The following is a 288,358-nucleotide window of genomic DNA, read 5'->3' as shown; positions in this document are numbered from 1 at the left end:
GCCGCCGCCACTATTCGGATGGTTCCGACACCGTCCGGCCCTCCCTCTCCCAAATCTCTTCACCACTAGCCTTCTTGAGCACCCACTGATCCGTCCTGATACGTCTCTGACATATCTATAATTTTTTATTGTTCCATGATGTTATATTATCGTTCTTGGATGTTTTACGATCATTTTATAGCAACTTTATATCATTTTTTGGGACTAACCTATTGACATAATGCCCAATGCCAGTTGCTGATTTTTGCTTGTTTTTTACTTCGCGTAAAATCAATACCGAACGGAGTCCAACCGCAACAAAACTTTTTGGAGAATTTTTTTGGACCAGAAGACATCCAATGGGACAAAGAAGTACTACAGGGGAGCTCCGAGGTGGGTACAACCCACCAGGGCGTGCCTAGAGGCCCAGGCGCACCCAGGTGGGTTGTGCCCACCTCGGTGACCTCTCGCACTGCCTCTTCACCCTATAAATTCCCAAATATTCCCAAACCCTAGGGAGTCGATATGTGACGCCCCCGATTCAATCGTACACTAATCATACACGCAAACATGTACGATCAAGATCAGGGACTCACGGGAAGATATCACAACACAACTCTAACAATAAAATAAGTCATACAAGCATCATATTACAAGCTAGTGGCCTCGAGGGCTCGAATACAAGAGCTCGATCATAGACGAGTCAGCGGAAGCAACAATATCTGAGTACAGACATAAGTTAATTAAGTCTGCCTTAAGAAGGCTAGCACAAACTAGGATACAGATCGAAAGAGGCGCAGGCCTCCTGCCTGGGATCCTCCTAAACTACTCCTGGTCGTCGTCAGCGGCCTGCACGTAGTAGTAGGCACCTCCCGAGTAGTAGCAGTCATCATCGACAGTGGTGTCTGGCTCCTGGACTCCAACGTCTGGTCGCAGCAATCGGGTATAGGAAAGGGGAAAAAGGGGGAGCAAAGCAACCATGAGTACTCATCCAAAGTACTCGCAAGCAATGAGCTACACTACATATGTATGCATTGGTATCAAATGGAATGAGGGTATCATATGTGGACTGAACTGTAGAATGCCGGAATAAGAAGGGGATAGCTAGTCCTTATCGAAGACTACGCTTCTGGCCACCTCCATCTTGCAGCATGTAGAAGAGAGCAGAAGGTAAGTCCACCAAGCAGCATCGTGTAGCATAATCCTACCCGGCGATCGTCTCCTCGTCGCCCTGTTAGAGAGCGACCACCGGGTTGTATCTGGCACTTGGAAGGGTGTGTTTTATTAAGTATCCGGTTCTAGTTGTCATAAGGTCAAGGTACAACTCCAAGTCATCCTGTTACCGAAGATCACGGCTATTCGAATAGATTAACTTCCCTGCAAGGGTGCACCACATTTCCCAACACGCTTGATCCCCTTTCTCCAGACACACTTTTCTGGGTCATGCCCGGCCTCGAAAGATCAACACGTCGTAGCCCTACCTAGGCACAACAGAGAGGTCAGGATACCGGTCTAAATCCTATGGTGCAGGGGTCTGGGCCCATCACCCATTGCACACCCGCACGTTGCGAGGGCAGCCGGAAGCAGACCTAGCCTAGCAGGCGTTCCAGTCCAATCCGGCGCGCGCCGCTCAGTCGCTGACGTCACGAAGGCTTCGGCTGTACCACGATGTCGAGTGCCCATAACTGTCCCCGCATAGATGGTTAGTGCGTATAGGCCAGTGGCCAGACTCAGATCAAATACCAAGATCTCGTTAAACGTGTTATCTTAAAATAATTGTGAACGCCGACCAGGGCCAGGCCCACCTCTCTCCTAGGTGGTATCAACCTGCCCTGTCACTTCGCCACAAAGATCCACACAGAGGGCCGTCGGGAAAGTATGTCCTTCCAGCCCCCAATTCGTGAATCAACCGTGGGTACTCCTCGAGCCAACCTGACTTTAGTCATCACATGTATCATGTATAAAGTATATAGCATATACCCGTGATCACCTCCCGAGTGATCACGGCCCGATAGTATAGCATGGCAGACGGACAAGAATGTAGGGCCACTAATGATAAACTAGCATCCTATACTAAGCATTAGGATTGCAGGTAAAGGTAACAACAGTAGTAGCAAGGATAGGCTATGCATCAGGATAGGATTAACGAAAAGTAGTAACATGCTACACTACTCTAATGCAAGCAGTAGAGAGAAGAATAGGCGATATCTGGTGATCAAAGGGGGGGCTTGCCTGGTTGCTCTGGCAAGAGAGAGGGTTCGTCAACACCGTAGTCGTACTGGGTAGCAGCGGCGTCGGTCTCGGTGTCTAGCGAGAGAAGAGGGGGATGAAACAATAAATATTAAGCAAATAGATGCATAGTGATGCATGACATGACCAGTAGCGTGCTAGGGGTGCCCTAACGCGGTATGAGGTGGTACCAGTGAAGGGGGGAAACATCCGGGGAAAGATCCCCGGCGTTTCGCGTTTTTAGACAAATTAATTGGAGGGGGAAAGTTACGTGTTTGCTATGCTAGGGATGCGTGGCGGACGAACGGGCTGCGTATCCAGATTCGTCTCGTCGTTCTGAGTAACTTTCATGTACAAAGTGTTTTCATCCGAGCTACGGTTTATTTTATATTGATTTTAAAAGATTTAAAACATTTTTAGCATTTATTTAACTATTTTAATTGAACATTATCTAGAACAATGCATGCTGACGTCAGCATGATGTCAGCAGTCAACGGGGGCATTGACTGGTCAAACTGACAGGTGGGTCCCGGTTGTCATTGAATTAGGTTAACTAAACAGGATTAGTTAATTGAATTAAGTGATTAGGTTAATTAATTAAGCTTAATTAAGTTAATTTATTAATTATTAATTATTATTATTTTAAATGTGATTTATTTTATTTTCAATTATCTTTTTTTAAACATGCCAGGGCGGGGCCCCACTTGTCATTGGCCCTGGGGGCCTATCGGGTCTGGGCGACGGGCGCGCTGGTTAGCGGGCGCGGGCGAGCGTGGGCGCCCGTCGGGGCCGAAGCCCGGCGCGGAGGGGCGAGGCCGTGGCCTCAGCGAGGCTCGCCGGCCGGTCGTAGCAGGCGAAGGCGGGCGTAGGGCGACGGCGTGCGGGCGCTAGGGGGCGGCGGCAGGCGGGGCATCAGCTGGGTGGCAGGAGCAGGAGGCCGGGGCGAGCGGCGGAGTGCGCGTGCCGGCAAGGTGAGCTGGGCACGCGGGCGGCGGGGCGCCCGCAGCCAGCAGGGTGGCCAGAGGCGGTAGCGGTAGCGTGCAGCACGCAGGGGGGAGCAGGCGCGACGGGCGCGGGCAGCCGTGGGTCGCACGGGGAGCAGCGGGACGGACGGGCACGCGCACTGGCGTGCGTGAGGCGCGTCCGTGGCACGGCCAGAGGCAGCCTATGCGTGAGGCAGGGCGCGGTGAGCGCGGTCGACGCGCGTACGGGGCGACGGCCAGGGGTGCCGGGGCACGCGATGACGGCGGCGTGTGCGCACAGAGGAGGAAGGGAGGAAGAGGGAGGTAGGTGCGGTGCTCACAGGAGAGAGGGAGGGACATGGCAGTGGGCTCAGGGGCGACCCATGGGGAGGAGGACGGCGGCGACGGCACGACGCTGGCGGCGTTTAGGGGGGTCGGTGCAGAGGCGGGGAAGGGTGTCGCGGTGAGGGGGGCTCCGGGTAGGAGGGCGAGGCGTTCGGTGAGGGGCGGCGCCGAAGTGGGCGCCGACGTCTGAGCGCGGAGCGGCGCGGTCAGTGGAGGCGGGTTCGTGCCCCGATCCAGAACGAGCGGAGAGGGGGGGATCGGGGGAAGGGGATCGTGGGGGAGGGGATTAGGGTTTCTGGTAGTGGGGGAGGTTATAGGCGCGGTGGGGCGGCCTGGTTGGCCCGATGGCCAACTGGGCCGAGGCCTAGTGGGGGGGGTCCTTCTTTTGTTTGTATATTCTGTTCTATTTTTATTTTATTTTACTTTTCTGTTTTCTATTATAGTTTTTAATAGTTTTTAGTTTTGTAAAATAATAAGACCAGTACCTAAATGGAGGTTGTAAATTAGCCCACTTCCATAATATATTTTGGTATTTTTAAAATATTTAGTTCGTATTTTTATAAATTTCAAAAGGGCATTTATAATAGGTTTAGCTGCTGTTTTATTTATTTTAGTGCATTTGAATAATTTACAGAAGTGTGGTTTCTTCACCATAATTACCTACGCATTATTTGGCACAACCCGAACATTTTAGTTTTAATATTTGAAAAGTTTTATTGTTTGCTTGATTTTGAATTTGAATTTGAATCGGTTTCGAACCATCGCGAGATCGACAATAGTAACCGTGGTGACGTGGCATCATTAGCAGGGAATTACTGTAGCTTAATTATCCGGGCGTCACAATTCTCCTCCACTACAGGAAATCTTGTCCCGAGATTTAAGAGGGGAGTAAGGGGGAAAGTTCCGGTTACGATATTCCAACGGATCTTCTTGAAGAAGTTAATCCCTTTCGTTGATGTCTTCAATTCTTTATTCCAATGCATCATGATAAACTTGTCATCATTTCTTCGGGAACTCCATCGTACTTACGAAAGGATAAGGGGCAGCTCAGCTACGACAGAATGCCTTTGAGGGAAACAATCTGGGGTTAACCCATGAATGAGTATAAGATTATCTCTCGAGTTGAACATATGAAATACATCGAGAGTAAGGTACGAAGGTACAATAAGAGGTTCCAAGCGGATAGATAGTTGCTCAAAGTCTGAACCAGAGTGAGAAAGGGGTTCAGAGTAGCAAGAGTAAGTATTGCGTCTGATACCAGAATAGAGCACTAGGAAGGTGGTCCGTGAATTATATACGAGGCCACGCACGAGGCACAACCTTGCGAACAAGGGGTGTACAGGAGAGTTAGGTTTCGATCCTGTGAAACTGTGGGTTATGGGCCCACCATGTGGGTTAAAAGTAGAAAGGGGGCTGACATCTTGCACGGTCACGATAGCAAGGCATGTCAGAGGGTAGTCTGCCAGTTATGTTGGCAACAACATTGGTACCAAGGGCGAGGGACGAATAGAACCATTTTCCTGCTCGTTGAACGAGGCGGACCTATAGGCAAAGTTCTCGTCCATCGGTGGCAACCGAAATGTCATCAACAATAGTAACAGGGTCTTGCTGACATAGTTGTACACCAAGGTGCTTACAAAAGCAGTGACTTATTACTTCTTAGATCATATAAACCTCAAGAAGGTTAAACAAAACAATGGAAAGGAAAATGTGTTTAAACACATATTCAAGGGTATATCCTTTCCAAGGACAAGCAAAGCATGATATCCATGACAGGATATAAGGTAGAAAACTCTTTAGGTAGGGGAGAGAAATTTCATGACATTACCCATACAACGGTGTTTGGATAATTGAGCAAGAATCATTTAGCATTGGGCTTCAAATGTTCTTGTTAAAAAAAATCGGAGTACCGCAGGCATGCTTCGAGATATCGTTGACATGGTCTTCAAGCAAAGGTTGGACTTGGATATACAAAGGATTCATCAGGAACAACTTATAGAATAAGTCTTACAATTTCCTCATGGAAGAATGGTTAACCTTGCTAAAATGGAAACTATAACAATAGGTCCTCCGGCCAAGTGTACTAGGATGACATCACCTTACCGGGCCATGTAAGGACCAATGTTATGACTCTCGGAAAAATGTTCTAACCATCATATTTGACCGAGATTCAGATCTGATTGGTGTCACGGTACCTCAGACTTAGGATGCCTGAGAAGAAAAGGTGCGACACAATTTGACGAGATGACATTGTAAGATTCTCGGGAAAACGAACTATGGAAGCGAGTTCCAAAACAAGGGTTCATCATTAAAACAAGGAGAGGGTGAGGAGGTAGCTGATGAATTTAGCGACAATTCATCGAGATTTCCAAAAGATGGATTTCCACAATTATGTGAACAGGGAGATAACATTTGTCAGATCAAATGATATAATGAGCTATGCTCGAGGAAAACATACCCAATTAAACATTGGTTGAAAGGTGCACCCGAAATATGGGCCTAGGTAGCATGACCGATGTAAGAATGGTGATTCTATAACCAATGTTCTAAGAATGAAATGTCGACCATTAACTTCAAAGCAATATGGTTGCTAGAAGTGCAGAATCCAAGCAGCACCATTCATCTGTTGGTATCCCGGCTAGAATCAACACGGGAACCAAGAAGAATGGTGATGGCGAGAAGTATCACTATACCAATAATTCTAAAGAGGTGGATCAATTCTCACGACCTTCTTGACATATAAGATAGTAATACTACAAGGTAAAGAAGAATAATTGCTAGATAGCAAGGATCTCAAAGTATAACACAAAACACGAATAAGTTTGTGTTGGAGGGAAGTCAATAAAGTGGTCGATGATAACACAGATCATCGAGGGCAAGGATGGTATTTCTCATAATGAACTCAATTGACATCCTGGAAGAGCTCAGAATGCCGATGATGATCATGACACAATTGTTGAGAGATTTCATGAAGATGTAATCGGTCGGCGATGACATCAAGCCACAGGAATGATGAAGCAAAAGGTTATTGAACCCAAGGGTATGACACAAACTCAAAACCAAGCTCGTTGTTTAAGGCAAAGTGGTATGATGAGGAAGATCGACGTAAGCTTAGCTCATCGTCGAAAATTGTGCTCCGGGAATAAGGACCAGGTAGCACAGTTAAAATCATCACAGTAATGATATAGCCAAATAGTGTAGGAAGGATGTGATCGGGTACAAACTCGTAAGAAAAGAAGATTTATAATAGTTGTTGAACCGTAGTGTGGACTCGGTTCAGTTATCGGTTTTTGAGTGTTTAATAACTCAGAGCCCGTGAAAAATTGTAATCAGTGAGAATGTAGTACTTGATGAGGAACTCATAAGAGGTTATGTAGTACTTGATATTATCGAGGTACCATGGTGTAATACTCGACGGAAGATCAAAGTAAAGGTTGGACTGGTGTATTGATCCACAGAAGACAAGTGCTTAAACTTGCCCGTGAAATGGCGTCAAAGAAGAACATATGGTCGAAACCACGATTGCAAAAGGCCGGATCCCAGATATAAGAACTTATACCAAGGGAAAAAATAATTTAAGAGAAGCTTTAATGATAAGATCTACATCGTGTCCATGGGCATGAACACAAAGTTCAAGGTCGACTCCCACTTATTCAATGCATAACCTTTCATTCACTGCTCTAGATAAAAATGATTTCAGTGTCAAAACCTACCTGGTGAATTACCAGAGGAGTATGACCCGTGAAAACTTTCGGGTTCACACAGATTAAGAAAGGCATAGGTTCAACCCGTCAGGGTATCGTGGAAACATATACCACAAGCTTCAATCGTAAATACCACCAGCTCGAAAACAAAGCATGGTTGAGAAAACAAAGGATACAATTTACCAAAAGCATTATGTATCAGAGGAAAGGCTCATGAGGTTATTGAATAAGGAGGACATTGTCGAATAATAATCCAATAAAGGATCTGACGGTCCATAGCGGAGCTGATTTGAGCATCGGCACACAATCAGTTGAAGAAAGGATGCAAGGGCATCAGATTATAGAACACCTGAAGATTCGATGCTTAGATATCAAAGGAATTATGATTTCCAAATAGAAGGATTAGAAGCAGACGCTCTGATCAAGGCTGGATAAGTTCAATAGACCTAAGGGTACAATTGACGGAAAACAGATTGGTTGAGAACAAGCTCATGTTCAAAAATGATGTCTGAGCCAGAAAGATAATTTGAAAGGATCAACTGATGATTGCGTGCATTCGCACTCATGTTGAATCAATAGGAATAAAATGACGATGTCTAAGGATACTGACGAATATTGCCAGACATATGGAAAGCATCCATAATGCAAGCAGACAAGTATTGCAGAGCAATAAGCTACTAAGGATTTTTGGAGGATCGAATAGTATTTCGAAGACCATTGTGAAAGACATGAACAACTGGGGGATGAGCAGATACTCGATAAGTGCGAGAATTATCCATAGGGGTATTCAGTGACAAAGAATAGCAAGGCAGTAAGCTTAAAGGATTATCGAAACAACGACGAGTATTTCGGGGTATCTTGTAATAACAAGACCAACTGGGGATGAATGTAAGAATAACAACTGCAAGTAGTTATCCATAAGGGTTGACAGTGGAAGGGGAATTGCAAACGCGATGAACACAAGTTCTCGGGTTAACAGCGGAGAGTATCTTCAGGGTCTTCACGTGCAGGAGACGATCATCAATAATAAGGGGCTCTCCGGGTGAAAGTGACAACAAGATCCTAATGTTAGATTTAGAAAAATTCATTTAGCCCGAATAGAAGAGAGATCAGAGTCCCAGAGTATAGACAAGGAGTAAAAGATCCTAATACCACCCAATGGCGACGTGGGCCCGTAAGCCACACAGCCATGTTAGTAAAAGTTTTTCAATGACTAGACTCGACTTCGTCCAAGGAGCGTGGAAGGGGGATTCCTACAGGCAGTCGGCTCTGATACCAACCTGTGACGCCCCCGATTCAGTCATACACTAATCATACACGCAAATGTGTACGATCAAGATCAGGGACTCACGGGAAGATATCACAACACAACTCTAACAATAAAATAAGTCATACAAGCATCATATTACAAGCCAGTGGCCTCGAGGGCTCGAATACAAGAGCTTGATCATAGACGAGTCAGCGGAAGCAACAATATCTGAGTACAGACATAAGTTAAACAAGTCTGCCTTAAGAAGGCTAGCACAAATTGGGATACAGATCAAAAGAGGCGCAGGCCTCCTGCCTGGGATCCTCCTAAACTACTCCTGGTCGTCGTCAGCGGCCTGCACGTAGTAGTAGGCACCTCCCGAGTAGTAGCAGTTGTCATCGACAGTGGCATCTGGCTCCTGGACTCCAACGTCTGGTCGCAGCAATCGGGTATAGGAAGGGGGAAAAGGGGGGAGCAAAGCAACCGTGAGTACTCATCCAAAGTACTCACATGCAAGGAGCTACACTACATATGTATGCATTGGTATCAAATGGAATGAGGGTATGATATGTGGACTGAACTGCAGAATGCCGGAATAAGAGGGGGATAGCTAGTCCTTATCGAAGACTATGCTTCTGGCCACCTCCATCTTGCAGAATGTAGAAGAGAGCAGAAGGTAAGTCCACCAAGCAGCATCGTGTAGCATAATCCTACCCGGCGATCCTCTCCTCGTCGCCCTATTAGAGAGCGACCACCGGGTTGTATCTGGCACTTGGAAGGGTGTGTTTTATTAAGTATCCGGTTCTAGTTGTCATAAGGTCAAGGTACAACTCCAAGTCATCCTGTTACCGAAGATCACGGCTATTCGAATAGATTAACTTCCCTGCAAGGGTGCACCACATTTCCCAACACGCTTGATCCCATTTGTCCGGACAGACTTTTCTGGGTCATGCCCGGCCTCGGAAGATCAACACGTCGCAGCCCTACCTAGGCACAACAGAGAGGTCAGGATACCGGTCTAAATCCTATGGCGCAGGGGTCTGGGCCCATCGCCCATTGCACACCTGCACGTTGCGAGGGCGGCCGGAAGCAGACCTAGCCTAGCAGGCGTTCCAGTCCAATCCGGTGCGCGCCGCTCAGTCGCTGACATCATGAAGGCTTCGGCTGATACCACGACGTCGAGTGCCCATAACTGTCCCCGCGTAGATGGTTAGTGTGTATAGGCCAGTGGCCAAACTCAGATCAAATACCAAGATCTCGTTAAACGTGTTATCTTAAAATAACTGTGAACGCTGACCAGGGCTAGGCCCACCTCTCTCCTAGGTGGTATCAACCTGCCCTGTCGCTTCGCCACAAAGATCCACACAGAGGGCCGTCGGGAAAGTATGTCCTTCCAGCCCCCAATTCGTGAATCAACCGCGGGTACTCCTCGAGCCAACCCGACTTTAGTCATCACATGTATCATGTATAAAGTATATAGCATATACCCGTGATCACCTCCCGAGTGATCACGGCCCGATAGTATAGCATGGCAGACGGAAAAGAATGTAGGGCCACTGATGATAAACTAGCATCCTATACTAAGCATTAGGATTGCAGGTAAAGGTAACAACAGTAGTAGCAAGGACAGGCTATGCATCAGGATAGGATTAACGAAAAGCAGTAACATGCTAGCTCCGGCAAGAGAAAGGGTTCGTCAACATCGTAGTCGTACTAGGTAGCAGCGGCATCGGTCTCGGTGTCTAGCGAGAGAAGAGGAGGAAGAAACAATAAATATTAATCAAACATATGCACAGCGATGCATGACATGACCAGTAGCGTGCTAGGGGTGCCCTAACGCGGTATGAGGTGGTACCGGTGAAGGGGGGAAACATCCGGGGAAAGATCACCGGCGTTTTGCGTTTTCAGACAAATGAATTGGAGGGGGAAATTTGCGTGTTTGCTATGCTAGGGATGCGTGGCGGACGAACGGGTTGTGTATCCGAATTCGTCTCGTCGTTCTGAGTAACTTTCATGTACAAAGTTTTTTCATCCGAGCTATGGTTTATTTTATATTGATTTTAAAAGATTTAAAACATTTTTAGCATTTATTTAATTGTTTTAATTGAACGTTATCCAGAACAGTGCATGGTGACGTCGGCATGACGTCAGCAGTCAACAGGGGTGTTGACTAGTCAAACTGACAGGTGGGTCCCGGCTGTCATTGAATTAGGTTAACTAAACAGGATTAGTTAATTTAATTAAGTGATTAGGTTAATTAATTAAGCTTAATTAAGTTAATTAATTAATTATTAATTATTATTATTTTAAATGTTATTTATTTTATTTTCAATTATCTTTTTTAAAACATGCCAGGGCGGGGCCCCACTTGTCGGGTCTGGGCGACGGGCGCGCTGGTTAGCGGGCGCGAGCGAGCGTGGGCGCCCGTCGGGGCCGAAGCCCAACGTGGCGGGGCAAGGCCGTGGCCTCAGCGAGGCTCGCCGGTCAGCCGTAGCAGGTGAAGGCGGGCATAGGGCGACGACGCGCGGGCGCTAGGGGGCGGCGGCAGGCGGGGCATCAGCTGGGCGGCAGGAGCAGGAGGCCGGGGCGAGTGGCGGAGTGCGTGCCTCGGCAAGGTGAGCTGGGCGCGCGGGCGGCGGGGCGCCCGCAGCCAGCAGGATGGCCAAAGGCGGTAGCGGCAGCGTGCAGCACGCGAGGGGGGAGCAGGCGCGACGGGCGCGGGCAGCCGTGGGTCGCACGGGGAGCAGCGAGACGGACGGGCACGCGCACTGGCATGCGCGAGGCGCATCCGGGGCACGGCCAGAGGCAGCCTATGCGTGAGGCAGGGCGCGGTGAGCGTGGTCGGTGCGCGTACGGGGCGACGGCCAGGGGTGCCGGGGCGCGCGGTGACGGCGGCGTGTGCGCACAGAGGAGGAAGGGAGGAAGAGGGAGGTAGGTGCGGTGCTCACATGAGAGAGGGAGGGACATGGCAGCGGGCTCAGGGGCGACCCGTGCGGAGGAGGACGGCGGCGACGGCACGACGCTGGCGGCGTTCACGGGGGTCGGCGCAGAGGCGGGGAAGGGCGCCGCGGTGAGGGGGGCTCCGGGTAGGAGGGCGAGGCGTCCGATGAGGGGCAGCGCCGGAGTGGGCGCCGACGTCTGAGCGTGGAGCGGCGCGGTCGGTGGAGGCGGGTTCGTGCCCCGATCCAGAACGAGCGGAGAGGGAGGGATCGGGGGAATGGGATCATGGGGGAGGGGGTTTGGGTTTCTGGTAGTGGGGGAGGTTATAGGCGCGGTGGGCCGGCCTGGTTGGCCCGATGGCCAACTGGGCCGAGGCCTAGTGGGGGGTCCTTCCTTTGTTTTCTTTTTTTTGTATATTCTTTTCTGTTTTTTATTTTATTTTACTTTTCTGTTTTCTATTATAGTTTTTAATAGTTTTTAGTTTTGTAAAATTATAAGACCAATACCTAAATGGAGGTTGTAAATTAGCCCACTTCCATAATATATTTTGGTATTTTTAAAATATTTAGTTCGCATTTTTATAAATTTCAAAAGGGCATTTATAATAGGTTTAACTGTTGTTTTATTTATTTTAGTGCATTTTAATAATTTACAGAAGTGTGGTTTCTTCACCATAATTACCTACGCATTATTTGGCACAACCCAAACATTTTAGTTTGAATATTTGAAAAGTTTTATTGTTTGCTTGATTTTGAATTTGAATTTGAATCGGTTTCGAACCATCGCGAGATCGACAATAGTAACCGTGGTGACGTGGCATCATTAGCAGGGAATTACTGTAGCTTAATTAACCGGGCGTCACGATAGATTAGAAGTTCTACCGCCGCAAGCCTTTGTAGCCACGAAAAACCAATCTAGACCCCTTTCTGGCACCTTGCTGGAGGGGGAAATCATCACCGGTGGTCATCTTCATCATGCCGGCCGCCACCATGATGAGGAGGGAGTAGTCCACCCTCGGGGCTGAGGGTTTGTACTAGTAGCTATGTGTTTAATCTCTCTGTCTCGTGTTCTTGAGATGTCACGATCTTGATGTATCACGGGCTTTGTTAATATAGTTGGATCATATGGTGTTCCCCCTCTCTATGTTGTTGTGAATTGAGTTTTCCCATTGAGATTTTGGTTTATCGGATTGAATACTTTTATGGATTTGAGAACACTTGATGTATGCCTTGCTATGAATACCCGTGGTGACAATGGGGTATCATATTGATTCACTTGATATGTGTTTTGGCACTCAACTCGCGGATTCCCGAGGTGACATTGGGGTAATCTATGCATAGGGGTTGATGCACGTTCTCGTCCTCATTTCTCCGGTAGAAATCTTGGGGCACTTTTGAGGTTCTTTGTGTGAATCTGAAATTGTTTGATGCGTATCATATAACTAACTCATGGATACTTGTGGTGACATTGGAGTATCTAGGTGACATTAGAGTTGGTTTATGCGTATCATATGGTGTTATTTTAGTACGAACTCTTGGATAGATCAAACAGAAAGAATACATTTGTGTTATTTTAGTACGAAGTATTGAATAGATCGAACAAAAAGAATAACGTTAAGGTGGTTTCGTACCCTACAAACGATTTCTTCTTATGTTCTCCGCTAGATAAGAACTTTGGAGTGATTCTTCATCACACGTTGAGGGATGGTTATATGATCCAATTAGATTAGCATGGTTGAGAGATTGCACACGTGAAAGTACGGACCCTAGGCCTCATTTTCAAGCATTGCAATATCGTTTGTGCTCACTTTTGTTACTTGTTACCTTGTTGTTTTTCATTGTTACTATTACAGAAATCAATATCTACTATCATTACTACACTTGTATCACCATCTCTTCGCCGGACTAGTGCACCTACACAATTTACCATTGTATTTGGTGTGTTGGGGACACGAGAGACTTTTTATTATTTGGTTGCAGGGTTGTTTGAGAGAGACTATCTTCACCCTGCGCCTCCCACAGATTGATAAACCTTAGGTCATCCACTTGGGGGAAAATTGCTACTGTCCTACAAAACTCTGCGCTTGGAGGCTCAACACGAGTCAACAAGAATAAAGTTGCGTAGTAGACATCAAGCTCTTTTCTGGCGCCATTGCCGGGGAGGTGAGTGCTTGAAGGTATATCTTTAGATCTTGCAATTGAATCTTTCAGTTTCTCATTTCATCACTAGTTTGGTTTATAAAAGAAAACTACAAAAAATGGAATTGAGGTTGCATCATATTATTCATATTTATAATGTCTTCCGTGAAAATGATAGAAAGGAAAATTGAGCTCAATTGATAGAAGAAGAATTCTATAAAATGTTTGACAAAAAAAATTTGAATGACGAGCATGATTGCTTAAGCCCAGAGATGACTTAAGCCTCAGGGCGACTTAAGCCCAGAGATGACTTAGCATGGCTGCTTAAGTCTAGAAAGGACTTGACATGGCTGCTTAAGTTCAGAAAGGACTTAACATGGATGCTTATGCCCAGAGATGACTTAGCTTCAGGGCGACTTAAGCCAAGAGACGACTTAACGTCAGGGCGACTTAAGCCCAGAGATGACTTAAGCCTCAGGGCGACTTACCCTTACACTACAAAAAAACCACTTCCGTGATGATACGTGTTTGTCACAGTAGGTCACGTTTTCTATCATGATGATACATGATTTTATGACAGCATCAAGATAGTCATACCTGTGATGTCATAGAAGTGTTTTGTGATAATACCAAAATTATCATCACGGAAGTGTCCACTTCCATGACAATAAATGGCACGTCATGGAAGTGCCTTCGTCAAGGGTAACCGACATGTGGCATCCACCATAACGGGTCGTCGTTAAGCTATCAGGTTTCGGTTTGGATCCGATAACCCGTTGATAGCCCGGACCAACGGGGATTTTCCACATGCAAAATCATCATTGGCTAGAGGAAACACGTGTCGGCTCCTCGGCGGGCCAGATGTCGTCCGTCCAATGGAGGAGACATGCCTATGATACATCAACACATGGCAGGGCCCAACAGAGGCCCATATAGGTTAAAAAGGTCGGCCCAGTCAAAGGCCTGTAGTATTTACTCACGTACTAGTGGGCCTGCCCACTAACGCCCTATTTAAACATGGCCCAATTACGGCCTGAAGCCAGATCTGGCTCGTTAATTGTTCGCCGAATATTTGGGCCCAATTACGGCCCAGTGACTTTTCGGCCTGTTAGAGGCCCGATGTAGACATGGGCTCATTTCAGCTCGGTGTGTCTTTCGGCTTGGGAATAGCTCGTGCTGCCCATGGGCCATATATGGTCCGACGCAACATCTGGCCCACTAACGGCCCGTGATCAAGGTGGCAACAATTCAGCCCAACATGACTTTGGGCCTGTTAAAGGCCTTCGTATAATTCAGCCAGTTGATGCTTCTAGTAAGCTTTCGTCCTCTTAAAGGCCCATGATATCAGTGGGCCAACTAAGGCCCGAGATATGTTTCGGCCTAGTAATGGCCCGTCATACAGTTGGACCAATAATGGCCCGGTCTACATTTCAGCTTGCTGAAGGCCCGTCAACGACTAGTGACAATTGAGGCCCAACATGCATTTCGGCCTGCTAAAGGCCCATGGTTTCTTCTGGGTTGTAACAGGCTAGTAGAATATTCAGCCTGTTAATGGTCTGAAGCTACATGGGCCCAACTAAGTGTTGGGTCCACTAAAGGCACAACTAAACTTTGGGCCAAATATAGGTCTGTGTAAGTTGTGTGCCTGGCATAAAGTGTGAAGGCCCCAATGGCCTTTCATGCATAAGAAAGTTACATGCCAGCCCAATTGTGGCCTGCTAAAATGCAGGCCCGTTAGAGGGGAATGTTTCAGCCCGGTCGACTACATCAGATTTTCGCCTTTTTTCCAGATAGTGGATGATGGCATATACGGTAACTAGTACGAATTAAGAACAAACCTACTCTATACAATAAAGAAATTATGGCATAGTAACTTAGAATAAACCTACACTATACAATAAAGGATTTATGGTATGTTACATCCACTAGGCATCGAAGTTCGCCACCAGTGATCATTAAGCGCAACGAAGAAGCAGATTACAAAAACTGAGCACCATTGCAACGTAACAAAATAATACTGAACCAAGACCACTTCCAAGACAGTTTAAGAAAGGTTAGCCTTGCATGGTAACTGCTGCGCAAGATGCTGAGCAAGGCTGTGAGACCGGCCTAGAATGTCGATCATAGCTTCCAGGTGTAGATGTTTAGCAATGAGGTTCTCATTTGTGTTCTCCGCGATCTTTCTTAGAGATAGGACTTCAAGTCGAAGTTGAGTTGTAGAATGCCTTTCTGCTAGAACTTGGGACTGAAGAAGTCGAATTGATTTAGATAGCAAATTAGGTGAGCTTGTCTGACTGCTAGTCTCAAGTAACTTGAACACTGCATCAAGACATGACTTTGGGGTTGTCTCGCTATCTTCAAGATGTTTTGCCTTCTTTGCTGCAATATATGTTGGGTTTGTCTCACAGCCTTCAGCAGACTTGTGCATGCCATCAGGCATATCACCCTGAAACAAGCAGAGAAATGATAGGTTTTGCACGTGTATAAACAAAGATGGTAACTGTGCTATCAATTCCATCCAATTTCAAATTAGAAACTAAAGAGTAAGTTCAAAATATCAATAGCATAATTTGGCATTGTTCATAATGCGGGGAGCTTCACCACACTAATGTATTACCATGTCAACAAAACAAGCATAGATGAAGGGCAAAGACAATCCTTGTATCTCTTTTGGTTAATGTGCATGGCATCTTGTTCATATCATCAGCCACATCAGTAAGTTTCCTCAGTCATGCTGGTTTTTATAGGAGGTTCATTAAAGACTTCTCTAAAATTTCTAGGCCTCTGACTAATCTCTTACAAAAGATGTTCCTTTTGTCTTTGATGATTATTGTGTAGAAGCATTTTAAATACTTAAGAAAACCTTGATTTCTGCACCTATTGTTCAGCCACTTGATTGGAATTTACCCTTTGAAATTATGTGTGATGCTAGTGATTATGTTATAGGTGCTGTTCTAGGACAAAGAGTTGATAAGAAATTAAATGTTATCCAATATGCTAGTAAAACTCTAGACAGTTCCCAGAGAAGTTATGCTACTACTGAAAAAGAATTTTTAGCAGTTGTATTTGCTTGTGCTAAGTTCAGACCTTATATTGTTGATTCTAAAGTAACTATTCACACTGATCATGCTGCTATTAAGTATCTTATAGAAAAGAAAGATGCTAAACCTAGACTTATTAGATGGGTTCTCTTGCTACAAGAATTTGATTTGCATATTATTGATAGAAAGGGAGCTGAGAACCCCGTTGCAGACAATTTTTCTAGGTTAAAGAATGTTCTTGATGACCCACTACCTATTGATGATAGCTTTCCTGATGAACAATTAGTTGTCATAAATGCTTCTCGTACTGCTCCATGGTATGCTGATTATGCTAATTATATTGTTGCTAAATTTATACCATCTAGTTTCACATACCAGCAAAAGAAAAAGGTTTTCTATGATTTAAGACATTACTTCTGGGATGACCCACACCTTTATAAAGAAGGAGTAGATGGTGTTATTAGACGTTGTGTACCTGAGAATAAACAGGAACAGATCCTGCGTAAGTGTCACTCCGAGGCTTATGGAGGACACCATGCTGGAGATAGAACTACGCATAAGGTATTGCAATCCGGTTTTTATTGGCCTACTCTTTCTAAAGATGCCCGTAAGTTTGTCTTGTCTTGTGATGGATGTCAGAGATTTGGTAATATTAGTAGACGTCAAGAAATGCCTATGAATTATTCACTTGTTATCGGACCATTTGATGATTGGGGCTTTGATTATATGGGACCGTTTCCTTCCTCTAATGGGTATACACATATTTTAGTTGCTGTTGATTACATTACTATGTGGGTAGAAGCTATTCCAACTAGTAGTGCTGATCACAACACCTCTATTAAGATTCTTAAAGAAGTTATTTTTCCGAGGTTTGGAGTCCCTAGATACTTAATGACTGATGGTGGTTCACATTTTATTCATGGTGCTTTTCGTAAAATGCTTGCTAAGTATGATGTTAATCATAGAATTGCATCTCCATACCACCCACAGTCTAGTGGTCAAGTAGAACTGAGTAATAGAGAGCTCGAATTAATTTTGCAAAAGACCATTACCATATCTAGAAAGAATTGGTCCAAGAAACTTGATGATGCATTATGGGCTTATAGAACTGCATATAAAAATCCTATGGGTATGTCTTAGTATAAAATGGTTTATGGAAAAGCATGTCACTTACCCCTCGAACTAGAACATAAGGCATATTGGGCCATTAAAGAGCTCAATTATGATTTCAAACTTTCCGGTGAGAAGAGGCTTTTTGACATTATCTCACTTGATGAATGGAGAACCCAGGTTTATGAAAATGCTAAACTGTTTAAAGAAAAAGTTAAAAGATGGCATGACAAAAGGATACAAAAGCATGAGTTTAATGTAGGTGATTATGTTTTGCTATGCAACTCTCGTTTAAGAATTTTTGCAGGAAAACTCCTCTCTAAATGGGAAGGGCCTTACGATATCGAGGAGGTCTATCGTTCCGATGCCATAAAAATCAACAACTTCGAAGGCACAAATTCGAAGGTGGTGAACGGTCAAAGAATCAAACATTATATCTCAGGTAATCCAATAAATATTGAAACTAATGTTATTGAAACCATAACCCCGGAGGAATATATAAGGGACACTTTCCAGAATGTTTCAGACTCCGAAAAGGAATAGGTATGTGGTACGGTAAGTAAACCGACTCCAAAACAGTTCTAATAGAAATTTTTCTCCATTTTGGAATATTTAAGAAAATAGGAAAATAAGTAGTCCGAGAAGGACACGAGGCGTCCACGAGGGTGGAGGGCACGCCCTACCCCACTAGGCACACCCCCTGCCTCATGGGCACCTCGTGTGCTCTCCGGACTCCATTTTCTTGCATGATACTTCTTTTGGTCGGTAAAAAATTCATTATATAATCTCCCAAAGGTTTTGATCACCGTACCATGCAAATATCCTCTGTTTTTGTTTCGAGCTGTTTTCTGCCAGAGTTGTCAAGGCCAGGCATCATGTCGTCCCCCTCCTCCAACAATGAGGGAAACGATGCTTGGCTAATGAAGATAGAGCTTCAGGGAGAAGAACCCGGGGAGATCAACAAGGATGATGGGATCAAGAAGGCCATGGAGGATCAAGTTCCGGTAGTAGAATACGAAGACATCTTCAACCTCATCATGATCTTCTTACCCCAGCGGAGATTGAAGCTTTCAAGATGATTGAGTTAGCTCGCATACAAAACAAGTATCTCACACGTGAAAATATTTTGTTGAAGGAGCATATCACCGCACTCAAGGGCATTGTCCGCAAATTGGAGGATCTCCTACGCTCGATATGTGACTATCCATCATCACCACCATCTTCTTCACCAGCAAAAGAGAACTGAGTATCTAGTATGGGCACTCCCCTTGGCAACTGCCAAGCTTGGGGGAGGTGCCCCGGTATCGTATCACCATCACACTCCTATCTTTACCATTTTTCTTAGTTCAATCCTTTTAGTAATACTTTGGTCTAGTAGAATAAAGTTTTGGTATGATTTAGTTTTGAGTTTTACTTTATGATCCTTCTATGTAATCGAGTTCGTGAGTTATATATAATAAAGATTAGTTTCGAGTCAAGGGCTTTGATTATCTTACTATGATCTTGAGGGAATAAAAGAAAGAATAAAAATAATTAAAGAGATCATATTGATCTTATGGAGAGTAATGACTTCACATATAAAGAGTATGATGAATAAAAGTTGTTGAGATTTGACAAACATAGTTTTGGTCATCGTTGCAATTAATAAGAAGTAAATAAAGAGAGGTTTTCACATATAAATATACTATCTTGGACATCTTTTATGATTGTGAGCACTCATTAAAATATGACATGCTAAAGAGTTGATGTTGACAAGGAAGACAACATAATGGGTTATGCTTTCTTATATCTGAAATAAAGTATATTGTCATGGATCATCCAACATGTTGAGCTTGCCTTTCCCCCTCATGCTAGCCAAATTCTTTGCACCAAGTAGGGATACTACTTGTGCTTCCGAACATCCTTAAACCCAGTTTTGCCGTGAGAGTCCACCATATCTACCTATGGATTGAGTAAGATCCTTCAAGTAAGTTGTCATTGTTGCATGCAATAAAAATTGCTCTCTAAATATGTATGATTTATTAGTGTGGAGAAAATAAGCTTTATATGATCTTATGATGTGGAAGAAATAAAAGCGGCGGAGTGCATAATAAAGGTCCATATCACAAGTGGTAATATAAAGTGACATTCTTTTGCATTAAGATCGTGTGCATCTAACCGCAAAAACACATGACAACCTCTGCTTCCTTCTACGAAGGGCCTATCTTTTACTTTTTTCTTACACCTTATACAAGAGTCATGGTGATCTTCACCTTTCCTTTTTACATTTTATCCTTTGGCAAGAACATTGTGTTGGAAAGATCCTGATACGTATATCCAATTGGATGTAAGTTAGCATGAACTATTATTGTTGACATTACCCTTGAGGTAAAAGGTTGGGAGGCAACACTATAAGCCCCTATCTTTCTCTATGTCCGGTTAAACTCCATACCCACAAGTATTGCGTGAGTTTTAGCAATTGTGAAAGACTAATGATAGTTGAGTATGTGGACTTGCTGAAAAGCTCTTATATTGACTCTTTCCGATGTTATGATAAATTGCAATTGCTTCAATGACCAAGATTATAGTTTGTTGGTTTTCAATGAAGTTTCTGATTCATATTTTACATTGTGAACAGATTATTACTTGAGCATAAGAAATCATATGACAATATTTATATATGTTGATGTTATAAGAATGATCATGATGCCCTCATGTCCGTATTTTATTTTATCGACACCTCTATCTCTAAACATGTGGACATATTTTTCGTTATCGGCTTCCGCTTGAGGACAAGCGAGGTCTAAGCTTGGGGGAGTTGATACGTCCATTTTGCATCATGCTTTTATATCGATATTTATTGCATTATGGGTTGTTACTACACATTATGTCACAATACTTATGCATTTTCTCTCTTATTTTACAAGGTTTACATGAAGAGGGAGAATGTCGGCAGCTGGAATTCTGGGCTGGAAAAGGAGCAAATATTAGAGACCTATTCTGCACAACTCCAAAAGTCTTGAAACTTCACAGGAGCATGTTTTGGAATATATAAAAAATACTGGCGAAAGAATTAACCAGAGGGGGCCCACACCCTGGCCACGAGGGTGGGGCGCGCGCCCCCTGTCTCATGGGCCCCCTGGCAGGCCTCCAGTGCCCATCTTCTGCTATATGAAGTCGTTCATCCGAGAAAAAATCATAAGCAAGCTTTCGGGACGAAACACCGCCGCCACGAGGCGGAACCTTGGCGGAACCAATCTAGGGCTCCGGCGGAGCTGTTCTGCCGGGGAAACATCCCTCCGGGAGGGGGAAATCATCACCATCGTCATCATCATCGATCCTCTCATCGGGCGGGGGTCAATCTCCATCAACATCTTCACCAGCACCATCTCCTCTCAAACCCTAGTTCATCTCTTGTATCCAATCTTTGTCTCAAAGCTTCAGATTGGTACCTGTGGGTTACTAGTAGTGTTGATTACTCCTTGTAGTTGATGCTAGTTGGTTTATTCTGTGGAAGATCATATGTTCAAATCCTTTATGCATATTAATACCCCTCTGATTATGAACATGAATATGATTTGTGAGTAGTTATGTTTGTTCCTGAGGACATGGGAAAGGTCTTGCTATAAGTAGTCATGTGAATTTGGTATTTGTTCGATATTTTGATGAGATGTATGTTGTCTCTCCTCTAGTGGTGTCATGTGAACGTCGACTACATGACACTTCACCATTGATTCGGCCTAGAGGAAGGCATTGGGAAGTAATAAGTAGATGATGGGTTGCTAGAGTGATAGAAGCTTAAACCCTAGTTTATGCGTTGCTTCGTAAGGGGCTGGTTTGGATCCATATGTTTCATGTGAAGGAAATATGCCCTAGAGGAAATAATAAAGTTATTATTTATTTCCTTATATCATGATAAATGTTTATTATTCATGCTAGAATTGTATTAACCGGAAACATAATACATGTGTGAATACATAGACAAACAGAGTGTCACTAGTATGCCTCTACTTAACTAGCTCGTTGATCAAAGATGGTTAAGTTTCCTAGCCATTGACATGGGTTGTCATTTTATTAACGGGATCACATCATTAGGAGAATGATGTGATTGACATGACCCATTCCGTTAGCTTAGCACATGATCGTTTAAGTATGTTGCTATTGCTTTCTTCATGACTTATACATGTTCCTATGACTATGAGATTATGCAACTCCCGTTTACCGGAGGAACACTTTGTGTGCTACCAAACGTCACAATGTAACTGTGTGATTATAAAGGTGCTCTACAGGTCTCTCCAAAGGTACTTGTTGGGTTGGCGTATTTCGAGATTAGGATTTGTCACTCCGATTGTCGGAGAGGTATCTCTGGGCCCTCTCGGTAATGCACATCACTTAAGCCTTGCAAGCATTGCAACTAATGAGTTAGTTGCGGGATAATGTATTACAGAACGAGTAAAGAGACTTGTTGGTAACGAGATTGAACTAGGTATTGAGATACCGACGATCGAATCTCGGGCAAGTAACATACCGATGACAAAGGGAACAACGTATGTTGTTATGCGGTATGACCGATAAAGATCTTCATAGAATATGTAGGAGACAATATGAGCATCCAGGTTCCGCTATTGGTTATTGACCGGAGACGTGTCTCGGTCATGTCTACATAGTTCTCGAACCCGTAGGGTCCGCACGCTTAACGCTATGATGACAGTTATATTATGAGTTTTATGTTTTGATGTACCAAAGGTTGTTCGGAGTCCCGGATGTGATCACGGACATGACGAGGAGTCTCGAAATGGTCAAGACATGAAGATTGATATATTGGAAGCCTATGCTTGGATATCGGAAGTGTTTCGGGTGAAATCGGGATTTTACCGGAGTACCGGGGGGTTACCGGAACCCCCCGGGGGCTTAATGGGCCTACATGGGCCTTAGTGGAAAAAGGAGGGAAACAAGGGAAGTGTGGGGCGCGCGCCCCCAAGGCCCAAACCGAATTGGTTTAGGGCAAAGCCCCCCCCCCCCTCTTTCCTTCTTCCCCCCTCCCTAGTCCTAATCCAACTAGGAAAAGGGGGGAGTCCTACTCCCGGTGGGAGTAGGACTCCTCCGGCGCGCCTCTCCCCTTGGTCGGCCGCACCCTCCCTTGCTCCTTTATATACAGGGGCAGGGGGGCACCTCTTGACACACAAGTTGATCGTCTCTTAGCCGTGTGCGGTGCCCCCCTCCACCATAGTCCACCTCGATAATACTGTAGCGGTGCTTAGGCAAAGCCCTGCGTCGGTAGAACATCAACATCGTCACAACGCCGTCGTGCTAACAAAACTCTCCCTCAACACTCGGCTAGATCAGAGTTAGAGGGACGTCATCGGGCTGAACATGTGCTGAACTCGGAGGTGCCGTGCGTTCGGTACTTGATCGGTTGGATTGTGAAGACGTACGACTACATCAACCGTGTTGTGCTAACGCTTCCGCTTTCGGTCTACGAGGGTACGTGGACAACACTCTCCCCTCTCGTTGCTATGCATCACCATGATCTTGCGTGTGCGTAGGAAATTTTTTGAAATTACTATGTTTCCCAACATCATGTTGTGGTTAGGTTTACCTTAATACTTCTTTTGTAGTTGTGGATGCTTGCAAGAGGGGTTAATCATAAGTGGGATGCTTGTCCAAGGAAGGGCAGTACCCAAGCACCGGTCCACCCACATATCAAATTATCAAAGTACCGAATGCGAATCATATGAGCGTGATGAAAACTAGCTTCACGATAATTCCCAAGTGTCTTCGGGAGCGCTTTCCTTTATATAAGAGTTTGCCAGGCTTGTCCTTTGCTACAAAAAGGATTGGGCCATCTTGCTGCACCTTATTTACTTCATTACTTGTTACCCATTACAAATTACCTTATCACAAAACTATCTGTTACCGATAATTTCAGTGCTTGCAGAGAATACCTTACTGAAATCTGCTTATCATTTCCTTCTTCTCCTCGTTGGGTTCGACACTCTTACTTATCGAAAGGACTACGATAGATCCCCTATACTTGTGGGTCATCACCCGCGCTCACCATCTTCATCATCCAGTCACACCATTTATCCCCAAAACCTTTAGCCTACAATATTTGATATAGAAAACTCCACTTCACCTTATCATATGCTTTCTCAAAGTCTATTTTCAGCAACACCCTAGGTTGCTTCCTACTCTGCAACTCATGGATTGTCTCGTGCAACAACAACACTCCTCACATGATGTGTCTATCTTTAATAAATGTAGTCTGAGTCTTAGCAATCAGCCCATCAACCACAAGCCCAATATTACTTCTAAAACTTTTTTTAGTATTTTATAACTAACATTTAGCAGGCATATTAGTCTGAATTGATGAATAGTTTTTGCATTGGAAGCTTTAGGTATCAAGGCAATAATGCATTCCACATCTAAAGTTACTCTATGGAAAACATCAAATAATTCCTTCAAATCCTCTTTCACAACGTCCCAAATTCCTAGTAGAACTCTATGGGAAGTCCATGCAGACCAGTAGCCTTATTGTGCTTCATGCCAAAGACCACACTCTTGATCTCCTCCATACTAAACTCCCTAATCATAAAATGTCTATCTTCCACACACAATTTCTCGCACTCTATCCCTTCCAAGCTGATGGAAGAAACTTCAGGTGGACCAAAGAGATCCTTGTAGAAATCAGTTATGTGTCTGACCAGGTCTTCATCCCCTCTGATCTCCTCACCATCTCTTAGCGAAATAGCAATATGATTTTTTCTACCACTGGCTTTCAACTGGAAGTACTTGGTGTTTCCATCTCCTTCCAATAAGTCTCTCTCACTGGATGTATGTCTCCATTTGAGCTACTCATCCCTCAAGTCTCTTCAAATCAGCCTCCAGTATACACTTGGCCTCTCTATCTCCATGGGACAAAATACTTGCCTCCCTTTTCTTATATAATTCATCCAATCTAGATAAAATATTCTTGTTTTCATTTTTATACATTCCTTACATGTTGATATGCCACCCTTTCACATGTCTTCTGAATCTCATAGCTTTTTCCTGCCATTTGTCCAAATCATATTTGCAAAATCTTTGAGCATGCCAACTTATTTTTACTACATCTTCAAAGCCCTCCCTCTCAAACCAACATAATTCAAACCTGAAAATGTTGCTATGAGGGGGAGAAATACCAAGATGCAACTGAAGTGAGACATGATCAGACAACTTTCTGTTTAATCCTGTCACTGTTGCTAATGGGTAAGCAACATCCCATTCTGAAGAAATCAATGTTGGGGAACGTAGTAATTTCAAAAAAAATCCTACGCACACGCAAGATCATGGTGATGCATAGCAACGAGAGGGAAGAGTATCGTCCATGTACCCTCATAGACCGTAAGCGGAAGTGTTATGAGAACGCGGTTGATGTAGTTGAACGTCTTCACGATCTGACCGATCCAAGTACCGAACGCACGGCACCTCCGAGTTCAGCACACGTTCAGCTCGATGACGTCCCACGAACTCCGATCCAGCAGAGCTTCACGGGAGAGTTCCGTCAGCACGACGGCGTGTTGATGGTGATGATGTTGCTACCGACGCAGGGCTTCGCCTAAGCACCGCTACGATATGATCGAGGTGGATTATGGTGGAGGGGGGCACCGCACACGGCTAAGGGGTCGATGATCAACTTGTGTGTCTAGAGGTGCCCCCTGCCCCCGTATATAAAGGAGCAAGGCGGGGAGGCCGGCCGGCCCTCTATGGCGCGCCAGGAGGAGGATTCCTCCTAGTAGGAGTTGGACTCCCCTCTTTCCTACTCCTACTAGGAGGGGGAAAGGAAGGGGGAGAGGGAGAAGGAAAGGGGGGGGCGGCCAGCCCTCTCTCTCTCTCCACTAAGGCCCATAAGGCCCATTATTTCTCCCGGCGGGGTTCCGGTAACCCTCCGGCACTCCGGTTTTCTCTGAAATCACCCAGAACACTTCCGGTGTCCGAATATAGTTATCCAATATATCGATCTTCACGTCTCGATCATTTTGAGACTCCTCGTCATGTCCGTGATCATATCCGGGACTCCGAACTACCTTCGTTACATCAAAACACAAAAACTCATAATATCGATCGTCATCGAACTTGAAGCGTGCGGACCCTACGGGTTCGAGAACTATGTAGACATGACCGAGACACATCTCCGGTCAATAACCAATACTGGAACCTGGATGTTCATATTGGCTCCCACATATTCTACGAAGATCTTTATCGGTCAAACCGCATAACAGCATACGTTGTTCCTTTTGTCATCGGTATGTTACTTGCCCGAGATCGATCGTAGGTATCTCAATACCTAGTTCAATCTCGTTACCGCCAAGTCTCTTTACTCATTTTGTAATGCATCATACCACAACTAACTCATTAGTTAAAATGCTTGCAAGGCTTACAGTGATGTGCATTACCGAGTGGGCCCAGAGATACCTCTCTGACAATCGGAGTGACAAATCCTAATCTTGATCTATGTCAACTCAACAAGTACCATCGGAGACACCTGTAGAGCACCTTTATAATCACCCAGTTACGTTGTGACGTTTGGTAGCACACAAAGTGTTCCTCCGGTAATCGGGAGTTACATAATCTCATAGTCATAGGAACATGTATAAGTCATGAAGAAAGCAATAGCAGTAAACTCAAAATGATCAAGTGCTAAGCTGACGAAATGGGTCAGGTCAATCACATCATTCTCCTAATTATGTGATCCCGTTTATCAAATGACAACTCATGTCTATGGTTACGAAACATAACCATCTTTGATCAGCGAGCTAGTCAAGTAGAGGCATACTAGTGACACTCTGTTTGTCTATGTATTCACACATGTATTATGTTTCGAGTTAATACAATTCTAGCATGAATAATAAACATTTATCATGATATAAGGAAATAAATAATAACTTTATTATTGCCTCTAGGGAATATTTTCTTCAGTCTCCCACTTGCACTAGAGTCAATAATCTAGATTACATAGTAATGATTCTAACACCCATGGAGTCTTGGTGTTGATCATGTTTTGCTCGTGAGAGAGGCTTAGTCAACAGGTCTGCAACATTCAGATCCGTATGTATCTTGCAAATCTCTATCTCTCCCACCTGGACTTGATCGCGGATGGAATTGAAGCGTCTCTTGATGTGCTTGGTTCTCTTGTGGAAACTGGATTCCTTTGCCAAGGCAATTGCACCAGTATTGTCACAAAAGATTTTCATTGGACCCGATGCACTAGGTATCACACCTAGATCAGATATGAACTCCTTCATCCAGACTCCTTCATTTGTTGCTTCCGAAGCAGCAATGTACTCCGCTTCACACGTAGATCCCGCCATGATGCTTTATTTAGAACTGCTCCAACTGATAGATCCACCATTCAATATAAACACGTATCCGGTTTGTGATTTAGAATCGTTCATATTAGTGTCAATGCTTGCATCAACGTAACCATTTACGATGAGCTCTTTGTCACCTCCATAAATGAGAAACATATCATTAGTCATTTTCAGGTATTTCAGGATGTTCTTGGCCGTTGTCCAGTGATCCACTCCTGGATTACTTTGGTACCTCCCTGCTAAACTAATAGCAAGGCACACATCAGGTCTGGTACACAGCATTGCATACATGATAGAGCCTATGGCTGAAGCATAGGGAACATATTTCATTTTCTCTCTATCTTCTGCAGTGGTCGGGCATTGAGTCTTACTCAACTTCACACCTTGTAACACAGGCAAGAATCCTTTCTTTGCCTGATCCATTTTGAACTTCTTCAAAACTTTGTCAAGGTATGTGCTTTGTGAAAGTCCAATTAAGCGTCTTGATCTATCTCTATAGATCTTGATGCCCAATATGTAAGCAGCTTCACCGAGGTCTTTCATTGAAAAACTCTTATTCAAGTATCCTTTTATGCTATCCATAAATTATATATCATTTCCAATCAACAATATGTCATCCACATATAATATTAGAAATGCTACAGAGCTCCCACTCACTTTCTTGTAAATACAGACTTCTCCAAAAGTCTGTATTAAACCATATGCTTTGATCACACTATCAAAACGTCTATTCCAACTCTGAGAGGCTTGCACCAGTCCATAAATGGATCGCTGGAGCTTGCACACTTTGTTAGCACCCTTTGGGTCGATGAAACCTTCGGGTTGCATCATATACAACTCTTCTTCCAGAAATCCATTCAGGAATGTAGTCTTTACATCCATTTGCCAAATTTCATAATCATAAAATGCGGCAATAGCTAACATGATTCGGACGGACTTAAGCATCGCTACGGGTGAGAAGGTCTCATCGTAGTCAACTCCTTGAACTTGTCGAAAACCTTTCGCAACAAGTCGAGCTTTGTAGACAGTAACATTACCATCAGCGTTTGTCTTCTTCTTGAAGATCCATTTATTCTCGATGGCTTGCCGATCATCGGGCAAGTCAACCAAAGTCCACACTTTGTTCTCATACATGGATCCCATCTCAGATTTCATGGCCTCAAGCCATTTTGCAGAATCTGGGCTCATCATCGCTTTCTCATAGTTCGTAGGTTCGTCATGGTATAGTAACATGACTTCCAGAACAAGATCACCGTACCACTCTGGTGCAGATCTTGCTCTGGTTGACCTACGAGGTTCGGTAGTAACTTGATCTGAAGTTTCATGATCATCATCATTAGCTTCCTCACTAATAGGTGTAGGTGTCATATAAATCGGTTTTTGTGATGAACTACTTTCCAATAAGGGAGTAGGTACAGTTACCTCATCAAGTTCTACTTTCCTCCCACTCACTTCTTTTGAGAGAAACTCCTTCTCTAGAAAGGATCCATTCTTAGCAACAAAAGTCTTGCCTTCGGATCTGTGATAGAAGGTGTACCCAACTGTCTCTTTTGGGTATCCTATGAAGACACATTTCTCCAATTTGGGTTTGAGCTTATCAGGTTGAAGCTTTTTCACATAAGCATCGCAGCCCCAAACTTTAAGAAACAGCAACTTTGGTTTCTTGCCAAACCACAGTTCATAAGGAGTCGTCTCAACGGATTTAGATGGTGCCCTATTTAACATGAATGCAGCCGTCTCTAAAGCATAACCCCAAAATGATAGCGGTAAATCAGTAAGAGACATCATAGATCGCACCATATCTAGTAAAGTACGATTACGACGTTCGGACACACCATTACGCTGTGGTGTTCTGGGTGGCGTGAGTTGCGAAACTATTCCGCATTGTTTCAAATGAAGACCAAACTCGCAACTCAAATATTCTCCTCCACGATCAGATCGTAGAAACTTTATTTTCTTGTTACAATGATTTTCCACTTCACTCTGAAATTCTTTGAACTTTTCAAATGTTTCAGACTTATGTTTCATCAAGTAGATATACCCATATCTGTTCAAATCATCTGTGAAGGTGAGAAAATAACGATACCCACCGCAAGCCTCAATATTCATCGGACCACATACATCAGTATGTATGATTTCCAACAAATATGTTGCTCGCTCCATAGTTCCGGAGAACGGCGTTTTAGTCATCTTGCCCATGAGGCACGGTTCGCAAGTACCAAGTGATTCATAATCAAGTGATTCCAAAAGTCCATCAGAATGGAGTTTCTTCATGCGCTTTATACCAATATGACCTAAACGGCAGTGCCACAAATAAGTTGCACAATCATTATCAACTCTGCATCTTTTAGCTTCAATACTATGAATAAGTGTATCTCCACTATCGAGATTCAAAAAAAATAGACCACTCTTTAAGGGTGCATGACCATAAAAGATATTACTCATATAAATAGAACAACCATTATTCTATGATTTAAATGAATAACCGTCTCGCGTCAAACAAGATCCGGATATAATGTTCATGCTTAACGCTGGCACCAAATAACAATTATTTAGGTCTAATACTAACCCCGAAGGTAGATGTAGAGGTAGCGTGCCGACTGCGGTCACATCGACTTTGGAACCATTTCCCACGCGCATCGTCACCTCGTCCTTTGCCAATCTTAGCTTAATTCGTAGTCCCTGTTTCAAGTTGCAAATATTAGCAACAGAACCAGTATCAAATACCCAGGCACTACTGCGAGAATTAGTAAGGTACACATCAATAACATGTATATCACATATACCTTTGTTCACCTTGCCATCCTTCTTATCCGCCAAATACTTGGGGCAGTTCCGCTTCCAGTGACCAGTCTGTTTGCAGTAGAAGCACTCAGTCTCAGGCTTAGGTCCAGACTTGGGTTTCTTCTCTTGAGCAGCAACTTGTTTGTCGTTCTTCTTGAAGTTCCCTTTCTTCTTCCCTTTACCCTTTTTCTTGAAACTGGTGGTCTTGTTAACCATCAACACTTGATGCTCCTTCTTGATTTCTACCTCCGCAGCCTTTAGCATTGCGAAGAGCTCGGGAATTGTTTTATTCATCCCTTGCATGTTATAGTTCATCACGAAGCTCTTGTAGCTTGGTGGCAGTGATTGAAGAACTCTATCAATGACACTATCAACAGGAAGATTAACTCCCAGTTGAGTCAAGTGGTTATGGTACCCAGACATTCTGAGTATATGTTCGCTGACAGAACTATTCTCCACCATCTTGCAGTTGTAGAACTTATTGGAGACTTCATATCTCTCAATTCGGGCATTTGCTTGAAATATTAACTTCAACTCCTGGAACATCTCATATGCTCCATGACGTTCGAAACGTCGTTGAAGTCCCGGTTCTAAGTTGTAAAGCATGGCACACTGAACTATTGAGTAGTCATCAGCTTTGCTCTGCCAGACGTTCATAACATCTGGTGTTGCTCCTGCAGCAGGTTTGGCACTTAGCGGTGCTTCCAGGACGTAATTCTTCTGTGCGGCAATGAGGATAATCCTCAAGTTATGGACCCAGTCCGTGTAATTGCTACCATCATCTTTCAACTTTGCTTTCTCAAGGAACACATTAAAATTCAACAGAACAACAGCACGGTCTATCTATCTACAACAACATAGACATGCAAAATACTATCAGGTACTAAGTTCATGATAAATTAAGGTTCAGTTAATCAAATTATTAAAGAACTCCCACTTAGATAGACATCCCTCTAATCATCTAAGTGATCACGTGATCCATATCAACTAAACCATGTCCGGTCATCACGTGAGATGGAGTAGTTTTCAATGGTGAACATCAATATGTTGATCATATCTTGTATATGATTCACGCTCGACCTTTCGGTCTCCAGTGTTCCGAGGCCATATCTGCATATGCTAGGCTCGTCAAGTTTAACCCGAGTATTCTGCATGTGCAAAACTGGCTTACACCCGTTGTACGTGAACGTAGAGCTTATCACACCCGATCATCACGTGGTGTCTCAGCACGACAAACTTTCACAACGGTGCATACTCAGGGAGAACACTTGTACCTTGAAATTTAGTGAGAGATTATCTTATAATGCTACCGTCGATCTAAGCAAAATAAGATGCATAAAAAATAAGCATCACATGTAATCAATATAAGTGATATGATATGGCCATCATCATCTTGTGCTTGTGATCTCCATCTCCGAAGCACCGTCATGATCACCATTGTCACCGGCGTGACACCTTGATCTCCATCATAGCATCATTGTCGTCTCGCCAACTATTGCTTCTATGACTATCGCTGCCGCTTAGTGACAAAGTAAAGCAATTACAGGCCGATTGCATTGCATACAATAAAGCGACAACCATATGGCTCCTGCCAGTTGCCGATAACTCGGTTACAAAACATGATCATCTCATACAAAAAAATATAGCATCATGTCTTGACCATATCACATCACAACATGCCCTGCAAAAACAAGTTAGATGTCCTCTACTTTGTTGTTGCAAGTTTTACGTGGCTGCTATGGGCTGAGCAAGAACCGTTCTTACCTACGCATCAAAACCACAACGATAGTTTGTCAAGTTAGTGATGTTTTAACCTTCTGAAGGACCGGGCGTAGCCACACTCAGTTCAACTAAAGTTGGAGAAACTGACACACGCTAGCCACCTGTGTGCAAAGCACGTCGGTAGAACCAGTCTCACGTAAGCGTACGCGTAATGTCGGTCCGGGCCGCTTCATCCAACAATACCACCAAACCAAAGTATGACATGTTGGTAAGCAGTATGACTTGTATCACCCACAACTCACTTGTGTTCTACTCATGCATATAACATCTACGCATAAACCTAGCTCGGATGCCACTGTTAGGGAACGTGGTAATTTCAAAAAAATTCCTACGCACACGCAAGATCATGGTGATGCATAGCAATGAGAGGGAAGAGTATCGTCCACGTACCCTTGTAGACCGTAAGCGGAAGTGTCGTGGAATTGTCATGGCAGATGTCCTAGCACAAGGACTTAGTCGTAGGGCCATCGCAACTAGGAAGCTTAAAGGGGTTAATCGGGACAAAGGACACGAGAGGTTTATACTAGTTCGGCCCCTTACGACGAAGGTAAAAGCCTACGTCTAGTTGTGTTGGAATTGCTGAGGTTTCCATGACCAGGGAGTGAATCCGCTTTGCCTGGCTTCGAGTTGTTGTTTCTTGTCCTAAGCCGCCGCCGGGTCGTCCCCTTATATACATGGGTTGACGCCTGGCGGCCTACAGAGTCCCGGCCGGCTCATAAACGTGTCTGGCTCAGTGACTTATTTTATATGTCTTTCTTTACAAGTCTTTCCTTACATACGGTGGTTTATAATATTGGGCCTTAAGCCGCCTCTGGGCTTAGGCCTTCTATAAGTCTCAACAAACTATCACCTTGAATATTTACTAGGCTTCTTTTGTAACACGCCATTAGGGTTGACCCGGACCCTCCGGGGCGGGTCATACCTAGTAGCTATATCCCCAACATTAGGCCCTAGGTTGACTTGAACTTTGTTCTTTGTCTATCTTCAATACTTAGACGAAATCCATCTTCCTCTCTTTGTAGAAAATCTGTAACCCGCCATGATGTCATCTTCTGAAAACACGAAAAACTGCTATGACGTCATCCTCAACGGATCTTTATCTTTTAATGTATTCTGAAAATCGAGGCATCCATTTAGTTGGATAATCATTATTTGGGCCTTCCTCAATTTTCGTGCCTGCCTGCTTGCTTATCCCCTTATAAATAGGCACACCCCGGTCTTTCTCATTCTTCTCCTTCTTCGTCTTCTTCCTCTCGCAACCCTACCGCTGCTCGAGCTCCGCCGTCGTCACAGAAGCACCTCATCTTCGTCGACCTTGGCCGCTGCATCAACCTGAATCGGTCCAGAGAAACGGCGGCAACCTCCGCAGAAGATCCGTGGTTGTAAGTGTTCACCTTCCTGTTCCTCAGATCCGTATTAGGATTTCTAGGTTTTTTGCGTGTTCTTCATAGTTCATCTCGGTTTCTTCATAGTTCTTCCACTACAGCTTCTTCTTGATCCAAAAAGAACATATACTCCTGCAGTAGTTGTTTTGTGCCCATCCTTGATACTAGTAGATTCCTTCTTCTGGTACAAAAGGCCTCATTAGAACTCACAAACTCATCTGTGCTAGACTTTTAGGTCTAGAATATTTTCCATTTTGAACGACCATTTGATCCAGAAAAATATCAAGAAATTAGGAATCTTGTTTGCCTCAACACTTAGTCAATTCTGTTTCTGGTTTCCTTCAAATGTCTTTAGTCATGGCGGCTTATGACACCGGCTTACTTTTCCCTTATATGACATTAGCCCTTACTTAAGCCGCCATTACTTATTTGCACCACCATCATTTAACTTTGAATTTCACCATTGAATTGAACCGGCACGTTTCTATCCTTTCAGTTAGTCCTCTGATCATCATGCCGTCAAAGGCACCGACTGTTTACAACTGGGTCCCTTCCACAGTCACCGAAGATAACTTGAAAGAATTCTTCACCATAGGATTTTTGCCAGGGAAAAATGTTATGTCTTACCGTGCACCTGATCTGGACGAGGAACGGCCCAATCCCAAAGACGGTGAAGTCATTGTCTTCTCTGACCACATGAATCGGGGTTTTTCACCACCCGGCTCAAAGTTCTTCAGAGATGTTCTTCATTTTTTCAAACTTCACCCTCAAGATCATGGACCCAATTCCATATCCAATATCTGTAATTTCCAAATTCTCTGTGAGGTGTATCTTCAAGAAGAGCCGACTGTAGAACTCTTCAGAGAGTACTTTTATCTGAACCGCCAGAATGAATGTACCAATGGCCCTAGCCTAGAACTTGGTGGAATCTCAATTCAGCGCCGACAGGGCGCCGTCTTTCCCCTAATAGTCTTGCCGAGTCATCCCAAAGACTGGAATCAGACCTGGTTCTATTGCCAAGGCACTTCACCAGCCAATGAAAAACCACTGCCGGGTTATCGCGCGGAGCGTCTAGGTTCCAAGTTTGCGCTCCATGACAAGCTCACTGCCGCCGAACGCAAGAAGCTTATTCCATTAATTAAAACGATTAATGCCTAATTGGGGAATGGCTTAATCGGAGTTGACTTGACTCGTCGTTGGATCTCGTGGTGGGTCATCCCTCTAAGCCGCCGATCCAAATTGATGTATGAATATGGTGGAGGCCCAAATGACTCTCTTCGTCACAGCTCCGTTCAACTAACTGAAGAAGATATTGTTTCAATGTCAACTCTCCTGGTGAACGGCAAATATGAAGACTGCAGTAAAGTCGGGTTAAACCCCTTCTGCAAACTTAACCCGGCGCCAGAGGTGAAAAACCCTGACCTCTTTCTCTTTGTGTTTTCCTCAGCAGTTTTAAATACTTGCATGACCTTTTATCTTGTTTATTTGTTTACAGGCCAAATCTGACTTTTGGAAAGCCAAGTACGACCATGAAGCTGCCAAGAAGGCTAGAGCCGCCGCCATAGCCGCCAGGAAGACGACCCGGAGGTCCAAGAAGAAAAGGAGCACCGCTGAGGACCTATTAAAGCTTGATGATGATTCTGAGTCGGAGGTAGCCCTTGACTCCCTTGGCCAGTTTTTTAATAACCTTATTGACACTGACTATTGCCAGGACGACACGAGGGCCAGTCAGGCCGTAGAAGAAGAGGTAACTATTTCCTCTAACTCAGTCCATTTGCCAAGACAGAAACTTCGAATGGTAACCCGGAAAGTAAGGTTTTCGCACCCTTTAGCTTATTTGTACCCTCATTTTATTTTGAAAAGGCAGCAACATGAGAGCCGCCGCGAGGCCCGGAACGACGATGAACCGCCTTCCATTGTACAACAAACTCCTCAAAAACGCCAGAATGAGGTATCTTTTATCTTCGTCTTTTTCTTTCATTAATGAGTCTATTCTCTTATATTACTGACATTATTTTACCTTTTGCAGGAGGTTTCTCGCTCTTCTGGCGACTCATCGCAGACTCAATTTCTGGCTTTCAAGACTGCCCCTGGGTAAGGAAAAAATCATCTTTCCTCTGCATCTTTAAAATTCCATCATTGTAATAACTGTCTCATAAAATCTTTCTTAGTGGTCAAGCCAAGTCCAAGAAGGCCAAGGTGATTAAACCGGCGGAAGACCCGTCAGTTCTTGCACCTGAACCGGCCATGCCAACTTCTCCCCCTCGAACTGAAGCGCCAGAAGACCCGGGTGTTGATACTCAATTGGATCCTCCTGAGCTGTCAGCTGATGATACCATTGTTAATCCCTCTACCGCCAGACCATCCAGTTCAGCTAACCTGTGATCATCTTCTGATCATGATGTTCTGATCACTGGTAGTTGTTTTGTTGAACCGGGGACTCCCACTATGTTAGCTTGGCACACTGCTAAACAAGAAGCCTTGGAGAGGCAGAAAGTGCATTTTGATATCTCTCACTACACTCATCTGAATGCTAGTGATATACTTTCCGGCTATCTCAGTCATGTTCATTCCAGCCGTGAGTCAGAAATTGAGATGGTCAAGCAATTGCAGCTAAAGTATGAGGTATGTTCTCTGGTTCACTTATACTCTGCCAGCCCCCAAATCTTCAGATGATGAACCTAAATGATCTGTAGATTTTATGATATAAGTTAATAATTTGTCTCTAATTCCCACAAAGTAGCATAAACTTCACCTATAGTCCCTAAGGACTGGCTCAATTTATCATAAAATGAACCGGTACTTAACTTCATAACTGTCCTTTACTAGTCTATTGCAACCCAGTTCAATCTTGATAAACTTTCTGAATGTCATGCATTAGCCCCCAAGTGCCAAGTGTTATTACTTTGTAAAACACTTGGGACTGGAAACATATAAGAGTCATAAAAGATTGTTTTGGCAAACATTAGCCCCCAAGTGTCAAGTGGTATTGCAGTGCAAAGTACTTGAGACTTGAATCTTTATAACTTTTAGTTTAAGCCTTGACACACCTATGTATGTTTTGTAGAACACCCTATCTGAATTAAGCTCCCAATTGACTGAGGCAAAGACCCCGCTGGCTGATCAGGAGGCCGAAATCAAGGTTGCTGACTCTAAACTCCAATTGAGTCTTTCTGAGACGAAAAAATTGAAAACCAGCCTGATTGCCAAAAAGAAATCCTGGGCCGAAGAAAAGACGCTGCTGATACAACATGCTGAAAAGGCTGAAGCGGCTCTTGAGGAGGTTACCACGGAACTCACCAGCTTAAAGAAACGGGTGTCTCAAATGGTCTCCACCATCTTTGGTAAGTCATCTGTGTTAATCACTTATGCCTTCTTGTGACCCGGGATATAAACCGCCTACTAACCCCTTGTTTAGAAAATATTCGCAGGTCCGCGAAGCAAAAATCTAAGCCAAGATAGTGTGACCAAACTGAAGGCGGTTTACACCTTAGTGGAGCAGTTGTATACTGGCGCTCAACGAGCACTTGCGGCTATCTCTCCTGCCAACCAAGGACCCAATCGGCTGAGCGATGTCTTGAAGAAATTGTCAATCTTACCCGCCAGGTTTCAGGAGGTCAAACGATCATGTGCCAGAGCTGGAGCCCTAACTGCCCTGAGCCGCTCCAGAGCCTGGGTGCCAGATCTAGACCCGGCGGATGTGGCTAAGGGGTACCCCACTATGAAGGAAGACGGGACTCTATTTGAGCAGGATGACTTCATTGCCTGCGTGAGGGGAGTTCGACTTCAAGCCACCGTTCTTGGAGATGAGACCAACGTTGATAAATATCAGCTGGGTTTTGATTTAGAGATAAGATGGCGTCCCTCTTATAAAGTGACGGATCTTATCCCGCTGGTTCGCCAACATACATTTGCCCCAGAGATTGACCTGGACGGCTTAATTGATGATGAGGCTGAGTTCATTGCTCTGAACGACTTTGACTGGTCTAATTCCGGCTTTCAACCAGTGGAGGGAGATGAACCGGCCAGGGGGGAGTCGTAACCATCTGAACAATCCTGCTTTTAGCTTAGGACCTGTCTTAAGAGAGAGAAACAGTAACCTTTTGGGCTCTTAATGCCTTGTAATAGGTTAGTTTAAAAATTGCATATTTTGCCTATGCCATCGTGCATAAGATGTCGTGTGTGACTCTTTGCTTCCTGATGTCAATATATGCGTCACATCTATGGTTATATCTATAATATTTCAGCTATGTTCCTGTAGAAAAGGAAAAACACTGGCTTGGCGGTTTAGCACCGAACGGGTCAGAACACCCGGTACCTGACCAATGGTTTTATCATAGTAGAAAAAACAGAAACAGACGTGAAAATAAACAAGGTTGAAACAACCTTGGAGTAACGAAAAGATACAGAAATAATTGTTTATAAATAACAGTCATACATGCATCCTTTGTATCTGGACCACCGGTTTATATGACCCGGGTGATGAGGTTGATGACCCAGTCCTTTTTTGAGAAGTCGACGCTTCTATATGCCTGATGGCTATCATTCATTGGCGGCTTATTGTCAAATAGTCAAGCCGGTAAAAAACTGATGATCGTTTAAATTTGAGACAACAAGGACCAGTAAGACAAAATAGCAGATTTCAAACAATATAAATTAACTATTTAACTGGAAATTGGGGGTTTCTGATTCGAATACAATCAGTAAACCATACCAAAGGGGTTAAGCTAAGATTCGAATACGATCATATAGCCCCCAGTGGCTTTGGCGTTGTGCCGATCAAGAGGGTACCGACAGCTATGTTCTCTTTGGTTCGAATACGACCTATGTTTGAACAGGAAGCCCCCAAATGACCTTGAGAGGTTTTTAACGACCCTGATTCGAATACGATCCAAGTCAGACCCAAAAGGGGTTAAGCTATGATTTGGATATGATCAAGAAGCCCCCTAGTGAGTTTGGCTTTGAGCCGATCAAGAGGGTTACGACAGATATGTTCTCTTTGGTTCGAATACGACCTATGTTTGAACAGGAAGCCCCCAAGTGATCATGAGGTTTACAGCTAGATTCGAATACGATCATAAGCCGAACCAAAAAGGTTAAACTAGATTCAGATATGATCATCTCCTTAATAGTCATTTAAATAATGAAAATAGTAAGGATATATGATCTTTGGAGAGGAAAAAGGCATAGGTCCTGCTTTATTACTTATCATAATATATATAACGTCAAAGTATGTACATGACGAGAGCCGGTAGCTCAGGTGTAGTATGGCCGAAGTTGAGCAATGTTCCACGGCCGGCGGGTCTCCTCCTCCGACTTACGTGAGTCTTTGTGCTCTCGAACGTCAATGAGGTAATATGACCCATTGTTTAAATTCTTACTGACCACAAAAGGTCCTTCCCAAGGCGGGGATAGTTTGTGTGCATCTGACAGATCCTGAATGAGCCGGAGCACCAGGTCACCTTCTTGAGAAGTCCTGGACTTAACCCGGCGGCTGTGATAACGGCACAGGTCCTGTTGATAAATTGTTGACCGAGACGCCGCCAAATCTCTCTCCTCATCTAACAAGTCAAGTGCATCCTGTCGGGCTTGTTCATTGTTAGCTTCAACGTAAGCCGCCACTCAGGGCGAATCATGACAGATGTCACTAGGCAGCACCGCTTCCGCTCCATAAACCATGAAGAAAGGTGTATAACCTGTAGACCTGTTAGGAGTGGTGTTGATACTCCACAGCACCGAGGGTAATTCCTCTACCCAACAACCCAGCGTCCGTTGTAAAGGAACCATAAGCCGGGGCTTGAGACCTTCTAAGATTTCCTGATTTGCTCTCTCAGCTTGACCATTGGATTGAGGGTGAGCTACTGAAGAAACATCAAGCCGGATATGCTCTCGTTGACAAAACTCCTCCATAGCACCTTGGAACAAATTAGTGCCATTGTCAGTGATAATGTTGTGTGGAAAACCAAAGCGAAAAATCACCTTTTTCATGAACTGAACCGCCGTGGCTGCATCACACTTACTCACTGGCTCTGCCTCAACCCATTTTGTGAATTTGTCAACTGCCACTAAAAGATGTGAAAGGTCCAACCATGTCAAGCCCCCAGACTGCAAACGGCCAAGTGATTGGAATCATCTGCAACTCTTGAGCCAGCACATGCGCTCGTCGTGCAAATTTTTGACATCCATCACACCTACTGACCAGATCCTCTGCATCAGCGTGATCCGTTAACCAATAAAAACCATGACGAAAAGCTTTAGCCACAAGAGACTTTGACCCAGCGTGATGACCACAATCCCCTTCATGGATCTCGCGAAGTATTTCCTGGCCTTCTTCAGGAGAAACACAACGCTGAAACGCTCCAGTGACGCTGCGATGGTACAACTCTCCGTCAGAAATCGTCATTGACTTGGACCGCCGGGTTATCTGCCGGTCCAGGGTCTCGTCCTCTGGCAACTCACCCCGGGTCATGTAAGCCAAAAATGGTACTGTCGACGTGAGGAGCCGCCACCAAATGTGCCTCCGGGTCAGGAATAGTCAAATCTTCCTCTGTAGGTAACTTAACAGACGGGTTATGCAAAACATCTAAAAAGGTGTTAGGTGGCACCGGCTTACGCTGAGATCCCAACCGGCTTAAGGCATCAGCCGCTTCGTTCTTCCTATGGTCGATGTGTTCCACTTGATAACCCTTAAAATGTCCTGCAACAGCGTCAACTTCACGGCGATAAGCCGCCATGAGAGGATCTTTAGAATCCCACTTGCCTGACACCTGTTAGGCCACCAAATCTGAATCTCCAAGGCACCGGACCCGGCTCAGACTCATTTCTTTAGCCATCCGAAGACCATGGAGCAAGGCTTCGTATTCAGTTGCATTATTAGTGCACGAAAACATCAATCGCAACACATAACAAAATTTGTTACCTCGAGGAGAGGTTAAAACAACTTCAGCCCCCGAGCCTTCCAATTGTTTGGACCCGTCAAAATGAATTATCCAATATGTGCTGTCTGGCTTCTCCTTCAATATCTGCAATTCTGTCCAGTCATTAATGAAATCAACTAGTGCTTGAGACTTGATCGCGGTGCATGGCACATATTTTAAACCATGAGATCCAAGTTTAATGGCCCACTTGGCGACTCGTCCGGTGGCTTCTCTATTCTGTATGATGTCTCCTAGAGGGGCAGAGCTAACCACAGTAATTGGGTGACCCTGAAAGTAATGCTTGAGCTTCCGGCTTGCCATGAACACCCTGTAAACCAGTTTTTGCCAATGTGGATATCTCTGTTTGGACTCAATGAGCACCTCACTGACGTAGTAAACCGGCCGTTGAACCGGATGTTCCTTGCCAGCCTCCTTGCACTCTACAACAATGGTCGCGCTGACAGCACGTGAGTTAGCAACCACGTACAACAACAACGGCTCCTTCTCAACTGGAGCGGCAAGAACCGGCGGCTCGGTGAGCTGTTTCTTCAGATCCTCAAGAGCAGAGTTAGAAGCATCACTCCAGACAAAGTCATCCGCCTTTTTCATCATTTGATACAAAGGCATCGTCTTCTCCCCTAACCGGCTTATGAACCGGCTTAAGGCAGCGACGCGACCTGCCAGCCGTTGAATGTCATTGATGCACACCGGTTTGGCCAGAGATGTGATTGCTTTAATTTTCTCCGGGTTGGCTTCAATACCTCTATTAGACACCAAAAAACCCAAAAGTTTACCAGTTGGGACTCCAAAAACACACTTGGCCGGGTTAAGCATCATCTTATAGACCCGGAGGTTATCAAAGGTCTCCTTCAGATCTGTTACCAAGGTTTCCTCTTTTCTGGACTTCACCACTATATCATCCACATAAGCATGAACATTACGCCCAATCTGATTGTGAAGGCAATTCTGCACACACCGTTGATAAGTCACCTGGGCACTCTTAAGTCCAAAAGGCATAGACACATAGTAGAAGGCTCCAACCGGAGTGATGAAAGCTGTCTTCTCCTGGTCCTTAACTGCCATCTTGATCTGATCAATACGAGGGAAAGCAAAAGGGTCAGCCGGACAAGCTTTGTTCAAATCGGTGTAATCCACACACATACGCTAGGTGTCGTTCTTCTTGAGTACAAGCACCGGGTTAGCCAACCATTCTGGGTGAAAAACTTCAATAATGAACCTGGCCGCTAAGAGCCGGGCCACCTCTTCTCCAATGGCCTTGCGTCTTTCCTCGTTAAACCGCTGAAGGAACTGCCTAACCGGCTTAAACTTCGGATCAATGTTCAGAGTGTGCTCAGCGAGTTCTCTCGGGACACCCGGCATGTCACAAGGCTTCCATGCAAAGATGTCCCGGTTCTCACGGATGAACTCAATGAGCGTGCTTACCTATTTTTGGGTCCAAGTTGGCACTGATGATGAACTGTTTGGATGAATCGCCAGGCACAAAATCAACTATCTTGGTGTCATCAGCTGACTTGAATTTCAACACCGGCTCATGCTCCATAGTTGGCTTCTTCGAAGACGTCATGTCCGCCGGGTCAACATTATCTTTATAAAACTTTAACTCCTCTGTCGCACAGACAGACTCAGCGTAAGCAGCATCCCCTTCTTCACATTCCAGGGCTATTTTCTGGCTTCCATGTACTGTGATGGTGCCTTTATAACCCGGCATCTTGAGCTGCAGATATACATAACACGGTCGAGCCATAAACTTGGCATAAGCCAGCCGTCCAAACAGAGCATGATATGGGCTTTTGATCTTAACCACCTCAAAAGTTAACTTCTCAGCCCTGGAATCATATTCATCCCCAAAGGCTACTTCCAGTTTAATCTTACCAACTGGGTATGCCAACTTACCAAGCACAACACCATGAAAAACAGTGTTGGATTGTTTAAGACTCTTATCAGTCAACCCCATTTGACGAAACGTCTCGTAATAGAGGATGTTGATGCTACTGCCTCCATCCATGAGCACCTTAGTGAACTTATATCCACCAACCTGAGGTGCCACCACCAAGGCCAAGTGACCCGGATTATCAACCCGGGGAGGGTGATCTTCCCTGCTCCACACAATAGGCTGTTCTGACCACCTCAAATAACGTGGAATCGCCGGCTCAACGGCATTGACAGCCCTCTTATGAAGCTTTTGGTCCCTCTTGCATAAACTAGTGGTAAATACATGGTACTGCCCACTATTCAACTATTTTGGGTTGCTCTGATACTCGGACTGTTGCTGTTGTTGTTGCTGATTACCTTGGCCAGGTTGCTGATTATAGCCACCCTAGTTACCCAGATGGCCCTGGCCGTGAAAACCGCCGCCAGGCCCGTGACTACCATCAAACATGTTGGAATTTTAAATGCCTTCATGATCATACAGTCCTTCCACAGATGGGTAGCTGGCTTCTCCCGGGTGCCGTGTCTTGGACAAGGTTCATTCAATAGTTGTTCGAGGGTGGGACCTGACCCGCCTGACCAAGGAGGTGGCCTATCCTTGCGCCGTTGGTTGTTGCCCTGCGTATTGGCGTTAGCCACAAACTAGTCGGCCTTACATTTATTACCTCCTTGATTTTCCGGGTTATGCTGGTGACCCTTGTCGTTGCCGTTCTTCTTTCCCTTCCCTGTTTTCTCTTCATCAGAAACGGGATCATTGGTACTGTCAGAATCAGCATATTTGACCAGGGCCGCCATCAACTGGCCCATGTCATTACAGTCATGCTTGAGCCGCCCCAGCTTCTGTTTCAGAGGTTCAAAACGGTAATTTTTCTCCAACATTAAGACCGCTGAGCCGGCATCTATCTTATCAGATGAATGTATTATCTCCTTGACCCGGCGCACCCAATGGGTCGTGGACTCACCTTCCTCTTGCTTACAATTAGTCAGGTCCACGATTCACATAGGTTGTTTACATGTGTCCTTGAAGTTCTGAATGAACCGGGCCTTCAACTCCGCCCATGAGCCGATGGAATTGGGTGGCAACCCTTTCAACCAAGTGCGAGCCGTTCCATCCAACATCATAGTGAAATACTTAGCCATCGCTGCATCGCTGACCTCCAACAGCTCCATCGCCATCTCATAACTTTCAATCCATGCCCCAGACTGCAAGTCGGCCGTGTAATTAGGCACTTTACAAGGCCCTTTAAAGTCTTTTGGCAAGTGCTCATTACGTATAGCCAGCACCAGACAAGGGACACCTCCTGTTCTTGTGGCTACTCCTGCCTCAATAGAGGTTGCCGGATAAGCCGGAAAAGCCTGATGAGCCGCCTGCTCAGCTGCCAGTTGAACCGCCCGCTCAGCCTCTTGACGGATCCTCTCCTGATCCGCCAAGTTAAGGGCTCCACCCTGCGTCGGCTCATGCATGCGCGGTTGGTTACAACGTTGAGCGTTGCTCGACATAGCGGCTGAGTCCATATGCCTGCTATAGCTCGGGCTCTGGCTTGGGCAAGGGGTTGAATGGATTCTATCTCGACTGTAAGAGTACGCATCCTGCTGCGCCAGAGCCGTCTGAAGAAGTTCTCTCACCCTTCGTGTTTCGATTGTTGTCGAAGAGTCGCTTCCATCGGGAGAGCCGCCAAACGAGCCGACGCAGCAATGAGATTCTCCGGAGGATTGGAAAAGTGACTCGGTGGTACTGATGTATAATGAGGCGGAGCGGTATTCATACGAGGTGGTTCCATGGCCCGCGGCTGAACCGGCGCCCCGGCCCCGGGTGTCGTGATCTGGTTTGCCTCCGTCGGGTTACTTGGACCAGCCCCGGGTGTGTGGAAAAGGTTCCTAGGATCGTACGTCAGAGGCGGACCTGACTGAGTTTTCTGGTGCCTTCTCCTCATGACCTCGTTTGACACGTTTAGATCCATCGAGAGCCAGAAAGTCTCCGCTTGAAGCTGCTGAGCACGAGCATCCAAAGCCGCACGCTCCGCGGCCATCCTGACCTCCTATGCTGCTAAATTTTCCTTGGCTTGTGCCATCTCTTCGCGTACCCGCGCCACCTCCGCGTCATGCTGAGCCTTATCCGCCAGCTCCACCACAGCAGTCAACAGAGTCGTCAACTTATCCATGAGGTCCATTAGTATCTGAGCCGGGGGCGGGGTCTCCTGACCCGGCTGCTGTCGACCCGGTGGTTACTGTTGCCGCAGTCGTAGAGTTCTACCCGGGTTGAGTGCCAGCCATGAAAACTCTGGCTCGATTCGGTGGCCCAGAGAGGTCCGGAATACTGCTGCCATCGGAACAGCCCCCAAGCACGCCATCTTGTAGCTGATACAAAGAATCTGTCTCGCCTGAGGACGATTCACCATCGGAACAGACGGCCATCTCACCGCCATCCACTAATCCTTCAGAGAACTCACCTCCATGGATGCAACCCACGAAGGCATGCTTCACAGCAGGCTGGGCCCGAGCAGATCTCGTGCGCTGAGCCGTCTCGATGAGGTTGGTGTAGACGTCCGGCTCAGGGCCTGACACGCCGATCCAGCCAATGAAGACATGGATTCCGCCAAAGGGGACCCAGTACCCGTACTCAATTGAGCCGGCCTTGGGGCCCCAGCCTTCATCGTCGATGTAGAGCTTGTCGCGACGACTCTTGGTCATCTGACCCACAGCATATCCCTTGAGCCTTTCGAAGTTGCCCTTCAAGAACTCAAATCCACCGTGCGCTGGCCCCACGGTGGACGCCAACTATCATGGAATTGTCACGGCAGATTTCCTAGCAAAAGGACTTAGTCGTAGGGCCATCGCAACTAGGAAGCTTAAAGGGGTTAATCGGGACAAAGGACACGAGAGGTTTATACTAGTTCGGCCCCTTACGATGAAGGTAAAAGCCTACGTCTAGTTGTGTTGGAATTGCTGAGGTTTCGATGACCAAGGAGCGAATCCACTTTGCCTGGCTTCGAGTTGTTGTTTCTTGTCCTAAGCCGCCGCCACGTCGTCCCCTTATATACATGGGTTGAAGCCTGTCGGCCTACAGAGTCCCGGCCGGCTCATAAACGTGTCCGGCTCGGTGACTTCTTTTATATGTCTTTCTTTACAAGTCTTTCCTTACATACGGCAGTTTACAATATTGGGCCTTAAGCCGCCTCTGGGCTTAGGCCTTCTATAAGTCAACAAACTATCACCTTGAATATTTATTGGGCTTCTTTTGTAATACGCCATTAGGGTTGACCCAGCCCCTCCTGGGCGGGTCATACCTAGTAGCTATAACCCCAACAGGAAGCGTTATGAGAACGCGGTTGATGTAGTCGAACGTCTTCACGATCCGACCGATCCAAGTATTGAACGCACGGCACCTCCAAGTTCAGCACACGTTCAGCTTGATGACGTCCCACGAACTCCGATCCAGCAGAGCTTCACGGGAGAGTTCCGTCAGCACGACGGCATGTTGACGGTGATGATGTTGCTACTGACGCAGGGCTTCGCCTAAGAACCGCTATGATATGATCGAGGTGGATTATGGTGGAGGGGGGCACCGCACACGGTTAAGGGATCAATGATCAACTTGTGTGTCTAGAGGTGCCCCCCTGCCCCCGTATATAAAGGAGCAAGGGGGAGGTCGGTTGGCCCTCTATAGCGCGCCAGGAGGACAAGTCCTCCTCCTAGTAGGAGTAGGACTCCCCTCTTTCCTACTCCTACTAGGAGGGGAAAGGAAGGGAGAGGGAAAGCCCCCCCCCCCCTCCCCTCTCCTGGCATTTCCTATTTGGCACTGCAGGCGCCCGTTAGTAGTGTTTTCGCAAACGGGCGCCTGCAGCGCTCCCCCAATGGGCCGGCCCATCTAGGGGTTTCTTCTCTCTGTCTTAATTTTGCAAAAACAAAGAGCGTTGGTGCTGAATCGAACCCGCGACCCCGAGACCAAGTTCTGGTAGAACAACCACTACGCCACCGCGGTGGGATCTGTTTAAAGGGAACTTTCTCTTTATTTTAATATATCTTCTCCCATTTCTCGTTTCTCGTTTCTCGTTTCCCTTTTCTTTTTTCCTTTTTCATTTTTCGTTTTCCTTTTTTTCCTTTTTTGTTTTCTGTTTTTTCATCCTAGTTCGTCCAATTGTTTGCAAATACCTGAAACTTTTCTTTTAAATTTATGATTTCTTTTGAAATTCGTGAACTTTTTTGAAATTTATGAACTTTTTCCTAAATCGATGAACTATTTTTAAAATTCGGTGAACTTTTTTGAAAATTTATGAACTTTTTTCAAATCTGATGAACTTTTTTTCAATTCTAATGAACTTTTTTCAAAATCATTGACTTTTCCCAAATTGGATGAACTTTTTTTCAAATTCGACGAACTTTTTCTCAAAATCGATGAACTTTTTTCTCAAATCGATGAACTTTTTTCAAATCGAATGGACTTTTTTCCAAAATCGATGAACTTTTTTCAAATCGAGTGAACTTTTTTCAAAATCGATGAACTTTTTTCAAATCGAATGAACTTTTTTCCAAAGTCGATGAACTTTTTTCAAATCGAGTGAACTTTTTTCAAAATCGATGAACTTTTTTCAAATCGAATGAACTTTTTTCCAAAGTCGATGAACTTTTTTCAAATCGAGTGAACTTTTTTCAAAATCGATGAACTAGTTTTGAAGATTGATGAACTTTTTCTATTTTTATGAGTTTTTTGTTCTCAATTCGTTCAGCTTTTTTTTAACCTGTGAACATTTTCTTAATTCCTGATTTTTCAGAAAAGATACACATATTTTTGAACATTCAATCGTCAACTGGTCAGCCCGGTCAATTGGTGAAGTTTTTTCCTCAAATTAGTGAACTTGTTCTAATTCAAATAGCGCAGCTAGAGTAGTTCTTAAAGGGTGCGCGCTGCATTCAATCACTAGTAGCTTGGTGGTTTAGTGGTAGCTAGTCTGTTGGAGTATAGTCGCGGCCGAGCGCGGTTGGCTTCGCGGGTGCTTAAGGCGCCGACTAGGACCTTCCCCCTCTCCTAGTCCAATTCGGACCAGAGGGGGAGGGGCGCGTGGCCTGCCCTAGGCCAGCCCTCTCTCTCCACTAAGGCCCATTATTTCTCTCGGCGGTATATCGATCTTCACGTCTCGATCATTTTGAGACTCCTCGTCATGTCTGTGATCATATTCGGGACTCCGAACTACCTTCGGTACATCAAAACACAAAAACTCATAATACCGATCGTCACCGAACTTTAAGTGTGCGGACCCTACGGGTTCGAGAACTATGTAGACATGACCGAGACACGTCTCCGGTCAATAACCAATAACGGAACCTGGATGTTCATATTGGCTCCCACATATTCTACGAAGATCTTTATCGGTCAAACCGCATAACAGCATACGTTGTTCCCTTTGTCATCGGTATGTTACTTGCCCGAGATTCGATCGTCGATATCTCAATATCTAGTTCAATCTCGTTACCGGAAAGTCTCTTTGCTCGTTCTGTAATGCATCATACCGCAACTAACTCATTAGATACAATGCTTGCAAGGCTTATAGTGGTGTGCATTACCGAGTGGGCCCAGAGATACCTCTCCGACAATTGGAGTGACAAATCCTAATCTTGATCTATGTCAACTCAACAAGTACCATCGGAGACACCTATAGAGCACCTTTATAATCACCCAGTTATGTTGTGACGTTTGGTAGCACACAAAGTGTTCCTCCGGTAATCGGGAGTTACATAATCTCATAGTCATAGGAACATGTATAAGTCATGAAGAAAGCAATAGCAGTAAACTAAAAATGATCAAGTGCTAAGCTGACGAAATGGGTCAAGTCAATCACATCATTCTCCTAATGATGTGGTCCTGTTTATCAAATGACAACTCATGTCTATGGTTAGGAAACATAACCATCTTTGATCAACGAGCTAGTCAAGTAGAGGCATACTAGTGACACTCTGTTTGTCTATGTATTCACACATGTATTATGTTTCCAGTTAATACAATTCTAGCATGAATAATAAAAATTTATCATGATATAAGGAAATAAATAATAACTTTATTATTGCCTCTAGGGCATATTTCCTGCAATCAACACCCTGTCTAATTTCTCATATGTGGGAGGATCCAGATTATTAACCCATGTATATAATCTCCCTTAATCTGCACTTCCTGAAGACCATACATATCTATGATGGAAATGAAAGTGTGGATCCATCTGGGTAAGATACATGGTTTGTTCTTCTCACTAGTTTTCTAATGATATTAAAATCACCACCCATAACCACTGCACCTTTACTTCTAGTACATTCATCAGCAAACTCATCAAGGAATTCGTCCTTATCATCCTTCTGAGCTAGCCCATAAAACACTGTCAGCTACCATTCCATCAAGGTTTTTTTCCTTGACCTGCATACTCACATATTGCTTTCCAACCTCAGAACTAACCAATTCATGCAAGTCACCATCCACCCCAAGCAAGATACCTCCAGATCTGCCTATAGGGTCAAGATGTGCCCAACTAAAATCCCCCCTCCCCGGAAATTTTTCTTATCCAGGATAAATTCAAACCATGCAACATTGTCTTTGTCAGACCAATGAATTGAACTCCAAAGTAAAAAAGAATCTCTTATGAACCTTTGTTTATCAAGGTCAGGGAGGCAGACCACTGCAATTGCAAAAAATTCCTTCCATCAGGAAACCTTATTTATTGGAGGTCTACCCCTCTTCTTACCTAGCTCAACCCTTAAAATAGGGAAGCACAACTTCACAATTTTACCACCTGAGTGTAATAGCTTAGCTTTTCTCACGCTAATATATACCCCAGGGGTTCTCTCATCATCGCTCTTAGACAAAAGATAATCATTGTCTTCATCCTCGTCAATTTGAATGGGAGGAACCAAGTTCTTATCTTGCTTTCAAGCCTCAAAAACATTTTTCCTAGACAACTCTAAAGTTTTATGGTTTTTATCAAATTCAAACTATTCTTCTCATCACACACCACACCCAATTTATTAGTGATGTCAACTAACACTCCATCATTAGTATTTAAGGTTGTTTGCAAGGTTTTACTGGCTTTGCCTGATATATCATTCTTTGCAGTTGCCCTCTTCATGGACAGCTCAGTCATGTCCATGTCTTCCTGCCCTGCAAGTCTCCCACACCTTCTTCTATCAACTAAAGTTGTTTTATCTTTCCCTTTCTTTCCAACCTTGAGTTTCCCTTTTTTTGCTTTCTCCATTTTTGAGCCAAAGGATTCTTGAGATTCCAGCACCTCCCCCTCCTGTGAGAAGTGCACTCTCTCCCGAGACCCATAATCAAATAACTCCTCTTCCTCTTCATCATCTTCCCCCAATATCTCGACATCATTGTTCTTATCCTTCTTCTCTTCCTCGGTAATCACACCCCCTTTATCTTTTTGTTCCGCCATCTTCTCATTTTGCAGGTGGTTTTCAAGAGCACCCACTTGTCTTATCTTCCTTTGTGCAGTACATATAACATTCACAGCTATTTGATTGCCCTGTTCCACACTCCTAACCTCACTGTCCTGTACTGCAAAGGTAGCTGAAGAATCTTGCACTTTTTTATCCCTAAGCTCTTTGAGTACTTTGTCCCCTTGTTGGAAATATGCCCTAGAGGCAATAATATTGTATTATTATATTTCCATATTCATAGCTAAGAGTTTATATTTCATGCTAGAACTGCTATGATCCTGGAATATGCAATTCAGTGGAAAATTCATATGCACGTGTGAAATGATAAACGAAACAATAGGTTCCCGGTCTCGCCTCTAAGACCAGCTCATGTGTTGTTGGTGATCATGTTTTCTGGATCTTAGGATGTCGTTAAGTGTAACAATAGTCCTAAAACAACATTGAGGGTATGACGTTAGAAGAACGATCATATTGAATCGACCCAATACTTGTCTGTTATACTATGTGATCACATCGTCTGAAATCATCTGATATAACACGGAGTGTTAGCATGTGTTTTAGTTCCTTGGACCATGAGAGTTTCTCGGTCACTTCCTACCAGACGGTGGGCTTTGGGGTTGCTCAAACGTCATATGTAACAAGGTGATCATAGCGACAACTTTCAAGCTCACCGAAAAGTTTGACAAGTGACCGGACAACTCGAGAGTGGGATTTGCTCCTCCGACGATGGAGAGATATTCTTAGGGCCCTCTCGGTGAGAAGGCATCCATCATCGTCTGGCCAGACACAGATGACTACGTCACGGGGATGCCAGAACACGTCAACGAGAAAGAAGAACAAAACCGATAACGGGAGCAACGATATAGTGAGCATGGTGATGACTCAAGAGGATACCGATGCACACCGGGTTTTGTAAAGTATTGCGAAGAAAAAGGAACATCACATGATAATCAAAGGCTCAAACGAATATTATTCGTGTAATCATAGGGACCAATATGGATGTCCACGGTTCCGCTATCAGTCATTGCGAAGGGGTTTCGTTCACATCTATGGTTACCGAACCTATGGGGTCACAAGCTTAAGATAATCGCGATATGCTGAGTGTTAGTAGGACGAGAGTGATGAGAATATATTTGTGGAACTGTTTCATTAATATCTGGAATAGTTCCGAGAGGTTCCAGAAGCATTTCGGGGTCATCAGAAGGGTTTCGGTGAATATCGGGTAATACCGGGTATTACCAATTAATATATATAAATGAAAAATGTTTCCGAGGATGTTAAATTATATATATAATGCTTTGAAAATGTTTAGGACAAATATATATTTAATTTAATATCAATGGGCCTAATAAGGCCAAGTGGTGGAATGAAACTTGGGCCACAAGGGCCCAAGGGGGAAGGCGCCCCCCTTTCCTTGTGGGGGGCGAATAGGAATAGGAGAGGAGTCCTACTCCTCCTCCCCTTAGTTGGGAGCTGATACGTCTCCAACGTATCTATAATTTTTTATTGTTCCATGCTATTATATTATCTGTTTTGGATGTTTTATATGCATTAATATGCTATTTTATATTATTTTTGGGACTAACCTATTAACCTAGAGCCTAATGTCGGTTTCTGTTTTTTCCTTGTTTTTGAGCTTCGCAGAAAAGGAATACTAAAGGAGTCCAAACGGAATAAAACTTCACGATGATTTTTCTTGGACCAGAAGACACCCAGGGGACTTGGAGTGAAAGTCGGAAGAGCCACGAGGCGACGGCAAGGGTGGAGGGCACGCCCGCCTACCTTGTGGGCCCCTCGGTGACTCCCTGACCTAGATCTTCGTCCTATATATTCACATACATTCCAAAACCCTCAGAAGCATCCACAAAGACACTTTTCCACCGTCGCAACCTTCTATTCCCGTGAGACCTATCTTGGGGCCTTTTCCGACATCCTAGCGGAAGGGGATTCGATCACAGAGGGCATCTGCATCAACTCTATTGCCCTTCCGATGTAGCGTGAGTAGTTTACCACAGACCTACGGGTCCATAGCTAGTAGCTAGATGGCTTCTTCTCTCTCTTTGATTCTCAATACCATGTTCTCCTCGATGTTCTTGGAGATCTATCCAATGTAATCTTCTTTTGCGGTGTGTTTGTCGAGATCCGATGAATTGTGGATTTATGGTCAACTTATCTATGAATATTATTTGAATCTTCTCTGAATTCTTATATGCATGATTTGATATCTTTGTATTTCTCTTCAAATTATCGGTTTGGTTTGGCCAACTAGATTGGTTTTTCTTGCAATGGAAGAGGTGCTTAGCTTTGGGTTCAATCTTGCGTGATTTCACCCAATGACAAAGTAGGGGTAGCGAGACACGTATTGAATTGTTGCCATCGAGGATAAAAAAGATGGGGTTTTCATCATATTGCTTGAGTTTATTCCTCTACATCATGTCATCTTACCTAAGGCGTTACTCCGTTCTTTATGAACTTAATACTCTAGATGCATGCTGGATAGCGATCGATGTGTGGAGTAATAGTAGTAGATGCAGGGAGGACATCATCATAACTCTTGTGGAGTAATAGTAGTAGATGCATGCTGGACTGTTACCCCAAAGGTCTACTTGACACGGGTGTGATGCCTATATTGCATAATCATTGTCTTGGATATCATCATAACTTTGCGTTTTTCTATCAATTGCTCGACAGTAATTTGTTCACCCACCGTATTATTTGCCTTCAAGAGAGAAGCCTCTAGTGAAACATATGGCCCCCGGGTCTATTTTCCATCATATTAGTTTCCAATCTACTATTTTGCAATCTTTTATTTTCAGATCTATAAACCAAAAAACCAAAAAAAAATTGTTTAGTTTTATATATCTCTATCAGATCTCACCTTTGCAAGTGACCGTGAAGGGATTGACAACCCCTTTATCGCGTTGGGTGCAAGTGTTTGATTGTTTGTGCAGGTGCATCTATTGGGGACTTGCGCGTTTATCCTACTGGATTGATACCTTGGTTCTTAACTGAGGGAAATACTTATCTCTACTGTGCTGCATCACCCTTTCCTCTTCAAGGGAAAAATCAACGCAGGCTCAAAGAAGTAGCAGGCGCCCCAAGGAGGGTTTCCCTCCCTCCCCCCTCTAACCTATATATAGTGGAGGTTTGGTGCCCAATTGAACAAGACAAGTTTTGGAGCCTCCTCTAATTGATCTAGTACTAGTTCTTGTTGGTCCTAGTTGACTAATTAGAGCTAGCCCTAGACACCTCTAATCCTCATAATTAGAAGCCATGTGTGGTTCTAATCTCCTCTCTCTAATTCTCCGGGGACGATTAGCTCTGGACGGCAAAGCGCTGTCGGATAGTGAAGACTGTATGCTTGCAACCAAGTAGAGAGGCCGTGCTTTCGGTCTTCAATTTGAGGGATCGTTCGAGGGCGATTCGTGGGATCATCATCAACATTCGAGGGACTTCAAGTACGATCTACACTAACTCGTCTACTTCCGCTGCACTTCGGAGTCGGTAACGATCATTGATCACAACCCGTTATGCATCTTCATATTGTTCTTGGGTGATCGTATGTGCGAAAATTTTGTTTTCTACTACGTTTCCCAACACCCATGTCCATCAGCCTTCTTTTTTTTCATTCCCTTCCCTCTCATCTCTTCCTTTCTGAGAGAAATCCTCAAGTCCACTTTTAGCATTGCCTCCTTCTCCAGGCTCACGTAGATTCCCTGCCTCCACCACACTTTGAATAGATATCACTACTCCGTACAGATGGGGTTTAATGTAGTACTCCAGAGCCAGAGGGAATGGTCTAAGAGTTCTAACATCCACCAAGAACCTAACAATCCCCTTGTCATTCAATAACTACATATTAGCATTATCCACAACACCTATCATGGCCCCAATCTCACAAATCCCTTTGAAGTGTCTCATCTCTTTTGGGATTCCTCTTGCAATTGCCCAAACAGACCACATTCTACCCACGGGTATCTCATCTGACACAACTCTGGTAACTTTAATGTAAGAATTGGTCCCTTTTAGTTTGAACTCATCCACTCCTATCGGCATCTCCAACTTCTCATTATTGGGAAATTGCATCAAGAACTCGTTGTCCTTTGGGGTAACAGTCCACTCTCTCCCACAAGGAAACTGAAATGTCAAACCCATTTGAAGATTTTCAGCAGACTGCCCAGTGATCAGTTGAATCCTAAGTGTCGAGACTTCTCCCTCTTCCTTGGTATTGCTCGCATTCTGAGCTATAAAGAATACCAAGTCCCCACACAATGCATTGGCAGATGTGGTTGATACAGCCACACGCAAGAGAGACATGAGACAGGATCAAGGCGAGGAAAGAGAGAAAAACGGAGGCAAGATATTTTTAGCGATCTGTTTTGCTCATCGCATCACGTCTCACGTGCAGCCGATCGGGGAGCCAGAGAGCTTTGTACTAGCATTTAGGTAAAGGAGAGCCAAAATCAGGCACGTGCGCTTTGTACCATTTTTAGGTAAACATAAACGTTAACAAGGTTTGGCATACAGAAGGTAGCTTTACTGAAGTCAGTACCAATTTAATGCACATTATGCAAGTTCATGATTCGACCACACAAACATTACCACTCAAAAGAAAGCCCAGAGTTCTCTCCACAGGACTCACTAGTTCGCTAGAACAAAATCCTAGAGGAAATGAGGGAACCTAGACGAAACGATATACACATCAATCGTATCCAAAAGGAAATTTGTTTACTAGCGATCTTCCCAACTGCAAGAACATTCTAGACATGCTGCACCATTTGTACAGGTGTGTAGCCGACGGAGTTCCTGACCTTTGTTAGGCTACTAAAATGGTCTTTAGTTCAGGTCGGCTTCAGACCCCCAGCTTACGAGTAAGCGAGGACGAAGCGTCTCATTAGTGTTGGCTTCAACCTCCCGAGTATTTAGTCAGGTAAAAGCTAGCTAGCGTAGTTAGAAGAAATCAGCATTCAAATTTATCCAAGCATCTATATGCACCAGAACTGGAATTTTGGCAGCTGATGATTTCTGCCACTTGGGAGAGACGTTCAGTGTCACACCGGTGGAGGAGCTGCTCCTTCGTCACCTGTACATTGAGACACCGAGATGATATTGAGAAGGGGAAAAATGGATGTTTCAACAAAACGGCCAGAAAGGAAACAAAATGTAGCTTCTACATAGTTACTAGATCACAGGTTCAGACAGGATAATGGTTGCGGATACAACAAGTATTTTCACACACAAAAAAATACAGCAGCTATTTTTCAAAACTGAGACACCATGGGTACCTTGCTTCTTCTTTTTTGGCCAACACTTCAGGATCAAATTCTTCAATGGGGTCTGGGGAACTGGAATGAACTTTCCAACAAGAGCCAACGGCCAGCTACATGAACACAGAAATAGTATACAAGCAAGCAAGCCACAGTCAAAATTCTGATATGTTCATTCAAACTGCTACATTAGCAAATTAATAACTGAAACGCAATTTTGATAAATAAAATATTTTCAAAAGCATTACTCATCTGTACAACACAAGTAGGTTCATAACGGGGACAGGGATCTCACCTGATAAAAGCAATAGCAAGAGAAACAAGCCAGAGCTGCCAACTGAGTCTCACTGTTGATGTAAATTTCCCAAGGAACTCAATAATTATCACCTGAGAATAAATTATGGACAAAAGTGAAATTCTAGATAGTCAAAGGTTGTCTGTTTCCGCTCATATATTTGTGTTTTCTCTCATTTTACCTGCAGCACGACGGTTACGCTCACAACGGCCAAAAAGAGGTGGTTTCTTGAAACTCCTTCAAATATGTTCAGCTCTTCTGGTTTACGTGCATTGAACTCGTTAAACACCTATTGGGAAAAATGAAAAAGTAGAGCTTTGTCAAGCAGCAAGATGGTATATGCATATGCTGAATGGAAGGGATTAGGAGAAAGATGAGACCATAGACAGGGATTACACATTTCAGAAAGACTTGCTTATAGAGTTTGAACAGTAACAAACTTGAACAAATAGGGAGAAGGCAATCTGAATAAAATGAACTTATCCCTATATTACTTGATGCTAATCAAAATCCAATCTTACTAAACTCTTTCTAAGCCAGCTGTGGGAGCTACTGAGGCGTGTGTAACTGTACCGTATAATAAAGAAACATGCTACTGTAAAGCTGTGGGTGATGCGCATAGTGGCCCAGAGAGAAAAGTAGTATATTCAGACTCAACCATAAGGCTGGAAACATGCTTCCGAATAAAGTAAAAGTGCTTAAACAAGGCAGGAAGTTACCTGACACAGGACAAATGTGTTGAATATAAATGAATTTTTCACTTTACTGGAGTGTTCGAGGGTATCTTGAGTCAAATGCAGAAGATCTCGGCCCCTAAAGTTAAGCGTCAAAAGAACAGCCACTTGATAGACAGCCTGTGCTTGCACAAGAGTTAAGACCTTAGTAACTGACTCAAAAATATGCCGGTAAAATAATTAGTTGACAGTTAACATCTGAAAAGACCAATACCTGAATGAACAAGTTTCTCCACATAATATTAGTCACAAGAGGTTCTCTGCATGATATGCAGACTAATGTTAGAATTGTTTTAAGTGTACACACAACACTAATGCCAATCAAGAATTATATGAAATATTGTTACAGGATGTTTTGCATGTTTAAAGTCGATTTGGAATCATTGAGTATAAGTAACACTTTTTCTTGGTTCTCACCAGCAAACATATTTCGAATGACACAGTATCAAGAAGGTTTACACAGTATAAATAACAGATTAGGATAAGGCTTAATTAATCAACTAAGATTAAATAGCAATAAACTATGAAGAAGCCCTTGCGGCAATAAACATAAGCATACCCCAAAAAAAAACACAATCACCAAATTATTTCTCTTTGTCGAAGTCCCTGGACTCATGTCTCTTTTGCGGTATATTATTAGCAACCACAAAATTCCAGATACACTTATATGATGGTACCATTTTTACCTATATATTATTGGAGTAATTGTTGGCCAAACTTTCCAGTTTTTCAAATCTGTGGGCCCTCATAAATACATTGTTGGAGTAATTCTTAGGAACCACAAAATTCTATAAATACTACTAGATACGCTTATATGATGATACCATTTTTGCATCACTAATCCTATATATTATGGGAGTAATTGTTGGCCAAACTTCCCTGTTCTTCAAATCTGTGGGACCCTAATAAAAAGATAAAGGGTGTACTCAAAAACCTTGATTTGAGGAAGAGAACTATGACTATGAGATTCAAAGTTGCGCTTAGGATAGGTTGATGATTTAAATATTTATAAAAGACTGAAAGTTAGCACAGCAAGAAATACAGATAGAAGCTTAATGCACATACATTAGATAACAGTTTCAAAAGGAAAAGGACTAACCTCCGTCCAACAGGTGTCCTTTTCATAAGCTGGTCCGTTGGTGGTTCAGTAGCCAATGCAAGTGCGCCGAGTGTGTCCATTATGAGATTAACCCAGAGAAGCTGTCTCAACAGTAGAACAAGTAAACATCTGGCTGTAGCAAATCTATACAAGTTTAATACGTACTTAAGTTGATAATTCATGTCTATTCATTCAGAGTTTCCTTACGGAACATGACAAGATTATTTTCATAGTTGATCTTCAACAATTTATGACACAAATATGATGATTTTCGCAAGATGTTACTCTCAGCAGAAAATACTCATCCTGACAGATATCCCATCACTGGTGCATACTCTTTCGATAAACTACTATGGAATTTTCCCATCAGATGTAAATTTTGATTTCCATGTGAAACTGTCGCTTAGTTGCTATGGTTAATTTTGTGCATTCAACAAGCAGGATTTAGTCCAGAATAGTAGCAAAAAGGAGTAATTAGACTAACACTGCTCTAATGCGGTCTCTAATTAACCATATTAGCTGGCACAATGATTCAATAGACTCTTAAGTGGTGGAAGAAGCGCATGGCATATAGATCCAATTAACTATGAATATTCAGACACGGCTAGCATTGAAACTATCAATATGGAAAATGATTTTAATCTGGCAACAATTCTAAGAAACGTAAATAAGAATGTTGTGACAAACCTGAACAGCATTTAGAGGAACATTGCCCGAGGAAATAGCAGCAACCACATTGATTATAAGAGCCGCAACATTTACAGTAAGCTGGAATTGAATGAACTTTTGGATATTTGCATAAACAGAACGACCCCAGCGGACCACCTAGAACATTAAATGTGAACAGACTTAATGACACTAATCAACTGTGGATGAGAAGATCATTAAGTTACAAACAGGCCTAACCTTCACGACTGAAGCAAAATTATCATCCAGAATAATTATGTCTGAGCTCTCTTTAGCTACTTCTGTTCCTTGAATGCCCATAGAAAGACCAATATCTGCCTGAAAATAGGAGGGATGAGAGACTGAAATTAGAAACACTAGCATCAACTATTCAACTCAATACATTTATAATCCTTCTTTGTATACATTCAAAAATAAACAGCCAATGTCCTTTTACCCATTCAAAATACAAACTCATGCACGTACCTCATGCAATGCAGGGGCATCGTTTGTCCCATCTCCAGTAACAGCCACAACATGGCCATTCTTCTTCAGTGCCTTTACAAGAAGAAGCTTATCATTCGGAGAGGATCTTCCCATCACCTGCAATGCGATTTTGAGAATCAGGCTAACCAGCAATGATGATGTTAACAGCAGGAGCAAGTATTGCACAAGATAACATATGGACTCAAACGGGAGGAGGAATATCTACCCTATCACATGAAATAGAGCACCAGAAATGCCGTGACAAAATTAGCTACCAAGCTCAAAGTGTAATCATGATATTTCCCGTATCTATAGGTTAGTGGAAGACAAATTCAGCTGTTCATTATTTTTCGTATTTGTACAAAGGTAAAAGTTAAGCATGCGACTATCACTGAACATAGATATAATGATATATATACTACACAAAGTGGCATAAGAGACCTTTTTTGTGCCTTGATAACTGAGAAAGGGAAATTATATGTCAAACCAGACAAGTAATCATCACCAATTACAAGAACCGAATAAGGCAGACAACAGTACAATACTGTGCTCCCTATATCTTGCATGGAATTTCCATGTTTAGAAGGTTCTATCTATATATATATATATATATATATATATATATATATTCCCAGCTTATTTCCCTATATTCCTAAAGCAAAGAGTTATTTGACTAGAATTTGCAAGCCAGCCATTTTAGCTGCATTCAAAATTTCAAATACTTGTAAAGCAAGTATCAGATGGGAAGGTAGAAGCATTATACAGAACAGCAGATAACATAAAGAGCGATTGATCCTCATAAAATGTACATGATTTCAAATATATCAGCCTGGGTTTATGGTCAATCTTGCCAAACCAAATACGTTACAAGACAAGATGCATGACAATAACCTTCTAGAGCATAAGTCAACCCAAAATACTCTCATTAGGTTAGCTCGGTAAACTTAGGACACATTTAATATTTTGGCAAGCACAAACAAGTTATGGTCTTACAGATATCTTGTCGGCAACCGCCTCTCTTTCGGCGTCACTGTATGCACGGAAAACTTTTCCCTCTATTATAACTGGTGCAGAAGCCTGGGGGTCAGTGAGTATTCCACACTCAAGTGCTATTGCTCTAGCTGTCTGCAGATTATCTCCAGTTACCATCCGTACCTATCCATTCAAAAACTGCAGAAGTTAGCTTATAGTGATGACAAGAACTCCAATAATGCACTCCTACTATGCCAACATTTAACGGTGTCAATATAGTTGACAAATTTAAAGGTAGCAATGATAATTACATGCAGCGGTAATATATAAATTACACAGGACATACAAATACAGTCATCGGAGGCAAATATAACTTGTACTGTTTCTAACAGTTCTTAGTGTCCCTCGGCAACACATGAATTAGAAACACAAACCTTAACACCAGAATTGGTGCACAGCTCAACAGCATCTCTCACTCCAGGACGGCAAGGATCCTGCAAAAGAACATGGATGACTCAGCTACAAACCAAAAGGCTATCAAAAGTTATGACAAAAATAGAGGTAAGGAAGCGCATCCTTATATGCAATATTGTAATTCAGGATTTGCATGTCTTGTCCATGTACCTTCATCCCCACAATTCCAATAAGAGTCAGGTCATTATCAGGCAACTCCCAATTAATTCTTTGTTCCTCATATGGAATGTCCTTCGGATCAAGATTTCTATAAGCAAAAGCAACACAACGAAGACTTTGCTCCGCCATATCTTCTATGTATTTCCTGAAGTGATTAGCCTGAAAGATCAGATTGAGACAGGGAATTATGAAATTAAATCCGAAAAAGGTGTGTAAGTCATTTACCTTATCAGGTGTCATTTCATGAGTTGAGCCGTCTACATCAAGCCAATTTGTACATAACGCGAGAACTATTTCCGCAGCTCCTTTCCAATGCACATGAACATTTGAATCTCTCTGAATAAACACATGACTGAGTTCAGTATATGGTTGAGGTATGTAGAGGTATGTACTGCACAACAGTAAACAACACTTGGCAATCATGCAAAAGAATGGCACTCTAGCTAAACCAAATTAACAACACAATCATAACAAATTCAACACAATGATGAACACGTGACAGACTGTTATTAATTGAAGTCTCCCAAGCATCAGATGAAGTATATGTATGTCACAAACCAAGTTAAATTAGACCATGAAGACCGCAGGAGCCACTTTCGTGACTTGCAAGGCATAGCAGAATATTAGCACATAACAGAACTTCTAAATTATTCTTGGATATATATTAGAATTAAAGATATGTGTTGAGCAAAGAATTTTGCGAGTCTGGTGGTCATTATTTTGTTCTGCTGTCCCAAAATCATAGCAATAGGTTACGGACCGACAGAGAATAGGCAAGGAGGATGGCTTAGAAAAGGCAAATGATCTGAAGATATGAATGACACCATGCATCCTAGATTGACATGGTGAACTACTGAACTCAACTGATATATCAGATATGTATAGAAAAAAAAAAGGAAATTTGGACGTCAAGCACTCCTAAATAAAACATTTAAGCCCATAATCATCTTTAAGCCCCATGGAGCAATATAAGGGTCAAGCCCCAAGACCAGTTCCTCTTTATCAAAGTACTCCCTCCGTCCCATAATATAGTACATCTTTGCAAACCAGGCGCTAGACACATCTAGTGAAAACTCGTTTTTGGGCAAATATGATCATTCAATGAAAAATGTGCTATAACAAAGTAGTAATAAACTACTCCCTCCGTCCCAAAATAAGTGTCTCAACTCTAGTACAACTTTGTACTGAAGTTAGTACAAAGTTGAGACACTTATTTTGGGATGGAGTAGTATTTTAGAATATTATAGATACAGCTGAAAGTGAAATAAGAAATTACCCCAATCACTGCAACGCCTCCGCGTTTTTTTTCTGAGTTGAATGGAGAGACATGAATGATAGCGGATTTTGATCTCTCCAAGGCAAATTTCATATGAAGCTAAAAAGGCAGCAACTGGATAAGCAAGAATATAGCCACCCAAAGCAGAAGAAAGTTTTAATGCTCAGGAAATCTTACCTCAAGACCCCAAGAAAGAATTGCCTTTTCAGTTGGTGAGCCTGTTACCTCGACAGTGCTACCATCCTGATGAGTCAAGAATCAGGGCGATGTAGGACAGGATACCAATTACATCAAATGAAAAATGGACAACTGTAACTAGCAGTATTGATAGAAGGGGGCCTTTTTTGGCCAAAGAATAGCAGGGACCCTAAAGAAACGGCATTGTAATGATGACAGTATTGACTGTTAACGGCTAATACTCATTGCCAAAAGCAGAAGATACCCCGTATTTTATGAAATACTCCCTCTGTTCCTAAACATAAGTCTTTCTAGAGATTCCAATGCGGACTACATACGGAACAAAATGAGTGAAGCTACACTCTAAAATATGTCTATATACATCCGTGTGGAGTCCTTATTGAAACCTATAAAAAGACTTATATTTAGGAACGGAGGGAGTATGTGTCATTTTGGCATAGGCACAGCCTCCACTGCAACATCTATGAAAATGCATTTAGTGTTCGATTAAGGCTGTTCTCTTTTGGGAATAACATAGAAGAACGTCTCAGAGAATAATCCCAACCTGAAATTCTAACACTACTTCAACAGCCAAATTCAGAGCGCCAAAATGTGTTTAAGAAAAATATTACAAAGATGATAGTGACCAGCATTCATTTTATCATGTATGTTGTTTAAGTGCAGCAGTAAAAGGTGTCAAGTGGTTGATACTCATTGCCAAAAGCAGAAAATGCCCCGTATTTTATGAAATAGATGACATTTCAGCATAGACACAGACTCCTCTACACATATAAAAAAAGTGCATTTAATGTGCAATTAAGGTTGATCTCTTTTGAGAATAGCAGAGAGGAACGTCTCGGAAAATAATCCCAACCTCGAAATCCTAGTACTACTTCAATAGACAAACTTATAGCAGGAAAATAGGTTTTCAGAAAAATACAAAGATGATTGCGACCAGCGTCCGTGTTATCAGTATGCGGTTTAAATGCCGCAGTAAAAGGCATTGAGTAGTGGATACATGTGGCATCACCTCTGGCTCAAACACACTGCCTGAAGTATTCTGTGCAATTGCTTCAAGTACAAGAGAGGTCACTGTAGGTGACAACTTCTCAATAGTAGCCTGAGGTTGCAGCTCTATCGCCCCAACTATTGATCGCACCACAGTCATCTTAAGCAACAAAAAGTCACACATAGTTAAATGGTCATATAAAGGATAGTATAGAATGAAGTGAAGATCCATTATGATGCTAAAAATAACTAACCTGATTGAGCGTTAATGTACCAGTCTTGTCACTACAAATTGTTGTAGCAGAACCCATCGTTTCACAAGCTGAAAGCCTCCTCACCTGAAATTGACATGTAGATTTATGTGATGACAGACAGAATACAAAATAAACAGATAGCAAAAATATGTACCAGAGCTTTATCTGCCATCATTTTCCGCATTGAATAAGCCAGGCTGAAAAAAATATAGGTCAGAAAACTAAAATTCAAAATGATGAAGGAAAATTTTCGCTTATATTGACTCACGTTAGTGTCACAGCCAGCGGTAGTCCCTCAGGTACAGCAACGACGACAATAGTCACCTAAATTGCATTTAGCAATGTAAGAATTAGAAAAGAAAAAGATGCTTCAGGTACACCAAATATTAAATCATTACATACCGCGACAGTTAGTATCTTTATTACTCCAAATATTGTAGATTTCACACCTGTGTGCCCCTTAACAAACTGAACAGTACCATCTGGGTTTGTAGTATGTCCTGTAAAATATCTGTGAGTAAGGGAAAAAACTATTAGTATGTTCTGTAAGATACACGGAAACAAAAAAAAAGTTCCTAAGCATGTCCTAAAAGCTGAAAATATCTGGGAGCAAAGGAAAAGTTCAAGTATGTACATATATTATGGATACAAAAGCAACAGATCACTGCCCTTATGAACATAGGATAGGCATAAGAGTTACAGGTTTATACGTTTGTGACTTTATTTCCCTTGTACGAACCATACATCATGCTGAAGGTACAATGTTCAAATAATGGGGTAGTTACATGAACGAGTCTTACCTTGCAAAGAGAACTACAAGGACCATTGCTGCAACAACAAGCCCCACAATGCCTATGAATGTTGCTACTCCATTCAACCGCACCTTAAACAGAAAAGAGAAGGCCGTGAATAAACCATATCAGAACTCACATTGCACACAGATTGTTCAAAAAAATTCCATTCAGACCATCAGCAAAAGGATAAACAGAAAAAAAAACCTGCAACGGAGTCTCTTCATTATTATCTTCTGAAATGCTGGCCATTAATAGACCCCATTCAGTGTTTAGACCAACCGCAGTTACCTGCATTTGAGTAGCACAATTGCAAGTGGAATCATATCAAATCATTAATATTAACATTAAAAGGTCAATTCCACTCCCCTCTTTGATTAATCTAGCTGGCAGGTAAGGAATACTCAAGTCCAAGGGACGAATAAGTAAATGAGCCCCAATTGCCTCTTTTTGTTCGTAGACATGTGATTCTGAAAACAGAAAGCAAAAAAGAACGAGGAGATAACAAGATATGATCACTCACCAACATGGTACCATAACCATCAGCTACTATGCATCCTCCCATTAGAAAAGGTGACTTCTGATCCTTCAAAACCTAATCAAGGACCCCATTTACTACTCATTAGCAAATTGATTCTACGTAGGAGTCTAAAAACAAGGGATAACTTACAATTTTGCTTTCGCCGGTCATACTGGATTCATCAATGGCAAGAGAATGGCCACTGATTAAAATGCCATCTGCTGGAACCTAAAAGGTGGTTTTGGTTTTGTTATGATATATTAGAAATGTAAACAACGCAAACATAAGCCACGCAGACCATATTTTGTTTGCTGCATCTTACCTGATCACCAATTTTTAAAGCTACTACATCACCGACCACAATATCAAAGATTGACACTTGAATCCTTCTACCACCCCTAATAACCTGGTCACCACACCACAATTACAATGCCATCAGAGGACCAAAAGTAGCAAGTAAATGGTCAAATCTTATGTTAGGTTTAGCTCACAACCTCGACTTGAATGTTTTGTTTCTCCTCATTGAGGTGTTGGAACTGAAGGGACTGTTTGTAATCACTGACAGCTAAGACAATAAGACAAAAAAAGGAGTCTTTAGAAAGGTACAACTGGATTGTTCAAACTGGACACCCTTTCATGGGCGTAGTGAGCAGAAGGAGAGAAAGTGAAGTTAAAACAAATGAAGTGCATGAGAAAACGATGGAAACATATACTTAAAGCGCATATTTGATATTAGTTGAGGCACAAAACCAAAATAACATTGCTCTATCTTCCAGGTACAATGTATTATGGACCCAAGCATACTACTGAAGAATAAACCCAAGAAAATAAGGTCTAGTGTTTGTCTTCCAAATTTACAGCAGAATCCCAAGTTAAGAAAAGTTCAAGTTCAAAAACCATTATGTCCATCTTGCTAAAGTACAATAATGATACTATTGTATCCATCTTTAATATCAGAAAATATTGAATTACTTAGGTGTTGGATGTGTGAAAGAAAACAGCATACCAGTAACAAGTATCACAAGAAAGACAGCAAATGCTATACTTGCACCATCATACCATCCTTCCTTGATGCCCTAACGAAATTGTTAAAGTTAGAACCAAAATAAAAACATAATGTTCAAAGGGTTGATCCATAAGGAAATGCTCCAGAACTATAACTCACAAGGGAGAAAATGTACACAACCATTAAGACACTTAGACAAAATATAAAACAAAAGAAATAGGAAAAGGTTAGGTGGACAAGGAGTCCACCTCTGTTGCGATGCCCAATACAAGAGAAATGGCTGCAGCTACAATAAGGATAACCAATGTCAAGTCCTGGCAGGCCTCCCAGAGAAAAACCTGTTGTCACAACACAGAACACAGTAAGAAGGATTAATCACTGGTACTGCAATACCTTTAAAAATTGAAGAAACTTACCCAGAAGCCTTTTCCTTTCTTGCGAGGATATCTGTTAGCCCCAAAAGCATTCGCCCTACATGACAAATCTGCTTCATCACCATGGATCCCCTTCTCTGGGTTTGTTTTCAGTAAATTTGTGAGCCCTTTAACCTAATGGCCAAAGAAGGATACCACATTAACTAATGATCCGGAAGCTGAAAATTCCAGCTAATTTGCATGTAGGAATGGTGCATACCCCTCCATATTCTTGCAGAGCAGAATAGTTATGATCCCTTGTCATCGATGTAAGTTGATCCTCTCCAATTCCAAACCCCCGTGGGACAATTTCTGCATGCAAGAAACGTCAAAGTAATTAAAAAAGAATTAACAGTTTGAACTACTATTAACAAGGTGCAGGATCGTCCTCCACTGAGTACACGATTATTTCTTGACACAATCCTCACAGGGCAAAATAACAGAGAACATAACCAAGACGCTGACAGCATCTTATGTGTACAACAACAAAATGAGCCCATGGCAGTTACCTGGTAATTCCGTATCACCATTCTGCTTTTCTCCTGCTTCCTTGAACAGTAGTGCAGCCTGATTGAATTCAAAACTAAAGCATCAAAGAGGAAAAGTGTGATAATAAAACATATATACTGCAGAAACAAAAGCTTGAATGCATACCCTTATGACTTGAGCATGAGCCCTAATCTTCCTCCTTATTTGTTCTTTTTCTTCCTCCTTTTTCAAGTCGAGTGTATATCTGAATCGCCGAGATGCATTGAGCACAAGTGCAGCTTGCTGCAAATAAAACAAACCATAATAGTAATGTGTAGAGTTAATAAACTGATTACAAAAAAGTTATGATTGAATGTGCCGTAGCGCTAGTAAAAGTAATAGTGCAAATTTGGTGTGAGCATACAGCTCCAACATGCCCTAAGAAATATTTAAATGATGCATGAACATATAAAGAATTTTACTTCCAATGCGAGTGCATGTGCATGCAAACATGCATGAACAAAAAAATACGCAATACAACAACAAAGTAGAATTGGAGGAGTAGAATTCAGAGCAATCCATCTTTTCTAATACTATGTCAACCATATGCTTCATCCACAACAAAAGCTCTACACAGGAAAGAACAAATAATGTTAACTTACTGAGCCCTGCTATAGGAGTGGAACTAAATGTAAATCATGGAAGATAACTGCAGCCCACAAAAGAAAACAACTATTACTTTTGGGCTGTTTCAATGCAACTTTTAGTATGCAGTCCAGCCATAATATGTTTCTAGCAATGCTGTAGAATTGCATGACAAGAGTAGGACGTGTGAGGGTTTGGAAGGAGACGGGGAGAATGTGTTTCAGACTCAATAAGGCTTGCGGACATCAGAGGAAAGGAGTCCACACTCCTGCTACAGCACAAGATTAGAATATTCGGCGAGGCAGGAAATAACTTGTTTAGTTTGAGTACGTTCCAGTTAAGAGGCTCGGATACAGATGAAATCGAGTGTTAGGTTTGAGTTTGGATAAGGATACATATCAGAAAGTGGAATCACCATGTTGTGAATTAAGTCTTGCAACTACTTGGAGAAATATATCCTAGACAAAACAGCTCGCCTTAGACGACCAAAATGTGTATATCTTGCTGCTAGCGACGTGACTTAGACGGCCAAGTAGTAAAAGGTTCACTAAGGAGAATTTTCTCTGCCAACTACTCTATCTTCTCTGTCCCAGCATGTATCCAATCTAAACACTCATCTTTGATGTCAACACCCAAGTATGAAGTGTCTACTCCACTTGTTAAATCCATCCAACAGAGTAAACCAATCAACTAAATAAAAAGATTTCCTGCAATAATGATCCCAAATTATTTCTGCTTTCAAGGGCAAGCCAAGAACTAAGCAAGTCCACCATCACTCTCCGCTAAACCTGATCCCTTCATTCTGTCCAACTATCCATGCTTTAATAAATTGTAATGTTACCTCATATTATGTGTACCGCTCAGCACACTCAAATGCATGGCCAAGTAACATAAAATCCTGAGCTCTTATTGCCCCTATGAGATTATTCCAACTCATCAACCAAGAGATGATGGCATGATAACAGACGTACATGTCCATGGCTAGGTTCAGTGCAATTCATTGTCTCGCTCAAAACTCAGTTGCAGCCAGTGATCATATATGAGCCCATATCTACCCAAAGAACACCAGACATTTTAAGCTTAAAATAACTAATTCATCTAATCATCTCACAAACCTCTAGGTTGTGGATGCAGCAACCCATTGTGATAGAAAAACATCAAAGCCTCATCAACTTTGGGGGATATGACCATGTCTCTCGCATTTTTCCTAAAGTGAGGTCCACGATTCTTCCTCCAACCATTCTGGAGCTTTTCACACCGCAGTTTTGGGGACTACTCAAGTTGTCTACAAGTGCATAAATAAAATGGAACTAGTTGGTTGCAACGAATAAGTTCGACAACACATGCTCCACCAGACCAGGCACCAACACATTTGGGTGGCAATACCAACCAAAAACAAAGGAGACACTCTAAACCCGTCTAAAAAGGGACAATCTACACGAAACGAAACCGCATTGCGGTGCCAAGCATGGCCGCCAACCAAAGCACACTGCCTGAAACCCCCAGCAAGTCGAGCCCAATGCAGCAAGTTGAGTAGGGAATGGCGACTCACCCTCCACCGGCGTAGCCGCTCGACGGGCGCGCGCTTGGCGGGGATGTCGAAGGGGTCGCCGTCCCCGGGGCCCCGCACGTCGACCCCGAAGACGCCGTCGCAGCCGTCGTCGTCGGGCGGCACCTCGTCGACCCGCCGCACGTAGCGCCCCGGCGACGCCTCGGGCGCCTGCACGCCGACGACCCCGGCTGGCATCGCGCCGCTTCCTCAGGAGAGATGACACCGCACGAACGCGGCCGCCGCGCCCCCGATCTGCGCGCACATTCAGCAGCAGCACCGCGTCAGTAGAGACCAAAAAACCCGAAAACGGAGCGCAAATCCAATTCCAAGCCCTAAGCCCCCCAAAAAAACCAAGCGAACGTATCCGGCAGTGCGGCCACCACCTCGAGGCGGGCGCCGCCGCACGCCGGAGAGACCCAGACGGCGGCGGAGGCGGAGCGGGCCGTCGTCGCGGCGGCGAGGCGAGGGGTGGGGGTGGGGATGGGGGCTAGCGGAGGAGGCGTGCGGCGGAGGAAACGAAGCGAGCGAGTGTGCGGCGGCCGAATTCGGGGGCTTGGCCTGGTTTCGTTTGTCTGCTGCTTCCGCGTTGCTTCCTTCCTCCGTGCCTTTTTCCCGCTTCACGCACTTGGATTTCTTCCGCCTTCCTTCCTTCCTTCCTTCCTTCCTTTTCGCTTTCTGTTGCGTGGGCTGAGGGCAACGGATTGATGGGCGGATCCGAACTTCAACAGAAAACGCGTCGTCTATAGCTAAAGTTGAGCGAACAGGACTGTCTCTTGTGATAGGAAAGCCAGCTCTCTGCCTCTATCCGGTGTATATGTGCAACACAAAAGGCACATCGTGATACAGTATATTATTGTCTCTTTTTCCATAGCACGGTGTCCATTTTCGACAAGTATTTTCAGACGAAGAAATTATTTAAGAGTTTTTTCATTAAGAAAATACAACTGGTTTGTGCAAGCCCGTAGATCTAATACATCAAGGGAAGTTAAGTCCACGGGCCTCCAACTCCCAATCCCCACCTCCAACTTCCCCCAAACAAACGCGCTGTAACTTATCTTCTTTCTCCGGATATTTCTCTCGAGCCGCCACCACATCTCGGTCAAATTGGCATCATCGTCGAAGCAGACCTTCCCTCTAAACCTCGCAACGCATTGTAAGTCGCTTCACATCACGACCCAAACAATACCCAAGTCCGAAGAGGTCCGGTTCCAATGTTGTCACCGCAAATGGCACATCGTTGGTGGCTTCACTCCGCAACTTTGATACGCCTGGCATCGAACGGTGCTCTCCCAACTCCGTCTTTTAACATCGGTATGCACCGTCAGGCGGGAACAAACCATCTCACTACTAGACTTGGTGTTGATTGTGCTTTTAGAAAATGAGGCTAATTCCTAACAAATATGTTACTAAGGAATTAGGGCTATCAATATTGAATTTTTTTTCCGATTATGGAAGCAATTAATAAACATATTAAAGTAGGATCATGGATTCAGGGTCGATCGGGCTAAGAGCAAGTATAATAAGTCCTTTGTGTCAGCAAAATTGTTCACGAGAGAGCGACACGACGTTTCAACACTGGGGACGGTGGCCGATTTGCCTGATCGTGCATTCAGGGCCGGTACGCACGTACCTCGGGCAGCTTCTCCGGCGGAGATCGACGGCGACGGGGCAGGGCGGAGGGAGGGAGACGGCGCCGGCCGGGCTCCGAGGGAAGAAAGGTGGCGCGCGGAATGAGTACCTTGGGTGAATGCAGGCTGGCTGGCTGGCTATTGCTTCCGATGGAGCCTAGCTAGCTAGCTTGTAGGTAGCCAGTTGGTGCAGGGAGCAAGCGCGTCTGACACACAGACACGGGGCAGCATATGTACTCCGTACGTGCGGGCTTGGCCGGGAAGCTGGCCGCACCTTTGCGTCCGGCAGTGAGCAAGGAAGCGAGGCGTTCAGTGTGCTTTTTGGCTTTAGACTTGTGCGGCGCTGGCCGGCTGGGCTCGTCTCCTTTTTATAGACCGTGAGATGTGCATCCGAGGTGCTTCCTCTCTTCTTTTTTTATTCAGGATAATCGGAGGCGCTTATTGGCACGGTAAATCACACTGACACGCCAATCACACGCGCCGTGTGGCGTATGTGCAACAGCAAGTCAAGCAACTAGCTAGGGCTAGCAAGGAGTTCATATCATCAGTCGCGCGTGCGTGCCAATCTGCGTCGGCGGCGACCGGTTTTCCCTGTTTTGCCCGGCATGGATCGAAGCGTCGGCAGGATGACGCGCGCCGATAAGATCATCGTGAGAGAGCGACACGACGTTTCAACACTGGGGACGGTGGCCGATTTGCCTGATCGTGCTTTATTTTTATTTTTGATGAAAACTGAGGCAAACACGATCGCTTTACGGTTGGTTTACGCTACTGGCAATATAGTTTACCTCTGAAACACTGGTGCCGGGGCACAGCCTGAATTGAAGGTACTACTGACACGCAGCCTGAGTTGGAGTCGTTTTGGGCAGAAAATTTCCGCGTTTCTTCGCGCTTGTGGGCGCGGATAAATGCTTGTGGGCGCGGATAAATGCTCATGCCTGCATCACGACTTGGCGACGACGACGAATCAAGCATCACTCATGGGTTGTGTCCGTGTGACGCTGATGCACTACCAGACGGTATGGCATTGAGGAATTGCCATGCAACTGCATGAATCGTCGTCACGGAACCCAAGGAGCGAAAGTAATGTGGTGTTTGATTCTCTAGTTCTAGGACTTTTTCTAGTACCAACTAAAAAATCTATAGTCCCTAAAAAGTCCCTCCATATTTGTTTTCAGAGACTAAAAAGTCTCTAGCCCCTTCATAAAGGTTATTAAATAACTATGTTGTCCCTAGTATATAGAAAAATAACAATCAAACAACACCATGGGGTGGCGGGCCAATGGGTGTATGAAGGGGCATTGTTGGAAAAGTCCCAAAAAGACTCTCCTTAAGAGTCTTTTTCATTTAGTCCCAAATGCCTAGTTTAGTACCTAAAAAGTCCCTCTCGTTTGATAAAAAAGTCTCTAAGAGGGACTTTTTCTAGTCCCTACACAAAAAAGTCCCTGAAAACAAACACCCTCTAAATCCCGCGTAAACCATTGTGAGGCAAGCAGAGACAGAGATTATCATGTATTCAGAGCATTTACAGCCACGTCCGGGCGTGTCCACGAACAGCGCCCGCTGAGAGCAATTCCAACGGGTCGACCCAAACGGACGGCGATTTTGTCCGCTTTTTATCTGTTTGGGTCGGCCAGGCGAAAACGGACGTCCGCTTCCGCATTTGGATCGGCGCGTGCGCCCAACGCTGACCCGATCCATTTTGACGGCGCTAGAAAAAAACACATGCATATTTAAAAAAAAAACATTAATTAAACATTACAACCGGCCATGAAGGCCGGCGAGAGTCCACGCGTCCACATTAACATTTAAGAAAAATAAAAACAACCTAAACTACGAGGGTACAGCAGAGGCACGCAGTGGTGCCAGTGCCACTCCGCTTGGTGCACTGGCACGTTCACGCGATGCCTCTGCCGGCGAGCCGGTGCTGGTGGAGGCGGGAGGAGCTTCGATGGGAAAGGGACGGCGGGGCCTTGGCCTTGGCCTTGCTGCTACCGGCGCCAGAGAAGAGCGCCATCTCGCTGTGGTGGTGGTGGCTAGGGTTTGCCGACGACTGGGGAATAGAGCTGGCTAGATGTGGACGGCGAGTTTGGATGAGAACGGCCACGCCGCACGGTCGGCTTAAAAAAGGACGACCGCCGTCGCTGACGCGTGGGCCCGTGGTCATAAATTAAGCTGATCGCGTGGGCAGCGGGTCGTTGGACGGCCGCCAGGTGAGGACGCGGCGGACGCCGAGAAGGCGCACGTGGCGTCCGCGCCGACGCATTTGGGGCGCAAATTTGGACCGCAAATGCGTCGGCACAGACGCGAAGCGGACGTGATTTGGGTTTGGGTTGGCGCATTGGGCCGCCACTTTTGTCCGCGCCGACCCAAACGGACGCAGGCGAACGAAATGGGTCGCCCCTTTGGAGTTGCTCTGACCCCTTATTTCTAGTGCCGCATAGTCACAAACCTCAAATACGGATTCTCAAATTCATACAATCCATGCATGTCGATCATATAATACAAATTGTTCGAATTCAACAGTTCAAAACAAAGCAAAGGAAATTATAGTTCAACAGAACCAGACATGCCAAAATGAAATCCATGTCCGAGCGTACGGATGCCTCTCGCTTGCTTGTCGGATCACTAGCCGCCCGCCATCCATGCCACCTGCTCCGAGGCCATGAGGCCATGTTTGCATCCTGCTCCGTCGTAGCTGTCCTCACCGCCTCGTACTCACTACGCTCGTTGATCCCCTTCTTTTTATTCACAAGCCACTTCTTTGCATGCTCATTCAAGAGGGTTTCGTCGGCCAACATGATCTTTGGATCCTCTGCAACCCGTGCGAGTTGTAACCGCTCCTTCTCAAGTTCATTCTCCAAATGTCTTGGCCTTCTCGAGTTCCCATTTGATAGCCGCCCCTTGCTTCTCCAACTCGATCTTCTCCCTCTCAATTTCCAGTTTCTCCTCCGCCCTCTTCCAGTCTCATCCATCATGTTCTTTTGCACATCCAGCATGAGTTTGTACCTCTCCACTTTCTTGTTCTCCCTTGCCGAAAAAATGCCCGTCCATGTGGAAGACAATTTTGCGGCGTCATGGGAGGCCCTTGCCTTCTCCTACTTGTTTTTCCATGACTTATTGGTTATCCTTTGACACGGCGGCTCTTCCATTCTCGACACAATATCGTTCTCTTCATCGTCCAACCCAGTTGATTGGTGGGAGCTCGAGCCACCATTCCTCTTCTTGTCGGCCTTGAGATGGGCCACATGTTGTGTCCACTTTGGCACTCCATTTAATATGATACAACAGTGTCTAAAAGCATACAACTTCTTCCCCGTCTCGTGATACAAAGTGGCCGCCATCGCCATCTAGCAAACAACATATGTATGAGCACGAGAATGCAAACACAAGAAGCATATGCAAATGATGACAAGATGAAGCAATTGAGCTTACGTGAGTTGCCACTCCCATTCCACTTTGAGGGTGTTTGGTCACTTGTGAGTAGTAGATGACGTACTTGTTCACTTCCCCTTGAATAATCCCCCATCAATGTCGGAGAGATGCCACATTGTGGTTGGTCATGATATGATGCGGCTCCACATATCCCTTTTGTCTGTGATACTTCTTTCAAATCGCCTCCAATACTTGTTCCCCTTTTCGATGCCGCAAATTGGATCAATTGTTGTGGCCAACCAATTTTTGACCAACAAGATGTCCTCAAAAGTTGAGAATGCGGACCTTTTGCCTTCATCGTATTCCGCTGTCTTCTTCTTCTTGCTCGGATTGGGAATTTTGAGGACATATGTTGATCCAATTTGCCTTCATCGTATTCCCCTGTCTTCTAGATGATCATGATCATGTTCAAATTTTGAGGACATACGATGAAGACATGGGAATACTTCAAATGCGTGCCCCCAAATTTGTACTCCATTTGGGTCAAACCTTCATTGTCATTGATCATGCTCGACATGAACGCCTCCTAGATGATCATGGTTTGCAAGAATTCATCATGTCTGAAATGAACTAGCGGTCTATGCAAAACACTGAACATGCCATATGAAACTTTGATCGGACAGGAGCAACAAAAGCATACCTATTCTTATTATGCCATTCTGTCGAACAGGTCGTGGGCAGCCCTGGTGCCGTCGATGCCCGTGCTCATCCGCGCCCCGAACGAGTTGCGGTGAGTGACATATGTCCACCACCGACATTTGCATGGGCGGAAGGCTCTCCAAAATGGCCCAACCAGCCGCCGGATCCTCGGAAGGGACGCCGATGGATGAGGTAGACGCAGTCTCCATCGTGGCGGTCGGGGATGGGTTGAACGACATCTAGGACGGCAGATCGGGACCGGTGGTGAGGATGGGAAGCAAGGGTGGCGGACGGCGAGGGCTCAGGCGTGGGAAATGTAGGAGGGCGGCGGCAGGAGGAGGAAGAATTTAGTGGATTTTGTGCAATTTTTGGTGAGGTAGGGTTGTCGGGTCCGACGTGGCGGGCGCCCCCATACCCGTCCCATATTTGGGTTGGATATGAGGGGTGCTGGTCAGGCCGAGCGTTTGAGGCCCGTTTAAGCAGCCCATCTAGGTGGGATTTTTGTGACCGGGCCATTCGCCCGGGCGTTTGAGGCGGGGGAGGGCGCCCGGCTGTAGATGCTCTCGGAAGGGGAATTTTAAGCTAGATTGAACATTGGGCCCATGATCTAAATTAACATGAGTGAACCTACATTTTTTAAAAAGTCTATATATGTGTGTGTATATAGTCAATATTGGAATCTCTACGAAGACTTAGGAGCTGTTTGGTTCGGCGAATTGTAACGCAACCTGATAATGACGGTAACAGATTGCGTTAATAGTTGTTTGTTTAGGTAGCTCTGTTATTGGTTACGGTGTAAACAGATCCCACCCAAGTCTCGGTCCGATTACGCCTGAACCTAACCGCAAACAGATCCCTTCCTCGAGTCTGCGAGCCTCCAACCCTTCCCCTCCACCGCCTCCAACCCTCTACTGGCCTTCGCTGATCTCCTTCTCTGGCCACCCCCGTCGGCGTCGGAGGCGTCGAGGCCGACTACCCCGGTGTCGGTGTCAAAACCAGCGGATCTCGGGTAGGGGGTCCCGAACTGTGCGTCTAGGCCAGATGGTAACAGGAGGCAAGGGGCACGAAGTTTTACCCAGGTTCGGGCCCTCTCGATGGAGGTAAAACCCTACGTCTTGCTTGATTAATATTGATGATATGGGTAGTACAAGAGTAGATCTACCACGAGATCAGAGAGGCTAAACCCTAGAAGCTAGCCTATGGTATGATTGTTGTTGTGTGTTGTCCTGCGAACTAAAACCCTCCGGTTTATATAGACACCGGAGAGGGTTAGGGTTACACAAAGTCGGTTACAATGGTAGGAGATCTGCATATCCGTATCGCCAAGCTTGCCTTCCACGCCAAGGAAAGTCCCTTCCGGACACGGGACAAAGTCTTCAATCTTGTATCTTCATAGTCCAGGAGTCCCGCTGATGGTATAGTCCGGCTATCCGAACACCCCCTAATCCAGGACTCCCTCAGTAGCCCCTGAACCAGGCTTCAATGACGACGAGTCCGGCGCGCAGATTGTCTTCGGCATTGCAAGGCGGGTTCCTCCTCCAAGTACTTCGTACAAGATTTTGAACACAAAGATAGTGTCCGGCTCTGCAAAATAAGTTTCCACATATTGCCATAGAGAGAATAATATTTACACAAATCTAATCTGCTGACGTATTCCGTAGTGTGACACACCACGGCCAAGCCTTTATCCAAGTCGTTTCATTATCCCACCTCAGCGCGTCATGCGAGGCGGTTTCCTTGGCACATCTTGTTAAAGCAGAGATCGTGTCCCCTTATTCCGGGATTCTCATCAATACGGGCATGGGTAACCCAACCGCTTCTAGGACTCCTAGATTATAGGCAAGTCCAAACGGACACGGAGAGGATGCTTGATATTCACCCTCTTTATAAAGGGACAAGGCTTTTATTTCTCCCTCCCGTGCTCAATCAAATCCTTCCCCCACCTCAAGCTCAAACGCCCAAAGTTCAGGTCAGGTGCTCCGAACCTTCAGTCATGTCCGGATCTAGCCTTTAAGGCCGATGGGTGCCTTCCTCCGTCACGGAGGAAGACATCAAAATGTTGAGGGAGGCCAGATATCTGACCGCCGAGATCTTGCATCGGCTGCCTCCCCGAGGGCAGGCCGTCCCCACCCCCGAACCCAACAAAAACGTCGTGTTCGTTTCCCACTTCCTCCGAGGTCTAGGCCTTGCTCTGGATCCTTTCGTCAGGGGTTTGATGTTTTATTACGGGCTAGACTTCCATGATATAGCTCCGGACTCCTTTCTTCATATCACGACATTCATTGTCGTGTGCGAGGCCTTCCTCCGGGTTACCCCTCACTTTGGCCTATGGCTCAAGACCTTTGAAGTAAAGCCGAAGATGATCGAGGGGCAACATGCAGCGTGTGGAGGTGCCTCAATACGCAAGATGACAGGAGCTCCGTGGCCCAAAGGTTCCATCCCAGAGGTGTCTGAATTGTGGCAACAGGAGTGGTTCTACATCACGGCTCCTAGAAGTGCCAAGTGGGCGGCCGCCCCTGTTTTCCGCTCGGGCCCTCCACCACAACTGATGTCATGGATCAGCAGAGGTCTGAGCTGGGGTCCAGCCAAGGACGTGCCTATACTGCAAAGCCGCATTCGAGATCTCTTCAATGGAGATTTCAGTTTGGTTGCGGTAATACAAGTTATGCTGGTTCGTCAAGTCCAGCCTTGCAAACGCCGGCCTCTTCGCCTGTGGGAGTTCAATCCCGAGGGACCGCGTGTCATTCAAAATTTTCTCGGCCTGACGTACGAGGAGATGTACAAGTCATTCTTTGGACCTCAGGTGGAGTGTCCGGAAATCACCGAGGAAGTGGACCTGAGTAGTAACTGCGCCACCGAATAGGTAAGGCATCTTTCGGCCGAACATACTATCTCTCCTTTGTTACGAAGTTATTTCTAAGGGTTTGCTTTTTGACAAGGACTGGCTAACAAAGGTGAAGTTGATTCGGTGTTCGACCCCCCTTCCGGAGGGTTTGGAAAATCCGGTATTGGAAAAGATGCTCCAGACCGCACCTTGCCTGGAGCCCTTGGAGGAAGATACTGTGGAGGATAATACGGGCGGACACGGGCCCCCAACGCTGCCCATTCTAACCGAGGGAGCGAGCGTCTCCATGAAGGAAGACGACCAGAAGAGGAAAAGGACTGTGCCCGGGGATTCGGAAGCTAAAGCTTCCAAATGGGAGAAGAAGTCTCCCACAGAGGGTCCTACCTTGGGGGGCGCTGTTGCCGCACAAAGTCCGCGGGGGGATCAATTCTCCCGCGAGTCGTAAGTGACCCGAAATACTTTAATAGTACAGATAACCACCGCATATGTCTTTGCAGTTCGGGCCTTAGCCCCTCTCAAATGAGCTCGTCTTTGGGGGATCTTCTTCTAGAGATGATGGAGAGCGAAACGCCTCCTTCGGACTCCTCCGCTCCGGAAGCGGGCGACCCTGAAGTGTCGTTGCGGAGGGCCTCTCCGAGTCCGGTGAGTCCATAAGATAATCCCATTGACCCCCGAAGCTCCCAGTGTCCGGCTCCCGAAGAGAGCAGACAAAAGAGTCCGGCACTGTCTAGTGTGCAATTGGATGTTCTGAGGGAGTTGGTGGGGCGAGCGGCCATCTCAGATGAACACCGTGTGCTGATGAATACGGTGATGGAGAGAATATCGTCCGCCGAAAGCGGATTGCATGAAGCTTTTATGAGTCTACTGACAGGCTTTGAGGTACGTAAAAGAATGTATGATAGTCCTGCACATGCTAGGGGTGCCCTGTGTAGATAGTAGCCCCTGAGACTCTGGTTGTTTTCGGAAACGACGATGAACAGAGGATCATATTCCCAGGTAATAACCATACTGCCTCTATGTGCAGGTGATGGAAGCTCCGGTGGCTAGCCGGACTAGCGAGTTTGCCCATTTAGAACAGCAGTTGGATGCGGCAGACGCCGACATCGAGCTTGTTAACAAAAGGCTTGACGAGGCACAGGGTAAGTGTCATTATCTGGTAAATGCCACATAGTAAGAGCAGCATGATGCCAGTATCTTTAATATGTTGTGACTGCAGATGGAGCTGCCACTGTTGAAGCCTTGTGGGCAGAACTTGCCCAAGCCAAGGAACAAGCGAGGTTGGGTAATGCGGCTGCTTTGAAGGCGGCCGAAGAGTTGCAAGCCGAGAAGGCTGCACATGGCGAGAGCCGAGACAAGATGGCCAAGATGGCCATAGAATTAAAAGCCGCCACCGACCATTGCCGGGTTCTTGAAAATGAAAACCAAGCGAAGGCATCGGACCTTGAGAAGGCTGCTGCGACGAAAAAGGACCTCTGCTCTGCTATGAGGGCAAAGAAGGAGGAGCTGCGGGAAGCCGGGGATATTGTAGCTGGGAAATCCTTTATGTTGCGAAGGAACTTCGGAGATCCACGGTATGCCCCTCTGGATCGACTGTGGAGTTCGGAGGATGTATATATGGATTTGGCGGCGAGCGCTGCCGATGCGGCCAAGTATTTCCAGGGTCAGACGGATCGTGAAGTAGACCAGCTGTTTTGGAGACAATTCCATTCTCCCGAGCGTCCGCTTTCATTGACTGACCAATTAGCCGAATGGGCCGAACTAAATAGGTTGTCTGGACTCTTCATGAGGTATGTTGTAGATCATCTATGGCCGAAAAGGTCAAAACCGAACAACTATTTTAGCTTGGTGCAGCAGTTCCTTGACATGGTGCCGCGCATTAATGCGATGAAGAGGTCGGCGTGCATAGAGGGCGCACAGATGGCCTTTGCCCGTGTTAAAGCATACTGGGCGGAGATGGATGCTACCACTGTTGCAGCGCGAGATTCGGCCATAGGTCGAAGGGCTGTTGAGCACTACTTTGAAGAAGTTCTTGAGGGTGCTCGTTTGATAGAGAACCAGTGCTCAAAAAATATTATGTTTGAGTGATATGTAATCTCATTGTAAGCGAAATGCTTTTATAAATTTTTATAAGGCTATTTTTATACTTTTGCCTGAAAGTAATATGATGCCTCCTGGGCGGCCGTTTATGTATACATGTGTATAACCTGAAAGATTGCAGCCGTCGGCTTCAACCCTCCCACATATAATGCGAAGGTGCTCGCAAAAACACGCGTTCACACTTAAACCAATGTCTTGGTCCTATTAAGGAGGTGATAGCGGAGCGAGCGAGGCAACCAGACTATAATGCTTTAGCACTTTCACTTAGTCATAGGAGTTTGACAGTGGGGCTACTAAATAGCCCCTGGTGGCTCCACACTTTCCCGATCCCGGGGTGCGTACATGCCTGGCCGGAAAACGGCCCTTCGTTAAGGCGGAGGAATTCTGACATTCCAATAGGTCATCGAGTGGCCCACTGTTGGGGAACGTAGCAGAAATTCAAAATTTTCCTACGTGTCACCAAGATCTATCTATGGAGAGACTAGCAACGAGGGGAAGGAGAGTGCATCTACATACCCTTGTAGATCGCTAAGCGGAAGCGTTCAAGTGAACGGGGTTGATGGAGTCGTACTCGTCGTGATTCAGATCACCGATGATCCCAGTGCCGAACGGATGGCACCTCCGCGTTCAACACACGTACAGCTCGACGATGTCTCCCACGCCTTGATCCAGCAAGGAGAGAGGGAGAGGTTGAGGAAGACTCCATCCAGCAGCAGCACAACGGCGTGGTGGTGATGGAGGAGCGTGGCAATCCTGCAGGGCTTCGCCAAGCACCTACGGGAGAGGAGGAGGTGTCACGGGAGGGAGGGAGGCGCCAAGGGCTCAGGTGTGGATGCCCTCCCTCCCCTCCACTATATATAGGGGCAGGAGAGAGGGGGGGAGGCGCAGCCTTGCCCCTTCCTCCAAGGAAGGGGTGCGGCTAAGAGGGGGGGAGGAGTCCATCCTCCCCAAGGCACCTCGGAGGTGCCTTCCCCCTTTAGGACTCTCCCCTTTTTCCTATATCTTGGCGCATGGGCCTCTAGGGGCTGGTGCCCTTGGCCCATGTAGGCCAAGGCGCACCCCCTACAGCCCATGTGGCCCCCTGGGGCAGGTGGCCCCACCCGGTGGGCTCCCGGGACCCTTCCGGTGGTCCCGGTACAATACCGATGACCCCGAAACTTGTCCCGATGGCCGAAACAAGACTTCCTATATATAAATCTTTACCTCCGGACCATTCTGGAACTCCTCGTGACGTCCGGGATCTCATCCGGGACTCCGAACAACATTCGGTAACCACATACAAACTTCCTTTATAACCCTAGCGTCATCGAACCTTAAGTGTGTAGACCCTACGGGTTCGGGAGACATGTAGTCATGACCGAGATGTTCTCCGGTCAATAACCAACAGCTGGATCTGGATACCCATGTTGGCTCCCACATGTTCCACGATGATCTCATCGGATGAACCACGATGTCAAGGACTCAATCAATCCCGTATACAATTCCCTTTGTCTAGCGGTATGGTACTTGCCCGAGATTCGATCGTCGGTATACCGATACCTTGTTCAATCTCGTTACCGGCAAGTCTCTTTACTCGTTCCGTAACACATCATCCCGTGATCAACCCCTTGGTCACATTGTGCACATTATGATGATGTCCTACCGAGTGGGCCCAGAGATACCTCTCCGTTTACACGGAGTGACAAAATCCCAATCTCGATTCGTGCCAACCCAACAGACACTTTCAGAGATACCCGTAGTGTTCCTTTATAGCCACCCAGTTACGTTGTGACGTTTGGCACACCCAAAGCACTCCTACGGTATCCGGGAGTTGCACAATCTCATGGTCTAAGGAAATGATACTTGACATTAGAAAAGCTTTAGCATACGAACTACATGATCTTGTGCTAGGCTTAGGATTGGGTCTTGTCCATCACATCATTCTCCTAATGATGTGATCCCGTTATCAACGACATCCAATGTCCATGGTCAGGAAACCGTAACCATCTATTGATTAACGAGCTAGTCAACTAGAGGCTTACTAGGGACATGGTGTTGTCTATGTATCCACACATGTATCTGAGTTTCCTATCAATACAATTCTAGCATGGATAATAAACGATTATCATGAACAAGGAAATATAATAATAATCAATTTATTATTGCCTCTAGGGCATATTTCCAACAGTCTCCCACTTGCACTAGAGTCAATAATCTAGTTCACATCGATATGTGATTAACACTCAAGGTTACATCCCCATGTGACTAACACCCAAGAGTTTACTAGAGTCAATAATCTAGTTCACATTTACCATGTGATTAACACTCGATGAGTTCTGGGTTTGATCATGTTATGCTTGTGAGAGAGGTTATAGTCAACGGGTCTGAACCTTTCAGATCCGTGTGTGCTTTACAAATCTCTATGTCATCTCCTAGATGCAGCTACCACGTTCTATTTGGAGCTATTCCAAATAACTGTTCTACTTGGAGCTATTCTAAATTGTTGCTCCATTATACGTATCCGGTATCTCTACTCAGAGCTATCCGGATAGGTGTTAAGCTTGCATCGACGTAACCCTTTACGACGAACTCTTTTACCACCTCCATAATTGAGAAAATTCCTTAGTCCACTAGTTACTAAGGATAACTTTGACCGCTGTCCTGTGATCCATTCTTGGATCACTCTTGTACCCCTTGACTGACTCATGGTAAAGCACACTTCAGGTGCGGTACACAACATAGCATACTGTAGAGCCTATGTCTTAAGCATAGGGGACGACCTTCGTTCCTTTCTCTCTATTCTGCCATGGTCGAGCTTTAAGTCTTAACTTCATACCTTACAACTCAGGCAAGAACTCCTTCTTTGACTGATCCATCTTGAACACCTCCAAGATCGCGTCAAGGCATGTGCTCATTTGAAAGTACTATTAAGCGTTTTGATCTATCCTTATAGATCTTGATGCTCAATGTTCAAGTAGCTTAATCCAGGTTTTCCATTGAAAACACTTTCCAAATAACCCTATATGCTTTCCAGAAATTCTACGTCATTTCTGATCATTAATATGTCAACAACATATACTCATCAGAAATTCTATAGTGCTCCCACTCACTTCTTTGGAAATACAAGTTTCTCATAAACTTTGTACAAACCCAAAATCTTTGATCATCATCAAAGCATACATTCCAACTCCGAGATGCTCACTCCAGTCCTCAGAAGGATTGCTGGAGCTTTGCATACTTATTAGCATATTTCAAGATAGACAAAACCTTCCGGTTGTATCACATACAACCTTTCCTCAAGAATCGTCGAGGAAACAATGTTTTGACATCCTATCTGCAAGATTTCATAAATAATGCAGTAATTGCTAATATAATTCCAACAGACTCTTAGCATCGCTACGAGTGAGAAAGTCTCATCGTAGTCAACTCCTTGAACTTGTCGAAAAACATCTTAACGACAAGTCGAGCTTTCTCAATGGTGACACTTACCATCATTGTCTGCCTTCCTTTCAAAATCCATATGTACCTAACAGCCTTACGACCATCAAGTAGTTCTTCCAAAGTCTACACTTTGTTTTCATACATGGATCCTCTCTCGGGTTTTATGGCCTTGAGCCATTTATCGGAATCCGGGCCCACCATCGCTTCTCCATAGCTCGTAGGTTCATTGTTGTCTAGCAACATGAATTCCAAGACAGGATTACGTACCACTCTGAAGTAGTACGCATCCTTGTCATCCCACGAGGTTTGGTAGTGACTTGATCCGAAGTTTCATGATCACTATCATAAGCTTCCACTTCTGTTGGTGTACGTGCCACAGGAACAACTTCCTGTGCCCTGCTACACACTTGTTGAAGTGACGGTTCAATAACCTCATCAAGTCTCCACCATCCTCCCACTCAACTTTTCGAGAGAAACCTTTCCTCGAAAAAGGACCCGATTCAAGAAACAATCCCTATTGCTTTCAGATCTGAATTAGGAGGTATACCCAACTGTTTTTGGGTGTCCTATGAAGATGCATTTTATCTGCTTTGGGTTCGAGCTTATCAACCTGAAACCTTTTCACATAAGCGTCGCAGCCCCAAACTTTCAAGAAACGGCAACTTAGGTTTCTCCAAACCATAGTTCATACGGTGTCGTCTCAACGAAATTATGTGGTGCCCTATTTAAAGTGAATGTGGTTGTCTCTAATGCCTAACCCATGAACGATAGTGGTAACTCGATAAGAGACATCATGGTATGCACCATATCCAATAGGGTGCAACTATGACGTTTGGACACACCATCACACTATGGTGTTCCAGGCTGTATCAGTTGTGAAACAATTTCCACAATGTCTTAATTCTGTGCCAAACTCGTGATTCAGATATTCATCTCTATGATCATATCATAGATCTTTTATCCTCTCGTCACGACGATCTTTCAACTTCACACTGAAATTACTTGAACCTTTCAATAATTCAGACTCGTGATTCATCAAGTAAATATACTCAACATCTACTCGAATCATCTGCGAAGTAAGAACATAACGATATTCACTGCATGCCTCAGCACTCATTGGACTGCACACATCAAAATGTGTTACTTCCAACAAGTTGCTATCTTGTTCCATCTTACTGAAAACGAGGCTTTTCAGTCATCTTGCCCATGTGGTATGATTTGCATGTCCCAAGTGATTCAAAATCAAGTGAGTCAAAACGGTCCATTTGCATGGAGTTTCTTCATGCATATACACCAATAGACATGGTTCGCATGTCTCAAACTTTTCAAAAACGAGTGAGCCCAAAGATCCATCAATATGGAGCTTCTTCATGCGTTTTATACCGATATGACTTACGTGGCAGTGCCACAAGTAGGTGGTACTATCATTACTATCTTTTGGCATGAACATGTGTATCACTACGATTGAGATTTAATAAACCATTCATTTTAGGTGTAAGACCATTGAAGGTATTATTCAAATAAACAGAGTAACCATTATTCTCCTTAAATGAATAACCGTATTGCGATAGACGTAATCCAATCATGTCTATGCTCAACGCAAACACCAAATAACAATTATTTAGGTTTAACACCAATCTCTTTGGTAGAGGGAGCGTGCGATGCTTGATCATATCAAGCTTGGAAAAACTTCCAACACATATCGTCAGCTCACCTTTAGCTAGTCTCCGTTTATTCCGTAGCCTTTTGTTTCGAGTTACTAACACTTAGCAACCGAACCGGTATCTAATACCCTGGTGCTACTAGGAGTACTAGCAAAGTACACATTAACACAATGTATATCCAATATACTTCTATCGACCTTGCCAGCCTTCTTATCTACCAAGTATCTAGGGTAATTCTGCTCTAGTGGTTGTTCCCCTTATTACAGAAGCACTTAGTCTCGGGTTTGGGTTTTACCTTGGGTTTCTTCACTAGAGCAGCAACTGATTTGCCGTTTCATGAAGTATCCCTTCTTGCCCTTGCCCTTCTTGAAACTAGTGGTTTAACCAACCATCAACAATTGATGCTCCTTCTTGATTTCTACTTTCGCGGTGTCAAACATCGCGAATACCTCAAGGATCATCATATCTATCCCTGATATGTTATAGTTCATCACGAAGCTCTAACAGCTTGGTGGCAATGACTTTGGAGAACCATCACTATCTCATCTGGAAGATCAACTCCCACTCGATTCAAGCGATTGTTGTACTCAGACAATCTGAGCACAAGCTCAACGATTGAGCTTTTCTCCCTTAGTTTGCAGGCTAAGAAAATCGTCGGAGGTCTTATACCTCTTGACATGGGCACGAGCCTGAAATCCCAATTTCAGCCCTCGAAGCATCTCATATGTTTCGCGATGTTTCGAAAACGTCTTTGGTGCCTCAATTCTAAACCATTTAACTGAACTATCACGTAGTTATCAAAACGTGTATGTCAGATGTTCGCAACATTCACAGACGATGTTTGGGGTTCAACACACTGAGCGGTGCATTATGGACATAAGCCTTCTATGAAGCAATGAGGACAATCCTCAGTTTACGGACCTAGTCCGCATAATTGCTACTATCAACTTTCAACTAATTTTTCTCTAGGAACATATCTAAACAGTAGAACTATAGCGTGAGCTACGACATAATTTGCAAAAACCTTTTGACTATGTTCAAGATAATTAAGTTCATCTTATGAACTCCCACTCAGATAGACATCCCTCTAGTCATCTAAGTGATTACATGATCCGAGTCAAACTAGGCCGTGTCCGATCATCACGTGAGATGGACTAGTCATCATCGGTGAACATCTTCATGTTGATCGTATCTTCTATACGACTCATGTTTGACCTTTCGGTCTCCGTGTTCCGAGGCCATGTCTGTACATGCTAGGCTCGTCAAGTTAACCCTAAGTGTTTCGCGTGTGTAAATCTGTCTTACACCCGTTGTATGTGAACGTTAGAATCTAACACCCGATCATCACGTGGTGCTTCGAAACACGAACTGTCGCAACGGTGCACAGTTAGGGGAGAACACTTCTTGAAATTGTTGTAAGGGATCATCTTATTTACTACCGTCGTTCTAAGCAAATAAGATGTATAAACATGATAAACATCACATGCAATCAAATAGTAACATGATATGGCCATCATCACTTTGCTCCTTTTGATCTCCATCTTCGGGGCTCCATGATCATCATCGTCACCGGCATGACACCATGATCTCCATCATCATGATCTCCATCATCGTGTCTTCATGAAGTTGCCTCGCCAACTATTACTTCTACTACTATGGCTAACGGTTAGCAATAAAGTAAAGTAATTACATGACGTTTAAGTTGACACGCAGGTCACAAATAAATAAAGACAACTCCTATGGCTCCTGCCGGTTGTCATACTCATCGACATGCAAGTCGTGATTCCTATTACAAGAACATGATCAATCTCATACATCACATATATCATTCATCACATCCTTTTTGGCCATATCACATCACATAGCATACCCTGCAAAAACAAGTTAGACGTCCTCTAATTGTTGTTTGCATGTTTTACGTGGCTGCTATGGGTTTCTAGCAAGAACGTTTCTTACCTACGCATGAACCACAACGTGATATGCCAATTGCTATTTACCCTTCATAAGGACCCTTTTCATCGAATCCGATCCGACTAAAGTGGGAGAGACAGACACCCGCCAGCCACCTTATGCAACTAGTGCATGTTTGTCGGTGGAACCGGTCTCACGTAAGCGTACGTGTAAGGTTGGTCCAGGCCGCTTCATCCCATGATGCCGCCGAATCAAGATAAGACTAGTAACGGCAAGCATATTGAACAATATCGACGCCCACAACTACTTTGTGTTCTACTCGTGCAAAGAATCTACGCAATAGACCTAGCTCATGATGCCACTGTTGGGGAACGTAGCAGAAATTCAAAATTTTCCTACGTGTCACCAAGATCTATCTATGGAGAGACTAGCAACGAGGGGAAGGAGAGTGCATCTACATACCCTTGTAGATCGCTAAGCGGAAGCGTTCAAGTGAACGGGGTTGATGGAGTCGTACTCGTCGTGATTCAGATCACCGATGATCCTAGTGCCGAACGGACGGCACCTCCGCGTTCAACACACGTACAGCTCGACGATGTCTCCCACGCCTTGATCCAGCAAGGAGAGAGGGAGAGGTTGAGGAAGACTCCATCCAGCAGCAGCACAACGGCGTGGTGGTGATGGAGGAGCGTGGCAATCCTGCAGGGCTTCGCCAAGCACCTACGGGAGAGGAGGAGGTGTCACGGGAGGGAGGGAGGCGCCAAGGGCTCAGGTGTGGATGCCCTCCCTCCCCTCCACTATATATAGGGGCAGGGGAGAGGGGGGAGGCGCAGCCTTGCCCCTTCCTCCAAGGAAGGGGTGCGGCTAAGAGGGGGGGAGGAGTCCATCCTCCCCAAGGCACCTCGGAGGTGCCTTCCCCCTATAGGACTCTCCCCTTTTTCCTATATCTTGGCGCATGGGCCTCTAGGGGCTGGTGCCCTTGGCCCATGTAGGCCAAGGCGCACCCCCTACAGCCCATGTGGCCCCCCGGGGCAGGTGGCCCCACCCGGTGGGCTCCCGGGACCCTTCCGGTGGTCCCGGTAGAATATCGATGACCCCGAAACTTGTCCCGATGGCCGAAACAGGACTTCCTATATATAAATCTTTACCTCCGGACCATTCCGGAACTCCTCGTGACGTCCGGGATCTCATCCGGGACTCCGAACAACATTCGGTAACCACATACAAACTTCCTTTATAACCCTAGCGTCATCGAACCTTAAGTGTGTAGACCCTACGGGTTCGGGAGACATGTAGTCATGACCGAGATGTTCTCCGGTCAATAACCAACAACGGGATCTGGATACCCATGTTGGCTCCCACATGTTCCACGATGATCTCATCGGATGAACCACGATGTCAAGGACTCAATCAATCCCGTATACAATTCCCTTTGTCTAGCGGTATGGTACTTGCCCGAGATTCGATCGTCGGTATACCGATACCTTGTTCAATCTCGTTACCGGCAAGTCTCTTTACTCGTTCCGTAACACATCATCCCGTGATCAACCCCTTGGTCACATTGTGCACATTATGATGATGTCCTACCGAGTGGGCCCAGAGATACCTCTCCGTTTACACGGAGTGACAAAATCTCAATCTCGATTCGTGCCAACCCAACAGACACTTTCAGAGATACCCGTAGTGTACCTTTATAGCCACCCAGTTACGTTGTGACGTTTGGCACACCCAAAGCACTCCTACGGTATCCGGGAGTTGCACAATCTCATGGTCTAAGGAAATGATACTTGACATTAGAAAAGCTTTAGCATACGAACTACATGATCTTGTGCTAGGCTTAGGATTGGGTCTTGTCCATCACATCATTCTCCTAATGATGTGATCCCGTTATCAACGACATCCAATGTCCATGGTCAGGAAACCGTAACCATCTATTGATTAACGAGCTAGTCAACTAGAGGCTTACTAGGGACATGGTGTTGTCTATGTATCCACACATGTATCTGAGTTTCCTATCAATACAATTCTAGCATGGATAATAAACGATTATCATGAACAAGGAAATATAATAATAATCAATTTATTATTGCCTCTAGGGCATATTTCCAACATTTAGGTGAAAAAGTTGTCATGCAAAAAGATAGTTTGTTAAAGAAACCATGTATAATTCAAGATGAGAAGAAATTGCCACTCGTCTGCGCGTGTTGAGCCCCTTGTATTGACAAATAGGGGTGTGACCATTTATTCGGTATAAGTAGCGGTGCCGGACTTGATTAGTTCTATCTGAGGTCTTGACGACCTATTGGATGCTTTCGCTTGTCCGGGCGCCTTTAGTGTGCGGCTGCCAAGGCAGCCTCACTCTCTTCGGCGTGCAGAGATCGCTTGATATTTCCGTGCACTGTAATGATGCCACGTGGATCGGGCATCTTGAGTGTGAGGGAGGCGTAGTGTGGTATTGCATTAAAGCGAGCGAAAGCTTCGCGTCCGAGCAGTGCTTGATAGCCACTTTGAAACGGAGCGATGTGGAAAGTTAAATGCTCGCGACGGAAGTTATCGGGGGAGCCAAATATAACTTGTAGTAGGAGGGAGCCCGTACAACGAGCCCCTGGGCCTGGCGTTACTCCTTTAAAGGTAGTATTGCTATGGCGAATTTGTGTTGGGTCTAACCCCATCCCGCGGATTGTATCCTGATATATTAGGTTTAGGCTACTGCCGCCGTCCATCAAGACTCTTGTGAAGTGATATCCACCAATTACTGGGTCTAATACCAGGGCAGTCCATCCTGCATGTCGGATACTTGTTGAGTAATCGCGATGGTCGAAAGTGATTGGTTGAGATGACCAGTGGCAGGACTTCGTGGTGACAGGCACTTGGGTATATTTTCCTGGGAGTGCCGCATTGTTTTTTCCCTTGATTACGTGTAACACGTTTACTATTTTGACTTCTAGTGGAAACTTCTTTTGTTCCCCCGTGTCTTGCTTGGGGGGCTCGTCCTCATCTTCACTTGGTGTATCCTCCTCCTTGTGTACGGCGTTGAGCTTGCCGGACTGCTTGAAGACCCAACATTCTCTGTGGGTATGATTAGCAGGTTTACCAGGGGTACTATGAATCTGACATACTTGGTCCAGAATTTTGTTGAGGCTGGACAATTCATCCCTGGTGCCTTTAGGGGGCGGCTTTTGACCTGGCCGAGAGCTTTTGAATCCGGCATTTACTGTCGTGCCCTTCGTGATGTCTTCTTTATTCCGGCGTTTGTTATTGTTGTTGCGCCGTGATTTCCCATTTCCATCTCTAACTTCAGATGTACTGGGGTCGCTAGTGCTGCATCTGGCTAGCCAGCTGTCCTCACCCGTGCAAAAGCGAGTCATGAGGTTTTTTAATGCGGCCATCGTTCTCGGCTTATTTTGGCCGAGGTGTCTGGCGAGCCATTCGTCATGGACGCTATGCTTGAAAGCTGTCAAGGCTTCAGCGTCCGGACAGTTGACAATCTGGTTCTTTTTAGTAAGAAACCTATTCCAAAGCTTTCGGGCTGACTCTCCGGGCTTTTGAGTTATATGACTCAAATCGTCCGCATCCGGAGGTCGGACATAAGTCCCTTGAAAATTTGCCCGAAAGGCGTCTTCGAGCTCTTCCCAACTTCCAATGGAGCTTTCGGGGAGGCCTTTGAGCCAGTGACGAGCTGGCCCTTTGAGCTTGAGGGGTAGGTACTTGATGGCGTGGAGATCATCTCCTCGAGCCGTATGGATATGAAGGATGTAGTCCTCAATCCAGACCCCAGGGTCTGTTGTTCCGTGGTATGCCTCTATGTTTACGGGATTGAATCCCTCTGGAAATTCGTGGTCCAGCACCTCATCGGTGAAACATAGGGGGTGTGCGGCACCCCTGTAGCTGGGTGTACCGCGTTGTTCGGATGTTTGTTGTGTTGCATTGTATGCTGGGGCGCGCTTGCGTGGTCCATAGATGGATCTTGTTGCATCATCCTTTGGGTGCGAGCCCTCGCATGGGTCGCGTATTGTATCGTGAGCGGCGTTGTATGCCGCTCTGTGTTGGTAGAGGGGTCGTCTATCCGACCAGGTGGCTGCTTTGATATTTGGTTGTGGGGGTTCTGAGGCCTCCTCATCGAATTCGGGTAGCAGCTTCCGCTTTGGGTAGCTCTTGGAGGGGCGATTGTCGCCGTACCTTGCTGCAGTGTTGAGTATTTTACTCCATCTGATTTGGAGTGTGTCTTGCACGGCCTTGAGCCTTTGCTTCTGCTTTTTCAGACCCCTCGCGGTGGCAACAAGCCTTTTACGGGCAGTCTGCTGCTCCGGGTGTCTGTCCGGCGTTATGTCGTCCGGACCATTATCCTTGATAGGATTTGCTTGTTCGGTTTGATCATCCGGATTGCCGTTGTCCGGCAGCGGTTTGCCCTGCTCCAACGCTGGGTCTGTGTGATCGCTATTTCTGTTGAGGCGGGATTTGGGGCGGCGCTTGCGTCGCCGCTTTGACTGCTTTTCGAGGGAACAAGCCTTCAGTGCGTCCTTCCGCTCCTCGTCGTCATCTTTTGGTGCGTCCACCATGTATACGTCATATGACGAGGTGGCGTTCCAGGGCCCAATAGGCGCTGGTTCTTCATCGTCTCCTTCATTAGCGTCCATACCGTCGATGTCTTCAGAGTCGAAGTCGAGCATGTCGGTTAAATCATCGACAGTGGCTACAAAGTGGGTGGTGGGTGGGCTTTGAGTTTCTTCATCGTCCGCATCCTAATCTCGCTGACCGTAGTCCGGCCAGGGCTCTCCTGATAAAGAGAGAGACTTTAGTAATTTTATAATATCGCTAAAGGGCGAGTGCTGAAAGATGTCCGCAGCAGTAAACTCCATGATCGGCGCCCAATCGGATTCGATCGGCAGAGGCACGAATGGTTCGGAGTCCGGAGAGGAGTCCGGCTCCTTGGAATCATGAGTCTCGCGGAGTGCAGGGCTGGTGTTCGGCTCGATCCCCGTTAGGATCGCAGCCCCCGAGGCGGCGTCCAACCACCCATCCTCGGTCGGCGCGGTTGGCTCCGAATTAAGGGTCGAAGCCGATGCGGGTGCGGCCTTCAGGGCACTGTTAGGTGGCAGAGCTAGATCATGCTCGTCGTGGCAGTGCGGCGTGCTCGGCAGTGGCTCGAATCCGTCGAAGATCAAGTCCCCGCGGATGTCAGCCGTGTAGTTTAAACTTCCAAATCTGACCTGACGGCCAGGGGCATAGCCTTCAATCTGCTCCAGATGGCCAAGTGAATTGGCCCGCAGTGCAAAGCCGCTGAAGACAGAGATCTGTCCAGGGAGACAAGTTTCACCCTGGACCGCATCACTATCGATGATCATAGGAGCCATCAAGCCTGACGGCGACGACACAGAGGAACTCTCAGTGAGAGCACCAATGTCGGTGTCAAAACCGGCGGATCTCGGGTAGGGGGTCCCGAACTGTGCGTCTTGGTCGGATGGTAACAGGAGGCAAGGGACACGAAGTTTTACCCAGGTTCGGGCCCTCTCGATGGAGGTAAAACCCTACGTCCTGCTTGATTAATATTGATGATATGGGTAGTACAAGAGTAGATCTACCACGAGATCGGAGAGGCTAAACCCTAGAAGCTAGCCTATGGTATGATTGTTGTTGTGTTTTGTCCTACGGACTAAAACCCTCCGGTTTATATAGACACCGGAGAGGGTTAGGGTTACACAAAGTCGGTTACAATGGTAGGAGATCTGCATATCCGTATCGCCAAGATTGCCTTCCACGCCAAGGAAAGTCCCTTCCGGACACGGGACGAAGTCTTCAATCTTGTATCTTCATAGTCCAGGAGTCCGGCTGATGGTATAGTCTGGCTATCCGAACACCCCCTAATCCAGGACTCCCTCACCGGGCGTCAAGAAGAAGCCCTCCTGCTCCTTCCCTGACACCTCAAGCTTCAGGGTTGTAGGTAGGTCACTTGATCGTCCGCTCCTTCTTCCCCATGCGTACGCCGGCGAATCGACCAGATCTTGTGGTTTTTCACCAGACACCTCTCCTCCTTTCAGTTTCCCAGGTCCTTGCGCAAGATCTCGAGCCTGGACGTCCACATCATGTTGGCATGCGTGATGGTTCAAAGAGGACGTGTGTGTGTCAGATCCAGCGCCTCACTGTTTAGTGCTAGAGCCATCTAGTCGTCCTCGTTCTTGCCGTCGAGAAGCAGCACCGGCCATGCTACCGGATTAGGTTAGGGGTAAACATCATTTACATTTTTTTCTTGATTTCTTCTTGATTCGATGAGACACTAGAAAAATATTGATCTGTTCTTGATCATCTTTTCCTGTACTATTTGGTTCAAGCACTTGTGGATTGTAGATAGAAGTAAACTACATGTGATTAATCATGACCTGAAAATGGGAGCTATAAAGATAGCCATGGTGAGAAACAAATTCTATGGAGATTAAGTCCGAGCGTCACTCAAGATGACGGTCATCCTACAATTGCAAGGATGACTTAACTGAACATATTGCTGCGAACCAGATTGAGTTAACTGAACATTTTGATGTGTTCTTATTTATAGTAGTATCTAGATTTTCTTTGTGTCATGTTTATATATGTTGTTGCCTTGAGATTTCAACCTGAGAATTTTGTTTCTAATTTAGTCTTATGATCTCTAGACGCTAATAATATGTGACCGTGTGCACACTATGATGATGACGGTGCCACTTATTTACACTCTTTGATCTGTTCTCTTTAGGAAAACTATTATTTTGTTTGTATACTATTTTGCTGGCTTGTAAATGATAGCAATTTCTAATATTTTTGTTTTGTTTCCGTGTGCAGGATCTAAAGTGTATTGTATTTTCACTTTAACATTCTTTTTCCCAACAGCGGTTCATCGGTTGTCCTGCTAATTCCTCTCCCCCCATCGGTTGGTGAGTTCTTCCCCTAATGTTGATATGTTCTTAACAATATTTTCTTCTTATAGTGGTATGAATCTTTCCAATGCAACAACAAGCAATGATAAGAACGCATGCTATCATATATTTACTTCACCCATACACTTGAGTAGACATTAATTTCTTTTAGCAAGCAACCACACATCTCCTGGAATTACCCTATATTTTGTATATCTTTTCAGTTATGGCCCGTCTTCCCTTAAGCGTGAGACGTCGAAGAAGAAATGTAGCATTTATTAATCTGATGAGTGCCATTATGCTCGTATACTATTATGTGTGGTTAATCTTTGGATTAGTTTATAGAAGAATGTGTTGGCAAATAGAAAGGAGGCTTAGAATTAGAGAGCTAAGAGGAGAGAGTTTGCATAAACTAATTGGTGAGAGTGACACAGCGTCTATAAGTCAACTTCGTATGGATAGGAGAACATTTCATATATTATGTGAGATGGTGAGAGATGTTGGTGGCCTAATACATGGAATACATCATTGGAGGAGATAGTGGCATCATTCCTTTATGTATTAGCTCACCATTTCAAAAATAGGACAATAGGGAAATTCTTTTACCGAAGCCCGGAGCCAGTTAGTAGGAACTTCAATGCTTGTCTTCTAGCTGTTTTGAAGCTTCATCCATTGCTACTTAAGAAGCCAGAACCTATACCCGAGGACTGCACAGATGCTAAATGGAAATATTTCAAGGTAAATAGCTACTAAGAAAGAAAAATTACTAGATGAACTCAATAGTGGTAAAGATGCTAATGTTTGCACCTTGTTGTTTATGTTGTAGAATTGTCTTGGAGCGTTAGATGGCACACACATAGGGGTAACCGTCCCGGCTACTATTAAAGGAAGATACCAATCAAGGTTGGGTGATATAGATACAAATGTGTTAGGTGTGTGTGCACCTGACATGCAGTTCATTTAAATACTACCTGGTTGGGAGGGTTCTGCACATGATGGTCGTGTTCTTAGAGATGCCATCTCGAGGCCAAATGGGCTCCGTGTCCCTGAAGATCAATATTATCTTGTTGATGTTGGTTACACAAATGCGAGAGGATTTTTAGCTCCATACCGTGGTCAAAGGTATCACTTGGGTGGTTGGACACCACATAACCCACCTCGTAGTGTAGAGGAGTATTAAAACATGCGGCACGCTAGAGCCCAAAATATTGTAGAAAGGTCTTTCGGAAGACTCAAGGGTCAGTGGGCGATTTTGAGGTCCCCGTCCTTTTTTTCCTATGAAGACCCAATGTTGAATCATCATGGCATGTGCACTCTTGCACAATTTGATCTTGCAAAATATGCCACTTGACCCACTTGATAATGATGAGCCAATAATGCAAGAAACATTGGAAGGCATGGAGGGAGAATTAGGCCAACCATAATTCATTACTTCTATCTCAACTTGGAACGAGTGGACAAATTTCTGGAATGTTCTTGCGTAGGACATGTATAATAGACATAGGGCTGCTAGGGGTCATTGAGGTATAAACCATTTCTATTTGTTCACTTTGTTGCTAGCTTTCTTTTTGTTTAAATAAGCTTCAATTGCATCTCATTTGCATTTGTCCCATTTCATATATATTTGTTGTTGCTTTGTACAAATATGGATGTGGACACCTCAAGTACGTCTCGTGGAAGAGGCAAGAATAAAAGGAACTGGACTTCAGATGAGGATGATGAACTTATTAAAGCCTTGTATGAGCTGTCTTTGGACCCAAGGTGGAAGGCAGATGGTAGCTTCAAAAATGGATAGCTGGTGATATTGGAGAAGCACCTTGCTGAAAAGTGCCCTGGTTGTGGTATCTCTGCAATTCCGCACATTGAGTCAAGAGTGAGGCACTTTAGGACAAAATTTGGTGCTCTTGAAGTAATGTTATCCAAAAGTGATTTCACATGAGATGGAAACCGGAAGATGATTCAATGTGAGAAGGCACAGTATGAAGCACATTGTAAGGTAGACACTACCAAAAAAGACACATCCGTGACATTTTGGGCCGAACGAATTTTTTTGTCATACTTATGACACTTCTATGACGATAATTGTGACAAAACCCGGTATCATCATAGATGTGGTGGGCTCCTACTTCTATGACAAAAAATCATGATAGAAAATGGGCTTTTCGTCCTGGGAAGGCCGGAGACGCAGCTGCATGACATTCTTTGGGCCGTCCATGACGGAAAAAACCATGGTAGAAGCGAGGGCAAGGAAAATATCGGGGTGTTCCCGGTTACGGTGGGTGGTCGGGACCGAGCGATGCATGGAGGTTTGCGTGTTTCTCTCGTACACGCACGCACATGGGTGCGATGCGTTGGGGTTCTAACTGAACCCAAGCGATTGCATTGCAGGCTACGCGTTACTGAACCCGAGCGATTGCATTGCAGGCTACGCGTTACTGAACCCGAGCGGTCGACCGATGGTTGTTAACTGAACCCGGTCGAGCGATTCTTTCGCTACTGCTTCTAACTGAAGCCGATCGATGCTGCTTCTGGATGAACAGTGAGCATTGCTAGGGGGTTGGATGAACAGTTCCCGGTGGGGGTGGATGAACAGGACCCTGTGGTGTTGCCTCTGGAAGAACAGGACCCCGATCGATCGAGCCGGTTGGGGTTGGATGAACAGGACCCCGATCGATCGAGCCGGTTGGGGTTGGATGAACAGGACCCAGTGGAGGGCTGGATGAACAGTAGACGGTGGAGGGCTGGATGAACAGTAGCCCGTGGAGAGGGTTGGTTGAACAGTAGCCGATGGAGTAGCGCACGGTGGAGGCTAGATGAACAGGAGCCCGTGCATGAACAGTCGCAGGTGGAGGATGGAGGAGGTCGACGGTGGATGAACAGTAGCCCATGGAGGCTGGAGGGGGTCGACGGTGGAGATGAACAGTATCCCGTGGAGTACCGTTTTGCGGTACGCTGATACGTCTCCAACGTATCTATAATTTTTGATTGCTCCATGCTATATTATCTACTGTTTTGGGCAATATTGGGCTTTATTTTCCAATTTTATATTACTTTTGGGACTAACCTATTAACCGTAGGCCCAACCCAGATTTGCTGTTTTATGCCTATTTCAGTGTTTTGAAGAAAAGGAATATCAGACAGAGTCGAAACGGAACGAAATCAACTGGAGAAGTTATTTTTGGAAGGAAACACACCTGATGGACTTGGACCCCACGTCAAGGAAGGAACGAGGTGCTCATGAGGGTGGGGGGCGCGCCCCCCCTAGGGCACGCCCCCCTGTCTCGTGGGGCCCTCGTGGCTCCCCTGACGTACTTCTTCCGCCTATATAACTCCACGTACCATAAAACTTCCAGAACGCAGAATAGATCGGGAGTTCCGCCGCCAGAAGCGTCCGTAGCCACCAAAAGTCAATCGGAACCCTGTTCCGGCACCCTGCCGGAGGGGGGAACCCTCACCGGTGGCCATCTTCATCATCCCGGCGCTCTCCATGATGAGGAGGGAGTAGTTCTCCCTCGGGGCTGAGGGTATGTACCAATAGCTATGTGTTTGATCTCTCTCTCTCGTGTTCTTGATTTGGCACGATCTTGATGTATCGTGAGCTTTGCTATTATAGTTGGATCTTATGTTTCTCCTCCCCCTCTTCTCTCTTGTAATGAATTGAGTTTCCCCTTTTGAAGTAATCTTATCGGATTGAGTCTTTAAAGATTTGAGAACACTTGATGTATGTCTTGCCGTGGATATTTGTGGTGACAATGGGATACCACGTGCCACTTGATGTATGTTTTGGTGACCAACTTGCGGGTTCCGCCCATGAACCTATGCATAGGGGTTGACACACGTTTTCATCGTGATTCTCCGGTAAGAACTTTGGGGCACTCTTTAAGGACCTTTGTGTTGGTTGAATAGATGAATCTGAGATTGTGTGATGCATATCGTATAATCATACCCACGGATACTTGAGGTGACAATGGAGTATCTAGGTGACATTAGGGTTTTGGTTGATTTGTGTCTTAAGATGTTATTCTAGTACGAACTCTAGGGCTGTTTGTGACACTTATAGGAATAGCCCAACGGATTGATTGGAAAGAATAACTTTGAGGTGGTTTCGTACCCTACCATAATCTCTCCGTTCGTTCTCCGCTATTAGCGACTTTGGAGTGACTCTTTGTTGCATGTTGAGGGATAGTTATGTGATCCAATTGTGTTATCATTGTTGAGGGAACTTACACTAGCGAAAGTATGAACCCTAGGCCTTATTTCCACGCATTGCAATACCGTTTACGCTCACTTTTATCATTAGTTACCTTGCTATTTTTATAATTTCAGATTACAAATACTATTATCTACTATCCATATTGCACTTGTATCACCATCTCTTCGCCGAACTAGTGCACCTATACAATTTACCATTGTATTGGGTGTGTTGGGGACACAAGAGACTCTTTGTTATTTGGTTACTGGGTTGCTTGAGAGAGACCATCTTCATCCTACGCCTCCTACGGATTGATAAACCTTAGGTCATCCACTTGAGGGAAATTTGCTACTGTCCTACAAACCTCTGCACTTGGAGGCCCAACAACGTCTACAAGAAGAAGGTTGTGTAGTAGACATCAAGCTCTTTTCTGGCGCCGTTGCCGGGGAGGTGAGTGCTTGAAGGTATATCTTTAGATCTTGCAATCGTGTCTTCTAGTTTCTTGTTTTATCACTAGTTTAGTTTATAAAAGAAAACTATAAAAAATGGAATTGAGTTTGTCTCATACGCTTCATCTTTTTAATATCTTTCGTGAGTATGATGGAAAGGAAAAGTGTGCCGAAGTGTTAGAAGAAGAATGCATTAAATTGTTTGGCACTAAATATGTGAATGATGAGCATGATTGCAATGTTGTTAGTACGCATTCTTTGAATATCCATGATGCTAATGATGATTGCACTAGTTATGGTGAAAATGCCTCCTATAAACATGTCAATTTTTGTGGAGTGCATTGGGTTTTCAAGTACGCACCAAATAGGGAAGATAGATATTGCGAGAGGCATAAGTATTTAGAAACTAAACTGTTGCAAGAAAGTCTTGATGTGAGTGCTGAAAATTTAAAATATCTTTACCGTACTTGTGAACTTTGCAATGAACATGGTCATTTAAATATCAAATGCAAATTGTTTCATGATCGAATAGTGTCCAAAAATTGTGATGACTTGATTTCCCTTGCACATTATAATGAACTAAGTTTGCTTTTGGGTTATGAAGAATTGAAGTGTCAAACTAAGCATATTCCAGAATATAACCTCAAGAAATTCCTCGATATTGATCTGGAAGAGATTTATATGTATTGTGCAGTGAATTGCATTGAAATCCTTATATTGCCAATTACATAAAGAAAAGAAAACAAATAGAAGATGAAGAGAATACTAATGAAAGGGAAGAGACTTCCCAATATCCTCCTATTATTTCTTATGATGAATCAGGTAACAAGGAGGAGCCTTCTACTCAACCAATCTCATTAATAAGGAGCTCCAAAAAGAGGATTGAACCCCCACATGATGTGGTGAAGAGGAAGAAAAGAAAAAGGAAGAGAGGTAAAACGGTATCTCTCCCAAATAAAATTGCTCCTATTATTGCTCTGCCTCATGAAAATGAAGATGATACACTTTATGATGATCTTGTTATGCCTATTGCTTGTTGTGATGATTATGATTGGGAAGATAATGATACTTCTTATGATCTTGAAAATCTTTTTGGCAGTTGCTTGGAAGAATATGATAACTGATATACTATTGGTGCTATCTATACTATTAATGATGAGAGTGATTATACTTATGATATGAAAAGGCCCAAGCTTGGGGATGCTATGTTTGATGAAGATGATGTTTTTGAGAATATATTTGCTGCAATTAATGTTTGTCCCAAGCTTGGGGATGCTACGTTTAATGAAGATGATATTTTTAGTCTACCAAGTTTTGATATGCAAAGTTATAATGATGATAACATGCCTCCTACTTATGATGATTATTGTGATGATACATATGCTATAAAAAGTAGTGAGGATTATATTTATAAAACTTGTCATGATTATGGTTACCCCTTTTCTGAACATTACTCTTTTAATGTGGAAACAATTTATAGTATCCAAGTCTCTTATGATACTCCCACTATCCCGAATGAGAAGAATTTTGCTTATGTGGAGAGTAATAAAATTTCTATGCAAGTAGATCATGAAAAGAATGCTTTAGGTGCTGGTTATATTGTTGAATTCATTCATGATGCTACTGAAAATTATTATGAGGGAGGAATATATGCTTGTAGGAATTGCAATAATATCAAGTTTCCTCTCTATGTGCTTAAAGTTTTGAAGTTATGCATGTTTTCCTTTCCTATGCAAGTTGATTCTTGTTCCCATAAGTTGTTTTCTCACAAAATCCCCATGCATAGGAAGTATGTTAAACTTAAATGTGCTAGTCATATTCTTCATGATGCTCTCTTTATGTTACAATTCTTATCCTTTATGTGAGCATCATTGAAATCATCATGCCTAGCTAGGGGCGTTAAACGATAGCGCTTGTTGGGAGGCAACCCAACTTTATTTTTGTTCCTTGCTTTTTGTTCCTGTTTAGTAATAAATAATTCATCTAGCCTCTGTTTATATGTCGTTATATGCTTTTAATTAGTGTTTGTGCCAAGTAGAACCTTTGGGAAGACTTTGGGAAAGTCTTGTTGATCATGCTGTAAAAAACAGAAACTTTAGCGCTCACGAGAATTGCTGCCATTTTTATTTGGAGAGTGATATTTAGTTAATTAATTTCGCATATGGTTAATAGATAAATTCCTCAGGTCCAGCAATTTATTTTAGAATTTTATGAGTTCCATAAATATACGTTTGATTCAGATTACTACAGACTGTTCTGTTTTTGACAGATTCTGTTTTCGATGTGTTGTTTGCTTATTTTGATGAATCTATGGCTAGTAAAATAGTTTATAAACCATATAGAAGTTGGAATACAGTAGGTTTAACACCAATATAAATAAAGAATAAGTTCATTACAGTACCTTGAAGTGGTCTTTTGTTTTCTTATACTAACGAAGCTTACGAGTTTTCTGTTAAGTTTTGTGTTGTGAAGTTTTCAAATTTTGGGTAAGGATTCGATGGACTATGGAATAAGGAGTGGCAATAGCCTAAGATTGAGGATGACCAAGGAACCCCAAGGTAATATTCAAGGACAACCAAGAGCCTAAGCTTGGGGATGCCCCGGAAGGCATCCCCTCCTTCGTCTTCGTTCATCGGTAACTTTACTTGGAGCTATATTTTTATTCGCCACATGATATGTGTTTTGCTTGGAGCGTCAATTTATTTTGTTAGGATTTTCTTGATGTTATTTAGAACAATGTTTTGCATCTTTTATTTCAATAAAAGTGGCATTGATAGCCTTTACTATGCCTATGTTACAAGTATACATGTTGCTGTTTGAAAATAGAAAGTTTACCGCTGTTGCAATAATTCCCTAGAAAAGTCAGAATGTGATAAATGTTGAAACCTTTTGCATATTAAGCTCTGATAAATTTACTACAGTGGGAATTTTCTTTCATAATTTTTGGAGCTAGGGAAGTATGGATGTTTCAGCATTCTTTACAGACTATCCTGTTTAGGCAGATTGCTGTTATGTTTGCATTGTTTGCATATGTTTGCTTCTTTAATGATTCTATTTGAGGATAGGACTATTAAATATGCAGAGGCATTTAGTATGCAATGTTGAATAATAATTTTAGTGATTTTCTACAGTAGAGTATGATAAGGTTTTGGCAATGGTTTATACTAACTTATCTCACGAGTCTTTGTTGAGTTTTGTGTGGATGAAGCTTTTGAGATTTAGGGAGACCTTGATATGAGAGGAATTAAGGAGACACAAAAGCTCAAGCTTGGGGATGCCCAAGGCACCCCAAGATAATATTTCAAGAAGTCTCAAGCATCTAAGCTTGGGGATGCCCCGGTTGGCATCCCACCTTTCTTCTTCAACAACTATCGGTTAGTATCGGTTGATCCTAAGTTTTTGCTTGTTCACATGATGTTTGCCATTCTTAGAATGTCATTTTTATTTTTCTTTGCTTGCTGTTTGAATAGAATACCAAGATCTGAAATTATTAAATGTTAGAGAGTCTTCACATAGTTGCATAATTATTCGACTACTCATTGATCTTCACTTATATCTTTCGGAGTAGTTTGTCATTTGCTCTAGTGCTTCACTTATATCCTTTTAGAGCATGGTGGTAGTTTTATTTTGAAGAAATAGATGAACTCTCATGCTTCACTTATATTATTTTGAGAGTCTTAAATATCATGGTAATGGTTTAAAATCCTAATATGCTAGGTATTCAAGAATAATAAAATTCTCTTATGAGTGTGTTGAATACTATGAGAAGTTTGATACTTGATAATTGTTTTGAGATATGGAGATGGTGATATTAGAGTCATGCTAGTTGAGTAGTTGTGAATTTGAGAAATACTTGTGTTGAAGTTTGTGATTCCCGTAGCATGCACGTATGGTGAACCGTTATGTGACGAAGTCAGAGCATGATTTATTTATTGATTGTCTTCCTTATGAGTGGCGGTCGGGGACAAGCGATGGTCTTTTCCTACCAATCTATCCCCCTAGGAGCATGCACGTAGTACTTTGTTTTGATAACTAATAGATTTTTGCAATAAGTATGTGAGTTCTTTATGACTAATGTTGAGTCCATGGATTATACGCACTCTCACCCTTCCACCATTGCTAGCCTCTCTAGTACCGCGCAACTTTCGCCGGTACCATAAACCCACCATTTACCTTCCTCAAAACAGCCACCATACCTACCTATTATGGCATTTCCATAGCCATTCCGAGATATATTGCCATGCAACTTTCCACCATTCCGCTTATTATGACACACTCCATCATTGTCATATTGCTTAGCATGATCATGTAGTTGACATAGTATTTGTGGCAAAGCCACCGTTCATAATTCTTTCATACATGTCACTCATGCATCATTGCACATCCCGGTACACCGCCGGAGGCATTCATATAGAGTCATATTTTGTTCTAAGAATCGAGTTGTAATTCTTGAGTTGTAAGTAAATAAAAGTGTGATGATCATCATTAATAAAATAAAAAAAATATAGGCCAAAAAGGCCAAAAAAAGAAAATAAATAAAAAGGGACAATGCTACTATCCTTTTACCACACTTGTGCTTCAAAGTAGCACCATGATCTTCATAGTAGAGAGTCTCTCATGTTATCACTTTCATATACTAGTGGGAATCTTTCATTATAGAACTTGGCTTGTATATTCCAATGATGGGCTTCCTCAAAATGCCCTAGGTCTTCATGAGCAAGCAAGTTGGATGCACACCCACTAGTTTCTTTTGTTGAGCTTTCATATATTTATAGCTCTAGTGCATCCGTTGCATGGCAATCCCTACTCACTCACATTGATATCTATTGATGTGCATCTCCATAGCCCGTTGATACGCCTAGTTGATGTGAGACTATTCCACCTATAGTGCTATGTCCATGGCTCACGCTCATGTATTGCGTGAAGATTGAAAAAGTTTGAGAACATCAAAAGTATGAAACAATTGCTTGGCTTGTCATCGGGGTTGTGCATGATTTAAATATTTTGTGTGGTGAAGATGGAGCATAGCCAGACTATATGATTTTGTAGGGATAGCTTTCTTTGGCCATGTTATTTTGAGAAGACATGATTGCTTTGTTAGTATGCTTGAAGTATTATTATTTTTATGTCAATATTAAACTTTTGTCTTGAATCTTATGGATCTGAATATTCATACCACAATTAAGAAGAATTACATTGAAATTATGCCAACTAGAATTCCACATCAAAAATTATCTTTTTATCATTTACCTACTCGAGGACGATCAGGAATTAAGCTTGGGGATGCTTGATACATCTCCAACGTATCTATAATTTTTGATTGCTCCATGCTATATTATCTACTGTTTTGGGTAATATTGGGCTTTATTTTCCACTTTTATCCTACTTTTGGGACTAACCTATTAACTGGAGGCCCAGCCCAGATTTGCTGTTTTATGCCTATTTCAGTGTTTTGAAGAAAAGGAATATCAGACGGAGTCGAAATGGAACGAAATCAACTGGAGAAGTTATTTTTGGAAGGAAACACACCTGATGGACTTGGACCCCACGTCAAGGAAGGAACGAGGTGCTCACGAGGGTGGGGGGCGCCCCCCCTAGGGCGCGCCCCCTGTCTCGTGGGGCCCTCGTGGCTCCCCTGACGTACTTCTTCCGCCTATATAACTCCACGTACGCTAAAACTTCCAGAATGCAGAATAGATCGGGAGTTCCGCCGCCAGAAGCCTCCTTAGCCACCAAAAGTCAATCGGGACCCTGTTCCGGCACCCTGCCGGAGGGGGGAACCCTCACCGGTGTCCTTCTTTATCATCCCGGCGCTCTCCATGACGAGGAGGGAGTAGTTCTCCCTCGGGGCTAAGGGTATGTACCAGTAGCTATGTGTTTGATCTCTCTCTCTCTCGTGTTCTTGATTTGGCACGATCTTGATGTATCGCGAGCTTTGCTATTATAGTTGGATCTTGTGTTTCTCATCCCCCTCTTCTCTCTTGTAATGAATTGAGTTTCCCTTTTTGAAGTAATCTTATCGGATTGAGTCTTTAAAGATTTGAGAACACTTGATGTATGTCTTGCCGTGGATATCTGTGGTGACAATGGGATACCACGTGCCACTTGATGTATGTTTTGGTGACCAACTTGCGGGTTCCGCCCATGAACCTATGCATAGGGGTTGGCACACGTTTTCGTCGTGATTCTCTGGTAGGAACTTTGGGGCACTGTTTAAGGACCTTTGTGTTGGTTGAATAGATGAATCTGAGATTGTGTGATGCATATCGTATAATCATACCCACGGATACTTGAGGTGACAATGGAGTATCTAGGTGACATTAGGGTTTTGGTTGATTTGTTTCTTAAGGTGTTATTCTAGTATGAACTCTAGGGCTGTTTGTGACACTTATATGAATAGCCCAACGGATTGATTGGAAAGAATAACTTTGAGGTGGTTTCGTACCCTACCATAATCTCTTCGTTCGTTCTCCGCTATTAGCGACTTTGGAGTGACTCTTTGTTGCATGTTGAGGGATAGTTATGTGATCCAATTATGTTGTCATTGTAGAGGGAACTTACACTAGCGAAAGTATGAACCCTAGGCCTTATTTCCACGCATTGCAATACCGTTTATGCTCACTTTTATCATTAGTTACCTTGCTGTTTTTATAATTTCAGATTACAAATACTATTATCTACTATCCATATTGCACTTGTATCACCATCTCTTCGCCGAACTAGTGCACCTATACAATTTACCATTGTATTGGGTGTGTTGGGGACACAAGAGACTCTTTGTTATTTGGTTGCAGGGTTGCTTGAGAGAGACCATCTTCATCCTACGCCTCCTACGGATTGATAAACCTTAGGTCATCCACTTGAGGGAAATTTGCTACTGTCCTACAAACCTCTGCACTTGGAGGCCCAACAACGTCTACAAGAAGAAGGTTGTGTAGTAGACATCATATGCCACACCCCTCCCGATGAACATGACCCTCTTTTCGACCGTAGCGCTCCAACACAAGTCCGTTTCCTTCGTTTTGCGGTACGCCACACCCCTCCCGATGAACAGGACCCCCATTTCGACCGTAGGAGGTCCGCTTCCTCCATTTTGCGGTACGCCAGACCCCTCCCAATGAACAGGATCCCGTTTCGACCGTGGCCGGTCGAACACAAGGCCATTTCCTCCGTTCTGCGGTATGCTAGGCCTCATTTCCATCGGTTGTTCCGTCCAAGCCCTCCCGATGAACACGACGACGCATTCCGTTCCAACCCGGCCGGTTGGCTCCCCATGAACACGACGACGAAGCAGTTTCTCCGTTCCGACCCAGCCATGTACACGAGCCCTGGCCGTACGTATGCGTGAGTAGGAGTTCGAGACCCCGCCCGTATGTATGTACGTGTCCGTATTTTCTTTCTTGCACACTGGCCGATGTACATACGTGTACATGCTACATGCGTGCCTCTACTACGACACATGCGTGCTCTACATCGACCAGTATGCACGTACACGTTCGCGACTAGAATGACAACGCTACGTACACTTCGACCAGGTGGGTCCCGACTGTCAAGCACTTCCTTGCATGCGAAGATATAGCTGGTGGGTCCCAGCAGTCAAGGGGGTGAATCGTTTTTTTGCCCGGACGCAGTTCCTTGCTTGCGAAGATGTAGGTGGTGGGTCCCAGCAGTCAGGGGGGAAACGTTTTTTTCGTGAAATATGGTGGCCCGTCCGGTGGGTCGCATTGTCAAGTGCAGGAATAATTATTTTGCGCGTAATAAGGAGGCACTTACTTGCGGCTGCCGTGGACCCAGGTGTCAGTCTCTCCACGTACAGTACTCTTCCGATGTAAGTTGGTCGTTGACCACATTTCCCACGCCACGCAGAGAGCACCAAGGCGGTGGACGACGGCAAGGCCTAGGAAGGGGCGACGCGGAGCCAGGGAAGACGCGGCAGTGGATGCCCACGCGGAGAGGAGTACGAGGGTTCACTGGTTCGGTTGCGGTGTGAGGCTGTCGTCGCCGCAGAATAACAGGGGGTGTGGGTGGGTAGAGGGATGGCCTGGCCAGCGGTGGGAGTAGTAGGGGGCGGTGAGGCCTCTGCGGCATCACAGCCGGCCACGGGAGGCAGGAGCACGTGACACGACCGGCGCTGGTTTGGGTGGCTGGAGCAAGAAGACCAAAGGTTGAAGAAGCACTACGGCCGTTGGATGGACATCATACGGTCACTGGAGCTAGAATCCTTCATATATGACTAAGTTCACAAAGCCCTCCGTCCCCGTCAACTTAGTAGGCCCACAAATCAGCCTCCCACTGTGATGGGTCCCATCTGGCAGGGGGTATTCATTTTTTGTGCGCAATAAGGAGGCACTTTCTTGCGTGCGAAGATATAGTTGGTGGGTCCGACCTATCAGCGGAGGGAACGTTTTTTCACGAAGTACAGAGGCCCTTCCGGCGAGTCCCAGATGTTAGGTGGAGGAATCATTATTTTGCGCGTAATAAGGAGGCATTTCCTTGTGTGCAGCCGTGGACCCAGTTGTCAGCCTCTCCACGTACACTCCACTTCCGATGGATGTCATTCATTGACCACGCCGCGCCGAGAGCACCAGGGCGGTGGACGATGGCGAGGCCTACGAAGGGAACGACACAGAGCCGGGGAAGACACGAAAGTGGCTGCCCACACGGTGGAGAGTACGAGGGTTGACTGGTTCGACTGCCATCGCCAGAAAATAACAGAAGGTGTGGGTGAGTAGAGGGATAAACAAGCCAGGGATGCGAGTATATGACAGGGCCGTGAGGCCTGCCTGGCAGCACAGCCGGCCACGGGAGGCGGGAGCAGGCAGTTTTGACTGTGCTGGTTTGGGCGGCTGGGGCAGGAAAATCAGAGACTGAAGAAGCACGATTGCCGTTAAATTGACATCTAACGGTCTGACGCTGGTAGAGTCGATTGTTGACTAAGTTTCTTTTTTGAGAAACCTTGTGTACGCATGAACTTAGTAGGCCCACAAGTCAGCCTCCAAATCCGTGGCAGACAACATAGAGCCCATTTGCTATTTTTTTTAATAATTTGCAGCCCATTTGCTAATTCTTAAGTAATTTATTATATCCCGTTTTCTGCCCAGGACCACGGTCAAAAAGTTCAACCTTATTTTGCATATTTCGGTGGAGTCCGAACTTTTGTGATCCCGAAATGATAAACATTTTTAAGAACTTATTGATTTGCCAAAAAAATCATTTTGTTTTTGTAAGAAAATAAGACGTGGGGCAATTGAGTTGGTTTAAGGGAAAACCAGTGGTAAAAAAATCAGCGCTGGGAGGGAAAACAAAAAAAATAAGGATGTAAATATGAAAAGGGAATTTTATGTATTTTCAATATAATGATACGTGTATATGAACTAGTAAAACTATAGGTAGAAATTAGAAAACGGATGTAGACATGCGTTTCAAGAGGAAAATAGAACTGAGCGGTGTGTTTAATTCAGTAAAAAAAACTGCCTGCGGATGTTGTAAGACAAAATATAACTAACGCTGGCGGGCCAGAGGCCAGTAGATACCTGCTGGGTTTTTGTGCCCCGTTGTCGTCATGGGCTGGGCCTGTTAAAAACAAAACCAAGCCTGGGCAGTCTACAACCCAGTTGAAACTTGCTCGATCTGAAAAAACAATATACGTGCTCAATAAACGAGAGAATTCTACAAGTACAGACTGATAACTCAGATGCAGCAGGGATATTGTTTTTTCATCGTGATAATAAGTGCATGCACTTGTTTCGAAAAATTTGGAGAACCGGGAATTCGAACGGCAGGTGCTTATGCTACCCATCAAATAAAAATCAGGTGTCTGAAAATTCATTTCGAAACAAATGATTCAGCTTTATGTCCACGTCGACCCTCGGCATGATGGTTGGAAGCAAATGCCAAGTTCATACCAAAAGATCGTTAACAACAATACCAACTTGTGGACTGATATGTCTCCAACGTATCTATAAATTTTGATTGCTCCATGCTATATTATCTACTGTTTTGGACATTATTGGGCTTTATTATCCACTTTTATATTATTTTTGGGACTAACCTATTAACCGGAGGCCCAGCCCAGAATTGCTGTTTTTTGGCCTATTTTAGAGTTTCGAAGAAAAAAATATCAAACGAAGTCCAAATGGAATGAAACCTTCGGGACGTGATTTTCTCACCGAACATGATCCAGGAGACTTGGACCATACGTCAAGAAATAAAGGAGGAGGCCACGAGGTAGGGGGGCGTGCCTACCCCACCTCAGGTGCGCCCTCCACCCTCGTGGGCCCACTGTTGCTCCACTGACATACTCCTTCCTCCTATATATACCTACGTACCCCCAAACGATCAGATACGGAGCCAAAACCCTAATTCCACCGCCGTAACTTTCTGTATCCACGAGATCCCATCTTGGGGCCTGTTCCGGAGTTCCGCCGGAGGGGGCATCCATCACGGAGGGCTTCTACATCAACACCATAGCCCCTCCGATGAAGTGTGAGTAGTTTACCTCAGACCTTCGGGTCCATAGTTATTAGCTAGATGACTTCTTCTCTCTTTTTGGATCTCACTACAATGTTCTCCCATCTCTTGTGGAGATCTATTCGATGTAATCTTCTTTTTGCGGTGTGTTTGTTGAGACCGATGAATTGTGGGTTTATGATCAAGATTATCTATGAACAATATTTGAATCTTCTCTGAATTATTTTATGTATGATTGGTTATCTTTGCAAGTCTCTTCGAATTATTAGTTTGGTTTGGCCTACTAGATTAGTCTTGCTTGCAATGGGAGAAGTGCCTAGGTTTGGGTTCAATCTTGCAGTGTCATTTCCCAGTGACAGTAGGGGAAGCAAGGCACGTATTGTATTGTTGCCATCGAGGATAACAAGATGTTTTTTTATCATATTGCATAAATTTATCCCTCTACATCATGTCATCTTGCTTAAGGCGTTACTCTGTTTTCATGAACTTAATACTCTAGATGCATGCTGGATAGAGGTCGATGAGTGGAGTAATAGTAGTAGATGCAGGCAGGAGTTGGTCTACTTGTCTCGGACGTGATGCCTATATACGTGATCATACCTAGATATTCTCATAACTATGCTCAATTCTGCCAATTGCTCAATAGCAATTCGTTCACCCACCGTAAAATACTTATGCTCTTGAGAGAAGCCACTAGTGAAACATATGGCCCCGGGGTCTATCTTCATCATATTAATCTTCCAATACTTAGTTATTTCCTTTGCTTTTATTTTACTTTGCATCTTTATCATAAAAATACCAAAAATATTATCTTATCATATCTATCAGATCTCACTCTCGTAAGTGACCGTGAAGGGATTGACAACCCCTTATCGCATTGGTTGCGAGGAGTTATTTGCTTTGTGCAGGTACAAGGGACTCACGCGTAGCCTCCTACTGGATTGATACCTTGGTTCTCAAAAACTGAGGGAAATAGTTACGCTACTTTGCTGCATCATCCTTTCCTCTTCAAGAAAATCCAACGCAGTGCTCAAGAGGTAGCAAGAAGATTTCTGGCGCCGTTGCCGGGGAGTCTACGCAAAAGTCAAACATACCAAGTACCCATCACAACCCTTATATCCCGCATTACATTATTTGCCATTCGCCTCTCGTTTTCCTCTCCCCCACTTCACCCTTGCCATTTTATTCACCCTCTCTCTCTCTATCCTCACTCTCTTTCTCTATTTGCCTCTTTTTGCCCACTTGCTTTTTGTTTGCTTGTGTCTTGGATTGCTTGCTTGTCACGACGGATCAAGATAACACTAAATTGTGTGAATTTACCAATACCGACAACAATGATTTTATTAGCACTCCGATTGCTCCTCTTACCGATGCTGAATCTTGTGAAATTAATGTCGCTTTGCTAAATCTTGTCATGAAAGATCCGTTTTCCGGCCTTCCTAGTGAAGATGCCACTACCCATCTAAATAGCTTCGTTGATTTGTGTGATATGCAAAAGAAGAAAGATGTGGACAACGATATTGTTAAGTTGAAACTATTTCTTTTTTTGCTTAGAGATCGTGCTAAAGCTTGGTTTTCGTCTTTGCCTAAAAATAGTATTGATTCTTGGAACAAGTGCAAAGATGCTTTTATCTCTAAGTATTTTCCTCCCGCTAAGATCATCTCCCTTAGAAACGATATTATGAATTTTAAGCAACTTGATCATGAACATGTTGCACAAGCTTGGGAGAGGATGAAATTAATGATACGTAATTGCCCTACTCATGGTTTGAATTTGTGGACGATTATACAAAAGTTTATGCCAGATTGAATTTTGCTTCTAGAAATCTTTTAGATTCGTTCGCGGGAGGCACTTTTATGGAAATCACTTTAGGAGAAGCTACTAAACTCCTAGATAATATTATGGTTAATTATTCTCAATGGCATACTGAAAGATCTACTAATAAAAAGGTGCATGTGATAGAAGAAATTAATGTTTTGAGTGGAAAGATGGATGAACTTATGAAATTATTTGCTAGTAAGAGTGTTTCTTCTGATCCTAATGATATGCCCTTGTCTACTTTGATTGAGAATAATAATGAATCTATGGATGTGAATTTTGTTGGTAGGAACAATTTTGGTAACAACGCGTATAGAGGAAATTTTAATCCTAGGCCTTATCCTAGTAATCCCTCTAATAATTATGGCAATTTCTACAAAAATTCTTATGGAAATTATAATAAGATGCCCTCTGATTTTGAATCTAATATTAAAGAATTATTACTTCACAAAAAAAATTCAATGCTTTGATTGAAGAAAAATTGCTTAAGATTGATGAGTTGGCTAGGAACGTTGATAGAATTTCTCTTGATGTTGATTCTTTGAAACTTAGATCTATTCCTTCTAAGCATGATATCAATGAGTCTCTCAAAGCCATGAGAATTTCCATTGATGAGTGCAAAGAAAGAACCGCTAGGATGCGTGCTAAGAAAGATGCCTTTATAAGAGCGTGTTTTTCTAGTTCCTATGAAAATAAAGATGATGATCTAAAAGTTATTGATGTGTCCCCTATTAAATCTTTGTTTTGCAATATGAATCTTGATAATGATGGGACTGAATATGATCCACCTTTACCTAGAAGGTGTTCCAAAAATTCAGAGTTTTTAGATCTTGATGCTAAATTTGATGAAAGTGGGACTGAAGAAATTAAAACCCTAGATGTTGCTAAACCCACTATTTTGGATTTCAAGGAATTTAATTATGAAAATTGCTCTTTGATTGATTGTATTTCCTTGTTGCAACCTGTGCTATATTCTCCTCATGCTTATAGTCAAAATAAAGCGTTTACTAAACATATCGTTGATGCCTTGATGCAATCTTATGAAGAAAAACTTGAGTTGGAAGTTTCTATCCCTAGAAAACTTTATGATGAGTGGGAACCAACTATTAAAATTAATATTAAAGATCATGAGTTCTATGCTTTATGTCATTTGGGTGCTAGTGTTTCCATGATTCCAAAGACTTTGTGTGATTTGTTAGGTTCCCGTGATTTTGATGATAGCGCTTTAAACTTGCACCTTGCAGATTCCACTATTAAGAAACCAATGGGAAGAATCAATTATGTTCTTATTGTCGCAAATAGGAATTATGTGCCCGTAGATTTTATTGTTCTTGACATATATTGCAATCCTTCATGACCTATTATCCTTGTTAGACCTTTCCTTAGAACGATTGGTGCAATTATTGATATGAAGGAAGGAAATATTAGATTCCAATTTCCATTAAGTAAAGGCATGGAACAATTTCCTAGAAAGAAGATTAAATTACCTTATGAATCTATTATGAGAGCCACTTATTGATTGCCTACCAAAGATGGCAATACCTAGATCTATCCTTGCTTTTTATGCCTAGCTAGGGGCGTTAAACTATAGCAGTTGTTGGGAGGCAACCCAATTTTATTTTTATTCCTTGCCTTTTGCTCCTATTTAGTAATAAATAATTTACCTACCACTGTTTTGGTTGAGTTTTTTGTGTTTAATTAGTGTTTGTGCCAAGTAGAACCGTTGGGAAGACTTGGGGAAAGTCTTGATATCTTGCTGTAAAAAATGGAAACTTCAACGCTCACGAGAATTGCTGCCATTTTTATTTGGAAAGTGATATTTAGTTAATTATTTTTACATAGGATTAGTAGATAAATTCCTCACGTCCAGAAATTTATTTTAGAATTTTTGGGGCACCAGATCTTGCGCTAGCTACAGATTACTACAGCCTGTTCTGTCTTTGACAGATTCTGTTTTTTCATGTGTTGTTTGCTTATTTTGATGAATCTATGGCTAGTAAAATAGTTTATAAACCATAGAGAAGTTGGAATACAGTAGTTTTAACACAAATATAAATAAATAATGAGTTCATTACAGTACCTTGAAGTGGTCTTTTGTTTTCTTTCACTAACGGAGCTCACGAGATTTTCTACTTTAAGTTTTGTGTTGTGAAGTTTTCAAGTTTTGGGTAAAGATTTGATGGATTATGGAACAAGGAGTGGCAAGAGCCAAAGCTTGGGGATTCCCATGGCACCCCAAGATAATCTAAGGACACCTAAAATCCAAAGCTTGGGGATGCCCCGGAAGGCATCCCTCTTTCATCTACTTCTATCGGTAACTTTACTTGGAGCTATATTTTTATTCACCACATGATATGTGTTTTGCTTGGAGCGTCTTGTATGATTTGAGTCTTTGCTTTTTCGTTTACCACAATCATCCTTGCTATAGACACCTTTTGAGAGAGCCATACATGATTTGGAATTTGTTAGAATACTCTATGTGCTTCACTTATATCTTTTGAGTTATATAGTTTTGCTCTAGTACTTCACTTATATCTTTTAGAGCACGGTGGTGGATTTGTTTAATAGAAACTATTGATCTCTCATGCTTCACTTAGATTATTTTGAGAGTCTTAAATAGCATGGTAATTTGCTTAAATAATCCTAATATGCTAGGTATTCAAGATTAGTAAAAAAATTCTTATGAGTGTTTTGAATACTAAGAGAAGTTTGATGCTTGATGATTGTTTTGAGATATGGAGGTAATAATATCAAAGTCGTGCAAGTTGAGTAGTTGTGAATTTGAGAAATGCTTGTGTTGAAGTTTGCAAGGCCCGTAGCATGCACGTATGGTAAATGTTATGTAACAAATTTGAAACATGAGGTGTTCTGTAACGCCCTCGATGCGGATATATCTCCCACGTGTCGAAGCACGACTTAGAGGCATAACCGCATTGAAAGCAATGTCGCAAGTGAGGTAATCTTCACACAACCCATGTAATACATAAGGGAAAGAGATACATAGTTGGCTTACAATCGCCACTTCACACAATTACATGAATAAAGCATTACATCATCCATATACAATCAAGGTCCGACTACGGAACCAAAATAAAAGAAGACTACCCCAAATGCTACACAGATCCCCGATCGTCCCGACTGGGCTCCACTACTGATCAACTAGATCGAAACAAGACAAAGGACAAGATCTTCATTGAACTCCTCCTTGAGCTTGGTTGCGTCATCTGCACGGTATCCTCGGCACCTGCAAGCTGGTTTTGGAAGTAACTGTGAGTCACGGGGACTCAGCAATCTCACACCCTCGCGATCAAGACTATTTAAGCTTATAGGAAGGGTAAAAGGTATAAGGTGGAGCTGCAGCAAGCGACTAGCATATATGGTGGCTAACATAGGCAAATGAGAGCGAGAAGAGAAGGCAAAAGCGTGGTCGAACAACTATGATCAAGAAGTGATCCTAGAACAACCTACGTCAAGCATTACTCCAACACCGTGTTCACTTCCCGGACCCCGCCGAGAAGAGACCATCACGGTAACACACACGGTTGATGTATTTTAATTAAGGTCAACTTCAGGTTTTCTACAACCGGACATTAACAAATTCCCATCTGCCCATAACCGCGGGCACGACTTTCGAAAGTTCAAATCCCCGCAAGGGTGTCCCAACTTAGCCCATCACAAGCTCTCACGGTCAACGAAGGATATTCCTTCTCCCAAGACAATCCGATCAGGCTCGGCATCCAGGTTACAAGACATCCTCGACAATGGTAAAACAAGTCCAACAACACCGCCCGAATGTGCCGACAAATCCCGAAAGGAGCTGCACATATCTCGTTCTCAGGGCACACTCAGATGAGACATCCTACGAGTACAACCAACCCTCAAGTTGCCCCGAGGTGGCCCCACAGTCTACTCGGTCGGACCAACACTCGGAGGAGCACTGGCCTGGGGGGGGGTTAAAATAGAAAAATCCAGGAACATAACACCGATATGACGGAAACTAGGGCGGCAAGAGTGGAACAAAACACCAGGCATAAGGCCGAGCCTTCCACCCTTTACCAAGTATATAGATGCATTAATTCAATAAGAGATATTGTGATATCCCAACAAGTAAACATGTTCCAACAAGGAACAACATCTCCATGTTCCAACAAGGAACAAACTTCAATCTTCACCTGCAACTAACAATGCTATAAGAGGGGCTGAGCAAAGCGGTAACATAGCCAAACAACGGTTTGCTAGGACAAGGTGGGTTAGAGGCTTGGTTCAACAATATGGGAGGCATGATAAGCAAGTGGTAGGTATCATAGCATAGGCATAGCAAAAGAGCGAGCATCTAGCAAGCAAATATAGAAGTGATTTCGAGGGTATGGTCATCTTGCCTGAGATCCCGCAAGGAAGAAGAACGAGTCCATGAAGAAGACAAACGGACGTAGTCGAACGGATCCTCACAAACGCGATGTTACCGGAACCAACCCGAAGAAGAAACACCGGAAAAGAGCAAACAACATAGTAAACAACCATCACATAAACATGGCATGATGCACAATCAAGTATGATGCATGTCCGGTTTAAATATGCATGGCATGGCATGGCAAGAGCACGAACAAAACTACAAGTTAAGTGGAGCTCAATATGCATCGGGATGCATATTGACAAAACACCACATCAATTATTTAGTTCTCTCCCGTTTAAGTACTCAACAATATTAAATGTTGGTTAAAATGGCAAGAGGTGAAGCATAACAAAACTATACCATTTAAACAGTTTAAATGGTGCCGGATATAACAATCAACAAATCCGGTAAATCCCCATATGCATTAGTAATTTATTGCAACAACAATTTAAACATTTTAATTGTTGTTATCATGATGCGGATGACATGAACAAGTTTATGCAATTTTTTATTAAAAGTTGACAAGAGCATTATGAAGCATTTTGTCATCGTGGCGGAAATGAAAAAGGGTGCCACAGCCACGATAACGGTAACGGTGCCACGGCAACGTTCCGGTTCTGGTACTTGATTGAGATACCGATGCAAAGGGGAAAAGTGTGGATGCGTGCATAAGATGGTGGGGCGCTCCCGGATACCGGGTTCCCACGGGTTAGTGGCATGGAAACGAGTGACAACCCGGACATGGTGCAAACAAAGGGGGCATCTCATCCAACATGCATTCATTCGTTCATGGGCGTCGTCTCGGGGTTATACCTTCGAGGCTGGATTTTTCGGAACGGATCAAGTTCGTAGCAGAAGTAAACGTTCTCTCCACGTTCGTAGATGCTCGGGGTCACGACGAGGAACTTGACATCCACGGGGTCTTCGAGGGTCGACGGTAGTTGTTCTATGCATCGGGCGTCAAGGTACTTGTCATTTTTAGCGAATCCGAAGGCGACGGTAGTTGTACACACGTTGTCGGGGAACTTGTCAGTCTGGTCTTGGTGACGGTAGTTGTGCACGGATCATAGACGTTCTCGGGTCATCGTTAGAGGAGCTTGGCGGATTTGAATCCCTTCGAGGTTGTCGTGGTACTTGGGGTCTTCGGACTCGCCGATCTCGTACACTCGAAGGGGTACTTGCGTTTTGCAATTCCATATCCAGGGTCGTCACGTGTTCGAACTTGACGGGGCATGGGTGTTGTGGTACTTGTCGCGTTCCGGAACCGGAGTGGTACTTGGCGATATCCGGGACGGTCTTGGCGATTTCGGAGACACGGTATAAGTACTTGACGCATCACCGCGTAGTCATACTCATGGTCCTTGGGGCATCGGTGCTAGTTGGACTTGCCGGTCTTGAAGGCGGCAGTGGTTCCAGGGTACTTGACAAATGCATGTGGTCGCACCCGAGTTGTCGTACACTTGACGGGTCTGGAAGAGGAACTTGGCGACCAAGGGTGTTTCAGTTGCAGTCTTCATGTCAACGAGAACAGGCAGTGAAGGAGGAAGCTCGAGCAGGGAAGTGGAGCATAGCAGGCGGCCGGAGATGGCAGATCGTCAGCAGGCAGAGGGCCGACGGGAGGAGGCAGGCAAGGTGGATGTCCATCGCAGCGGAAGGAGAGGCAAAATGCTGGACCGTGCAGCAGCGGGCGAGGGGCTCCGGGACGGCATGGAGGTCGAGGAAGAAGAGCTCGAGGTGGCGCTGGAGCATGGTGGCGCGGCAGCCGGATGAAGCAGGGAGGCTCGATGGAGGTCGCCGTCGCGGAGAGGTCGCAGGCGAGGTGCGGGCGTAGCAGAGGAGACAAGGCGGCGCTGGGCCGAGGCTTGGGCGGAGCTCCTCGGGCTGGACGCTGGCAAGGAGTAAGAACCGCGGAGCGGGGTCGCGAGGAACGCATGGGTGCGCGGGCGTTGGGGCTCCTCCCTTATGCTATGCCTGCGAGAGCTCGCGCCTCCTACGAGCTGCAGCACAAGGAAGCAGGGAGAGGACCCTATGTGCGGGTGAGGGGACGGACGACGACCGGTGCAGCGCTACAACGACCGCAAGGGGCGGCACTGGTCGAGGGGAAAAGAGAGGCCGACGCAGGGTTCTTGCGTTTGGGGTCGAACGAGAGGAGAGAGGAGATCGATGGGGATGAGGTCGAGGGGAGAGGGAGTCGGGCTGCGGGTCTCCCTCTGGTGGCGCGAGGGGAGAGATGGAGCGAAAGGGAAACGGGCTAGGGTTAGCGCTAGGGTTGGTGGGTGCGGCTGGGCCTTGGGCCAGCACAGGAGGTAGGGAGGCCTAGGCTGCTGGGCTAGGCTGAACTCCTTTCTCTCATTTCTAAAACAGAAAAAAACAAAGAAGAGAAGAAAAAGGAAGGAGGTGATAGGGGAAGAAGTTGGACATGCGGATAATTTCCTTGGACTCACAAAAATGTGAGGAATTTAAATAAAATGGCAAGAGGGTTTTTGGAGAACAATAGATTCGCACATGTTGAATTTAATTCAACATGTTTGGATTTTGAAACCCATTCGAAAGGACTCTAAAAGGGCTGAGATTTCTAGAGGAGCCTCGATAAAAGAGATGAGAAATATTGGCAAGGTTTGAAGGTCAAACTCGAAGAGGAATAGACATGGAAAATATTTTGCACGTGTGTTATGGCTGATTCCGAAAATGAAATATTTAATATAGCTCCCTAATATCGGGAGGATATGTTATAAAGAGAACTCACCATGTGAATTCCCTCGGTTTAAATGGACCGAAGATCCATACAGTTCATTTATTTGAGTTGCAAAGATTAAAGACATGATGGCATGATGACATGATGCAATGCACAAATGCAAAGATGAATGCAATAAACCAACAACTCACACGACGAAACCCGGAAACCCTGGAAGGCATCTGAAGCTCCGGTCTTGGGGCGTTACAACACTCCACCACTACGAGAGGATCTCGTCCCGAGATCTAGAATGGCACCGGAGGGAAAAGGACGAGAAAGAGAAGAGGTAAAACTAAGTTGCTTCTTTGACAAACGAATGAGACCAAAGAACCTTGAAAAGATTAAGCAAATTGAAAGAAAGAAAGCAACGGAGAAGAACAAAGTTGCAAACACTCCGTCAGAAAAGAGGAACAAGGATCATTATGGAAAACTTGTAGGTTGACGGACATAAGAAAAGGGTTTCAATGGACAAGAAGTACATGCAAGCACTCCGGTTGAAACAAGATGTACAAGGAATGATAAAGATCAATTACGGCAACACTCCGGTTGGAAATGGAAGGAATTGAAGATGATCTTTGACAAAACGAGATGATGGGTTGAAAAGAGCAACATCACAATGCCTCCGGAAGAAAAAGAAAGAATGGAATGGCATGAACGGAGGTAAAAACAAGGTCTTGAGAGAGCACAGTTACAACAAATGCTAGAACGAATTCGTTGAATTAACAACAACGAAAGGATAAGCTTTAAGTGGGCTTATGGGGAACATCTCAAAACCGAGGTGAAATTTTGCCACTAGCGGAAACAACAGATTGAATTGACATAAACAAGGAGACGAGAAACTTATTTCACCGGGAGGATAGATGAAGAACTTGGATAATATATTATCACCATTAATAGCAACAATCCTTAGGGAAAGCTTTAGGTGAAATATCACCCCAGATAACTCCAATGACGAGATTGATGGATTTAAAATATCTCATACTTGATAACTTGTGAATCACGAAGCACGAAGGGGAATTATCAAGAAAGACATAACACCACCTCAAAAGATATGCGTGAAAGAATAGCACTCTGGATTGCAAGATGAAGAATGCTTGAGCTCCTTTGAAAAGAAATCTCAATGGACACTTCGAGATTGAATTAACTCCTTGATGAGCCACCATGAAGAAACTCTCGAAGAACTCTGGTAATAAAAGACTGATCAAACAAAAAGAAAGAGAAGTTGAAAACACAAGGTGAAGCCTTGCAATGATTTAGAAGGAGCTTCGCGACGAGATAATGGGGAAAAGCTTGGAACTCCGGAAAAGAAAGATGAAACAAATGAAACCGAGAATTTTATGAGCTTCCAGAATAAGGAATTAATCACTTGGATGAAACAAGAATAAGAATTACATTATGCTTATCCTTCATCAATTTAAATTGATGACGAGCAAACGGATTTGGCATATTACTTATTCCCGAAGAAAGGATTAGAATAGATATAGCGCAACTTGAGAATGTCTTCGATGATCCACCGGTAGGATGACATAACGGATGAATTGATACAAAAATAAAGGAAGCGAAATCTTGAACGAACCACCGTAAGAATTGAAAATGAACAAATAAAAGATACTGAAACACTGGGAAGAATTTGCAAATGAACGAAGATGCTTGAGTGAATCTAGATACATGAGAACGAAGGGCTCACGAACTGATTAGAGATCACTTGAACGATGCACTGGTAAAAATTTGGAGAATGATAGCTGAAAGCTAAGAAAGAATAAATCTGAGATGATGGGCTCCGGATGATCAAACTAAAAATACTCCTGAATATGTTCCGGATAGGTGAAAAGAATTCTGATAATCGAAAACAATAAAGAGAGGATGGCGTCAAAGCTAGAACCATGAATCTTTGAGAGAACAAAGCAAGATTTAGGAGAAAACTCTTCTTCGGTCTTCAAATGTTGAGAATGTCGACGAGAAACACCACCATGAATTTTTGAGATACTCCGGGATGACGAATAGAAAGGTTGAACCAACGATGAAAAGAAATGAAAGATCTTGGAGAAAGACATTTGACTGATGACAATTCATTCTTACGTCAAACTTCGAAAAGAATTTGATGGTAGCTCCGGGAAAATAGAAGAGTCAGGTAAGATCCTGGAAAAAGACCTGTGGGTTAGGGCCCACTCAAAAGAAAAACCATTGATGATTTAAAATATAGATTGCGCCGATTGATTTAAATGGCTTGAATGAGATAACATGCTCGAAAGATCTTGAATGAAAGCAGAGTAGAAACATGAATCTTCGAAATATCTTGAGCACTCCAGAACAAAAGAATAGAAAGAAGTGGATGATTAAGAGGTGCACCGGCATGAGAAGGTATTTAAAACGAGGAAAAAGGGTATGATCAACAAAGCTTGACTTGGTTCCACCAGAGAAGAAAAAGAATGGATAATGGTGAACTAGAAGCTCCGTTAAAAATCTTCATGAGAATCACCGGATAAGGATATTGATTGAAAAAAATGGAGAGACTTCACATCAATAAGATGGATACCCGATAAAGAAATCCGAGTCCTAGAAGAAACAAGGGTGGGAGGGTGGGAAAACCAAAGGCAACTTGGAGACGGATGAAACAAACACCGTTGCAAAGACTTGAGTTGATCTTGCGGATGTTGAAATGATCGGGTCCACTTGAAGAGAAAACACGCCGGTTGAAAAGGATTGGCAAGACAAACTCGATGATCGAGAAGGATTAGTATTCACATCGGAGTATAAGAACACCATTTAGGAAGGTATGGAATCAACACTTGACTTCGAAGCAACTCGAATACCACAATTCAGAACAAAACAAAGGATTGGCTTGCGGAATAAGCCAGAACAAACATATGATAGAGATTTCGTCCGAAGTTTTCATGGTGGGGCCTACATGGGCTCGATCATATAGCACCATCATGTACAAGGCAGTGCACATGACATACGAAGCGTCCCCGAGTCGGCATAGCCAAGGACTCTTTAAGACACAACGAGACCATTGTAAAACCAACCGTGAATAGGCCGACCACTAGACGTCGAACCCCAATTTTGTATCATACATCTGTCGGAAAGATATCCTAAGAGCTACTTGAATTCCCACTTATAAACTCCCGAAATTTTCCGGTTATGCAATCAGGTGTTGGGGATACAGGGGAAGCATAATATCTCACCCAAAACTAGCAAATCCTACATCCAGCTGTATCCATCCTTCAACACATAACCAAGAAACCTTCGGAAATTGCTTACCTCAACCTTCGAAAAGCATCCGTTATACGAGTTATGGCAATACTCCCGAACTCCCGCCCCAGTACTGGGTGGCGTCGAGGTTATCTCACCAACAACTGCATAAAAGAGATTTTCGATGTCGGCGAAACTAATCTCAGGTATTCCAGAACTGCAACGATAAACTTGTGACGACAACACCTCGGAGCTCAACTCCCCGGGACACTGCCACAACCCCTAAATGACAGGAGGCACCAAGAACAATGTTCTCGTCACAAAACCATCGGAATGATTCCAAGATACCCGCGTGATCCCAAATTTTTTTAGTGAAATTTGAGAAGATAATAGTCAAAACTCTACGCCAGGATGCCTCACCAGAGCGACGAAGGGACTAAGGAGTAAAAAGAAGTCATAACTCTCCGATATATATAATTCCTAAATGACTCAAAACATTTATAGACTCAATAACGCCAGCGATTCGATCAAGCAGCGGGCTCCTAAGGTCGGGGAAGGCTCTGATTACCAACTTGTAACACCCTTGATGCGGATATATCTCCCACGTGTCGAAGCACGACTTAGAGGCATAACCGCATTGAAAGCAATGTCGCAAGTGAGGTAATCTTCACACAACCCATGTAATACATAAGGGAAAGAGATACATAGTTGGCTTACAATCGCCACTTCACACAATTACATGAATAAAGCATTACATCATCCAGATACAATCAAGGTCCGACTACGGAACCAAAATAAAAGAAGACTACCCCAAATGCTACACAAATCCCCGATTGTCCTGACTGGGCTCCACTACTGATCAACTAGATCGAAACAAGAAAAATGACAAGATCTTCATCGAACTCCTCCTTGAGCTTGGTTGCGTCATCTGCACGGTATCCTCGGCACCTGCAAGCTGGTTTTGGAAGTAACTGTGAGTCACGGGGACTCAGCAATCTCACACCCTATTCACTAATGATGAGAGAACTCGCTACTTTTATATCCTTAAAATATTTCCATTCTCATTAAAGGGTGATGCTAAGATATGGTTTAATTCTCTTGATCCTGGTTGTGTGCGTAGTCCCCAAGATATGATTAATTACTTCTTTGCTAAATATTTCCCTGCTCATAAGAAACAAGCTGCTTTGAGGGATATATATAGTTTTGTTCAAATTGAAGAAGAGAGTCTCCCACAAGCTTGGGGGAGGCTTCTCCAATTACTTAATGCTTTGCCTGATCATTCTCTCAAGAAAAATGAAATACTTGATATCTTTTATAATGGACTAACCGATGCCTCCAGAGATTACCTGGATAGTTGTGCTGGTTCTGTTTTCAGGGAAAGAACACCAGATGAAGCTGAAATTCTATTGAATAATATGTTGACAAATGAAAATAATTGGACACTTCCTGAGCCAGCTCCTGAGCCTATTCCTAAACCAACTCCGAAGAAAAGGGGTATTCTATTTCTCAGTCCTGAAGATATGCAAGAGGCAAAGAAATCCATGAAAGAAAAGGGTATTAAAGCTGAAGATGTTAAGAATTTACCTCCTATTGAAGAAATACATGGTCTTAATTTACCGCCTGTTGAAGAAACATATAATCTTAATCCATCTCCTATTGAAGAAATACATGGTCTTGATAACCCGACACAGGTAGTAAAGGTAAATTCTCTCTATAGATATGATAAAGCTGAAATCCCATTTACTAAGTTTGCTAGCCCATGCTTAGATGAGTTCAATAAATTTATGGTTAAGCAAGAAGACTTCAATGCTTATTTTGGTAGAGAATTAAAACGTAGTGCTAGTATGCTTGAACACTTGGGTGATTATATGGCTAATGTCAAAGGTGAACTTAAACTTATTAGTAAACATGCGTCTATGATTACTACTCAAGTAGAACAAGTACTTAAAGCTCAAAATGATTTGCTCAATGAATTGAATAGTAAGAATAATGATAATGTTGTTAGAGTTATGACTAGAGGTGGTAGAATGACTCAGGAACCTTTGTATCCTGAAGGCCACCCTAAGAGAATTGAGCAAGACTCTCAGAGAAATAATATAGATACACCTAGTCCTTCTAAAAGGAAGAAAAAGAAAAATGATAGGACTTTGCATGCTTCTAGTGAACCTATTACTGAAACACCTAAGAATCCAAATGAGATTTCTATTTCTGATGCTGAAACACAATCTGGTAATGAACCTAAAACTAGTGATAATGTTAATGATAATGTTCATGTTGATGCTCAACCTAGCAATGATAATGATATAGAAATTGAACCTGCTGTTGATCTTGATAACCCACAATCAAAGAATCAACATTATGATAAGAAAGACTTTGTTGCTAGGAAACATGATAAGGAAAGAGAGCCTTGGGTTCAGAAACCCATGCCTTTTCCTCCCAAACCATCCAAGAAAAAGGATGATGAGGATTTTGAGCGCTTTGCTGAAATGATTAGACCTATCTTTTTGCGTATGCGATTAACTGATATGCTCAAAATGAATCCTTATGCTAAGTACATGAAAGAAATTGTTACTAATAAAAGAAAGATACCGGAAGCTGAAATTTCCACCATGCTTGCTAATTATACTTTTAAGGATGGAATACCAAAGAAACTAGGAGATCCCGGAGTACCAACTATACCATGCTCCATGAAAAGAAACTATGTTAAAACTGCTTTATGTGATCTTGGAGCCGGTGTTAGTGTTATGACTCTCTCTTTATATTGTAGACTTGATTTGAATAAGTTGACACCTACTGAAATATCTTTGCAAATGGCTGATAAATCAACTGCTATACATGTCGGTATTTGTGAGGATGTGCCTGTTGTAGTTGCAAACATTACTATTTTAACGGACTTTGTTATTCTTGATATTCCCGAGGACGATAGTATGTCTATTATTCTTGGAAGACCCTTTTTGAATACTGTAGGGGCTGTTATTGATTGCACTAAAGGCAATGTCACTTTTCATGTTAATGGTAATGAGTATACGGTACACTTTCCAAGGAAACAACCTCAAGTTCATAGTATCAACTCTATTGGAAAATTTTCATCGATTATATTGGGAGGTTTTGAATTTCCTCTTCCTACTGTCAAGAAGAAATATGATATTCTTATTATTGGGGATGTGCATATCCCCGTTGAGGTAACATAGTGTTATTCAAAATTTCTCCGGTTCCATGTTATTCGGAATGAGTTCGTTAACAATGTTGGGGAACGTAGCATAATTTTAAAATTTTCTATGCATCACCAAGATCAATCTATGGAGTCATCTAGCAATGAGGGAGAGGGGAGTGCATCTACATACCCTTGTAGATCGCGAGCGGAAGCATTCAAGAGAACGGGGTTGATGGAGTCATACTCGTCGTGATCCAAATCACCAATGACCAAGCGCCGAACGGACGGCACCTCCGCGTTCAACACACGTACGGTTGAGAAGACGTCTCCTCCTTCTTGATCCAGCAAGGGGAAGGAGAGGTTGATGGAGATCCAGCAGTACGACGGCGTGGTGGTGGAAGCAGCGGTGATCTCGGCAGGGCTTCGCCAAGCTCCAACGAGAGAGAGAGGTGTTATGTGGGGAGAGGGAGGCGCCAGAGACTTGGTGCGGCTGCCCTCCCTCCCCCCACTATATATAGGGCACCTAGGGGGGCGCTGGCCCTAGGAGATCCAATCTCCAAGGGGGGGGGGCAAAGGGGGCTTGCCCCCCAAGTCAAGTGGGGCGCCCCCCACCCCTAGGGTTTCCAACCCTAGGCGCAGGGGGAGGCCCATGGGGGGCGCACCAGCCCACCAGGGGCTCGTTCCCCTCCCACTTAAGCCCATGGGGCCCTCTAGAATAGGTGGCCCCACCCGGTGGACCCCCGGGACCCTTCCGGTGGTCACGGTACAATACCGATTACCCCCGAAACTTTCCCGATGGTCGAAACTGGACTTCCTATATATAAATATTCACCTCCGGACCATTCCGGAACTCCTCGTGACGTCCGGGATCTCATACGGGACTCCGAACAACTTTCGGGTTACCACATACTAATATCTCTACAACCCTAGCGTCACCGAACCTTAAGTGTGTAGACCCTACGGGTTTGGGAGACACGCAGACATGACCGAGACGACTCTCCGGTCAATAACCAACAGAAGGATCTGGATACCCATGTTGGATCCCACATGTTCCACGATGATCTCATCGGATGAACCACAATGTCGAGGATTCAATCAATCATGTATTCAATTCCCTTTGTCAATCGGTACGTTACTTGCCCGAGATTCGATCATCAGTATCCCAATACCCCTTCAATCTCGTTACCGGCAAGTCACTTTACTCGCACCGTAATGCATGATTCTGTGACCAAACACTTGGTCACATTGAGCTCATTATGATGATGCAGTACCGAGTGGGCCCAGAGATACCTCTCCGTCATACAGAGTGACAAATTCCAGTCTCGATCCGTGTCAACCCAACAGATACTTTCGGGGATACATGTAGTATACCTTTATAGTCACCCAGTTACGTTGTGACATTTGGTACACCCAAAGCACTCCTACGGCATCCGGGAGTTACACGATCTCATGGTCTAAGGAAATGATACTTGACATTGGAAAAGCTCTAGCAAACGAACTACACGATCTTGTGCTATGCTTAGGATTGGGTCTTGTCCATCACATCATTCTCCTAATGATGTGATCCCGTTATCAATGACATCCAATGTCCATAGTCAGGAAACCGTGACTATCTATTGATCAATGAGCTAGTTAACTAGAGGCTTACTAGGGACATGTTATGGTCTATGTATTCACACATGTATTATGATTTCCGAATAACACAATTATAGCATGAACAATAGAAAATTATCATGAACAAGGAAATATAATAATAATCATTTTATTATTGCCTCTAGGGCATATTTCCAATAGTCTCCCACTTGCACTAGAGTCAATAATCTAGTTACATTGTGATGAATCGAACACCCATAGAGTTCTGGTGTTGATCATGTTTTGCTCGAGGAAGAGGTTTAGTCAACAGATCTGCGACATTCAGGTCCGTATGCACTTTGCAAATATCTATGTCTCCATTTTGAACATTTTCACGAATGGAGTTGAAGCGACGCTTGATATGCATGGTCTTCCTGTGAAACCTGGGCTCCTTGGCAAGGGCAATAGCTCCAGTGTTGTCACAGAAGAGAGTCATTGGGCCCGACGCATTGGGAATAACTCCTAGGTCGGTAATGAACTCCTTCACCCAGATTGCTTCTTGTGCTGCCTCCGAGGCTGCCATGTACTCCGCTTCATATGTAGATCCCGCCACGACGCTTTGCTTGCAACTGCACCAGCTGATTGCCCCACCATTCAAAATATACACGTATACGGTTTGTAACTTAGAGTCATCCAGATCTGTGTCGAAGCTAGCATCGACGTAACCCTTTACGACGAGCTCTTCATCACCTCCATAGACGAGAAACATATCCTTAGTCCTTTTCAAGTACTTCAGGATATTCTTGACCGCTGTCCAGTGTTCCACGCCGGGATTACTTTGGTACCTTCCTACCAAACTTACAGCAAGGTTTACACCGGGTCTTGTACACAGCATGGCATACATGATAGACCCTATGGGCGAGGCATAGGGGACAACACTCATCTTTTCTCTATCTTCTGCCGTGGTCGGGCATTGAGCTGTGCTCAATCTCACACCTTGTAATACAGACAAGAACCCCTTCTTGGACTGATCCATATTGAATTTCTTCAATATCTTGTCAAGGTATGTACTTTGTGAAAGACCAATGAGGCGTCTCGATCTATCTCTATAGATCTTGATGCCTAATATATAAGCAGCTTCTCCAAGGTCCTTCATTGAAAAACACTTGTTCAAGTAGGCCTTTATGCTTTCCAAGAATTCTATATCATTTCCCATCAATAGTATGTCATCCACATACAATATGAGAAATGCTACGGAGCTCCCACTCACTTTCTTGTAAACGCAGGCTTCTCCATAAGTCTGCGTAAACCCAAACGCTTTGATCATCTCATCAAAACGAATGTTCCAACTCCGAGATGCTTGCACCAGCCCATAGATTGAGCGTTGGAGCTTGCACTCCTTGTCAGCATTCTTAGGATCGACAAAACCTTCCAGCTGCATCGTATACAATTCTTCCTTATGGAAACCATTAAGGAATGCCGTTTTGACATCCATTTGCCATATCTCATAATCATAGAATGCGGCAATTGCTAACATGATTCGGACGGACTTCAGCTTCGCTACAGGTGAGAAAGTCTCATCGTAGTCAACCCCTTGAACTTGTCGATAACCCTTAGCGACAAGCCGAGCTTTATAGATGGTCACATTACCATCCGCGTCTGTCTTCTTCTTAAAGATCCATTTATTTTCTATGGCTCGCTGATCAACGGGCAAGTCAGTCAAAGTCCATACTTCGTTTTCATACATGGATCCTATCTCGGATTTCATGGCTTCTAGCCATTTGTTGGAATCTGGGCCCGCCATCGCTTCTTCATAGTTCGAAGGTTCACCATTGTCCAACAACATGATTTCCAGGACAGGGTTGCCGTACCACTCTGGTGCGGAATGCATCCTTGTGGACCTTCGAAGTTCAGTAGCAACTTGATCTGAAGTTTCATGATCATCATCATTAACTTCCTCCCTAGTCGGTGCAGACACCTCAGGAACAATTTCTTGAGCTGCGCCACTCTTCGGTTCAAGAGGCAATACTTCATCAAGTTCTACTTTCCTCCCACTTACTTCTTTCGAGAGAAACTCTTTCTCTAGAAAGGATCCATTCTTGGCAACAAAGATCTTGCTTTCGGATCTGAGGTAGAAGGTATACCCAATAGTTTCTTTAGGGTATCCTATGAAGACGCATTTTTCCGATTTGGGTTCGAGCTTTTCAGGTTGAAGTTTCTTGACATAAGCATCGCATCCCCAAACTTTCAGAAACGACAGCTTAGGTTTCTTGCCAAACCATAATTCATACGGTGTCGTCTCAACGGATTTCGACGGAGCCCTATTTAAAGTGAATGCGGCAGTCTCTATAGCATAACCCCAAAATGATAGCGGTAGATCGGTAAGAGACATCATAGATCGTACCATATCCAAAAGGGTGCGATTATGATGTTTGGACACACCATTACACTGTGGTGTTCCAGGCGGCGTGAGTTGTGAAACTATTCCACATTTCCTTAAGTGCGTGCCAAATTCATGACTCAAATATTCTCCCCCACGATCTGATCGTAAGAACTTGATTTTCCTGTCACGTTGATTCTCATCCTCACTCTGAAATTCCTTGAACTTTTCAAAGGTCTCAGACTTGTGTTTCATTAAGTAGACATACCCATATCTACTTAAGTCATCAGTGAGGGTGAGGACATAACGATAGCCACCACGAGCCTCAACGCTCATTGGACCGCACACATCAGTATGTATGATTTCCAATAAGTTGGTTGCTCGCTCCATTGTTCCGGAGAACGGAGTCTTGGTCATTTTACCCATGAGGCATGGTTCGCACGTGTCAAATGATTCATAATCAAGAGACTCCAAAAGTCCATCTGCATGGAGTTTCTTCATGCGTTTGACACCAATGTGACCAAGGCGGCAGTGCCACAAGTATGTGGGACTATCATTATCAACCTTACATCTTTTGGCATTCACACTATGAATGTGTGTAACATCACGTTCGAGATTAAATAAGAATAAACCATTGACCAGCGGGGCATGACCATAAAACATGTCTCTCATATAAATAGAACAACCATTATTCTCAGATTTAAATGAGTTGCCATCTCGCATTAAACGAGATCCAGATACAATGTTCATGCTCAAAGCTGGTACTAAATAACAATTATTGAGGTTTAAAACTAATCCTGTAGGTAACTGAAGAGGCAGCGTGCTGACAGCGATCACATCGACCTTGGAACCATTCCCGACGCGCATCGTCACCTCGTCCTTCGCCAGTCTCCGTTTATTCCGTAGTTCCTATTTTGAGTTACAAATATGAGCAACTGCACCGGTATCAAATACCGAGGAGCTACTATGAGCACTGGTAAGGTACACATCAATAACATGTATATCACATATACCTTTGGTATTGTCAGCCTTCTTTTCCGCTAAGTACTTGGGGCAATTCCGCTTCCAGTGATCGTTTCCTTGTAATAAAAGCACTCAGTCTCAGGCTTGGGTCCATTCTTTGACTTCTTCTCGCCAGCTTGCTTATCGGGTGCGGCAACTCCCTTGCCGTCCTTCTTGAAGTTCTTTTTACCCTTGCCTTTCTTGAACTTAGTGGTTTTATTAACCATCAACACTTGATGTTCCTTTTTGATTTCCACCTCCGCTGATTTCAGCATTGAATATACCTCAGGAATGGTCTTTTCCATCCCCTGCATATTGAATTTCATCACACTCTTGTAGCTAGGTGGGAGCGACTGAAGGATTCTGTCAATGACCGCATCATCCGGGAGATTAACTCCTAGCTGAGACAAGCGGTTATGCAGCCTACACATTTTGAGTATGTGCTTGCTGACAGAACTGTTGTCCTCCATCTTACAACTATAGAACTTGTCGGAGACTTCATATCTCTTGACCCGAGCGTGAGCTTGGAAAACCATTTTCAGCTCTTGGAACATCTCATATGCTCCGTGTTGCTCAAAACGCTTTTGGAGCCCTGGTTCTAAGCTGTAAAGCATGCCGCACTGAACCAGGGAGTAATCATCACTACGTGTTTGCCAAGCATTTATAACATCTTGTTCTGCAGGGAAAACAGGTGCTTCACCTAGCGGTGCATCAAGGACATATGCTTTCCTGGCAGCTATGAGGATAATCCTCAGGTTACGGACCCAGTCCGTGTAGTTGCTGCCATCGTCTTTCAGCTTGGTTTTCTCTAGGAACGCGTTGAAGTTGAGGGCAACATTAGCGTGGGCCATTTGATCTACAAGACATATTGCAAAGATTTTAGACTAAGTTCATGATAATTAAGTTCATCTAATCAAATTATTTAATGAACTCCCACTCAGACAGACATCCCTCTAGTCATCTAAGTGATACATGATCCGAGTCAACTAGGCCGTGTCCGATCATCACGTGAGACGGTCTAGTCATCATCGGTGAACATCTTCATGTTGATCGTATCTTCTATACGACTCATGTTCGACCTTTCGGTCTTCCGTGTTCCTAGGCCATGTCTGTACATTCTAGGCTCGTCAAGTCAACCTAAGTGTATTGCGTGTGTAAATCTGGCTTACACCCGTTGTATTCGAACGTTAGAATCTATCACACCCGATCATCACGTGGTGCTTCGAAACAACGAACCTTCGCAACGGTGCACAGTTAGGGGGAACACTTTCTTGAAATTATGTGAGGGATCATCTTATTTAAGCTACCGTCGTTCTAAGCAAATAAGATGTAAAACATGATAAACATCACATGCAATCAAATAGTGACATGATATGGCCTATATCATTTGCTCCTTTTGATCTCCATCTTCGGGGCGCCATGATCATTATCGTCACCGGCATGACACCATGATCTCCATCATCGTGTCTTCATGAAGTTAGCTCGCCATCTATTACTTCTACTACTATGGCTAACGGTTTAGCAATAAAGTAAAGTAATTACATGACATTTATGTTGACACGCAGGTCATAAATAAATTAAGACAACTCCTATGGCTCCTGCCGGTTGTCATACCCATCGGCATGCAAGTCGTGATTCCTATTACAAGAACATGATCAATCTCATACATCACATATATCATTCATCACATCCTTTTGGCCATATCACATCACATGGCACATGCTGCAAAAACAAGTTAGACGTCCTCTAATTGTTGTTGCAAGTTTTTACGTGGCTGCTATAGGTTTCTATCAAGAACATTTCTTACCTACGCCAAAACCACAACGTGATATGCCAATTTCTATTTACCCTTCATAAGGACCCTTTTCATCGAATCCGATCCGACTAAAGTGGGAGAGATAGACACCCGCTAGCCACCTTATGCAACTAGTGCATGTCAGTCGGTGGAACCAGTCTCACGTAAGCATACGTGTAAGGTCGGCCCGGGCCGCTTCATCCCACGATGCCGCCGAATCAAGATAAGACTAGTAATGGCAAGTAAATTGACAAAATCAACGCCCACAACAACTTCTGTTCTACTCGTGCAAAGAAACTACGCATAGACCTAGCTCATGATGCCACTGTTGGGGAACGTAGCATAATTTTAAAATTTTCTATGCATCACCAAGATCAATCTATGGAGTCATCTAGCAACGAGGGAGAGGGGAGTGCATCTACATACCCTTCTAGATCGCGAGCGGAAGCGTTCAAGAGAATGGGGTTGATGGAGTCGTACTCGTTGTGATCCAAATCACCGATGACCAAGAGCCGAACGGACGGCACCTCCGCGTTCAACACACGTACAGTTGGGAAGACGTCTCCTCCTTCTTGATCCAGCAAGGGGAAGGAGAGGTTGATGGAGATCCAGCAGCACGACGACGTGGTGGTGGAAGCAGCGGTGATCTCGGCAGGGCTTCGCCAAGCTCCAACGAGAAAGATAGAGGTGTTACGTGGGGAGAGGGAGGCGCCAGAGACTTGGTGCGGCTGCCCTCCCTCCCCCCACTATATATAGGGCCCCTAGGGGGGGCGCCGGCCCTAGGAGATCCAATCTCCAAGGGGGGGCGGCGGCCAAGGGGGGCTTGCCCCCCAAGTCAAGTGGGGCGCCCCCACCCCTAGGGTTTCCAACCCTAGGTGCAGGGGGAGGCCCATGGGGGGCACACCAGCCCACCAGGGGCTGGTTCCCCTCCCACTTCAGCCCATGGGGCCCTCCGAGATAGGTGGCCCCACCCGGTGGACCCCCGGGACCCTTCCGGTGCTCCCGGTACAATACCGATTACCCCCGAAACTTTCCCGATGGCCGAAACTGGACTTCCTATATATAAATCTTCACCTCCGGACCATTCCGGAACTCCTCGTGACATCCGGGATCTCATCCGGGACTCCGAACAACTTTTGGGTTACCACATACTAATATCTCTACAACCCTAGCGTCACCAAACCTTAAGTGTGTAGACCCTACGGGTTCGGGAGACACGCAGACATGACCGAGACGACTCTACGGTCAATAACCAACAACGGGATCTGGATACCCATGTTGGCTCCCACATGTTCCACGATGATCTCATCGGATGAACCATGATGTCGGGGATTCAATCAATCCCGTATTCAATTCCCTTTGTCAATCGGTATGTTACTTGCCCGAGATTCGATCGTCGGTATCCCAATACCTCGTTCAATCTCGTTACCGGCAAGTCACTTTACTCGTACCGTAATGCATGATCCCATGACCAAACACTTGGTCACATTGAGCTCATTATGATGATGCATTACCGAGTGGGCCCAAAGATACCTCTCCGTTATACGGAGTGACAAATTCCAGTCTCGATCCGTGTCAACCCAACAGATACTTTCGGGATACCTGTAGTATACCTTTATAGTCACCCAGTTACGTTGTGACGTTTGGTACACCCAAAGCACTCCTACGGCATCCGGGAGTTACACGATCTCATGGTCTAAGGAAATGATACTTGACATTGGAAAAGCTTTAGCAAACGAACTACACGATCTTGTGCTATGCTTAGGATTGGGTCTTGTCCATCACATCATTCTCCTAATGATGTGATCCCGTTATCAATGACATCCAATGTCCATAGTCAGGAAACCGTGACTATCTATTGATCAACGAGCTAGTTAACTAGAGGCTTACTAGGGACATGTTATGGTCTATGTATTCACACATGTATTATGATTTCCGGATAACACAATTATAGCATGAACAATAGACAATTATCATGAACAAGGAAATATAATAATAATAATTTTATTATTGCCTCTAGGGCATATTTCCAACAAACAAGACCTGATCAACCTTGTTAGTGGATTCCTTTTGATGAGCATGAGATGGATGAAACTAGAAGGCACGACTCTGTGTACCCTCCTTTTACTTTCTGTTATTTATATTAAATAAAATAAAAATAAGTATTTTCTGTTTGTTATCTGATTATCCGTGCAATATAAAAAATACCCCAAAAATAAAAGTTCTCCAAATGCCCTGAAATTTAAATATGATTTTTTTTCTAGAATATTTGAGAATATTTGGCAATGAGAACACAGTAGGGGGGTCATCCACCTGGCCACGAGGGTGGAGGGCGCGCCCCTGCCTCGTGGGCCCATGGTGGACCTCCTCCACTTATTCCTGCACCCACACACTTCTTCTTCCTCCTACAAACACGAATACCCAGCTCAAGCACGAGTTCTAGCTCATTTTGCTGTCATTTTCGATCTCCTTGCCGAAAGCACCTCTCACAAAACTGCTTGGGAAGATTGTTCCTTGGTATGTGACTCCTCTATTGGTCAAATTAGTTTTTGTTCTAGTGCTTTATTCATTGCAAATTTATGCTGCGTAGGTGACCATGTTCTTGAGCTTGCATGTCAAATTTATATGGTCAAAAGTAGTTTTGATGCATGATATAGGCTCTAGGCACTTGTAGGACTTGTTGCTATCAATTTTGTTGAGCTTGGTTCACTTTTATTTTGAAGTTACTGAAAATTTCAGAAAATAATGAAGAGATTTTTGAGGGGCTCATCGAGCCGAAGCTCGAAGGAAAAGCAAAATGAAGAAGCAAGGAAACCCAAGTATAATCTGCCTCGCACCGCGGAGGTTAGGCCGTGTGAATGGCCCTCCGATGATTTCTTGAGAGCAGCCGGGATTTATGAAGATTTTTATGAATTGGCTGAGAATGCAGGCCTCACCGCCTTCCTCCACGACCGACGCGAACAGTATCTCTTACTCACCAATATCTTTGTGCAAAACTTTCATTTCCATGCTAGGAGCTCACCACCTACGGTGGAATTTTATTTATATGATGAGCATAAGGAGATGTCACTTTATGATTTTTGTCGGGTTTGTTTGATCCCTTTCTAGGGCAGCGTAGAGGAACCACATCGTGACGATGTGGAAGGGTTTATTGATACCATCACCGTAGGGGAAAGGAGGAAGGTTTCCGATGCACGAATCACTAGCATACATTTTCCTATTTTATGCTACTTTGCAATATTTGCTAGTCATTGCTTAATTGGTCACGAAAACTGTGGAAACCTTAGTATTCCTGATATTCTTATTTTGTTCCATGGTTTATTCGGTGATAACTCTATTAGAATGGGCGGTATTATTGCTAAACGGTTAAGTCTGAACCGTACCAAGGGGCCCATCTTTGGAGGCATTTATGCTTCACGCCTAGCTGCACATTTCAACATACCTATTAGGTATTATGAGAAGGAAGAAAAATTGTTGCCCACCGTTTATTTAGATTATAGGAGTATGGTGGCACATGATTTTATAGTTAAGAATAGGGAAGGAGAGCTTAAATACAAATTGTTCTTTGATAAACATCATCCTGAGACTATTACCCTGCCTGCTCCTTCCTTGTTTGATTTATCTGCAGGTAAGTACCTTGTTCTGTTAGAGGCTATTCACGCCTACCGGAACCCTACATCAGCCACAGAGCCAGATTCGAAACCACAGGTTGACCCTAATTACCATTGGGATCCGGAGATGATTGCCAACCAGTGGAAACCAGAGTCTTCTTCTTCGCAGTACGACCCCAACTATTACTATGGATATCCGCCAGGCCAACAGTGGCCATAGACCAACTTAGGCCAAAAGCCTAAGCTTGGGGGAGTACGTATTTCTCACCGACATTACATTCATGTTCATACACTCATTGCTAGATGTCGGTGCTCATACCTTTTCATCGTATCATCCATGATTAGTTTACTTTCCTTTTTACGCTTTCTTCATGTGTGTTTAAAAAACCTTAAGAAAAAACAAAAAAAAATAGTTGTAGCTTTTAATTAGTTCTAATTTCCATGCTTGTAGTAGTAATTAAAAAGAAAACCCAAAAAGATTTCATGTTCTTCTTTTGCTTGTTGGGAGATTTCCCGTGTAAATAGTTTTATTTCTTTTCTTTTCTTTGGGGGTCGATAGGAGAAGACCATAATTAAATTGTTGAAGTGGCTCTTATATGCATTATTGTTGATCTGACAAAAGAGCCCGTATTGCCTTGTCTCCTCCTGTTTATTGAATGCTTGCAGATTCCAACTTAGTCCAATGCACGTGCACTATTATTATTATCCACATCGTTCGGTCGTGCAAGTGAAAGGCAATTATGACGATATATGATGGACTGACTGAGATGAGAAAAGCTGGTATGAACTCGACCTCTCTTGTTTTTGTAAAATGATTAGTTCATCGTTCCTGATTCAGCCTATTATGAATAAACATGTTTGCAATGACAACTAGAGATCATAGTTTCTTGTGCCATGCTTGATTAGCTAGGAGCTTATAATGGTTCACCTTGCGTGCCAACATGCTATTAAAATGGTTGTGATGTGGTATGGTAGGGTGCTATCCTCCTCTGAATGATTTAAGTGACTTGACTTGGCACATGTTCACGCATGTAGTTGAAACAAAATCAATATATCCTTCACAATATTTATGTTCATGGTGGATTATATCCTACTCATGCTTGCATTCGGTGTTGATTAATTTTAATGCATGTTCATGATTGTTGTCGCTCTCTAGCTGGTCGCTTCCCAGTCTTTTGCTAGCCTTCACTTGTACTAAGCGGGAATACTGCTTGTGCATCCAACTCCATAAACCCCAAAGTTATTCCATATGAGTCCACCATACCTACCTATATACGGTATCTACCTGTAGTTCCAAGTAAATTTGTATGTGCCAAACTCTAAACCTTCAAATAAATATCCTGTTTTGTATGCTCGAATAGCTCATGTATCAACTAGGGTTGTCTGTATCTTCCATGTTAGGCGGGTTATTCTCAAGAGGAGTGGAATCCGCTCCTCACTCACGAGAAAATGGCTGGTCACCGGGATGCCCAGTCCCATGCTTTATGCAAATCAAATCAAAATAATTGCAAACAAAACTCCCCCTGGTACTCTTGTTAGTTGGAGGCACTCGTCGTTTCGAGCAAGCCATGGATTGACGCTTGTTGGTGGAAGGGGGAGTATAAACTTTACCATTCTGTTTGGGAACCGCCTATAATGTGTGTAGCATGGAAGATATCGCCATCTCTTGGTTGTTATGTTGACAATGAAAGTATACCGCTCAAAATATTATTGACCTCTATTTCAAAACCGAGCTCTGGCACCTCTACAAATCCCTGATTCCCTCTGCGAAGGGCCTATCTATTTACTTTTATGTTGAGTCATCATCCTCTTATTAAAAAGCACTAGTTGGAGAGCACCGCTGTCATTTGCATTCATTACTGTTAGTTTACATTGAATACAACTTGACGGGATCTCTTTTACCATGAATTACAATGTCTAGTCAGTCCTTGATCTTTAAAGGTGCTCTGCATTTATGTTTTGCGGTCTCAGAAAGGGCTAGCGAGATACCATTTTGTTATATCATACTATGATTGTTTTGAGAAAGTGTTGTCATCCGAGATTTATTATTATTGCTCACTAGTTGATTATGCCATTGATATGAGTAAACATGAGACCTATGCGTTATTGTGAATATGGTTAGTTCATAATCTTTGCTGAAAACTTGAATGCTAGCTTTACATATTTTCAACAATAAGAGCAAACAGAGTTTGTAAAAGTTTTTCTTTATGACTTTCAGTTTGTCAACTGAATTGCTTGAGGACAAGCAAAGGTTTAAGCTTGGGGGAGTTGATACGTCTCCATCGTATCTACTTTTCCAAACACTTTTGCCCTTGTTTTGGACTCTAACTTGCATGATTTGAATGGAACTAACCCGGACTGCCATTGTTTTCAGCAGAATTGCCATGGTGTTATTTATGTGCAGAAACAAAAGTTCTCGGAATGACCTGAAACTTCATGGAATATCTTTTCGGAAATAATAAAAAATCCTTGCAAAAGATGAAGACCAGGGGGCCCACACCCTAGCCACGAGGGTGGGGGCGTGCCCCCCAACCTCGTGGGCCCCTAGAGCTCCTCCGACCTCGACTCCAACTCTATATATTTGGTTTCGGAGAGAAAAAAATTAGAGAGAAGGATTCATCGCATTTTACAATACGGAGCTGCCGCCAAGCCCTAAAACCTCTCGGGAAGGCTGATCTGGAGTCCGTTCAGGGCTCCGGAGAGGGGAATCCGTCGCCATCGTCATCATCAACCTTCCTCCATCACCAATTTCATGATGCTCACCACCGTGCATGAGTAATTCCAACTTAGGCTTGCTGGACGGTGATGGGTTGGATGAGATTTATCATGTAATCGAGTTAGTTTTGTTAGGGTTTGATCCCTAGTATCCACTATGTTCTGAGATTGATGTTGCTATGACTTTGCTATGCTTAATGCTTGTCACTAGGGCCCGAGTGCCATGATTTCAGATCTGAACCTATTATGTTTTCATCAATATATGAGAGTTCTTGATCCTATCTTGCAAGTCTATAGTCACCTATTATGTGTTATGATCCATTAACCCCGAAGTGACAATAATCGGGATACTTACCGGTGATACCATAGTTTGAGGAGTTCATTTATTCACTATGTGTTAATGCTTTGGTCCGGTACTCTATTAAAAGGAGGCCTTAATTTCCGTTAGGACCCAGCTGCCATAGGAGGGTAGGATAAAAGATGTCATGCAAGTTCTTTTCCATAAGCACGTATGACTATATTCGGAATACATGCCTACATTACATTGATGAATTGGAGCTAGTTCTGTGTCACCCTAGGTTATGACTGTTACATGATGAACCGCATCTGGCATAATTCTCTATCATCGACCCATTGCCTATGAGCTTTCCATATATTGTTCTTCGCTTATTTACTTTCCCATTGCTATTGCTATCATCACTACAAAATACCAAAAACATTACTTTTGCTATCATTACCTTTTGCTACCATTAGCACTACTGTCATATTACTTTGCTACTAAATACCTTGCTGCAGATATTAAGTTTCCAGGTGTGGTTGAATTGCCAACTCAGCTGCTAATACTTGAGAATATTCTTTGGCTCCCCTTGTGTCGAATCAATAAATTTGGGTTGACTACTCTACCCTCGAAAACTGTTGTGATCCCCTATACTTGTGGGTTATCATCTACCGGAACGGCCACACTGATGTGGATGTTGTGCAAAATGATGGTGGTATCCGGCCAGAGGTATGCAAGCCAATCTTCGTTGGCACCGACCCAGACCTATATATAAGACGGTGGGCAGCGGAGAAATTACGGGATGGAAATGGAATAACTAAGTACTACATGATCAAACTCCATTACTAACCTGCTCATCGGACAAAATCCGACTACCTCTCAACGCCGGCAACTCTAGCTGAGTCAACGTACAACCATGGCCAGGGAGCGGTGGACTGTTCGAAGGATTGTCCCATAGAAGAACCTTCTCCTCGTGGACGCATGGAAGACCAACAAGCATGGCCTTTTCCCAAGCCTTTTTAAGCATCGTCTTGAAAAAGTTGGTGCAGGAAGCATCGAGTCTTGCGGCGGTGAGGACATCGGAGCAGCATGCGATTTCTCCCAGAGGATCGTCGTCCAAGGTCTCCCAGCCCCGACGAGGAGGAGAACCGCCTGGCAAATCCATGGGAGCAGGGATGAACTGCCTTCTCTTCGGGGGAAGGGGAACTAGGGAGGAGGAGATAAGAGCGTAGTAACCGCAGGGCCTCGTCCCTTCCAACTGTAGATCGTTCCTTAGCGAAGGGGTGAGTCTATTATTTACTACTAGTACTAGAATGATGGGACGTTATGGGATTGCATTATACTGTAAATAATAGCACTAGTAAGAATTTTTTTGCACTAGCTAGTAGTTTTTGGCTTGGGTATGTTTTTGCTATTTTTTGTACATGCCAACTAGTGGAAAAAAACGTCTTACATTATGTGACGGAGGAGTACGTACTCGTACTGTAGTAGTACTAGTACTACTTTCTCAACTAGTAGTGCGATGTACTATACTTCTAGTATAGTGCACCAGTTTTGAACTCTTGAATCTCAGGGCCAAGGAGCTACAGTTGGAAGTGGAGGGCACTACTGTTCTCTAGAACCATCGCTCTACTAACAATGCAGGGAAAGTACACCTGCATAGTGGCCTAGTGGGTACTCTCGGTGCTTTATTCAGCCGCTCCTCTCACGTAGCTGGCCTACTCAGCCGCTCCTCTCATGCACACACTAGCAGCCTGTTTATCAGCGACGGTTACTGCGGGGCAGAACATTTGAGTTATCTGATACAACGAGACTAGGCTTTTCGCTTCCATTTGTGGAGGTGTAATGGATCTCATCGAACGTTGTTAGTAGTTCCTTCTTTATGAATGAGATGAAGCAAAGTTTTTGCCTCCGTTTAAAAAAAAGCACGTCAAGAGGAATTTCTTTTATAGTAGAGCCGATAATGGAGTGAAGTCCATGCGTGCAACGCCACAAGCTACAGAGTAGTAGTAGAGCACTTTACGTACAAAGCCATAATGCACAGTTCCCAATGCCCCGCCAGGCTTTTTCGGCTCCTCTTAATTGGGAGGCACTAGTTTAAATATGCTACTAGTTGATGAGGAAGCTACAAGCAAGGTGCGGCTAGGGCGAGCACGCGAGCCACGAGATGCTGGGAAGGAAAACCCGTTCACGTGGCCAGGCTATCCAGTGCACCCAGATTGTGGTACCGCACGTCCGTTTGACTTCAAAAGTCAAACTACCCGTGTAAAATATTGGCTCGCAGCAAAGTTACTATTTTAAAAAAAGGCTGACGTGCGTTCAGCCGGGATCGAACCCACAAAATGAGGTATACACTCCGGCGACCACTGGTAGTACTCATTGGAGTACAACACAACCTAGAATCGCCTTTTGTCGCTAGTAGTACATTGTTCCTTACAAGAAACCCCTAATAATGCAAGAAACCACTAATAATGGTAAGAAACTACTACCACTTGCATACGTGGCAGACTTAAGATAAGACTACCTTATCAACCATTGTACATGCTCTTACCAACCAGCCCTACCAAGAAACGACTACTCTACAAAGTGCCGTTATAGGCACGTTTCAACCCATGGCCCTGTTTGGATACATTTGTTGTCAATCTAACCCTGCCATCCAAACACCACTTTGGTTAGAGTTAGTTCAAGGTTAGAATCTAACTATAACCTCTGACTTAGAGTATCCAAATAGGGCCTATGTCGCCCATTAAGTCAACGCCTTCTATTCGACCCGGCGTTATGACTTGTGGGACCTACATGTCTGTCTGCACAAAAATCCCCGAGTGACCTCCTACCTCCAGCCCGTCCACCAAGTCATCCTCGGCCATGGGACGCAGCTACCGCCGCTGGCAGAAGGCGAGGTCAAAACCACCGACGGTTCAGAGCCCATCTTGCGGCAGCCCGGATGCCAGCTCCGTCCGACGCTCGCGGCCGCTAGCTAGCCAAGATAGCTCCGTCCAGCTGCTTGTCTGCAAGGTTTGCTAGATTGGCACGATGGCGCGGCGGTTTGCTCGCTCGTTAGTCACGCTCGGACCAGCCTGCTAACCCGTGCGGAGGCCAGCACGGTGTGCGGCCCGTCCGGCGGAGCGGCGGCCAACTCGCTCATCATCGGCGCCACCGACGAACACACATCAATACTGTTTGAAGTAATGTTTAGGAAAAATATTGATTTGAGGGGCAATAACAGGATAGAACATCAGATGTGGGTCCCTCGTGTCAACGGTCAAACAAAATGTGTTGGTTTAAGCTGCCTCGTCAGCATGGATGTGTGGGCCAACCCTGTCATAAATGGGTTTAAACTAACCTAATTGGTTGCCCCTCTGTCCCATAATATAAGATGTTTTTGCAAGCTAAACTAGCTTGCAAAAATGTCTTACATTGTTGGACGGAGGGAGTACTAGGTAGTAGTTTTTGGCGATTAAGAAATTTTGGGTATGTTTTTGCTATTCTTTGTACAATATATTCTTCCTTGGGCTAGTTGAAAGTGGTAGTTTTTTGTTAAATACTCTACATATTGTAAGTGGGAGTGAAAGTTAAGCTTTGGAACCCAATAAGCAAGGCTAGTTACATAGTGCATATGTGTACATAATTGGAAGTAAATATCAACCATGAGTGACTAATATCTTGATGGAAAACTCAAAACTATGGAATACTAGGAAAAACGCATGGTTGGAAATACTAGCAATGTTCATGTGCGTTGCAACGAATCATAATTAGAATAATATTTATTCACAAACTTGATACAAAACACTCTAATTTTGATATACATATATCACTAGAGATATATTATGTTTCAATTAGAATATATTCCTTGGGCTATTTTGGTGAGGTCAGGGAGGGATGTGGTTGGTTTTAAGATACTAATTATGGGTTTTTCTGCAAATTGGTAGACAAGTGGGATGTTGGTGAGAAAAGGCAACAACTTACCTCACAGTCATTAGATGCAGATCTAATGGTCACAAATGATGGATGGTAGACACACCATCATCACCAACTTAGTCTTCTGTAGGAGTACTAGCAAGATTCGTGCATTGCACGGAACGTCAAGATGCATTTTTTATAAAACACTTGTTGTGATTGACCCATGCGGGAGTAATCCCATGTGTAAAAACTAATGATATCTCGAGAAATAGGAGATAAGGTGAAGAGGAGTGGGGCGTGGTGGTGATTGGTGGTCGGACAAAGCGGAGGCATGGGGATTGACGACGCCGGCAGCGGCCGCCAGGCCAGTTTGTTCCAGAGGCTTCCTTTCTTAATTGCTCAACAATGAGGTTGTTGGAGATAAGGATGAACGAGGGAAGGCCTTGTTTGCAAATGTGGAGAGGGGTGCAGGTATCTTTTAGTTTAATTTCCATCTGTCAGATATAGATCGGGCAGTCTATATTGCAAGATGGCACGCGTACCATCATCACCAACTCGGTTTTTTATAAGAGAAGAAATATAAGTATGGAGATACAAACGTATTATTGATACTTGTTTCCGTAAACTAGCATCTACATTCTATTCAACGGCTCAGCATGTGAGGCCTTAGCACAATGACTTCTCGACTGTGTAAAACAAAGGTTTTCCCGTCGCCGATAAGGAGGGGGTGACGGTGGCATGCTTTTGGCTTGATCTAGTCCTAGTAGTCATACTAGGTGGTCTAAGCATGTGTAGATTTATTATTTTTCACGTATTGTGTTCGCCGTACTGCCACGACTGTTGATGAATAGACGGTAAGTTATTCACGGGGAAACCCTTGTTGAGCGTGTTTGCTAGAGAGAGAGAGAGAGATAGTGTTCGTTGTGATATGTCTAGAGACTGAGGCAATGATAACAAATTCTTTGTGTCTATGTGTGTGGAGGATAGAGAGAGACATGTACATGGGGCTTTGTATTGTGTAACATGGAGACACATATACATAATTAGAGAGTGAGTGTGTGAGATACACATGCGGACATGGGGAGAGATGAGGATCCAGATTAATGGGTGTTTGTGCGTGTCTGTGTGTGTTCGTGCGCACGTTTGTGTGTGAGAGGGAGTGTGTGTATGTGGAGTAGAGAGACCACTAATGATGTAAACCTAGTATAAGGGAAGGGAGATTGGTGTGACATGTGTAGTAGAGTGCTACCTCTTGAGCACTGCGTTGGTTTTCCCTTGAAGAGGAAAGGGTGATGCAGCAAAGTAGCGTAAGTATTTCCCTCAGTTTTTGAGAACCAAGGTATCAATGCAGTAGGAGATCATGCTCAAGTCCCATGCACCTACATAAACAAATAAGAACCTCGCAACCAACGCGATAAAGGGGTTGTCAAGCCCTTCACGGTCACTTATGAGAGTGAGATCTGATAGATATGATAAGATAATATTTTTGGTATTTTTATGATAAAGAGAAATAAAGATGCAAAGTAAAATAAATGGCAAAGGAAATAACTAAGTGTTGGAAGATTAATATGATGGAAGATAGACCCGGGGGCCATAGGTTTCACTAGTGGCTTCTCTCAAGAGCATAAGTATTACGGTGGGTAAACGAATTACTGTCGAGCAATTGATAGAATTGAGCATAGTTATGAGAATATCTAGGTATGATCATGTATATAGGCATCACGTCCGAGACAAGTAGACCGAAACGATTCTGCATCTACTACTATTACTCCACACATCAACCGCCATCCAGCATGCATCTAGAGTATTAAGTTCATAAGAACAGAGTAATGCTTTAAGGAAGATGACATGATGTAGAGGGATAAACTCATGCAATATGATATAAACCCCATCTTTTTATCCTCGATGGCAACAATACAATACGTGCCTTGCTACCCCTGCTGTCACTGGGAAAGGACACCGCAAGATTGAACCCAAAGCTAAGCACTTCTCCCATTGCAAGAAAGATCAATCTAGTAGGCCAAACCAAACTGATAATTCGAAGAGACTTGCAAAGATAAACCAATCATACATAAAGAATTCAGAGGAGAATCAAATATTGTTCAAAGATAATCTGGATCATAAACCCACAATTCATCGGATCTCGACAAACACACCGCAAAAGAAGATTACATCGAATAGATCTCCAAGAGAATCGAGGAGAACTTTGTATTGAGATCCAAAGAGAGAGAAGAAATCATCTAGCTAATAACTATGGACCCGTTGGTCTGAAGTAAACTACTCACACATCACCAGAGAGGCCATGGAGTTGATGTAGAGGCCCTCCGTGATCAATGCCCCCTCCGACGGAGCTCCAAAAAAGGCCCCGAGATGGGATCTCTCAGGTACAGAAGTTTGCGGCGGTGGAATTAGGTTTTCTTGGTGCTCCTGGATGTTTGGGGGTACGTGGATATATATAGGAGGAAGAAGTACGTCGGTGGAGCAACGGGGGGCCCATGAGGGTGGAGGGCGCGCCCAGGGGGGTAGGCGCGCCCCCTGCCTCGTGCCCTCCTCGATCGTTTCTTGACGCCCACTCCAAGTCTCTTGGATCACATTTGTTGAGAAAATCACGTTCCCAAAGGTTTCATTCCGTTTGGACTCGTTTGATATTCCTTTTCTTCGAAACCCTAAAATAGGCAAATAAAACAACAATTTGGGCTGGACCTCCGATTAGTAGGTTAGTCCCAAAAATGATATAAAAGTGTAAAATAAAGCCCATTAACATCCAAAATAGATAATATAATAGCATGGATCAATCAAAAATTATAGATACATTGGAGACGTATCAAGCATCCCCAAGCTTAATTCCTGCTCGTCGTCGAGTAGGTAAATGATAAAAGAAGAATTTTTGATGTGGAATGCTTTCTAACATATTTATCAATGTAATTTTTCTTTATTGTGGCATGAATGTTCAGATCCGAAAGATTCAAGATAAAAGTTTAATATTGACATAGAAATAATAATACTTCAAGCATACTAACTAAGCAATTATGTCTTCTCAAAATAACATGGCCAAATAAAGTTATCCCTAAAAAATCATATAGTCTGGCTATGCTCTATCTTCACCACACAAAATATTTAAATCATGCACAACCCTGATGACAAGCCAAGCAATTGTTTCATACTTTTGATGTTCTCAAACTTTTTCAATCTTCACGCAATATATGAGCGTGAGCCAATATAGCACTATGGTGGAATAGAATGGTGGTTGTGGAGAAAAAAAAAGGAGAAGATAGTCTCACATCAACTAGGCGTATCAACGGGCTATGGAGATGCCCATCAATATATATCAATGTGAGTGAGTAGGGATTGCCATGCAACGGATGCACTAGAGCTATAAGTATATGAAAGCTCAACAAAAAAAACTAAGTGGGTGTGCATCCAACTTGCTTGCTCATGAAGACCTAGGGCATTTTGAGGAAGCCCATCATTGGAATATACAAGCCAAGTTCTATAATGAAAAATTCCCACTAGTATATGAAAGTGACATCATAGGAGACTCTCTATCATGAAGATCATGGTGCTACTTTGAAGCACAAGTGTGGAAAAAGGAGAGTAGCATTGTCCGTTCTCTCTTTTTCTCTCATTTTTTTATTTGGGCCTTCTTTCTTTTTTTTGGCCTCTTTTCTCTTTTTTTCGTTCGGAGTCTCATCCCGACTTGTGGGGGAATCATAGTCTCCATCATCCTTTCCTCACTGGGACAATGCTCTAATAATGATAATCATCACACTTTATTTACTTACAAGTCAAGAATTACAACTCAATACTTAGAACAAAATATGACTCTATGTTAATGCCTCCGGCGGTGTACCGGGATGTGCAATGATGCATGAGTGACATGTATGAAGAATTATGAATGGTGGCTTTGCCACAAATGCGATGTCAACTACATGATCATGCAAGCAATATGACAATGATGAAGCGTGTCATAATAACGGAATGGTGGAAAGTTGCATGGCAATATATCTCGGAATGGCTATGGAAATGCCATAATAGGTAGGTATGGTGGCTATTTTGAGGAAGGTATATGGTGGGTTTAAGGTACTGGCAAAAGTTGCGCGATACTAGAGAGGCTAGCAATGGTGGAAGGGTGAGAGTGCGTATAATCCATGGACTCAACATTAGTCATAAAGAACTCACATACTTATTGCAAAAATCTATTAGTTATCGAAACAAAGTATTATGCGCATGCTCCTAGGGGGATAGATTCACTAGTGCATAACCGGGCAATAGCACCGGTTCGTAAGGCCCTTTAGTGCCGGTTTGGTAACCGGCGCTAAAATGTAGGCACTAAAGGCCCCCCCTTTAGTACCGGTTCAGCACGAACCGGTGCTAAAGGGAAACCATGTGGCACGAGCCAGCTTTGGGGGCAGGGAGCCCTTTAGTACCGGTTGGTGTTACCAACCGGTATTAAAATGTTGGGGGGGGGTTGGGTTTATGATTTCCTTTTCATTTAATTTTGTGTTCTCCATTTAATTATTTTTCGTTTGCTGGTATTTTACGATACTACATATTGTACATGTTATGCATATATATAAATAGAATTTCTAGTAGAACCGATCATAATATATATATATATATATATATCATCGAATGTCTCACACAACCACCATTAATTAATTCACACATATATACACACATGTATAAATATATACAATTTCTCCTAATTGGTGCCTTCAGAGCCAGTGGCATTAGCCTAGCTAATTGGTGCCTTCGGAGCACGATAACAATTGGAAGTGGTTCATGGGGGCGGTAGCGGGTAATAGTATTCTCCTTTGGGATCTATGACCTGGTCGAGCAAAAATCCCGCTATTTCCTCTTGAATTGCTTCTATGCGGTCCTGTGCTAGGAGCTTGTCCCGCACCTCTTTGAACAGTTAATAAGGAGATCAATATGCATGTGTATTAGTTGTGTGACTAGAAATCGATAATGGTGTAAAAATTGTGAATAGTGTTCTGACAATCGATATCGTCCCCACTCCTGTCTTTGAGATTTGCTCCTTTCGAACGCCATCATGCGAATGTTCTCGCAAATGTAGTATGCACATAGATCATTCCCCGGCGCCTGCTTCAGGGCCTTTACGAGAATGGAATTTGATCAGATAATAATTAATCAAGCATGATAATTAAAGAGATGGCAGCTAGCTAGTACTACTTAATTACTTACCTTGGATCGATACCATTTCAGATTTTGTTTCCATGGGCCTGGAGTGGCCCTGATGAACTTTGCCCAAGCCCTGCCCGCCGACAAAGAAAATGAATAAACGGATTATTAAATAGTTGTTATCAGGAAATGATGAACTAATTAAATAGGCCGAGATATAGTTAATAATGATTGAAATTACCTGTTGACTATCCCCTTCACGGTGGTGTAGTCACTTGCTTTCTTAAGTAGTGAGTCTGTACTTCAACTGTTCCTTCATCAACTTTAATGATTAACAAGATCCAGTGAAATTTGCATGCACACACGTTTGCATGTCTTAATTAAGTGGGCATATGTAAGCAAAAACATGTAGCTATAGCTAGTAGGGAAAAACAGAATTTGTAGTACAAGACAGTGTGACTCACTGGAAGTTGTAAGGACGTAGTATATCTTCATTGTATTTGAGTTCCTTGAAGAACTGTAGCATGCTTTCCTCTACACATTTTTCGTGATATGGATCTATTTTCCATGTGTATTCATTAATGGTATTTGGGTCAATGAACCCAATGCCATAGCGTCCACCTTTTTTCATTTCATAAATCTTCATCCTGCATAATACCACAGAAAAGAATATAGTGAGGATAATTACAGGTAATGATTGATCAAAATGATCACTATAGCTAGCTTGAGACTTAAATTATAGAAAGAAATCACTTACAGACAATAGCAACTGACGATAGATTTGTCGAGTGCGTCTTTATTGTATAGCTGAAATAGTTCTGAATACTCAACGGTCACAGCTTTCTTATGGTAGTAATGCTCCTTGTTGACATTCACCATGAGGGACTCTCGATTGGAAATCTTGGTAATGTCCATGTACCATTGATGCAATTCATACATTCTCGTAGGGAGCTTATTGACCTCCTCTGGCTCGACCAAAGGTTGGCCCCGCGCATATTTCTGTTTTATTTCCTCCTCTCTAGTCAGAGACATGGGCTCGATATCGAGGAGTTGTCCAACAGTGATCTCGATCGATTCAGCCTGCGCAATATGCTCCTCTGTTATTACCACATCACCCACCCCAGGAACGTTAACGGTTTGCCCACAATAATATTGGGCGCGCCTACTCTCATGTGTTGTTGGCACAACAAGCGGGGGGATTGATTGCGCCGCCTGTTCTCCCAGCTGGGGAACGGTTTTACCGCTCCTTTTGCCAGCTGATTTGCTCGAGCTCGAGCTCGCCTCTTTCTGTAGACGTGCTCGATTTAACTTCTTGATGTGGCGCTCATAGTCTGTGTCAACAGGCTTGGGAGCTGGTGCTCTAGCCATACAAATGAAGTGGTCAATCTTTTCCACAGGCACTTTCTCCCTTGGCGGCGGTGGCGGTTTCGGTGCAAAATGGGCTTCCACCTCGGCCTTTGATATGGCTACGTTTTCCTCCTCAGACTTGTCGTAAGGCCTCTGCGGAAGAGGCGCGAGGCTTGGACCATATTGAAATCGCTTGCCTCCGCCTGTACCTCCAGTACTACCTCGACTTGTACCGCTCCGCACCATAGCCGAGGCGGCTCTCTTCCGTGATTGCTGAGGCGGCGAAGGCGGCTGACGTGGCTGAGTTGGAGGAGGAGGATGTAGGGGAACATAGTGTAAATTCAAAATTTTCCTATGTGTCACCAAGATCTATCTATGGAGTCATCTAGCAACGAGGGAGGAGTGGATCTACATACCCTTGTAGATCGCGCGCGGAAGCGTTCAAGAGAACGGGGTTGATGGAGTCGTACTCGTCGTGATCCAAATCACCGATGATCCTAGCGCCGAACGGACGGCACCTCCGTGTTCAACACACGTACGGAGCAGCGACGTCTCCTCCTTCTTGATCCAGCAAGGGGGGAGGAGAGGTTGAGGAAGATGGCTCCAGCAACAGCACGACGGCGTGGTGGTGGTGGAGCTGCAGTACTCCGGCAGGGCTTCGCCAAGCTCTATGGAGGAGGAGGAGGTGTTGGAGAGGGAGAGGGAGGCACCAAGGCAAAAGGTAAGAAGTCCTCCATCTCCCCCACTTTATATAGGGGGGCCTAGGGGGGCACCGGCCCTAGGAGATCCAATCTCCTAGGGGGCGGCGGCCAAGGGAGGAATCCCTCCTCCCCAAGGCACCTAGGAGGTGCCTTCCCCTCTTAGGACTCTTCCTTAGGGTTTCCCCACCCTTAGGCGCATGGGCCCTAGGGGAAAGTGGCGCCCCAGCCCACTTTGGGCTGGATCCCTTCCCACTTCAGCCCATGGGGCCCTCCGGGATAGGTGGCCCCACCCGGTGGACCCCCGGGACCCTTTCGGTGGTCCCGGTACAATACCGGTGACCCCGAAACTTGTCCCGGTGGCCGAAATAGCACTTCCTATATATAATTCTTTACCTCCGGACCATTCCGGAACTCCTCGTGACGTCCGGGATCTCATCCGGGACTCCGAACAACATTCGGGTTACTGCATATACATATCCCTACAACCCTAGCGTCACCGAACCTTAAGTGTGTAGACCCTACGGGTTCGGGAGACATGCAGACATGACCGAGATGACTCTCCGGTCAATAACCAATAGCGGGATCTGGATACCCATGTTGGCTCCCACATGTTCCACGATGATCTCATCGGATGAACCACGATGTCAAGGACTTAATCAATCCCGTATACAATTCCCTTTGTCTAGCGGTACGATACTTGCCCGAGATTCGATCGTCGGTATCCCGATACCTTGTTCAATCTCGTTACCGGCAAGTCTCTTTACTCGTTCCATAACACATCATCCCGTGATCAACTCCTTGATCACATTGTGCACATTATGATGATGTCCTACCGAGTGGGCCCAGAGATACCTCTCCGTTTACACGGAGTGACAAATCCCAGTCTCGATTCGTGCCAACCCAACAGACACTTTCGGAGATACCCGTAGTGCACCTTTATAGCCACCCAGTTACGTTGTGACGTTTGGCACACCCAAAGCACTCCTACGGTATCCGGGAGTTGCACAATCTCATGGTCTAAGGAAATGATACTTGACATTAGAAAAGCTTTAGCATACGAACTACATGATCTTTGTGCTAGGCTTAGGATTGGGTCTTTGTCCATCACATCATTCTCCTAATGATGTGATCCCGTTATCAATGACATCCAATGTCCATGGTCAGGAAACCGTAACCATCTATTGATCAACGAGCTAGTCAACTAGAGGCTTACTAGGGACATGGTGTTGTCTATGTATCCACACATGTATCTGAGTTTCCTATCAATACAATTCTAGCAGGGATAATAAACGATTATCATGAACAAGGAAATATAATAATAACCAATTTATTATTGCCTCTAGGGCATATTTCCAACAGAGGAGTGGCCTGAAGTTGTGCCGGACTTGGAGGAGGAGTGGCCTGAAGCTGTGCCGGACTTGGAGGAGGAGTGGCCTGATGCTTTGCCGGACTTGGAGGAGGAGGAGTGGCCTGAAGCTGTGCCAGACTTGGAGGAGGAGTGGCCTGACGCGTTGGTGGACTTGGAGGAGCGGGAGTCTGCTGACTCGGTGGCGGACTGCGACGAGGAGTCGGATGACACGGTGTCGGTGGCCTTTGAAAGATGATGCAATCCTTTCTCCATAGGATGATACGATGGTTGGCCTCTCATAGTGTGTGCTCATCGTCACCTCCAGGAATGTCAAGGTCTAGCCCCGAATATTGGTCCACCACCTCATCAACCAAGACACGAGCATACCCCGCTGGAATTGGGTTGCAATGGAAGGTTGCCTCGGGGGGATTTGTAAAAGCAAGGGCGTCCGCCACCTTCATGGATATGTTCTTCATTTTAAAGTGTAGCTCGCAGTTAGTGTTCTCCATGATGTCATCCACTTGGTAGCTATCTAGCAATGCGTCGCCCGGGGTGGAACCCACGCTGCTTCTCGGCATGGATGGGATGGTGCTATCCATTGGTGGATCATCCGCTAGCTGCTGAGATCCCCTTTGCTGGCTAAGTGAGTCGATCTGCTCCTGCTGCCGCTGGAATTTGACTGCCAAGTCCGCGTACACTGATTCTAGGCCTTGAAGGCGTTCATAGTCTAGCTTCCTCTGCTCCTCCTCCATCTTCCTCTTCTTCTCCTCCGCAATCTTCTTTCTCGCACGGGTTCTGTAGTCGGCGTTCCAGTCCGAAAACCCCTCATACCACGGAATAGCGCCCATGCCTCGTGTTCTTCCCGGGTGTTCAGGATTTCCCAGGGCACGCATAAGCTCGTCGTTCTCTCTGTTGGGCTCGAACAACCCCGATCGAGCCTCTTCTATTGCAACAAGTAGCTTATCTTCGGCTCCGTCCAGACATGCCTTCTTCGAAACTTTGCCTGTCTTTGGGTCCAACTCCCCCCCATGCGCATAGAACCAAGTCCTGCACCTGGGGGCAGCTCAATGTTTCTGGAGTGACAACTGCATCCATCATCTCTTTCTCAGACTTATCCCACTTAGGCATTCCCACCGCATAGCCACCTAGCCCCACCTTATGGAACTTATCCTTTTTTGCGGCATTGGCCTTGTTTATTCTGGACCGTTCCTTAGATAATTCCGAATCCTTGAATTTCACGAAATCGTCCCAATGAGCACTTTTCTTCTCTAGTGTTCCCTCGAATACTGGAGTCTTCCTTCCTCCCTTGACGTACTTGGCCCATTCACTAATCTTGTGGTTCTTGAATGCAACTGCCATCTTCCTAAGAGCAGCGTCCTTGACTTTCTCCACATCTGCATCTGTGAAATGATCTGGTAGGGTGAAATGTTCCATGAGCGTTTCCCAAAGCAAATGTTTTTGTTTGTCGTCGACAAAAGTAACTCCTGGACGTGGCTTTGCTGGCTCTCTCCATTCTTGAAGGGAGATCGGGAGTTGGTCCTTCACAAGAACTCCGCACTGACAAATGAACTTGTCCGCAATCTTCTTAGGCGCTAATGGTTCGCCATTAGGTCTGATTGGCTCGATATTGTACTTTACGCCCTCCTTCAACTTTTTGTTCGGGCCTCGTTTCATCCTGTTGCCTGAAGATTTGCTCGATCCGGATGGCTGAAAGAAGAAAGATCGATTCGTTAATATATCTTCAAGTCATTTAAAACATGTGATGATCACCAGATGCCTGCTTATATAAATATATATACCTCGCCGGTATTTGTTGTTTCAAGATCAACATTTTCTTCGTCATGTTCATAGTTCATGACTTCATCAATTCGGTCGTCGTGATCGAATATCATATCACCTTCCCCGGTGTTGTTTAGATATTCGGAGCCGTCATAATCTTCTTCATTCGGATCATCATCTGGCCCGCGAGGATTGCGTATGATATTGAACAGGGCCTCTTCTCCCTCTCTGCCGGTATTGTCCGCCATAGGTTTTGTTTAACTAATCCAAAAGAAATATATTCAAATTACAATGCATGGATGCAATCAATTAATAAGGAAAAACTGAATCAATCATAGTACATAATAAGCATCATCGGACATAATATCGAGTACGTCGTCTCGAATAATAGATATAATCTCGAATACATTGTCTCGAATAATAGATATAATCTCGAATACATCATCTCAAATAATAGATATAATCTCGAATACATCGTCTCGAATAATAGATATAATCTCGAATACATCGTCTCGAATAATAGATATAATCTCGAATACATCGTCTCGAATAATATATAATCTTGAATACATTGTCTCGAATATTATATATCGAATACATCACTCGCTAGGTAGCTAATAAAGATCAAATACTACAGAAGAATCTAGGACACTCGCGGTTCCTGCGGCGCGGGCGGTGGACACCCAAAGAGAAGGAACCCTCACAGGATCATAGCTGAAGTGAGATCCCTGAAGAAACTGCCAGGTATTGGAGAACCTGCCGCCCTCTAATGCAACCATCTAGTGATGGACGTGCTCATCCTCCTCCCTGACAAGGCGACGTACCACCTCCGGTGGGGCCGGCTCCCTTCGCACCAAAACTGGCCCACGCGAACGCCACCAAACGAGATCAGGGTCGACGACGGGACCCAGGGCCGGGTTCCTCATCAAGCGGCGCGCCCCTCCAGGCAGCACCTCCCAGTGCCAGCCCGGGGGAGCCCAGTCCCGGACATGGGTCAGCCGGACGTCGTCACGGACGGGTCGACGGCGAGGATGCGGGGCGGGCATCATCGAGAACAAATACTAGCTATATGCCCGCAAAAAGTAACATTTTTTTAATGATTGGATTTTGATAACTAAAATTTCTAAATTTCTATATAACTAACATTCCTATAACATTTCTAACTATGCTATATAACTAACATTTCTATAACATTTCTAATATTTCTATAACTAAAGAACAGAAAAAAATTATAACATTTCTATATATATAACTAACATTTGTATAACATTTCTAATATTTCTATAACTAAAAAAAGAAAAATTTCTAACTTTTTTATAACTATTTCTATAACTAAAAACAGAAAAATTTCTAACAATTCTAACATTTCTATAACATTTCTAACAATGCTATATAACTAACTATTTCTATAACTAAAAAAAGAAAAATTTCTAACATTTTTATAACTATTTCTATAACTAAAAAACTAAAAAAATGTATGTGTGTGTGTGCTCACCAGCGAGGCGAGAGGCGACGGGGGGCGGCGACGGGGACGGCGACGGGCGTGGCGATGACAGGGATGGCGACGACGGGGACAAGGACGGGGCGGCGATGACGGGGACGGGGACGTACGGGCCGGGGCGGCGACGACGGGGACGGGGCGGCGATGACGGGGACGGGGACGACGCGGGATGGGCCAGGACGGGGCGGCGGTGCCGACAGGGACGGGGACGACAGGGCGGTGACGACGGGGACGGGGCGGCGACGAGGGATATGGAGACGGGGGCGGCGGGCGACAGGGCAGAGGAGAAGAAGCAGATGAGAAACTGAAATTTTTGAAGTGTTTAGTTATATAGGATGGGCCTTTAGTACCGGTTGGAGCCACCAACAGGTACTAAAGGCCTGTTTTGGCCATCCAAGCGGCGGGAAGCGCACCCCCTTTAGTACCGGTTGGTGCCACCACCCGGTACTAAAGGGGGTGCGCTGGTGCAGGTGCGGTGCGGCAAGTTTAGTCCCACCTCGCTAGCCGAGGGGCGTCCGCACTGGTTTATAACCCCCCGTTCTGTGCTGCCCTGTGAGCCTACTGGGCCTTTGCGGGCCTGCATCCTGGCCCAACAACAGGTTGGGTTTCTAGTCGTATGGAGGCCGCTTTGGCCCAGTTGGCGGGCTTTTTTTTTGCTTTATTTATTTTAGAGTTGTTTTTTTGTGTATTTAGAGTTTCTTTGTGAATATTTTTGCTTTAGGTACAAAAAATTACAAACTTTCTGTTAGTGCCCGTAGTTTGCAAATTTGAATAGTTTAAATTTTGAATTATTTGAAATTAGTGTGAATCACTAGTTTGGGAATAACTCAACTTTAAAAATCAGTGTATTTAGAGTTTCTTTGTGAATATTTTTGCTTTAGGTACAAAAAATTAGAAACTTTCTGTTAGTACCCGTAGTTTTCAAATTTGAATAGTTTAAATTTTGAATTATTTGAAATTAGTGTGAATCACTAGTTTGTGAATAACTTAACTTTAAAAATCAGTAAAGACATGAAAGAATTTGTTTGCACATAAAATTTCTTCGCCTTTCAAATGCCAAAACACAAAACTACCCTAACTATTACAGAGATTCCCTCCTGGGTGTGAAACACAGAAGAAAGTGATGATAGTGAAGTCGATCACATCCCAGATCTTTGGGTGTGAAACTTTTTCTTCGTGTGTGTCCCTTTGCGCCGTAACCATGGAAAATCTTCATCATTTAATGAGATGCTCGGGTCAATATTCACTGTGAATGGAGCAATTTCATCAAACTTTTCATAATCTTCTGACCTGTCTGTCTTGTCATCCAACTCCCACGATGTTTCTCTTCCCAGAAAGAACTATGTGCCGCTTTGGCTCGTCGTACGATGCATTCGCTTCCTTATCTTTTCTTTTTCTTCGGCTTGGTAGACATGTCCTTCACATAGAAAACCTGTGCCACATCATTGGCCTAGGACGAATGGTTCGTCTGCATACGCAAGATTGTTGAGATCCACTGTTGTCATTCCGTACTGCGGGTCTTCCGTTACCCCGCCTCGTGTCATATTGACACATTTGCACCGAAACAAAGGGACCTTCAAACCATGTCGATAGTCAAGTTCCCATATGTCCTGTATATAACCATAATATGTTTCCTTTCCCGTCTTGGTTTCTGCATCAAAGCGGACACCACTGTTTTGGTTGGTGCTCTTCTTATCTTGGGCGATCGTGTAAAATGTATTACCATTTATCTCGTACCCTTTGAAAGTCATTATATTCGAAGATGGTAACTAGGACAGCAAGTACATGTCATCTTCAATAGTGGTGTCATCCATGGTACGTGTCTGCAACCAGCTGGCGAAACTCCTAGTTTGTTCACGTGTAATCCAGTCATCAGACCGCTCCGGGTGTTTGGAGCGTAGAAAATTCTTGTGTTCATCCATATACGGAGCCACCAAGGCAGAATTCTATAGAACTGTGTAGTGTGCTTCAGTGAGAGAATGTCCGTCCATACATATTATTTGTTCCCGTCCTAGCGTGCCTTTTCCATCCAGTCTGCCCTTATGCCGCGATTTAGGAACACCAATCGGCTTAAGGTCAAGAATAAAGTCAATACTAAACTCAATGACCTCCTCATTTTCATGGCCCTTATAGATGATTCCTTCTGGCCTAGCATAGTTATGAACATATTTCTTTAAGACTCCCATGAACCTCTCAAAGGGGAACATATTGTGTAGAAATACAGGACCCAAAACGTTAATCTCTTCGCATAGGTGAACTAGGACGTGCGTCATGATATTGAAGAAGGATGGTGGGAACACCAACTCGGAACTGACAAGACATTGCACCAAATCATTCTCTAACCTTGGTATGATTTATGGATCGATTACCTTCTTAGAGATTGCATTGAGAAATGCACATAGCTTCACAATGGCTAATCGAACGTTTTCCGGTAGAAGCCCCCTCAATGCAACTGGAAGCAGTTGCGTCATAATCACGTGGCAGTCATGAGACTTTAGGTTCTGGAACTTTTTCTCTGCCATATTTATTATTCCCTTTATATTCAACAAGAAGCCAGATGGTACCTTAATACTAAGCAGGCATTCAAAGAAGATTTCCTTCTCTTCTTTGGTAAGAGCGTAGCTTGCATGACCCTGATGTATGCCGTCTTTTCCGTGCATACGTTGCTGGTCCTCCCGTGCCTCAGGTGTATCTTTTGTCTTCCCATACACGCCCAAGAAGCCAAGCAGGGTCACACAAAGATTCTTCATCATGTGCATCACGTCGATTGCGGAGCGGACCTCTAGGTCTTTCCAATAGGGCAGGTCCCAAAATATAGATTTCTTCTTCCACATGGGTGCGCGTCCGTCAGTGTCATTCGGAACAGGTTGTCCACCAGGACCCTTTCCAAAGACCACCTTCAAATCCTTGACCATATCATGTACATCAGCACCAGTATGGTGGCAAGGCTTCGTCCGGTGATCTGCCTCACCTTTGAAATGCTTGCCATTCTTTCTTACGGGATGCCTGCTCGGAAGAAATTGATGATGTCCTAGGTATACATTCTTCTTACAATTAGCCAAATATATACTGTCGGTATCGTCCAAATAGTGCGTGCATGCGCGGTATCCCTTGTTTGTCTGTCCTGAAAGGTTACTAAGAGTAGGCCAATCATTGATGGTCACGAACAGCAACGCCTTTAGGTCAAATTCTTCCCCCATGTGCTCATCCCACGCACGTACACCTATTCCATTCCACAGTTGTAAGAGTTCTTCAACTAATGGCCTTAGGTACACATCAATGTCGTTGCCGGGTTGCTTAGGGCCTTGGATGAGCACTGGCATCATAATGAACTTCTGCTTCATGCACAACCAAGGAGGAAGGTTATACAAACATAGAGTCACGTGCAAGGTGCTATGGTTGTTGCTCTGCTCCCTAAAAGGATTAATGCCATCTGCGCTTAGACCAAACCATACGTTCCTTGCGTCATCTCCAAACTCCTTCCCGTACTTTCTTTCGATTTTTCTCCACTGCGACCCGTCAGCGGGTACTCTCAACTTTCCGTCTTTCTTACGGTCTTCTCTATGCCATCGCATCGCCTTGGCATGCTCTTTGTTTTGGAACAAACGTTTCAACCGTGGTATTATAGGAGCATACCCCATCACCTTGGCAGGAATATTCTTCCTGGGGCGCTCGCCCTCGACATCACCAGGGTCTTCGCGATTGATCTTATAGCACAATGCACCGCATACCGAGCAAGCGTTCAAATCCTCGTACTCACCGCGGTAGAGGATGCAATCATTAGGGCATGCATATATCTTCTGCACCTCTAACCCTAGAGGGCAGACATCCTTCTTTGCTTCGTACGTACTCTCGGGCAATTCGTTATCCTTTGGAAGCATATCCTTTATCATTACCAGCAACTTTCCAAATCCCTTGTCAGATACACCATTCTTTGCCTTCCATTGCAGGAATTCTAGTGTGGTGCCCAGCTTTTTCTTGTCACCTACGCAATTTGGGTACAACAATTTTTTGTGATCCTCTAACATGCGCTGCAACTTCTTCTTCTCCAAATCACTTGCGCAGTTTCTCTTTGCATCGGTAATGGCCCGACCTAGATCATCAACGGGCTCATCCGATGCCTCTTCTTCATCTTCTTCCCGCATTGCCGGCTCAGCTTCTTCTCGCATTACCGGCTCAGCTTCTTCCCTCATTGTTGTATCATCGTATTCAGGGAACCCATGGCCAGGATAGTTGTCATCGTCCTCTTCTTCTTCATTGTCTTCCATCATAACCTCTCTTTCTCCATGCTTGGTCCAAACATCATAGTGGGGCATGAAACCGGACTCAAACAGGTGGATGTGAATGGTTCTTGACGTAGAGTAATTGTAACCATTCTTACAGCCAACACATGGACAATGCATAAAACTATCCGCTCGCTTGTTTGCCTCAGCCGCAAGCAGAAAAGTACGCACGCCATTAATGAACTCGGGAGAGCATCGGTCATCGTACATCCATTGCCGGCTCATCTTCAATACACAGCACCGAAAACATCAAATTAATACAATACATAAAGTTCATACATAAAGATCATACAACACTTAAATGCAACAAACAAATAACTCTCTAGCTAAAGGATTTAAATGCAACAACAAATGCGATCAAGATCGCAACTAAGGTAACAATTGATCCAACAGCATAATGATACCAAGCCTCACTATGAATGACATATTTTCTAATCTTTCTAATCTTCAAGCGCATTTTCTCCATCTTAATCTTGTGATCATCGACGACATCGGCAACATGCAACTCCAATTCCATCTTCTCCCCCTCAATTCTTTTCAATTTTTCCTTCAAATCCTCGTTTTCTCTTTCAACTAAATTTAACCTCTCGACAATAGGGTCGGTTGGAATTTCTGGTTCAACTACCTCCTACATAAAAATATCTATGTCAACTTGATGGGCATAATTTGTCATAAACACAAAATGCAATGAATAGTTTTAAAAGAGAATATACCACATCTGAATCATAACCCAGACGAGGGCCGACGGGGACGGATATCAAAATCATGGCACTATGTATAACAAACAACGTATGGGTAAGATAATTATACGAGTAACTATATATCCAAATCACACAAACATCAATTTTTTATATAAAACTTCATGAACAAGAGGCTCACCACAAGGTGGTGCCGGCGACGGGACGTTGCGAGCGATCGACGGTGGTTACGACGGAGATTTAGAAGGTACTAAGTAAACCACACCTACATATGCAAACTAAGTGTTATTTTTGACGTCAAATTGCATATAAATCAAATACTAGCACATATATATAATTCCTCCCAAATTACTAAACTCAAAAATCAATCACTATATAAAGCATTGCACAAGCTAATCTAGCAATGAGAGAGGAAAGGAAAAAGTTGCTAACCTTTGTGATCATTTGAATTGATGGGGTCCTTCAAATCTTGGGCAAAATGTGTGATGAGCTTGATAGGAAGAGGGAAAAGAACAAAGAGGAGAGGGGAAAGGGGAAGAACAGAGCGAGCTCGGGTGGACGAAGGGTCTATGTAGGATGACCTTTAGTACCAGTTCGTGATACGAACCGGTACTAAAGGTGCTGGAGGGGCCCCGGACTGACAACATCCCGCCACCACTCACCTGAGTACCGGTTCGTGGCACGAACCGGTGCTAAAGGTTCGCCACGAACCGGTACTAATGAGAGCGGCCCGGCTAGCCATTGGAACCGGCACTAATGTACACATTAGTGCCGGCTCAAATTCAAACCGGCACTAATGTGCTTCACGTTTGACCCTTTTTCTACTAGTGATTGGTAGGAAAAGACCATCGCTCGTCCCCGACCGCCACTCATAAGGAAGACAATCAATAAATAAATCATGCTCCGACTTCATCAGATAACGGTTCACCATACGTGCATGCCACGGGAATCACAAACTTCAACACAAGCATTTCTCAAATTCACAACTACTCAACTAGCATGACTCTAATATCACCATCTCCATATCTCAAAACAATTATCAAGTATCAAACTTCTCATAGTATTCAATGCACTTCTATGAAAGTTTTTATATTATAGCAAATTTCCATGTTGTTCTAAAGGACTCTAAAAATAATATAAGTGAAGCATGAGAGAACAACAGTTTCTATAAAACAAATCCACCACCGTGCTCTAAAAGATATAAGTGAAGCACTAGAGCAAAAACTATATAGCTCAACAGGTATAAGTGAAGCACATAGAGTATTCTAATAAATTTCAAATCATGTGAGTCTCTCTCAAAAGGTGTGTACAGCAAGGATGATTGTGGTAAACTAAAAAGCAAAGACTCAAATCATACAAGACGCTCCAAGCAAAACACATATCATGTGGTGAATAAAAATATAGCCCCAAGTAAAGTTACCGATAGACGAAGACGAAAGAGGGGATGCCTTCTGGGGCATCCCCAAGCTTAGGCTTTTTGGTGTCCTTGAATTTTACCTTGGGGTGCCATGGGCATCCCCAAGCTTAGGCTCTTGCCACTCCTTGTTCCATAATCCATCAAAACTTTACCCAAAACTTGAAAACTTCACAACACAAAACTTAAATAGAAAATTTCGTGAGATCCGTTAGCGAAAGAAAACAAAACACCACTTCAAGGTACTGTAATGAACTCATATTTTATTTATATTGGTGTTAAACCTACTGTATTCCAACTTTTCTGTGGTTTATAAACTCTTTTACTAGCCATAGATTCATCAAAATAAGCAAACAACACAAGAAAAACAGAGCCTGTCAAAAACAGAACAGTCTGTAGTAATCTGTAGCTAACGCAACTTATGGAACCCAAAAAATTCTAAGATAAATTTCTGGAAGTGAGGAATTTATCTATTAATCATCTGAAGAAAGAATTAACTAAATATCACCTTCCAAATAAATATGGCAGCGATTCTCGTGAGCGCTGAAGTTTCTGTTTTTTACAGCAAGATCAAAAAGACTTTCCCCAAGTCTTCCCAATGGTTCTACTTTGCACAAACACTAATTAAACACAAAAAACACAACCAATACAGAGGATAGATAAATTTTCCATTACTAAATACGATCAAAAATTAAGGAATAAAAATAAAATTGGGTTGCCTCCCAACAAGCGCTATCGTTTAACGCCCCTAGCTAGGCATAAGATTTCAACGATGCTCACATGAAAGACAAGAATTGAAGCACAAAGAGAGCATCATAAAACACGTGACAAACACATCTAAGTCTAACATACTTCCTATGCATAGGCATCTTATAGGCAAAAAAATTTATCAAGGCAAGCAAAAACTAGCATATGCAAGGAAGCGGAAAGAAACAATAGCAATATCAACATAACGAGAGGTAATTTAGTAACATGAAAATTTCTACAACCATATTTTCCTCTCTCATAATAATTACATGTAGTATCATAAGAAAATTCAACAGTACACCTATCACAAAACATATTCTTAACACGATCCACATGTATGCAAAGTTGACACTCTTCCAAAATAGTGGGATTAACATTAACTAAAGTCATGACCTCTTCAAACCCACTTTCAATATTATTGCAAACATTAAAATCAATCTCATATTCATCATGGGGCTTAAATAAATTTTCAAGATCATAAGAAGAATCACCCCAATCATGATCATTGCAACAAGTAGTAGACATAGCAAAACTAGCATCCCCAAGCTTAGGGTTTTGCATATTATAAGCACAATTGACATTAATAGAATTTATACTATCATCATTGCAATCATGCTTTCTATTCAAAGATCCATCGCGAATCACTCCATAAAGTACTTCATCACAAATTTCTGATTCACGAATTTCAAGCAAAACTTCATAAAGATAATCTAGTGCACAAAACTCACTAGCAATGGGTTCATCATAATTGGATCTCTTAAAAATATTAGCAAGCGAATGAGGATCCATAGATCTTTGGTTCTCTATTTAGCAATAAATAAACAACTATTCCAACCAAACGAACAAAAGAGCCAAGTAAGACATCAAAGCAAATGGAAAGACGAACAGAAGAAGGGCGGATAAAACGACAAGGGTGAAGTGGGGAGAGGAAAATGAGAGGCAAATGGCAAATAATGTAATGCGAGGGATAAGAGTTTGTGATGGGTACTTGGTATGTCTTGACTTGTGCATAGACTCCGGCAACGGTGCCAAAAATGGCTCGTTGTTAGGAGTCAAATCTTGACTTGACTTGGCGCAAATCTCCCTGGCAACGGCGCCAGAAATCCTTCTTGCTACCTCTTGAGCACTGCGTTGGTTTTCCCTTGAAGAGGAAAGGGTGATGCAGCAAAGTAGCGTAAGTATTTCCCTCAGTTTTTGAGAACCAAGGTATCAATCCAGTAGGAGATCACGCTCAAGTCCCACGCACCTACACAAACAAATAAGAACCTACCAACGCGATAAAGGGGTTCTCAAGCCCTTCACGGTCACTTACAAGAGTGAGATCTGATAGATATGATAAGATAAGATTTTTGGTATTTTTATGATAAAGAGAAATAAAGATGCAAAGTAAAATAAATGGCAAAGGAAATAACTAAGTGTTGGAAGATTAATATGATGGAAGATAGACCCGGGGGCCATAGGTTTCACTAGTGGCTTCTCTCAAGAGCATAAGTATTATGGTGGGTAAACGAATTACTATCGAGTAATTGATAGAATTGAGCATAGTTATGAGAATATCTAGGTATGATCATGTATATAGGCATCACGTCCGAGACAAGTAGACCGAAACGATTCTGCATCTACTACTATTACTCCACACATTGACTGCTATCCAGCATGCATCTAGAGTATTAAGTTCATAAGAATAGAGTAATGCTTTAAGGAAGATGACATGATGTAGAGGGATAAACTCATGCAATATGATATAAACCCCATCTTTTTATCCTCGATGGCAAGAATACAATACGTGCCTTGCTACCCCTGCTGTCACTGGGAAAGGACACCGCAAGATTGAACCCAAAGCTAAGCACTTCTGCCATTGCAAGAAACATCAATCTAGTAGGCCAAACCAAATTGATAATTCGAAGAGACTTACAAAGATAAACCAATCATACATAAAAGAATTCAGAGGATAATCAAATATTGTTCATAGATAATCTGGATCATAAACCCACAATTCATCGGATCTCGACAAACATATCGCAAAAGAAGATTACATCGAATAGATCTCCAAGAGAATCAAGGTGAACTTTGTATTGAGATCCAAAGAGAGAGAATAAGCCATCTAGCTAATAACTATGGACCCGTAGGTCTGAAGTAAACTACTCACATATCACCAAAGAGGCCATGGAGTTGATGTAGAGGCCCTCTGTGATCAATACCCCCTCCGGCGGAGCTCCGAAAAAGGCCCCAAGATGGGATCTCTCGGGTACAGAAGGTTGCGGCGGTGGAATTAGGTTTTCGTGGTGCTCCTGGATGTTTGGGGGTACGTGGATATATATAGGAGGAAAAATTACGTCGGTGGAGCAACGGAGGGCCCACGATGGTGGAGGGCGCGCCCAGGGGGTAGGCGTGGCCCCCTGCCTCGTGCCCTCCTCGATCGTTTCTTGACACCCACTCCAAGTCTCCTAGATCACGTTCGTTGAGAAAATCACGTTCCCGAAGGTTCATTCTGTTTGGACTCCGTTTGATATTCCTTTTCTTCGAAACCCTAAAATAGGCACAAAAACAACAATTTGGGCTGGCCTCCGATTAGTAGGTTAGTCCAAAAAATGATATAAAAGTGTAAAATAAAGTCCATTAACATCCAAAATAGATAATATAATAGCATGGAGCAATCATAAATTATAGATATGTTGGAGATGTATCATAGCGGGATAGCATGGGTGCGGGTGGGGGGAGCAGACTATTTGGAAGAGACATCGAGTGTGTGTGGGAGAGGGGTGTGAGAGCAAGAGAGAGAGAGAGAGAGCTAGAGACAGAGAGAGAGAGAGAGAGAGAGGAAGAGAGGGGGCGAGAGAGGGGGCGTTTGTGTCCATAAATGGCGTATAGATAGGGAGACAATGTTGATGTTGTTTGAAATTGGCCTATGTACGGAGACGCAAGGGAAGCGAGTCATCGTGTGTGTGATAGGGACTTCATGAGAGATCTAGAATAGATGGTGTAGAGAACAATGTGCAAGATCGAGAACGATGATACATTAGGGAGCTACGGAAAGAGTCATGACATATATGTATGCAGGGAGGAGCTGCGGCGGGTCCGCATGTGGGAGAGATAGAAAGAGGAGAGTGGTGCACAAGGAGACAAAGTGTGCTTGTTTGCAGTGGGGGTGATGTGTGAGGTGAGTGTGCGAGAACCACATAACTAGGGAGATAGACGTTTGGGGGCGACGTTTTGTGTGTATGGGAGAGATACACTCTACATAGTGCGTGTGCTTGGGAAAGAGAGATGCCAGAAGACCTAGATAGAGAGTGGGGGAAGAGATCTGTGCATGGCCAAGAGACAAAGTGATAGAGACCTATATTGGGGTTCGGACTTTAGAAGAGAGAGAGGGGTGTTAATGTGCTCGTGTGTTGGTGTTTGGGGGAGAGAACGAGTTCTTTGTGTGGGGGGAGGGGTGGGCGACGAGGGGGGGGGGGTTGGCTTCAGATAAAGAGTGAGGTGTCTATATTTGAGGGACTTTAGCGTAATTGAGATATACATGGTCAATAGTGAGTGCACTCATGGTTGATCAATTTATTTCACAGTTTGGACTATGAGATAATGATACTTTTGAACATGCGTGCTATACCTTGATGAACCAGAATTACAAACCTAAGATTGGAATTCTGGAATTCGACTCCATCATTAGCTTTTGTAATTCATTTAAACGGAGGTACATTTTTAAGCCGGGATTTCGTGATTTCAAATTCATATATCAAACCTAGAGATATACACATACGGGCATGTTCAAACTTTATAATCATCCACTTTATTCATACACATACACATTTTTGCTTTTCTCATCATATTTAGGATAAACACATTTGGAATTTCATTTGAATTGGACCGTATGATGGTATTTGCTTGTAGTAGCTCAATGATCCATATTTCAATTGAATGGGCAATCTAAGTTTCGAGTTGGAGACATTGATTTTCAAAACTTGCACTTTTTTGCATGCAAAACAAACAAATTCTTGGCCATGATATCATACTCGGCCGTACAAGAGCAGAATATAATTTCAGTCGCCAAAAACTTTCAAACTTCCCGCTCACATCGAAATATCTCGTGCCCGAAAGTTTAGCCCTGCGATATTCTTGTTTTACCCCTGCCACATGAACGGAAAAAGGCTGCTTTGGTAACTTCATTATTTCCCCCTCTTTGCCCCCAACATTCTTCCCCGGAGCCCCTCCCCTTCTCCTCCCCGACCCCCCAACCATGGCAAGCCGCCGAATCTAGTCCTCCGCCACAGCGGTGGACCTCACACCCCGACGGATCTACCTTCTGCACCTTGGAACCCCCAACTGCCAACTCACCACTTCACCGGAGCCGCTTCAGCGACTGGCTTGTCCACCACTCCAGATCTCCTTGACCGCCATCATGGTCCACCGCACCGGATCTGCTTAACCGGCGCCCTCATCCACCACAATGTAGGCCCTTCACTGACTCCCACGTTTGTCCCTTCACTGGCCCTTCATACAAGCCCTCGTACGTCGCAACAGATCCGCCTCACCGAAAGCACTGTACAACGTGCCCGTCGTAGCCTTCGTCCACTGCACCGGACCCGCTCCATGGATGCCATATTCAACTCCACCTGCCCTTCTTTACTGACGCCGCAGCCTCATCAGGTTATTTCGATTCGTACCACAGATGAGCTTTCTTGTATGTCGACAGGCGCCGCAACCGTAGCACTGGAGCCGCTTCAGCGATGGCGACAGCCGGCCCAAACTCAACCGCAACACGAGCACCATCGACGATCCTTAGCTATCAAGTATGCCAACGATACCCATAGGCCACCGAGAATCAGGTACTATTATCCAACGGCCGATGCCTACGTTCACTTTCTTAGCATAAGCACCACACCTTTGAATTTCTTCAGGGCATCATTCAGTTTTTCATGAGACGTGTTATTCTACTTGCACCTGTAGGGCCATACTTCTGGCGGTGAACATGTTACATGTGCCAAATTACATACTAGTGCACATATAGTTAATATGCTTTAGTTTTGTCCTAAGTATTACTATACTTCCTAGATATCACTTTCTACTATTTTACTTCTTGCATGCTATATTTATGATAATGGTGTTGTTCTGATGCCACCTGTTGGTTCCATCAGACTGCTTCATGTTCTCTATGCTTAATTACACATCAACAAACTAGCATGTGCTTCCGCTGGTTTTTGTTCGTCTTACCCTACATTTTCTGATGCTAGCTATTACATCACTGCTCTGAGCCTTTGTTCGTTACTTTTTTGTGTGTGTTCTTGATCTTCCCAAGTTGCGTGACTAATTTGATGCTTCTATTAATTATGGAGCTGCCAACCCCATCAAGCAAAATATTTGTTCTTTTGGGGCTGGCACCTCGAACAAGCATAAAAATAGAGGGAAGCAGATATATTGTCGTGTATGCACACACCCTTCTTTCATTAGTTTAGATGAACCATTTATGATCAATTCGAACCAATGCATGCGATTAAAATTAATTTTACCTAAATAGAGGGTGCGAAATAAACTACAACAAGTAGATTTGCAACCACGGGATGCTGACGGTATCTTCAAAGAACATTGCAACAGCAGCGAGGCTTCACAGCAACATATGGTAAGCCAGTGTGTTTTATTACATGTGAAATGTAATGCGTGTGGGCTGCTTTCTTGGCTTGTGCCTTCAACCTGTAATCCTACAAAATAACAAATAGTTTAATTGTCTGGTTTGTTGTATTGCTTGATTCGAATGCTTGTTTGTTACTTGTTACACTATACCTGAGTTGGCCAATATGTCAGAAGTGCCTGCTGTACTTTGAGTCCTTAACTTTTCCTCTGAACTTCATCACAAGACTGTCTTCGTAGTTTATATGAGGCCACACTGTTAAGTGCTTTCCCAGATTATTTCAACTGCTTAGATCCCTTGTCAACTTAAATATAGCGGTGGTACACTCCCTTTCAACTAGGGATGTCAACTGGGTCCCGTTTAATCCCGATTAAAGTCCACTAGTGGTATGATAGTTCAAAAGAGTTTTTGTTTTTTGAGGAAAATGAACCAGGGAGCTAGAAAAAACTAACTAGATGGGACTGGCGGATGTCGTTTATTTGCCACTTACATCCGTAGTTTCATCTTACCATTTTAATTTCTTTTCGTTTGATGCTGCTTCGAACCATTTAAATATAGCTTGCCATGCTCGGCAATAATTCGTATGTCGTTTACCATGTAAGCTTACTGCCTGGATCATGCGATAACTATATCTTACTTATGTCTAGCGGAAACCTTTCGGGATGCCGTTCACACTAGGACACAATGTAAACAACCCCAAAATCTATTTGTGGAAGCAGTGCGCCATCCATGTTACCAGATGGTAGCAGTTTAGAGGCAACACTGCCGGAGAGCAGTCTGAGCAAATATATTATAGTTTTTGAGGCTCTACTAGAGGCGGAAAGAGATGGTGTAGCTGCCATGAATGAGGTAATCTCGATCTTGAAGCTGGAAATTATGCAATTAGTTGCACGCATTATGCAAGCAACCCAAGAATTGGAGGAAGTAAGAATGTTGCATTTGAAGATGGAGGAGGTCCTGTTGCTTCTGCTATCTGAAGCCCAGGGTAATCCCAGTTCTTCTTTAGATAGCAGTTGAAATTGTCATTAGATTATTGTACTTGCATGTTGTGTCATGTCTCTGAATGGATTATGTTGTAAGACCCCCTATGTTGTCCATGTGTTGCAATGATCCAAATTTTTTAGTCGAGGTAATCCTGAGTACTTGTATGATTGACATAAGGTGAACTACTTTCGTGTGAGCATATTGTATTGGATGAAATAACTGTTTGACTCAAAGTGTATCCAACCTACTGAATTTGAAGATCATGGCATTTCTAAATCATAATCATATATAAAGGTGGAATAAATCTTTGTTGTGGTTTTGAAGAAATAAATAACAAAACGTAGAATTATCTGTGCATATTCGTAATCGTATAAAAATTGGATTTGGATTTAGTTGCCAGGGCCCAGGGCAAACGTGAATGCTAGTTCTCCCAAGTTTTGAACGAAGCGGCTAAACACCCACTATCGTTTGTGGGCTGCCCGAAGCAAGTGTTTGCGAGATGGAAATTACTGTCTACCCCTGACACTTGACATCCTTATGGACCAGATTTACACTGCTGTCGATAGGGGTAGACTAGTAACTTCAATCAGACGTGACACGACGGCCTCTGAGCCCATTCAGACATGGTGGGCGCCAAACGTGGGCGGCAAAGCACATTTAATTCAAGCTCGTCCGAAAGACATGTGTCTCTCCCTCCATTTCCCCATTCATTCATGGTGGGCAGCAAAACAAACTCTCCTCGTCCGAAATCGATGTAGGCTAATATTTTAAATAGGGGCAGATGTGTGACTTCCCTCAGACGTGACACAACTGCCCTACCTGTCAGCCCCGTTCATACACCGTGGGCGGAAAAACACCCTCTCCTCGCCCGAAATCGTTATCGGCAAATATTTGGGGGATGCGAGATTACCGTCCTATTCCCAACCGACGTGATGTCCAAAATTTTAAACGGGGGATAAGTTCATAACTTTCCCACATTTCAGACAAGCGCGTCCCAAAGTTTGAGATCCCCCCTCCCCCTCCATTTCCCCATTCATACACTGTCGGCGCCACGACAACCTCCCCACTGCGGCGAGCCTCCTCCGTCCGCCACCCCATCCTCCACCTTGCCGGAGCCGCTACCCCTACCTCGTCGTCCACTGCAAGAGATGGACGTCTCTCATCCACGTCGCTGGACCAGAATCCTTTCATCACGTTGTCTTGCTTCATCAGCGTCGTCGTCCACCTTGTTGTTGCCGCTCCTATAACCGCCTCATCCACGGCAACAGGATTTATCCCCCGACCCGGCCGTCTGCCATCTAAAGTCTTCTTTCCCGCTGCCGACAGCCATCGCACTTGCAACACCCTCAATGTATCAGCAGGGGCCTACACGGCGTCGCTAGAGAGGTGGTACTCTTCCATATGTGCTTAAGTTATTGATCCACCCGGAAAATAGATCTATTGTTTACTATACTTTTCTTGTCCGTACCAAATCGTACTGGCTAGTTGAATGCAAACATTGGTTGCGAAGTAGCTTTGTCCGGTTTGCACCTTCAGATCCGCCATGTCATGACCACTATACTTGTAAAGCTTATGGTTTCCCCCCTTTATATTCACTACCATCATCGTAGGTGCTTCACTGCTTCGTGTCGTGCTAGCACTGCTCCTCAAGACCTCTACCCATCAAGGGAAACAACATGCCACTCATAATTCCAGAGCTTACGTGTTGAAATACGAATCTGATATGATGCACACATTACTAAAATAGAGAACGTTTAATTGGTCACCTAATGTTCCTATATTCATTTCGAAAAGCATGTTCACCACCCACTGGTCCAGCTAGTTCCACTTTCCTGATTTTACTCTTGATGCTTAGGGTTTCCCCCTTTTATCTACTCTACTATGATCTGCGTAGGTGCCTTCTGTCGTACTAGCATTACTCCACCCTTTAAGCTAAACAACACAACACTCAAAATTCCAAAGCTTAGTTGTTCAAATATGATTGTGATATGATACTGATATTAGCTAACACACACATTTAATTGGTTAGCTAAAGGTCCCACTTGAGTTTCCAAATGCATGTCGCGACATATAGAGAGACAGCATAATTGCATTTCTTTGTCACTTGTTGACTGTACTTTCTTGTCCATGCCAAATCTTAATTGTTATTTCAAAGCAAACATCGGTTGCTAACTACCCTTTGCGCGGTTTGCAACTTCAGATCTGCCATCCCACTGCCACGGTCAACACTATACTCATGATGCTTACTGTTGGGGATATTACTATCAGTTGAGACCCGCCCAGGAGGGGCCGGGTCAGCCCCAATGGCGGGTTATGCAACAAGCCCAGTAAACATTCAAGATTGTAGTTTATTAAGTCTTATAGAAGGCCCAAAGGCCTGAAGGCGGTTTAAGGCCTGAAATTATGAACCGCCATATGTAAGGAAAGACTTGTAAAGAAAGGCATGTAAAGGAAGTCACCGAGCCGAACACGATTATGAGCCGGTCGGGACTCTGTAGGTCACCAGGTGTCAACCCATGTATATAAGGGGACGACCTGGTGGTGGCTTAGGGCAAGAAACAACCAATCGATAACCAAGCCGGCGAGTTGAGTCTCTTGGAGATCGAAACCCTAGCAATACCAAACCCAACTAGACGTAGGCTTTTACCTTCATCATAAGGGGCCGAACTAGTATAAAAACTCTCTCATGTCCTTTGTCCCAATTAACCCCTTTAAGCTTCCTAGTGCGACGGCCCTACAACTAAGTCCTTGCTCTAGGACATCTGCCGTGACAATTCCACAACAGTTGGCGCCCACCGTGGGGCCAGAGCACGGTGGATTTGAGTTCTTCAAGGGCAACTTCGAAGGGCTCAAGGGATACGCTGTGGGCTGGATGACCAAGAGTCGTCGCGGCAAGCTCTACATCGACACGAAGGCTGGGGCCCCGAGGCTGGCTCAATTGAGTACGGGTACCGGGTCCCCTTTGGCGGAATCCACGTCTTCATCGGCCGGATCGGCGAGTCAGGCCCTGAGCCGGACGTCCACACAAACCTCATCGAAACGGCTCAGCGCACAAGCATCACCCGTGTTCAATCTGTCGTGAAGCATGCTTTTGTAGGCTGCGTCCACGATGGTGAATACTCGGAAGGATCGGTGGAGGGTGGTGAGACGGATGTCTGTTCTGACACTGCATCATCAACGGGCGAGACGAACTCTTTGTACCAGCTGCAGGATGGCATGCTTGGGGGTTGTTCCGATGGCAGCAGTATTCCGGACCCCCTTGAGCCGCCGAATTGGGCCGGAGTCTTCATGGCAGGGACGCGGCCCGGGCAGAACTCTACAGCAGCGGCAGCAACAGGTACCGGGGCGGCTGCTACCGGGTCAGGAGACCCCGCGCGCCCCCCGGCTCAGATTCTAATGGACCTCATGGATAAACTGACGACCCTGTTGACAACTGTGGTAGAGCCGGCGGATAAAGCCCAGCATGACGCAGAGGTGGCACGTGTACGTGAAGAGATGGTGCAAGCTAAGGAAAATTTAGCCGCGGAGGAAGCCAGGATGGCAGCAGAGCGGGCAGCTTTGGATGTTCGTGCTCAACAGCTTCAAGCGGAGACTTTCTGGCTCTCGGTGGATCTTAACACGTCAAACAAGGTCATGAGGAGGAGGCATCAGAAAACTCAGTCACGTCTACCTCTAACACTTGATCCTAGGAACCTATTCCATACACCCGGGGCTGGGGGAAGCAACCCGCCGGAGGCAATCCGGATCACGACACCCGGCGCACCGGTTCAGCCGCGTGCCATGGAACCACCTCGTATAATTACCGCTCCACCTCATTACGTGCCAACGCCGCCGGGTCACTTCTCCAATCCCTTGGAAAACCTCATCGCAGCGTCGGCTCGTTTGGCGGCTCTCCCGATGGAAGGCGACTCACCGACGGCAATTGAAACACGGAGGCTAAGAGAACTTCTTCAAACAGCTCTGGCGCAGCAGGATGCATACTCCTACAGTCGATACAGGATCCATTCAACTCCTCGCCCAAGCCGGAGCCTGAGTTACAGTAGGCATATGGATTTCACAGATATGTCAAGCAATGCTCAACGCCACAACCGGCCATACAGGCATGAGCCTGTGCGGTCTGGATCCCTTAACTTGGTGCCGGCCATACGCAATGAGTGTTTGCCAAAGGACTTCAAGGGGCCTCGTAAAGTGCCTAATTACACAGCTGACCTACAGCCGGGGGCTTGGATTGAGAGTTACGAGATGGCTATTAAGTTATTGGAGGTCAGCGATGTCACAATGGCCAAGTATTTCACCATGATGTTAGACGGAACAGCTCGTACTTGGTTGAAGGGATTGCCACCCAATTCTATCGGCTCATGGGCGGAGTTGAAAGCCCGGTTCATCCAGAACTTTAAGGACTCGTGTAAGCAGCCTATGTCGATTGTGGACCTGACCAATTGCAAGCAAGAGGATGGTGAATCCACAACCCATTGGGTGTGCCGGGTCAAGGAGATAATACATTCATCTGATAAGATGGATGCCGGCTCAGCAGTTTTAATGTTGGAGAAAAATTGCCGTTTTGAACCTCTGAAGCAGAAGCTGGGGCGGCTCAAGCGTGACTGTAAAGACATGGGAACGTTGATGGCGGCTCTCGTCAAGTATGCTGATTCTGATACTACCAAGGACCCGGTGTTTGATGAAGAAAAGGCAACAAAGGGAAAGAAGAACGGCAATGGTAAGGGTCACCAGCATAACCCGACAAATCAGGAGGGTAATAAACGTAAGGCTGATGAGTTTGTTGCTAACACCAATGCACAGGGCGGTAATCAACGGCGCAAGGGCAGACAACCCCCTCGGTCGGGCGGGTCAGGTCCCACCCTTGAGAAGTTATTAAATGAACCTTGTCCAAAGCACGGCACCCGGGAGAAGCCATCCACCCACCCGTGGAAAGATTGTACGATCATGAAGGCGTTTAAAAATTCAAACGTGTTTGATGGAGGTCACGGCCCAGGTGGCGGTTCAGGAGGAGGCGGTTTTCACGGCCTGGGTGCCAGTTCAGGGGGAGGAGGTTTCCCCGGTCAGGGCTATCCTGGTCACCAAGGGGGATATAATCAACAACCCGGCCAAGGTAATCAGCAGCAGCAAACCGGTTATCAGAGCAACCCGAAGCAGCTGAGTAGTGGGCAATACCATGTGTTTACCACTAGTTTGTGTAAGAGGGACCAGAAGCTTCACAAGAGGGCCGTCAATGCCATTGAGTCGGCGGTTCCACGTTATCTACGTTGGTCAGAGCTGCCTATTGTGTGGAGCAGAGAGGATCACCCGCCCTGGGTTGATAATCCGGGTCACTTGGCCTTGGTAGTGGCACCTCAGGTTGGTGGATACAAGTTCACTAAGGTGCTCATGGATGGAGGCAGCAGCATCAACATCCTCTACTATGAGACTTTCCGCCGGATGGGATTGACTGATAAAAATCTTAAACAATCCAACACTGTTTTTCACGGTGTGGTACCTAGTAAATCGGCATACCCAGTTGGTAAGATTGAACTGAAAGTAGCCTTTGGGGATGAGTACGACTCCAGAGCAGAAAAATTAACCTTTGAGGTGGTTAAAATTAAAAGCCCATATCATATGCTCTGTTTGGGCGGCCGGCTTATGCCAAGTTCATGGCTCGGTCGTGTTATGTGTATTTATAGCTCAAGATGTCGGGTCATAAGGGCACCATTACAGTACATGGGAGCCGGAAGATAGCCTTGGAGTGTGAAGAAGGTGATGCCGCCTATGCTGAATCTGTTTGTGCAACAGAGGAGTTAAAGTTTTATAAGGATCATGTTGACCCGACAGACATGACATCATTAAAGAAACCAACAACAGAGCATGAGCCGGTGTTGAAATTCAAATCAGCCGAGGACACCAAGATGGTTGACTTTGTGCCTGGCGACTCATCCAAGCAGTTCATTATCAGTGCAAACTTGGATCCAAAATAGGAAAGCGCGCTCATCGAGTTCATCCGTGAGAACCGGGACATCTTTGCATGGAAACCTTCAGACATGCCGGGTGTCTCGAGGGAACTCGCTGAGCACACTCTTAATATTGATCGAAAGTTCAAACCTGTTAGACAGTTTCTCCGACGGTTCAATGAAGAAAGGCGCAAGGCCATTGGAGAATAGGTGGCCTGGCTCTTGGCGGCCGGGTTCATTGTAGAGGTCTTTCACCCAGAGTGGTTAGCTAACCCGGTGCTCGTGCTAAAAAAGAATGGCACCTGGCATATGTGTGTAGATTACACCGATCTGAACAAAGCTTGTCCGGTTGATCCTTTTGCTCTCCCCCGTATTGATCAGATCATTGATGCTACGGCGGGTTGCGCATGTTTGAGTTTCTTGGATGCTTATTCTGGTTATCATCAAATTAAGATGGCGATCAAGGATCAAGAGAAGACAACTTTTATTACTCCTTTTGGAGCTGTTTGCTATGTGTCTATGCCTTTTGGGCTTAAGAGTGCACAGGCGACTTACCAATGGTGTGTGCAGAATTGTCTTCACGATCAAATTGGGCGCAATGTTCATGCTTACGTGGATGATATAGTGGTAAAATCCAAGAAGGAGGAAACCTTGGTCACAGATCTAAAAGAGACTTTCAATAATCTCTGGATCTACAAAATGATGCTTAACCCAACCAAGTGTGTTTTTGGAGTCCCAGCTGGCAAGCTCTTGGGTTTTTTGGTGTCCAACCGAGGTATTGAAGCTAACCCAGAGAAAATCAAAGCAATTACGTCCTTAGCCAAACCAACGTGCATCAATGACGTTCAGCGGCTGGCGGGTCGTGTTGCCGCCTTGAGCCGGTTCATAAGACGGTTAGGGGAGAAGGCAATGCCTTTGTATCAGATGATGAAGAAAACAGATGCTTTTATTTGGAGTGATGCTGCAAATACTGCTTTTGAGGATTTGAAGACACAGCTTGCTGAGCCGCCGGTTCTTGCTGCTCCAGTTGAAAAAGAGCCGTTGTTATTATATGTGGCCGCCAACTCACGGGCTGTTAGTGTGGCTATTGTGGTGGAGCGCAAGGAGGCTGGCAAGGAACATCCGGTTCACCGACTAATTTACTACGTCAGTGAGGTGTTGATTGAATCCAAGCAACGATATCCGCATTGGCAGAAACTCGTATATGGGGTATTCATGGCAAGCCGGAAGCTTAAACATTATTTCCAGGGTCACCTGATCAGTGTGGTCAGCTCTGCTCCTTTGGGAGACATCATTCAGAACAGAGAAGCCACTGGGCGAGTCGCCAAGTGGGCAATTGAGCTTGGGTCTCATGGGTTGAAGTATGTGCCACGTACTGCGATCAAATCTCAAGCACTGGTTGACTTCATCAATGACTGGACAGAGATGCAGATGCCAGAAGAGAAACCAGACAACACATATTGGACTATTCATTTTGATGGGTCCAGATAGTTGGAAGGCTCGGGGGCTGGAGTTGTGTTAACTTCTCCATGAGGTGACAAATTTTGTAATGTGTTACGGTTGATGTTTCCTTGCACCAACAACGCAACAGAGTATGAAGCCTTGCTCCATGGTCTTCGAGTGGCGAAAGAGATGAGTTTGAGCTGGGTCAGATGTCTTAGCGACTCAGATCTAGTGGCTCAATAGGTATCTGGCAAGTGGGATTCCAAGGACCCTCTCATGGCGGCTTATCGCCGGGAGGTTGATGTTGTTGCAGGGCATTTTAAAGGTTATCAGGTGGAGCACATTGACCGTCGAAAGAACGAAGCGGCTGATGCCTTAAGCCGGTTGGGGTCTTAGCGTAAGCCGGTGCCACCTAACACCTTTTTGGATGTTTTGCATAACCTCTCTGTCAAGTTTCCCACAGAAGAAGATTTAGCTGTTCCTGACCCGGAGCCGCAGTTGGTGGCGGCTCTTCATGTCATCCCAGATTGGACAGTACCGTTCTTGGCTTACATGACCCGGGGAGAGTTGCCAGCGGATGAGACCCTGGCTCGACAGATAACCCGGCGGTGTAAGTCAATGACGATTTTGGATGGAGAGTTATATCATCGCAGTGTTTCCAGAGCGTTTCAGCGGTGTGTTTCCCTCGAAGAAGGTCAAGAAATCCTTCATGAGATCCATGAAGGCGATTGTGGTCATCACGCCGGGTCAAAATCTTTGGTGGCCAAGGCGTTTCGTCACGGTTTTTACTGGTTGACGGCTCACGCTGATGTAGAAGATCTGGTCAGTAGATGTGATGGATGTCCAAAATTTGCATGACGAGCGCATGTGCCGGCTCAAGAGCTCCGGATGATTCCAATCACTTGGCCGTTTGCGGTCTGGGGGCTTGACATGGTGGGACCTTTCAAAAGATCTAAGGATAAAAAGACACATCTCCTGGTGGCAGTTGATAAAGTCACCAAGTGGGTTGAGGCGGAGCCTATGAGTAAGTGTGACGCGGCCACGGCGGTTCAGTTCATGAAAAAGGTGATCTTCCATTTTGGTTTTCCACACAGTATTATCACTGACAATGGCACTAATCTGTCCCAAGGGGCCATGGAGGAGTTTTGTCAATGAGAGCACATCCGTCTTGATGTTTCTTCTATAGCTCATCCTCAATCCAATGGTCAAGCTGAGAGAGCCAATCAGGAAATTTTGAAAGGGCTCAAACCCCGGCTTATGGTTCCTTTACAGCAAACGCCGGGTTGTTGGGTAGAGGAATTACCCTCGGTGTTGTGGAGTATCAACACCACACCCAACAGGTCTACAGGTTACACACCTTTCTTCATGGTTTATGGAGCAGAAGCAGTGTTGCCTAGTGACATCCGTCATGACTCGCCCCGTGTGGCGGCTTATGTTGAAGCCAATAATGAACAAGCCAGACATGATGCACTTGACTTGTTGGATGAAGAAAGAGACTTAGCAGCAGCCCGGTCAACAATTTATCAACAGGACCTGCATCGTTATCACAACCGCCGGGTTAAGTCCAGGACTTTTCAGGAAGGCGACTTGGTGCTCCGGCTCATTCAGGATCTGTCAGATGCACACAAGTTATCCCCACCTTGGGAAGGACCCTTTGTGGTCAGTAAGAACTTAAACAACGGGTCATATTACCTCATTGACGTTCGAGAGCACCAAGACTCACGTAAGTCAGAGGAAGAGACCCGCCGGCTGTGGAATATTGCTCAACTTCGGCCATACTACACCTGAGCCACCGACTCTCATCATGTACATACTTTAACATTGTATATACCATGTTAAGCAATAAAGTAATACCATCGGTCTCTTTTCTTTTCAAAGATTATGCATCTTTGTTATTTCTTATTTTTCAAATGACTATTAAGGAGCTAATCATATTTGAATCAAGTTTAACCTTTTTGGTCCAGCTTATGATCGTATCCGAATCTAGCTGCAATCTCATGGTCACTTGGGGGCTTCCTGTTCAAACATATGTCGTATTCGAATCAAAGAGAACATAGCTGTCGTAACCCTCTTGATCGGCTCAAGGCCAAACTCACTTGGGGGCTTCTTGATCGTATCCAAATCATAGCTTAACCCCTTTTGGGTCCGACTTGGATTGTATTTGAATCAGGGTCGTTAAAAACCTCTCAAGGTCATTTGGGGGCTTCCTGTTCAAACATAGGTCGTATTCGAACCAAAGAGAACATAGTTGTCGATACCCTCTTGATCGGCGCAATGCCAAAGCCACTGGGGGCTATATGGTCGTATTCGAACCTTAGCTTAACCCCTTTGGTCCGGTTTACTGATCGTATTCAAATCAGAAACCCCCAACCTTTTGAATACAGGATTAAATTATGCTTATTATCTATTGCTTGCTTTTTAGTTTTTTGTTGTTTCAATGTTACAAACAATTAGCATGGTCTTCTTCACCGGCTCGACTATTTGACAACACAGCCGCCCGGGTCATAAACAATGGCGGCTTATGGATCAAAAGGTGCAACCTACCAAGGTATAGTAATCATTGAGTATTCAAAAAAGCATTGGCTTCTCATAAAGATTGAATTATCAAATTCATCACCCGGGTTATTTAAACTGGCGGTCTAAGGATCAAAAGGGACAAGGTATGGTTATTACTTATACGCACTTACTGTTGGGGAACGTAGCATAAATTCAAAATTTTCCTACGTGTCACCAAGATCTATCTATGGAGTCATCTAGCAACGAGGGAGGAGTGGATCTACATACCCTTGTAGATCACGCGCGGAAGCGTTCAAGAGAACGGGGTTGATGGAGTCGTACTCGTCGTGATCCAAATCACCGATGATCCTAGCGCCGAACGGACGGCACCTCCGCGTTCAACACACGTACGGAGTAGCAACGTCTCCTCCTTCTTGATCCAGCAAGGGGGAGGAGAGGTTGATGGAGATCCAGCAGCACGACGGCGTGGTGGTGGAAGTAGCGGGATTCCAACAGGGCTTCGCCAAGCGCTGCGGGAGGAGGGAGATGTGTCATGGGAGGGAGAGGGAGGCGCCAGGGCTTAGGTATGGTTGCCCTCCCTTCCCCCCACTATATATAGGGCCAAGGGAGAGGGGGAGGGCGCAGCCTTGCCCCTTCCTCCAAGGAAGGGTGCGGCCAAGGGGGGGAGGAGTCCATCCTCCCCAAGGCACCTCGGAGGTGCCTTCCCCCTTTAGGACTCTCCCCTCCTCTTGTCCCTTTGGCGCATGGGCCTCTTGGGGCTGGTGCCCTTGGCCCATGTAGGCCAAGGCGCACCCCCTACAGCCCATGTGGCCCCCGGGGCAGGTGGCCCCACCCGGTGGACCCCCGGGACCCTTCCGGTGGTCCCGGTACAATACCGATGAATCCGAAACTTGTCCCGATGCCCGAAATAGCACTTCCTATATATAATTCTTTACCTCCGGACCATTCCGGAACTCCTCGTGACGTTCGGGATCTCATCCGGGACTCCGAACAACTTTTGGGTTACCGCATACTTATATCTCTATAACCCTAGCGTCATCGAACCTTAAGTGTGTAGACCCTACGGGTTCGGGAGACAGGCAGACATGACCGAGATGACTCTCCGGTCAATAACCAACAGCGGGATCTGGATACCCATGTTGGCTCCCACATGTTCCACGATGATCTCATCGGATGAACCACGATGTCAAGGACTTAATCAATCCCGTATACAATTCCCTTTGTCTAGCGGTACGATACTTGCCCGAGATTCGATCGTCGGTATCCCGATACCTTATTCAATCTCGTTACCGGCAAGTCTGTTTACTCGTTCCGTAACACATCATCCCGTGATCAACTCCTTGATCACATTGTGCACATTATGATGATGTCCTACCGAGTGGGCCCAGAGATACCTCTCTGTCACACGGAGTGACAAATCCCAGTCTCGATTCGTGCCAACCCAACAGACACTTTCGGAGATACCTGTAGTATACCTTTATAGCCACCCAGTTACGTTGTGACGTTTGGCACACCCAAAGTATTCCTACGGTATCCGGGAGTTGCACAATCTCATGGTCTAAGGAAATGATACTTGACATTAGAAAAAGCTTTAGCGAACGAACTACACGATCTTTGTGCTAGGCTTAGGATTGGGTCTTGTCCATCACATCATTCTCCTAATGATGTGATCCCGTTATCAATGACATCCAATGTCCATGGTCAGGAAACCGTAACCATCTATTGATCAACGAGCTAGTCAACTAGAGGCTTACTAGGGACATGGTGTTGTCTATGTATCCACACATGTATCTGAGTTTCCTATCAATACAATTCTAGCATGGATAATAAACAATTATCATGAACAAGGAAATATAATAACAACTAATTTATTATTGCCTCTAGGGCATATTTCCAACAGTCTCCCACTTGCACTAGAGTCAATAATCTAGTTCACATCGTCATGTTATTAACACTCACAGCTCACATCGCCATGTGACCAACAACCAAAGAGTTTACTAGTGTCACTAAACTAGTTCACATCATCATGTGATTAAGACTCAATGAGTTCTGGGTTTGATCATGTTTTGCTTGTGAGAGAGGTTTTAGTCAATGGGTCTGCAACATTCAGATCTGTATGTACTTCGCAAATTTCTACGTCATCTTGTAGATGCAACTACTATGCTACATTTGGAGCTATTCCAAATAACTGTTCTACTATACGAATCCAGTTTACTACTCGGAATAATCTGGATTAGTGTCAAAGTTTGCATCGGCGTAACCCTTTACAACGAACTCTTTTACCACCTCCATAATCGAGAAAATTCCTTAGTCCACTAGTTACTAAGGATAACTTTGACCACTGTCTTGTGATCCATTCTTGGATCACTCTTGTACCCCTTGACTAACTCATGGCAAGGCACACTTCAGGTGCGGTACACAGCATAGCATACTGTAGAGAGCCTATGATAAAAGCATAGGGGACGACCTTCGTCCTTCCTCTTTCTTCTGCCATGGTCGAGCTTTAAGTCTTAACTTCATACCTTACAACTCAGGCAAGAACTCCTTCTTTGACTGATCCATCTTGAACACCTTCAAGATCATGTCAAGGTATGTGCTCATTTGAAAGTACTATTAAGCGTTTTGATCTATCCTTGATGCTCAATGTTCAAGTAGCTTAATCCAGGCTTTCCATTGAAAAACACTTTCCAAATAACCCTATATGCTTTCCAGAAATTCTACGTCATTTCCGATCAACAACATGTTAACAACACATACTCATCGGAAATTCTATAGTGCTCCCACTCACTTCTTTGGAAATACAAGTTTCTCATAAACTTTGTATACACCCATAATCTTTGATCATCTCATCAAAGCATACATTCCAACTCCGAGATGCTTACTCCAGTCCTTAGAAGGATTGCTGGAGCTTTGCATACTTATTAGCATCTTTCAGGATTGGCAAAACCTTCCGGTTGTATCACATACAACCTTTCCTCAAAAAACGTCGAGGAAACAATGTTTTGACATCCTATCTGCAAGACTTCATAAATAATGCAGTAATCGCTAATATAATTCCAACAGACTCTTAGCTTCGCTACGAGTGAGAAAGTCTCATCATAGTCAACTCCTTGAACTTGTCGGAAAAAATCTTAACGACAAGTCGAGCTTTCTTAATGCTGATACTTACCATCATTGTCCGTCTTCCTTTTAAAATCCATCTGCACTCAACAGCCTTACGACCATCGAGCTGTTCTGCCAAAGTCTACACTTTCTTTTCATACATGGATCCTATCTCGGATTTTATGGCCTCGAGCCATTTATCGGAATCCGGGCCCACCATCGCTTCTCCATAGCTCGTAGGTTCATTGTTGTCTAGCAACATGACTTCCAAGACAGGATTACGTACCACTCTGAAGTAGTACGCATCCTTGTCATCCCACGAGGTTTGGTAGTGGCTTGATCTAAAGTTTCATGATCACTATCATAAGCTTCCACTTCAATTGGTGTAGGTGCCACAGGAACAACTTCCTGTGCCCTGACACACACTAGTTGAAGAGACGGTTCAACAACCTTATCAAGTCTCCACCATCCTCCCACTCAATTCTTTCGAGAGAAACTTTTCCTCGAGAAAGGACCCGATCCTAGAACCAATCCCTTATTGCTTTCGGTTCTGAGACAGGAGGTATACCCAACTATTTTGGGTGTCCTATGAAGATGCATTTATCCGCTTTGGGTTCGAGCTTATCAGCCTGAAACTTTTTCACATAAGAGTCGCAGCCCCAAACTTCTAAGAAATGATAGCTTAGGTTTCTCTAAACCATAGTTCATACGGTGTCATCTCATCGGAATTACGTGGTGCCCTATTTAAAGTGAATGTGGTTGTGTTTAATGCCTAACCCATAAACTATCGTGGTAATTCGATAAGAGACATCATGGTATGCATCATATCCAATAGGGTGCAGTTATGATGTTCGGACACACCATCACACTATGGTGTTCCAGGCTGTATTAGTTGTGGAACAATTTCCACAATGTCTTAATTATGTGCCAAACTCGTAATTCAGATATTCATCTCTATGATCATATCATAGATCTTTTATCCTCTTGTCACGACGATCTTTCAACTTCACCCTGAAATTACTTGAACCTTTCAATAATTCAGACTCGTGATTCATCAAGTAAATATACTCAATATCTACTCAAATCATCTGTGAAGTAAGAACATAACGATATCCACTACACGCTTCAGCACTCATTGGACTGTACACATCAAAAATGTATTACTTCCAACAAGTTGCTTTCTAGTTCCATTTTACTGAAAATGAGGCTTTCAGTCATCTTGCCCATGTGGTATGATTTGCATGTCTCAAGTGATTCAAAATCAAGTGAGTCCAAACAATCCATCTGTATAGAGTTTCTTCATGCATATCTACCAACAAACATGGTTCGCATGTCTCAATCCTTTCAAAAATGAGTGAGCCCAAAGATCCATCAACATGGAGCTTCTTCATGCGTTTTATACCGATATGACTTACGTGGCAGTGCCACAAGTACGTGGTACTATCATTACTATCTTATATCTTTTGGCATGAACATGTGTATCACTACGATCGAGATTCAACAAACCATTCATCTTAGGTGTAAGACCATTGAAGGTATTATTCAAATAAACAGAGTAACCATTATTCTCCTTAAATGAATAACCGTATTGCGATAGACATAATCCAATCATGTCTATGCTCAACGCAAACACCAATCTCGATGGTAGAGGGAGCGTGCGATGTTTGATCACATCAATCTTGGAAAAACTTCCAACACATATTGCGAGCTCACCTTTAGCTAGTCTCCGTTTACTCCGCAGCCTTTTATTTTGAGTTACTAACACTTAGCAACCGAACCGGTATCTAATACCCTGGTGCTACTAGGAGTACTAGTAAAGTACACATTAACATAATGTATATCCAATATACTTCTATCGACCTTGCCATCCTTCTCATCTACCAAGTATCTAGGGTAATTCTGCACCAGTGGTTGTTCCCCTTATTGCAGAAGCACTTAGTCTCGGGTTTGGGTTCAACCTTGGGTTTCTTCACTAGAGTAGCAGCTGATTTGCCATTTCATGAAGTATCCCTTCTTTCCCTTGCCCTTCTTGAAACTAGTGGTTTCACCAACCATCAACAATTGATGCTCCTTCTTGATTTCTACTTTTGTGGTGTCAAACATCGTGAATATCTCAAGGATCATCATATATGTCCCTGATATATTATAGTTCATCACGAAGCTCTAGTAGCTTGGTGGTAATGACTTCGGAGAAACATCACTATCTCATCTGGAAGATCAACTCCCACTTGATTCAAATGATTGTTGTACTCAGACAATCTGAGCACAAGCTCAACAATTGAGATTTTCTCCCTTAGTTTGCAGGCTAAGAAAATCGTCGGAGGTCTTATACCTCTGGACGTGAGCACGAGCCTGAAATCCCAATTTCAGCCCTCGAAACATCTCATATGTTTCACGACGTTTCAAAACATCTTCGATGCCTCAACTCTAAACCGTTTAACTGAACTATCACGTAGTTATCAAAATGTGTATGTCAGATGTTCGCAACATCCACAGACAACGTTCGAGGTTCAGCACACTGAGCGGTGCATTAAGGACATAAGCCTTCTATGAAGCAATGAGGACAATCCTCAGTTTACGGACCTAGTCCGCATAATTGCTACTATCAACTTTCAACTAAATTTTCTCTAGGAACATATCTAAACAGTAGAACTGAAGTGCGGTCTCACGTAAGCGTACGTGTAAGGTTGGTCCGGGCCGCTTCATCCCACAATGCCGCCGAATCAAGATTGGACTAGTAACGGTAAGCATATTGAACAAAATCAACGCCCACAACTACTTTGTGTTCTACTCGTGCATAGAAACTACGCATAGACCTAGCTCATGATGCCACTGTTGGGGAACGTAGCATAAATTCAAATATTTCCTACGTGTCACCAAGATCTATCTATGGAGTCATCTAGCAACGAGGGAGGAGTGGATCTACATACCCTTGTAGATCGCGCGCGGAAGCGTTCAAGAGAACGGGGTTGATGGAGTCGTACTCGTCGTGATCCAAATCACCGATGATCCTAGCGCCGAACGGACGGCACCTCCGCGTTCAACACACGTACGGAGCAGCGACGTCTCCTCCTTCTTGATCCAGCAAGGGGGGAGGAGAGGTTGATGGAGATCCAGCAGCACGACGGCGTGGTGGTGGAAGTAGCGGGATTCCAACAGGGCTTCGCCAAGCGCTGCGGGAGGAGGGAGATGTGTCATGGGAGGGAGAGGGAGGCGCCAGGGCTTAGGTATGGTTGCCCTCCCTTCCCCCCACTATATATATGGCCAAGGGAGAGGGGGAGGGCGCAGCCTTGCCCCTTCCTCCAAGGAAGGGTGCGGCCAAGGGGGGGAGGAGTCCATCCTCCCCAAGGCACCTCGGAGGTGCCTTCCCCCTTTAGGACTCTCCCCTCCTCTTATCCCTTTGGCGCATGGGCCTCTTGGGGCTGGTGCCCTTGGCCCATGTAGGCCAAGGCGCACCCCCTACAGCCCATGTGGCCCCCGGGGCAGGTGGCCCCACCCGGTGGACCCCCGGGACCCTTCCGGTGGTCCCGGTACAATACCGATGACCCCGAAACTTGTCCCGATGCCCGAAATAGCACTTCCTATATATAATTCTTTACCTCCGGACCATTCCGGAACTCCTCGTGATGTCCGGGATCTCATCCAGGACTCCGAACAACTTTCGGGTTACCGCATACTTATATCTCTATAACCCTAGCGTCACCGAACCTTAAGTGTGTAGACCCTACGGGTTCGGGAGACATGCAGACATGACCGAGATGACTCTCCGGTCAATAACCAACAGTGGGATCTGGATACCCATGTTGGCTCCCACATGTTCCACGATGATCTCATCGGATGAACCACGATGTCAAGGACTTAATCAATCCCATATACAATTCCCTTTGTCTAGCGGTACGATACTTGCCCGAGATTCGATCGTCGGTATCCCGATACCTTGTTCAATCTCGTTACCGTCAAGTCTGTTTACTCGTTCCGTAACACATCATCCCGTGATCAACTCCTTGATAACATTGTGCACATTATGATGATGTCCTACCGAGTGGGCCCAGAGATACCTCTCCGTCGCACGGAGTGACAAATCCCAGTCTCGATTCGTGCCAACCCAACAGACACTTTCGGAGATACCTGTAGTATACCTTTATAGCCACCCAGTTACGTTGTGACGTTTGGCACACCCAAAGTATTCCTACGGTATCCGGGAGTTGCACAATGTCATGGTCTAAGGAAATGATACTTGACATTAGAAAAGCTTTAGCGAACGAACTACACGATCTTTGTGCTAGGCTTAGGATTGGGTCTTGTCCATCACATCATTCTCCTAATGATGTGATCCCGTTATCAATGATATCCAATGTCCATGGTCAGGAAACCGTAACCATCTATTGATCAACGAGCTAGTCAACTAGAGGCTTACTAGGGACATGGTGTTGTCTATGTATCCACACATGTATCTGAGTTTCCTATCAATACAATTCTAGCATGGATAATAAACAATTATCATGAACAAGGAAATATAATAACAACTAATTTATTATTGCCTCTAGGGCATATTTCCAACACTTACCTACTGCATTAACTAAAGAGTTAGCCCTTGTCCTTTATTTATATTTGTCTATGGTTCTTACTGTGGTAAACGTGTTGGCTATAAATTGGGTGTTTTAACCCGTTTGGTTCTAAGCCGCCAAGCCAGTCTTTTCTTTGTATTTACAGGAACAAAGTTCAAACATTGCAGAAACAAACATTAAATACGATGCATACATTGGCATCAGGAAACAGACTCCCATAAAAAGTGTTTTATGCGCGATGGCATAAGCAAAGCATACAGTATTTTCACAACTAAGTTATTACAAGGCTTTATAAGCCCATGAAGATGATCATTGTTCCTCCCTTGCCGGTTCACCACCTTTTGTTGGCTGGAAGTTGGGTTTTGACCAATCAAAACCATTCACGGCGACAAATTCGGCTTCGTCGTCGATCAGGCGACCGGGTCAACTTCCGGGGCAAATGTGTCTTCTCTCACTGGTGGGATCAAATCTGTTACCTTGTATGAGGGAGTGGCCATCTTCTTATTCTCACTATCAAAACCTGGCTGGTATTTATCAACATTGGTATCATCTCCAAGGGTAGTTGCCTGAGGCCGGACTCCGCGCACGCAAGCCATGAAGTCATCCTGATCAAAAGGAGACCCGTCTTCCTTCACGGTGGGATAGCCTCTAGCCACGTCCGCCGGGTATAGGTCTGGCACCCAAGCCTTGGAGCGGATCAGGGCAGTCAAATCTCCGGCTCTCGCGTAGGAGCGTTTTACTTCTTGAAACCTGGCAGGAAGGATGGACAGTTTCTTCAGGACGCCGCTGAGCCGGTTGGGTCCTTGATTAGCAGGAGAGATGGCGGCCAGAGCCCGCTGTGTGCCAATATACATTTGTTCAACCAAAGTATATACTGCCTTCAGTTTAATCAACGGGTCTTGGCTCAGATTTTTGCTTCGAGGACCTGCATAAATTTTACACGCAAAGTCGGTTGGCAGATTAGACTCCGGATCGGCAAAACAACACACAAAAGTTAAAGTCAGACAGCTTACCAAAGATAGCAGCTACCATTTGAGACACCCGGCCCTTTAACCCGTTCAACTCTGTTGAAATCTCTTTCAGAGCTGTTTCGGCCATCTCAGCACATTGGGTCAGAAGCATTTTTTCCTCTGCCCAAGATTTTTCCTTGATAGCAAAGCTGGTCTTTAAATTTTCCGTTGAAGAGAGACTTATTTGCAGTTTGGAGTTGGCGAATTTGATTTCTGTCTGCTGACTCGCTAAACGGGTCTTCGTGTCAGTCAATTGAGAGTTCAATTCAGATAAGGCATTCTGCAAAACATTCAGATGAGTCAAGATTTGGTTTCAAATTCAAAAATCAAGATTCAAGTCTCAAGTACTTTACAAAAAACCACTTGACACTTGGGGGCTAATGTATGCCAAATCAAATTTCTACGACTCTACAGACATATTTAAGTCCCAAGCACCTTACAAAGTAACGGCACTTAGCACTTGGGGGCTAATGTATGCAGTTCAGCAAGTTTCTCAAAGGTTAAGCCGAAATATTAAGTCTTTTGAATACGGAACCAAACAATTTAAAGTACCGGTTCATTTATTATCAAAATGAACCGGCCCTTGGGGACTACAGGTGAAGCTTTGATCTATTAAAGTCAAGAAAAGTTTCAAAGGTAAAGGTCTCGACCTATATTTTAAAGTCTATAGGTCATCCCGGTTCTCTCATAATCTGAAGACTTGGGGGCTGAAGGAATACAGATAAGCCAGAAAAACATACCTCGTATTTCAACTGCAGTTGTTTGACCATTTCAGTCTCAGAGTCGCGGCTGGAGTGTACATGGTTAAGATAGCCGGATAAAATATCATTGGCATTGAGCCGGTCATAGTTGGCAACGTCAAAACAAATTTTCTGCCTCTCCAACGCCTCTTGTTTTGCTGTACACCGAGCCAGCACGGTTGGGTTCCCCGGTTCAATAAAGCGGCTCCCGGTAATCTGAACATCTTGTGCAGACAGATACGGTGGGTTGGCTGAGCTTGATGGTCCGGTTGTGGAAGGGTTCACAATGGTTTCGTCAAATGACGGCTCAGGAGGATTTTCTTTGGTGTCAACAGGCGGGTCTTCTGGAGCGTCAGTTAACGGAGAAGAAAGCCTAGTCGGGTCAGATGCCAGCGTCGGCGGGTCTTCCGCCGGCTTAGCTGCCTTCGCTTTCTTGGATTTAGCTTGACTGCTAAGAAAAAATGTTGCAAGGTTGTCAGTATAAAGATACAATTGAACAAACCCGAAAGAAAGGAGGATTTCTGTTACCCGGGAGCAGTCTTGAAAGCCGGGAATTGCGTCTGCGATGAGTCACCAAAAGAGCGAGACACCTCCTGAAAGGATAAAATAGAGTTAAAAGAAAAACAAGGAGAAGGATCCATTAAACAGAGTTAAAGATGGAAATAAGTAAACCTCATTCGGACGTTTCCGAGGAGTTTGTTGAAGAACGACAACCGGTTCGTCTTCAATCCCAGCTTGACGGCGGCTTTCATGTTGCTACTTTTTCAAACGAAAGTTGGGATCCAAGTGAGCTAAAGGGTTAGAAAACCTTACTTTACGGATCACTCGTCGAACTTTGTGTCTTGATAAGGGCTCTGAGTCGGAGGAAATGATAGTTACCTCTGCTTCCCCGGCCTGACTGGCCCCACTATCATCCTGGTAATGATCAGTGTCAATAAGATTGTTAAAAAATTGGCCAAGGGAATCAAGGGCTACCTCCGAGTCAGATGTATCATCAGGTCTTCAGCGGTACTCTTTTTCTTCTTTTTTGACCTCCGGGTCGTTTTCTTGGCATTTATGGCGACAGCTTTCGCTTTCTTCGCCGCCTCGTGGTCATACTTAACTTTCCAGAAGTCAGAATTGGCCTGCAGACAGGTAAAAACAAGGTAAAGAGTCAGAACAATACGGCTGGAGAAATACAAAAGAGATAAATAATGACATCCTTACTTCTGGAACCGGGTTAAGCTGACAGAAGGGGTTTAACCCGACGACACTGCAATCTTCATATTTCCCGTTCACCAGAAGAGTTGACATTGAGACAATATCTTCCTCTATCAATTGAACGGGGCTATGACGAAGGGAGTCATCCGGGCCTCCACCATACTCATACATCAGCTTTGACCGGCGGCTCAAAGGGATGACCCGCCATGAGATCCAGCAACGGGTCAGATCAACTCCAGTTAACCCGTTCCCCAACAGAGTGTTGATCCTTTTGATGGATGGAAGTAGCCTCTTGCGTTCAGCGACAGTCAGCTTATCAAGAAGCGTGAACTTGGAGTCAAGACGATCAGGGCAACAACCCGGCAGGGGCTTCTCGTTTGCTGGTGAAGTGTCCTGGCAGTAGAACCAAGTCTGGTTCCAGTCCTTTGGGTGGCTTGGTAAGACAATAAGGGGAAAGACGGCACCCTACCGGCGCTGGATTGATATACCTCCAAGTTCTAAACTAAGGCCATTGGTGCACTCATTCTGTCGGTTCAGATAAAAGTATTCTCTGAACAATTCCACGGTCGGCTCTTGTTGAAGATATACCTCACAGAGCACTTGGAAGTTCCAGATATTAGATATGGAGTTGGGCCCGATATCTTGAGGGTGGAGTTTGAAAAAATGGAGGACCTCTCTGAAGAACTTTGAGTCGGGCGGTGAGAAGCCACGGTTCATGTGGTCAGTAAAAACGATCACCTCACCATCTCTCGGATTGGGCCGTTCTTCTTCCAGATGAGGGGCACGATAAGACATGACGGCTTTTGATGGCAGAAATCCTATGATGAAGAACTCTTTTAAACGTTCCTCAGTTATGGTTGAGGGGACCCAGTTACAAATGGTTGGTGTCTTTGACGGCATGATGTGCAAGGAACTGAAAAGAAAAGCAACATGCCGGTTCAGTTTTACGGTGAGGTTAACAGTTAAAGGATGAAGATGCAAAACAAGTAATGACGGCTTAACTAAGGGCTAATGGCATATAAGGAAAAGAAAGCTGGTGCAGTAAGCCGCCATGACTACAGATTCTTTCAGAAAGCGGATTCAGCCAAGTGTTGGGACAAACAAGTTTCCCAAAATGCTTGATATTATTTCAGATCAAATGGATGTTCAAAATGAAAAAAATTCTAGACCTAAAAATACAGCCCATATGAGTTCATTAGATCTAAATATGACTCTTGTACCAGAAAAAGGAGTCTGCTAGTATCAAAAGGAGGCACCAAACAACTACTGCATAAACATACATCTCTTTTGGATCAAAAAGAGGAGGCAGTGGAAGAACTACGAAGAAGCTATGATGAACTACGAAGAACAAGTAGGAGCTTGGAAACCCTAATGAAGATCTGAGACACGAAGGAAAGGAAACTTACGGTTGCAGGTCTACTGCGGAGGTCGCCGTGGGATCTCTGGATCGGTTCTGGTCGATGCAGCGGCCAGAGTCGACGACGGAGATGAGGCGTGGCGGCGGCGAAGCTCGAGCAGCGGCAGGGACGCGAGAGGAAGAAGACAGAGAGAGAAGAATAAGGAAAGATGCGAACAGACGGGCGTGAAAATCAAGGGAGAACCGAATAATGGTTATCCAGCTATATAGGCGCCTCGATTCTCTGGAAACATTAAAGATAAAAGATCCGTTGGAAGATGACGTCATGAAAGTTTTTGCATTTTGAAGAGATGACGTCACGGCGGGTTACAAGGATTTTTTGCTAAGTATGGAAGATTGACAAAGAACAAAGTTCAAAGTCAACCTAGGGCCTAATGTTGGGGATATTACTATTAGTTGAGACTCGCCCAGGAGGGGCCGGGTCAGCCCCAATGGTGGGTTACGCAAGAAGCCCAATAAACATTCAAGATTGTAGTTTATTAAGTCTTATAGAAGGCCCAAAGGCCTGAAGGCGGTTCAAGGCCTGAAATTATGAACCACCATATGTAAGGAAACACTTGTAAAGAAAGGCATGTAAAGGAAGTCACCGAGCCGGCCGGGACTCTGTAGGTCACCAGGCGTCAACCCATGTATATAACGGGACGACCCGGTGGTGGCTTAGGGCAAGAAACAACCAATCGATAACCAAGCCGGCGAGTTGAGCCTCTTGGAGATCGAAACCCTAGCAATACCAAACCCAACTAGACGTAGGCTTTTACCTTCATCGTAAGGGGCCGAACTAGTATAAAAACTCTCTCGTGTCCTTTGTCCCGATTAACCCCTTTAAGCTTCCTAGTGCGATGGCCCTACGACTAAGTCCTTGCTCTAGGACATAGGACATCTGTCATGACAATTCCACGACACTTACGGTTTCCCCATTTTATGATGACCACGATCAGCCTACGTGGTTCGTGTCGTAATAGCACTGCTCCACCCATCGAGCTAAATAAGCTTAGTTGTACAAATTCAAATATGATATTATGCTGATATTAGTAAAACTGAGATATGTTTAATTGGTCAGCTAAATGTTCCTACTTTAGTTTCGAAATGCATGTGAGCCACATATGGAGAGACCGGAAGGAATAGTATTTCTCTGTGCGCTCTGGTTCATCATGGGTGGCCAGCCGACATTGTATAGAAAGACTTGTAATATCTTCAATCTTCTTGCTCTTCTGCTCTTCTTTAAGATGATCCTCTTCTCTTGCGGTCGACTAGTCAGGTCGAGTTATTTTCCCTTAGTATATTTTGAAACTGTCAGGTCAGGTCGACTTGTTATTCTTTACTATACATTGAAGCTGTCATCTGCGAAGTATCATCACTTCTGGAGCTCTCATATTTTGAGTAGTAGGCCACATTATATTAATGCACACACCAAATTACAGCATGCATGGCACCTCTTAGAAGAATTGTAGAGATAGCACAGAGGGGTTTATAGGGAGGAAGTATTGGATTGGAATCACTTCTGCATTACAAAGATAATCTCACTTGTTTTTATGTTTTCATGCATGTCAGGTATTGAACATTATCAAAATGAATATGAGAATGGGCGCATGAGAGGAATATTGCGGAACAATCCACCGGCTAACAAACTTGGCATGGTGGAGGATGGCCTATCTTATTCACCCATCAAGGTGCATGCTCTAACTTGGCAAGGTTGTATTGGTCGCACATATTTTGCATCTGACCTCTTGCATTACTTCTACTTTGTTACACCATCTGCTTAGTTTAAGCATCATATATGAGTATATGCCATACCTATCCATTTTCTGTATCTATTCCATGTGTCATCATACTATGTTTTTCCAGTCAAATGTTATTCTTTTGTAATAGATGTCCAAAAGGAAGAGGGTGAGTGCAGATCCTTAAGGAGTACAAACTAGGTATTTGGAAAAGGTAGTGATACCTGTTAAATCAGATAGATCAGCAGTCATAGAAAACATAGGCCCAACTGTACCAGACTTTACCCCTACTCCAGTGGCCAGACCCTTATTAGAACTGCTGAGAGCCCAGCATCAGGTACTATCTATGATATCAATCCAAAATTTGAACTCCTAAATTTCTGCATGTGCCTTACCTTCTCTCTTGTATGAAAACTAATTTCAGATGAATCTTCTCGCTCAAACGATCATAGGATCTCACGACAATACTGGGCTCTGCATTGCTCTTGTCAGTACTTCTTGCCCTTTGTCAGCATACTTACACTCATTGCTGTTTGATTATGTAGCATCACTGTAAATGTTCGCTTCTCTATCATCCCTTTGCTTGAAATTATAAGATCTATATTTACTCTTAGATAAATGTAGAATTAACACAATGGTTATGAAGTTTTGAATTGCTCATGTAAGTACCTGTTGTCATGTACTCCCTCTGTATCGAATTAATTGATGATCAATTGGATGTATTTAGAACTTAACAGTGCTAGATACATCCATTTGAGCGACAAGTAATAACGGGCGGTGGTGGTATTACTGTACATGCATCACGAGATAGTTGATTGTCTAGCATTACTCTGCATCTTATCTGCCCTGCCCTCCACTTTCTCCAAATTATCATATCTACATTTACTCTTACCAAAATGTTGAATAAAGCCAATGCCACTACACATGTTGATGTTTGCATTCCTCTTGTCAGTACATTTTGCCTTGTAACGATGTACTTAATTAATTGCTATTTGATTATGTATCATCAGTCTGCACCTAAGCTTCATTATCCTCTATTTCTTCCAATATTATTTGATCTATATTTACTCTTTGCAAAATGTAGAATAATGGCCACGCTTATAAAGAATTTTCTTTGGGGAATTTATTGAATTATCCTTCCATCAACATGGAGAAGGACTTTGTCCAGCCCGTGTTAACATGTAATGTAAGTTCATCCTTCTCAACCCTTCAAACTTTGTTCTAGTATAGATTTGGACAGGCATCATTTCCTCCACTGTTGTTTACATCTGATTGGATGTTTGCAACAACTACCAGTTTTAAATTGTAGTTGTAAAAACATGTTCCTTATGCATAACAGATCAATTTATTTGCTTATGTAATTGTGAAATCTTTTACGTGTCTCCTTGTTTCTCTTTTAGAGGCGTATCTCTTATGCCAGGCAGAACTTTAGGAAAGATAGTGAGCCAAACCATCTTGAGGACAGCGAGATGACCCCAAGGTCCTGTCTTGATGAAGACAGTGAGCTAACGCTACGCACCAGCAGGTGTGAGACAACCTTTGTGCAGTCGTTGCCTCAATCAGTTCAACTTCTTCAGTCTCAACTTAAAGCGGAAAGGCTTGCTTCAGCTCAGCTCCGACTTGAAGTCAAAGATGTAATGAAGATGTCAGGGGACTGCCTTGCGCACTACGGTGCCATACAGCTAGGGATGAAGCATCTATCGTTGACACAACTGAGGTCTCATTAGCTTGTTCGGCTGCTTGCGGGGCCCAACCTTGCCAGGTCTATTGCCTTCTGAAGTGCTCTTAGTTTTGTATATTCTTTTGTCGGCGCGTTTATATGCTCTGGTGGCGACCTTTGATGCCCAGTGTATGTAATCTGCGGTCATGTTGCGCTTTATTATCACCGGTAGCGAACTTTGATTCCCAGTGGATGTAATATGCCATAATTTCTTTATTGTATAGTCTAGGTTTATTCCTTGGTTGGTATGCTGTAATTTAGGCCGGAAGGTTCAGTGGATCTCAGTGTTGTCGGTCTTCAGGTCGGCCCGTTACTCATATGGGCCAAAACATGGGCCTATAATCATCTCGGGCCATTAGCAGGTCTGAACCTATAGTAGTTTCTCGCCTTTAATAGGCCATGGGCTACATATTTACTGTAGTGACATTGGGCCTCCTACGGGCCGTAGAAACAATGGTCCTTCTACGGTCCGTAGAAACAATGGGCCTTCTACGGGTCGTATCATCAATGGGCCTTATACGGGTCGTATGATCGATTGGCCAAACATGGGCCAAAAACAGACCGCATTATGGTTGTAAACGGGCTAGAGTTGGAGTCGTCCATTCATGGCCCGACCATAACGGGTTGTCGTTAATAGGCCGTATTTGATGACGCTATGAAAACGACCCAACGTATTAAAGGGCCACAAACGGGCCGACTGTAACCACAGACTGAATTTGGCCCACAACAGAAAATGACAGTAACGGGCCGTAAGTAACCGAATGCTAGAAATGAGCCTAAGAATAAATGGGTCCTGAGAAGGCCGAAAGATAACATGGGCTGCAAATGGCCCAATGGATTAATGGGCCGTTAATGGGTATAAATTGATACACTGTTCATTACGGGCCAGTTTCACCATGGGCCGTTAATGGGCCAAGAGTTACAAAGGGCCTTATATGGGCCGAAAGACGTCATGGGCCATACATGGGCTAGAACTTAAAATGGGTCGGAATCATATTCTACGGCCCAGATGACGCTATTGGGCCTAATTCGGATAGGTTGTAACGGGCCCTGGGTTAGTGGGCTATAAATGGGCTATATGTGAACAGGCCGTTAACAGGCTTTTCGTGGGCCAGCCCGCCACCTTTTGACCAAGTCAAACGGGCTGGTCTTTTCACAGGAATGGGCCTCTGTTTCGCCGTGCCACGTGTCGACGTATCATAGGCGCCTTCGGTCCAATGAGTGGATGACATCTGTCCCAACGATGACCCGTCACGTGTTTCCTCCAGCCAATGATGATTTTACACGTGGAAAATCCCCATTGGTCGGGGCTGTTAGCGGGTTATCGGATCTAAAACCGGACCCGATAGCTTAACGGTGTTCCGTTACGGTGGATGCCACGTGTCGGTCACCCTTGATGAAAGCACTTCTGTGACGCGCGATTTATCGTCATGAAAGTGGACACTTCCATGATGATAATTTTGGTAATGTCATGGAACACTTCTACGACAACACATGTATGACTATCTTGATTCTGTCATAAAATCGTCATGGATGTACATGCATGACAAAAAACGTGACCTACTGTGACAAACATGTATCATCACGGAAGTGTATTTTTTTATAGTGAGATCACTTCACCCATCAAAACTGAACTCCTTGTTAATGCTGAATTGCTTGCTGGCTTGTTATTGTTATTGTAGTGTTGCTATGCACATTGCTATTGTTAACCGGAAGATGTTGTATCTTTGCTTGATGTTGTACCTTTCCTGCCTTCTTATTGTTTCTATTATTGCTCGTTACCTTTTTGTATACCTGTCGCATTTCTATCAGAGACTAAGTTCCTTCTTTTATGAAAAAACTTGTAGATTCATAGTGAGGCAAAGTGATTGTATGGTGTCCCATTTCCATACTTTGAGCAGTTGGCTGCTATTTATGGCAAGGAGATAGCAACTGGAGAAAATGTTGAAGGCTTTGGTGAGGCAGTGGGAAACTTGGAAAATGAAATTGCTATGGAAGAAGAGGAACACAAGGAAGAGGACTTGATCTCAACAGGGACAGCTAGACGCTCTGTCGATACTCGCTCTATGGATGGAACTAGTTCCAAGAGGCAGAGGAAGGAACCAAGGCCAAAGAGGGTGACGGACCAAGTGATCCCTTTGCAGCGATGCTTCAAGATGTCAATAGCCAGCTGAACAATGTGACACAATATGTGGGTACAATGGCAGCATCATTGTCAGCATCAATGGCACAAGAAGCATCGCAAGAGGATCCTCAACAGAAATCAAAAGAGAAGGCTATTAGTGAATTGGCTAGGCTTAGCTTTACCGGGAGTGAGATCGTTGAGGCTGCAACCGTATTTGCTAAAGCTCCAAATCAGATGAACATGATGCTTGCGCTTCCAGAAAATCTGAGGAGGGAGTATGTCCTAAAAATGCTCTCCGGTATCCTTTTGCTAAACTCCACAATCTCTTTTGCTAAACTCTTTCAGCTTTGACAACATCTACCTCTGATTGGCTAGCTGTTATACGAATCTGTAATCTTTACTTGACTAGCTGCTAGTATATGCATTTGCCATCTCGAGTTGACCTGCTGCTAGTATATGCATTTGCAATGTCTAGTTGACTTCCTGCTTCTGCTTACACTCGTAGTATATGTTCCATCCAATCTCTGCTTGACATTTGTAGTATATGTTCCATCCATGTGATGTTAATTTACAATGAACATGGATAATAAGCATTTGCTTAGATATATGTCAAGTAAATTATCATTGGAGTTCTTGATTGTCTTGCTAGGTCAAGTGATTTTCTAGTGAACAGAATAAATGATGATGATTATGGATTGATTACAATTTTGTAATCGGAGTGCTTGTTCTGCTATTAATTTTTGAATTAATGGTTGTCTCTTGTCTGTTTCTTTATTTCTTATTTAACTCTTACTTATTTTGGCAGATGAGAAAAAGAAGCACGGTTGATTAGAAAAGATCATGGTGTGGTTGATCAGAGGAATGGTCGATGGAAAAGCTATTTTGCAAGATTCTGAAATTGGCTTTGGACTTGCCTTACAAAATAATTTTGGGGACTAATTATGTAGTTTATCTCGAATTGTTGTTGAAGTCTGAGTTTGTATTAATGAGTTAATATGCATTTTAGAAGTGGTGTCAAAATCTGGTTAAAGGATGTCTTGGGTGAACGCAAAAATATTTTTAAATTATGTACTTATTTGATGAGTTTTAATCTGTGCTAGTGAAGCACCTGTGAAATGCATGTGAAAACCTTGTCAAATTGCATGAATTTAAAACTGGTTCTGCATGTGAAAGTTGTCTGACGTATTCGGATTACAGTGCCACACCAAACACTGTAAAGGTAACTGATAACGTTACTGGCATGTGCCAAACAAAACAACAAATGGACTGTTACCCCTTCGATCTCCCCTGACCTGTTACCATTAACGTTTGCGTTACCAGACAGAGAACCAAACACCTCCTTATATTTAGAAACAGCGGGATTAGTTGATATCAAGTTATCGTGTTGATACGCGTGTTCGGTTAGACTAATTGGAGCTTCAATTGCCCCTACAAACAAAAATAACTCCATCTGATCCAAAAAAAGTGTTGTTACACTCTTTTTGGTTCGGAAGGAGTAGAATTTTTGAATGTCGCGTATAGTGACTGTGTTTGCACACAACGATCAAGGATAGATGACTTTATCTAATAAAATGGTTGTGTCAACGTTAAGAGTAAGTATAGTGGGTGACATAAAGGAAACGGGTTATAGAATAAGAATCGGCTATAGCACAAGACCCAAGTCAGGTCGGCTATTAATAAAGTACTATATATTTAAATCTTATTATTGTATAAACGGGCTATTAAGTTGACTTTAGATGACATGACAACTTCTTATAGCGGCTATATTATTAGGACATGTACAATGATTGATAAGATAATCTTATCTTAAATCTTGCATGTACTTTAGAGATGACAAAAAGAATGTCTACAATGGGTCATCTCTTAGCTTTATCTTGAATTAGCTATTCCTAAAAATATGATGAGACATATTGTGTTAAAAGATCATCTGTGAAGACAAATATTTTCTTATGAGTTCTCTTTTCTTCATGTCATTATTTATTCTACGTGACACTTTTAAGATACTAGTACTATTGTACATGCCCACCATGATTAAAGAAACGGAGAACAAAGACTTGCACGCATGTTCATGCAGTTAGCGTCAACCGGTCAAGGGCGTCAACCATGCATGGAGCGAGGAAACTTCCGACCAGTTTTCGTTGCAATGCGGGTGTAGTTAAGTTCGCGTCAGCTTCCACTGAATACTCTTAAATTCTCCACTGCCTCCATTGCATCGTCATGTCTGTACTCTCGGCGTAGGACGTGCATGGATTCATACACTAACGAGTGACGAAGGTGATGCCATCCCAACCTGCACCCCGCACACACCTCATCTGGCTAGAAATGTGTCCCTTGCACGTAGCTAAAAGCTGAGTAGTTTAGTTTTTATCTGTAGATAATGTGAGCTGTTGTCATCAGTCTGCGTTTCGGATTCTTTTCTTGATTGGCAATTTAAGATAGGATTTGAACCACGGATAGATTGATCAAATGGGGATGATCAAATTATGGCTTTGCAGTCTTTACTAGTGGGGACAAGAATCCCGAACGCATCTCTTTTTGAAATGTCGATTTGCACTAAGGGCTTGAAGGATGATCATTGAAAAACTTCATCTAGAAGACACAGACACTTCAAAATGGCATTTGGAAGACATCATCAAAGTCATGGTGGACCAAAGTGACCCACACGAGCACTCCCAATAAAAAGGCCATGACATCTCTCATCATGTTGGTCTCGTGGACCGCATGAAACATGAGAAATGCTAGAGTCTTCCACAACAAAAATGGCTCACCGCCAATCTTGCTAAATAACATTGTGTCGGATACAAATCAGTAGATCACCATGAGAGTCAAATAACTACGGACGATTTTTATGCGTGAGTATTCCTATCGTGTAATAAGGGGCACTTGTAAAAACTCTATTATCTTCTTAATTAATCAATGAAGCAACTCATTAACCTCCGTTTTAAATATTTTTTAAAAAGAAAATAAAAGAACAAGAATATCTACGTATGCATATTCCAAGCGAGTTGTTTAAGTAAGCATATTCACATAGAAAACTAGCATAACCCTGCAAATATTCTTTCCGTCTATAAATATAAGTTTTTTTAGAAATTTTAATATAGACTATATAAAGAGCAAAATAAATGAATCTACGCTTTAAAATACGTCTATATACATCCGTATGTAATACATATTGAAATCACTAAAAAGACTTAGAGCATCTATAGCCGAAGACATCAAATCTGGCCCCTCAAACGTCCACGAGCACTGACCAGGCACTCCTCATTTTGTTGTGTCCGCACCCGTATATCTCAAATCCTGCCCCTTATATCCATGCAACACATGCACGTGTAAAAATGAACTTACGTAGATCAACGAACTAGCACCAAATCTAGTTTTGGACGTAATAATAGCATAAACGATCATCAGATAACCAAAAGATGTAGTTTCAATCGGACAATACCCTAAACATACGATAAAAGAACATAATTAAACAGGGAAGGGCAGAGAAAATCACCATTACCCTCAGTCCCCTTCCCCTTACGGTCGGCGGTGCTGCTTTGGCCTTCGGTGTAGGCGCTAGCCGTCGGAGGGTCGTCGTCGGAGGTTGATCCGTCGTTGGAGTCGTCCGACAACTCCTTGTGACCTCCGGCAAGCCTCCGGAGCAAGTGTTCCCGCTCCTTGGCGCGCCTCCTCGCCTTCACTTTCGCCGCCGCCTTCACTGACACCTCGCGCTTTGACAACTCGATAGCGAGCGGGAGCGCTTTGGTGTTCTTCCGCCGCAGCCGTTGCGCATCCGTCTTCACCGCTGTGAGGGAGCGCCGGAGGACAGAGACAATGAGCGTGTCCTCAGGATCGACCGGCGCGCGCGCGAATGCCTAGCGCCTCACCGACGCATCGCCCGCCGCCATGGCCTTCCTCGCGTGTTGCCGCTCGTGCTTCCAAATCGGGCGTCTTCGACCGGCCCGACACCGGCGAGGGCACAAGCACCCAACGGTGCCCGTGGATGCCCTCCGGATGTAGAATGGACGTGGTGACGGCGTATCTAGAGTGGGCCGGAGCGGGCGGCGCTCCCACGAGTGCTGCGCGTTGGACGGGACGACCTGGCAACGTCGCCCGCACTGCGACGGCGGGCGAAGGGGGAAGGCGCATCACTCCGTGAGCTGCCTCCGCTACTCCCGCCCTAATCTAGATGGGATCGGTGCAAAGCAATGCGGAGAGCGGCCGCATCGTCGTCGCTCTCGTCACCATTGGAGCCGGAGCTGCTGCGGTTGTTCGCCATGGATCGGATTGAAAAAAGAAGAAGACGGATTGGAAAGAGAAGAGGACAGAGAGAGTGGAGTAGATTGAAGTCTAGGATTCATCAAAGGGGATATCTGTGTGGTTGGGGTGGGTTGGGGGGACGCGCTCGGGCCGCTCCTTATCCGTCTCATATTTGAGTTGGACATGAGGGATGCTAGACAGACCGGGCGTTTAAGGACATTTTAAGGCATCTCCGATGGGTCGGTTTTTTATGACTGGTTACTGCACGCCCAGGCATTTGAGATGGGTTTAAGGCTGCTGACTGTTTATATTTAAGCAACGGAGGGAGTAGATGCTAGTACCAGCATTTGTTGTTCTCGTCAGTGAGCGACAGCTCGTGGTTAACCATGTTCGTGCGTGGCACACCTCCCGCGGAAAGCAGAACGATGCGGCGTTGCCGTGCAATTGAATCAACGGATCCGCCCCCTGCAGAACTTCGTCTTCCCGGTCGCGCCACTGCCGCCACTTGTTAACTAGTAGCCCGATTCACGCCAGCCGTCTTATCCAGACGGACCAACTCCATCTGACCATCCGGGCTACGTACTATGCCAGTGTGTCGACCGAGAAGAAGGCGGCGGCATTGCACGCTGCGGCCGTGTGGCGAAGCAAAGCGCGCCAGGGTGCGCTCTGCTCCGCGCTTGGTTGCGTCGTTGCCTGTAAAGAAGATAGAGACGAACACGGAGGGCCCAGAAGACGGAGGGGCCTACGTAAGAGCAACTTTTCAATGGAGAGATCTATTTCGTCTGCCCGTGTTCGTTTGGCTTGACGCGGACAAAATGAGGGCCCAACGCGTCGATTCAAATTTAAATCGTGTCCGAATGTCGTTCGCACCGACCCATTTCCGACCCAAAATTGCGTCTGGAATGCGTCGGCGTGGACGCGAAGCGGACGCGCCGCGCGTCTCCTCGCCGTTCGCCGCGTCCCAATCTGGCGGCCACCCAACCGCCACCGGTCGTCTTATTTATGACGACCATCGACAGCGGGCCCACGCGTCAGCCATTGGAAGCGTCCTTTTTTAACCACGCGCGCGGCGGGGTCGGCCTCATCCACTTCTCCTGTCCACATCTGGCCCCCCACCACTCCCTTTGCTTCCTCGCCGGCGACCGCAAACCCTAGCCATGGGCCTCTTCGGCAGCAGCAATGGCACTGGGAGTACAGGCAGCCATTGCCGTACCCTGTTGTCACGCTGCTGCACCATTGGCATCTGGATCCGCAGCGAATCCCGGTGCCGGCGGTGCCGACAAGGTGCGTAGGCACCGCGCGCAGCTCACGCCGGAGCAGCGTCGGCTGTCAGAGTATGCCGCCGACTCCCCCAACTGGGAGGAGTGGTTCGCCCTCGAACACGAGGAGCAACGGCGCTCGGGTGTCGACGCCGTCCCGCCGCCGTTCCCACCGCCGCCCCCGCAGGTAGAGCCGGAGGACATGGAGGCGGAGTACCAAGCCGCCTTCGAGGAGGCCCTGCAGCAGGCGCTGAAGGCTAGCCGCCTCGCGGAGGATGCGCACTGGGTTGGGCTGGAGCAAGCCCTTGCCCTGTCGGCAGCGGGGGACTCTGTCCATACCCCGTTCTTCATGCCGCCACCGCCACCGTCGCCGCCCGTCCAGCCTAAGCCAGAGCCGGAGCCGGCGCGTAAGCGCTCCCCACCCCCCTCCCCCCCCCACTTGGCCGGAGGAGGCCTACTCGTGGACGGGTCAGTACCGTGAGTGGGTGAGTGCGCCTCCCGTCCACTTCTCCGCGACGCCGGAGGAGGAGGTGGCCCACCTCGAGCGATGGAAGGAGCACTGGCTCCGCCAGGAGCAGGCCGACGGCGAGGAGCAGATGCGCTACGACGCCATGCTCCAATGCGACGCGGAGGCGCTCCGGCTCGCGGAGGAGGAGGAGCGCGCGGCTTGCCGCAATGCCGCCACCCCAGCAGACACCGGAGGAGGTTGCCCTGGCAGCGTATCAGGCGGCGTTCAAGTGGGTTGGCCCTGCTCCGGTCTTCATCGACCTCACCGACGACGTCTAGGGCAGCGTGCCGGGCGGCAGCAGGCGGGCACAGATTTTTTTTAATATTTTTTAATGTTTATTAGATTTAGGTGGACTTTGGCCGGCGTTTGACTGGCTACTTCATGTTTATTTATGTTTATTTTGTGTAACTTATTTTTTTTCACGGTGGCATATTTGGATCGGCTTTTTTGTTGAGCAGTTAAGTCGACTCATTTTTAAATATAAACGCGCGTGTCTAGATAAAAAACGAACAAAACGTGCATCCGTTTGGGTAGGTCTGTTGAAGTTGCTGTAAGTAAACGAGCGGGCCTACTTGCTAAATGAAAGAAAGCACAAAGCAAGACCGACCGACCGACCGACCTGGCCTGGTCGTTTGGCTCGGGTTCGGGTTCGGGTTCTACGGCGCTCTGCCATGAATGGATGCGTGTCGCGTGCACTTGGCAGGCAGAGGCTGGTGAAAAGTAAAGAGTGCGGAGGACAGATGACTGGTGTGGACGTGCAGGTGCAGTGGTGAGAGTCAGTAGCGGGATGCAGAATCACCTCGTTTTTTTTTGTGATCTTCCGTCAGAGGGAGAACCTTTTTGCGAGAAACAGGCCGGCATCGGGCCTGTGCGCGCGCTGGATCGGGCCCAAAAACTGGTGCAGTTTTTCTCTCGCATAGAGAGAGCAACTAGTTAACGAGCACTCCATCAAAAGTTCGCAACGATCAGCGTCACTTGACGGCGCGTTCTCAGCCATTCGTCACGTGTCGTGCTTTGGGTGTTTCTTTCGGATTTTTATTTTTTTATTTTTCCGCAAGAGTTTTTGGTTTTTTAAACGGTTTTCTCGGGTTTTTTTCGATGTTTTGGTTTTTCACCGGTCTTCTTTAGCTTTTCAATCAAATTCTTTTAAAGAAAAAATATTTTGCGTGAAAAAACGCATTTTCTTTTTTCCCTTCCGCGAGAGGCACGGTTTTGCTTTCGCGAGAGTCACGGTCATGCCTCTCGAAAACAAAAAATACGCGTTTTCTGTTTTGTTTCTTTCGCGAGAGTCACGGTTTTGCTTCCGCGAGAGGCACGTGTGTGCTTTCGCGAGAGTCACGGCCGTGTCTCTCGGAAACGAAAAAAACATGTTTTCTATTTTTTTCGCAAGAGTCACGGTTTTGCTTCCGCAAGAAGTATGGTTGTGCTTTCGCGAGAGTCGCGGTCGTGCCTCTCGGAAAGGAAAAAAAACGTGTTTTCTGTTTTTTCCTTTCGCAAGAGTCACGGCTTTGTTTTCGCAAAAGTCACCGTTGTGCTTTCACGAGAGTCACGGCCATGCCTCCTCGGGAACGAAAAAAACGCGTTTTTTCTCTTTTTTTTCTTCCGCGAGAGTTACGGTTTTGCTTCCGCGAGAGGCACGGGTGTGATTTCATGAGAGGCATGGGCGTGCCTCTTTCGGAAAAGGAAAAAACTGGTGCTCCCGGTTCAGTTTTTTCGTGAAAAAGGTTCGTCAAAACCTATCAACATGGAATCTAGTTTTGAATATCTCGATGCGAGGAATCCAACGATGAAAACGGTTCGAGATTTGGATGCACAGTTTAAGAGATAAAACGTTTTAAATAAATGGATCTACAAAAAAAAAGAAAACTCCCAGGTTCCGACAAGTGACGCACTGCATGTGCGCCACTTGTTGTAACAAAAAAAATTGAAATGATCTTTGCAACAAGTACTCATTAATTAGTGATTTCACTGGATAGACGAGGCCCGGGATCGATGAGCGGGAAGCGGCTGCGAGGCCAGACCGATAGGAGAGCTCCTATTTGCCGCCCGCTGGCGGCAAATGATGGAGCCTTCGTTGAAGGCATAGGAAATGGGCCGGCCCATTAGGAGGTAAATGAGCTCTAGACAAGTAAAAAAGAAATGGCGAAATCACTAATTAAGGAATACTTTTTTCAAAAATCACTCTCACCTTTTCAGGTTGCGACAAGTGCTGCACTGCATGCACGTCACTTGTCGTAACCTATGAGTTTTTCCTTTTTTTTCTATATCTGTTTATTTAAAATATTTTATCTCTTAAACCATGCATCTAAATCTCGGACCGTTTTGACCATTCGATTTCTCGCGTCGAGATCTTCAAAATTAGGTAGCATGTTGATAGATTTTGATGAACTTTTTTTCCACAAAAAAACCAAACTAGGAGCACGTTTTTTCCCTTTCCGAAAGAGGCTCGACCATGCCTCTCGCGGAAGGAAGAAAAAAAATAGAAAATATTTTTTTCATTTCCGAGAGGCACGGCTATGCCTCTCGCGAAAGTACAACTGTGCCTCTCGCGGAAGGAAAAATAATAGAAAACATGTTTTTTTTTCGTTTTCAAGAGGAACAGTTGTGTCTCTTGCGAAAGCACAACCGTGTCTCTCGCAAAAAAATAGAAAATGTGTTTTTCTCTTTTTTCGAGGCATGACCATGCCTCTCGCGGAAGCAAAATCATGCCTCTCGCGGAAGAAGGAGAAAAAATTCACGTAAAAAAATTGTTTTTTTGAATTTTTTTAATCCAAAAGATAAGAAAGACCGATGGAAAATCAAAAGGTGAAAAAAAAACCCCAAAAAACGGTTTTAAAAGATGAAAAAGCGTGCGAAATTTTTTCCGAGTGAACGCCCAGAGCATGACACGTGGCCGCTCTCAGCCAATCCATAAGTGATCGTTGGGAGGCTCAGAAAGGAGCGCTCGCCAACTAGTTGCTCCCACGAGCAAGTTATGCGCGAGCCAGACCTTGAACTCACAACCTCCTTCACGTGGGAGAGTGTTTCTTACCAATCGAGCTAGTGAGTTCTAGTGCTAAAGTAGAGTCTCAAGTATTTACCTATCGTAATCTTTTGAAAATTTTCAAAAAATATACATTGAATATTTTTTAATATACGTTGAACATTTTAAATAATACACGATGAACCTTTTTTAATGTATGATGAACATTTTTTAAACAATATGAAGACATGAGTTGAACAATTTTTGAATATGCATCAAATATTTAGTAAAAAAGTTGAACAATTCTGTAATATACGATGAACATTTTTGTAATACGCAAAAAACATTTTTCTAAATATGACAAACATTTTGTAAAACACGGTGAACTTTTTACATAATACGCAATAAAGAGAAGAAAATAGAAAAAGAAACAGAAACATGTTTAAAAGAAACATAAAAGGAAAAAGAAACCAAATAATAATAGAAAAAGAAAAAACCTGAACAAAACAACTGAAACCGGACAAAACAGTGAAAAACTGGAAGCAAAAAACCGTAGAAGAAAAACAAAAAGAAAACCCGAAGGAAACAACAGTGAAAGAAAACGGCACAGAAAATCTGTACGTGGGCCGGCCCGAATGGCGACTCGCTTCAGCGAAGCCGCAGTTCCTGGACACACACGCGTGGATCCATCTAGTCCGGCGGCGCCGTCCGGATGCCCTGAGTCCACAAGGGCTGCTATCAAAACCATCCTACAAATCCCCAATGAGCAATTGAATGAGAAATATCTTGGCATGCCTTCTGATGTTGAGAGTTCAAAGAATGGTGCTTTTAAATACCTAAAAGATAGGCTATGGAACAAGATACAAGGGTGGATGGAGAAACTTCTCTCAGCGGCTGGAAAGGATGTGCTCATAAAATCAGTAACCCAAGCCATTCCGGTGTTTTCAATGTCTTGTTTCAAGCTTTCTAGGGGTTTATGCCAGCAACTAACATCAATGATAAAAGCATTTTGGTGGGGAAGTAAGCAAGGTCAGAGAAAACCCTATTGGGTGTCATGGGACTCTATGAGCATGCCGAAGTATATGGGGGGGGGGGGCGGCTAGGCTTCCGTGACTTTGAAATTTTCAACTTGGCGCTTCTGGCAAGGCAAGTGTGGAGGGTTCTAGAAAACCCTAGTTCACTCAGTGCTAGAATTCTTAAAGCGGTGTATTTTCCGGAGAGTGAGCTCTTGACGACCAATCTTGGTGGTCATCCTTCTCAGATATGGAGGGCTTGATAGAGGGTCATGACATCCTGAAGATTGGACTCGTTCGGAGGATAGGCAATGGAAACACAAGTCATATTTGGGATATGAACTGGCTACCTAGGAGGGAAAATATGAGGCTCATTGTTGCTTTAAAAACTGATCCACCTTAGATGGTGGCGGAGCTGATTGATCGAGATAATGCATGCTAGAACACAACATTGCTCAGCTAGGTTTTCTTACCATATGATATAACAACTATTCTGAATGTGCCAATATGTACAAGAAACATGGAAGATTTCTGGTCATGGGGTTTTGAAAAGAATGGAATTTTCTCCATTCGCTCTGCCTACAGGATGATTGCGGGCATAAAGAGGAGGCGTGAGGACTGGCTGGAAGGACGAGGGGGATCCTCTAATTCGGCAGCAAACGAGAAGGCATGGGATACATTATGGAAAGTGCAGGTTCCAGCAAAGCTGAAAAATTTTCTTTGGAGACTGGCCAAAAACTCGCTACCTACTGAAGATGTTAGAAAGAACAGGAAAATGTCACACCATGATCAATGCTACGCATGTGGAGCTTAGGACTCATGGAGACATAGTCTTCTCGAGTGCACAATGGCACAATGTGTTTGGTCTCTTGTAGACCATAATTTGCTGGACTACTTGATTGCTACATCAGAGCCTTCAGCACGAGCATGGCTGTTTTCCATGATGGAATATCTAGACCATGAACAATTGACAAGGTTGACAGTTACCATGTGGACAATTTGGTATGCTTGTAGACAACTTATCCATGAGGGAATACACCAAAGCCCATATGAGACACACAGGTTTGTGCTTAATTTCATATCTGACCTAGACCGGTTAGCGTTGGTGTCAGAGACACAACGCAGGACAGTTCAACCACATGCTAGGCAGGCTTTCAAGTGGTTTCCACCACCAGAGGGATGTGTGGAAATCAATGTGGAAGCCAGAGTTTCGGCAGCGGCCTTCTGTCGCGACCGGGACGGAGCTTACCTGGGTTCCTCCATGCTGGTAATTGAGGGGTTAAAGGATCCTACTACGGTTGAGACAATCGCATGCAGAGAGGGCATGTCTTTGGCACTGGATCTGGGAATGAATCATCTCCAGATCGCTTCTGACTGTAAGCAGGTGGTAAACCATATCCATCAAAGAGCTGAAGGAGATCATGGTATTATCATCAAAGAGATCCTGCAAACTTCTACCTTATTTATGTCTTGTAATTTTTCGTTTGAACCTCGAGTCGAATTATGAGGCTCATAGGCTTGCTAGGTTTGGTGTTTCGTTCCCTCTTGGAAGGCATTTGTGGTTGGGCATTCCGCATGACCCAATTGTAATTCCTATGAACGTTTTAGGTACTCAATAAAAGCCTGGCGAGCTTTTCTAAAAAAAAACTAATCCGACGGCCGTCTGTCCGTCCAGAAACAAAATTGCTATGATTGCCATTTCTCAAAAAAAAAAAAATGCTATGATTGCCAGCGCCCGGTTCCAACGAAGAAAAAGAAACGCAATAGCCCGTTCAGTACAGTACAGCGCATTTGCGCCACGTGAACCTCCACGGGCGATCCGCGGCACATGCACAGGCGATCGCACGCACGGCGCGCCCAATCAGAGGCGCCGGCGACCCTGTAAACGAATCTCATGGACCCGGGAAGCGAATCTCATCGAATCCGGGCCGAACCGCAGCGAACCGATCAGAGATCACAGGCCCGTCCCCGTGGGACTCGATCGCCAGCAGCAGACAGTAGTACTAGTAGACCCCGTCCTATATAAGGCCTGGCTACCGGCGGAAATGGCTAGAAGGCACGCTCAGGAAACATCATTGCAGAGAGCTAGCTGTCATTTGTCCGTGTCGGGCTACGAGCGAGCTTCGTCGCCGGCCAGCCATGGCGTGGTGGTGCGAGAGGGTCGTCGCGCCGGTGCGGCGGGCCTGGCTCGCCGTGGCGCGGCGGGCGCGGAACCGCAGTAAGTGCAGCTACCTAGCGCCCAGCAAATCAACCTCCATCGTTTCTGCAACGAGTTTATCTCTGAATTAACTTACGCATCCCTTGGTTTGGTTAGCATGGCTTCTTGATATATCGAGCGTGCGATTAGTTCCTCTATCGACCCCAATAAAGGGAAGACTTGCACTCCCTCCGTTTCGAAATACAATTGCCGTGGTTTTAGTTCAAGTATTTTGAAACGGAGGGAGTAATTACGAAATGATTACGGTTGCTGCACTTTGTATACCATAGTTCTTATAAAATTACAGTAGCAGTAGTAGTATATGTTTTCCCAAGATATAAATAGACAAATGTGCCAAGGAAAGAACAGGTCCGTGCATAAAGTAAAATCAAAGGGCGAGCATTACAATGCTGCTGGTACTAAACCTATGCTGCCTTTGCTTCTGACGACCTATTTGGACATATACATAGTACTCCGACCAGGCCGATGAAGAGGTTTTTTATAGACTATCCAGTGTTTGGGTACTTTGAATTTCTCATCTTATTATTTTTGCTAGCCAAATGTAGTCTTACAGAACTAGGAGTCACACATTTTCTACTAGTAGTAAACAACACTAATCATTTCTGTCGGCAAACCGGGCGCAGGGAGCACAGGGGTGGTGGACCTGCACAGGGACGTGCAAACCTGCGGATACGACGATGTTCAGGTGATGTGGAACATGCTGAGCTCGGAGAAACATGCCCTCGGCCACAGGCCGGCGGCGCCTGAGAAGCCGCCGCGACGGCGGGCCTTGTTCTGGAGGGCGTCGTTCTGGAACGTCGGAAAATGCGTGGCGCGGTGAGCCCCGCGACTGAATTCTGGCGTGGATAGCGGCGACACTGTCGCCATCTAATAATCTCCAATAAACCTGCTGCTACCATCTGGTGAGATGTACAAAGAATGATGTTCACCTGTAAGATGTTAGATGGGGGTGGGAAGAATGGGTCAGGGGCATCTCGCCTGCTGGCTTCTGCTGTTTGTATTGCTTTCCCTGCTTTGTTGTGGAATGAATCAAAGGCGGCAGACTGTGGCTTAATCCGTGTGAAGATGCTACAAATTTCAAGCTCCGATCTTGTGTGCTTGTGGCATGGAATAAGCATCCAATGTCCCATGCTAATGTCCAAGTAAAGTGGGGCAAATGATCCAAAATAACAAAAAAAAAATTAAAACACACAGATACCTCCTCCGCCCATTATTATAAAATGTTTTAACTTTTTTCTGAATCAGATATATGTAGACACGTTTTAGTGTGTTTGTTCACCATTTCAGTCCGTATATAACCGTATTCAAATATCCAAACCTCTTATAATAGTGAACGGAGGGAGTATTACACACCATACGGGTAAAGTGCTGCAATATGACACGAGACAACTCAAAATTGACACCATACTATTTGTGCAGTTTCAAATCAGCCTCCTATAATAGGGCAAAAAAAAGGTGTAATGTAAAGCGACTGATTATGAATGTACATAAAGTCCCTAAAGATAGACAAAAATTCTCCATCTCCTTTAAATCACGATGGAGATTTCAACTCCAGTGCTGCTCCAGAAAAACCACAGGCTACTTTGGAATTGTACACAAAAAAGAAAGCTGGAAGTTGGATGAAGAACATTCAGATTATCTTATTGACACTGAAGAGACTTCCTGCAGCCAAAGAAAAGTGAACATTAGACAAGCGCAGAATTTCTTTAACAAAAACTATTTTGGTGCAAGCCAAACAGCTAATACTGGTTCAACCCACAAGGCATCTTTTTATAACTGTATGAATCAAAACTGCTGATATGCAAATCAAACTCGGACCCTAAGTTCTCGCGAACACCATGATAAAAGGCATGTTGTTCACCAAAATTGGAAATATATATTATTAAAGATGTGCAAATCATTCTTCAGCCGTATTCTCTGCAATAACAAACTATCATTTGCAGGAGCGCTGGCAAAATGACAATACTAAGTTCTGCTAGGATAAAATACTTGATATGAGAGATACTTGATTCCATTCTTAAAACTATTTCAATTACTGCGCTAAAAACTAGTAAAATTCATTTTAAAACATACTCAAGCATTCACTATCCAGTCATGAATTATTCTGTAGCAACCGGCCCATCATAATATTTCGTAAATGGAGTTCATGAATAATAAAAGTAAGCAGGTGAAGTACATGCAATGATTTAAGCTTAAAGTTCAGAACAGACTACGCTAGGCAATACCACAGAACACTTACATAGCATTTCAACCACCAAAAGATCTAGATACGTTGCATCTGTTGAATCATTTCAGGATCCAACAGTCCACTGCTGTAACTGGATGGCACAGGGGAAATCTCCTGCCTTCCTTGCCACTCTTCACCAGGCCTTAAAGTAATTGGCTTCTCAATACGTGCAGCCCCTACACACAGCATGCACTTGTACTCCTCGGCACCAAAATCTGGCATTGCTTTTGCTTTCCTGTCCCATGGGTTCCAAACAACTGCAAGCAAAGGATATATAGCGATGACACACCACAAAAAACAACTCGACCAACCAGGCACTAGCACCTGGTGGCATTGTTTAGAGAAAAACAACCTGGCACCAGTCACTGCACGGCGCAGAATACATTCTGCCTCATGCAGAGTCGAACTCTGGTGAGCGGATTGGCACTGGCACATGCCCACCAACCGAGCATTTAACGACGACAGACCATGGAAGTAAACAAAATCAAATGCCAAAGTAACCACTCATGTTTCCATAGTATGGAGTATGCTCAATTTAGAAAGAAAAATGAAGCTAACTCACCAACATCAGGAAGTTCCTTTTTCCTTAATACGAATGTCCTTTTTTTCTCATGGTCAATTGTCACAATCTTGGGTGGGGCACTTAGATATATCCTGTCCACCTTCATAATCAACGTTCAACACAGTTAGTGCCTTACCACAGTGGCCCCACAATATGAAGCATATACAAAGCTTACTTCAGATTCGAATACAACTGCATCGCCTTGTTCAGTACAACGAATCTTAGATTGCAGATTATCATGATAGTCCAAGGTATCCAAACCCTCAACCCGTACTTCGCTGGAATGTGAAACACATGCTTCAGAGAACAAAGTATTAAATCCTAAAATAGTGCCTAAGTAAAAAAAAATGTGTAATAGCCAAGTTGTTCATTCGCAAGTGTATCTATTCTGCAATTGAAATAGTGCCGAAGTATTGAATCCTAAAATGGCTCATTCAACATGACTCAGCACTACAGAAAATGCTATAGAAGGTACAGTCAGTCCTACCCAACAAAATAATTTTAGGAAATACAAATACAAGTTAATACAACAAAAAATTAGGAAATAAAGTAACATTCCAAAAGGTACCTGATATCAGAGACTGAAAAGTATGTATGGAATGCAAAAGTAAATTGGAATGGCTTGCCATCAGCATTCTTATTTTTTATTCGAGATGTGAGGATCAGATCTCCCCTCGGACTAAGAGCAACTTGCAAACGAAGTTCATAACTGCAATGTATGGATAATCAACATCATCAATTTAACATGGGAACAAGGAATTTAATATTTACTAGACACAAACCTGTGTGGCCAGGTCTTCATATCTTCTTCAGACTGCTTGAGTATCAAGTCAATATGACAATCAGAAGTGGTATCTGGAAGAGGAGGACTCTCATCAACACTCCAAAGTCGGTTCCTCGCGAATCCATGCTGTTCAAGAACTCCGTGGTTCCCTAACTGCATGATGGTAATGCTCATTTGGGTACTAATACATTGGAAAAGCATAACTAGACTACTAACAACAGGAGGAGCATACTTGAGGAAAACAAATTTGTATGCCCCCACGAATCGCTTTTGGTGGTTTGAAAGAAGCCTGCAAAGGAAAAAAAATGAAATGCATGATGAAGTGTAGAACAATTGGTCCACAGAATATCCGTTTATCAAAACTAAATATATGAGTACCTTCTTACTGAGAAATAGCTGTTGTTCTCCAGAGTTATTTTTCCAAGAGGTTACTTGGCCTCCATACAAGTATACCTGATAACAAAGAAACCAAGAGGTGTTGAATGCATTTATACAGATAAGTTCAAAAAAATCATATACACAGACACTGGGATTTTATGCCTGTTCAGTTGGATGGATAATCAAGCAACACGGTATTATCCTTATGGTAGGGAAACTGTTACCGATACTTTTGTATTGTACATCAATTCCTCGGAAGCATGCCCTTAATGAAGACATAACTGCTTCAGGACTGGCTCAAGCTCAACTAAATAAGATTATAAACATAGATTTATATGAAGTTTTACTACTGAGGCACTGAGCTAACCAGACAGCAGTAATTACTTCAGACTAGATCACACTTCAGTTTGTACTGCCAAAGCAAAGAGATGGAAACTGGTTTAATGAAACAACTCAAATAAGTATGATGTCCTAGCAATTCTAAATACTGTCCAACAGATTTGCCCCCCCCCCCCCCCCCCCTGTGCACAAGAACGTGTGTTCCTTTGCCTATGTCCAACTGTCCAAGAGAGGACGAGAGATAATATTGCAATGTTTGCATTAACCTTCATCATCAGGTTTTTCTGAAATACTGAAATACTAGAAAATAGAAACTAATTGACGAGTTTGGCAGGACAAATGTCAGACACTAGGGGCATACCAACATTGTCACATCGAGGTTTGATAGGACATCAGCCTGATAAATTATTATTCAGCCAAGCTGTCCAGCACCTTTATAGTATACTCCAGAGACAATTAAAAGAAAACATGCCAATTCTTTTCAGAATAAGTCAGTGCTGGCATCTTGCATGTTCACGAATTAAATGTTCCTATTTGTTCACTAGCGCCAATTAATAAGAACTTCAAAAAATATACAATAAAATTTGAAGGATGAGCAGGCCAGGCCATCAATCGTGACCAAGTAATTTTAACAAAAAAAAAATAGTGAACATTGAACATGCCAAGTACACCAAAAGGATATTGGCAAGACCAGGTTAAGACACAGCTAAGCGAGACATCACCGAGCCCACACCGGACCAACCATTTATCCACATAGCTCAACAATCAAATCAATCACTATTAAAAAAAATCAAGTACCGCAGGAAAACAATCATGCGCCTCCACCAATGTCAAGGGCCAAAGAAAAAATCGGCATTTGACCGAACTATCTTTATCTCCTACATGGTCACAACTCAGGTACATTTATTCAACACCAATTCCATTAATCCCTCTAGTAAACCACAGTTAACAACAAGTACAAACTTAATTACCCACTTATTGTACTGTGACAGTGCAAATGCATTTTTCTTTTGTTGCGATGACTGTGCAGATACACCCGATCAGTCCTGCCCAACTCTTCAACGAACTAAAACCAACCGATTTGTGTGGATCGCGGCGAGAGAAATGATCAGATCGAGCAAAAGTTTCGGTTTCTACCATGGACAGCGCGCGAAGGTATCGATCGAGTACCCGAGGTGGCGTGGATTAGGGTTTAGATGGGGGGAGGAGAGGGAAGGGTGACCTCGGCGGAGCTGCCGCGGGCCTCGCGGAGGACGAACTTGTCGAGGCCGGTGGAACGCTCCTTCACGCGCTCCACGGAAGAGGCTCTCCCGGCCATCCAGGGCGGGTCCGCACGGGGAGGAAGGCGTTGGATCGCCCGGCGGCGGACACCGCGGCCGTGGTCGCCGAGGAGGAAGTGGCGGTTCGGGCCCGGAGAACGCGGCGGGAAATGGAGGGAACACTGAGATTGGAAGAGGAGAAGGGGGATTATAGGAGGCACTTTCTTGTTTATAGGAGGGGTTGAATCCAGCCAAGCAGGCTCGTGGGCCGTGGCTCGGGTCGCCAGGCTCAGGCTCAGGCTCGCAAATAGTCGAGGCTTGGCTTGGGAGATAAAAACTTTGCTGAACACACGGGGCCAACGATGGGCGCTGAGCGCAGAGGGGTGGGGCCCAGGATACCCTGCCAACCGCACGGCGCAGGGGGCGAAGAACGACGGCGGCGTTGGTGCCCGGCCGGGGATGCCGTGGCGGAACGGCCATAGGCCCGCGGAGGGCGCCGAGGGTAAGGTGGGGGGGGGGGGGGGGGGGGGGAGGGGGGGGGGGCATCATCGGCGCCGGAGCCACGATCTAGAGAAGGGATGACCAGGAGACAGTAGTCCTCATATGCAGAGACGCGGATGGACACCAGGAAGCGCAGCATGGCGCGACCGAAGTGGAAGACCGGGTTCGGGTCAGCACGCTCGATCGCAGCGCTAGGCTCAGTAAGGAGCAGCCCAAACGAGCGCGGGATCCCGTCGGGGTTGAGTTTCCATGCCGATATGTCCGACATGCTGACCGTCTCTGGTGCGAGCTCATCGACGTCACAGAACGGGGACATCAGCGTCTCTGCGGACGCCCGCTCCCAAGCGTGGTCTGGGATGCCACCGAGCTCAAAGAGGACTAGAGGAACCGCGACGTGACCGGCTCAGCCCCGGCGGAGTCACTCCATGGATGGACTAGCAGGCGGAAGAGCCGGAAACAAAACGTGGCCGCGGCCACGCGCGCCCGATCAGCGGCGTCCTGGAAGTGAAGCAGGAACTCGTCGGGGCGGCGGCGATGGAGGGGGAACGTGTGGGAAGGCATAGGACACTTCTCGCGAAGCAAGGCCGCAACATCATCACAGGAAATGCCAGAGCGGGTGCCGCCCACGATAACGATGAGCGGGCACTGCTGCAGCGCAGCTTCGGCCGCCTCGATGGCCGGTGACCGTGGAAGATAGCACACGGCACCAGCAGGCCTGCAGGAAGCGTGGCCAGACATGGCAGAGGAAAAACTTTGCGAAACTTGGCTCGGGCTCGGCTCACAACCCGAATGAGCCAGGACAGGAGCTTATAAGTATTCTTTACTTCCATCGTCGTGTCAAATATAAATTAGAGTTGTAATACTTTCCAATATAGACTATAGTGATCTCGTACACTTCTGGATTATGACCACCATAATTCAAATTTGAAAGGGCGATATGTGGATGAGTTATTTGTAAAGTCCGTGTCAAGAATGATTGGATCACTATGCACGAGAGCACATACAATCATCAAGGGAATTTTAGTTCTCATTCCGTATCCATGAGTTCGCAGTCAAGTTTTCTATATATAGAGGGTAGACACTTAAGGTTATTGGTGTTGAGTAAATAGGCAGTTTTTTGACTAAATTAATCCACGAATAAATCAGTAGCATGGCATTGGCAGAATTAACAACATGCTGATATTGGATCATGCAAGAACATACTATGTTAATAGCAGATACATCTACACATAATGCTACAATGTCTAGAACGATAATAAACAGGAGTGGGGTAAACGAGTTATTCATTACGGCTTGAACTACGTCGGTATTTCCCCAAAGAGGAAGGAATGATGTAGCACATCAACTGTAGGTATTTCCCTCAGTGATGAGATCAAAATTATCGAACCAGTAGGAAAATCACACAACACTACATAAACAATGCCTGTACACAAAGAACAAATATTTGTAACCCGACGTGTTAAAGGGGTTGTCAATCCTTTTTGGATAACGGTGCCAGAAATTGTCGAGTTGACGGGATAAAAATATGATAGATAGGATAAATAGATCACGAATAAACGCAAAATAAAACAAAGTGCAACAAGCTATTTTTGGAGGTTTTGGATTAATAGATCTAAAAATAAAAACGAATAAAAATAGATCTTGAAGGCAAATATAATAAAGAAGAGACCTGGGGGGCCGTAAGTTTCACTAGTGGCTTCTCTCGAGAAAAATAACATATGGTGGGTAAACAAATTACTGTTGGGCAATTGATAGAACTTCAAATAGTCATGACGATATGCAGGCAATGATCATTATATAGGCATCACGTCCAAGATTAGTAGACCGACTCCTGCCTGCATCTACTACTATTACTCCACACATCGACCGCTATCCAGCATGCATCTAGTGTATTAAGTTCATGGAGAAACGGAGTAATGCAATAAAATGATGACATGATGTAGATAAGATCTATTTATGTAGAAATAAACCCCATCTTGTTATCCTTAATAGCAACGAAACATAAGTGTCGTTTCCCCTTCTGTCACTGGGATCGAGCACCGTAAGATGAACCCATCACAAAGCAACTATTCTCATGGCAAGAAAAATCGATCTAGTCGGCCTAACTAAACCAAATATTCGAAGAAGAAATACGAGACTATAAGTAATCATGCATATAAGAGATCAAAAGACTCAAATAACTTTTATAGATAAAAACATAGATCTGATCATAAACTCAAAGTTCATCGAATCCCAACAAACACATCGCAAAAAGAGTTACATCTAATAGATCTCCAAAAGACCATTGTATTGAGAATCAAAAGAGAGAGAGAGGAAGCCATCTAGCTACTACCTACGGACCCATAGGTCTACAATGAACTACTCACACATCATCGAAGAGGCACCAATGAGAATGATGAACCCCTCCGTGATGGTGTCTAGATTGGATTTATGATTTCTGGAACTTACGGCGGCTGGAGTTGATTTTCATTGACCCCCTAGGGTTTCTGGAATATTGGGGTATTTATAGAGCAAAGAGGCAGTGCGGGAGGCCACCGAGGTGGGCACAACCCACCTGAGCACGCCTGGGCCTCCAGGCACGCCCTGGTGGGTTGTGCTCCCCTCGGAGCCCCCCTCTGGTACTTCTTTGGCCCAACAGGTGTCTTCTAGTCAAGAAAAAATCTCCAAAACGTTTCACTGCGTTTGGACTCCGTTTGGTATTGATTTTCTATGGAGTAAAAAACAACAACTGACACTGGGCACTATATCAATAGGTTAGTCCCAAAAAATGATATAAAGTTGCTATAAAATAATTGTAAAACATCCAAGAATGATAATATAACAACATGGAACAATGAAAAATTATAGATACATTGGAGACATATCAGTTATACCCTCCAATAGGCCAGGCAGAAGCCGCCGTCGTGGCGGCGGCAGCAGTGGTGTCCTTAGCGGCCTTCTTCTCGGCTTCAAGCTTCTCGGCGGCAGCACGGTCGGCGTCAATGGACATGGTGATGACGAAGGCGATGTGGACGTAGAGGAAGTAGTGGATCGGAGGCGAGCAGTCACGTAGTCGCTCCCCGAAAACCTGATCGCCTCTCTCCATACAAGATCTGGAGAGGCGGGGGCCTTCTCTCCTGTCAACCGTGTACGCGATGAACGGGATGGAGTCGACGGCGGCGGCAGCAGCAATGGACCATGGGCGTGGAGGCAGATGTGATCTGATTTTCTAGATGGCTAGGGTCGGCAGACGCCTCACACATATATAGGCACAGCCGCATGGAGAGACGTGGGCCCACAATCCGATGTCTCAGATCATGGCCCAGCTGTCAAAAAATCTCCGTTCCTGATCGGCAAAAATAAGCTCATAAGTGTGAGCTTGGCTCGGCTCATTCCCGCGGTGCGGTGCGTCGAGGCGAGGCGAGGCGTGGAGAGGCGGGCGGCGGAGGAGGAGTGTGCGAGGGCCTCTTCTCTTCTCAAGCTCCAATAGCATGTGGAAAAGAATCTCTTATAAAAAGGTCCAACTCCTTCTCCATTAGTGGGTGGGACTAAACTTCCCACTACACATAGTGCCATTTAACCCACACGGGCCCTTAGAGATTTTCATAAATTGTTAGATGGGCCCGAGGCCCACCCTAATATTTCAATAATCCCCCACCAGATCTCAAGGGCCCATATTGTCCTTTGTTCCAAAAACTATTTTGATATACCAGTATTTCAGTGAAGACCTGTTAAGGTTGAGCTCCACCTAGAGCAAGTACCTACACTCCTTCACAACTGAACAATAGACTGCCTTGAATTTCCTGTTTGGTGTAAAGAAGTTTCACTACATGTCTTACTAGTACTAGACTGCCGAAGGCTGATCCCTTGGGTGGAGCATATTAGTCACACTCCTGGCCTATTCATGAGCTTATTGGAGATCACCCTAATCTTATAGACTATGACCAGCATCTTTCTTACATAAGCTTTGGAACATATTGCGACAATAGTCATCTGAAAGTGCAACTAATCCCCGGGTGTTTTTGGTAATTCATAACAACATATAGCTCATCAAACTAATATCCATTCAAGATTAATGTTTCAGAAAGTTCAATGATTGGTGTGTTGGAAATATGCCCTAGAGGCAATAATAAATTAGTTATTATTATATTTCCTTGTTCATGATAATCGTTTATTATCCATGCTAGAATTGTATTGATAGGAAACTCAGATACATGTGTGGATACATAGACAACACCATGTCCCTAGTAAGCCTCTAGTTGACTAGCTCGTTGATCAATAGATGGTTACGGTTTCCTGACCATGGACATTGGATGTTGTTGATAACGGGATCACATCATTAGGAGAATGATGTGATGGACAAAGACCCAATCCTAAGCCTAGCACAAGATCATGTAGTTCGTATGCTAAAGCTTTTCTAATGTCAAGTATCATTTCCTTAGACCATGAGATTGTGCAACTCCCGGATACCGTAGGAGTGCTTTGGGTGTGCCAAACGTCACAACGTAACTGGGTGGCTATAAAGGTACACTACAGGTATCTCCGAAAGTGTCTGTTGGGTTGGCACGAATCGAGACTGGGATTTGTCACTCTGTGTAAACGGAGAGGTATCTATGGGCCCACTCGGTAGGAAATCATCATAATGTGCACAATGTGATCAAGGAGTTGATCACGGGATGATGTGTTACGTAACGAGTAAAGAGACTTGCCGGTAACGAGATTGAACAAGGTATCGGGATACCGACGATCGAATCTCGGGCAAGTATCCTACCAATAGACAAAGGGAATTGTATACGGGATTGATTAAGTCCTTGACATCGTGGTTCATCCGATGAGATCATCGTGGAACATGTGGGAGCCAACATGGGTATCCAGATCCCGCTGTTGGTTATTGACCGGAGAGTCATCTCGGTCATGTCTGCATGTCTCCCGAACCCGTAGGGTCTACACACTTAAGGTTCGGTGACGCTAGGGTTATAGAGATATTAGTATGCGGTAACCCGAAAGTTGTTTGGAGTCCTGGATGAGATCCCGGACGTCACGAGGAGTTCCGGAATGGTCCGGAGGTAAATAATTATATATATGAAGTGCTATTTCAGCTATCGGGACAAGTTTCGGGGTCACCGGTATTGTACCGGGACCACCGGAAGGGTCCCGGGGGTCCACCGGGTGGGGCCACCTGCCCCGAGGGGCCACATGGGCTGTAGGGGGTGCGCCTTGGCCTATATGGGCCAAGGGCACCAGCCCCAAGAGGCCCATGCGCCAAGAGAAGAGGGAAAGGAAGAGTCCTAAAAGGGGAAGGCACCTCCGAGGTGCCTTGGGGAGGAGGGACTCCTCCCTGGCCGCACCCTTCCTTGGAGGAAGGGCCAAGGTTGCGCCTCCCCCCTCTCTCTTGGCCCTATATATAGTGGGGGGAAGGGAGGGCAACCTAACCTAAGCCCTGGCGCCTCCCTCTCCCTCCCATGACACATCTCCCTCCTCCCGCAGCGCTTGGCGAAGCCCTGTTGGAATCCCGCTACTTCCACCACCACGCCGTCGTGCTGCTGGATCTCCATCAACCTCTCCTTCCCCCTTGCTGGATCAAGAAGGAGGAGACGTCGCTGCTCCGTACGTGTGTTGAACGTAGAGGTGCCGTCCGTTCGGCGCTAGGATCATCGGTGATTTGGATCACGACGAGTACGACTCCATCAACCCCGTTCTCTTGAACGCTTCCGCGCGCGATCTACAAGGGTATGTAGATCCACTCCTCCCTCATTGCTAGATGACTCCATAGATAGATCTTGGTGACACGTAGGAAATATTTGAATTTATGCTACGTTCCCCAACAGTGGCATCATGAGCTAGGTCTATGCGTAGTTTCTATGCACGAGTAGAACACAAAGTAGTTGTGGGCGTTGATTTTGTTCAATATGCTTACCGTTACTAGTCCAATCTTGATTCGGCGGCATTGTGGGATGAAGCGGCCCGGACCAACCTTACACGTACGCTTACGTGAGACCGGTTCCACCGACTAACATGCACTAGTTGCATAAGGTTGCTGGCGGGTGTCTGTCTCTCCCATTTTAGTCGGATCGGATTCGATGAAAAGGGTCCTTATGAAGGGTAAATAGCAATTGGCATATCACGTTGTGGTTTTTGCGTAGGTAAGAAACGTTCTTGCTAGAAACCCATAGCAGCCACGTAAAACATGCAAACAACAATTAGAGGACGTCTAACTTGTTTTTGCAGGGTATGCCATGTGATGTGATATGGCCAAAAGGATGTGATGAATGATATATGTGATGTATGAGATTGATCATGTTCTTGTAATAGGAATCACGACTTGCATGTCGATGAGTATGACAACCGGCAGGAGCCATAGGAGTTGTCTTAATTTATTTATGACCTGCGTGTCAACACAAACGTCATGTAATGACTTTACTTTATTGCTAACCGTTAGCTGTAGAAGTAGAAGTAATAGTTGGCGAGACAACTTCATGAAGACACGATGATGGAGATCATGATGATGGAGATCATGGTGTCATGCCGGTGACGATGATGATCATGGAGCCCCGAAGATGGAGATCAAGAGGAGCAAAGTGATGATGGCCATATCATATCACTATTTGATTGCATGTGATGTTTATCATGTTTTTGCATCTTGTTTACTTAGAACGACGGTAGTAAATAAGATGATCCCTCACTAAAATTTCAAGAAGGTGTTCCCCCTAACTGTGCACCGTTGCGAAAGTTCGTCGTTTCGAAGCACCACGTGATGATCGGGTGTGATAGATTCTTACGTTCACATACAACGGGTGTAAGCCAGATTTACACACGCGAAACACTTAGGTTGACTTGACGAGCCTAGCATGTACAAACATGGCCTCAGAACACAAGAGACCGAAAGGTCGAGCATGAGTCGTATGGTAGATACGATCAACATGAAGATGTTCACCGATGATGACTAGTCCGTCTCACGTGATGATCGGACACGCCCTAGTTGACTCGGATCATGTAATCACTTAGATGACTGGAGGGATGTATATCTGAGTGGGATTTCATAAGATGAACTTAATTATCCTGAACATAGTCAAAAGGTCTTCGCAAATTATGTCGTAGCTCGCACTTCAGTTCTACTGTTTAGTTATGTTCCTAGAGAAAAATTAGTTGAAAGTTGATAGTAGCAATTATGCGGACTAGGTCCGTAAACTGAGGATTGTCCTCATTGCTTCATAGAAGGCTTATGTCCTTAATGCACCGCTCAGTGTGCTGAACCTCGAACGTCATCTGTGGATGTTGCGAACATCTGACATACACGTTTTGATAACTATGTGATAGTTCAGTTAAACGGTTTAGAGTTGAGGCACCGAAGACGTTTTGAAACGTCACGAAACATATGAGATGTTTCAAGGGCTGAAATTGGGATTTCAGGCTCGTGCCCACGTCAAGAGGTATGAGACCTCCGACGATTTTCTTAGCCTGCAAACTAAGGAGAAAAGCTCAATTGTTGAGCTTGTGCTCAGATTGTCTGAGTACAACAATCATTTGAATCGAGTGGGAGTTGATCTTCCAGATGAGATATTGATGTTTCTCCGAAGTCATTACCACCAAGCTGCTAGAGCTTCATGATGAACTATAATATATCAGGGACATATATGATGATCCTTGAGATATTCGCGATGTTTGACACCACAAAAGTAGAAATCAAGAAGGAGCATCAATTGTTGATGGTTGGTGAAACCACTAGTTTCAAGAAGGGCAAGGGCAAAAAGGGATGCTTCATGAAACGGCAAATCAGCTGCTGCTCTAGTGAAGAAACCCAAGGTTGAACCCAAACCCGAGACTAAGTGCTTCTGTAATAAGGGGAACAGCCACTGGAGCAGAATTACCCTAGATACTTGGTAGATGAGAAGGCTGTCGATAGAAGTATATTGGATATACACTATGCTAATGTGTACTTTACTAGTACTCCTAGTAGCACCAGGGTATTAGATACCGGTTCGGTTGCTAAGTGTTAGTAACTCGAAATAAAAGCTACAGAATAAACGGAGACTAGCCAAAAGGTGAGATGACGATATGTGTTGGAAGTATTTCCATGGTTGATCAAATATCGTACGCTCCCTCTACCATCAAGATTGGTGTTTGCGTTGAGCATAGACATGATTGGATTATGTCTATCACAATATGGTTATTCATTTAAGGAGAGAGTAATAGTTACTCTGTTTATTTGAATAATACCTTCAATGGTCTTACACCTAAAATGAATGGTTTATTGAATCTCGATCGTAGTGATACACATGTTCATGCTAAAAGATAGTAATGATAATACCACCTACTTGTGGCACTGCCACGTAAGTCATATCGGTATAAAACGCATGAAGAAGCTCCATGTTGATGGATCTTTAGGCTCACTTGTTTTTGAAAAGTTTGAGACATGTGAACCATGTTTGTTGGTAGATATGCATGAAGAAACTCTATACAGATGGATCGTTTGGACTCACTTGATTTTGAATCACTTGAGACATGCAAATCATACCACATGAGCAAGATGACTGAAAGCCTCATTTTCAGTAAAATGGAACTAGAAAGCAACTTGTTGGAAGTAATACATTTTGATGTGTGCAGTCCAATGAGTGCTGAGGCGTGTAGTGGATATCGTTATGTTCTTACTTCACAGATGATTTGAGTAGATGTTGAGTATATTTACTTGATGAATCACGAGTCTGAATTATTGAAAGGTTCAAGTAATTTCAGGGTGAAGTTGAAAGATCGTCGTGACAAGAGGATAAAATATCTATGATATGATCATAGAGATGAATATCTGAATTACGAGTTTGGCACAGAATTAAGACATTGTGGAAATTGTTTCACAACTAATACAGCCTGGAACACCATAGTGTGATGGTGTGTCCGAACATCATAACTGCACCCTATTGGATATGATGCATACCATGATGTCTCTTATCGAATTACCACGATAGTTTATGGGTTAGGCATTAGAGACAACCACATTCACTTTAAAAGGGGCACCACGTAATTCCGATGAGATGACACCGTATGAACTATGGTTTAGAGAAACCTAAGCTGTCATTTCTTAAAAGTTTGGGGCTGCGACGCTTATGTGAAAAAGTTTCAGGCTGATAAGCTCGAACCCAAAGCGGATAAATGCATCTTCATAGGACACCCAAAACAGTTGGGTATACCTCCTGTCTCAGATCCGAAAGCAATAAGGGATTGTTTCTAGGGTCCTTTCTCGAGGAAAAGTTTCTCTCGAAGGAATTGAGTGGGAGGATGGTGGAGACTTGATGAGGTTATTGAACCGTCTCTTCAACTAGTGTGTGGCAGGGCACAGGAGTTGTTCATGTGGCACCTACACCAATTGAAGTGGAAGCTTATGATAGTGATCATGAAACTTCAGATCAAGTCACTACCAAACCTCGTGGGATGACAAGGATGCGTACTACTTCAGAGTGGTACGTGATCCTGTCTTGGAAGTCATGTTGCTAGACAACAATGAACCTACGAGCCATGGAGAAGCGATGGTGGGCCCGGATTCCGATAAATGGCTCGAGGCCATATAATCCGAGAGAGGATCCATATATGAAAACAAAGTGTAGACTTTGGGAGAACTACTTGATGGTCGTAAGGCTGTTAGGTACATATGGATTTTAAAAGGAAGACAGACAATGATGGTAGGTATCACCATTAAAGAAAGCTCGACTTGTCGTTAAGATGTTCTCCGACAAGTTCAAGGAGTTGACTGCGATGAGACTTTCTCACTCGTAGCGATGCTAAGAGTTTGTTGGAATTATATTAGCGATTACTGCATTATTTATGAAATCTTGCAGATAGGATGTCAAAACATTGTTTCCTCGATGATTTTCTTGAGGAAAGGTTGTATGTGATACAACCGGAAGGTTTTGTCAATCCTGAAAGATGCTAATAAGTATGCAAAGCTCCAGCAATCCTTCTAAGGACTGGAGTAAGCATCTCAGAGTTGGAATGTATGCTTTGATAAGATGATCAAAGTTTTGGGTGTATACAAAGTTTATGAGAAACTTGTATTTCCAAAGAAGTGAGTGGGAGCACTATAGAATTTCTGATGAATATATGTTATTGACATATTGTTGATCAGAAATGACGTAGAATTTCTGGAAAGCATATAGGGTTATTTGGAAAGTGTTTTTCAATGGAAAGCCTGGATTAAGCTACTTGAACATTGAGCATCAAGATCTATAAGGATAGATCAAAACGCTTAATGGTACTTTCAAATGAGCACATACCTTGACATGATCTTGAAGGTGTTCAAGATGGATCAGTCAAAGAAGGAGTTCTTGCCTGAGTTGTAAGGTATGAAGTTAAGACTTAAAGCTCGACCACGGCAGAATAGATAGAAAGGACGAAGGTCGTCCCCTATGCTTAAGACATAGGCTCTACAGTATGCTATGCTGTGTACCGCACCTGAAATGTGCCTTGCCATGAGTCAATCAAGGGGTACAAGAGTGATCTAAGAATGGATCACAGGACAACGGTCAAAGTTATCCTTAGTAACTAGTGGACTAAGGAATTTTCTCGATTATGGAGGTGGTAAAAGAGTTCATCGTAAAGGGTTACGTCGATGCAAGCTTAACACCTATCCGGATAGCTCTTAGTAGAGATACCGGATACGTATGATGGAGCAACAATTTAGAATAGCTCCAAGTAGAACAGTTATTTGAAATGGCTCCAAATATAGCGTAGTTGCTGCATCTACAAGAGGACATAGAGATTCGCAAAGTACATACGGATCTGAAAGATTCAGACCCGTTGACTATAACATCTCTCACAAGCATAACATGATCAAACCCAGAACTCATCGAGTGTTAATCACATGGTAATGTGAACTAGATTATTGACTCTAGTAAACTCTTTGGGTGTTAGTCACATGGGGATGTGACCTTGAGTGTTAATCACATATCGATGTGAACTGGATTATTGACTCTAGTGCAAGTGGGAGACTGTCGGAAATATGCCCTAGAGGCAATAATAAATTAGTTATTATTATATTTCCTTGTTCATGATAATCGTTTATTATCCATGCTAGAATTGTATTGATAGGAAACTCAGATACATGTGTGGATACATAGACAACACCATGTCCCTAGTAAGCCTCTAGTTGACTAGCTCGTTGATCAATAGATGGTTACGGTTTCCTGACCATGGACATTGGATGTCGTTGATAACGGGATCACATCATTAGGAGAATGATGTGATGGACAAAGACCCAATCCTAAGCCTAGCACAAGATCATGTAGTTCGTATGCTAAAGCTTTTCTAATGTCAAGTATCATTTCCTTAGACCATGAGATTGTGCAACTCCCGGATACCGTAGGAGTGCTTTGGGTGTGCCAAACGTCACAACGTAACTGGGTGGCTATAAAGGTACACTACAGGTATCTCCGAAAGTGTCTGTTGGGTTGGCACGAATCGAGACTGGGATTTGTCACTCCGTGTAAACGGAGAGGTATCTCTGGGCCCACTCGGTAGGACATCATCATAATGTGCACAATGTGATCAAGGAGTTGATCACGGGATGATGTGTTACGGAACGAGTAAAGAGACTTGCCGGTAACGAGATTGAACAAGGTATCGGGATACCGACGATCGAATCTCGGGCAAGTATCGTACCGATAGACAAAGGGAATTGTATACGGGATTGATTAAGTCCTTGACATCGTGGTTCATCCGATGAGATCATCGTGGAACATGTGGGAGCCAACATGGGTATCCAGATCCCGCTGTTGGTTATTGACCGGAGAGTCATCTCGGTCATGTCTGCATGTCTCCCGAACCCGTAGGGTCTACACACTTAAGGTTCGGTGACGCTAGGGTTATAGAGATATTAGTATGCGGTAACCTGAAAGTTGTTTGGAGTCCCGGATGAGATCCCGGACATCACGAGGAGTTCCGGAATGGTCCGGAGGTAAAGAATTATATATAGGAAGTGCTATTTCGGCTATCGCGACAAGTTTCGGGGTCACCGGTATTGTACCGGGACCACCGGAAGGGTCCCGGGGGTCCACCGGGTGGGGCCACCTGCCCCGGGGGGGCACATGGGCTGTAGGGGGTGCGCCTTGGCCTATATGGGCCAAGGGAACCAGCCCCAAGAGGCCCATGCGCCAAAAGAGGGAAAGGAAGAGTCCTAAAAGGGGAAGGCACCTCTGAGGTGCCTTGAGGAGGAGGGACTCCTCCCTGGCCGCACCCTTCCTTGGAGGAAGGGCCAAGGCTGCGCCTCCCCCCTCTCTCTTGGCCCTATATATAGTGGGGGGAAGGGAGGGCAACCTAACCTAAGCCCTGGTGCCTCCCTCTCCCTCCCATGACACATCTCCCTCCTCCCGCAGCGCTTGGCGAAGCCCTGTTGGAATCCCGCTACTTCCACCACCACGCCGTCGTGCTGCTGGATCTCCACCAACCTCTCCTTCCCCCTTGCTGGATCAAGAAGGAGGAGACGTCGCTGCTCCGTATGTGTGTTGAACGCGGAGGTGCCGTCCGTTCGGCGCTAGGATCATCGGTGATTTGGATCACGACGAGTACGACTCCATCAACCCCGTTCTCTTGAACGCTTCCGCGCGCGATCTACAAGGGTATGTAGATCCACTCCTCCCTCGTTGCTAGATGACTCCATAGATAGATCTTGGTGACACATAGGAAAATTTTGAATTTATGCTACGTTCCCCAACATGGTGTGGCATGGACTAGAGATATATGTACTGAGGGAGTCCTGGATTAGGGGGTCTCCAGACAGCCGGGTTATATCCTTTGGCTGGACTGTTGGACTATGAAGATACAAGATTGAAGACTTCGTCCCGTATCTGGATGGGACTCTATTTGGCGTGGAAGGCAAGCTAGGCAATACAGATATGTATATCTCCTCCTTTGTAACCGACCTTGTGTAACCCTAGCCCTCTCCGGTGTCTATATAAACTGGAGGGTTTTAGTCCATAGGACAACATACAATCATACCATAGGCTAGCTTCTAGGGTTTAGCCTCTCCGATCTCATGGTAGATCAACTCTTGTACTACACATATTATCAAGAATAATCAAGCAGGACGTAGGGTTTTACCTCCATCAAGAGGGCCCGAACCTGGGTAAAACATCGTGTCCCCTGCCTCCTATTACCATCCGCCTTAGACGCACAGTTCAGGACTCCCTACCCGAGATCCGCCGGTTTTGACACCGACATTGGTGCTTTCATTGAGAGTTCCTCTGTGTCGTCGCCATTAGGCTTGATGGCTCCTTCGATCATCGATAGAGATGCAGTCCAGGGTGAGACTTTTCTCCCCGGACAGATCTTTGTATTCGGCGGCTTCGCACTGCGGGCCAACTCGCTTGGCCATCTGGAGCAGATCGAGAGTTACGCCCTTGGCCATCAGGTCAGGTTTGGAAGTTTAAACTACACGGCCGATATCCGCGGAGACTTGATCTTCGACGGATTCGAGCCCCTGCTTAGTGCGCCACGCGATCACGATGAGCATGATTTAGCTCTGCCATCAGACAGTGTCCAGGAGATCACGCCGGCAACCGCTCCAACCCTCAATTCGGAACCAGTCGCGCCATCCATGGACAGGTGGATAGACCCCGCCATGGAGGCCGCACCCTCAGCGGCGATCGAGCTGAATATCGACCTTACCCTTCACGAGAGCCGTGATGCCACACTGCTGGATCCTTCCCCGGCCACGGACTCCGAACCGCCTGCGCCCGTGCCTATCGAATCTGATTGGGCGCTGATCATGGAGTTTACCTTCGCGGATATCTTTTAGCACTCGCCCTTCAGCGACATACTGAACTCATTAAGGTCTCTCTCCTTGTCAGGAGAGTCCTGGCCGAACTATGCCCCGCAGGATTGGGGTGCGGATGACGAAGAAATTCGCCGCCCACCCACCACCCACTTAGTAGCCACTATCGAAGATTTGACCGACATGCTCGACCTCGACTCCGAAGACATCGACGGTATGGACGACGATGCAGGAGACGAATAGGAACCACTGCCCATAGGGCACTAGACGCCCACTTCATCATATGATGTATTCATGGTGGACACACCCAAAGAAAACGGCGACGAGGAACGGAAGGACGCAATGAAGGGTTGTTCCCTCGAGAAGCAGTCAAAGTGGCGGCGTAAGCGCTGCTCCAAATCCCGCCTCGGCAGAAACAATGGTCATATAGACCCAGCGATAGAGTAGGGTGAACCATCGCCCGACCAGGGCAACACGGAGAATCAAACCGAACATCCCGACTCCGTCGAAGATAACAGTCCGGACGACATCACACCGGATAGGCGCCCGGAGCAACAGAATGCCCATCAAAGGCTTGTTGCCACAGCAAGGAGTCTGAAAAAGTAGAAGCAAAGGCTCAAAGCTGCACAAGACACACTCGGAATCAGATGGAGTAAAGTACTCAACACTGCAGCGAAGTACGGCGGTAATCGCCACACCAAGAGCTACCGAAGCGAAAGTTGCTACCCGAATTCGACGAGGAGGCCTTAGATCCCCCGCAATTAGAAAACAAAATGGCCATCCGGTCAGATAGACGACCTCGTAGCCAATACAGAGCGGCAAACGCCGCCGCACATAAGCCAGTACGCGATCCACGCGAGGGCTCGCATCAAAAGGACGGCGCAACCAGATCCATATACGGGCCACGCAAGTGCGCTACAGTATGCAATACAACACAACAAACATCCGAACACCACGGTACACCCAAATACAGGGGTGCCGCACACCCCCTATGTTTCACTGATGAGGTGCTGGACCATGAATTTCCAGAGGGATTCAAACCCGTAAACATAGAGGCGTACGACGGAACAACAGACCCTGGGGTCTGGATTGAGGACTATGTCCTCCATATCCACATGGCTCGAGGAGACGATCTCCACGCCATCAAGTACTTATCCCTCAAGCTCAAAGGGCCAGCTTGGCACTGGCTTAAAAGCCTCCCCAAAAACTCCATTGGAAGCTGGGAAGAGCTCGAAGACACCTTTCGGGCAAATTTTCCAGGGACCTATGTCTGACCACCGGATGCAGACGATTTAAGTCATATAACTCAACAGCCCGGAGAGTCAGCCCGAAAGCTTTGGAACAGGTTCCTCACCAAGAAGAACCAAATAGTAGACTGTCCGGACACCGAAGCCTTAGCAGCTTTCAAGCACAGCGTTCGAGACGAATGACTCGCCAGACACCTCGGCCAAGAAAAGCCAAGAACAATGGCAGCATTAACAAGCCTCATGACCCGCTTTTGTGCGGGCGAGGACAGCTGGTTAGCCCGATACAGCACTAGCGACCCAAGTACATCCAAAGTTAGGGACGGAAATGGGAAATCACGATGCAACAAAAACAAGCGCCAGAATAAAGAAGACAGCCCGAAGAGCACGGCGGTAAACGCCGGATTCAGAAGCTCCCGGCCAGGTCAGCGAAAGCCGCCCTCCAAAGGCAACAGAGACGAACTGTCCAGTCTAAACAAGATTCTGGACCAAATATGTCAGATCCATAGTACCCCCGACAAACCTACAAATCATACCCATAGAGAATGTTGGGTTTTCAAGCAGTCCGGCAAGCTCAACGCCGAACATAAGGGGCAGGATACACCAAGCGAAGACGAGGATGAGTCTCGCAAGCAAAGCACTGGGGAACAGAAGAAATTCTCACCAGAAGTCAAAACAGTCAATGTGTTACACGTAATAAAGGGGAGAAACAAAGCGGCACTCCCAGAGACACATGCCCCAGGGCCTATCACCGCGGAATTCTGTCGCTGGTCATCCCAACCGATCACTTTTGACCATTGGGATTACTCAGCAAGTGTACGGCGTGCAGGATGGGCTGCCTTGGTACTAGACCCAATAATTGACGGATACCACTTCACACAAGTTTTGTTGGACAGCGGCAGCAGTTTAAACCTGATATATCAGGACACAATACGCAACATGGGGATAGACCCAGCAAAAATTAGCCACAGCAATACTACCTTTAAAGGAGTAACGCTAGGCCCAGAAGCCCATTGCACGGGCTCCCTGCTACTAGAGGTTATATTTGGCTTTCCCGATAACTTCTGCAGTGAAAAGTTGACCTTCCACATCGCTCCGTTACAAAGTGGCTATCAAGTGTTGGGGATCGTAGCAGAAATTTAAAATTTTGTACGCATCACCAAGATCAATCTATGGAGTAATCTAGCAACGAGGGGAAGGAGAGTGCATCTACATACCCTTGTAGATCGCTAAGCGGAAGCGTTCAAGTGAACGGGGTTGATGGAGTCGTACTCGTCGTGATCCAAATCACCGATGATCCTAGCGCCGAACGGATGGCACCTCCGCGTTCAACACACGTACGGAACGGAGACGTCTCCCACGCCTTGATCCATCAAGGAGGAGGGAGAGGTTGAGGAAGAAGTCCAACAGCACGACGGCGTGGTGGTGATGGAGCTTGTGATTCTCCGGCAGGGCTTCGCCAAGCACCATGGAGGAGGAGGAGAGGTAGGAGGAGGGAGGGCTGCGCCAGGTTCAAGGGTGTGGCCGCCCTCCCACCCCTCCACTATTTATAGGTGGGGGAGAGGGGGGCCGGCCCCCTAGATCCCATCTAGGGTTGGGGGCGGCGGCCAAGGGGGGGAGGAGTGCCTCCCAAGTCAAGTGGAGGCCCTCCCCCTTAGGGTTTCCCCTCTCCCATGCGCATGGGCCTTGGGGGGGGCTGGTGCCCTTGGCCCATTAAGGTTAGGGCGCCCCCTACAGCCCATGCTGCTGTATTGGACGTGGTGGAACATTTTCCGGACCTCCGGACCCCTCCGGAATCCTCCGGAACCTTCCGGAAGCTTCCCGGTACAATACCGGAAAAAACCGAACTTTTCCCGGAACCCGAACAACAACTTTCCATATATAAATCTTTACCTCCGGACCATTCCGGAACTCCTCGTGACGTCCGGGATCTCATCCGGGACTCCGAACAACATTCGGTAATCACATACAAGTCTTCCTAATAACCCTAGCGTCATCGAACCTTAAGTGTGTAGACCCTACGGGTTCGGGAACCATGCAGACATGACCGAGACAACTCTCCGGCCAATAACCAACAGCGGGATCTGGATACCCATGTTGGCTCCCACATGTTCCACGATGATCTCATCGGATGAACCACGATGTCGAGGATTCAATCAATCCCGTATTCAATTCCCTTTGTCCAGCGGTATTGTACTTGCCCGAGATTCGATCGTCGGTATCCCGATACCTTGTTCAATCTCGTTACCGGCAAGTCTCTTTACTCGTTCCGTAACACATCATCCCGTGATCAACTCCTTGGTCACATTGTGCACATTATGATGATGTCCTACCGAGTGGGCCCAGAGATACCTCTCCGTTTACACGGAGTGACAAATCCCAGTCTCGATTCGTGCCAACCCAACAGACACTTTCGGAGATACCTGTAGTGTACCTTTATAGCCACCCAGTTACGTTGTGACGTTTGGCACACCCAAAGCACTCCTACGGTATCCGGGAGTTGCACAATCTCATGGTCTAAGGAAATGATACTTGACATTAGAAAAGCTTTAGCAAACGAACTACACGATCTTGTGCTAGGCTTAGGATTGGGTCTTGTCCATCACATCATTCTCCTAATGATGTGATCCCGTTATCAACGACATCCAATGTCCATGGTCAGGAAACCGTAACCATCTATTGATCAACGAGCTAGTCAACTAGAGGCTTACTAGGGACATGGTGTTGTCTATGTATCCACACATGTATCTGAGTTTCCTATCAATACAATTCTAGCATGGATAATAAACGATTATCATGAACAATGAAATATATATAATAATAACTAATTTATTATTGCCTCTAGGGCATATTTCCAACAGTCTCCCACTTGCACTAGAGTCAATAATCTAGTTCACATCGCCATGTGATTAACACTCACAGGTCACATCGCCATGTGACCAACATCCAAGAGTTTACTAGACTCAATGATCTAGTTCACATCACTATGTGATAAACACTCAAAGAGTTCTGGGTTTGATCATGTTATGCTTGTGAGAGAGGTTGTAGTCAACGGGTCTTGCCATATTCAGATCCCTATGTATTTCGCAAAACTTTATGTCATATCGTAGATGCTGCTACCACGTTCCACTTGGAGCTATTCCAAATTGTTGCTCCATTATACGTATCCGGTATCTCTACTCAGAGCTATCCGGATAGGTGTTAAGCTTGCATCGACGTAACTCTTTACGTCGAACTCTTTATCACCTCCATAACCGAGAAACATTTCCTTATTCCTCTAAGGATAATTTTGACCGCTATCTGGTGATCCACTCCTAGATCACCTTTGTACCCTCTTGCCAGACATGTGGCAAGGCACACATCAGGTGCGGTACTCAGCATGGCATACCGTATAGAGCCTATGACAAGAGCATAGGGGACGACCTTCGTCCTTCCTCTTTCTTCTGCCGTGGTCAAGCTTTGAGTCTTACTCAACTTCACACCTTACAACTCAGGTAAGAACCCCTTCTTTGACTGATCTATTTTGAACTCCTTCAAAAACATGTCAAGGTGTGCGTTCTTTGAAAGTATCATCAGGCGTCTTGATCTATCTCTATAGATCTTGATGCCCAATATGTAAGCAGCTTTATCCAGGTCTTCCTTTGAAAAACACTCTTCAAACAACCGTTTATGCTTTCCAGAAATTCTACATCATTTCGATCAACAATATGTCATCCACATATACTTATCAGAAATGTTGTAGTGCTCCCACTCACTTTCTTGTAAATACAAGTTTCTAGCAAACATTGTATAAACCTAAAAGCTTTGATCACTCCATCAAAGCATATATTCTGATTCCGAGATGCTTGCTCTAGTCCATAGAAGGATTGCTGGAGCTAGCATACCTTTTAGCATCCTTAGGATCGACAAAACCTTTTATTGTATCACATACAACTTTTCTTACGAAAACTGGTAAGAAAACTTGTTTTGACATCCATCTGTAAGATTTCATAATCGAAAAATACAGCTAATGCTAACATGATTCCGACGGACTTAAGCATCGCTACGGGTGAGAAATTCTCATCGTAGTCAACTCCTTGAACTTGTGAAAAGACTCTTTCCCACAAGTCGAGCTTCATAGACGGTAACATTACCGCCCACGTCCGTCTTCTTCTTAAAGATCCATTTATCTCAATGGCTTGCCGATCATCGGGCAAGTCCACCAAAGTCCATACTTTGTTCTGATATATGGATCCTATCTCGGATTTCATGGCTTCTAACCATTTGTCGGAATACGGGCCCACCATCGCTTCTCCATAGCTCGTAGGTTCATTGTTGTCTAACAACATGATATCTAAGACAGGATTACCGTACCACTCAGGAGTAGTACATATCCTTGTCGACCTACGAGGTTCGATAGCAACTTGATCCGAAGCTTCATGATCACTATCATTAACTTCCTATTCAACAGACGTAGGCGCCACAGAAAACATCTTTCTGTGTTGCATCACTCTCTGGTTGAAGTAAAGGTTCGACAACCTCATCAAGTTCTATCTTCCTCCCACTCAATTCTTTCGAGAGAAACTCCTTCTCGAGAAAGGACCCGTTCTTAGCGACAAACAATTTGCCCTCGGATCTGAGATAGAAGGTATACCCAACTGTCACCTTTGGGTATCCTATGAAGATGTGTTTGTCCGCTTTGGGTTCGAGCTTCTCCGGCTGAAGCCTTAAGCATCGCAGCCCCAAACATTAAGAAACGACAACTTTGGTTTCTTGCCAAACCAATGTTCATACGACGTCGTCTCAACGGACTTAGATGGTGTCCTATCTAAAGTGAATGCAGCTGTCTCTAACGCATAACCTCAAAATGAAAGCGGTAGATCGGTAAGAGACATCATAGATCGCACCATATCTCATAAGGTTCGATTACGACGTCCGGACACACCATTACCCTGTGGTGTTCCAGGTGGCTTCAACTGTGAAACAATTCCACAATGTCTTAAGTGATTGCCAAACTCATAACTCAGAAATTCTCATTGATCAGATCGTAGGAATTTGATCTTCTTGTTATGATGATTCTTAACTTCACTCTGAAATCGCTTGAACTTTTCAAACGTTTCAGACTTGTGCTTCATTAAGTAAATATACCTATATCTACTCAAATCGTCAGTGAAGATGAGAAAATAGCGATATCCACCGCACGCTTCAATTCTCATTGGATCACACGCATCAGCATGTATGATTTCCAACAAGTCACTTGCCCGTTTCATTGTACCTGAAAACGGGGTCTTAGTCATCCTGCCCATGAGGCATGGCTCGCATGTGTCAAGCGATTCAAAATCAAGTGACTCCAAACATCCATCGACATGGAGTTTCTTCATGCATCTTACGCCAATATGACCTAAGCGGCAGTGCCACAAGAAAGTGGTACTATCATTATTAACTCTACATCTTTTGGCGTGAACATGTGTATTACCACGACCGAGATTCAATGAACCATTCACATAGGGTGCATGACCATGAAAGGTATTATTCATGTAAACAGAATAACCATTATTCTCTAACTTAAATGAATAACCGTATTGCAATGAACATGATCTAATCATATTCATGCTCAACGTAGACACCTGATAACATTTATCTAGGTTCAATACTAATCCCGAAGGCAGATGGAGCGTGCGATGGTGATCTCATCAACTTTGGAAACACTTCCAACACACATCGTCACCTCGCCCTTAGCCAGTCTCCGTTTAGTCCGTAGCTTTTGCTTCAAGTCACCAATAATAGCAACTGAACCGGTATCCAATACCCAGGTGCTACCAGGAGTACTAGTGAGGTACACATTAATAACACGTATATACTTTGTTGAAGTTGCCAGCCTTCTTATCTACCATGCATTTGGGGTAATTCCGCTACCAGTGACCGTTCCCCTTACAATAGAAGCACTTAGTCTCGGGTTTGGGTTCAACCTTGGGTTCCTTCACTGGAGCGGCAACTGGTTTGCCATCCATGAAGTTTCCCTTCTAGCCCTTGCCCTTCTTGAAACCAGTGGTCTTGTTAAACCATCAACACTTGATGCTCCTTCTTGATTTCTACCTTTTGCGGTCTTAAGCACCGCGAACAGCTCCGGGATCAACTCCATCCCTTGCATGTCATAGTTCATCACGAAGATCTAGTAGCTTAGTGATAGTGGCTAGAGAACTCTATCAATCACTATCTTATCTGGAAGTTTAACTCCCACTTGATTTAAGTGATTGTAGCACCCAGACATTCTGAGCACATGCTCACTAGCTGAGCTATTCTCCTCCATCTTGTTGGCAAAAGAACTTGTCAGAGGTCTCACACCTCTCAACACGGGCATGAGCCTGAAATCCCAATTTCAGCTCTTGGAACATCTCATATGTTCTATGGCGTTCAAAACGTCATTGGAATCCCGATTCTAAGCCGTAAAGTATGGTGCACTAAACTATCAAGTAGTCATCAGGATGTGTCTGTCAGGTGTTCACAACATCCACAGACGACGTTGTAGGGGTTTGCACATCGAGCGGTGCATCAAAGACGTAAGCCTTCTGTGTAGCAGTGAGGACACTCCTCGGACTACGGACCTAGTCCGCATCATTGCTTACAATATCTTTCAACTTAATCTTTCTCTAGGAACGTATTGAAACAGGGAGCTACAACGTGAGCTATTTATCTACAACATATTTGCAAAGACAATTTAGACTATGTTCATGATAATTGAGTTCATCTAATCAAATTATTTAATGAACTCCCACTCAGATAGACATCCCTCTAGTCATCTAAGTGAAACATGATCCGAATCGACTAGGCCGTGTCCGATCATCACGTGAGACGGACTAGTCATCAACGGTGAACATCTCATGTTGATCGTATCTTCTATACGACTCATGTTCGACCTTTCGGTCTTCCGTGTTCCGAGGCCATGTCTGTACATGCTAGGCTCGTCAAGTCAACCTAAGTGTATTGCGTGTGTAAATCTGGCTTACACCCGTTGTATTCGAACGTTAGAATCTATCACACCCGATCATCACGTGGTGCTTCGAAACAACGAACCTTCGCAACGGTGCACAGTTAGGGGGAACACTTTTCTTGAAATTTTAGTGAGGGATCATCTTATTTAAGCTACCGTCGTTCTAAGCAAATAAGATGTAAAACATGATAAACATCACATGCAATCAAATAGTGACATGATATGGCCAATATCATTTTGCTCCTTTTGATCTCCATCTTCGGGGCTCCATGATCATCGTTGTCACCGGCATGACACCATGATCTCCATCATCATGATCTCCATCATCGTGTCTTCTTGAAGTTGTCTCGTCATCTATTACTTCTACTACTATGGCTAACGCTTTAGCAATAAAGTAAAGTAATTACATGACGTTTATGTTGACACGCAGGTCATAAATAAATTAAGACAACTCCTATGGCTCCTGCCGGTTGTCATACTCATCGACATGCAAGTCGTGATTCCTATTACAAGAACATGATCAATCTCATACATCACATATATCATTCATCACATCCTTTTGGCCATATCACATCACAAGGCATATGCTGCAAAAACAAGTTAGACGTCCTCTAATTGTTGTTGCAAGTTTTTACGTGGCTGCTATAGGTTTCTAGCAAGAACGTTTCTTACCTACGCGAAAACCACAACGTGATATGCCAATTTCTATTTACCCTTCATAAGGACCCTTTTCATCGAATCCGATCCGACTAAAGTGGGAGAGACAGACACCCGCTAGCCACCTTATGCAATTAGTGCATGTCAGTCGGTGGAACCAGTCTCACGTAAGCGTACGTGTAAGGTCGGTCCAGGCCGCTTCATCCCACAATGCCGCTGAATCAAGATAAGACTAGTAACGGCAAGCAAATTGACAAAATCGATGCCCACAACAACTTGTGTTCTACTCGTGCATAGAAACTACGCATAGACCTAGCTCATGATGCCACTATTGGGGATCGTAGCAGAAATTTAAAATTTTCTACGCATCACCAAGATCAATCTATGGAGTAATCTAGCAACGAGGGGAAGGAGAGTGCATCTACATACCCTTGTAGATCGCTAAGCGGAAGCGTTCAAGTGAACGGGGTTGATGGAGTCGTACTCGTCGTGATCCAAATCATCGATGATCCTAGCGCCGAACGGACGGCACCTCCACGTTCAACACACGTACGGAACGGACACATCTCCCACGCCTTGATCCAGCAAGGAGGAGGGAGAGGTTGAGGAAGAAGTCCAATAGCACGACGGCGTGGAGGTGGAGGAGCTTGTGATTCTCCGGCAGGGCTTCGCCAAGCACCATGGAGGAGGAGGAGAAGGTAGGAGGAGGGAGGGCTGCGCCAGGTTCAAGGGTGTGGTCGCCCTCCCACCCCTCCACTATTTATAGGTGGGGGGAGAGGGGGGTCGGCCCCCTAGATCCCATCTAGGGTTGGGGGCGGCGGCCAAGGGGGGGAGGAGTGCCTCCCAAGTCAAGTGGAGGCCCTCCCCCTTAGGGTTTCCCCTCTCCCATGCGCATGGGCCTTGGGGGGGGGGCTGGTGCCCTTGGCCCATTAAGGTTAGGGCGCCCCGCTCCAGCTCATGCTGCTGTATTGGACGTGGTGGAACTTTTTCCGGACCTCCGGACCCCTCCGTAATCCTCCGGAACCTTCCGGAAGCTTCCTGGTACAATATCGGAAAAAACCGAACTTTTCCCGGAACCCGAACAACAACTTTCCATATATAAATCTTTACCTCCGGACCATTCTGGAACTCCTCGTGACGTCCAGGATCTCATCCAGGACTCCGAACAACATTCGGTAATCACATACAAGTCTTCCTAATAACCCTAGCGTCATCGAACCTTAAGTGTGTAGACCCTACGGGTTTGGGAACCATGCAGACATGACTGAGACAACTCTCCGGCCAATAACCAACAGCGGGATCTAGATACCCATGTTGGCTCCCACATGTTCCACGATGATCTCATCGGATGAACCACGATGTCGAGGATTCAATCAATCCCGTATTCAATTCCCTTTGTCCAGTGGTATTGTACTTGCCCGAGATTCGATCGTCGGTATCCCGATACCTTGTTCAATCTCGATACCGGCAAGTCTCTTTACTCGTTCCGTAACACATCATCCCGTGATCAACTCCTTGGTCACATTGTGCACATTATGATGATGTCCTACCGAGTGGGCCCAGAGATACCTCTCCGTTTACACGGAGTGACAAATCCCAGTCTCGATTCGTGCCAACCCAACAGACACTTTCGGAGATACCTGTAGTGTACCTTTATAACCACCCAGTTACGTTGTGACGTTTGGCACACCCAAAGCACTCCTACGGTATCCGGGAGTTGCACAATCTCATGGTCTAAGGAAATGATACTTGACATTAGAAAAGCTTTAGCAAACGAACTACACGATCTTGTGCTAGGCTTAGGATTGGGTCTTGTCCATCACATCATTCTCCTAATGATGTGATCCCGTTATCAACGACATCCAATGTCCATGGTCAGGAAACTGTAACCATCTATTGATCAACGAGCTAGTCAACTAGAGGCTTACTAGGGACATGGTGTTGTCTATGTATCCACACATGTATCTGAGTTTCCTATCAATACAATTCTAGCATGGATAATAAACGATTATCATGAACAATGAAATATAATATAATAATAACTAATTTATTATTGCCTCTAGGGCATATTTCCAACATCAAGCTCTACTCAGACGCGAAGCTTTCGCTCGCTTTAACGCAATACCGCATTACGCTTCTCTTATGCTTAAGATGCCGGGTCCACGCGGCATCATTACAGTAAATGGAAATATTGAGCACTCCTTGCACGCGGAAGACCGTGCGGCTGCCTTGGTAGCCGCACGCTAAACGGCCTCACCATCTGAAGCATCTGACAGGTCGTTAAGACCACGGACGCGGTTAGACAAGTCTGGTGCAGTTATATGTAATCGATACTGGTTTGATGGCTATACCCCTATTACAATACAAGGGGCTGAACGCGCGTGAACAAGGGGCAATTAGGCTCAACTTTACTCATCTTGAACTGTACATATTTTCTTTAGTACAACCTACCTTTTTGCACGACAACTTTTCAACTAAGTTCCTCTCTTTTACAGATGACCATCGTGTTACACCCGTCCAGGATACGACACAACGGAGAAACAGGCGCAGACGTGCAGCAGGGACCCGTTCCAAGGATTCTTTTTAGATTAAGACCCTGCGTAAACCTTTTTTACTGTCTCTTGTTGACACACATCCCCCGGATTCTCAGTACAATGGAGAAGGATGCTAACGTATTGGCATGTGGCCACATCAAAATATTGCATGTACCTGGACACCAGGGGCTTATTACAAAGGGCACTGTTTAGGCCCGCTTTACACCATAAAGACCGAATACCTTAGGGAGTGTTTGGCGTCGCGAGTTTGGCCTTATATGCATCAGCTCCGAATCATGTCTTTGGTCAAATGTTGGGTTTGCCTGGCTCCTGTGTTTTGCTGCCTTACGTTCTGCTCTATCGGCTAAGGCGGCACCAGGAGAACTACTGCGATTGTGCCCTAGTTCATCCGGATGAGCACCTCAGTAGAGAAAACCAAAAATTGACTATCATGATATAGCGTGAGACTGGTCAACCACTCGATGACCTATCGGAATCTTCGGGATTCCTCCGCCTTAACGAAGGGCCGTTTCCCGGCCAGGCATGTACGCACCCCAAATTCGGATGAGTGCGGAGCCACCAGGGGCTATATAGTAGCCCCACTGTCAAACTCCTCTGGCTAAGTGAAAGTGTTAAAGCGTTATAGTCTGGTTGCGTAGTTCGCTGCGCTATCACCTCCTTAATGGACCAAGACGTTGGATCAAGTGTGAACATGCGTCTTCTGCGAACACCCCCGCATTATATGCGTGGGGGCTGAAGCCGACGACTGCAATCTTTCAGGTTATATACACATATACATAAACGGCCGCACAGGAGGCATCACAATACTTTCGGGCAAAAGTATAAATACAGCCTTGATAAGCTTAATAAAACATTGTTTTTACAATGGGAATACATGTCATTCAAACATAATATTCTTCGAGCACTGGTCCTCTATCGAACGAGCGCCTTCAAGAACTTCTTCAAAATAGTGCTCGACAGCCACTCGGCCTATGGCCGAACCCTGCGCCGCGACAATGGTGGCATCCATCCCCGCCCAGTATGTTTTGACATGGGCAAGGGCCATCCGTGAGCCTTCTATACACGCCGACCTCTTCATCGCATTAATGCACGGCACCGCACCAAGGAACTGCTACACCAAACTAAAATAGTTGTTCGGCTTTGGCCTTTCCGGCCATAGATGATCCACAACAGACCTCATGGAGAGTCTGGACAATCTATTCAGCTCGGCCCATTCGGCAAGCTGAGCAGTCAATGGAAGCGGACGCTCTGGAACATGAAATTGTGACCAGAATAGCTTGTCCACTTCACGATCTGTTTGATCTCGGAAGTATTCGGCCGCATCGACAGCACTCGCCGTCAAGTCTAGATATGCGTCCGCCGAACTCCACAGCCGGTCCAGAGGGGCATACTGAGGATCTTCAAACTTCCTCCGCAGCATGAAGGGTTTCCCAGCCGCGATATCCCCGGCTTGACGCAGCTCCTCCGTCTTCGCTCTCATCGCAGAGCGGGTGTCTTCGGTCGCCATCGTGGCCTTTTCCAGGTCCGTCGCCTTCGCCCGGCTTTCTTCTTTAAGAAGCTGGCAACGGTCGGCAGTGTCTTTTAACTTTACAGCCATCTTGGCCATTTTCTCTTTGCTCTCGCAATGCGCGGCCTTTTCGGCTCTTAACTCTCCGGCCACCTTTAAAGCGGCCGCATTACTACTCCTTGCTTGCTCCTTGGCTCGGGCAAGCTCCGCCCGAAGGGCCTCCATGGTGGCAGCTCCATCTGCAGTCACAACATATTAAAGATACTGGCATCATGCTGCTCTTATTATGTGACGATCACCAGAAAAATCACTCACCCTGTGCCTCGTCAAGCCGCTTGTTGACAAGCACAATGTCGACATCTGCCGCATCCAGTTGCCGCTTTAGTCCGGCAAACCCATCAGTTCGGCTAGCCACTGGAGCTTCAACCACCTGCACATAAAGGCGGTCTGGTCATTACCTGGGACTACGATCCTCTGTTTGCCGCCGTTCTCGACACAACCAGAGTCTCAGGGGCTACTATCTACACGGGGCACACCTTAAAATGTGCGGTACTGTCAAAAATGTACATTATTTCACGTACCTCAAAACCCGCCAGTAGACTCATGAAGGCTTCATGCAACCCGCTTTCGGCGGACGAAATCCTTTCAATCACCGTACCCATCAATGTACGGTGCTTTTCTAAGATAGTCGCTCGCTCTAGCAGATCCCTCGGTACGTCCGACCGCATGCCAGACAGTGCCGGACTCTTTCGGTTGCTCTCTTCAAGAGCCGGATACTGGGGACTTCGGCTGGCCATAGGATCGTCTTCTGGCCTCGCCGGATCCGGAGAGACCCTCCGCGACGACACTTCAAGGTCGCCCGCTTATTGAGCTGGGGAGTCCGGGGGAGGCGTTTCGCTCTCCATCATCTCCGAAAGAAGATCCCCCGAAGACGAGCTCTGCTGAGAAGGGCTAAGATTCGAACTTCAAGATAAATGCTTCGGTTATTTTCCGCAGAAGTAAGGTAGGATATTTTCACTATTATGTACTTTTTGATTACTTACAGCTCGTTAGAGGGCTGATCCCCACGCGGACATTGTGCGGCAAGAGCACCCTCCGAGGCAGGACCCTCCGGTGGAGATTTCTTCCCCCGTTTGGAAACCTTGGTTTCCGGATCCTCAGAGGTAGTCCTCTTCCTTCCCCGGGGCGAGAGAATGTCAGATTCTTCCCCTGGGTTGTCCTCCCTCACGGAGACGCTCATTCCCTCGGTTGGAATAGGTAGCGCTGGAGGCCCGCTTTCGCCCTCTTTATTCCCCCCCTTCATCTTCCTTTGAGGGCACCAGGCAAGGTGCTGGCTCGAGCATCTTTTCCAGCATCGGATTGTCCAAGCCTTCAGGAAGGGGGGCCGAACACCGGATCATCTTCGCCTTTGTTATACAGTCCTGGTCAAAGAGCGATTCTTCAGAATGATGTCATGATAAAGAAAAGGACAGTGTGTTCGGCCATGGGATTACTTACTTGGGCCGCGGTGCGGTTACTGCTGAGGCCCACATCCTCGGTAGTGTCCGGACACTCTATTTGGGGTCCGAAGAACGATTTGTACATCTCCTCGTGCGCCAGGCCGAGGAAATTCTGAATAGTGCACGGTCCTTCCGGGTTGAATTCCCACATGCGGAGGGGCCGGCGTTTGCAAGGCTGGACTCGACGAACCAGCATGACTTGCATTACCATAACCAGACTGAAATCTCCCTCGAAGAGATCTCGGATGCGGCTTTGCAGTATGGGCACGTCCTTGGCTGGGCCCCAGCTCAGCCCCTTGTTGATCCATGACATCAGTTGTGGTGGAGGGCCCGAGCGGAAGGTGGGGGCGGCTACCCACTTGGCACTTTGGGGAGTTGTGACGTAAAACCACTCCCGTTGCCACAATCCGAACACCTCTGGAAAGGAGCCCTTCGGCCATGGAGCGCCAGCAATTTTGCTTATTAGAGCACCTCCGCATGTTGCGTACTGCCCCTCGACCATCTTCGGCTTCACGTCAAAGGTCTTGAGCCACAGGCCGAAGTGAGGGGTAATGCGAAGGAAGGCCTCACAAATGACAATAAATGATGAGATGTGAAGGAGGGAATCCGGGGCTAGGTCGTGAAAATCCAGCCCGTAATAGAACATAAGACCCCTGACAAAGGGATCCAGAGCGAGGCCTAGTCCTCGAAGGAAGTGGGAGACGAACACAATGCTCTCGTTGGGTTTGGGAGTAGGGATGACCTGCCCTCGGGCGGGCAGCCTATGCGAAATTTCGGCGGTCAGGTATCTGGCCTCCCTCAACTTCTTGACATCCTCCTCCGTGACGTAGGAAGGCATCCACCGGCCTTGAAGGCTGGATCCAAACATGATTGAAGGTCCGAAGCACCTGACCTGGGCATTGGGTGTTAGAACTTGAGGCGGGGGAAGGATTCGATTGAACACGGGGGGGGGGGGGGAGAAGTAAAAGCTTTGTCCCTTTATAAAGAGGGTGAATATCAAGCATCCTCCTCGTGGCCATTTCGGACTTGCCTAAAATCTAGGGGCCCTGGGCACGGTTGGGTTACCCACGTCCGTATTAATGAGAATCCCGTAATAAGGGGAACACGATCTCTGCTTTGACAAGACGTGTCAAGAAACCGCCTCGCGTTATGTGCGGGGCTGGTTAAGGAAAAAATGGTTCGAATAATTACCGGGCCATGGCATGATGTCATGCTGCCAAAACATGTCAGCAGATTGGATTTGTGGAAATATTATTCTCTCTACGTTGGTATGTGGAACTTATTTTGCAGGGTGAACACTATCCTTGTATTCAAACTCTTCTATGGTGTATTCGGAGGAGGAACCCGCATTGCAATGCCGAAGACAACACTGCGCGCCGGACTCGTCGTCATTGAAGCCTGGTTCAGGGGCTACTGAGGGAGTCCTGGATTAGGGGGTCTCCGGACAGCCGGGTTATATCCTTTGGCCGGACTGTTGGACTATGAAGATACAAGATTGAAGACTTCGTCCCGTGTCCGGATGGGACTCTACTTGGCGTGGAAGGCAAGCTAGGCAATACGGATATGTATATCTCCTCCTTTGTAACCGACCTTGTGTAACCATAGCCCCCTCCGGTGTCTATATAAACTGGAGGGTTTTAGTCCATAGGACAACATACAATCATACCATAGGCTAGCTTCTAGGGTTTAGCCTCTCCGATCTCGTGGTAGATCAACTCTTGTACTACACATATTATCAAGAATAATCAAGCAGGACGTAGGGTTTTACCTCCATTAAGAGGGTCCGAACCTGGGCAAAACATTGTGTCCCCTACCTCCTGTTACCATCCGCCTTAGACGCACAGTTCGGGACCCCCTACCCGAGATCCGCCGGTTTTGACACCGACATGGACCCTTCAAAATGCTAAGGACATAGATTGGCAAAATCTCAAGACTCTACATTTTCATTTTAGTGATCCAAGATCACATTGAGTCCATAGGAAAAGCCAATACTAGTAAAAGGGAATGTGGTGTTGCTTAATGGCTTGCTTGCTCAAAATGCTTAGTGATATGCTTCAAAAGCCCTCAACCACTTTCTCATTTCCACATATGTCCTAAACCTAAAGTCAATCTCGGCCCCACCGATTTGATCTATCCGGCGCCACCGAGTTCACTTGACATAGCCATTGCCAGAAACCCTAATCAGTTCGGTCTCACTGATAGGGATCTCGGTCTCACCAAGATGGGATTCCAAACTCTTTGTTTCCCTTCGTAACATTTCGGTCTAACCAAGATGAGCGATCGGTCCCACCGAGTTAGCGATGCAAACGATGTGTTTCCTTTTCGTAACATTTCGGTCTCACCGAAATGAGCGATCAGTCCCACCGAGTTTGCCTGACCAAGTCTCTGTTTGCTTATTACTGAAATTGGTCTCACTGAAATCATGTGATCGGTCTCACTGAGATGAGGTTTCGCCCTAACCCTAGCGCATCAGTCTCATCGAGTTGGTATTGTCGGTCCCGCCGAAAAGCCTAACGTTCACATTTTGAACCAGGCCGATCTCACCGAGTTTCTGTATTTGGTCCCACCGAGTTTGGTAAATTATGTGTAACGGCTAGATTATGTGTGGAGGCTATAAATACCCCTCCACCCCTCTCCATTTGAGAGAGAGCCATCAGAACGTGCCTACACTTCCACTAATCATTTTCTAAGAGAGAACCACCTACTCATGTGTTGAGACCAAGACATTCCAATCCAACCACAAGAATCTTGATCTCTAGCCTTCCCCAAGTTGCTTTCCACTCAAATCATCTTTCCACCATATCCAAATTTGTGTGAGAGAGAGTTGAGTGTTGGGGATACTATCATTTGAAGCACAAGAGCAAGGAGTTCATCATCAACACACCATCTATTACCTTTTGGAGAGTGGTGTCTCCTAGATTGGTTAGGTGTCACTTCGGAGCCTCCTTCAAGATTGTGGAGTTGAACCAAGGAGTTTGTAAGGGCAAGGAGATTGCCTACTTCGTGAAGATCTACCCAAGTGAGACAAGTCCTTCATGGGCGATGGCCATGGTGGGATAGACAACGTTGCTTCTTCGTGGACCCTTCGTGGGTGGAGCCCTCCATGGACTCACGCAACCGTTACCTTTCGTGGGTTGAAGTCTCCATCAACATGGATGTACGATAGCACCACCTATCGGAACCACACTAAAAATCTCCGTGTCTACATTGCGTTTTCTCCCTCCAAACTCCTCTCCTTTACCTTCATGTGCAATGATTTACATTCTGCTGCCATACTCTTAGAATTGCATGTGTAGGTTGATTGCTTGACTTGTGTTAAGTTGCTAAAATTTGCCAAGACATAAAATTGGGAAAAGGCTAGATTTTTTATTTGGTCAAGTAGTCTAATCACCCCCCTCTAGACATACTTTCGATCCTACAAGTGGTATCAGAGCTTTGGTCTCCGTTTGCCTTGATTTCCATAGCTTTGGTGATCATAGCCGTTGGGGATATAACTATTAGGTATAACCCGTCCAGGAGGGGCCGGGTCATCCGAATGATGATTCATCACAATGAAGCCCAAGATCATATGGCGGTTAATAGATAGGCTTAGTAGAGGGTCCAGACCCGAAGGCGGCTTAAGGCCCATGATTGTAAACCACCATGTATGTAAACTTGTATTATAAGGCATATGAGAAAGGTCACCAAGCCGGATACGTTGTATAAACCGGCCGAGACTCTGAGGGCCGCAGGGCGTCAACCCATGTATATAAGGGGACGACCTAGCGGCGGCTTAAGACAAGAAACAACAGATCAAGAGCCGGGTCAAGCGTATTCGCTCCCTGCTCATCGAAACCCTAGCAATACCAACTACAAACTGGACTAGGCTTTTACCTTCATCGTAGGGGGCCGAACGAGTATAAACTCCTCGTGTCCTTTGTCCTGATTAACCCCTTTAAGCTAACCTCACTGCGATGGCTCCACGACTAAGTCCTCACACTAGGACATCTGCCATGACAATTCCACGACAGTTGGCGCCCATCGTGGGGCTATTGCATGATGGTTTCAAGTTCTTAAAGGGCAACTTCGAAGGGATCGAGGGATACAATGTGGGCCGGATGACCAAGAGTCGTCGGGGCAAGCTCTACATCAACGACGCAGGCTGGGGCCCCAAGTCCGGTTCAATTGAGTATGGGTACCGGGTCCCCTTCAGCAGAATCCACGTCTTCATCGGCAAGATCGGCGAACCGGACCCTGAGCCGGACATCTGTACCGACATCGTCAAGACGGCTTAGCGTGCGAGGCCCGCCCGAGTTCGGCCTGCCATGAATCGTGCTTTTGTGGGATTTATCCATGGTGTGGAATCCGAGGACAGACCAACATCCGGTGATGAGACTGTCGTCTACTCTGATGGCGAGTCATCCACCGGTGAGACAGAGTCATTGCAAGTGCCAGACGGTCAGCTTGGGGGTTGTTCCGATGGTGACAATATTCTGGACCCCTGTGAGCCATCGAATCGGGTTGCAATCTTCATGGCTGGTACACAGCCCATGCAACATTCATCAATGGCAGCAGAGTTGATTTCCGGGTCAGCAGTGGCAGCGGCTGCCGGGGCAGGAGGCCCTGAGCGCCCGCCGGCTCAAGTTTGAACTGACTTGCTAGATAAGCTGACAACGCTGTTAACAGCGGTGGTTAACCCAGCGGATCAAGACCAGCATAATGCGGCAATCACAAACTACATGATGAGATAGCGCAGGACAAGGAGGAGCTAAACGCAGAAAACGCCAGGATGGCCGAGGAGCGGACCTCTTTGGATGCTCAGGCTCAACGGATTCAGTCACAATCTTACTGGCTCATGTTAGCAGAATGCTTCCAATGCAGTCATGAGGAGGAGGCATCAGACTCGTCTGCCTTCGGTTTATGAGGCAAGGAATCTCTTTAACACGCTAGGAGCAGGAACCAGTAACCCGATAGTAGTAAATCGGGTCGAAGCACCTCGGACTGGTACGCCGGTTCAGCCACGCACAATGGACCTGCCTCGTCAGAACACCAACCCGCCACAACACGTACCGACGCCACCGGGTCATTATTCTAACCCTTTGGATAACATGATCGTTGTGGCGTCACGACTGGCGGTTCTTCCTGTTGATGGTGAGTCGCCAATGGCGGTCGAGACACGGAGAGCCAAAGAGCTTCTTCAAACAACACTGACCCAACAACAGGCTTATTCTTACAATCGTGATAGGATTCATTCCACCCCTTGCCCAAGCCAAAGTTACAGCAGACATCTTGATGAGCCGGCGGTGTCAAACAGTGGACGTAACCATAACCCGCCGCTGGCATAACCCGGCGGGCGGTGGTGCTGATGCTCAGAATGTGGTGGATCAATGAAGAGCCCGTAGAGAGGCCAAGTTAGCGGGATAGTATGCGGCCCGTCAACCCACTCCGGTTCGTCCAACCACTTCTATGGAGCCAGGTGTAACCTTTAGAAATTTGGGTGTGCCATGCTTAGTGTCGGATCTGCGTAATGAGCGCCTACCCAAGGTTTTCAAAGGTCCTCGCAAGGTGCCTAACTATACAGCCGATTGAACTCCTGAGGCATGGATTGAGAGTTATGAAATGGCCATGGAGTTGCTGGATGTCAGCGAGGCTGCATGTGCTAAATACTTCCCCCTGATGTTAGAAGGGACGGCCCGCACTTGGTTGAAGGGGCTCCCTGCTAATTCCATCCGGTCATGGGCCGAGTTAAAGGCCCGGTTCATCCAGAACTTCAAGGATACATGTAAACAACCCATGTCAATTGTGGATCTGGCCTCCTATGTTCAAGAAGAAGGTGAGTCAACAACCCATTGGGTGCGTAGGGTCTCAACAATCTTGCACTCATCGGATCGCATCAATGCCGACTCAGCAGTGTTGATGTTGAAGAACAATTGTCGTTTCACGCCCTTGAAGCAAAACCTAGGGTGGCTCAAACGCCACTGCAATGATATAGGGACGCTCATGGAGGCTCTCGTTAAGTATGCTGACTCTGATAGTACCAGGGACCCCGAGTCTGATGATGAAAAGTTGGGGAAGGGAAGGAAGAGCAGCAACGCCAAGGGGCGGTAGTATAACCCGAGAGGCAATGGTAAATGCAAGGCTGATAATAGTTTTGACTTTGTGGCTAACACCAATGCACATAATAATGGCCAGCGCCGAAAGGGTAAACCGCCCCCACGGGCCGGAGGATCCGGTATAAATCTTGAACATATGTTAAATCAGCCCTGCCCAAAACATGGTACGAAAGAAAGACCATCCGGGCACCTATGGAAGGATTGTCACATTATGAAGGAGTACAAGAATTCCAATCTTTTTCATGATAGCCATGGGCCAGGTGGCGGTTCTGGGCCCGGCTCTCACGGTCTGGGCTATGGCGGTGGCGGTTCTAACTCTGGATTCCAAGGAAATCAAGGTAATTACAACAACTAGGGTGGTTACAACCAGCAGAGTAATCAAGGGAGTCAGCAGCAACAACAGTCTTGATATCAGAGCAACCCGAAGCAGTTTAATAATGGGCAATATCATGTTTTCACCACTAGCTTGTGTAAGCGTGACCAGAAGCTTCATAAGAGATTAGTCAATGTTGTTGAGCCGGCGGTTCCTCGTTATCTGCGTTGGTCTGAGCAGCCCATCGTGTGGAGTAGGGAAGATCACCCGCCTCGGGTTGATAATCCGGGTCATTTGGCTTTGGTGGTCGCACCTTAGGTTAGAGGGTATAAGAGGTTGATTGGTTTGCAGCCAATTTTTGGCATGCCAATTGTTGGCAAGCCTATTTTTGGCAAAGCTGGAAGTTGCCAACATTTGGCAAGTTTGGATACCAATTGGTTGGTTGCCGATGTTTTGCCAATATTTGGCAAAAAACAAGTGTCTATCAATTGGTTTGTTACCAAATATGCATAACTCGTCCTGACAAGGAATTTGTTACCTACGTAATCCAGTACATAATTTACACACCATGTCATACCATGGGCATAATTTACTAATTTAGAAGCACCATCATACCACTGCAATATTGCAACGTAGCATGCATAAGGTCATCAAGCATCAGGAAATTTCTTACAAACTAGCTTAATTCAGATTTGTGCTAGACCAATGCATTACAAAAGGCAAGACCCTCTAAACACCATTACGGCACAGGAATTCCACTTAGCATAAGTGCATGAAAAGCTAAGTAGACTACAAAAGCACTTGCCAAAATAAAGCCACCAAACATGTCATTCAGATTGATGGATCAGCAGCTGTGCGATTGTTGCCGTCGTACTTGTGCGCGAAATAATCAAGGACCCAAGCATTAAAAGTCTGGACGCTTGCACAGTTCAGGAAACCACGGAAAATTTCTTGTTCTGGCTTAGCAAGATAGGCTGCTAACTCAATCTTCTCATTTGCTGGGATAGTTAGCGACTCAATGTGTTTCCAAAGATTGGCATTGGGGTCTGTAACTGCTATTGGCTGAATAGGGGTAGTAGATTTCACAGTTTTAGCAAGACTCACAATGCTCGCTGCCACATCATCATCTAACACGCTGGCTCGACGCGCCTTGACCTTTGGTTTCTTCTTATGTGGTGCTTTAACATGCTTGCGCTTCAGATTTGAGCTAGTGCCTTCTGCTAGACTGTTGGGCGCAATCATGTCGGAATCACTAAGACCTTGTTCGGCAGTGGATGTGTGGTTGCTCGTTTCACTACTACCATCAGATTCCACATTCTCAATTGCATCATTCACATCAATAGCTAGTGAGCCATCCGCATGAGACGAGTCACTAAACAGTTCTTCTAGGAGATGATAAAACTTGATGGAGTGAGTAAGGTAGTTAAATTTTATTTTCTGCAACATAAACCAAAGCATGTCAATGCAATAAATTGTTTGAGTAGTCTGGTCAATCTAATTGTGCACAACAATGATTATAAAACAAGAGTATAATTGGTGAGACCATATAATCTATGTAAGTGAATATTTTGACAGTGGTAAATGCAAAAAAGGAATATCTATGAACACTAGCATGCCATTTTCAAAATAAAAACTAGATACTCAGTTTAGCAAAAACAAGAATGATCGCATAGAGAACTATAAATCATGCAAATAGAAAGGTGAGTTCGAGCGAACTTACACCAAGCTTGCTTGGTGATTTCTCTGACTTGTCAATGTTAAATTTGTTAAGTACTTTATCGAAACCATATCCGCTCCTCCCCTTTGCTAGCTTTATCCACTTCCATTTCTCCTTGAATGACCTAAAGTGTCGATCAACTTGTTTTGCTGTAGCTGTAATTCCAAACTTGTCATTCAGATCATTAGCACATTGTAGATGGTGTTGTGCCTTCCACTTGAAGGTTGGTGGCTTGTCCCTTTGCTTCTCGACATACCACTCAAGCAAATACTTGGTACAATCATCACTCCATGACATGTAATTATCACGAGAGCGAGCAACCTCAGTCTTGGCACCTTCTTTTTGCTCACCCATTCTATAAATGAAGGTGAGAAGTCAATATGCTATTATGTCAGCGAATATTAAAGGGTTTCAGCACAAACAAACAATCCATACATTACCCAACAGTACATTCCAAAATAAAAGTACAATTCCACAATACATGAAAAAGAAAATTACAGAGCTAGATTAGCACAAAATGTCTAAACATGGAACTGCTAAATAAGGAAAATGTACTACAGGAAAGTACTTTCAAATGGTACTAGCACTACTCCCGCTCTCTGAAGCATCCTTGTTCGCCAATCTCTCTCTATCATTCCACATATGTTGGGCAATCAAATCATGCTTGGCTGCCCACTCGCGTACATCACTCTCTCGGTCGGAGACACGATTGCTACTCCTTGGCAGGTGGTGGTACCAAGTTGGTTCGTCATCTACAAACTCATCGGGTCCATTGTCTAAAATCCAGTTGTGAATGACGCAACAAGCAATAACCACCTTGGGTTGTGATTTCAAGGGTACGAAAGGTCTATTACTAAGAATCTTGAAATGATTCTTAATAGCTGCAAAGGCTCGCTCGACCGTTGTCCTTAGTGAGGAATGACGGTGGTTGAACAGCTCTTTTGGACAGGTTGGACGATTCGGACCATGGAACTCCTGTAGATGATAGCGGACACCTCGATAGGGTGGCAATATGCCCGGCCTGGTGGCATACCCAGCATCAGCCAAATAAAATTTTCCTACATACATAGTTGACTACCACCTTAAGTTAATTTTCTATGTTTAAACTAAACAACATTTTTTTAAAATGTGCAATTACCTTCTGGAATTTTGAGACCGTTTGGACGAGATAGGGCATCATGCAATACAGCAGAATCATGAGAAGATCCCTCCCACCCTGCTAGAACATACGTGAATCTAAGATCGAAATCCACGGCAGCTAGGACATTTTGTGTGGGATATGGCTTGCGGGCCCTAAACTTGTCCACATATTTTGAAGGCACACGTGCCCTAATATGGGTGCCATCTACTGCCCCTATACATCCCTATAAAAAAATTGAACTTGTGTGAATTAGAATGAACTTAGTTTGGAAATTAACTAGTATAACACACTGGTAGAGTTACCTCAATGTAGGGATAAAATCTGTTTGGGTTGGTAGTGATCTTAGCATGTGTATCTGTAGACCGAGTGCAGATTATTTCACAGGCTAACTTCACAAGGGCACGTAGGACGATGTTAAAATACCTACTCACTATCTCTTCGGATCGCCACAATGCAAATCCTACAGAGGAATGAGTGTGATATTGCCCAACAATTTTCAGAAGCATAGCTACCTGCTCCTCTACGGACACATGAATTGTGTCAGCCATAAGCGTTTTGTCCCTAAGGTGAGCACACAACTTGTAGAAAACAGCCGGATACATCCTGAGCTGGCGCAAACATGTCCTTTCTGAGGTGTCGATCAGTCTAATTAGTTCACTACTCCAAATATCTCTATTCACAAGTGGAGCATACTTGACACGTTTAGCTCCATTCTTCCTCTCTTTTTTCTTGCTCCACCAAAGGACCAACATTACAAAAAGGACAAGTAGTGTGTTTTGCTTCCACGTATAGTAATATAGATATTGTTGTTGAGCATTATCCATCTGAGTAAAGATAAGATGCATAATAAGCATAAAAGAAAATGGAAAACCAATGCAAAGCATGTACCAGCAGATAGTTAATAATCCGTCAATACATAAAAAAAATTCAAAGAATATATATGTTCCATAGTACATCATACATATATGCAGGTATGTGACTTCTATAGTCAATCAAAAGCAAGATGATACTGTTCTGTCTATTAGGCCCTCAAATCAATTAGAAGAGTATTAGGTGCCAGCCCTCCCACCATGCAGAAACAAAGTACGAGGGGACATGTTCTAGTGATATACTAGCATCAATTAATCCAGGATCTTTAAGCAACATATTTAGCTTCAAATTTATGCAGATGTAAGGTACTTTAATAATCTGATTCGTGCCTGAATCTCGTTCCGAGTACAAGACAGAGAAAATATTAGCAAACAATAAGCACGTACGCACTCGCATCTAGAAACAATAAGCACGTACATCCGCTTGTGGAGTCAGATGAGAGAGCGGTGATTGTGTGCAGTACACGGGGAAAGAAGAGAAGTCCCATGAGATTTGGGCATGAACTAACCTTGACTGCTCCGGTGGATCTGGCCCTGCTCGGCAGCTGGCCGAGGACTTCCCGCTGGAGTAGGAGATTTCCGAGGTCCTTGAGCTTTTCTGGTCACCGGCGGCGCAGGGGCAGGGGCGGTGGAAGGAGGCGCTAGGGGATGGGGTTAGGGCGAAGGAGGAGGACAGGGTTAGATCTGGTGGGGCGAACCGTGAGGGGAGAGCGGTGGGGGCAGGAGTTGGTTCTGGAAGCGGTGCGTGAGGCCACCAATATTTGGCTAGCCCGCGTGTTGGCGCGCCCACGGTTCGAGCCGAACCAATCGCCCGCCAATTTTTGGTAAGCGCCAATAGTTGGCTTGCCAATTTTTGGCTGCAAACCAATTAGGCTCTAAGTTTACCAAAGTACTCATGGACGGAGGGGGCAGCATCAATATCCTTTATTATGAAACTTTCCGTCGCATGAGGTTGACTAATAAAAATCTTAAGACGTCAAACACTGTTTTCCATGGCGTTGTGCCTGGTAAGTCGGCATATCCAGTTGGTAAGATAGCTCTGGAGGTTTCTTTTGGAGATGATCATGACTCTAGGTCGGAGACGTTGACCTTTGAAGTGGTCAAGATCCACAGCCCATATCACACTCTGTTTGGACGGCCGGCTTATGCTAAGTTCATGGCACAGCCGTGTTATGTGTATTTGCAGCTCAAGATGCCGGGTCACAAGGAACCATTACAGTGCATGGGAGCCGTAAGATAGCTCTAGAATGTGAAGAAGGGGATGCGGCTTATGCTGAGTCAGTTTGTGCAATGGAGGAGTTAAAGTTTTACAAGGACAATATGGACCCGGCAGATATGACATCTTTGAAAAAGCCAACCACAGAGCATGATCCAGTTTTTAGTTTAAATCAGCAGATGATACCAAGATGGTTGATTTTGTTCCTAGCGACTCATCCAAGTAGTTCAACATCAGTGCTAATCTGGATCCGAAATAGGAAAGCGTGCTCATTGAGTTCATCCGTGAGAATCGGGACATCTTTGCATGAAAGCCTTCAGACATGCCGGACATACCGAGAGAACTCATTGAGCACACTCTTAATATTGATCCAAAATTTAAGCCGGTTAAATAGTTTCTTCGCCGGTTTAATGAGGAGAGGCAGAAGGCCATTGGAGAGGAAGTAGCCCGGCTCTTGGCAGCTGGGTTTATCGTTGAAGTATTTCATCCTGAGTGGTTGGCTAACCCGGTGCTAGTACTTAAGAAGAACGACACTTGGCGCATGTGTGTGGATTACACAGATTTAAACAAAGCTTGTCCGGCTGATCCTTTTGCTCTCCCTCGTATTGATCAGATTATTGATGCTACGGCGGGTTGTGAGCGTTTGAGTTTTTTGGATACGTATTCTGGTTATCATCAGATCAAGATGGCAGTTAAGGACCAAAAGAAGACAACTTTCATAACTCCATTTGGAGCCTTCTACTATGTGTCTATGCCTTTTGGGCTCAAGAGTGCCCAGGCGACTTATCAGAGATGTGTGCAAAATTGCCTTCATAACCAAATCGGGCGTAATGTTCATGCTTATGTGAATGATATTGTGGTGAAATCCAGAGAGAAAGAGATATTGATAGATGATTTGAAGGAAACCTTTGATAATCTCCGGGTTTACAAGATGATGCTTAACCCGGCCAAGTGTGTCTTTGGTGTGCCGGCAGGCAAGCTCTTGGGTTTTTTGGTGTCCAACAGAGGCACTAAAGTTAATCCAGAGAAGATCAAAGCCATTACTTCTCTGGCTAAACCGACGTGTGTCAATGATGTGCAACGTCTGGAGGGTCGTATTGCGGCGTTGTACCGGTTCATATGCCGGTTGGGAGAGAAGGCTATCCCTCTGTATCAGATGATGAAAAAGACAGATAATTTTGTCTGGAGTGATTCTACTAATACAGTGGCTGCTAATAGCCGGGCTGTCAGTGTAGCTATTGTGGTGGAAAGGAAGGAAGCAGGCAAGGAGTATCCAGTTCAAAGGTCGGTTTATTATATCAGTGAGGTGCTTATTGAGTCCAAGCAGAGATATCCGCACTGGCAGAAGCTTGTATATGGGGTGTTCTTGGCCAGCCGGAAGCTTAAACACTATATTTTGGGTCATCCCATCACTATGGTTAGCTCTGCTTCTTTGGGAGATATCATCCAAAATAGGGAGGCAACTGGCTGGGTTGCTAAGTGGGCTATTGAGCTTGGACCTCATGGGTTAAAATATGTGCCTCGCACAACCATCAAGTCTCAGGCGCTGGTGGATTTCATCAATGATTGGACAGAGCTGCAGATGCCCGAGGAAAAGCCAGATAACATGTATTGGACTATTCACTTTGATGGGTCCATGCAATTGGAGGGCTCGGGGGCTGGAGTTATTCTTGCTTCCCCTCGAGGTGATAAATTTTGTTATGTTCTCCGTTTGATGTTTTCTTGTACTAACAATGCAGCTGAGTACGAGGCCTTACTCCACGGTCTTCGGATGGCTAAGGAGATGAATTTAAGCCGGGTTAGGTGCTTTGGCGACTCAGACTTGGTGGCTCAACAAGTCTTTGGTACTTGGGATTCTAAGGATCCACTCATGGTGGCTTATCGACGAGAGGTGGATGTTATTGCTGGTCATTTCAAGGGCTATCAAGTTGAGCATGTTGATCGGAGGAAAAATGAAGCGGCAGACACTTTAAGCCGGTTGGGTTCTCAACGTAAACCGATGCCGCCTAATGTATTTCTTGACGTTTTGCATAACCCGTTGGTCAAGTTACCTATGGAGGAGGATTTGGCTATTCTTGATCCGAAAGCTCAGTTGGTGGCGGCTCTTCATGTAATCCCGGATTGGACAGTTCCTTATTTGGCTTATATGACCCGGGCGAGTTACCCGAGGATGAAACCTTAGCCAAGCAGATAACCCGGCGGTCTAAGTCAATGACAATTGTTAATGGAGAGTTACATCATCGCAGTGTCACAGGGGCATTTCAACGTTATGTCTCTCTAGAAGAGGGTTGTGAGATCTTACAAGAGATTCATGAAGGAGATTGTGGTCATCATGCTGGTTCAAAATCCCTTGTGGCTTTCCGTCATGGGTTTTATTGGCTAACAGCTCATGCTGATGCGGAGGACCTCGTCAGCAGGTGTGATGGATGTTAGAAATTTGCACGACGAGCTCATGTGTCGGCTCAAGAATTGAGGATGAGTCCAATTACTTGGCCGTTTGCAGTTTGGGGGCTTGATATGATTGACCTTTTAAAAGATCCAAGGACAAGAATACCCACCTTTTGGTGGCGGTTGATAAGTTCACTAAGTGGGTAGAGGTAGAGCCGGTTAGTAAGTGTGATGCAGCAATGGCGGTTCAATTCATGAAGAAGGTGATATTCCGTTTTGGCTTTCCATCCAACATTATAACAAACAATGGCACTAATCTAATTGTCAACGTGAGCACATCCGGCTTGATGTGTCGTCAGTGGCTCACCCTCAATCTAATGGTCAAGCGGAGAGAGCCAATCAAGAGATCTTGAAAGGCATCAAGCCCTGGCTTATGGTTCCCCTGTAGAGAACGCTGGGTTGTTGGGTAGAGGAGTTACCTTCCGTGTTACGGAGCATCAATACCACCCCAAACAGATCTACGGGGTACACACATTTCTTCATGGTTTACGGAGCAGAGGCAGTTCTCCCTAGTGACATCCGTCATGACTCACCTCGTGTGGCGGCTTATGTTGAAGCTGACAATGAAAGAGCATGTCAAGAAGCACTTGACCTGTTGGATGAGGAGCGTGACATCGCAGCGGCTCGTTCGGCGATTTACCAGCAAGATATGCGCCGTTATCACAGCCGCTGGGTTAAAACCAGAACTTTCCAAGAAGGCGACCTGGTGCTCCGGCTTATCAAGGATCAGACTGATATGCACAAGTTATCCCCACCTTGGGAAGGACCCTTTGTGGTCAGCAAGAATTTAAACAACGGGTCATATTACCTTATCGATGTTCGAGACCACAAGGACTCACGCACGTCGGAGGAAGAGACCCGCCGGCCCTGGAATATTGCTCAACTTAGACCTTACTACACTTGAGTCGCCGGCTATTCCAATGTACATATTTTGACAATGTATATATTATGATCAATATAATAAAGCCAGCATCCCTGCTAAAGCAGGGCCTCTATCGTTTTTTCCTCTTTACATGATGAGTTTTTGGTCACATGGGGGCTTCTGCTTTATATAGCAAAGTTATAATTACCCTTTGATCCGGCTTATAGTCCACATAAAAAACTTGGGGGCTTACTACCTATGTTAAAAGTGACCAAAGAGAGTCTGTTGCAAAAGCACAACTCAAACATAGGTGCCCCTTGAGCACAGCTCAAAATATTGCTTGGGGGCTCTTTTGCTCTAAAGAACAAAGAGTTCATAACCTTGTGATAGGCTATAAAAGCCAGGCTTGGAAGCCAGGTGTATTCACCTAAAACCCCAGGTTATCCTGCCTGTATGCCAAATGCTTCTCCATCAGGTAATCCTGATTGACCCGCCGAACTCTTAACAGTCAATCTTTTAAACAAGACCCTGAACTCGTTAAGATTAAAACGCCGGTTTGTCACGAGAGGGCACGGTTTATGGAAAGCAAGGAGAAGCTCAGGCTGATAAAGTCGCCTTCCTTGAAACTTGGATAAATCGGCCCGTGATGCACGATGCTACTCTGACCCCGCGTACTCCTGATAAGTCTATCCTTAAATAAGAACTGAACTTATCTGGGTTAAAATGTCAATTGGGTAATGTGAGTGCCGGCTCACGGAAAGCGCGTACCTTCCAGTGGCTAATGCTAGATTCATTGAAGAAGATATTTTGGCTTAGCGGCCTATGAAAGCCTTGGATTTTCTGTTGTTTGTTGCTTTGAACATCTTTTTGAGATTTTTTTCTTTTGTGACATAGTAATATATGGTTGAAAACCAATAAGGCTTATAATGCCTACTGAGTCATATATGACATTCACCGGTGTTTATTGACCCGGCATGGTTTTGACTATAAGTCACCAGTATGAGATAATTCTCCGGTGTTTATTGACCCGACATGGTTTTGACTATAAGTTGCCAATATGAAATAAAGATAATATTCGGTGTTTATTAACCCGGTCCGGTTCGGTTCATAAGCCGACAATCTCGGATAATTACCAGTGTCCAAAGTCTTGGGTTATCGCCCTTATTGCACTGGCTTGGTAAACCAACAGGGGTGATCAAATATCACAGCCGTCCAGCGGTAAACCGCCAGGACACTTTTCATCTGTTATATGCAGGAACAGATTCAAAATTGATAATATCATAAGGCATATATAGCATATCTTCGCCTGACGGATAAATAAGTATAATAAACATCAGAATATGCACGATGGCATAGCAGGACAAGAAGTTTAAAGTTAGCCTATTACAAGGCGTTTGGAGCCCAAAAAGATAATTGTTTTTTAATCTTGCATACAACAGATGATAAACCGGCCCTAGTTCATGAATCTTGGCCTAGCTGACTTGAAGGTTGCGACTCATCCCTCGCCGGTTCGTCCTCCTCCACCATATGGAAGTTGGGTTTGGACCAGTCAAAGCCACATACGGCGACAAATTCAGCCTCGTCATCAATCAGGTCAAACGGATCAATATCAGGGGCGAAAGTGTGCTTACGAATCGGCAGGATTAAGTCCATCACTTTATATGAAGGAGTCGCCATCTTCTGATTGTCTGCATCATAACCCGACTGATACTTGGTGAGGTTGGTTTCTTCGGCAATGATCGTTGCATGAGGGCGAATCTCCTTGACACAAGCAGCAAAGTCTGGTTGGTCAAATGGGGTTCCAACTTCCTTGAGACTATGATACCCACTGGCTACGTCTCCCGGGTCTAACTCCGGAACCCAGGCTTTGGCACGGCTTAAAGCTGTCACAGCTCCGACTCTAGCACGAGATCGCTTGATTTCCTGGAACCTAGTGGGCAAGATGGACAACTTCTTCAAGACATCACTTAATAGATTTGGCCCTTGATTCGCTGGAGAGATAGTGGCGAGAGTCCGCTGAGCTCCAGTGTATAATTGTTCAACAAGCATGTAAACTGCCTTGAGCTTTACCAATGTATCTCGGCTCAGATTGCTGCTTCTGGGACCTATAAAGTTTACACAGTTGGTTAAATAGTGGCTTATGTTATGATGACAAATACTCACTTTGAGTAAGTAACAAGGTGACTTACCAAAGATTGCACCAACCATCTAAGACACACGGTTCTTTAAACCGGTGAGTTCAGCGGTAACCTCTTCCAGAGCCGCCTCAACCTTCTCAGCACGCTACGTCAAGGCAGTCTTCTCATTGGCCCAAGCCTCTTTCTCTGCAGTAAAGTTGGTCTTCAATTTTTCTGCTTCAGACACACTCAACTGGAATTTGGATTCAGCCTTCTTTGTCTCAGTCTCCTGAGCCGCCAGCCGGGTCTTGGCCTCAGACAACTGAGTTTCCAGCTCTGTGGTCGCAACCTACATACAGTATAAGTTTGTTCAGTTTCATGGCGGATCACAAAAATACAAGTCCCAAGTGCTTTGCAAACAACAACACTTGGCACTTGGGGGCTAATGTCTATCAACAGATTTTTTCAAAGGAATTGGCTCTTCCTAAAAAGTCTCAAGTGCTTTGCAAGAAATAACACTTGGCACTTGGGGCTAATGCATATTGCTTGTTTTTCTTATTAAAGATGAGCCGGGTGTGACAGTTCTAGCCGACTCATGAGGGATATGCAGTTAAATTTTGGTCTTCTACATAATGACTAGTAGGACCAGCTCATTCATACTGATTAAACGGCCCTTGGGGACTACACATGCAAATTGAAATACTATCAGCATCCGGTTTAGTTGTAAACCGGACTTGGAGGAAATCTAAGATAGAGGCTTATAAGTTTTTTAAGTCTATAGATAATTCAGTCTATCATAATCAAAAGACTTGGGGGCTGGCAGGTTATATAACTTATATAAGCCGGATAATGTACCTCATACTTTTGGTGCATCTGTTTGACCATCTCAATTTGTAAATCACGATTGGAGTGCACTTGACTGAGATAACCAGATAGCACTTCACTATTACTCAATTGAGCATAGTGGGAGACGTCGGACCTCACTCTCCGTCTTTCCATGACTTCTTGTTTGGCAGAGTGTTTTGCTAGTACAGTTGGATTCCCCGGTTCAATGAATCTGGAACCAGTGATCAAAACATCATCGCCATGAGTCTCTGGCGGGTTAGCTGAGCTTGACGGTTCAACAATCGATGGATCAAGAATGGTTTCATCAATAGACGGCTCAGGTAAATCCGGTCGAGCGTTGACAGCAGGGTCTTCCGATTGTTCAGGGTGTTTTGGTACAAGGGTTGGCTGATCCGGTTCAACAGTTTTAGGATCCTCGGCCGGCTTTGTCACCTTTGCTTTTTGGGCTTTGCTTGACCACTAAAAGGAATTTTGACAAGTCAGTATAATGATAAAGATATAAATGTACAGAAGAAAGATATTTATTATTACCCAGGGGCAGTCTTGAAAGCCGACAATTGAGTTTGCGATGAGTCGCCAGAGGAGGAACGGGAAATCTCCTGCAAGGATGAAGTCAAAATTAAGTAAGTAATAAAAGTAACTCGCTGGTAAAAACAAGAGTCAAGGTTAAAAATAACCCCATTTTGCCGTTTCCGAGGAGTATTTGGTAAACCAGAGGTTACATATTCATCTCCACAGGTCCGGGTCTGGCGACGGCTCTCATGTTGCTGTTGTTTCAAAATAAAATGAGGATCTAAATAAGCCAAGGGGTGTGAACCCACTGAAGTTTCTGCCTTGTTAAAGGTTCTGAGTCGGAGAAAATAATAGTTACCTCTTCTTCGACTGCCTAGATGGCCCCCATGTCATCCTGGCAATAGTCAGTGTCAGTAAGGTTGTTAAAAAATAAGCCAAGAGAATCAAGGGCTACCTCCGACTCAGAGGTGTCATCCAGCTTTAGCAACTCATAGGCACTTGGCTTCTTTCTAGACCACCTGCTGGTCTTTTTGGCGGCTCTGGCAGCAGCCTTAGCCTTTTTAGCAACTTCATGGTCATATTTGGCCTTCTAGAAGTCAGATTTAGCCCGAGGAAGGATAACATATTGGAGTTCATGCAATGTTTAAGTGTTGAAGGAGAAAAAAGTCAATTTTTTTACGTCTGGTGCCGGGTTAAGCTTGCAGAAAGGATTCAAACCCACTTTGCTGCAGTCTTCATATTTACTATTTACAAGTGTGGTCTCCATCTCAACGATGGCCTCTTCAGTCAGTCGTAGAGAGCTATGGCGTAGAGGATCATCTGTTCCTCCGGTATAGTTGCACATCAAACCGGATCAACGACTTAAGGGGATGATCCGCCATGCGACCCAGCAGCGGATTAAGTCGACTCTGTTAGTGAACGTAGTAATTTCAAAAAAAACCTATGCACACGCAAGATCATGGTGATGCATAGCAATGAGAGGGGAGAGTGTTGTCCACGTACCCTCGTAGACCGAAAGCGGAAGCGTTAGCACAACGCGGTTGATGTAGTCGTACGTCTTCACGATCCGACCGATCAAGTACCGAACGCACGGCACCTCCGAGTTCTGCACATGTTCAACTCGATGACGTCCCTCAAACTTTGATCCAGCCGAGTGTTGAGGGAGAGTTTCGGCAGCACGACGGCGTGGTGACGATGATGATGTTCTACTAACGCAGGGCTTCGCCTAAGCACCGCAATGATATGATCGAGCTGGATTATGGTGGAGGGGGTACCGCACACGCCTAAGAGATCAAGAGATCAATTGTTGTGTCTTTGCGGTGCCCCCTGCCACCGTATATAAAGGAGTGGAGGAGGGGGAGGGCCGACCCTCTCTATGGCGCGCCCTAGGGGAGTCCTACTCCCACCGGGAGTAGGATTCCCCCTTTCCTAGTAGAACTAGGAGCCCTTCCAAGTAGTAGGAGTAGGAGGGAAGGAAAGGGAAGGGAAAAGGAGAAGGAAGGAAGGGGGCACCCCCCCTCCCTAGTCCAATTCGGACCAGCCCATGGGGAGGGGCGCGGCCACCCTTTGAGGCCATTCTCTCCTTTCCTGTATGGCCCATTAAGGCCCAATACGAATTCCCGTAACTCCCCGGTACTCCCGAAAATACCCGAATCACTCGGAACCTTTTCGATGTCTGAATATAGTCGTCCAATATATCGATCTTTACGTCTCGACCATTTCGAGACTCATCGTCATGTCCCCGATCTCATGTGGGCCTCCGAACTCCTTCGGTACATCAAAACACAAACTCATAATATAACCGTCATTGAACTTTAAGCATGCGGACCCTACGGGTTCGAGAACTATGTAGACATGACCGAGACACGTCTCCGGTCAATAACCAATAGCGGAACCTGGATGCTCATATTGGCTCCTACATATTCTACGAAGATCTTTATCGGTCAAACCGCATAATAACATACATTGTTCCCTTTGTCATCGGTATGTTATTTGCCCGAGATTCGATCATCGGTATCTCAATACCTAGTTCAATCTTGTTACCGGCAAGTCTCTTTACTCATTCCGTAATACATCATCCCGCAACTAACTCATTAGTTGCAATGCTTATAGTGATGTGCATTACCGAGTGGGCCCGGAGATACCTCTCCGACAATCGGACTGACAAATCCTAATCTCGAAATACGCCAACCCAACAAGTACCTTCGGAGACACCTGTAGAGCACATTTATAATCACCCAATTACGTTGTGACGTTTGGTGGCACACAAAGTGTTCCTCCGGTAAACGGGAGTTGCATAATCTCATAGTCATAGGAACATGTATAAGTCATGAAGAAAGCAATAGCAACAAACTAAATGATCAAGTGCTAAGCTAACGGAATGGGTCAAGTCAATCACATCATTCTCCTAATGATGTGATCTCGTTAATCAAATGACAACTCTTTGTCTATGGCTAGGAAACATAACCATCTTTGATCAACGAGCTAGTCAAGTAGAGGCATACTAGTGACACTCTATTTGTGTATGTATTCACACATGTATCATGTTTCCGGTTAATACAATTCTAGCATGAATAATAAACATTTATCATGATATAAGGAAATAAATAATAACTTTATTATTTCCTCTAGGGCATATTTCCTTCAGTCTCCCACTTGCCCTAGAGTCAATAATCTAGATCACATGGCCATGTAATTTAACATCAATAGTTCACATCTTTATGTGGTTAACACCCATAGTTCACATCGACATGTGACCAAAACCCAAAGGTTTTACTAGAGTCAGTAATCTAGTTCACATCACTAGGTGACTAACACCCAAAGAGTACTAAGGTGTGATCATGTTTTGCTTGTGAGATAATTTTAGTCAATGGGTCTGTCACATTCAGATCCGTAAGTATTTTGCAAAGTTCTGTGTCTACAAAGCTCTGCACGGATCTACTCTAGCTAATAGCTCCCACTTTAAATATGTATCTAGATCGAGACTTAGAGCCATCCAGATCGGTGTCAAAGCTTGCATCGACGTAACTCTTTACGACGAACTCTTTTATCACCTCCATAATCGAGAAATATTTACTTAGTCCTCTAAGGATAATTTTGACCGTTGTCCAGTGATCTACTCCTAGATCACTATTGTACTCCCTTTGCCAAAAAAACAGTGTAGGGTAGACAATAGATCTGGCACACAGCATGACATACTTTATAGAACCTATGGCTGAGGCATAGGGAATGACTTTCATTCTCTTTCTATCTTCTGCCGTGGTCGGGCTTTGAGTCTTACTCAATTTCACACCTTGTAACACAGGCAAGAACTCTTTCTTTGACTGTTCCATTTTGAACTACTTCAAAATCTTGTCAAGGTATGTACTCATTGAAAAAACTTATCAAGCGTCTTGATCTATCTCTATAGATCTTGATGCTCAAAATGTAAGCAGCTTCACCGATGTCTTTCTTTGAAAAACTCCTTTCAGACACTCCTTTATGCTTTGCAGGATAATTCTACATTCTTTCCGATCAATAATATGTCATTCACATATACTTATCAGAAATGCTGTAGTGCTCCCACTCACTTTCTTGTAAATACAGGCTTCACCGCAAGTCTGTATAAAACTATATGCTTTGATCAACTTATCAAAGCGTATATTCCAACTCCGAGATGCTTGCACCAGTCCATAGATGGATCGCCGGAGCTTGCATATTTTGTTAGCACCTTTAGGATTGAAAAAACCTTCTGGTTGCATCATATACAACTCTTTCTTTAATAAATCCTTTAAGGAATGCAATTTTGTTTATCCATTTTCCAGATTTCATAAAATGCGGCAATTTGCTAACATGATTCAGACAAACTTAAGCATCGCTACGAGTGAGAAAATCTCATCATAGTCAACACCTTGAACTTTGTCAAAAACCTTTTTCGACAAGTCTAGCTTTGTAGATAGTAACACTACTATCAGCGTCCGTCTTCCTCTTGAAGATCCATTTATTTTCTATGGCTTGCCGATCAATGAGCAAGTCAACCAAAGTCCACACTTTGTTCTCATACATGGATCCGATCTCAGATTTCATGGCCTCAAGCCATTTCGCAGAATCTGGGCTCATCATCGCTTCCTCATAGTTCATAGGTTCGTCATGGTCAATTAACATGATCTCCAGAACAGGATTACCGTACCACTCTGGTGTGGATCTCACTCTAGTTGACCTTACGAGGTTCTATAGTAACTTGATCTGAAGTTACATGATCATCATCATTAGCTTCCTCACTAATTGGTGTAGGAGTCACAGAAACAGATTTCTGTGATGAACTACTTTCCAATAAGGGAGCAGGTACAGTTACCTCATCAAGTTCTACTTTCCTTCCACTCACTTCTTTCGAGAGAAACTCCTTCTCTAGAAAGGATCCATTCTCAGCAACGAATATCTTGCCTTCGGATCTGTGATAGAAGGTGTACCCAATAGTTTCTTTTGGGTATCCTATGAAGGTTTACTTCTCCGACTTGGGTTTGAGATTATCAAGATGAAACTTTTTCACATAAGCATTGCAACCCCAAACTTTAAGAAATGACAGCTTAGGTTTCTTGCTAAACCATAGTTCATACGGTGTCATCTCAACGGATTTAGATGGTGCCCTTTTTAATGTGAATGCAGTTGTCTCTAATGCATAACCCCAAAATGATAGTGGTAAATCGGTAAGAGACATCATAGATTGCACTATATCAAATAAAGTAGGGTTATGACGTTCGGACACACCATTACACTGTGGTGTTCCAGGTGGCATGAGTTTGTGAAACTATTCCACATTGTTTTAATTGAAGGCCAAACTCGTAACTCAAATATTCGCCTCTGCGATCAGATCGTAGAAACTTTATTTTCTTGCTACGATGATTTTCCACTTCACTCCGTAATTCTTTGAACTTTTCAAATGTTTCAGACTTATGTTTCATCAAGTAGATATACCCATATCTGCTGAAATCATTTGTGAAGGTCAGAAAATAACGATACCCGCCGCGAGCCTCAACACTCATTGGACTGCATACATCAGTATGCATTATTTCCAACAAGTTTGTTGCTTGCTCCATTGTTCCGGAGAACGGAGTCTTAGTCATCTTGCCCATGAGGCACGGTTCGCAAGCATCAACTGATTCATAATCAAGTGATTCCAAAAGCCCATCAGCATGGAGTTTTTTCATGCGCTTTATACCAATATGACCCAAACGGCAGTGCCACAAATAAGTTGCACTATCATTATTAACTTTGCATATTTTAGCTTCAATATTATGAATATGTGTATCACTACGATCAAGATCCAACGAACCATTTTCATTGGGTGTATGACCATAGAAGGTTTTATTCATGTAAACAGCAACAATTATTCTCTAACTTAAATGAATAACTTTTTTGCAATAAACATGATCAAATCATATTCATGCTCAACGCAAACACCAAATAACATTTATTTAGGTTTAACACTAATCCCAAAAGTATAGGGAGTGTGCGATGATGATCATATCAATCTTGGAACCACTTCCAACACACATCGTCACTTCACCCTTAACTATTCTTTGTTCATTCTGCAACTCCTGTTTCAAGTTACTACTCTTAGCAACTGAACTAGTATCAAATACCGAGGGGTTGCTATAAACACTAGTAAAGTACACATGAATAACATGTATATCCAATATACCTTTGTTCACCTCGCCATCCTTCTTATCCGCCAAATACTTGGGGCAGTTCTGCTTCTAGTGACCAGTCCCTTTGCAGTAGGAGCACTCAGTCTCAGGCTTAGGTCCAGACTTAGGCTTCTTCGCTTGAGCGGCAACTTGCTTGCCATTCTTCTTGAAGTTCCCCTTCTTCCCTTTTCCCTTTTCTTGAAACTAGTGGTCTTTGTCAACCATGAACACTTGATGCTTTTCTTGATTTCTACCTTCGTTGATTTCAGCATCACGAAGAGCTTGGGAATTACTTTTGTCATCCCTGGCATATTATAGTTCATCACTAAGTTCTAGTAACTCGGTGATAGTGACTAGAGAACTTTGTCAATTACTCTCTTATCTGGAAGATTAACTCCCACTTGATTCAAGAAATTGTAGTACTCAGACAATCTGAGCACATGCTAACTGGTTGAGCTATTCTCCTCCATCTTGTAGGCAAAGTACTATCAGAGGTCTCATACCTCTTGACACGGGCATGAGTATGAAATACTAATTTCAACTCTTGGAACATCTTATATGCTCCATGGTGTTCAAAAACGTCTTTGAAGCCCCGATTCTAAGCCGTTAAGCATGGTGCACTAAACTATCAAGTAGTCATCATATTGAGCTAGCCAAACGTTCATAACGTCTGCATCTGCTCCTGCAATAGGTCTGTCACCTAGCGGTGCATCAAGGACATAATTCTTCTGTGCAGCAATGAGGATAATCCTCAGATCATGGATCTAATCCGCATCATTGCTACTAAATTTTTTCAACTTAGTTTTCTCTAGGAACATATCAAAAATAAAACAGAGGAGCTAAACACGAGCTATTGATCTACAACGTAGATATGCTAATACTATCAAGACTAAGTTCATGATAAATTAAAGTTCAATTAGTCAAATTACTTAAGAACTCCCACTTAGATAGACATCCCTCTAATCATCTAAGTGATCACGTGATCCAAATCAACTAAACCATAACCGATCATCACGTGAAATGGAGTAGTTTTCAATGGTGAACATCACTATGTTGATCATGTCTACTAGATGATTCACGCTCGACCTTTCGGTCTCGGTGTTCCGAGGCCATATCTGCATATGCTAGGCTCGTCAAGTTTAACCTGAGTATTCTGCGTGTGCAAAACTGGCTTGCACCCGTTGTAGATGGACGTAGAGCTTATCACACCCGATCATCACGTGGTGTCTGGGCACGACGAACTTTGGCAATGGTGCATACTCAGGGAGAACACTTCTATCTTGAAATTTAGTGAGAGATCATCTTATAATGCTACCGTCATAACTAAGCAAAGTAAGATGTATAAAAGATAAACATCACATGCAATCAAAATATGTCACATGATATGGCCATTATCATCTTGTGCCTTTGATCTCTATCTCCAAAGCATCGTCATGATCTCCATCGTCACCGGCATGACACCATGATCTCCATCATCTTGATCTATATCAATGTGTCGTCACATGGTCATCTCGCCAACTATTGCTCTTGCAACTATTGCTATCGCATAGCGATAAAGTAAAACAATTATTTGGCACTTGCATCTTATGCAATAAAGAGACAACCATAAGGCTTCTGGCAATTGCCGATAACTTCAACAAAACAATATCATCTCATACAACAACTTACATCTCATCACGTCTTGACCATATCACATCACAACATGCCCTGCAAAAACAAGTTAGACGTCCACTACTTTGTTGTTGCAAGTTTTACGTGGCTGTTACGGGCTGAGCAAGAACCGTTCTTACCTACGCATCAAAACCACAACGATAGGTTGTCAAGTTGGTGCTGTTTTAACCTTCGCAAGGACCGGGCGTAGCCACACCCGGTTCAACTGAAGTTGGAGAAACTGACACCCGCCAGCCACCTGTGTGCAAAGCACGTTGGTAGAACCAGTCTCGCGTAAGCGTACGCGTAATGCCGGTCCGGGCCACTTCATCCAACAATACCGCCGAACCAAAGTATGACATGCTGCTAAGCAGTATGACTTATATCACCCACAACTCACTTGTGTTCTACTCATGCATATTACATCAACGCATAAAACCAGGCTCGGATGCCACTGTTGGTGAACGTAGTAATTTCAAAAAAATTCCTACGCACACGCAAGATCATGGTGATGCATAGCAACGAGAGGGGAGAGTGTTGTCCACGTACCCACGTAGACCGAAAGCGGAAGCGTTAGCACAACGCGGTTGATGTAGTCGTACGTCTTCACGATCTGACCGATCAAGTACTGAACGCATGGCACCTCCGAGTTTTGCACATGTTCAACTCGATGACGACCCTCGAACTCCGATCTAGCCGAGTGTTGAGGGAGAGTTTCGTCAGCACGACGGCGTGGTGACGATGATGATGTTCTACCGACGCAGGGCTACGCCTAAGCACTGCTACGATATGATCGAGGTGGATTATGATGGAGGGGGGTACCGCACACGGCTAAGAGATCAAGAGATCAATTGTTGTGTCTTTGGGGTGCCCCCTGCCCCCGTATATAAAGGAGTGGAGGAGGGGGAGGGCCGGCCCTCTCTATGGCGCGCCCTAGGGGAGTCCTACTCCCACCGGGAGTAGGATTCCCCCTTTCCTAAAAGAACTAGGAGCCCTTCCAAGTAGTAGGAGTAGGAGGGAAGGAAAGGGAAGGGAAAAGGAGAAGGAAGGAAGGAAGGGGGCGCCCCCCTCCCTAGTCCAATTCGGACCAGCCCATGGGGAGGGGTGCGGCCACCCTTTGAGGCCTTTCTCTCCTTTCCCGTATGGCCCATTAAGGCCCAATACGAATTCCCGTAACTCCCCGGTACTCCCGAAAAATACCCGAATCACTCGTAACCTTTCCGATGTCCGAATATAGTCGTCCAATATATCGATCTTTACGTCTCGACCATTTCGAGACTCCTCGTCATGTCCCCGGTCTCATCCGGGACTCCGAACTCCTTTGGTACATCAAAACACATAAACTCATAATATAACCGTCATCGAACTTTAAGCGTGCGGACCCTACGGGTTCGAGAACTATGTAGACATGACCGAGACACGTCTCCGGTCAATAACCAATAGCGGAACCTGGATGCTCATATTGCCTCTTACATATTCTACGAAGATCTTTATCGGTCAAACCGCATAACAACATACGTTGTTCCCTTTGTCATCGGTATGTTACTTGCCCGAGATTCGATCGTCGGTATCTCAATACCTAGTTCAATCTCATTACCGGCAAGTATCTTTACTCGTTCTGTAATACATCATCCCGCAACTAACTCATTAGTTGCAATGCTTGTAGTGATGTGCATTCCCGAGTGGGCCCAGAGATACCTCTCCGACAATCGGAGTGACAAATCCTAATCTCGAAATACGCCAACCCAACAAGTACCTTCGGAGACACCTGTAGAGCACCTTTATAATCACCCAGTTACGTTGTCACGTTTGGTGGCACACAAAGTGTTCCTCCAGTAAACGGGAGTTGCATAATCTCATAGTCATAGGAACATGTATAAGTCATGAAGAAAGCAATAGCAACAAACTAAACGATCAAGTGCTAAGCTAACGGAATGGGTCAAGTCAATCACATCATTCTCCTAATGATGTGATCCCGTTAATCAAATGACAACTCTTTGTCTATGGCTAGGAAACATAACCATCTTTGATCAACGAGCTAGTCAAGTAGAGGCATACTAGTGACACTCCGTTTGTCTATGTATTCACACATGTATCATGTTTCCGGTTAATACAATTCTAGCATGAATAATAAACATTTATCATGATATAAGGAAATAAATAATAACTTTATTATTGCCTCTAGGGCATATTTCCTTCAGACTCCAGTTAAGACGTTTCCTAGCAAGGCTTGAACTTTTCTGATGGTAGGAATAAGCTTCTTGTGTTCGGCGGCAGTAAGTTTATCAGGGAGTTGGTATTCGGTGTCGAGATGCTCAGCACGATAACCCGGCATTGGATTTTCATCAGACGGCGAGATATCTTTACAGTAGAACCATGTTTGATTCCAGTCCTTGGGATGGCTTGGCAGGACGACTTAAGGGAAGATGGCATCTCGTCTACGTTGAATTGAAATCCCGCCAAGTTCCAAGCTGGGACCATTGGTATACTTGTTCTGGCGGTTCAGATAGAAATATTCCCTGAAGAGCTCAACACTAGGTTCTTCTTGAAGGTATACCTCACAAAAAACTTGGAAGTTACAGATGTATGATACAGAATTGGGTCCGATATCTTGTGGATGGAGTTTGAAAAAGTGTAGAACATCCCTAAAGAATTTTGAGCCGGGTGGTGAGAAGCCCCGGGTCATATAATCAGTGAAGACAATAGTTTCACCGTCCTTTGGCTGAGGTCTCTCTTCAGCCGGGTCAGGAACACGATAGTGCATCACATTCTTCTCTGGAAAATATCCAACGGTGACAAAATCCTTCAAGGTGTCCTCAGTGACTGTGGAAGGAACCCAGTTGCAAGTCGTGATTGTTTTGGGCGGCATGGTGAAAGGACAACCTAAAAGACATGAACGAATTTGCCAGGTCAAGATGATTGTCAAAATTGCAAGTTAACAAATACAGTGCATGTTCAGAATGACGTCTTAAGCAAGGGCTAATGATATATGAAGTAACAATAAACCGGAAGAATAAGTCGCCATGATTAAAGACATTCAAGATCTACCAAGGCTATAATTTGCTAAGTGTTAGGACAAACAGATTCTGCAGATTGAGGTTAGAAATTTGGATCTACCGCTGTTCAGAAAAAGGAAATAAATTCGAAATTTACAGAGGTGACAGTGCAAAAACAGAGGTGCCCTAGAAGAGATCTGTCGCGGTGGGGATATATTCCAGTGTTAAGAACAAGTGCTAAAACCTCTACCGCACAAGATTCATATGGTTTTTTGGATCTAACCCATGGAACTAAACAAAGAGAAAGAAGAGTGGTGACGAACACTGATGAACACCGAAGAACACCAACAAAACCTAATGACAGATCTACAGTGAAGAAAGAAGGACTTACTGATGATGTTACGACAGTGGAGTGGCGCTGCAGTTTTCTGGTCTATTCAGGGCGATGCAGCGGCCGGAGTTGAGGTAGGAGACAAAGGTCGACGGAGGCGAGGCTCATGCGGGTCGGTGTGTCGCGAGGAGGAAGAAAGGAGAAGGAGAAGAATGAAAGATGACTCTATGACCCTATTTATAAGGAAACAGGAAAACAGGCAGGCGCGAAAGACGAGGAGGCCAAATGATGGTTATCCAGCTAATTGGACGCCTCAATTTTCGAAAAGACATTAAGATAAAGATCCGTTAAAGATGACGTCGAGGTGGATTTCCGAAATTCTTGGAGATGACGTCATGGCAGGTTATAAGGCTTTCACAACAAGATGTGGAAGGATTTTTCTAAGTGTTGAAGATTGATATGAACAAGTTTAAATCAACCTGGGGCCTAATGTTGGGGATATAACTATTAGGTATAACCCGCCCAGGAGGGGCTGGGTCATCCCAATGACGATTCATCACAATGAAGCCCAAGATCATATGGCGGTTCATAGATAGGCTTAGTAGAGGGCCCAGACCCGAAGGCGGCTTAAGGCTCATGATTGTAAACCGCCATGTATGTAAACTTGTATTATAAGGCATATGAGAAAGGTCACCGAGCCGGATATGTTGTATAAACCGGCCGAGACTCTGAGGGCCGCAGGGCGTCAACCCGTGTATATAAGGGGACGACCTAGCGGCGGCTTAAGACAAGAAACAACAGATCAAGAGCCGGGTCAAGCGTATTCGCTCCCTGCTCATCGAAACCCTAGCAATACCAACTATAAACTGGACTAGGCTTTTACCTTCATCGTAAGGGGCCGAACCAGTATAAACTCCTTATGTCATTTGTCCCGATTAACCCCTTTAAGCTAACCTCATCGCGATGGCTCCATGACTAAGTCCTCACACTAGGACATCTGCCGTGACAATTCCACGACAATAGCCTTGGTTTCACAACCTAGGAGAGTATGGCGTCTAGCGAGGGAAATTATCACCGCAGAGTTCCTTACTTTGATGGTACTAATTTTGCTAGTTGGAAGCATAAGATGAAAATGCATATTCTTGGACATAACCCTGCTGTTTGGGCTATTGTGTGTATTGGTTTGCAAGGTGAATTCTTCGATGGGAGAGAACCAAATCGTGAAGCAATTGCGGAAGAGTTGAAAATGCTGCAATACAACGCTCAAGCTTGCGATATCCTCTTCAATGGATTGTGCCCCGAAGAATTCAACAAAATCAGCCATATTGAGAATGCAAAGGAAATTTGTGATACGTTGATTGATATGCACGAAGGTATCGAGTCCGTCAAGGAATCCAAGTTGGATGTGCTTCAAAGTCAGCTTGACAAGTTCAAAATGAAGGATGGTGAAGGTGTCGCTGAAATGTACTCTAGGCTTGCTCTCATCACAAATGAGATTGCCGGCTTAGGAAGTGAAGAGATGACTGACAAATTCATCATCAAAAAGATCCTAAGAGCCTTGGATAGAGAATATGATACCGTGTGCACATTGATCCAAATGATGAACAATTACAAAGATCTCAAGCCAATGGAAGCCCATTGGAAGAATTGTTGCTCATGAGATGTCACTCAAGGACAAAGAAGAGCTTCACAAAAAGTCTAGTGGTGCTTATAAAGCCTCATGTGATGCTCCTACCACATCAAGTGGAAAACAAGTCTTCAATGAGGAATTGAGCTTAATGGTGAAGAACTTCAACAAATTCTACAAGAGTAGAAGCAAAGAGAGAAGTTCCAAATCAAGATCCTACCATGACAAAAGATCTTCTAGTCGTGAACGTAATTGATACAATTGTGGAAGACTCAGACACTACTCCAATGAGTGTATGACCCCATACAAAAGAAAAGAAGACTCACCTAAAAGAAGAAGTAGAAGAGAAGAATCACCTCCAAGAGAGAGAAGGAGTAGAGATGATCGTTATGAACAAAGAACCTCTCGCAGAAGCAAGGATTCAGAAAGGAAGGACAAGTCATCAAGGAGCTATACAAAGCGAAGACATCAAGCTCATGTTGGTGAATGGGTATCCGGTTCTGACTCCGACCACCACTCCAAGAGAAGTTATCACTCTGCCTCCGAATATACTCAAGATGAAGGTGTTGCCGGTCTTGCACTTGTGTCAACCAACTCCTATGACATATTTGACTCACCAAATGAAGGAATTGGAAGATGCTTCATGGCTAAGGGCCCAAGGTATCACACCCGAGTATATTGATTTCAATAGTGATGAAGATGATTTGCTAGGTTATGATGAGTTACTTGTTGACAATGCTAGTGATGAAAACTATGATGAAACTATTATTAATCATGCTAATCAAGATGAAACGGATGAAAATGATAAGAAGGAGATTGAGCATCTAACTAAAGAACTAAACACTCTTAAGTTAGCTCATGAAACTACTTTAGAAGATCATCGAGAACTTTTAAAAACTCATGAGAAGCTACGGTTCAAGAAACTCAACCTAGAGCAAGACATGGGTTCTTAAAAGCTATCAATGATGATCTTCGGAAGAAAAGTTCTTCTTACATTGCCAAGCATTTACAATAATCACCTAGCAATAATCATGCTAAATCCAATATTGTTGCTTCTAGTAGTTCTCTTGATTCCACTAATGATTCTCTTAGCCAAGTTACACTTGATCAAGGAAATATCTTATTGAAGGGAATTATAGAGAAAGGTGTTTACAAGACCCTTGTCAGAAGTAAGCAATTTGAGGAAATTGTATGCAAGCAAGGAAGGCACCAGAAGAATCAAGGTGTTGGTTTTGAACAAAAGTTCAGTGCCAATGGAGTTGAGTGGGAAGAACATCAATACCCCAAGACGAAGTTTGTTCCTCAACAAGAGAAGTATGATCCTACTACCTTCAAGAGGACACAAGCTCAAGATGATCTTCCACCACAAGACCACAAGCTAAAAGGCAAGGACAAGCTTCAAGAGGAGATTGATGCATTTGAAGAAGCTCCAAAGGCCTTGGTCAAGTGGGTTCCCAAGACTACGCCAAGTTCTACTTCATCTATTACATCTACAACCCAAGGATTCCCATGAAGATGATGTGGGTCCCGAAGAAGAAGAACTAGAGAGCTCATGAGGGTGACTCCACCAACATACTTCATTCATATTCATATTGGCAAGGACAAGTGCAATCAACTTCCACATCTTGCACTAGTTCAAGGAGTCACAAACCCTCTTCTTGGTAAGTCAAGGGACAAGGTAACCTAATGCTTTCATGGACATCATCTTGTGTGTACTTCACTCTATGTCTATGGATATCCTTGTTTGTTCCTTGTGGGACTAACCCATGTGGGTATTGAAAGTACAACTCACTCAAATGGATTGATCCAAATAATCTACATCAACATTGAGCATCCACATCTTCAACATCTACATGAGGTCATCATCGATAAAACCCAAGGTTAGTTCATCCCTATAAAAAGGGGATATCACATCTAGGGGGATCTTTACTCTAAGAATTGAGCTAAAGCAACTCTAATGATGTGAACACAACAACGCTTTTATGTGAAAGTGGTAACCCCACTTGTGCTTAAGCGATGAGTATGACCTACGATCAAATGTTCTCATTTGACTCCTAAGTCAATATACTCATATATAGATGACCTAGTCATCGCCAATTGCTTGATAGATGCTAGAGTGTTTGTGCATGCTTTGCCACATATTTCATTTGCCATCTTATTGTGTGAGCATGCTGGATGCATAACTTTCTTCATTCACGGACATCCATTTGTTGCTTTGATTGTTTGGTCTTTTCTTTTGCCAAATGGATGGACAAGAATGCCTAAGTACTCCCTCTATCTATCTATGCTTTTCTCGTCTCAAACTCTATTCATACTACACTACAAAGTTTGATCAAGTCAGGTTCGAACCCTTTGGGTGAGGAGCACTCGGAGCCACCGATTCGTCATAGACTTAAACTTCCAAAACCTCTTGATGCATTTCGGTCTGACCGATTCATTCCTTTCGGTCATACCAAGTTCATTGAGTTGATCTAGGTTTCAATCTCGGTGCAATCAATTTGAATAGTTTGGTCTCACCGAGTTGTAGTAACCGCTTGCAATTCTGCATCTCGGTGCCACCGAGTTTCTCAACTCGGTCGCACCGACAGGGTATGGAAATATATACCCATGGGTCGAATTTTGGAAATTTCTCCGAAACCCTTCGCCCGCGCCTGTCTAGCTCTGCCGACTCGAGGTCTCCGGATCATCTCCTTCATTGCCAGCGACCTCCTGCCGCTGGTCTCCGCCGCCGTCAACGGAATCTTCGTCGTCGTTGTCGCCGTAGAGAGTTCACCACCGAGTTAGGGTATGAACTCAACCCCTTTGTGTAATCTTTACCTCGGATTCCTGCACTTAGGTCAATGCCATGAATCTTACCATGTTTGAGATACTTCTATCCAATCAAAAACTCCTTTAGATTAGTTTTGATTCGAAAACTTAGGGTTAGGTTTCCGCCGAATTCATCTCGGACCGACCGAGTTGTAGAAATCGGTCTCACCGATTTGGCCCAGGCCATTGCACTTGTGATTTTCGGTCTGACCGAAACTTATAAATTGGTGTGATCGAGTTCGATTCTCAATGAAACCCTAGCAATCTCGGAGTCACCGAACTGTGTCTCGGTCTAACCAATTTCACTAGTTTAGACTCTAATATTGCTTTGGTGTCATTGAGTTTAACAAATCGGTAGCTCCGAAATGACTTCTGTAGAAAACTAAAACTAAGTTTTTAACTCGTTTGTTTTGCAAATCTCTGCACTTTGTGATGCTCATCCACTCTGTATCGACTATATCTATTCACAGGGTCAGCTTTCATCCATGTCAGACAACAGTGACGACCAAAAAAGGTCTGAGGAACAGGTTCACTTAAGTGAGGGCACTAGTCCCTCTGACAGCTATGATGATGGGAGCAGAAGTACTCCTAGCAACCTGCCTAAGGATGCTACTAGGCAGAGGAGGAAAGGGAATTCAGATTTAGAAGATGAAGATTTTATGGCTGATGAGGAAGTCACTTCAAAGAAAAAGGTTGTCAAGAAAGAGTTTGGCACAACAGCTTCAACTAAGCCAGGTATGAAGAAGGCACCAGCCAAAAGTATCCCAATGTCCAAAGCCAGAGCCTCAACACAGGAAACCATTGAGTTCACTCTTGAACCAAAGGAGGCTGGTGAAGGCAAGAAGAGGAAGGAAAGGGTCAAGAAGACCATGGCCAGAGTAATTGGCAGACCATCCATGATCAGGGATTCAGATGAGGATGAAGAAAATGTTGCACTAGCTTCCAAAGCTCACAAGTTGATGGGGGATGCCATCAAGTCAGGAGCTGCTCCATTAAAGCCCAAGATTGCCTCCAAGGCTGCTGTTGCTGCTCAAGCTTGTAAGCCTACAGCACCCAAGAGATCAACTATGAACATACCAGCCGCTGAGAAGAACAAGGTCCTAGTGCCTGAAGTGGAAGAAGAAGCCGAAGTGCTTAGAAAATTCAAGCCCAAGATCCCAGATCATGATGATACACATCCTGTGGCTGAGAACATGAAGCTAAGGAAGGATGCAGGTCTCAGGCTATGGAGGTAGACATACCCATATGCCACCAGAAGGAGGACTGTTGTAGACTACAGGTTCCACACAAAGGAATAACAAGATTTCTATGAGACTGTGCTCCTAGACAAGAAGCCCATAGTCAGTGATATGAGATGGGTTGACTGAACTTACATTGACAACAATGCAGATCGCTTCCCAGGAGTTCATGACAGCTTCAGACTGACTAGAGTTGACAAATTTGTTGGCCAGAAACTCACCAAGTGGAATGATGAGATGGTGATGCAGTTCTACTACACAACACATTTTTACCCAGATGGTAAAATTGCTTGGATGACTGAGGGTACTAGGTACCAGTCTACAGTTGCAGAGTGGGACAAGCTTATCAATGCCCCTGAAGAGCAAGAGGATGACAAAGATGTGTATGCCAAGCCAAGGAAAGGACACAACTCCATGGCACACATGTAAGGAGATTCCTGATGCTGCCCTAGATACTCACAAGTTTGGCTATGTGTACTATCTGTTGTCTGGTTTGCCCACAATCAACACTATCCTCAGGCACACATTGTTGCCCAAGTCTGGAGATGACAGGATGATAAGAGGACATTCCATCAATTTGCTGCACATGTTTGACATACCAGAGAAGTTCAAAGTGATGCCATTCATTGTAGAGACAATCAAGAGGACTGCTACTGATCAAAAGAGATCATGTGGACATGCTCCACACATTCAGATGCTCATCAACTCCAAGATGGGCAAAGGCACATATCTCTTGGACAAGGAGCACCTTCCCTTGTTGCCTGACTTTGAAGACAATGAAGTTGTCATGGATGCTACACATCCTACTTCAGTAGAGGCTCAGGAGAAGAGGGAGAAAGCTAAAGCAGAGAAGGCAGCACAAACTTCACAAGTTCCAGATGCTTCAACTGCTCACCTCAAGACCAAGCAGGATCAGCTGAGCTATCTGCTTGAGGCCACTGTCAGAATTGAGAAAGGATTGACAACCCTGACTCAAAATCAAGAGAGTTTTGAGAGGATCATCAAGACAAAGTTTTATGATCTAGACTTGAAGGTCACAGAGATCCAGACTGCAGTTGAGCAACTCCAGGATGAACCTGAAGAGAGAAGAGGGAGAGCTACCACTGAAGCTTTTTAGAGAGTGCCTAGGGCACAAAGGTCTGTAGCTATGCCAGCTAGTGACACAAGGGCTACTACATCAGCACCAGCGGCTACAGCCTCTGTTGTCCCTCCAATTGCTACTCCACCAGCTTCACAGACCTCTTCGGATGCATTCGTTGCAGGACTCCTCTCCACGCCACTGATACGTCTCCAACATATCTATAATTTTTGATTATTCCATGCTATTATATTATCTGTTTTGGATGTTTAATGGGCTTTAATATGCTCCTTTATATTATTTTTGGGACTAACCTATTAACCGGAGGCCTAGTGCCAGTTTTTGTTTTTTTTGCCTATTTTAGAGTTTTGCAGAAAAGGAATACCAAACGGAGTCCAAACGGAATGAAACCTTCGCGATGATCTTTCTTTGACCGAAAGCAATCCAGAAGACTTGGGGTCTAAGTCTGGAACTCCACAAGGAAGCCATGAGGCAGGAGGGCGCACCCAGGGGGTAGGCACGCCCCCACCCTCGTGGGCCCCTCGTAGCTCCACCGATGTACTTCTTTCGCCTATATATACTCTTATACCCTAGAAACATCAGGGGAGCCATGAAACCACTTTTCCATCGCCGCAACCTTCTGTGCCCGTGAGATCCCATCTTGGGGCCTTTTTCGGCGATCTGCCGGAGGGGGAATCGATCACCGAGGGCTTCTACATGAACACCATTGCCTCTCCGATGAAGCGTGAGTAGTTTACCACAGACCTTCGGGTCCATAGTTATTAGCTAGATGGCTTCTTCTCTCTCTTTGATTCTCAATACAAAGTTCTCCTCGATGTTCTTGGAGATCTATTCGATGTTATACTCTTTTGCGGTGTGTTTGCCGAGATCCAATGAATTGTGGATTTATGAACAAGATTATCTATGAATATTATTTGGTTCTTCTCCGAAATCTTATGTGCATGATTTGATATCTTTACAAGTCTCTTCGAATTATTAGTTTAGTTTGGCCTACTAGATTGATCTTTCTTGCAATGGGATAAGTGCTTAGCTTTGGGTTCAATCTTGCGGTGTCCTTTCCCAGTGACAGTAGGGGCAACAAGGCACATATTGTATTGTTGCCATCGAGGATAAAAAGATGGGGTTTATATCATATTTCTTGAGTTTATCTCTCTACATCATGTCATCTGGCTTAATGCGTCACTCCGTTCTTATGAACTTAATACTCTAGATGCATGTTGGATAGCGGTCGATGTGTGGAGTAATAGTAGTAGATGCAGAATCGTTTCGGTCTACTTGACACGGACGTGATGCCTATATTCATGATCATTGCCTTAGATATCTTCATAACTATGCGCTTTTCTATCAATTGCTCGGCAGTAATTTGTTCACCCACCGTAATACATGCTATCTTGAGAGAAGCCACTAGTGAAACCTATGGCCCCCGGGTCTCTTTCCTATTATATTACATCTCTTTTATTTACATCGCATCCCGTCTACTATTTTGCAATCTTTACTTTCCAATCTATACAACAAAAATACCAAAATATTTACTTTACTATCTCTATTAGATCTCACTTTTGCGAGTGACCATGAAGGGATTGACAACCCCTTTATCATGTTGGTTGCAAGGTTCTTGATTGTTTGTGCAGGTACTAGGTGACCTGTGTGTTGTCTCCTACTGGATTGATACCTTGGTTCTCAAAAATGAGGGAAATACTTACGCCACTTTGTTGCATCACCCTTTCCTCTTCTAGGGAAAACCAACGCATGCTCAAGAGGTAGCAGCCACCTTCGCACTCCGGTGCTCCCGGAGATCGTGCTTAGAGAGCCGCATAGCACTATGCATTTTCAAGCTTTTTGGTAACTTGTTGCCAAAGGGGGAGAAAGTGTATCGATCATAGGCTTCGAGAGAGAGTGTGTTTTGCTTCTTTTGCCTCTCTTGCTACTTTATTTGCTTGCTCGTTTGGTTAATACTCCACTTGTGTGTGAGAGAGATACTTATATGACCATGTGCTTGATCATACCATACTTTAATGTTTGTGCTTGAATGATGATATTCTATCTCTCATGTATGATCATTCATATCTTGTATTGGTAATGGGTGCATATTTCATATTCTATCATTTTGAGCGCTCCACCAAGATGTATGTGACAGGGAAGTGTAACCCATGATCCTAATCGATTGTGCATTTGCATTCAAAAGCAAATTTTTAAAAATGCACAAATTTAGGGGGAGCTCTTGCTTATCACATACTTCTCAAAGCGACGATGTACTTCATTTATATTATCATTTGTCGAAGCTTTGATCTATATGTTGTCATCAATTACCAAAAAGGTGGAGATTGAAAGTGCAACTAATCCCTGGGTGGTTTTGGTAATTCATAAAAACATATAGCTCATTGAACTAATATCCATTCAAGATTAATGTTTCAGAAAGTTCAATGATTGGTATGGCATGGACTAGAGATGTGGACCCCTCAAAATGCTAAGGACACATATTGGCAAAAGCTCAAGACTCTACATTTTCATTTTAGTGATCCAAGATCACATTGAGTCCATAGGAAAAGCCAATACTATTAAAAGGGGATGTGGTGTTGCTTAATGGCTTGCTTGCTCAAAATTCTTAGTGATATGCTCCAAAAGCCCTCAACCACTTTCTCATTTCCACATATGTCCTAAACCTAAAGTCAAACTCGGCCCCACCGATTTGATCTATCCGGCGCCATCGAGTTCACTTGACATAGCCATTGCCAGCAACCCTAATCAGTTCGGTCTCACTAATAGGGATCTCGGTCTCACCGAGATGGGATTGCACACTCTTTGTTTCCCTTCGGAACATTTCGGTCTAACTGAGATGAGTGATTGGTCCCACCGAGTTGGCGATGCAAACTCTCTGTTTCCTTTTCGTAACGTTTTGGTCTCACCGATATGAGCGATCGGTCCTACCGATTTTGCCTGACCAAGTCTCTGTTTGCTTATTATTGAAATCGGTCTCACCGAGTTCATGTGATAAGTCTCACCGAGATGAGGTTTCGCCCTAACCCTAGCGCATCGGTCTCACCGAGTTGGTATTGTCGGTCCCACGAAAAAGCCTAACATTCAGATTTTGAACCAGGTCGGTCTCACCGAGTTTCTGTATTCGGTCCCACCGAGTTCGGTAAATTGTGTGTAACAGTTAGATTTTGTGTGGAGGCTATAAATACCCCCACCCCCTCTTCATTTGAGAGAGAGCCATTAGAACGTGCCTACACTTCCACTACTCATTTTCTGAGAGAGAACCACCTACTCATGCGTTGAGACCAAGACATTCCAATCCAACCACAAGAATCTTGATCTCTAGCCTTCCCCAAGTTGCTTTCCACTCAAATCATCTTTCCACCATATCCAAATATGTGAGAGAGAGTTGAGTGTTGGGGATACTATCATTTGAAGCACGAGAGTAAGGAGTTCATCATCAACACACCATCTATTATCTTTTGGAGAGTGGTGTCTCCTAGATTGGTTAGGTGTCACTTGGGAGCCTCCGTCAAGATTGTGGAGTTGAACCAAGGAGTTTGGAAGGGCAAGAAGATCGCCTACTTAGTGAAGATCTACCCAAGTGAGGCAAGTCCTTCATGGGTGATGGCCATGGTGGGATAGACAGGGTTGCTTCTTCGTGGACCCTTCATGGGTGGAGCCCTCCATGGACTCGCGCAACCGTTACCCTTCATGGGTTGAAGTCTCCATCAATGTGGATGTACGATAACACCATCTATCGGAACCACGCCAAAAATCTCTGTGTCTATATTGCGTTTGCTCCCTCCAAACTCCTCCCCTTTACCTTCATATGCAATGATTTACATTCCGCTGCTATACTCTTACAATTGCATGTGTAGGTTGATTGCTTGACTTGTGTTAAGGTGCTAAAATCTACCAGGACATAAAATTGAGAAAAGGCTAGATTTTTTATTTGGTCAAGTAGTCTAATCACCCCTAGACATACATTCGATCCTACAACATCCTACCATACAGGATCCGAGAGTATTATATCTCCAGCAAAGTGGGTTAGTGAAGTTACTCTCCTCAGTTCACCACTGGCTTGTTTTCCCAGGACCTACTTCATGGGATCTCCGATCACATAGGTTGGGTTACCACCATGGCAACTCATGTGAGTATCATACCCATATCCCTCAATGCATTATCTATCACAACACGCGATAGCCGTTTAGTAAAGGGATCTACCAGATTCTTAGCCATTTGGACATAATCCAACGCTATCACTTTAGAGCTTCTTAATTTTCTGACAACTTCTAATCTCATTCTTATGTGTTTATTGGACTTCATGTTGTCCTTTGAACTCTTCACCTTGGCAATAATAGTCTGATTGTCACAATCCATAAGGATAGCTGGAACTGGCTTCTCAACCAATGGCAAGTCTGTAACGCCCCAAGACCGGAGCTTCAGATGCCTTCCAGGGTTTCCGGGTTTCGAGGTGTGATTTTTTTGGTTCGTTGCATCATGTGCATTGCATCATGTCATCATGCCATCATCTCATAAATCTTTTGCAACTCAACTAAATAAAATGCATAGATCTTTGATCTATTTAAATTGAGGGAACTCACCTGGTGATTTCTCTATATAACATATCCTCCTAATAATTATGGAGCTATTATTAAATATTCCATTCTTTTGGAATTAACCATTGACACACTTGCAAATAAATCCCAATGCCTTTGTTATCTCAATTCTTGGTCTCCGACTTCTCCTCATATTCTTTTATCGTTTTATCGAGGCTCTTCCTAATTGTTCAACATTTTTGGAAACTTCGGATTCCTACTCCTTTTCAAACGAGTTGAATTAAATTCAAATACATTTGAATTTAATCTTTCAATCTTGGCCATTTCTATTTTCGCGGAATGAGCACATTTTTGTGAATCCGGGGAAATTATTCCCATGCGCAACTCCTTCCCAAACCCTCTCTTTCTTCTCCTCTCCCTAATTTTTCTTTTCTGTTAAAGTAAATAAGATTTTAAGAGAGAGGGAGAAATAGCAGCAGTGCCCTTGGGCCTCACTGTTCAGCCCAGCAGCCTGGGATCTCTTCCTGCGGCCTGTTCAAAAGGCCCGGTTGACCCCCCCTTCTACTGGGCCGTCCCCAAGCCCACCTAACCCTCTAACCCTAAAACTAACCCTCTCCCTGCCCGATCCCACTCACCCTCTCCCTCTCGTCCTCGTCCACCGCCGCCAGGGAGAAGCCCCGCGCATCGATCTCTCCCTCATCTCGCTCCTCCCTCGATCCCTCTCCTCCTATGTTCCCTTCTGCCCAGCGCCACCCACACCCGCAATGTGCCCCATCCCCGCACTCCCTCACGCATCGCCAGGGAGGGAAGTTCCCCAGCACGCATGAGCCTCGTCGCCCCGCCTCCTTTTTCCTCACAGCGCCGCGGCTACGACCGAGATTTCCCTCGGCGAAGCCTCTTCTTCTCCTCCACCTCTCCGCGCCTCCTCGTCGCGCAGCTACCTGCCTCTGCGCGCGCGTTGCCCCGCCTCAGCGCCGCCATCCTCCATGGCCGCAGCCAGCCGAGCTCGAAGCTCCCGCCGCCGCCACCTCATCCCCGCGCTGTAGGGCGTCACCTCCGATCGAATCCAGCCGCCCGTGGCCTCTCCTCGAGCAGTGGCTGCCCACATCTCGCCGGAGAGACTCCTCCTCGCTGCCACGATGTGCATCGAAGGTCTGGGCGCCGTGAACGAGTTCCCCCGCGACCAGCGCCGCCGTGGCCGTTCCCTCGCCTTCCTCCTCTGCACCACTTGCCCGCCGGCAGGGCCTCGTCCCTACCTCCGGCGTGCCAAGTTCGTCGTCATCCTCCCCCTTGCTGTTGCTGCTCCTCGTAGGTCTTCCTGGTGCCCTCGTCTCTGCTCGCGAGAGGATGAGTGTGACCGCTGCTTCGATCTGTGATGCGCAAGACCCCTTGGCCTTGCTGTGATCTGGATATGTCGATACCACCGTTGCCACGATGATTCCTCTGCCCCGGAGTACCTCAAGTTCGTCTACACGAGGCTGCCAAGTACCTCTACGCACGGATATCGCCAAGTACCACGATGGTCCGAGAACAACTACCGTCGATGTGCATCTTGCTCATATTTTCATCTAATTTAACAATATCACACACTTTGATCCATGATAAAAATGCTTAAAATTGTTGTTTGCTTTTTTTTCATAAATGGCTTGCTAAAATGATTTAATTCATAACTAAATAACCGTAGCTCGGTTTCTAATAAACTTTATATGTAAATGGGGTAGAATTTTGCCTAGTTTAACATGGTGGCATCACTTTGCATGTTTAACAACTATAAAATTTGGTTTAGGGTAGAACAACACCAAACCTAATATATGCATATGGGGATTTACCGGAATTGTTGTTCGTTGCTTCCGGCCACATTTAAACTTTCCTAGATAGATAGTTGCATTATGCTTCACCTCTTGACATGTTTTAACAACATTTAATATTGGTGGGTACATAAACGAGATTGAACTAAATAACTTGAATGTGGTGTTTCGTCAATATGCAACGGAGTTGCATATTGAGCTCCACTTAATTTGTAGGATTGTTTGTGCACTTTGCCATGCCATGCATACTTAAACCGGACATGCATCATACTTGATTGTGCATCATGCCATGATTATGTGATGGTTGTTTACCATGTTTGTTTGCTTCTTTCCGGTGTTGCTTCTTCGGGTTGGTTCCGATAACGTCGTGTTGTGAGGATTCGTTCGACTTCGTCTGTTTGTCTTCGTCATGGACTCGTTCTTGTTCCTTGCGGGATTTCAGGCAAGATGACCATACCCTCGAAATCACTTCTATCTTTGCTTGCTAGTTGCTCGCTCTTTTGCTATGCCTATGCTAAGATACCTACCACTTGCTTATCGTGCCTCCCATATTGTTGAACCAAGCCTCTAACCCACCTTGTCCTAGCAAACCGTTGTTTGGCTATGTTACCGCTTTGCTCAGCCCCTCTTATAGCATTGTTAGTTGCAGGTGAAGATTGAAGTTTGTTCCTTGTTGGAACATGGAGATGTTGTTCCTTGTTGGAACATGTTTACTTGTTGGGATATCACAATATCTCTTATTTAATTAATGCATCTATATACTTGGTAAAGGGTGGAAGGCTCGACCTTATGCCTGGTGTTTTGTTCCACTCTTGCTGCCCTAGTTTCCGTCATATTGGTGTTATGTTCCCGGATTTTGCGTTCCTTACGCGGTTGGGCTATTATGGGAACCCCTTGACAGTTCGCCTTGAATAAAACTCCTCCAGCAATGCCCAACCTTGGTTTTACCATTTGCCACTTAGCCTTTTTTCCCTTGGGTTCTGCAGACTCAAGGGTCATCTTATTTAAACCCCCCTGGGCCAGTGCTCCTCTGAGTGTTGGTCCGACCGAGCAGACTGCGGGGCCACCTCGGGGCAACTTGAGGTTTGGTTTTACTCGTAGGATGTCTCATCTGAGTGTGCCATGAGAACAAGATATGTGCAGCTCCTATCAGGATTTGTCGGCACATTCGGGCGGTGTTGCTGGACTTGTTTTATCTTTGTCGAAGTTGTCTTGTAGAACCGGGATACCGAGTCTGATCGGAATGTCTCGGGAGAAGGTTTATCCTTCGTTGACCCTGAGAGCTTGTGATGGGCTAAGTTGGGACACCCCTGCAGGGATTTGAACTTTCGAAAGTCGTGCCCGCGGTTATGGGCAGATGGGAATTTGCTAACGTCCGGTTGTAGAAAACCTAAAGTTGACCTTAATTAAAATACATAAACCGTGTGTGTAACCGTGATGGTCTCTTCTCGGCGGAGTCTGGGAAGTGAACACGATGTTGGAGTTATGCTTGACGTAGGTTGTTCTAGGATCACTATGTTGACACCTGATTTTGGCAAGATACATATTGCAATGAAGATGGTCTCGAGTGAATGAGTTTTCAGCATAAAAATATTCACGTCACCGAGTGGAACCACTTTGATGTTTCGGTTATATTCATTCGACTTTATCTTACGGACCGAAACTATACTCCGAGTGGCATAGTTCAATGTTCCGAGTGGTTTTTGGCCAAGCACGTCTTCGATATGACCTCGGATGAAGGAGCACTCTTAAGGAATTGTCTTCGTCTCATCGAGGCAATCGATTTTGATATATAAATCATCTCAATCTGAGTTCATATGCAAAAGTTAGAGGCAATATACTGCAGACTGAACCTCAACAGAAATATGGCGCGAGGTGCCAGACACTTGTCTGATAGGTTGCACGAGTAATTCGGCCATCAATACGGCCTTGAATCGAAAAACCTTCAACATGGGAAAGTTTCGTCTCGTCGAGCCGATCAATTTTCATATATAGTTCGTCTCAATCCGAGATCATATGAGGCCTGGAGAGACAAATCAAGATCGGGCTATGTTTTCAGTCGGAAATCCGAGTGAAAAGTTTACCATCTGAGTGAAAGTTTACGGTCGAGTGAAAGTTTACGGTCGGGTGAAATTTTACGGTCGAGTAAAAGTTTGCTGATCGGATGAACTTATTATTATCCAAGTGGAAATATAGTCATCCGAGTGAAATTGTCGTCCAGGTGAAAATATTCCGAGTGAAAAGATTACCATCGGGACGAAAACTTGCCGATTGAATAAGATAGTGCCTTCCGAGTGGAAATATAGTCATCCGAGTGAATAAGATAGTGCCTTCCGAGTGGAAATATAGTCATCCGAGTGGAAATATAGTCATCCGAGTGAAAGATTGTCTTCCGATTGAAAAATTCCAATCGGACGATCCGAGTGAAAGTGTCTAATATCCGAGTGGATGAGCTCAAGTCCGAGTGAAATTGAACATGTGCTCGAAAGTTTATCAAAACGACCTTGGATGAAGAAGTGTTCAATACAGAAGTTATGCGTATCATCAAGACGGTAAATTTTGATTTTGGAGTCATCATCATCATCAGAGATAACATATAGCCTACAAATTCACTACGAGACTCGGATAATCCAGTCTACTGCAAAACCGAGTCCGACTGGAAGATAAAGATGACCTCGAAAAGTATTCAAGATGGCCTTATTTGAAAAAATGATCAACATGGGAGTTGTTTGTATCGTCGAGGCGCACAAGTTTGATATTTGGGCCGTCTCGATCGAAGAACATATGCAAGCCCGGCGGCCCGCGCAAGAAGGAAGACAGAGTTTGGGCCAGATTCAGACTGAATCCGAGTTGGAATAGAATTAGGACTCTAGGACGTGAATTGATGTAATTTTTCTTGTAAGGAAAGCCTAGATGAATCCTTTACTTGTACGGGAAGTCCAGCCGCCTCTTATATATGTTGGGGGTGACGGCCGATTGAACAACACACAATCGAACAAATCAATATACTACTTTTTCATCTATGTTTTATCTCTCCACCATTTTTTCTATCTCGTTCTTCGCTGTTCTTCATGTTTGAGAGCTGCGAATCCCGAGGCTCTAGGGGCGAGCGAATCGACCTAGGGCAGCCCATAGCCGCTGCACTCCCTGACGGGGTCCCTCCCGGGGGTGTGGGGTTTTCGGGTCAGCAAAAGCGCCCGTCGACTGTCTTGCGTATCGCGTTGTCGGTCGGGTCTCCTTCGACGTGAGCTGCGGTGCATCACCCCCGGTGTCGAGGGTACACGTGACGTGTTCGTGTGTCAACACACTTCTTGATCATAGATTCTCGATCGTGTTTTGCCTTCTCTTCTTGCTCTCATTTGTGTATGTTAGCCAACATATATGCTAGTAGCTTGCTGTAGCTCCACCTCATACCTTTACCTTACCCATAAGCTTAAATAATCTTGATCGCGAGGGTGTGAGATTGTTGAGTCCCCGTGGCTCACAGATACTTTCAAAACTAGCTTGCAGGTGCCGATGAGTTCATGCAGATGACTCAACCAAGCTCAAGGAGGAGCTCGATGAAGACCTTGTCCTTTGTGTTGTTTCGTTCCAGTTGATCAGTAGTGGAGCCCAGTTGGGGTCGATCGGTGATCTGTGTAGCATTTGGGGTAGTCTTCTTTTATTTTGGTTCTGTAGTCGGACCTTGATTGTATCTGGTTGATGTAATGCTTTATTCATGTAATTGTGTGAAGTGGCGATTGTAAGCCAACTATGTATTCTTTTCCCCTATTGTATTACATGGGTTGTTTGCGAAGATTACCTCACTTGCAACATTGCTTTCAATGCGGTTATGCCTCTAAGTCGTGCTTCGACACGTGGGAGATATAGCCGCATCGAGGGCGTTACAAAGTCCATCAAAAGATCTCGAAGCCATTCTGTTTCAACACCAAACGTGTCTAACGCTATTAATTCTGCTTCCATTGTTGATCTCATTAAGATCGTTTGCTTCCAAGACTTCCAGAAAATAGCACCGCCTCCAAGAGTAAACATGTACGTACCCAGTTGTGGCCTTCATCTCATCAACATCAGAGATCCAATTCGCATCACTATACCTTCAAGTACCGACGGATATCCGGTATACTGAAGTCCATAGTTCATAGTACCTTTCAGATAGCACATAACTCTTTCAATAGCATGCCAATGTTCATCACCCAGTTTGGAAATAAACCGACTCAGTTTGCTCACAGCAAACGTGATGTCAGGCCTTGTTGCGCTCGCTAGGTACATGAGTGAACCAATAATTTGAGAGTATCTCAATTGGTCTTTAGTTGTGCCTTCAAACTTTCGAATCAACACACTAGGATCATATGGTGTTTGAGATGGTTTGCAGTACGAACATCCAAAACGACTCAACACCTTCTGAACATAATGGATTGCAGAAGTGTAATCCCACCCTCATTATCTCTCAGTAGCTTGATGTTCAAGATAACATCAGCCACACCAAGGTCGTTCATCTCAAAGTTCTAAGATAAGAATGATTTAACCTCCTCAATCACTTTGAGGTTGGTTCCAAATATTAGTATGTCATCAACATACTAGCACATTATAACTCCTTCGCCCCCACCATGGTGATAGTATACACATTTGCCAGCTTCATGAACAACGAAGCCTACGTATGTCAGAGTTGTATTAAACTTCTCATACCATTGATTAGGTGCTTGTTTCAACCCATATAAAGATTTCAGTAATCTACACACTTTTCCTTCTTGACCATCTATCAGAAAGCCATATGGCTATTGCAAGTAGATTTCCTTGTTTAGCTCTTCATTCAGAAAAGCCGTCTTAACATCCTTGTGGTGGATGAGAAGACCATGCGAGGCCGCCAACGAGAGTAATACTCGAATGGTGGTTAGTCTGGCCATAGGTGCATAACTAATGAATAAATCTTCCTCTTCTTTCTGGTCATAGCCCTTGGCCACAAGCCTAGCCTTGTACTTTTCAATAGTACCGTTAGACCTAAGCTTCTTTTTGAACACGCACTTACATCCCAATGGTTTGTAACCATATGGATGTTCAGTAATCTCCCATGTCCCTTAGCCATGATGGAATCCATCTCGCTATAGACCGCATCCTTCGAGTAGTCAGCTTCTGGAGAGGCATACACTTCTGAAATAGAAGTGGGAGTATCATTCATGAGGTACATGAAGAAATCATCACCAAAGGTCTTTGCAGTCCTTTGTCTCTTACCCCTACCAAGGGTTTCCTCGTCATCCTCGAGATTTTCATAATGTGTTTGTTCATAATATTCCATGGGAATGGGAGGCTCAAGAGTCTCCTCAGATTCCTGTCTAGAAGTGCTTTGCATATCTCTCATAGGAAAAATATCCCCAAAGAATGTAGCATCCTTAGACTCCATAATTGTATCGACCTTTTGGTCGGGTACCTCAGATTTCACTACTAGAAATCTATAGCCAACACTATTCTTAGCATAGCCCAAATTAACGCAGTCCGCCGTCTTTGGTCCAATATTACGCTTTTTGGGGATCAGCGCATTGACTTTCGCCAAACAGCCCCAAGTAGGCAAGTACAAGAGTGTTGTCCTTCTCTTCGCCCATTTTTCATAGGGAGTGATCTCATTATCCTGTGTCGGAACTTTATTCAGGACATGACATGACATCAATATGGCCTCCCCCACCATGCCTTGGATAAACCCGTTGGTGAACGTAGCATGCAATTTCAAAAAGTTCCTACGATCATGGAAGATCTATCTAGGAGATGCATAGCAACAAGAGGAGGAGAGTGTGTCCGCGTACCCTTGTAGACCAAAAGCGGAAGCATTAGTTTAACGCAGTTGATGTAGTCGAACGTCTTCTCGATTCGACCGATCAAGTACCGAACGTACGGCACCTCCGAGTTCAGCACATGTTCAGCTCGATGACGTTCCTCGAACTCTTGATCCAACAAAGTGTCGAGGGAGAGTTTCGTCAGCATGACGGTGTGGTGACGGTGATGGTGAAGTGATCCGCACAGGGCTTCGCCTAAGCACTACGACAATATGACCAGAGGAGTAAACGATGAAGGGGGTGCCGCACACGGCTAACAATGTTTGTTGTGTGTTCTAGCAGTGCCCCCCTCCTACTTGGGTACCTCCCAATTCGGCCTCCTGATACGTCTCCAACGTATCTATAATTTTTTATTGTTCCATGCTATTATATTATCTGTTTTAGATGATAATGAGATTTATTTTACACTTTAATATTATTTTTGGGACTAACCTATTAACCGGAGGCCCAACTCAAATTGCTATTTTTTTGCCTATTTTAGTGTTTTATAGAAAAGGAATATCAAACAGAGTCCAAATGGAATGAAACCTTCGGGAACGTGATTTTTGGAACAAACGTGATCCAACCGACTTGGAGTGGACGTCAAGCAATCAACGAGGCGGCCATGAGGCAGGGGGCGCGCCTACCCCCTTGGGGGCGCCCTCCACCCTCGTGGGCCCCTCGTTGCTCCACCGACCTACTTCTTCCTCCTATATATATCCACGTACCCCGCAAACATCCCGGAGCATCATGAAACCCTATTTCCACCGCCGCAACCTTTTGTACCCAAGAGATCCCATCTTTGTGCCTTTTCCGGAGCTCTGCCGGAGGGGGCATTGATCACAGAGGGCCTCTACATCAACTCCATGGCCCCTCCGATGATGTGTGAGTAGTTTACCTCAGACCTTCGGGTCCATAGCTAGTAGCTAGATGGCTTCTTATCTCTCTTTGGATCTCAATAAAAAGTTCTCCTTGATTCTCTTGGAGATCTATTCGATGTAATCTTCTTTTGTGGTGTGTTTGTCAAGATCCAATGAATTGTGGGTTTATGATCAAGTCTATCTATGAACAATATTTGAATCTTCTCTGAATTCTTTTATGTATGATTGGTTTATCTTTGCAAGTCTCTTCGAATTATCAATTTGGTTTGGTCTACTAGATTGATCTTTCTTGCAATGGGCAAAGTGCTTAGCTTTGGGTTCAATCTTGCGGTGCTCGATCCTAGTGACAGAAAGGGAAGCGATGCGTATTGTATTGTTGCCATCGAGGATAAAAATATGGGGTTTACATCATATTGCATGAGTTTATCCCTCTACATCATGTCATCTTGCTTAAGGCGTTACTATGTTCTTATGAACTTAATACTCTAGATGCATGCTGGATAGCGGTCGATGTGTGGAGTAATAGTAGTAGATGCAGGCAGGAGTCGGTCTACTTGTCACATACGTGATGC

At 44.7% G+C, this 288,358-nt stretch overlaps 4 protein-coding genes and 1 pseudogene across 5 annotated transcripts; 2 read left to right on the top strand and 3 right to left on the bottom strand.

Annotated features, from left to right (window-relative positions):
- Positions 1–53,794: 53,794 nt before the first annotated feature.
- On the bottom strand, positions 53,795–68,277 carry LOC123132519 (calcium-transporting ATPase 5, plasma membrane-type). Its single transcript, XM_044552334.1, has 35 exons — positions 67,918–68,277; positions 67,535–67,786; positions 65,524–65,640; positions 65,379–65,436; positions 65,090–65,181; positions 64,873–65,004; positions 64,705–64,794; positions 64,457–64,526; positions 63,945–64,015; positions 63,773–63,856; positions 63,601–63,678; positions 63,454–63,525; positions 63,138–63,221; positions 62,940–63,022; positions 62,542–62,650; positions 62,408–62,463; positions 62,294–62,336; positions 62,140–62,223; positions 61,908–62,045; positions 60,878–60,943; positions 60,701–60,799; positions 59,650–59,760; positions 59,416–59,583; positions 59,226–59,285; positions 58,813–58,974; positions 57,820–57,936; positions 57,574–57,672; positions 57,355–57,492; positions 56,668–56,768; positions 55,783–55,828; positions 55,554–55,688; positions 55,016–55,123; positions 54,835–54,926; positions 54,558–54,652; positions 53,795–54,355 (listed from the first exon to the last, which is right to left on the bottom strand). The coding sequence occupies exons 2-35, from the start codon at positions 67,727–67,729 to the stop codon at positions 54,324–54,326; spliced, it is 3,285 nt and encodes a 1,094-aa protein (XP_044408269.1). The 5' UTR covers positions 67,730–67,786; positions 67,918–68,277; the 3' UTR covers positions 53,795–54,323.
- A 25,428-nt stretch (positions 68,278–93,705) lies between these two features.
- On the top strand, positions 93,706–192,836 carry LOC123129542 (uncharacterized; annotated as a pseudogene).
- An 11,989-nt stretch (positions 192,837–204,825) lies between these two features.
- Positions 204,826–206,043, top strand: LOC123130475 (uncharacterized). Its single transcript, XM_044550374.1, has 2 exons — positions 204,826–204,989; positions 205,613–206,043. Exons 1-2 carry the CDS (start codon positions 204,911–204,913, stop codon positions 205,807–205,809), a joined length of 276 nt encoding a protein of 91 aa, XP_044406309.1. The 5' UTR covers positions 204,826–204,910; the 3' UTR covers positions 205,810–206,043.
- Positions 206,044–206,298: 255 nt separating this feature from the next.
- LOC123132518 (putative glucose-6-phosphate 1-epimerase) lies at positions 206,299–210,874 on the bottom strand. Of its 2 annotated transcripts, XM_044552332.1 has the most exons (9): positions 210,502–210,823; positions 208,941–209,015; positions 208,795–208,851; positions 208,561–208,715; positions 208,347–208,487; positions 207,954–208,056; positions 207,779–207,878; positions 207,229–207,473; positions 206,299–206,651 (listed from the first exon to the last, which is right to left on the bottom strand). In XM_044552332.1, exons 1-8 carry the CDS (start codon positions 210,595–210,597, stop codon positions 207,253–207,255), a joined length of 948 nt encoding a protein of 315 aa, XP_044408267.1. In that variant the 5' UTR covers positions 210,598–210,823; the 3' UTR covers positions 206,299–206,651; positions 207,229–207,252. The 2 variants fall into 2 exon arrangements, with proteins under 2 accessions (XP_044408267.1, XP_044408268.1); XM_044552333.1 differs by lacking the exon at positions 206,299–206,651 and having other exon boundaries at positions 207,449–207,642; positions 210,502–210,874.
- A 35,568-nt stretch (positions 210,875–246,442) lies between these two features.
- LOC123129541 (uncharacterized) lies at positions 246,443–247,682 on the bottom strand. The gene is made up of 2 exons (XM_044549666.1): positions 247,332–247,682; positions 246,443–247,048 (listed from the first exon to the last, which is right to left on the bottom strand). The coding sequence occupies exons 1-2, from the start codon at positions 247,680–247,682 to the stop codon at positions 246,443–246,445; spliced, it is 957 nt and encodes a 318-aa protein (XP_044405601.1).
- Between the last annotated feature and the right edge of the window lie 40,676 nt (positions 247,683–288,358).

Source organism: Triticum aestivum, chromosome 6A (assembly GCF_018294505.1).
Source record: "Triticum aestivum cultivar Chinese Spring chromosome 6A, IWGSC CS RefSeq v2.1, whole genome shotgun sequence".
NCBI classification, from domain to species: Eukaryota; Viridiplantae; Streptophyta; class Magnoliopsida; order Poales; family Poaceae; genus Triticum; species Triticum aestivum.
Note: the sequence above shows the minus strand (reverse complement) of the source record. Positions and strands in the feature narration are given on the sequence as shown.

Excerpts from the sequence above, each read along its gene's own strand:
- LOC123132519 (XM_044552334.1), bottom strand. The coding sequence starts at position 67,729 with ATGCCAGCCGGGGTCGTCGGCGTGCAGGCGCCCGAGGCGTCGCCGGGG. Across the intron at positions 65,005-65,089 it reads CTCTGCAAGAATATGGAGGG|GTTAAAGGGCTCACAAATTT; the intron begins GTATGCACCATT and ends TTTGGCCATTAG. Across the intron at positions 63,679-63,772 it reads CTTTAAAAATTGGTGATCAG|GTTCCAGCAGATGGCATTTT; the intron begins GTAAGATGCAGC and ends ACCACCTTTTAG.
- LOC123130475 (XM_044550374.1), top strand. The coding sequence starts at position 204,911 with ATGGCGTGGTGGTGCGAGAGGGTCGTCGCGCCGGTGCGGCGGGCCTGG. Across the intron at positions 204,990-205,612 it reads GCGGCGGGCGCGGAACCGCA|GGAGCACAGGGGTGGTGGAC; the intron begins GTAAGTGCAGCT and ends AACCGGGCGCAG.
- LOC123132518 (XM_044552332.1), bottom strand. The coding sequence starts at position 210,597 with ATGGCCGGGAGAGCCTCTTCCGTGGAGCGCGTGAAGGAGCGTTCCACC. Across the intron at positions 208,488-208,560 it reads ATGAAGACCTGGCCACACAG|TTATGAACTTCGTTTGCAAG; the intron begins GTTTGTGTCTAG and ends CATACATTGCAG. Across the intron at positions 207,879-207,953 it reads CAGTTGTATTCGAATCTGAA|GTGGACAGGATATATCTAAG; the intron begins GTAAGCTTTGTA and ends TTGATTATGAAG.
- LOC123129541 (XM_044549666.1), bottom strand. The coding sequence starts at position 247,682 with ATGGGTGAGCAAAAAGAAGGTGCCAAGACTGAGGTTGCTCGCTCTCGT. Across the intron at positions 247,049-247,331 it reads AATCACCAAGCAAGCTTGGT|AAAATAAAATTTAACTACCT; the intron begins GTAAGTTCGCTC and ends TTTATGTTGCAG.